General features: G+C 44.1%; 38 protein-coding genes, 2 long non-coding RNA genes and 1 pseudogene across 59 annotated transcripts; 23 read left to right on the top strand and 18 right to left on the bottom strand.

Annotated features, from left to right (window-relative positions):
* On the top strand, positions 186-1,762 carry LOC8083803 (GATA transcription factor 15). The gene is made up of 2 exons (XM_002441527.2): positions 186-854; positions 1,220-1,762. Exons 1-2 carry the CDS (start codon positions 303-305, stop codon positions 1,556-1,558), a joined length of 891 nt encoding a protein of 296 aa, XP_002441572.1. The 5' UTR covers positions 186-302; the 3' UTR covers positions 1,559-1,762.
* Positions 7,590-12,301, top strand: LOC8064720 (polygalacturonase At1g48100). Its single transcript, XM_002441526.2, has 7 exons — positions 7,590-8,759; positions 9,902-10,033; positions 10,432-10,608; positions 10,691-10,732; positions 10,806-11,013; positions 11,299-11,489; positions 11,580-12,301. Exons 1-7 carry the CDS (start codon positions 8,292-8,294, stop codon positions 11,973-11,975), a joined length of 1,614 nt encoding a protein of 537 aa, XP_002441571.1. The 5' UTR covers positions 7,590-8,291; the 3' UTR covers positions 11,976-12,301.
* Positions 8,669-10,933, bottom strand: LOC110430042. Its single transcript, XR_002447236.1, has 3 exons — positions 10,796-10,933; positions 10,673-10,727; positions 8,669-8,802 (listed from the first exon to the last, which is right to left on the bottom strand). It is a non-coding gene; the product is annotated as an uncharacterized LOC110430042 (long non-coding RNA).
* LOC8083802 (cinnamoyl-CoA reductase-like SNL6) lies at positions 15,209-22,097 on the bottom strand. Its single transcript, XM_002440261.2, has 5 exons — positions 21,606-22,097; positions 19,009-19,184; positions 16,260-16,460; positions 15,947-16,100; positions 15,209-15,835 (listed from the first exon to the last, which is right to left on the bottom strand). Exons 1-5 carry the CDS (start codon positions 21,859-21,861, stop codon positions 15,519-15,521), a joined length of 1,104 nt encoding a protein of 367 aa, XP_002440306.1. The 5' UTR covers positions 21,862-22,097; the 3' UTR covers positions 15,209-15,518.
* On the top strand, positions 34,198-35,332 carry LOC8064719. The gene has a single exon (XM_002441525.2). It carries the CDS (start codon positions 34,306-34,308, stop codon positions 35,227-35,229), a length of 924 nt encoding a protein of 307 aa, XP_002441570.1. The 5' UTR covers positions 34,198-34,305; the 3' UTR covers positions 35,230-35,332.
* LOC8064718 (peroxisomal membrane protein PEX14) lies at positions 40,968-44,193 on the bottom strand. Of its 2 annotated transcripts, none has more exons than XM_021446779.1 (9): positions 44,027-44,193; positions 43,247-43,482; positions 43,094-43,139; positions 42,841-42,872; positions 42,711-42,747; positions 42,444-42,511; positions 41,759-41,803; positions 41,596-41,664; positions 40,968-41,413 (listed from the first exon to the last, which is right to left on the bottom strand). In XM_021446779.1, exons 1-9 carry the CDS (start codon positions 44,088-44,090, stop codon positions 41,192-41,194), a joined length of 819 nt encoding a protein of 272 aa, XP_021302454.1. In that variant the 5' UTR covers positions 44,091-44,193; the 3' UTR covers positions 40,968-41,191. The 2 variants fall into 2 exon arrangements, with proteins under 2 accessions (XP_021302454.1, XP_002440305.1); XM_002440260.2 differs by having other exon boundaries at positions 42,711-42,750; positions 44,027-44,192.
* LOC8083801 (putative F-box protein At1g67390) lies at positions 46,478-48,669 on the bottom strand. The gene has a single exon (XM_002440259.2). The coding sequence runs from the start codon at positions 48,448-48,450 to the stop codon at positions 46,894-46,896; it is 1,557 nt and encodes a 518-aa protein (XP_002440304.1). The 5' UTR covers positions 48,451-48,669; the 3' UTR covers positions 46,478-46,893.
* Positions 48,751-54,711, top strand: LOC8083800. Its single transcript, XM_002441524.2, has 14 exons — positions 48,751-48,986; positions 49,472-49,616; positions 50,186-50,256; positions 50,339-50,392; positions 50,493-50,576; positions 50,749-50,834; positions 51,081-51,161; positions 51,650-51,780; positions 52,348-52,389; positions 52,834-52,910; positions 52,985-53,078; positions 53,428-53,509; positions 53,987-54,059; positions 54,168-54,711. The coding sequence occupies exons 1-14, from the start codon at positions 48,889-48,891 to the stop codon at positions 54,334-54,336; spliced, it is 1,287 nt and encodes a 428-aa protein (XP_002441569.1). The 5' UTR covers positions 48,751-48,888; the 3' UTR covers positions 54,337-54,711.
* LOC8083799 (serine/threonine-protein kinase STY8) lies at positions 58,102-61,965 on the top strand. Its single transcript, XM_002441523.2, has 6 exons — positions 58,102-58,741; positions 59,897-60,018; positions 60,665-60,861; positions 60,967-61,141; positions 61,333-61,467; positions 61,565-61,965. Exons 1-6 carry the CDS (start codon positions 58,441-58,443, stop codon positions 61,772-61,774), a joined length of 1,140 nt encoding a protein of 379 aa, XP_002441568.1. The 5' UTR covers positions 58,102-58,440; the 3' UTR covers positions 61,775-61,965.
* Positions 63,263-64,187, top strand: LOC8083798 (probable calcium-binding protein CML14). Its single transcript, XM_002441522.2, has one exon. It carries the CDS (start codon positions 63,430-63,432, stop codon positions 63,988-63,990), a length of 561 nt encoding a protein of 186 aa, XP_002441567.1. The 5' UTR covers positions 63,263-63,429; the 3' UTR covers positions 63,991-64,187.
* LOC8083797 (probable isoprenylcysteine alpha-carbonyl methylesterase ICME) lies at positions 64,831-69,409 on the top strand. Its single transcript, XM_021447097.1, has 12 exons — positions 64,831-65,386; positions 65,820-65,896; positions 66,107-66,176; positions 66,255-66,335; positions 66,424-66,498; positions 66,648-66,749; positions 66,876-67,013; positions 67,368-67,433; positions 67,524-67,664; positions 68,088-68,178; positions 68,727-68,892; positions 69,039-69,409. The coding sequence occupies exons 1-11, from the start codon at positions 64,872-64,874 to the stop codon at positions 68,886-68,888; spliced, it is 1,518 nt and encodes a 505-aa protein (XP_021302772.1). The 5' UTR covers positions 64,831-64,871; the 3' UTR covers positions 68,889-68,892; positions 69,039-69,409.
* On the top strand, positions 74,183-75,761 carry LOC8083796 (protein MIZU-KUSSEI 1). Its single transcript, XM_002441520.2, has one exon. It carries the CDS (start codon positions 74,464-74,466, stop codon positions 75,430-75,432), a length of 969 nt encoding a protein of 322 aa, XP_002441565.1. The 5' UTR covers positions 74,183-74,463; the 3' UTR covers positions 75,433-75,761.
* LOC8083795 (40S ribosomal protein S12) lies at positions 78,519-80,481 on the top strand. Its single transcript, XM_002441519.2, has 5 exons — positions 78,519-78,640; positions 78,736-78,781; positions 79,435-79,726; positions 80,036-80,101; positions 80,195-80,481. Exons 2-5 carry the CDS (start codon positions 78,777-78,779, stop codon positions 80,252-80,254), a joined length of 423 nt encoding a protein of 140 aa, XP_002441564.1. The 5' UTR covers positions 78,519-78,640; positions 78,736-78,776; the 3' UTR covers positions 80,255-80,481.
* Positions 82,253-84,823, top strand: LOC8064717 (60S acidic ribosomal protein P2A). Its single transcript, XM_002441518.2, has 5 exons — positions 82,253-82,354; positions 82,449-82,494; positions 83,757-83,845; positions 84,135-84,358; positions 84,578-84,823. Exons 3-5 carry the CDS (start codon positions 83,758-83,760, stop codon positions 84,602-84,604), a joined length of 339 nt encoding a protein of 112 aa, XP_002441563.1. The 5' UTR covers positions 82,253-82,354; positions 82,449-82,494; position 83,757; the 3' UTR covers positions 84,605-84,823.
* LOC8083794 (mitogen-activated protein kinase 17) lies at positions 100,796-106,193 on the bottom strand. The gene is made up of 11 exons (XM_002440257.2): positions 105,664-106,193; positions 104,417-104,816; positions 104,194-104,321; positions 104,047-104,106; positions 103,351-103,500; positions 102,801-102,956; positions 102,495-102,632; positions 102,333-102,412; positions 102,103-102,204; positions 101,413-101,575; positions 100,796-101,260 (listed from the first exon to the last, which is right to left on the bottom strand). The coding sequence occupies exons 1-11, from the start codon at positions 105,988-105,990 to the stop codon at positions 101,186-101,188; spliced, it is 1,779 nt and encodes a 592-aa protein (XP_002440302.1). The 5' UTR covers positions 105,991-106,193; the 3' UTR covers positions 100,796-101,185.
* LOC110430317 lies at positions 108,201-119,231 on the bottom strand. 12 transcript variants are annotated; one of them, XR_002447679.1, is made up of 5 exons: positions 118,512-119,231; positions 115,677-118,413; positions 114,831-114,951; positions 108,667-109,083; positions 108,201-108,543 (listed from the first exon to the last, which is right to left on the bottom strand). It is a non-coding gene; the product is annotated as an uncharacterized LOC110430317 (long non-coding RNA). The 12 variants fall into 12 exon arrangements; XR_002447677.1 differs by having other exon boundaries at positions 114,831-115,867; positions 116,362-118,413; XR_002447670.1 differs by having other exon boundaries at positions 114,831-116,457; positions 117,004-118,413.
* Positions 108,827-113,589, top strand: LOC8083793 (protein CHUP1, chloroplastic). 2 transcript variants are annotated; one of them, XM_002441517.2, is made up of 10 exons: positions 108,874-109,014; positions 109,094-109,143; positions 109,238-109,441; positions 109,535-110,353; positions 110,703-111,974; positions 112,118-112,249; positions 112,358-112,539; positions 112,686-112,797; positions 112,940-113,083; positions 113,177-113,582. In XM_002441517.2, exons 1-10 carry the CDS (start codon positions 108,927-108,929, stop codon positions 113,273-113,275), a joined length of 3,102 nt encoding a protein of 1,033 aa, XP_002441562.2. In that variant the 5' UTR covers positions 108,874-108,926; the 3' UTR covers positions 113,276-113,582. The 2 variants fall into 2 exon arrangements, with proteins under 2 accessions (XP_021303517.1, XP_002441562.2); XM_021447842.1 differs by having other exon boundaries at positions 108,827-109,014; positions 109,238-110,353; positions 113,177-113,589.
* Positions 119,689-120,642, top strand: LOC8083792 (oleosin 1). Its single transcript, XM_002441516.2, has one exon. It carries the CDS (start codon positions 119,956-119,958, stop codon positions 120,457-120,459), a length of 504 nt encoding a protein of 167 aa, XP_002441561.1. The 5' UTR covers positions 119,689-119,955; the 3' UTR covers positions 120,460-120,642.
* Positions 125,435-126,355, top strand: LOC8083791. The gene has a single exon (XM_002441515.2). The coding sequence runs from the start codon at positions 125,546-125,548 to the stop codon at positions 126,050-126,052; it is 507 nt and encodes a 168-aa protein (XP_002441560.2). The 5' UTR covers positions 125,435-125,545; the 3' UTR covers positions 126,053-126,355.
* On the top strand, positions 131,269-133,306 carry LOC8064715 (probable 2-oxoglutarate-dependent dioxygenase AOP1). Its single transcript, XM_002441514.2, has 3 exons — positions 131,269-131,776; positions 131,874-132,195; positions 132,844-133,306. Exons 1-3 carry the CDS (start codon positions 131,385-131,387, stop codon positions 133,084-133,086), a joined length of 957 nt encoding a protein of 318 aa, XP_002441559.1. The 5' UTR covers positions 131,269-131,384; the 3' UTR covers positions 133,087-133,306.
* On the bottom strand, positions 135,612-137,793 carry LOC8064714 (zinc finger CCCH domain-containing protein 39). 2 transcript variants are annotated; one of them, XM_002440256.2, is made up of 3 exons: positions 137,658-137,793; positions 136,597-137,260; positions 135,612-136,479 (listed from the first exon to the last, which is right to left on the bottom strand). In XM_002440256.2, the coding sequence occupies exons 2-3, from the start codon at positions 137,248-137,250 to the stop codon at positions 136,138-136,140; spliced, it is 996 nt and encodes a 331-aa protein (XP_002440301.1). In that variant the 5' UTR covers positions 137,251-137,260; positions 137,658-137,793; the 3' UTR covers positions 135,612-136,137. The 2 variants fall into 2 exon arrangements, with proteins under 2 accessions (XP_002440301.1, XP_021302927.1); XM_021447252.1 differs by having other exon boundaries at positions 136,603-137,260.
* Positions 142,235-143,931, bottom strand: LOC8064713. Its single transcript, XM_002440255.2, has 2 exons — positions 142,881-143,931; positions 142,235-142,614 (listed from the first exon to the last, which is right to left on the bottom strand). The coding sequence occupies exon 1, from the start codon at positions 143,787-143,789 to the stop codon at positions 143,307-143,309; it is 483 nt and encodes a 160-aa protein (XP_002440300.1). The 5' UTR covers positions 143,790-143,931; the 3' UTR covers positions 142,235-142,614; positions 142,881-143,306.
* LOC8064712 lies at positions 149,492-150,432 on the bottom strand. Its single transcript, XM_002440254.2, has one exon. The coding sequence runs from the start codon at positions 150,077-150,079 to the stop codon at positions 149,582-149,584; it is 498 nt and encodes a 165-aa protein (XP_002440299.1). The 5' UTR covers positions 150,080-150,432; the 3' UTR covers positions 149,492-149,581.
* Positions 151,226-152,216, bottom strand: LOC8064711. Its single transcript, XM_002440253.2, has 2 exons — positions 151,966-152,216; positions 151,226-151,833 (listed from the first exon to the last, which is right to left on the bottom strand). The coding sequence occupies exons 1-2, from the start codon at positions 152,199-152,201 to the stop codon at positions 151,473-151,475; spliced, it is 597 nt and encodes a 198-aa protein (XP_002440298.2). The 5' UTR covers positions 152,202-152,216; the 3' UTR covers positions 151,226-151,472.
* LOC8064710 (pentatricopeptide repeat-containing protein At1g15510, chloroplastic) lies at positions 154,938-159,765 on the bottom strand. Of its 5 annotated transcripts, none has more exons than XM_021447385.1 (4): positions 156,748-159,765; positions 156,601-156,668; positions 155,386-155,606; positions 154,938-155,274 (listed from the first exon to the last, which is right to left on the bottom strand). In XM_021447385.1, the coding sequence occupies exon 1, from the start codon at positions 159,594-159,596 to the stop codon at positions 157,011-157,013; it is 2,586 nt and encodes an 861-aa protein (XP_021303060.1). In that variant the 5' UTR covers positions 159,597-159,765; the 3' UTR covers positions 154,938-155,274; positions 155,386-155,606; positions 156,601-156,668; positions 156,748-157,010. The 5 variants fall into 5 exon arrangements, with proteins under 5 accessions (XP_021303060.1, XP_021303059.1, XP_021303062.1 ...); XM_021447384.1 differs by having other exon boundaries at positions 155,386-155,493; XM_021447387.1 differs by lacking the exon at positions 155,386-155,606 and having other exon boundaries at positions 154,938-155,318.
* LOC8083790 lies at positions 160,028-165,559 on the bottom strand. Its single transcript, XM_021447388.1, has 2 exons — positions 160,987-165,559; positions 160,028-160,870 (listed from the first exon to the last, which is right to left on the bottom strand). The coding sequence occupies exon 1, from the start codon at positions 165,213-165,215 to the stop codon at positions 163,965-163,967; it is 1,251 nt and encodes a 416-aa protein (XP_021303063.1). The 5' UTR covers positions 165,216-165,559; the 3' UTR covers positions 160,028-160,870; positions 160,987-163,964.
* LOC8083789 lies at positions 165,725-168,958 on the top strand. The gene is made up of 7 exons (XM_002441513.2): positions 165,725-165,968; positions 167,685-167,727; positions 167,813-167,905; positions 168,001-168,063; positions 168,146-168,241; positions 168,347-168,424; positions 168,511-168,958. Exons 1-7 carry the CDS (start codon positions 165,790-165,792, stop codon positions 168,595-168,597), a joined length of 639 nt encoding a protein of 212 aa, XP_002441558.1. The 5' UTR covers positions 165,725-165,789; the 3' UTR covers positions 168,598-168,958.
* Positions 171,063-173,587, top strand: LOC8083788 (3-ketoacyl-CoA synthase 11). Its single transcript, XM_002441512.2, has one exon. It carries the CDS (start codon positions 171,673-171,675, stop codon positions 173,212-173,214), a length of 1,542 nt encoding a protein of 513 aa, XP_002441557.1. The 5' UTR covers positions 171,063-171,672; the 3' UTR covers positions 173,215-173,587.
* On the top strand, positions 174,965-177,408 carry LOC8083787 (GTP-binding nuclear protein Ran-2). Its single transcript, XM_002441511.2, has 8 exons — positions 174,965-175,124; positions 175,224-175,293; positions 175,999-176,055; positions 176,142-176,259; positions 176,397-176,486; positions 176,581-176,760; positions 176,852-176,929; positions 177,052-177,408. Exons 1-8 carry the CDS (start codon positions 175,122-175,124, stop codon positions 177,119-177,121), a joined length of 666 nt encoding a protein of 221 aa, XP_002441556.1. The 5' UTR covers positions 174,965-175,121; the 3' UTR covers positions 177,122-177,408.
* On the top strand, positions 179,740-184,179 carry LOC8083786 (malate dehydrogenase, mitochondrial). The gene is made up of 7 exons (XM_002441510.2): positions 179,740-180,126; positions 180,221-180,394; positions 180,905-181,073; positions 181,181-181,242; positions 181,628-181,752; positions 182,763-182,880; positions 183,754-184,179. The coding sequence occupies exons 1-7, from the start codon at positions 179,893-179,895 to the stop codon at positions 183,892-183,894; spliced, it is 1,023 nt and encodes a 340-aa protein (XP_002441555.1). The 5' UTR covers positions 179,740-179,892; the 3' UTR covers positions 183,895-184,179.
* LOC8064708 (phospholipase A1-II 7) lies at positions 186,072-190,251 on the top strand. Its single transcript, XM_021447183.1, has 2 exons — positions 186,072-186,777; positions 189,418-190,251. The coding sequence occupies exons 1-2, from the start codon at positions 186,169-186,171 to the stop codon at positions 190,018-190,020; spliced, it is 1,212 nt and encodes a 403-aa protein (XP_021302858.1). The 5' UTR covers positions 186,072-186,168; the 3' UTR covers positions 190,021-190,251.
* LOC8083785 (phospholipase A1-II 6) lies at positions 191,118-192,582 on the bottom strand. Its single transcript, XM_002440249.2, has one exon. It carries the CDS (start codon positions 192,539-192,541, stop codon positions 191,315-191,317), a length of 1,227 nt encoding a protein of 408 aa, XP_002440294.1. The 5' UTR covers positions 192,542-192,582; the 3' UTR covers positions 191,118-191,314.
* On the bottom strand, positions 194,632-195,400 carry LOC8083784 (annotated as a pseudogene).
* On the top strand, positions 200,233-204,883 carry LOC8064706 (protein CHUP1, chloroplastic). The gene is made up of 6 exons (XM_021447081.1): positions 200,233-201,871; positions 202,867-202,998; positions 203,087-203,268; positions 203,358-203,469; positions 204,320-204,454; positions 204,540-204,883. The coding sequence occupies exons 1-6, from the start codon at positions 200,537-200,539 to the stop codon at positions 204,666-204,668; spliced, it is 2,025 nt and encodes a 674-aa protein (XP_021302756.1). The 5' UTR covers positions 200,233-200,536; the 3' UTR covers positions 204,669-204,883.
* LOC110430098 lies at positions 204,958-206,563 on the bottom strand. Its single transcript, XM_021447083.1, has 3 exons — positions 206,261-206,563; positions 205,433-205,564; positions 204,958-205,291 (listed from the first exon to the last, which is right to left on the bottom strand). The coding sequence occupies exons 1-3, from the start codon at positions 206,444-206,446 to the stop codon at positions 205,199-205,201; spliced, it is 411 nt and encodes a 136-aa protein (XP_021302758.1). The 5' UTR covers positions 206,447-206,563; the 3' UTR covers positions 204,958-205,198.
* LOC8064705 (cysteine-rich receptor-like protein kinase 6) lies at positions 207,342-208,310 on the bottom strand. The gene has a single exon (XM_002440247.2). The coding sequence runs from the start codon at positions 208,278-208,280 to the stop codon at positions 207,342-207,344; it is 939 nt and encodes a 312-aa protein (XP_002440292.2). The 5' UTR covers positions 208,281-208,310.
* On the bottom strand, positions 210,614-213,604 carry LOC8083783. The gene is made up of 2 exons (XM_021447316.1): positions 213,205-213,604; positions 210,614-211,578 (listed from the first exon to the last, which is right to left on the bottom strand). Exons 1-2 carry the CDS (start codon positions 213,477-213,479, stop codon positions 210,678-210,680), a joined length of 1,176 nt encoding a protein of 391 aa, XP_021302991.1. The 5' UTR covers positions 213,480-213,604; the 3' UTR covers positions 210,614-210,677.
* LOC8083782 (ketol-acid reductoisomerase, chloroplastic) lies at positions 220,107-223,595 on the top strand. The gene is made up of 10 exons (XM_002441506.2): positions 220,107-220,516; positions 220,657-220,749; positions 220,906-220,971; positions 221,303-221,443; positions 221,682-221,909; positions 222,044-222,161; positions 222,236-222,375; positions 222,459-222,626; positions 222,733-222,888; positions 222,987-223,595. The coding sequence occupies exons 1-10, from the start codon at positions 220,229-220,231 to the stop codon at positions 223,350-223,352; spliced, it is 1,764 nt and encodes a 587-aa protein (XP_002441551.1). The 5' UTR covers positions 220,107-220,228; the 3' UTR covers positions 223,353-223,595.
* Positions 227,924-228,650, top strand: LOC8064704. The gene has a single exon (XM_002441505.2). The coding sequence runs from the start codon at positions 228,007-228,009 to the stop codon at positions 228,418-228,420; it is 414 nt and encodes a 137-aa protein (XP_002441550.1). The 5' UTR covers positions 227,924-228,006; the 3' UTR covers positions 228,421-228,650.
* LOC8064702 (nuclear transcription factor Y subunit B-4) lies at positions 233,138-236,298 on the bottom strand. 2 transcript variants are annotated; one of them, XM_021446908.1, is made up of 6 exons: positions 236,125-236,298; positions 235,806-235,999; positions 235,588-235,717; positions 234,930-234,935; positions 234,759-234,836; positions 233,138-233,677 (listed from the first exon to the last, which is right to left on the bottom strand). In XM_021446908.1, the coding sequence occupies exons 2-6, from the start codon at positions 235,988-235,990 to the stop codon at positions 233,663-233,665; spliced, it is 414 nt and encodes a 137-aa protein (XP_021302583.1). In that variant the 5' UTR covers positions 235,991-235,999; positions 236,125-236,298; the 3' UTR covers positions 233,138-233,662. The 2 variants fall into 2 exon arrangements, with proteins under 2 accessions (XP_021302583.1, XP_021302582.1); XM_021446907.1 differs by having other exon boundaries at positions 235,806-236,006; positions 236,125-236,297.
* LOC8083780 (CTP synthase) lies at positions 257,850-264,197 on the top strand. Its single transcript, XM_002441504.2, has 20 exons — positions 257,850-258,192; positions 259,469-259,548; positions 259,864-259,950; positions 260,610-260,660; positions 260,768-260,885; positions 261,021-261,077; positions 261,209-261,273; positions 261,373-261,456; positions 261,560-261,610; positions 261,708-261,770; positions 261,855-261,901; positions 261,991-262,069; positions 262,174-262,236; positions 262,323-262,412; positions 262,495-262,533; positions 262,609-262,836; positions 262,936-263,021; positions 263,145-263,274; positions 263,346-263,439; positions 263,539-264,197. Exons 1-20 carry the CDS (start codon positions 258,075-258,077, stop codon positions 263,724-263,726), a joined length of 1,818 nt encoding a protein of 605 aa, XP_002441549.1. The 5' UTR covers positions 257,850-258,074; the 3' UTR covers positions 263,727-264,197.

The raw sequence follows: 276,928 nt of genomic DNA, 5'->3' as shown, positions 1-276,928 counted from the left end.
TGCCCCAATCCCAGCTGGTACTCCCACAGCGCTCCTATCTTGCTGCATGCAATGTACAGCAACGCTTTCCCAGCAACGGCATTGGCATCAACGCGGCGAGCAGATCGACCTCTGCACAGCGAATCTGATCCTATAAATCCTAGCTAGCCCAGCCTGCTGTTGGCTCGCCTAGCTGGGCAGCCTGAGCTCCTGCACTAGCACTCTGCCGTCCACCTCCCGTCCCAGTATCCCAGTTCCGGATCTCCTCTCCTCGGCGCCGCCGCCACGCTTTAAAACCCAGCACTGTGGCCTCGCTGCGGACCATGCTTCGCCACTGCAGTAGCAGCCACCACCAGCACCGCCACCACCAGAGCACCGCGGCCACTGCCTCCAACACCATGGCGGCGGCTTCCTCCACCACCTTCTCGCTCTTCTTCCCGCTGCACACCAACAAGGCTGAGTTCGCGCCGGTGGCGATGGCGGCGGACGGCTTCGACGACGACAGCCACAGCTCCGTTACCACGTCCCCTTCGTCCCCGTCCTCCTCATCCACGGGCTCCGTCGACTGCACGCTCTCGCTCGGCACGCCGTCCTCGCGCCGCGCCGCCGAGACCACCAAGCAGCGCCCCGCGTGCCTCGCGTCTTGTGGCAGCGTGTCGTGGGACGTCGCCGCCACTATTGATCCGTCCTACTGCTGCTGCTGCTGCTGCCAGGGCGGCAGCAGGCCCGCTGCGGCGGCCGCCGCCGCCGCCATGAACAAGACCGCCGTACCGTGCGCCGGGCACGGGCAGGACCCGATGCTCGTGGACCGCCGCTGCGCCAACTGCGGCACCTCGTCCACGCCGCTGTGGAGGAACGGACCTCGCGGCCCCAAGGTTTGTCTTTTGCGTCTCCGTCGTCTCCTCAACCTCGCCATTTGAGTGTTTCGATCAAATTATGCTAAGTACGAACACTAGCAAATTTTAATCGGTGAACAAACAAGGCTTTGTGAACGTGACATGTGAAGGAATGGCATCACGACGTAACTTGTCACGTGACACACGGTCGCGCGCGACATGAGCCAGCATCGTGTCGACTGTTTTTTTTCACGTCCGCTAGCTGAAACCAGCGCGGTCTCCCATATATGCGAGCGGGACACTTTGGTCGTCCCGTCCCATACCCCTATGCAAATGCATGCATGAGCTAGCCATGCATACGAGTGCGCTGATCGATGCATATCTGCTGTCCATGATGCATGCAGTCCCTGTGCAACGCCTGCGGCATCAGGTTCAAGAAGGAGGAGCGGCGCGCGGCGGCGACGGCGACGGCGGCCATGGACCAGGGCGGGTGCGGCTACTTCGCGCAGCGGGCGCAGTACGGCGCGGCGGCGGCGGCGGCAGCCGGAAGTGCGGCGCCCGTGCCCTACGGCGGCTGCGAGGCGCCGGCGTTCCCGTGCGGCGGCGGTGGCGACGTCGTGGACGCCGAGGCCGTGCCGCCCCAGTTCCTCGCGTGGCACCTCGACGTCGTCGCGCCGGCGGCGCAGGCGGCCGCGTTCGCCGCGGTCTGGCCGGAGCGGACGACCAGGTTCCAGTACAACTAGCTAGCTAGTCCTCTGGAAATGAAGCTGACGAAGGCCTGTCTCTGTCTGTTTCGGTGGGGGTGCAAGTGTAACGTTTTTTTGGGGGGGTGCGTGTGGGAGGTTTGTTGCACGGTTTGCACGCGGCTGAATGCAACTTGGAACGTGTAGGTAGGGGTGTGGCACGGTGGCGGCACGCATGTATTTTGTCCATCGTGGAATTCAAATTCGGCCCCTCGAATTGACCATCCCGGACTCCTTTATTTTGTTCGCGAATTTGTCTTTTTACCTGCGTGTATATGCATGCTCGATTCGATGAGATTTTGACCATTGCCGTTGCCGGCACTCGTGGCTCAGGAAGTCAACACTCAGGTCAGGTAGTATAACTACTCCATGTTTCATGCCATGGCGATTGGGTTCGTCTCAGGTATATGACAGCGGAAATAACGGTGAGTTTGGGCTGGGTTCTATCTATTGTATTTTGATCGGCCCATGTACGAATCAACGACGAAAGCCCTTGTGTCGCGCTTGGAATCACGGCCTGGCCTTACTGTACCACATTGGGCTGTACTCGTTGCTCACAAAAAAAAAAAGCTTGGGCTGTACTCTAAATATGGTAATCCTGCCGAGATGAAGAAATTGACCTGTGCGTGTTCGGCGGTGGGGATGCAAGTGCAACGGGGAAAAGCCATATTTTCAAAAAATGAATTCGAGTTCATATAGCATGAACTGGAAGAATGAAGATATCCAATTATCCAATTAAGAGTAGAAGATCAAGTTTTTTCTGCTTCCACAAGCCCACACTCTGCATCAGAGTAATTATATTCTCCTTCCTGATCAAAATACTTTTCCAGGACACACTCTGCACCTGCTAATTGGTGATTTTCTTGGTAACTGAATATGCATATGTATGGCACTACTCCATGATCCATGCCATGGCGATTGGGTTTCGTTCAGGTATGTATGGCAGCAATTACTGAGAAACAAGAAGTCAGTCGTCGTTACCCTCCAGAATCCTTGATTCCTGGTGCCTCGGTAGATGACGGTGAGTTTGGGCTGGGTTACATCGTTTCGGGCTGGAATTTTTGTTGAGCCCACGTACGTATCCACGACGAAAGCCCATGTGTCGCGCTTGGAATCACGGTCTGGCCTGTACTGTACCACACTTTTGCTGTACCTCTTGAAAAAACTCGGCCGGTAATACACTGTTGCCATTTCGACAAGATAAAAGGAGTATGGAAAACAAACGGCACATCATACTAATCTACCTAATGTTAGAAGATAGCACGGAGTCAAAACATCAATGGGACGGATGGAGCAGCACGGTAGGAACACTAACGCCGTGCCCATATAACATTTGTTTTCGTTTTTTTTCTCATATTTATTATCTGAATTTTAGAATATGTCAAGTGTGCCGTATAACACTACATTCTAAAATATGTTTGATTCCGATTAGTTTGCGATAGCTGAATTTTCAAATACCTGAACTATTTGACCAAAAATTTTCGAGTTATCTGAATGCCTGCCCCTACCCTTTGGTGAGATGGGCGAACGGCATGGTGTCACTGAACATGGCCACATGGCACAGATGGACCAAATACAATTGCCAATTTAAGAGCAACATTAACATTTTGGAACACAAACTAGGACGAAGGTGAGATCCACGTTATAAAGGCAACTCCAAAAAGTTTTTAGATTTTGATACTGTAGTATTTTCGTTTTTATTTGACAAACATTGTCCAATCATAGAGTAACTAGGCTTATAAGATTTGTTTCGTGATTTACAGATAAACTGTGCAATTAGTTATTCTTTTTATTTATATTTAATGCCACGAAAAAAATTGCGGGCTATCAAAAATAGCGCTGGCTGATTCTGGCTGCTATTTTCCGCTATAGCGCCGCTATAGCTCCGCTATAGCGACCGCTATACGACGTAGCGGTCGCGCTATGGTGCCGCTATAGCTCCGCTATAGCGCCGCTATAGCCCGCTATTTAAATACAACACACACCAGATGAAAAGTTTAAAACTAAAATCTCACAAGTGACAAGTAACTCACAAGTCACAACCCATGATCTAGGCCTTGTTTAGTTCCCAAAAAATTTTGCAAAAATTTTCAGATTTCCCGTCACATCGAATCTTTAGACACATGCATAAAGTATTAAATATAGACAAAAATAAAAACTAATTGCAAGTTTGGTCGAAATTGACGAGACGAATCTTTTGAGTCTAGTTAGTCCATAATTGGATAATATTTGTCAAATACAAACGAAAGAGCTACAGTGTCGATTTTGCAAAATATTTTGGAACTAAACAAGGCCCTAATAGTCTATTTATTACAATCCAAATTCAAAAGCAAAAGGCATAAAGCCACAAGTGCCATAGTTCGATAAGCAACTAAAAGTCTGAAACATAAATGAAATGACAAGCACTAAGCACACTTCAGGCTTAGCGGAAAAATAGCGGCGCTATGCCGATATAGCGGTTTAGCGGCGATATAGCGGAAAATAGCGGAGATAGCGCTGATAGCGGGAAAATGACTGATATCATCGCGGCGTTTTAAATATCCCGCTATAGCGGCGCTATAGCGGAAAAATAGCCCGCTATTTTTTTCGGTGATTTAATGCTCCATGCATGTGCCATAAGATTCGATGTGATTGGGAATCTTGTAAAGTTTTGGGTTTTTAGATGCATATAAACAAGGCAAAAGTTTTAGTTTAGTAGTAAAACATATGCTCTAACATGACACCCTCTGCTCCCATAAAAAGTACCATTTTCTTTTTTTGAGAAATTAAATATTTTAAACTTTGACTAAACATATAAAAAATTCATATTTATGGTATATAATTAATATCATTAGATAGATCACTATATATATTTTCATAATAAATTTATTTACACATATAAATATTACTGATTTTCTTATAAACTTAGTCAAACTTTATAAAGTTTAACCAACATGAATTCTATATCCACTCTTTTTATGGGACACTAGGGGAGTAATAGGTTCCATTTGGATACCCACGGATTTTTAGAATCTAGATAAAAACAAAAATACCAGAATATCTTCCTGGCGTCATAAGATTCTTGAACACACGGGCATATCAGAGATTATTTTTTTTAATCTAGAATCCGGATTTTATAGTCTCATCCACACATGCGCATAGTTGCTAGCACCATGTATAGAACACTCGGCAATCAGTTAGTGTCGCTGGCTGACAAAAAGGATCCATAAGTGTTTTTCCTTTGTACCATATGATTTATGTGACTTGAGGTGAGGAGGTGCTTGGGTAACTTGGATTCTAGCTAAAAATTCAGCTAATACTCTACTGATTTATTACAAGAAAAAACACTATTTTTATGACTGGAAAATAGTGCTAATAAGTTTAAGCGAACAGGATGCCATTGCATCTTTTGATCCCTCTCTCTCTCTCTCTCTCTCTCTCTCTCTCTTGATAGCACCACCAAATTTGGATCTTGCCTAATCGTGCAAATGTATTTCAGGCTTTAGGTCTTGTTCATGTATTTACCTTAATCTCTCTCTCTCTCTCTCTCTCTCTCTCTCTCTATATATATATATATATATATATATATATATATATATATATATATATATAAATTCTACAATAAACCACTCTAAGTCTCTAACACATATAGGTTAAAGTAGATACATGGATATCAAACAAGCCTTTATAGCATTATGAACCACAACAATACAGTGCATTTCTCTTATCTCTCGTCACAGTCGGTTCTGGCAACAGAGTGAAGGGATCGATCGTTGGCGTTGGCAATCGTCAATCGCTTCACTGTCGGCGTCGAAAATGGCCAACAATCGATCCCTTCACTCTCAGCGTCGAAAATGGCTGGCTTTTGCTGGAGTCACGCCTCACATGGCGGCGAATGGCACGCAATGGCGACGCGCCACATGCCGGTGGCGGCGACCCGTATCCATCAGCCAGGCCAAATCACGACGCCGTATCCGTCACACCGCGACAGCAGCAGCAGTGTTCCTCTCTCCTCTCCAAGTGGCAACGCCGCGTCCGTCCATTCTCTGGCGCCTGGCGGCGGCGGCATGCTTCGCCGGTGCCCGGTGGAACTTGGCCGGAGGAAGGGGACAGGCGGCTCCGGTCAGTGGCAATGCGCAGTGCCGCAGTCCTAGTGGCCTGGGGCTGCGCTGCGCCTGTTCGTCGCGCTCGCGCTCGCGCCCCAGGTTTGCTGCGCAGATCGTGTGCGCCTGGAAAGCTGTTTTGGAGTAGCCTACGGAGCCCCGTGGCAACCATGGCGTCGCTAAGCGTCACGTGGTTGCAGTTGAAGCAGCACTTTGCTGCGTGCCTCTCTGGGTTAGTTCGTACGCTGCGTGACGTATGAAAGAAAGATGCATGTATGTTGTGGATTCTAGAACGTTCTCAAGCGAGAAGACGACGCAGCAGCAACTGGCAGAGGCAACGCAGGCGCGACAGGAAATCGGCCGGGCCGGGCCAATCGAATCGGGCAGGCGGCACCAGGGACCGGACCAGGCGTCCGTGACCGACTGACCGTGAACACGAGGGCGTCCAGGATCAGGAGGTCAGGCCCAGCGGCCAGTCATGTCTTCCGATTCGCGAAAGCCAGCCGCTGCTGTCCGTCCGTTCAGGCCGCGCGTTCGCGTTCTGGCTCCTACAACTCCGAGCTCTCGAACATGGAAAGCAAGCTCCGGAACAAGGTGGCCTTGGAACTGAAACGCGTGCCAACCCAATCAATCCACGTGCAGTACACTACACGGCCAAAGACGAAACACACGGCTAAAGATGAAGACGCACGCAAAAACTTTATCACTGTTTTTCTCCATAACAAATCAGCTTCAGCCGATTTATCAGTCGCATAAACGATCGCACCCGGGTCATCGGATCTGGATCCTTGAAAAAACCCACACCGGTCACCGGACATGTCGGAATCTTTAGAACCAGCGACCACATACAGCTAGCCCCCAGTGGCAGTCAGCTTCGCAGTGCTCACGGCATGTCCTAAAGCTAGCGAATTCATTCATTCCCATCCAAGAAATTGGAGGGGGAGACACATGCTCGCCTCCGCTATCTCCGCAGCCGACGTCGCGCGTCCGATCCGGCCGGCGGCCACGCACGCACGGCGCTTTTCCTTGCACTTGCAGCACGTACGAGACCAGCGCGGCAGCCAGACAACGATCGTCCCCTGAGTGCATGAGGCCCTGACCGACCGACCGACCGCGAGTGCAACGGAAACCAAAACGATCGGGCAGGCGGAGCAGCAGCGAGCATCGACCACCGAGTGAGTGAGTGGTGGTGCGGATCGCCGGGGTGCGCGGCGGCAACCGGGCGCGGGGCGTGTGGTGCGGTAGGTGGTTGGTGAGGCATTTTTGGCCGTTTTGTCGCGCCGGGTCCCGGTCTCAACGCTAGCTTCTCGCCGTGTCGTCCGGGCAGCGCGCGCCCGTGAGGCCGTGACCAGGATGGAGAGCCACAGCAGATGGCAGTGTGATGGGAATGTGATTGACTGTAGTATATCACCTACCACGTTTACACTTTTGGCTTGCACTCTTCGGTTTTCGTTCCAACCACACACACGCGACGGTCGTCAGACAACAAAGCCACAATGGCAGGCAGCTGAACCTTCTGCACGACGTACACTCTGCCAGCCAACAAGCCACGCCCAAGAGATGGTCCGGTCTACCGGGGAGGAAGAAACAACGGCGACGACATGCCCTCATCCACGCCGCGCGCGCGCACACATCACCAGTAAGGTATGGTGAAAACTTTCCGAATCCGACGTCCACTTGTCCCCGGCTGTCCAGAGACCTTGTCAGCGAAATCATGCCACTTCCACGCCCCTGGGACCCCGGCCCAATCACTGCAGCCTGAGCTTGGCTGCATTTGCAATCATAGAACCAGCAGCTACTCTACTCAATGCGTACACCTAATCACCTAATACAAACAACCGTGTACACGTACAGTATGCTCGTCAAATTGCCAAAAAGAAAACAAGTTCGCCATGGCCGGACGCCGGCGAACTCACAGTGTGCTCCAACAATTGCTTGTTGCACGATGCCCCTACAAGACGACCTGGACACGTGAACCAAGTTGCCAGTCAGTTTAATCACAACTGACACATCGTGTCATTCATCCATCAGAGTATATCAGATTAATACCAGCAGCAGCAGCAGGTGGCAAATGATTCGAACGGACGGTACAGCATACAGACATTATTCCATTTCCTCCCCCCGTGAACCGCCATCAGCAGTTTAGTAGTACGAGTACAGGTAAGCCGCCTTGTCTAGTTTTTTTTGTTTGGCGACAGCCAGTGCCGCCTTCAAGCCGATTCCTTCCTCCTCGTCCTCGTCCTCCTCCAACCAACCGATTCTCACGAAAAGACACACGGCGGTAAAGGAAACCGCGAGGGGGGGGATAAAACTGTGACATGTTCATGCCCTAAAGTGCCAAAAGGAAGACAAAGACCACACCTTCAATTCTCTGTGCTGCTGCTGTTACGAGCCAATGCTCCCCACACACAGATGCACGTGACTACGTGAGCCGGGACGCCTGGTCCCTCCCAAGGCCATTTCCTTCTTTCACTCACCCTTGCTGAAGCCTGAAGAAGGGAGGGACGACGAAGGCCATGAAGTGAAGCTCTCGTTATTTAAACACCCCTCTCTTTCCCTCCTCAAACACAAAACCACATACTCTGGATATCACCTTGCCTTCCTTCCACACATATACACACACATACAGACATACACTCTGAAACGCAAAGATGATGCTGAGGCTAAAAGGTCTCACCTTCCTTCTCCTCCTCGTCCTCTGCTCCAGCGTTCATCAATGCGAGGCGAGGAGCGGCAAGAATTGGAGTTGGAGGCGAAGCAGCAGCAGAGCACCGTCCACCTCCGCGTTCAGGAGAAAAGGGAAAGCAAAGAGCAGCAGCAGCGGTTCCCACAAGCAGAGCGGCAAAGGGAGTCGTCAGAGTCCATACCAGCCCAGCCCGGCCATCACACCTGCTAGCCCGAGCGGCGACCCTGTGCAGGGCAATGGAAGCCAGGCGGCTCCCGCTCCAGCAATGCCAGCACCTAACGGCGGCGGGTATGGATACCCATTGCTGACTCCGCCGCCGTTGCAGCCCTCACCATCGGCAACTTCACCACCAGCAGCGCCATCATCACAGGATACAGTCTTCAACGTGGTGGACTTTGGAGCTAAGGGTGATGGAGTTACTGATGATACTCAGGTCACCATCACTGCCTTCAAAATCCTCTGCTTCCAACTGTCACCTACATCATATATTATGAGTTAGATTATTTTTTTACCCTGGCATCCTGGTATATTTAGTTTCTTTTTTACATCTAGTCTAGTATAGTATTCTCAAATGACTATATATTCTGAGTTGGATTGTTTTTTTTCCTGGCATCATGGTATATTCAGTTCCGCTTTTGCAGTTATTATCCTCAAATGGTTCTCTTATGTTCATTAGCAGACACATTGCACCAACCAAGTACCACTGTAATATTTGATGTTCAATTTTAGAATGCCCCTAGTATTGGAATTTCAAATAAACACTAAGCTACTGACATGCGCTTGCGCTGATCACATTTCGCGCGTAAAGTTTTCTTAAATTTTTCTTTTTCTAAAGAAAAGAAAAGATGTTGTCATATATTCTCAGTAAGCACACCTCAGGACATGATCGCCGAGGTTCCTTTCTCTTTAGAAAAAATGGTCACACATTTTTTCCCCCCAGTGCATTAGCCTTTGGAAAGTGCTAGACACCATTTGGTCTTAAAGGTTAGAGTTTCACATGATAGTGCAAGTGCATATGGTGCCAGAACCTAGATTTGGTTTTTTCTGCATAGGTTGTCTTTTCTCATATATGATTGGGTGCATTTCTGGAAAGGCATACGCCTTTTGCGAATTATTCTGGACACTGCATTTTATTTGGGGTATAAAGAAATGGGAATCATGTAGATGAATAATATGGTCCACAAGAGTACAAGCCTCTGATAGTTTTACTTGCAGAACTTGTATGTTCCTGGATTCTCTGGATAAGATTTTGGCTAGCAATTATATCCTTGTGATTTCCAAAGATAGGACAATCCTCAAATTCAGTAAGGGAATTGGATATATTGATTCTCGTCAAAATTCTTTGTTTCCTTGCATTTTCAGGAGTATAAATATCTTTTATGATGAACCAAAGTAGATTCTGTGAAACTACCCTCATCTTATAACCTAAAGTAATATTTATTTCTTTGTCCATTTTGAGCAATGAGTTATGTCTCGTGCAGATGTGCTGATACATGGGTTCACCATTAATGATATGATGGCACAGAGAAGTGCCCTTTCCCAAAAGGTTAACTGAATTGTTGGCTATTTATACAGGCCTTTGAAGCAGCATGGGCAGCAGCATGCAAGGTGGAGGCATCTACAGTTCTCGTACCATCTGAACATGAGTTTGTTGTGGGCCCAATCTCATTCTCTGGGCCTTACTGTAAACCAAATATTCTATTCCAGGTAAATCTACTTCTCTAACTCTAATGCGTGTCCTTACATGACTAGAAAAATAGGCATGTTTTAGAATTACTTGCTGAACCACGCTACTTGGCCCGAACCTAGCTTAATCATTTGTTAAGTATTGCATCAGTATCAATCTGTTTTCAGTGTTCTATTAAATACCATAAGATCAACTGCAGAAAATGGATGTATATTTGTTTATCAAAACAAGCACTCTATATCTGATCAATTTCTACAAAGACGCGCAGACCTTTTGTGTGATCGAGAAAAAGAAAGTCTGATCAATTTCCTGATACTGTAATGGCCAGTCCGCAAATTATGCAACAAAGATATAATCAAACTGAAAAACAAACTAAATATGGAGTACTGATATCCAATGACATGTTTTAATGTTGCAGCTAGATGGAACTATTTTAGCTCAAACCAGTGCAAGAGTGTGGGGTTCCGGTTTGCTTCAATGGCTTGAGTTCACAAAGCTAACTGGAATAGCAATCCAAGGCAGTGGTGTCATAAATGGTAGGGGGCAACAATGGTGGACATATTCAGATCCAAATGATGATGACAACGACGACGCAGTAAGACCTGACCATCTAATTACATCCTACTTATAGACAAGTGAAAACAAATTTAATTGCTTACCTGGGTGCTTTCCAACAGTACTATGTGGAGCTCGATAAGATGCCACAGATTAAACCTACGGTAAGCAGACTATTATTGCAGCACTCTTAACATCTTTGTAATTGCATATAAAACATTGTGTACCTTGATGCAGGCACTGAGGTTTTATGGTAGTTCCAATGTCACGGTAACTGGGATAACGATTGTCAACAGCTCCCAGTGCCATCTCAAGTTCGATAGCTGTCAAGGAGTCATGGTTCACGACTTGACCATCTCTTCCCCTGAGCATAGTCCCAACACTGATGGAATACACCTGCAAAACTCCAAAGAAGTCAGCATTCACCACACTAACCTGGCTTGCGGTAATGCTAAAAAAACTCATATCCCCAACCCCAATACGACCAACCCTTTTTGAGCTCACTAAACAAGTTCACAAGAATTTGAGTGGAAAAGACACCTGATGTACTATATAGATAAAGAGATGTATTCTGCTAACCAGCCACATTAGATAACTGCAGAACTTCTGAAAAAGAGCAAGATTCAGGAGTAACAGAGCAATCTCAATAACACCAGTACGAGCCGGAGTTTAACTGGTTCAAAAAGTAAAACCTGCTATTAACACGAAATTTTGTGCATGTGCAATGCAGGTGATGACTGTGTTTCCATACAGACAGGATGCAGTGATGTAAACATACATAACGTGAACTGCGGACCAGGGCATGGAATCAGCATTGGTGGTCTAGGAAGGTACAACACAAAAGCATGTGTATCCAACATCACCGTAAGAGATGTGAAAATGTTCAGAACAATGACTGGTGTCAGAATCAAGACTTGGCAGGTAAACATAACCTGGCACCTCTGAAGCCATCCACCCAGCAAGCATTGCTGCTGCATTCATCAAGCTAAACGCGCTGACATTTTGACGCAGGGTGGTTCAGGGCTGGTCCAAGGCATAAGGTTCTCAAACATACAGGTTTCAGAAGTCCAAACACCGATAATAATAGACCAATTCTACTGCGACAAAACAACGTGCAGGAACCAGACATCAGCGGTGGCCGTTTCAGGCGTTCAGTACGAGAACATCAGGGGCACCTTCACGATCAAACCTGCCCACTTCGCGTGCAGCGACAGCTCGCCTTGTTCGGAGATCACTCTCACTGGGATACAACTCAAGCCCCTGCTAGTGCCACAGTACCACCTGTACAACCCCTTCTGCTGGCAGGCATTTGGAGAGCTCTACACCCCCACCGTGCCCCCCATATCTTGCTTGCAGATCGGCAAGCCAGCAGGGAACAGCGTGCTGTCTGACGGTGACCTTTGCTGAAACGCCAATCCAGGAATTAGTGTTACTGCTTGTGTTCATCAGTTAAGGCGGTCGTCGTGATTCTTCCGACCCCTTTGCGTGATGCTGTGTAACTGTGCATAGTGCATATATGCAGCTAGTGTCAGGAATCAGGATGTGGTTTCCATGGCACAAAACCAACTCCCCTCTCCTCTTGATAGGAAAGGTAGTGTTTGCACAGTGTCTCCATTTTCCAGTGATGCATCCTGTATGGGGATACTTCAGGGTAAGAGTGGCATAGGACGAGTCGTCTGTAAACAAATAACTACGGAGTAATAGTAAGTAGCAAAGCATGTTCGCTCTTCAGATGTACTAGCTATCGCTGGGTGACAGATCCAGCTATCCATTGTTCCGTACGGGGTCAGAGTGGCAACTCAGGAGTGAACTGAACATAAACCTAAACCCACTTTCACTTGATGCATGGGTGCAACGTTTCATGCTGAGGAATCTAGAGCAACCGCAGCGGGAGAGGAAGCTAACCGGTGGCGAAGCTGAGATCATCGGCGGTGTAGCAGAACACCGGTGGATGACCATGGGAAGAAGCCGAGGAGCGTGGAGACCGGCCCGGCGCCGGCGCCGGCGCCGCCGCGGGAGGCATTGCGCCGAGAGCCCGAGATGTTTCCTTACCACCTAGGCAACCGCCGGCCACGCGACCACGCGTCGGACGCCGACTCAAAGGTGCTCGACGAAATGCGTAGGCGCGCGGCGGAGCGGCGGAGGAATCGCGATTCGCGAAAGGGGTCTGGCCCATTAGAATCTTGCCTCTCCCCGCCCACTTGTTAAGGTCCACTGGGCCCTGTCAGAAAGAGAGCTTGGTAGAGAGTCGTTTCTTGACTTCCTCGATTTCTCACGAAATTCGATTTTTTGCATGTGTAAAGTTGGGCTTTAATCCTCCTACTGTTAAAAACGTCGATTTCTCACAAAAATCGATTTTTCGCATGTGTAAAGTTGGGCTTTAATCCTCCTACTGTTGAAACCGTTTATTTTTTAGACATGGTTGGTTGTTGCGCCAGGCTAAACACGAGTAGATTGGACTACATTGATACTTTAAATAAAAACAGACTATAAAAAATTACATGACAGGAGAAGACTTCCTTGTTGGATTTATTATGGGCTAAGGCCATTTAAATTTAATAAATCGATAAATTTTATGGTGTGTAATTATGGACAATAAGTGTTCTACCGGATTAGAATTCCAAGAGTCCTTGACTTAACTTATATGGTGACAGACATTCCACTTAAATTGAGAAATTAAGGAAAGGACAAAGGCGTGACGGGCAGGCAGCGAGCGGGCGAAACGTGGTGTGGCTGTGTTAATTTTTAGCACCCACTAAATACGGGAGTTTCAACTCCGAGTTAAACCCTTCAGATGTCCATCTCCTCAGCCACCAACTGGGAGTCCCTTCCCTCCTCTTTTCCACTCTAGCCACAAGGATAAATAGGAGACTCTGGCGCCTCCGAAGCCCTTGCCGTTCGAGACCTTGCACGGGGGATCGGCAATTAGGTTTTTGGGAAGTGTCATCGCGACTGCCCAAACCGCCGCTGCTGTTTGTGGTCGTCTTCGAGCGTCGTCACTGTCTTCCTCCCACGGACGCGGGCAGATTTCTGCTTCCCGATGGAGAGATAATCTTCATCGTCTACATCATGAAAGTTGGAGAAGGATCGAAATCCTCAAAGCGTATGAGAGGATATGATCTGTTCATTTTCCTGTTGTGTTTCGTCTCCCAGATCGTACATGTTTCAATAGTTCATCCATGTTGTTTCGTATTCTGTCCTGAGTATGTTTCATATATCCAATCATGTGGTTTCTATTTATATCATGTGTCTGTTTCTGCTATAAGATCTGTATGTTTCGTTAATTTAGTCAAGTCATTTCGTATATAGTTGCCTCTCTGCTTCAATAGTTTTGTTTTATCGTTTCACATGTTGTCCCATGTTTATCGTTGTTATGAGATATAAGTCTTGCCTTATTGTTATGTTTCATATATTATGCTCTCATGCTTTTACTAATGACATGCTTCACATGTTAATTGATCACATGTCCCATATTTCTATGAACATGTTTGATATTATAATTTTATGATTAATAATCCTTTATATGTCATCATAATGTTAATTTATGGAATTAAAATGTTTCCTCAAAAAAAATTATAGAATTAAAATGATATGAAAATTACCTATTTATCTAACACCCCTTATATCTTCAAGCTTTAAATTAAGAAGGTGCCAGGCTACGAATCCGAGTCGGAAGGCCCGAAGCTCACTGTTCTAACCAGTCACACCGGAGAAACTTGGCAAAAGAAAATCTATAAATAGTTTTTTCATAGAATATTCCAAAAATTGTGCAATTAAAAAATCCTAAAACAAACTTAATTTTAGTTTACAAAACATGAAATTGATTTAGTTTTTTTAAATCATGCTATATAGCCTGAAATTATTTGAATTTCTATGCCTCTTTTTGGTGTTTGTTTATAGCAATTTGTCTCATTATCTATTACAATTAATCCACCTTGATGACATATAGATTATACAAAAGTGCATGACTTTGCTGACAATGAAGTGTCAACCACCTCATTCTTGATCCTAATTAATTTCTCCCGACAAAATATCAACGTACTCCGATTTATCGGTCTAGTGATTGACATGGTGCCACATATGACGGCTGATGTGGCATCATATATTAGATAAAACATCATCTAAGATCACGGAGAGTAAAAAAACAAACGGTTTTGGAAGTTTATAGTAAGGACTATAAAATCTGATATACGAAAACGGAAAATCCTACGAGGTGTTCTCTTCGCTAAATGATGGCTTCCGTGTTCTGGCCCGGACCGGCATTATCTCCGTGCCCGCGTGCCCGGCCGCGCTGAGTCTGCCGCTCCAGACGGACCGGAAAATGTTCTCTCATGCGTGATGCAATTAACGTGCAACGATGATTCGTCTTATAAATTCTCTTCTTTTTTTTTTCCGATTGGGTCTCCTGAATCTTGAGGCTTATGCCTTGTTTAGTTCCCGAAGTGAAAAATTTCGTGACACTGTAGCACTTTCGTTTGTTTGTGGTAATTATTTTCCAACTATAGACTAACTAGGCTCAAAAGATTCGTCTCGTCAATTTCGACCAAAGTGTGCAATTAGTTTTTATTTTCGTTTATATTTAATACTCCATGCATGCGTCTAAAGATTCGATGTGACGGGAAATCTTGAAAAATTTTAGGTAGAAGTAAACAAGGCCTTAGCTATGCGTTGCATTTTGTGCCGTCGATCTGTTCTGTTCGGCCAAAATTTTGCTGGTCTGCCTCCAATGCTCTGACGTCCGTTGTGACGTGTCACTCGTGCTGCCACTCTGTTCTAGTGTTCTGTGCTACCGCACTCGGTTTGTCAGGCTGTACCCTGTACAACACATTCTACTAATACGTACCGAGTAGAAAAGCTTTATTGATGCAATTAACACTATGTACAAGGTCATTCACTCACACTCCAGCATCAGCAGCTCTCCTCCTCCACCATCAGACACCTCACCCGTTTTCACTCGTACAACACGGGGAAGTAGGCGTCGTAGGTGCACCTCCTCCGCGCGGACATCAGCGCCGACAGCTTCCTGTTGCAGAGCTGGAACCGCGGCGGCCGGTCGTCGTCGTCGGGCGTCGCTGGAACCCTGCCCGGGAGCCCCAGCTGCCGCTGCAGCTCCGCGAACTCCTCGCCTCGTCGGACCACGTGGTCGTAGCAGATGTACCGCCCCCCGGCCGTGCCGCTCATCTCCTCGTACACGCGGACGTGCGCCTCAGCCACTCTTTCCACGTTCGCTGTCGCCAGCAGGCCTTCGGCGAGCATGGCATGCGCTCCTGCAAACGTACAATATGCAGATGTGGTGAGCTCGAATTTTCTATGGCCGTCAAGAGATGTTATTGATCGATCTGCTGGCCAGTCAAGATAGTCGTAGAAAGGCAGGAGACCTTTGAGGTAGGCAATGGATGGAGTAGGGTTCCGCCTCCGGAATCCTGGCCCGGTTACAAGTGCAGGGCATATGGTCACTAGCTTCAGGTCTGTCCCCCGTGCTGCCCTCCATGCCGCCTTTTCCGCCATCGTCTTGCCAAGTGACAGCCATAGCTGCAAAATGTTTAGGTTCCAGCATTAAAATTTTGCTATAGTGTTGGCGTGTTCCATAAAAATGACGAGACCGATTCTTCACATTGTAGGCTGTAGCCATAAAAAAATTGGCGCTGTTTAATACATCAGTTGTGGACTTGTGGTGTTCGTATAACTCACCTTGTTGTCCCGGCAGAAGCTCTCATCGCTCCAACAGTTCTCATCAATGGTGGTTGGGAACCGGCGGTCATGAGGGTAGTTTTGCCTCCACACACATGCCAACAGTGACGACGTGAGAACGCACTTCCTCACGGACTCTGTCCTCACACATGCTTCGACCACCTGCTCTGCTGCTTTGGCTTCCAAGCGTGCCATGTGTTTCTGTCGACATTGAAATTCACAAGTAAGACACTTATTTTACATCAGAGTTAATTAGTTATGGCTTTTGAAGATAGAACAATATACAAAGTATGTGAAACCTGTATAATGTTAATCGTTAAAATATCAGATATCTGATCGCAGAATTGGGAACTGTAAATATCTACAATAAATTGTGCTACCAGGTGCAGGTATACTTGATCAGCACCATTAATAAAAAGTCCAAATGGAGCATTTTAGACACACCAAAAAGTAGCAGGCATAGCATAATAGTGATCCAAAGGTTACTTGGGGTTGTTGTAAAAAAAAGTTACTTGGGGTTACTCAAAAGTTGTCAAGTTTAGTTTAGTAGGCATTATTATATTTTTATTTTTCTGACGCCTGGAGAATTACAAAGACGGATTCTGCAATCCGTTGATATTTTTTAATACTCTACCACACACACTTTTTTGTCTCTTAATGGAATTATTTTAATACATCTTTGGGTATTTTTCTGAATATAGCACACTCCATTTGTCCCAGGAGCGGATATTATTCTTAGGTATTCTTAATGTAACATTTTCCATTACTATCTCTAGCAAATGCACTTGAATTACTAGACACAGCCTCATGCCCTCATGTCATCTACAGAAGTAATGTTTTTATTGTTCCAGTCGAAAATGATGGTGCTGGTTGGCATATTAATGTCCTATGGGTCCATGCTCACAAAAATGTGATTGTGACCGCCCAACTAGCAATCATGGCTTCAACACTTGCTCGGTGACTCTTGATCATGGGGGATAATCATTTTGTATATGCTAATGCCTATGCCTAGTGGCAAGTTCAATCAACATCAACGGACTACAGAAATGTAAATGCAAATCGGCTTGCGAGCGCTTTGGTCGCAAAATCAGAGTCCTATGTAATCGGCTTTCTTGCCAGTAGCAGTAGGTCCTTCTTGTGGGTGATAGGCTGCTCGCCTTCGCCTTACTCGTGACAGGCTTGTACCTTAAATTTCTCTTCCTCTTAATGAAATACGGGCACAACCCCCGGTCGCGAAATAAAAATGTAAATGCAAATGCATATCTTTATTTCATGATTATACAAACAATTTAAGAGGCATATTTAAAATTGCACCTACAAAAGTATAATAGATTTGGTAGGGAATGACAAAAAGGACAACAAAAGTGGATCACCTAACTATTGAGTTCAAATTGAGTCATTGTTGACTTAAAAGCTGTTCAGAGAGGGCACTGTTAACTACTACAACTGAAAAAGGGGAGGCATGCCCAGATGTTCATACTATTTGTCAACTGGGAGAACTTTCTACTGCAACCAAAAGAACAATTAGATGCCTTTCATGTTTATGTTCAAATGATAAGAAGATCACCACCTTATATATAGCCACAAGAGGTTACATATATTTAAAGGCAAAGACCATGTAACAAGATGTTATGGGACATGATTCCAACCCAGCTTTAATAAATATATAGAGATGTGTGACATGCAGAAAGAAAGAATTGAGTCCATATCTATGACGAGGCTAATAAAGTAAGGCAAGGGCGCAAGGCAATGGCAACATCAGACGTGGTCTAATGAAGTCTCCACGATACCAAACTGAGTGGATGTGTGATAGTTCCATTTTGGAACACTTGCACAAGAAACATAACAACAAACTCGCAACCATTTAATGGTTAGACTGGAACACCTATAATCAATTCATTTCCAGCATATTTGCAGTTGCCAACATTCACCTACCACCGCAGTCTTCCTTGAGCTAAACAGGACAACATGAGGCTGGTTATCAATTAGCACCTCTGAAGGTCAAATACTCCAGATACACAAAGCCTTGTACAAATCAAACTGCGGTAGTCTCAGGAAGTTTTAAATCAATGGTTGATGGTAGGATTCACCATCAGAGGGGAACACCTTGCCAACCAAAAGGTCAGTGTTCCTCTATCTAGGAAATTCGAACTCTCCTGCTCTCGAACCGAAAACAAGGAAAGCTAGCTTCTGGTAACATACTCCACAGATTACGCATGGCCTCAGTTGAGCCATTTCACAGGATCATTCTAAGGTGTGAGTGCCATCCTTAGTTTGTATTCCATACCTTAAACCTTACTGGATATAGTGAGTGGGTTATTTAAACAGATCAGAACCTATTTTTCCTGGTCCTCAAAATCTTAGCATGGTTGTTCCATCCCAATCAAAATGCAATTTACATGGTGGTCTATTCCAACTGATTTTTATTCATGATCCAACTGACATAAGCCTTTTGTCTTCCTTTTAGCAATTTAAAACTCTTAAAATTAGTGCCTAGAATTCTCTTATTAATTTTGTCTATCAAGTTGGCACCTACATATTCCATAATGTGCATCTCTACTCTTCCTCGAAAAGAATAAGACAAAGGCTTCTGCTTTACAGCACACTGAGAAGCAGGATTATATAAAAGTATATAAGACAAAACTAGATCTTGTTTCACAGACTGTGACTTTTGTGGCAGAATTTTCTGCTCAGAGAATTAGATGCTGAGTAAATATAGGATGAAACCAATACAGGTTGAGTAGCTCACCGTGTAACCGGAGATGCCCCCTGGATCCACAAGTGACGAGGTGTGAAAGACACCAACACAGCCGTCAAAAGCTTCATGCAAGCTCTCCGGGTCCATCACATTTGCGATCACAGTCCAGACCCCGTCCCTGCCATTCTCCCCAAACATCTCCATCTCCCGCAGCTTGTCAAGGTCCTCTGCGATAGCCAAAAAAACACATACACACATAAATAGCTACATTGATATGACAGAAAGTTCAGTAAGACCAATTTTGCAATAGGAATGTTTCAGTTCATGACAACATGCACTTTGAGCAATGGTAACATATCAGGTTTCACAAGAACTTACTTTCCCTAGAGAAGCCTTGGAAACCACAAATGGAAATTTCAGTTGTTAATTTCTGTTTAAGAGGCCCAATTTTGAAACTTACAATGAGTCGTCATCTGATTGAGCATTATATAGAGTGAATGAAGTTTTTTCTCATGTCACATTGTTGCTGACTAAGATTTTGGATAAGAACACATGCAGGCTATGGTTGCAACTCTCCTATTCCAAAAAGTTGAAAACTGCCTCTACACACCTCAAAGTAATGAAGTTGGAAATATTATGTGCCCATAGGGCAAACGGTTGATGATCAATTTTGTTTTTCCAAGTAGCCCCCAAACAAATATTATGAAATACCATCATCGGAAATCATACGAAACATGTGCAATTATCAACAATTTATCTCTGCCTAAGATGATGTTAGTTGGTGCAACTTTGTCTCTTTTTTAATATAGAAATTGCGCTGCTGCATATCATGTCACACTAAATGAATTCAATTTTACCAGAGAGAAAAGCCAAAAATCACCAACCCCGTAACATGAACAGCATGTCATGCAAAATCTTGTACATGTATACAACCACAACCAGAATTTTTGACTTCTCCTAGTGGGGGCTTCTCCTAGTGTTTTAACATTCAAAATTTAGTACAAATTTTCCCTACTGAATGCCTCCTAGTGAAATTCTCATGTGTTATGACTAGTGGTAGTGTTTTATTATTACTATTTAAAAACACTAGGAGAAGTCCACCATCCACCATTTTGGTAGTGAACAGAACAACATCATCTTTGGAAAAACGTTTGTTCTTCCATAAATGTTTCTGTGTCTAACATTTTCCATGGTTTTCGTCAACCATTCAACCCTAATTGGCAAGATTTCAAAAATAACAAGGTGTTAAGGAACAAGACATGATGCATCAGCTAGTATTGAATTATTAATTGCCTTAATGATCCTTTCAGTAAGTTGGTAAGATGAGGCTAACTTATCAGTGTACTATTAATGAATATCAGACATGCAACTCTCATGCTCCTCAATGGGGGTCCCAGAGAAAAAGACCCCATTTGGAATGCAGGAATTTTTTCCCCTATTTTTCTGTTTTCACTGTGAAATTACTGTGTTTCAAACAGGCCCTAAAGAAAAATGGCATGACCTTGAAAGGAGTGAACTGGTGGGAGAGAAAAATGGGACATCTCTTTTGCATGACTTTGGCTTCTTGCCGTCCAAAGAGAGTGACATGTTCAATTTGATGATAAGGGCTACGCAAATTTCCTCTAGTCCAAGAAAACTTCATTGGTGAAATATCAAGTTATCAAATAGACTAAGAGTGACGTGCCCATACAGCGTGGACCAAGCAACTAACTATGATGCAATATCCAACTACAACTGCACAATGGTAGCAAAAAACTGTACTAATACGTAGGGGTCAGCACTGGGCCACACATCACGTACTGCTGGTGACCTCATTGGGACGAAAAATTAATGACCTGGAATAACTTGTGCCAACAAAACATTGTTGCGTATCACAAAACGTGGAGCCATTAACCATCATTTGTACAAACTGTAGACATTCAACTCCATGTCAGGCAGACATCAATTGCAAATAAATCGCCAAAAGGTTTCTCAGGAATTTTCTTTCTGAACGAACAGTGGGGAATTTTCCACCAACCTACCACCAGGCAACGCACCATGCATGCACCGAAGCATACGGATATACTAGAAAACAAGAGACGAACAAAGAGACAACGCCACAACGGGTTGCCCAGCTACAAGCAATACTATTGAAATCTAGAAGAAGATTAATAACAAATCTCAGATTAGGACAGCAGAACAAGCGGGAGACCGGAAGTCAGCGGGAACGTTCTAGTGATAAATTAATGTACTATAGTAAGCTTTACTCTCGAACCTAATTTTTCTTACCGCGTTTTTGAACTCCCGACAAAACGTGCGCATTACGAAACTTAACTGGAAATTGCTCCACATCTTGTGCCCGAGAAGGCTCAACATCTCGTGCCCGAGACGGAAGTCGTGCCGTGAAATTCTGACCACTTTGAATTAAATCAAATCAAAAAGTAGAACAGCAGCATCGCAGGCAGGAACAGGAAGAAGGACAGGAGCGGTTCGCATTTCCAATCATCAGCGAAAACAACCTTCAGAATTCAGAAACAGGGTGCGGCAACCGCAACCAGACACGGAGACATCCCACCGCGAAATGAAATGCGAGGAGAGGCGCATCCGATTTGAGGCAGCCCCCAATCCGTGAAGGGGAGTAATAATAAGGTAAAGACTAACTAACTAACCTTGCGTCTCGATGGCGAGGCGGACATCGTAGCCGTGGCGGAGCAGGCAGTCGACGACGGCGAAGCCAAGGAAGGACGTGCCCCCCGTGACGCACACGGTGCGCGCCTCCGCGCCGGCGGGCTCCGCGGCGCGGGCCGCGCGCTTGGCGGCACCCCCGCCGCCGGGCCTCCACGCCCACGCGCCGTGGAGCAGCAGCGCGGCGCGCATCTCCTCCACCTCGGCCTCCAGGCTCTGCGTGCTCCGCAGCACCCCCATGTCGCCGTCCCCTCCGCGCCTCCGCCGACGCCTCGCTGGCCTTAAGCCTTATTGCCTTGGCGTCCCCGCGTCGCCGTGCCGTGGAGTGAATTCCTGGACGGATTAGTGCGTGCAGTGGTGGACTGGTGGGTTTGGGAGAAGCGTGCTCTGCTCTGCTATGGCTATGCTCTGCCCTGCTCTCTGGGGCGGCCTCGGGATTGTGCTGTGTGATCGGTGGGTGGAGGGTCGCGCGTGAGGCCTCCATAAATAGCAGTTCCCGTAAATAAAAGCCGCGCGTGCTTGGTGAGGATTGAGCCGAGCTTCGTTTCCGTTTTTTTGGCTTTTTGTTGCTGCACTCGGCTCGAGCCCGGAGCGTGGGCTGCACTCGGCTCGTGGTAATGGCTGCCTTGGAACGCAAGGAATATGGACGAGAACGAGTCTGCTGCTCGGGTCTTGGGCCTTGTTTAGTTCACCCAAAAAATAAAAATATTTTCAAGATTTTTTGTCACATCGAATCTTTCGACACATGCATGAAGCATTAAATATAGATAAAAACAAAAACTAATTACACAGTTTACCTGTAAATCGCGAGACGAATCTTTTGATCCTAGTTAGTCCATGATCGAACAATATTTGTCACAAATAAACGCAAGTGCTACAGTAGCGAAATCCAAAAACTTTTCACATCTAAACAAGGCCTTGGATTTGGATGATCACGAATCCTACCGGTGACGTTTAATACAACTCTGCTTGATTAGTGGAGCGCCTTTTTTAAAAAACTTCAGCTCGGCAAATAGCTTTATAGGTTGAGTTGGTAGGGATCTAAATTATCATAGAAACGTTTTAGATTTGAATTCTCTCATGAAACTATTTTTAGAACATAATCAGAATCACTTTGTGAAATAGTTTAGCTAGTAGTATGGATTCTGATCCATAAGAAAAGTATTTTCTTAAACATTACGTCTCAAAAAAAATCCAATTTTTTAGGTGAAGAAAAACTTAAATACCACTTATTTTAACTTGTTCCACTAAAATGGATTATAACTAAAAAATACAGGTGATAGCACATACTAGGATGAAAAAGAAATTGTGTACCCCTCGGCCGATTCAGGAGCATAGGCAAAGAACATGATTAAATGTTTCCCTCCAATAGCGTTTGATGCTATTTCTCCTTATTCTCAAGAGAATAGGAAACGTTTCATGCAACCAAACGTCTCCGAAGTTGTTTTGGTGAAACGATTTGCTAACAATAGCTTCTCATAGTAGGTAAAAATGATAACATGTCCAAGTGTCCATATTTTTTTTCCTGGAATCACGGAAGAAGCAATGTGGATCGGAACCTTCCATACCGTTTGGTAACTGAGGATGTGAAGCTGTTCCTAGAGCCTGTGCAGAAAAACTACCAAAATGGGTTTTAAAAGTAGACTAGTTTTTTTTCCAAGACACATATTCAATGTTTTTATTAGAACAATTTAGGCCCCGTTTGAATCAACTAAGGCCTTGTTTAGTTCACCCCAAAAATCAAAAAGTTTTCAAGATTCCCTGTCACATCGAATCTTTCGGCACATGCATGAAGCATTAAATATAGACAAAAATAAAAACTAATTTTACAGTTTAATTGTAAATCACGAGATGAATCTTTTGATCCTAGTTAGTCCATAATTAGACAATATTTGCCGCAAACAAACGAAAGTGCTACAATAGCGAAATCCAAAATCTTTTCACATCTAAACAAGGCCTAAACCTTTAAGTTGCAATAGTCGGATGAGCCATTTATAATAGCTTTATTATACCGTTCGTGAAAAAATAGCTTTATTATAATTGTGTTTGAATAGTACAAAGTAGCTTAGAACCTAGATGGTTTGGATCAGCCATAGCTTTTTTTAGCATTAAACGACTCATTTTAGTCCATCCAAATAGATCCTTAGGAAAATCAAAGAATAATCTGTGTCAAGTCTACTACTTGAACCTGAGAAAACATGTAGCGGTAAGAAAATCTAAAGGATTGAGCAATTGTTTACGAGAAAGCAAGTAAGTTTAAAAGTTTGGTTTAGGGATGAAAGCAACCATAGGTTAAATATGGAATTGGTTTAAAAGGTGGTGGCCGGGTCTCGGATAGCAGCTGGCATGATGGCGACAAGACAAGATGTTAATGATGCTGCAGACCAGGTGCTGCCATGTTCGCTTGAACTTATCACCGCTAGTTCTAAGCCATATAGAACATTGTTTTTTCTCTTATAACAAATCAACATCAACATCAACACTAGTCAAAAAAATTATCCAATTGGTCTGCCGGTGGTAGAAAACGCGCGACCATAAAAAGATTAATGTAGGACCAAAGGTACAAAGAGGTCAGAGGTAAGAGTTGAACGTTATGTCTCTTATTGCAGTAGCAGATCTATTAGAGTTTTTTTATGAGCCAAGACAATTTAGTGGGATATGCCGCTAAGTAGACCTAATCTCCTTTATATATGGGTTGCACATTAATTAAATTCATTGGAATCCAACTGTAATCAGCTCGGGCGAAAGCCCAGGGTTGTTGGGCCCTGGGTATGCCATTGTCTAATGGCGTGATCAAGTGGTTGTGTAGAGGAGATAAGAGGGGCTGCATTAGGAGAACACTATTATCTTAGTCGGAAGGATGTAGATGGGATATAATAATAAAAAAAAAGAAAGAAAGAAAGAAAGGAACGGACAAGCGCCAGCAAGTTATCCTAGATGAGTAGATACATATTGCTATACATTAGCGATCTTATAAGTTATCCCATTCAGTGCTATGTAGAATTTATGACGATATTGAGAAAGAAAAGGGAGAGAGGTGAGAGAAAGAAATTGCCGTTCCATGAAATTGTCTCAAAAGCTAAAATTCAAGACTATAAGGCCACTGTTGCACTATTGTACGAGTTACCGCCATCCAACTCATAACATTCCTTTTGTCCTATATATACACAGATAAGGAATGATGGCTTGAGTTACTATGAGACAGCTAAAAAGCAACCATTATACATCTTATATATTAATAAGTCATTTTAAGATTTCATGGCATTGATATGAGACAGTCTATCAGACAATATATACTCTCTCCATCCCAAATTATAAGTCAACCCAAGAATCTTAGAGGGTCAAATTATTCTAAGTTTGACCAAATTTATATGATAAAATAATAATTATTACGATACCAACTAAGTATCATTAGATTTTTCTTTAATGATATTTTTATAGTATAGTCACTTTACGTTATAAATCTTAGTATTTCTCTCTATAATTTTGGTCAAATTTAAAAATATTTTTAACTCTTAAAGATTCTTGAAATGACTTATAATTTGGAATTGAAGGAGTACAATATATCAATCTACTTGTCTTAACATTTTGTTGCATAAAACAACTGAAAAGACCAACGTGCGTTGCTCTGGCACCCACGTAATCGATGGCGCCCCCGTTCGTTCAATAAGGAAAAAAAAACAACACGTTTCACTTTCATGTAAGGGCGTCAATAAGCCAGGCCAGGGCAATATTCACCGAGCTCCACACACGTCTCGCCTCGCCAGCACCTGTGCCTCGGTCGTTGTTAATTTGTCTCTGTCCCGAATCACAGCGCTGTCCCGTGCATGCGGATGGCGTGAGCCAGAGATAAACACCAGGTATTTATCACAAGTCACAAGTGTGTGGTCTTCCAGAAGCCAGGAAGCAATGTCGTTTGAAGGAAAAAAAAAAGTAAACTAAAGCAAAGTGTCCCTTCTTTAGATAGCTATCGTCCCATCGCACACATGCATGTTTTCTACTACTCCTGCAGCTACCCTACTTTGGCCATGCATGCATGCATATTCCAGCAAGTTTTTCTTTTCCTTTTCTTTTCATATCATAAAACAAGTCGTAGTGTTTCGGTTCGAGCAAAGCTGAGAAAAATGAGAGATAGTGACAGAGGAGTCCGGGAGTTGTTACGAAACCGAACACGTCTGCACGTTTTTTTTTAATTATTATTTTGGCCAAGAGCTTCAACGCGGCGGTTGATGAGCCAGAGGCAGCAGCTATAGCGCAAATTCTAATTTGTTTAGGACCCGGAGTTTGAGCGCAACTACGCAAGGATGATCCGCGAATCGAAGCCTAGTCCAATCGCCAGCTTCGGGAGCCATTGACCTGCATCATCACCTTTTTTTTTATATATATAAATTCTTGTCTGAATTTTGTACGTGCTCTCCGCGCTTGCAGTAGACAAAAAATCTAAAAAATCACAAACTAACAAGGCCTTCCTAGCCCCCGGGCCGCTGACACGCACCTTAAGATTCCGTTACACGTCCCGTACAGTACTCATGAAAGCTCCGGTGGCTCGATCGGTTCCAGCCGCCAGCCGGCCGATCGGCGTCCGGCTCATCAACCGCCGGCCGGTCGGCTGGCTCCAGCCTCCAGCCGGTATCTGCCAGCCGCGGGTGGAAGTGGAGAAGGCGGCCCCACAGCCTCGGTATTGTGGATTATCTGTGGGAGAAGTAATGGGATCCGCGATTAGCTACTACTAGTACTAGGCTTTATGGACGGGATTAGGGAGCCTATGGATTACGATGTTTGTACTCTCAGCGGCCGGCCCAAGCAGAAGCAGCCATGGAGTAGCTAGTAGAAATGGATTTCTCTGATGACAGTGCACGGGACAAGTGGACCTGGACGGTTAACATCACCCACTCACGCCTAATAATTAGTATTATTAATAATAAAACTAAATAAATTACTCCTAGAAGCGATCTGTTTTCTTCTCTGCACTGTCCATCTTCGTCAGTGATACGGCGAGATGCTGCCAGCAACGTTCCAACCTGAATGAAAAAACATCAGACGGATCGAGACCGGCGTACTACGTTCACGCCTGCAGCTGCAGCTACGGAAATGGGCGCGATTCGACGAAGACGTTGTACTTAACGGCCAACGGCCGGCCCAAGCAGAAGCAACCGTGGGATTTAGCTAGATAGCTAGGAGAAATGGATTTCTCAACAGCTGAAACCAACATTCCCACGACTACAAGTGGCTTGTGTTTCTTCTCTGTACTGTCCATCTTCGTCGTCAGTGATACGGCGGTTTCAACCTTAAAAAGGGCGTGCATAGAGGGGAAAAAAAAACCATGCAGCATGCTCCTATAGTCCTATGTACGTCCACGCCTGCAGCTAGAGAGGCAGGGAAATGGACGCGACTTTGATGCCTGTGAATCTGTGGTAGTGTGGTGCGTGCTACTACTACTTCTATAAGATGATGACCACCACCAGCCGCCGCCGCCGGCGGCGACCGGAGATGCATGAAAGCTGAACCGAGAGCCAACGGGAAACAACGCAACCAGAGACAAGGACGCTCATCTCATCAGCGCAAAGGTAGCCGACGACCCGACCGAGGGACGACGGACCCAGTCATCCACTCGACCAGCTAGCGCCGATTGCGACGACTGCGACCGCACCTCAGCTGCTCGATCAGCGGCGCTACGCTCCGCCGCACACCGGGGTTGGTCCTCGGCACGCAAATCTGGTAAATCCGCACGCGACGCTGAATTTCTTGGCGGAGGATCGATCGGAGAAGGGCCCAGAGACGTGCGGGTTCCAGTGGGCGGGCACAGGAGCACATGTTCAAGATTTAGCACAGGTCTTTCGCGTGCTTTATGGGCGACTGGTCCACTACATACTGGTCGTGTCGTAGTTAACCGGAAGGCGTCAGTTTTGACGTGATTCTTTCTGAAACAAGTTAACACCCTGTTCGCTTAAGTCTACCAGCCATTTAGCAGTGTTTTTTTTTTCTTTCACAATAAATCAGTAAATAGTATTTTCTACCATAACTTTATCAACAATCAATACTTTCCTTCCATCAAGGCTTTTAAGCCAAACAAACAGCATGTGGGGTAAGTACGGATATGGAGGTGAACCAATATTTAGCATGGTTATTGAAAGTTTTTTACCATGTGTAGCTGTAAAGGCTTATGGTAAATATGAATATACAGGGACCCTTTTCTACTCCCTCTATTATAAATTGTAGGATTTTGCTAAATATTTTTTACTATGTATCTAGACAAGAATAATTTAGAAAAGTAATATAGAATTACTAATGTAAAATTGTCTTCTATATTTTATAGGAGTAAATTATTGAGAATTATTGAAAATAATTTTATTTATTCCTTGCAATACTTTTTGGTGAGTTGGAAAACTCTATAATTTTGGGAAGAAATTCTGAAGATGCTCTTATGTCCATTCTCGAACAACCTACACTCTTTGGCTTCAAATATTTTACTCATCCCGTCATCAAGAGTGGCACCAAAAACAGTGGCATTCTAGAAAATGATCCCTCTATTAAAGGTACGTACTTTCTATTTCCAAGCAAGCAAACTTTTGGGTATATACGATAACTAGTTGCACATGCATGTATCATTAGTCATTTAGTTGTGGAATTGGTACACCATTCTGGAAGGAAGAGTCGGTTACTCAATTTAATGTAGATAGCACACCTAGTTAGTTTAGATGGTTAAATTTTGAGCGCTAAGCGCTAGCATATCACTCATTTTGGGATGGCGTGAGTATTAGGGCCTGTAGGGGTTCTTGGACAACTTCTCAAGCTAGGTGAAATTGTTTTGTTTTACCAAAAGTTACTTTTGTAAACATCTTCAGCTTTAAAGCCCTTGAAAACCCACTCTCACATGCGGTGTAGGCTAGGTGAAGCTAAAAAAAAAGAGAACAAGATTCTAAGCCCCGACACAGCCAAGGTGGATTTGCCCATGAGACGAGCACAAGGGGGGCTCGCAACCACCTGTGAGCGTGCAGCTACCACCGTTGCTTGGCTTGCAGGGCGGAGCGTGAGCAGGTGCCGATGCTCGCCGGTGTGGGGGGAGAAAGAAGATAGGAGGAAAAGGACATGTCAAGAGAACGAGGCTTGTTACCGTTAGCATGATTGCTCTAATGGATATGTTAAATATGGACATATATATACAAGGAGTGTCATGCATTTTGAAGACTACATACGTACTCCCTTCATGCATTCTAGTCATTTTCATATAAAATAAGAAAGAGTGCAATAAATGTATCCTCACTTAACTTCCTAATCTAATCTATTGAAATCTGATTCTATTATCCATGATTAAAGGATGGACTCTCAATTTCTCATACAAAAACATAGCAAGTATTGAATCATGTGTTTCTATTTAGTAAACAAACGGAGCAAACCCTTCACCCATTGGGTACGTGGGTATGAAGACGTTATAGTAGTCCCCATATCTATTTACCCATGGGTGAAAAATACCCAGCCCAAAACTAAAGAAGCCCACCAGTCACCAGTCCACCGGCAGCCCATACACTGAAACCTTATGTAGTGCTAGCAAAGTACTACTCTCTACTACATGATTTGTATGGACAATGAACTATTATGGTGTTGTGACTAGTGGTTGTAGCAGAAATTATTATGTTGCTATTTGCTAGGTATATGGTGAGGTGGCTATGTGACGATGCTTGTGAATGGCTATGTGACGATGCTTGTGAATTGCTACTACGTGACTGGTGCTTGTGAATTGCTGATGTTTGGCGGGTATGGGTGACCCGCCGGGTCTAATTTACCCACCCGGGTATGGGTCTGGGAAAATTCCTCCACCCATCACTGTATATGGGGATACCCGTGGTGTCATATTATTGTCATGGGGATAGGTCTGGGGAGTTCATACCCGATGGGGATTTACCCATTGCCAACACTAGACCAGACCAGGGCACGTACGGCGGTGCACGCCTAACGTCCGACCAGGCACGTAACAGTGGTGTGGACGCAGTTAATTAGCGAGATGTGGAGAATGTGACAGGGGCTTGAAGCTAGCACGTACGTACTGCACCGAGCAAGCACTGTACACCACACCACAAGAAGCACAGGACTCCAGGTACAAAAGACTAGGGCCGGGGCCCGGGCGTACGCGTCGTCCCTCCGCTGCTGGCTGCGTCCGATTCCGTCCGGGCCATCAGTTGCTCCCGTGCATCTCCGCCGCCCGGTGTAAACGACGATCGAGGGAACGCGGGCACCGTCACACAGCCCGGTGCCCGCAGAGCAGGCGCTCGCTGTTGGCGTGGGAACGCATCCGCGGCGCGACGCGCGAGCGCTGGATAATGGCAAGATTCTGGGTGGGGCGTTGATGAAGGCACGGCACGACACATCAGGAGAAAGATGGCGATGGCGAGGACACGTACGTCCTTGTGAAACACAGCAGTCTGCTAGTACTACAATCCTATTCATATACGTATATGCAAAAACTTCTTTTATTTGGAGGACAAAGTCACATATATCAAAATTTCAGACTTTGTAACGTTTATTAATATACTCCTGGTAGCGTAACAAGGGCAATGCATGATAAGGTGAAGTGGAAACCAGAGCACTCATGACGCAAAAGGTAACTGAAACAAGCATGTTTGAATATCTAGCAGCACATATTGAGTGAACTTCTTAGCTCTCACTCACCATCCCATGTCGGCTCCATTCATTTGTCTTATAAATTGTATTTTTTTCTGCCATCCAACATTGTTTTTCTCTCACAATAAATTAGTGAATAGATACATAACTTTTCAGAACAGTGAACATACTCAGCAGGTTCAAAGAGCCTTGAGACTGCAACTGGCTAGATCTAACCAGGGTTACAATTCGAGTGTAAAAAAAAATTGGCACCCAGCGAGAAATACGAAATTTTGAGAATTTTAGCAATGTTGGACCAAATTCAAAATGTTTTTTTTAAATTTAACGTCATTTCATTAGAAACATTCTCCAATCCATCGTGTACCACAAATATATATAAAACCGACTAAATAACACAATATATTTGGCGAGCTGACGATGAGTGAGTTGCCAATGCTAGTGACGCTGGACGTGGGAGTGAGCAAATTGAATAAACTTAGGTCTTTAGTAAAAAAAATAGAGGAAATGGAGGATCTACTAGGATTTAGGATGAAAGATGAATTCAGCCAAAAAATTTTGACCGATACAATTTTTTTTGGACCCCCGAAGAAAAAGGCGACATTTTAGGAATTTCAACAAAATTTCACTGAAATTGTAAACCCTGGATCTAACAATGAAACTAAACAAGACATTTTCACTTTTTTAATCTCTCATCAGTCTACCAAAGGTAAGTTGACCTTTGAGAATCAACATGATGCTAAACAGGATTGATTACTTAAATCGTGTACCATGCAGCAATGAGCAGTTAGGAACAATACTACTTTCTGAAGTTAATTTAATTGCATTGACATGAAACTATCTACGAAATGAACACTTCACAGACATGTTCAGATATCACGTATGAAGTAGTCTGCAGCAGCGTAAGGATTAAACTTGCAGCCATTATACTTGCGTAAGGATTAAACTTGCAGCCATTTTACTATGTGAATACTTGATACATTAACAAACATATATATTGGTAAACCTGTACTTACTGATATATATTACACAACATTATATAATGAAGAAATAGTCATTTACACACCCTTAGCTTTTCTTGGCATCTGCAAGCTTTTCTTTGACATCTGCAAGGTTTTCATTGGCAGCTGCAAGCTTAATTAGCGACGTCTATACCTTGTCTCTTTGGGATAAATATGTTCTCTATTTCATTGAAAACATGTTAGCAAGTTTCACTTATCTAGATAACGATCAAATTATCTAGACACATAATCATACCTGAAGGGCAGATAATTTTTTGCATGGCTGTCCAACTGAATGGCAACTGTTCCAGTCACTCTTTTTTCTTTGTATGTTCCATTAACAGCCAGCAGATGATCTACTTGAGCAGATCTAGTATCTACATGTTGAAGTTTCATTCTAAGATTTTCAACTTCATTTTGCCAAGAGTACAAGGACAACACCATATAATCAAGACATCAGGATGATTCTCCATAAACAAATTGAATAAAAAAGCGTGGACAAGGAAAGGACTTACTGCCAGGAGCTACTTTGAGTGGAGCATTGTAATGGTCCTAGGAACTACTTTCAGTGGAATCATCGTCAGTACCATGGGTAGAAGCTTATCATTTTGATGTTTAAATTAAAAAATTAAACATCTTTATTTTCTTCCTACAAACTAGGTTTGTTATCCAATTAACTGATGCTCAATTATTGTTGAAAGGAAATATTGAATGGCAAGTGACTGGTCCATTTTTTTGTCTGTAGTTTAGTTTCCGTAGTCCAGAAACGCTGCTGATACGGTAACCAGTAATAACCAGTTCACAACACACATGAGGGTACGGGATAGAGGGATGGAGCCACAGACCGTGTAGTCCATCTTGTTCTTCTTCCCCTTCATCGATCTTCTCGTTGAGGACGGCGTCGTCCACCCTGATCGCGAACTCCATGGGCTCCCCCGCCGGTGGTGGCGATGCGTCCGCGAGCGGCTCCCTCCCGGTCCCGGCGGCGGCGCGCTGGAGCTTCCCGGGCTGCGCGTCCGCCGGGTTGTTGTTCTCCTTGTCGTGCAGCATCACCGGGCGCACCCCTCGCGCGGACACGGCGGCCGGTTCTAGGTTTGGGGTGCGGGGGTGCAGCGGAGCCGTGGAGGTGAGGAAGGGAGTGATCGAGACCGCGACCTTGTTTACTTCCAAAAAGTTTTACAAAATAAGAATATTAGTATTTTCATTTGTATTTAACAAATATTATTTAATTATAAACTAACTAGACTCAAAAAATTCGTCTCGTCAATTCTAACCAAACTGTGCAATTAGTTTTTATTTTCATCTATATTTAGTACTCTATGCATACGTCTAAAAATTCAATGTGACGGTGAATCTGAATAATTTTGTAAAATTTTGCAATTTTTTTGAAAACTAAAGAAGGCCCGCCACGGCTGATGTCCGCATCATATTCTGTTTTGCCACGTGCAATTTAATCCCAACTTGGTAGCCTAGCGCAGACTTGTCGAGACCCAACACTCGATCGGCCCACTGAGGCTGAACTTGTCAGCCCAGCTGCCCAGGTTACCCAAGACAGGAACTCGTACTTCCGTACTTGGGCTGAACCTGGCCCATCCGCACGGGCCACATGCCGCCGACGCGCACCGGCCCCGTCGCCCCACTGGTGACCATGGCACGTACGGCGGCGCACCGTGTAGGTGCACGCCTAACGTCCGACCAGGCACGAAACAGTGGTGTGGACGCAGTTAATGAGCCATGTGGAGAGCGTGGGAGAGAGAGAGAGAGACACACACACACAGCACTGCACACCACAACAAGCGTACAGGACCAAGCTCCGGTTGGTCACCAAGGACTGACAATAAAAGGCAGAAAGGGCCCGGCCCGGGCGTACGCGTCGTGCCGTCGTCCCTCCGCTCACGCTCCTCCGCTGCTGGCTGCGTCAGGTCCGTCCGAATCATCTGCTTCCGTGCATCTCCGCCGCCCGCCGCGGTCGGTGCCGCTCGACGTGGGAACGCGGGAGCGCGGGCACCGCCACAGCCCACAGCCCGGTGCCCGCACAGGGTAGGGGATCGCTGTTGGCGTGGGAACGCATCCGCGGCGCGGCGCGACGCGCGAGCGCGGGATGGCCATAGGCTCTGGGTGGGGTGTCAATGAAGGCGCGACACGGCACCGGGAAAAAAAGATCGACGGCGACGGCACGAGGTCCTTGTGGAACAGCAGTCTGCTACTACAATCCTATTCCTACAGGGTAGTTAGCTACGCGTGTCCCTGTCGGCCGTAGCGTACAGTGCACAGTATGCTGCTATGTAACGCACTTTATTCTGTGCATTTTCCAACAGAAAAGGGAGCTAGGGCCCGGAGACGAGGCTTGGAGTCCAAGGGAGTGATCATGCGACGCGATGAGAGTCGTTGTTCGTTAACCCGTCTAGCGCCCACGCCGGTAGTGCTGGTAGTGCTGTAGTGGACACTCACTCAATGACGCCACCGTCGACTCGCGGTCTCCGGTCACTAGCAGGGCCGGCGACGACCGACCGGAGTGCATGCAGCTTCTTTGAGTTTGTCCGCAAAGCGACCACAGTGAAAACTACTCGCACTCGGGGGGCCAGGCTAGATGACATGGCATTGGCAATACGACGTGAAATTAAACACAAATCTCAGCGACATGCACTAAATATAAACGGATAACATCCTCCATAGGGCAGCGCATCCGCTCGTTGGGTCATTCGCTCATTCCTTCGTTCCGTCTGCACGCGTCACAGCCGTCGTCGTCATTGTCAAGGACAAAACAAAGACTGCCAGAGTCTGGTACTGACCTTCTGGAACGCCTCCCTGGCTGGGCCCACCCCCTCCACCACCACCACCTTGTGGCGAGACGAGCCATGGCATCCCCGCCGTTCAAACGCCTCGGGCCCCACCCCCACCCGCGCCTCCTCCTCCGCCTTTGTATATAAACACCGGCCTCTTCTTATCCCCCGCACCGCACGTCTCCTCGGGCCTCAGCCCTCCTACCACCCTCGCCGCGGCCGCGCCACACAAAAGCGTCACGCCGTCTGTCACAAAAGCTCACGAGTTGCGTCGCGTCGCGGCCATGGAGGAGAGAATTCCCCAACGACCAAGAGAGGCACAAGCACCCACCGTCGCTCAGCCGGCGCCGACGACCGGCAAGCCCTGCGATGACGGCGATGCTCTAGCTCCCGCCATCCAGCTGCTTTCGTCGTCGTCCTCAGGCGAGGAGTCGTCCGACGACGAGGGGGAGCTCGAGTTCGAGTTCCCGTTCGTCAGCAGGGACTCCCCCGCGGGCACGGCCGCCCCGGCCGACGAGCTCTTCGCCGACGGCCGGATCAGGACTTTCTACCCGGTGTTCGGCCGCGGCGCCAGCAGCCACGGCGGCTGCACGACGCGTCCGGCTGCTCCGGCGGCTGCCCCGCCGCGGGTGAGGGGCCAGCTGGGAAAGTTGTTCCTGGAGGAAACCCGGGAGCGCAACTCCTCCACTAGCTCCACGTCGTCGTCGTCGTCGTCGTCAGGGGCCGCCACGGACGACGACGGCCTGGAAGGCGTGGCGCCGGAGAGCTACTGCGTGTGGCGTCCGGGCTCGTCCGCGTCGCCCTCCCCGCCGACGCCGCCCAGGAAGAGCGGGTCCACGGGGTCCATGGCGCGATGGCTCCGCATCAGCGACCTCGCGGTGGGCCGCAGCCACAGCGACGGCAGGGAGAAGTTCCTCTTTCTCGCCGCCGCGCCGGCGCACGACGCGCCCAGGCGGAGCAAGAAGCCTGCCCCTGTCCCTGCCCGGCCTGCAGGCGCCAGGAAGCCTGCGCCCTCCGCCGCCGTCGCCGCCGCAGACGCCGACACCGCCGCCGCCCACCGGATAGCGCACCTCGCCAGAGGCGGACTCGGCGTCCCCGTCCCACCAGGCGGCACGCCGCGGCGCACGTTCCTGCCGTACCGCGAGGAGCTCGTGGGCTTCTTCGCCAACGTGAATGGCATCAGCCGGAGCCACCACCATCCGTTCTGACGTCTTGTCACAGGCGAACAAACTATTCGATCAGTTACACACCCTGATTAATTATTCAGTTTTCAGGGCTTGGATTGGATTGCGGCAAAAAAAAAAAATCAAATTCTACTGTATGTGATTATCGCTTTTTTTACTAGTGCGTAAGTAGGCGGTTATAGCTAATGATTTCGGGTTAGAAATTGATCACGCGACTGGTGGTGGTGAGGTGAAGCATACTCCCTCCATACCAGATTTAAGTGACGTTCTGGGCACTTGTATAGATTTCGTAAAACATGACGTTGTAGCTCTGAAGAAGTCCGGAGGACTGGAATGCCCCTGCCGCTTCGTTAGTATGATTTCGGGTTAGAAATTGATCACGCGACTGGTGGTGGTGAGGTGAAGCATACTCCCTCCATACCAGATTTAAGTGACGTTCTGGGCACTTGTATAGATTTCGTAAAACATGATGTTGTAGCTCTGAAGAAGTCCGGAGGACTGGAATGCCCCTGCCGCTTCGTTAGTCGCAGAGCAAAAAAGACGCAGGACGTGGGATTCAAACCACCACCCTCACGCACGCACACCTCGAAACCACTCCAGTAACCAGTAGAGATGAGAGTCTTTCATGTCTAGGAATACCTTCGGCTCCATTTAATAGGGGCTAAACCGGAAGATTAGCTCGTGGCCTTTTTCTCGACCAAGTGTGAACGCCTACGTCTGGCGTGCGAAGCACAAAATTTCCATTGGCATTATTGTCATTAATCTTCGATCGAGAACCACGTTTAAATCCGCCTTTTGGATTTGAAGTTTCCGTCCAGCAGTTGTTCCCGTGCACGCATCATCAGCCTCGTGAACTGCTGCTCTTTTTTTGTTCGTGTTCACGCACCAGCCAGCGACAAATTGGCTAGGAATTCAGCTGCGGAGGATCGATCGAGAACCACGTTTAAATCCGCCTTTTTCGATTCGAAGTTTTCGTCCACCAGTTGTACGTTCTCGTGCACGCATCAGTCTTTGTGAAGTGTGAACTGCTATGCTCGTGTTCACGCACCTGCCAACGACAAATTCACCAGGAATTCAGCTGCGGAGGATCGGTGCCCGCATCAGCGATCAGCCCGGGCGGACGCGGCAGACACGAGTGGTACTCGGTGACCAACCGCCCTCCTGCTTTAATTACGGAAAGGAAAGAACCCGTGCCGCTTTGCGACCACGACCACGGGCACGGGAGCGGGAGCGCGGGCCGCGCGACGTGGGCGACGGAACGCGCGACGGCGGCGGCCGGGGCGGTCACCAGGTGCCGTGCGTGCGCCGCCACGCCGGCCGGGGGGCTGGGAGACGGCGACGTCGTACACCAGGTGATGATGTGGTCTGATGGGATCCGTCCGTCTCGCTCGGCCTCTCGAGCGCGCGCGCGCCGCCCTCTCGTGGACGGCGCGGTGCATGCACGCACGCGGCACGCAAAGCATCGGAGGATCGGAGGCATGCAGGCATCTTCGTTTCAAATGCTTTGCTGCCGCCGGATGGCACGATGCGATGGAATTAATGGAACCGACCGTCTTTTGTTAGCAGCTGCGATAAAAACATCGCCGTTGGGAATGACAATAAATCTTCCTTTTGGTATCGCCTGGAGCCAATAATGACAATTGACAAGAAATCTCTCTAATTCCATATATGTTTTTTAGTAAAACTCTAACTCAGCTTGTTCGCTTGTCTGAAAATTATAACTGTTTGCTGATTTATTATAAAAGAAAAACCTTGTTGCCTGACAAGAGAATGAACAGGTAAGCACCGTACGTGGTTTCACTACACAACATTTTATGCAGTGCAAGGCATAAGTTTGCGCCCAAAGGTTCCTAATGAGATCTCTTGGTATGGTAGACCGAAGCGGCGCCGTCAGATCAACATAGCATCTAGGCCGCTTTTCGACTCTCTGATGTTGTTGGTGCCGTGGTTGTTTTGGAAGCAACGGAACGCGAGGGTCTTCAGAGAAGCGTCAAGAACGGCACCAGAGGTGGTAGCGGACATCATCGAGTAAGGGAGCAGTGGGCCATAGCGGGTTACACCCCGGCCGCTTGCTGCCTTAAGCTTGCTTTGGTCATAAGACGTGTGTTTGCTCAGTTCCAGTAGTCGCTAAGAGAAAATTGTAAATATAGGTAGGACACCAAATAACTTGCTTCGTAATTATAGACTCCAAACATCATCTTTGTTAAAATGAATATTGAAACATTGACTTCTGTTTTTCCATGACATTTGGTGTTTTCTATCAATTTATTAATTTAAATACATGTATTTTGTTCCTAAGAGGACTGTTTTACCCTTGTGCTATTTTCACGTATGAGATCGACGTTTCCTCTTCTGTCCGACTCTTCCTCTACCGTCGCTTGCCTCCTCGACCTCCCGACGTCGCAGCGATGGATTCCCAGGCTGCGCCAGCCGGCCAACCCCCGACGGTGGCCCACTGCTCCTCAGCCGGCGGCCAGCCATGCCCAGGCAGCAGCAACGCAGCCAGGGGAGCGACAACCAAGCAGCCGACCAATCACAGCAACGCAGGCCAGGCGAGCAGCAAATCACCTGGCCAATCAACGTCTTTTAAGGCCACCGACCACTAAAAGGTAAAACAGCCCTTTTAGGGACAAAATACATGTATTTTGATTAATAAAGTGATTAAACACACCAACTGTAATGCAAAACAAGAAACCAATGTTTTCTATAATTGCGAAGGGCTTTGTTTGGTGTCCTGTAATTACAATTTTCTCAGTGGGGAGGGTTCTTCGTTGCGGTGTGTGAGGCCTCTCGCCTTGAAGCCGTCTTCGTACTCGGTTGTGTACTAGCCTTTGCTTCCCTCTTAATAAAAACGGGCACAGACCTGGTCGCGAAAAACGATCTCTTGGAAGCTCTCTGCCGATGGTGAATATTCTGCAAACTCAACTTAATGAGTTTGATTGTTGAGGTCAACAACAATCAACTTTGACACACTCAATTGGAAAGTTTAGGTGCACAGCCTAAAAGCAAATTTTGTGGGTGGCTCGCCATCTTATGGACGTTGGATAGACAGACTCCGTCCAGTGGAGAGGTTGGCTTAACAATGTTGTTTGCCCTCTATCGTAGAGAGCTGGAAATAGTCCTCCACCTCCTTGTTGCTCGTGACAGATACTCCATGCGTAGGAACTTGCTGCTTCGATAGCATTCAATGGCATTCTTTTGTCTTCCTGGTCTCAAGCCGACTCACTTCATGAATGGTGGACCTCCTTCTTCCCAACCATATACCTTGCAACTCTTGGAAAGGAATGCACACTCAGATGATGTCTTTGTTGCCTCCTGATGGAGGAGAGGAGAGTGGGGGCGCCGTCTACCGACGCTGCAGGTAAGGTACGGCACATGAGTGAGCTGGAGGCACAAGCGCAATTAACATCATGCTGAAGCGCGCGGCGGCATGATTCGCTCGATCTTCATTCTGAGCCAGCCAACGGCGGCCGATCGATCTGAAGCTCTCGTCCGGCGGGTGTGCTTCGTTGTGTAGCTTTCGCGTCAATCCTGTCTGCTATCATGGCGTTCGATTCGTGCACGCACGCACGCTCGCGCGCGGCCTCTAGGTGTTCTACCCATGTCGGCACCTTTTTTTTTTTGGCAGTGTCCACAAGACCAAAAACGTCGCAAACCTGACCCCGATCGCTTCGCACAGTACACGCATTCCATTGCACTGTGCACCTACCGTACGTACCCCTGACCGATCGACCGAGCTCGTGAACCCGTGCGATAATTGTTGCTTTCAGGTCGTCGTCTCCAACGCGCCGGCGCCAATGCAACACACGCCAGCTGGAAGCAAAGCTAGCTAGCTGGCCGGAACATGTCCAAGTCGACGACCGGCCGGGGACCGTACGAGACTCAGGCCTCGAGCCATTTCCGCTCAGCTTCGCATCCGCATCTCGCGTCATGTTCGCGGCGACCAGTTTGCTTATTGTCAGTGCCCGCCAGCTTGCTCATCGGTGGTTAATTTGCCTTCTCCTTGTCGTCGTCGTCGTCAGATAGCTAGCTAGCTCACACCAGCGCCGGCGATCTGCGTCAGCTACAGCAACATGTGTATGTACATGCATATATATGATGCGCGCGTGAGTTAGATATATATAATGCCGGGAAAAAGAAAGAAAAAACTGTGTATATATTCAAGGCCATCCTCTTGTTGCAACTCAATGGATGCGTTGTCACTCAGATTGTAGATCGAGATTATTATTCAATAATGGTAGCCTAACACACGCCTAACATTAGGCTACCATATTTTGTTTGACGCGCGCGCTAATGCTGTCAATCGAGCGCTGGTCCTTTCCGTATCCGTACTCCACACTCCTCTCGTTCAGTCGTTCTGGACTGGAATTTTCTTCCATGACGTTCGTTGTCACGATCGATCATCATTTGCACTTGCACCTGACCTAATTAACTACTCCCGTAACACCGAAACCTGCCGTCCATCCCACAATATTCCACTGAACGCCAATACCAAGAGCCTCATCGGATCGGCATCATTGATCATTCACCGCTGAAATAAAGAAAAAAAAATGGAACATGCATGACATGCATCTTGACGTGTCGCGTACGGATTCTAGAGAGGCTATAGAGCTACAAGTCTCTGTGTTGACGTGAGCGTGATGCGAGTCAAACGCATGCAACCCTAATACTACTACCCTGGACGGAGACGAAAGCGCTCTGGACGACGACTAGTCAAGTCAACGCCAACCGAAAAAAAAAAAGGCCGGCCCTGGCCGGCCCCAACGCAAACATGTCGTGAATCTGGCAAACAAAGCCGGGCAAGGCAAGGAAAGGAGATAATTAAGGAGAGGCCGGTCGCCGGTTAGGCTGGCTTGGCTGCTTTGGCCTTCCATTCTCTTGTGTTCTGTAAGTATGGTCAATGGTGTATGGGCAGGCCTTGTTTAGTTCCCTCTTGAAACAAAAATTTCGACACTGTAGCACTTTTGTTTGTTTGTGGTAATTATTGTCCAATTATAGACTAACTAGGTTCAAAAGTTTCGTCTCGTAAATTTCGACCAAACTGTACAATTAGTTTTTATTTTCGTTTATGTTTAATACTCCATACATACGTTTAAAGATTTGATATGACGAAGAATCTTAAAAAGTTTTTGGATTTTGGGTGGAAGTAAACAAGAGGTTTTTAGGTTGTTGGCTATGGATATTGCTCGAGGTGGTTGGCGTTGGAAACTCGAGGAAAGGTGACAGGGACCGGAGCTAGCAAGTAGCAACAGACGCTGGAATGAATTCTGATCTCACTCTCCTCCGACCTCCGGCACGCCGCCTGAATGCCATTGGCACGTACAGTACGCCCAGCTATACTACTGTGCGCTGCTAACGACGCGCACCGAGCATAGCTATCCCGTGCCATAAAAGCTTTTGCCTTTGGTGCATGCATTAGCATTACACACGTGCGGGGAGACTTCGGTTCACACTCTGCCTGCACCACCGGGTTCACACTCGAGCTAGGAGAGCTAGTTCCATTGTTCATCAGGATTCTGGCCAAGCATACGTTGCTTGTAGTTCTTCAAATAACAACAAAATAATTTTATTGTAACTATTCAAATAAAAAGAAAAGAAAAGAAAACCCTTTGCAACTCGCGGCCAATCAGGCATATGACTACATGAGACAGAATGACAGATGCAGGACTGTTGGTTCAGGTCTTTCCATGTATGACAGAATACACTTCTGTGCATTTGGACGACAGTCAGACTCATGTACGGACTGTCCGCCAGAAAGAGAGTGGGACAAGGTTTGTATGCTCTTTTGATTCCCACTTCCCAGCAGCTAAAAAGATTGTCCAGTGACGGATTCACGGATACATTTATTTATTGTAAACTCAAAAACCTCAGAGAGCATCAGAATTCAGAACAGTGTCGTGGTACTGAGCCTCTTTAGCCAGAGATATATATAGGCCGAGACGACCTTTTCTATCACGTTTGATTACATTGTCATTTGTTTTCGTGGTTACTCCGGCGAAGAAGTGGCTTCATTCGGAGTTGCAGGAGATTCAGAACCAGCAGCTACTTCTGCTTGCAGCAATGAGTCCCCGCCTTGTTGAGAGTCATCGGCCAACTCTGTGGCCTTGTTGGTGCCATCGTGCTGAACTTCTGATCTCAACACGTCGGGTTCCCTTTGTGGTGATTTCAAATCCCAGGCCGAACTTCCTTGACCTTGCTTTTCCCATGGCTGTTTCACCAGAAAACTAAATGTGAGCTCACTGCCGTTAAAAAAGTCAAACTGGTATCAAGAGATAATCTGAATCATGATAAGCATATGCTACTTCCCCAGCAATCATGATTCTTGACTTTGCAAGGAACAGATCTATGTTAAGAAATGTGTGGCTAGGCAGTCAGTTTTCGAGCACAAACCTTTGGTTTCGGTGCCATACGAGGTTCTGAGATTGGTTGATCAGGATTTGGAGGGTCATCATTAATATCCTATATCACAACAGAAATAGGGCTATAAAACAACAAAACTACAGAGTTCACATGTAGCAGCACTATAGGAAAATAGCTAGAAATCAAGACATGCCTGGATATCATCTGGTCGCTCACCCCTTTGTATCATTTCCATGATCTGCCAGGTCAAATACAGTGCCACATTCAAAAGACAATTTTTGGTTCAATATGAACTTGAAATCATATATATGCAAAAGCTTATTGTATTTGGAAGACAAAATCACATATACCAAAATTTCAGACTTTGTAATGTTTAATATACTCCTGGTAGCTTAACAAGGGGGGCAATGCATGATAAGATGAAGTGGATAGCAAAATTCTCATGATGCAACAGCTAACTGAAACAAGCATGTTTGAATATCCAACAACTAACTAGAAGAAGGAAGCAAACCCCTCATTGATGCATGTTCAAAGAGCATTGATATTGCAACTGGCTAGATCTAACAATGAAACTTCATTTTTAAATTTTAAATCTACCAGTCCATCATTAACATCTAAGTCCAGTTTCAGGTAAGTTAATCTTTGAGAACCAACATCATGCTAAACAGGACTACTAAAATTGCGTACCATGCAGCAATGGCAGTTAGGAACAATTCTACTTTCCGAAGTTAATTTAATTACATTGAGATGAAGCTCCATAAGAATGAAACACTTCACAGACATCTTCAGATATCATGTATGCAGTAATGCAGTAGCCTGCAGCAGCGTAAGGATTAAACTTGCAGCCATTTTACTCCCGTTTTAGGTAGGTAACTGACCTCCATATATGATTTTGGATGACGAGGTACCACAGGGGCCACAGGTTCAGCTTCAGGTAACAACCTCTCTGTAAAAGAAGTACTCCCTCCATTTCAAATTGTAAGTCTTTTTGGCTTTTGCAGATACAATTAGGTGCATAGCAAAAGCTATGTACCTATAGGAAAGCCAAAATGACTTACAATTTGGGATAGAGGGAGTAGGAAGATTAGAAAAAAAGGAATAGGAAAAATAGTCAAGACTTACTTAGATGGGATGCATTGGCAAACCTGAATCGTCCATACAATTTTTGTCAGCTCTACTCTCCTGCTGCAGTGAAGAAAATGGCGGTAGCTTAAAATTTGCAGCCTAAATACCAGTCATGCCTGGCCAATACTATTATTGGTAGTTTTTGCTGACCTCAGTAATCCTGCACGAATGATCAGACACCCCTGACAAAATGAAGGCAACAGATAAGGCAATGAAGTTACTAAGTTAGATTTATCATGATGAAGCCATTTAGGTCTGAATTGGGAATTTCATATGGAATCACCATCGTTTACAGAGGAAAACACACATAAATAATGAAACATCATTATATGATCCACAAACATGTAGAACTAAAATGTCATATAAAAAAGCTAACTTAGTAAATGGACTCTCTCTGCCATACCTTGAGATGTGCACATATCTGAGCTCACAGAATTCGATGATGGGCTCTTTAATCCCCACACACACAAAAAAAAAGAGTTAAAAAGGTGAAAGAAATCAGAATAACCAGGGAAGGAAATCAGACTCAAGCAGAAACTAAGAAAACAAATCTTACTTGTAAACGTCGAAACGCTTCATCTATTTCATCCATAGTGAGTCCTTTATTTTCAAGGAAAGATCGCCTCTGTCCATCCGAAGATGCTACTACTTTTGGGTGTTTCAGAAAAGTAACAGCACTCTGAACCAGATCCTCCCTCAGCAGTTCAGTGGAAACAAGAGCCGCCTTCCCCTTTCTTATTTCCTGCTCCTTTGTGTCTTGCAAACCATGACTACCTCCAGAGCTTCCTTGGCCTGTATGCAGTATAGCAAACAGTTTGACTTCCATATAAACCATAACGAAACAGGCATCACACTATATAAACAGGAACAGAGGAAATGTGCTCCATGCTTGATACTCCACTGGCGTATTCAACTATTCATAAAGGCTGCAATAATACTCCCCTCACTCCCTCCTTCCCTCCCTCCCCCGTTTTAAGCATATGGGCTCAATAAGGCTATAATTTAACGATACTACTAAAGTTGAACATAAAATTCACAAAAGGCAGATGGAGATCAACACAAAGAGTACTCACTCAACCGGACAGGTTAGCTGATCTGGAGGACTTAAGCCTCGTCGGTACATGCCTTCAAAATTGGAAGTGAATACATCTCTGGGATGTAGTGTAGTACATATCAGCAAACAGTATAAGCGCACGAGGTTGGATCAGGTGAATTTTGGACAATAGGAACCACTAACCCTTCGAGCAGGCAAGGCGATGGAACCCTAGCTATATCATCACAAGCAACTAGCATACACAAGCTGAAGAGGACAGGGGAAACCCTTGCCGAATCAAACCTGGTTCCTGCTGCCTCGCTTCTTCGGCCACCAATCCATCCGAAGACGTCGACAATTCCGCCATCACTGCCGTCTGTGGACCTCCAACAGTCCTGCTCCGGGCGGCAAGCGACGTGTGGGGATAAGACGCCGGAGGACGGCGGAAGGAGGAAGACGAAAGCGTGCTCAATTAGCGGCCAGGGCCCAGGCAAAGTCATCTAGCCAAATGGGCCACGTTGGCCTTTTTTGTAAAATAATGCAGGGCTATTTTGTACGGGCCTTCAGATTGTATGGGCTATACGATCCTACTGTTTTGGTTCAGGCCCAGTTCCGTGATTAACGTTTTTTTTCTGAGGGCCAGACCGTGATTAACTTGCACTTGCAGGTTTTGGCGTTAGCTACAGCATCTTCAGCGGTTTTGCAATTAAGGTTTGCATTTGACTAATTTGCCAAAAAATTTAAACTGAGGTATTCAATGGTTTTGCATTTGAGTTTTGTATTTTAGCAAAATCGGCAGATGAGGGAGGAAACTTGACATTTTTGCCAAACCCGGACGACTTGGCAAAGACCGATCGGTCTCTTCTCCCACGCGGTTTCCCGTCTCCCGCGCGTCTCTGACTCCTCTTCGCGACACAAATTCTCACCACGCGTCGTCGTCCGCCTCGCAAAGAAACCCCTCCACACGCACCGTCGTCCCGATCGCGACACAGCGATGCATGGCGATCAGAACAGCAACCTGGTGGCTGATTCACTCCACGGCTGACCAGCTGGTTCACGATCCCGTGGAACATCAACCTCTTCAGGCCGGCTTTCTATTAACGCTACGTGAACCACGATGCTCTGGCGGTCTGTAGTACTTCGTCTCCATTTTTTTCCTTAAAGCGAATGCACCAGCGCGAACTGAAGGAGGCGGCGGCGCAACACAACGCGCGGGAGAACACGGGAGACTTTCCGCGCGACGGAGTGGACGGCGCGAAGAGAAAAAGCGCGTGAAAAAATAACGACCGGGTCCACCGTTTTGTTTTGCCAAAACCATTGGAGACACTCAATTTTGTGACTTGGTATATTGATTTAAGACTTGACAAACTCCTTATTTTGCAAAATGAAAATTGCAAAACCGTTAGAGATGTTAAACCCTCTCCCAATAAGAAGAAGAAAATGAGAACCTCCATAAACCCTCCTAGTCTCGGAGAGAATCCTGATCAGAAATCCACGAGTTCGAACACGGAACACGGGCCCGGACGCCAAAGGGAAGAGGCCGCAGCTCCACCGTCGCGTGCGCAAGCCGAGTCCGAGATGTGGAGAGCGACTGCACCACCGCGGAAGAAGAAGAAGAAGACGTCGCCGCCGCCGCCGCTGGAGGAGGAGGTGGAGCGGATGGTGCAGGTGCTGGTGCCGCCGCTCTTCGACTATCCTCCAATCGCCGCGCGCGCAAGGTCGACCGCGCAACGCTCTTAGCTTGAACTAAACAATGTTTAGATTATACTCTGCCAGTTACTGTGCTTGATCAACATTGTTAGATTATACTCTGCTAGCTTCTGTGCTTGATCAATTCACTCGTAGATGCTGGGAAGCGGCCCGTCCGCCCGTGTTCCAGGCACATTCTGATTCAGGCAGTTATGATCATTTACCAACAGACTTGAGGCCAATTGACAGGATAATGTAACTCTAGGCTGCTTCTGGTCACGTGGGGCGTTGGGGTCTCCTTCAAACCGCAAGATAATATTTAGTAGTAGTCCTAAGTAATGTTGAAGATTGCTGTGAAATGGAGCACAACTGGGCTCCATTAGAAAGTCTATACACAGATCAAATCAATGAACTTGGTTGATTTGTCGTCTGATTTCCTCTTGTTGCCTCAGCTGATGATTAATGCAACATGCAGCTAATATTGTGAACTTGTGACGATGTATGAATGCATCCATATCATCGATTGCCTACTGATAGTGACTAACAATTACTGCATTCAAGATCTTTGTTGTCCATGTCTGTGTGCATCGTTAGTTGATGCAGGGGCTGAAAAATAGTTGTGAATGACTAGAGTGGGCGCTCTGCTAGAAATGTTAGTGTCAAACCACATTCCATGTAATGGCAGTAGCCAAACTTTTCTAATCACAGAACGTGTGTTCAATTGATTCACGGCCTCCCGGTGAAATAGTGCTAGATGCCCACAATCCAATCTGGTTTGCATTGCGCTGATTGAGCAGAATGCCCACGGTTAGAAACTGCTTGGCATTCAACTACTTCTAGCTCTAGTGCTTGTTCCTTGGTTGTAACTGTGTTTTAGAGTAAGCCTCATTCTGATGATCATGTAAGTGTGCACTTCACAACCCACGACTGACAGCTGAGAACTTAACAGATTGATGATCAAATGTAGAAGTTTCACACATTGGGAGGGCAAGTACTTAAAAGACAAGAATGGGCCACAACATGCAGACAAATAGACAGCCAACTTAACAAACCCATGACACATTGCAGACAAATAGACGGCCAACTTAATTAACAGACCCATGACAGGTATTAGTTCCAGATATTATAGACCCATAACAACTTAACAGACCCATGATAGGTATTAGTTCCAGATATTACAGACACATAAGCCATAACAGACAAATGACGGCCAACTTAACATGCAGGGGAAAAAAATACATCCATAACCCACAATCTATCCCTCTCCAAGCAACCAAATCAGACACTTAAACTAGTTTCCAGACCTTCATGTGCAAGTTCCTTACCATGCTTTTATCACCACATAATCCAAAAGGCATTCATAAGCAAGTTTCTTCGCATGCTTTTATCACTACGAAACATAATTCCTGATCAAGACCTAGTACAACACAGCAAACCGCACCTCCAAAACGCGTGACAATGATATACTAGTACCAGCATCCTCATGCCTGAGGCCTCACCGAACCAAAGGGATCGTCCAGTGACAAATCAATGGCAGCTTGGAAACACCAGCGTGGGGTGGCAATACAAAGAGTAATTTCACCGCTTCGGCCAACAGCTGACTCTCTACAGCCGCTCGCCTCCTCATCACTGCAAACAATGGCGATAGTCTTGAGTGTCTTGCCCTCCCTCATGACATACCTGACAAAACCAGCCCCATGACCTTCCACCAAGGACCCATGGAGCATAACAGTCTTCAGGTGCGACTCAAGGCATTCACAAGGACCCAAGTGCTCCCAGAACCTCAAGTCATGTTCATGTATGCTGTCTGGTGTCTCAGATGGAGTGGGCATTATGTGAAGCGTCTCCAAGCAAGGAAAGCATTTCAGCAAAGTAGACAACATCTTGGCCTCCCTGTTGCATTCAAACTGAACCTTCACGGCTAGTATCTTTAAGCTTGGTACCATGTTGCTAGCACTCACTTTCAACCCAGCCTTGATGACAGTGCCACCGATCTCAAGCTTGTGGAGGTCGAGGTCGAGGACCCCAAGCACCTCCAGCCTCGGCGCACGAAAAATCTTGACGGGCTTCCTCCCCAAGATGCTCTGGAAGAGCAGCCGCTCGAGGCTTGGGGCGTCTTCAACAACGACCTCGTCGAAGGACGACATCCATTCCACCGCGATCTTGAGGCTGTTGGAGGTTAGGTGGAGACGCAACGGCTCGTGGTACGACATGACGAGAGAGAGGACCTCCAGCTTGGGGCAGTGCGCGAGCAGGGAGTCGAGTTCTTCGTTGCGGACGAGGCTGTGGAAGAGTCCGAGCTCACGGAGGTCGGGGAACACAGGCGGGTGCGCGGCTGTCGTCTTGGGGAATTTCCATACGCCGAGGTAGAGGCGTTCGAGGGAGGCGCAGCGGAGGATGTCGTCGGGGAGCGGCATGTCGAGCGGCCACGGGCGGTTGACGAGGATGAGGTCCCGGACGTCCTTGTCGGCGAGGTCCGCGACCAAGCGCCGGAGCGCGTACTCGTGAGCGTGGAAGGAGACGCGGGTGACGCGCGCGCCGCGGACGGGGCCCGGGTGCGCGGCCACGCAGCGCGCGAGCGCGCGCACGACGGGGACGTCGTTGGTCCCTCCGGCGCCGAGGAGGTGCGCGTCGTCGACAAGGAGCGGGGTCCCGGCCCACATGCGGCGCCAGTGCGTGGAGAGCGTGGCGGTGCGCCCGGCGTCCTTGGTGGGGAGGCGGTGGATGATGTCGGCCAGGAGCGTGTCCGGGAGGCGGCTGATGCGGTCCTCGCCATCGCCCGGCACGGCCGCGAACGCGAGCGCGTCGTGGTCGTCGGACGCCCCGGACTCGGAGTCGGAGGAGGTGAGCGAGAAGCGGTCATCGTCGGAGTCGGGCTCGACCTCGAGGGCCGGGACGTAGGGCGCGGGCAGGAGGGACACGAGGAAGGGGACGATGCAGTCGATGCGCTCCTGCGCGGACGGGCCCTCCATGGAGTTGAAGGCCCGTTCCACTTGCGCGTACGTGGAGAAGTCGCCTTCTTCGCTGTCGCTGTCCATGGCTGCGGGCGGCGGCCGGCGAGGGTTAGGGTTTTGCTTTTCGAGAGACGGGAGCAGCGGAGAGCTCCCACTCGCGCGTGTGTGTGTCTGACTGGGGGATTAGGACGAGCGCTCACATGTAGGAAACCTGATCAGCGACCCGTTCGAGACCAATCGCTATCCCAAATCCCCTTGCTTAGTCGGCCGTACGATCGGGATTTAGCGGTTGGGATCTGCACAATAGCGGCAGTTTACAACACATTTGCAGCCGAGCCCCTTGAACTAGCCTGTATTACCCATTGCGCAATCTTTTAAGCCCCCGCCGCGGCGCCGCCTGACCTGGACCCGGAACAATTGCATTGGTGTTTCGCCGCCGCCGCAAAAAGAGGCGGGCGCTGTGGAGTTCAAGGGAGGAGGAGGCGCCGGAGAACTGCTGTAGATCGGTGAGCCGAGGGCGAGATGGGGATATTCTTCAGCAAGGAGGAGCCGCCGCCGCCGCCGCCGATGGTGCTTGTGCCGCCGCTCTTCGATTACCCTCCCATCGCCGCCCGCACCAGGTTCGCCGCTTCCCCTCTCCCCTCCGTTCCGAACCCTCTCCTTTGTGTTAAGGCAGGGAAGCCAATTGGTTGGTAGCCTCACTCTGCACAAATCTCGGCTGGTGATTCAGCCGTAGACCTACGCTCTGCATAACTGCTACACTTAAACGGCTGAACTCGTGATTAATCATGCTTGTCAAGCAATCGCGCTTGATTGCTCGCATAGTGTGAAATAGAACTGTGGATTGGTGAAATGCATCAGATCGTTAACATCAGTTAGCTGCAAGGTTGTGTACTTGTGCGTCTCAATTTTGGTTGCTTGCTTTTAACCTTGGAGCACGCACATCTCTAGCAGATGCATTTTCCTGCGTACCTTTATGGTTAAGGTTAGTTTTAGTCTTCCTGGAAGGATGAGACATTGCCACATTGCACTTGGGGTTGCACTTATGTCAGCCTTGGCCCTTCATTGTGCTTTACTTAAAGCAGTGCTAGTCTTGAACATGCAGGATGGCGGTGCCAGCATATGAGCTAATGTTTGGGAAGCTCTCGCTGCACAACCTGTTTGAGGACTACTTCGATCATGCTGGGAATATGACCTCAAGGATCATGTTAAAGCCGCTGGAAGATCCTCACGTTGATTTGATTGCTACTGTATCCTGTCAAACATTACCTGTCTATTCTGCCACTGTCTTCTGTGTCTTTACCCTTTCAATATCGTGGTACCTGTCTATTCAGGACATAATTGGTGTTAAGTGGATCACCGACTGAGCACTATTATCAGTTTTTATTTGTTCATGCTGCTATCATTTTCTTTCCTTTTCATTTATCTTTCTTTCAAAGAACTATCATTTCATATCTCTAGTTTTCATTAGCATGGCATCATTATTAGAACATCTAGTGTCCTATTGGCATCTGTTCTGGAAAGGACACTCTGTTGATGTTCCCTGTGCTTGTGTTTCAATTATGATAGCATAGTCTTGCCTGGATGTTGCATAGTGACACAAAGGCACAAACTGAGGTCTTCACATATATTTGTTGGTATTACAGACAATCTTGTGCCAGATTTTGAAATGGTGCCTTTAGTGGAATCGCATGTCCATAAAGCCACTGATTTGCTAGCAGTTTTGTAGAATGGATATAGCTGCTGCTGCATGTCCAATTCATCCATTTAAATATTTTATTACTTCACGAAAAGCTTTTGCCTACCTTAATGTCACTAGGTGTCTGCTGCTGCTGCTGATAAAAATAGTGGAACAGAAGTAAAAGGGGATGCTCTATTTCGCTGGCAGAGGTGGATATTCATAGCTTCTAAACTCTTCATATTAGTCCAACCACCTTTGTTATACTAACAAAGACACTTCACTTTTTTTTAGAGAACTGTATGACCCCCATACCTTTGTGGACCTTCTTGTGTCAACTTCAAATCCGTAAGCACTTTCAGGCTCGATGGACTATAATAATGTTTGTCAGCATTTTTATGTATGAAAAACACGTGAATAACAATTTGCCAATCTCCTTTTTTTGCAGCTTGTTGCAGCTGAGGTCATGTGCGTATGATCCTAAGTATCGTATTGGTGCCTTTGGAACACTACCTTTGCTAATGGGGAACAGGTAGGCCATATATCTTGTTTCTGTTTCCAAATAATACAAAGTGCTGTTAGATAGCTTTCCAGAAGCTTTAATGTTGGTTGTTGAAGATTTTTTTTTCCTGGTCCAGTGTTAATTATATTTTATTTAATTAGAAATGATCACAATGAGGGAGCTATGTTTGTCTTTTTTGCAGGGTGCGTTCAGAAGATTATGGGGTCGTGGGTGTAAGATATGGTTCAGAGAATTTATCTGTTGGGGCATCCTTTATGCCAGTTCCTTGTATGCATCTATCTACTGCTAAAACACCTCTTTTCTTTTCTATCATTTTGTTGGTGGCTTGCTACTCCAACTTGCTCAGGATTAAGGCCTTTGTTGTTGTTTATTGAATTTTGATTAAGGATGATATAACAAGTAGATGCACCTCCATAGTTTTGAATCTATTTAATGCATTGGATTGTTCCTTAATAATATTCTTATGTGGTTATGTTCAGGTCTAACATGTCATGCTCATTCTTTTCTTTGCAGTATCCGGTGATGTACCCTTTGGTGCATGGTTGGTTGGGAGAAAAGGGAGCTTAACTGCAGGAGTACAATACAAGCCACTTAGTGAGTGTTACCAGGCTAAATGGTCCGCAGTTCTATTCTTTAGATTGGATATATGACTCTTAAAACATCAATTGATTGTTTTGCATTTCTGTCTTATTCACCACTGAAGGTACTATACTTGCATGTTGTGGGTGTACTGTTGTTTGTAAGCTGTAGCTGTCTTTTGGCAATGAACTGCAATAACCAAAATAACAAAGCCTTTTAGTCCCAAGAAAGTTGTCACTACAGCAAAGATGTATCAGGCTCTGAAATTCTCTGCAATTACTATTTCTATTAGATATTCCAATATTTACGAAGGTTACCCTAACATGCTTGGGATTAAAAGGCTTTGTTGTCATCGTTGTTGCTAAGTTCCTTTATTTTGTTGAATGTTTTCTGCCTTTCCTGCTAGCAGATAATACATGTGGATGTTTATTATTTTTATATGTTTTGAGTCTTTTGTTTTTTGCTGCTAACCCTTATTCTCTATCCTGTCTATTCTACAATAGGTGGCAGCAAGCATCCTATGCCATTTACAGAACTGGAGAACTGGAATTGTGCAATCAGTTATGGTGTTGGCTCAACTAGCCCACTCAGCCCTTCATTCATTTTCTCCCTGGAACTTGCCAGAAGTACACAGGTTTGCTATTATAATTGTACATATTTGTCAATAAGAAAGCTGCAAACTGCTATGATCTTTTAACAAGACTATAAACTATTTGCTGCCTCTGGTTGAGTGATGATTTTTTTTGTGCATGGATTAAGATATGTAATTTGCAAAGTAGCTATATACTCATGTTTGTGATTTATCTAAGAACATTATCTATGCATAAGAAAATGTAATGTTTCACTTTTTATTGGCATATATTGTTTACACTCAATAATGTATCATGTATGAGCTTTAAAGGTTGCTGCTTGATCTCATTAGTAAAATTTTGTAAATTCATAGGTGTCAAAGAACTCAATTATAATCACATTGAAACATGCAATGAACAATGAGTTGGATGGATATGCTTTCTTTTATTCTTTTGTATGGGGTTCAAATGGTCAACTGTTCTTTTTAGAAACTATTAGTTACTTATGGGCTAAACATCAGAAATTACAACACTGACATAAGTCGAGCAGTTGCCAATGATGCTAGCTAAAGAATTTCTCTTTCTAAATAATGCTGGCTACCTCGAATTGAATCTTTTTCCTTAACATGCAGCTAACCACATCATTCTATCAGCACCTGGTTGTTCAAAGAAGGGTAAGGGCATTCTTTCATTTTATATTTGCGAAGAGTCCTTGTCCTTTCTTATTACACTGTAACTACAGTTGAGATTCAGGTTACATATATCTGCTGGACTGCTGCTGTGTCATTAATTGAGGTCATGGACACCACTAGTAAACTGAAGCTGAACATGTCATTTGGGTTGTTGTTCCATGCCATTGGTTAATTGTATTTAAACCAATACATGTCATCAAAATAGTCTTTTACGGCCCATCATATATATTTTTTATTAGAGGGGACTATAGATTGACTTCCACTATTTTCCTTATTGTGCTCGTAGGAGGATTTTTTCCCCCTAATAAGGACTCATCTGTTTTACCCTTTTTTTCCTGGTTTACCTACATTTCAGTAGTAGAGTTCTGTCATATAAGTTTCTGAATTGAAATTTGTGTGAGAGTTTGCATGGCTTGTGTTTACCAGGTAAAAAATCCTTTTGAGGATGATCAGGTTGTTGGCATTACAAACTACATCGACTTTGGACTTGAGTTGGCTGCCAGGTAAGCCTTTAGTGAAGGAATATACTTTGTTCAAAATCAACCCAACTGGCTAACAACATTTTCAAACTGTGCAGGGTTGATAAAGATAAAGATAAAGTGAGTGGGGATGGCAACTCCTTGTTTCAGTTGGCTGCAAGTTGGCAAGCTAACAAAAACTTTCTAGTGAAGGTTAAATATATTTATTCATCTGTTAGGCCTTTATTTTAGAAAGGATGTGCGTTGCATTTCCACCTTGCACTGCACCATGTGCATATCTCACCTTAATAACAATTTAAGAAAGTTTGTTTCGTCCAAAAATGAAACCCAGCATATAGACCAGTAATGTTTTCTAAATCTTCATATATGTAATCTATCATTCTACAAATTATGGTACTCCTTCACCCTTTTCTGGAATTTTGGAAGCCATTTTGGTGAAATAAATGTGTGATGCTTTAAAAGGTGGAATGGATTGGCACGCCCTCACCTCTAGACTGTCTCAGCACTTCTTCAATTGATTACATTGCTCTTTGCTTATCAGGGAAAGCTTGGTCCTTCCAAGTCTTCTGTAGCTCTGGCATTCAAATCATGGTGGAGACCATCCTTTACATTTAGTGTAACAGGTATTCGATCAATCGAGCTTTTGTATTCTTTTATCTTTTTCTTAAAAGCAAGATCCAATACATCTAGATTCATGAATACTGCTTAAATAGAAGTGTTATTTTCAGTTTCTTTGATGTATTTTTCTGTATAAATTGGTAATTGCTGACCAAGTGATATCTTTCTAGTATGTAATATTTCTTACTCTGCATTTAAAATTTGAAGTTTCTTCCATAACTTCCCCAGCTGTAAAATAATTTTAATGTAAGCATGATGAGCTGCACAAACTTCATGGCTATATGTAGTCTGGAAATGTTACTTTACTCAGTTATTATTATTGTGGCATTTGGTTATGGTTTACTCCAATATTAAATTTGTATGCTTGAGTACTCCCGAACAGGACACGACATAAGTATAATTTGGGAGAGCTGCAAAATATGACTTGTCTCTCTACTTTTGGTGTTTTACTGGCTGCATTGACTCCCTGTTTCTGTTTACAGCTGTGAATGATCATGCAAAGGGCACAACATCATATGGATTTGGCCTTCGTGTTGAGGATCTTAGACAAGCCAGGTTCTGTCATTTATGCCCTGTGACTGAAACTTCTCTTTCAGTCTAATACTATATTTAAAAAAATGTTGTTCTGAGTGCATTTTGCTCATGAACATTAACGAAATGCAGTTACCAACGAGCTGATCCAAACTATGTCATGCTGACACCAAGCAAGGAGCACTTGGCACCAGGTGTTTTGCGCGAGTACGGGAAGCGGCCCATGTTCCAGACACAGATTGATTCGGGCAACTACGATCATTTGCCAACAGAGTTGAAGCCCCTTGGCAGGATATTCTAACCGTAGGCTGACACGCTGCGGCGAGTCGTAGGAGCCTTTCCGGCAGAGCCTTGTAAATCGTAGCCATCTTAGTCCTTATAGACATGCTGCTGTAACCAAATGGGATTCCACACAACGAAAGGCTATCAACTCCAGAGTCTTGACCATGACAGAGCGCGTTGCATCGACTTGTGAGCTGAATTCGTCATGATAGCTGCGTGACTTCTGAAAGTCAGAAGAATCCAACGCTTCTTGCATTTTGTACTTGGGTGGATAATGATATGATGCAGTACACAGCAGGTCTTAGAATCCTTATCCATATGTTATCATCGAGTCGCGGTCCAGTGGATGATGGATTGCAATCACCTATTCACCTGGATAATACTTGTTCAACGTGTCGAAGTTGAAACTCAGAATATCACCTGGATAATATTTCTCATGGACTACATCTAATCTAAAGTAAACCCCATCTACTCGTGGTTCAAAGTTGTGTCTCTTCGAGGCCAGGGACCATTGACGACCACAGCAGATATGCATCAGTGTCAATAAAATTCTAAAATATGGTGAGCAAAAGTTGGTTGGAGACGTAGCAGAAAAAAAAGGGCTGAAGACTTATCCCAAGAAGACACCTTCAGGATCTACTGTAGATTCATGATACGTGTCTGCCTATGCACAGACATTAGTACTAGACGAGCTATTAAACTCCTCTTAGGCTCTATTTAGTTTTCATTTAAAAACTTTTCACCCTATCACATCGAAAGTTTGACACATATATGAAGTATTAAATATAAATTAAAAAATAATTAATTATACTATTTATATGTATTTTACAAGACAAATCTTTTAAATCTAATTGATCTATAATTAAATAATAATTACTATAATTATAAATATGTTATGGTATTTAAAAACTTTTCTTTTCACAAACCATGCAATATTCACACTTCCAGTAGAAGTCAAAGGAGCAGAACAAAAGGCGCAGCGTCGCATATGCTGACTAGTTTAGCATCCACATCCACGGCCACGCCTCGTGGCAATCCATCCTAAACGTGTTTGGTGTTTGGTTTGGTTAAAGATGTTAAAGTTTAAACAGATACTATAATATTTTTATTTTATTTGATAATTATTGTCTAATTATAAACTAATTAGATTTAAAAAATTTATCTTACAAATTATCTCTAACTATATTTTAAATTTTATAAATAGTTTATATTTAATATTTCATATATAAGTCTAGGATATGAGTTAAGGTATTGTTTAGTTCACTCTGAAAACCAAAAACTCTTTAAGATTTCCCGTCACATCAAATTTTAGAGCACATGCATGAAGCATTAGATATAGACGAAAATAAAAACTAATTGTACAGTTTGTCTGTAAATCACGAGATGAATCTTTTAAGCCTAGTTAGTCTATAATTAAATAATATTTATCAAATGAAAACAAAAATACTACGATGCCGAAATTCGATTTTTTTTTTCGAACTAAACAAGACCTAAATTTTAATGGAAGTGGGCGCCTACGCACAGTCCACTGCACGTCGCGATCACGAGCACGCAGCCTCTAAGCGCCGCAGTTTCTGTATAGCGACAACCACGTGGCCACCGGCCACCACCGGGGTCCGGGGGTTTGAGTTTGACTCACAGTCACAGGACAGGAGCTGACTGCGCCGGCCACGTACGTACTCCGTAGGCAAGAAAACCATGCCGGCTCTAGTGTGACGACGACGACGACGACGTGGATGTGAAGTGAAGCGAGAAGGCGACTAGGCGAGGCAGGACCGCAGGAGGGGCCAGGCCTCACAAGTCACAAGAAAACATTGTTATCCACAACAGCTTGCGGCCAGACGCCACTCGCCAACCCGTGGGCGGCGACACAGCCAGCGCCCAGCGGAAACTGTTAATACCGTTCACTTGTCTAAAATGTTATAGCTAAAAGTGCTATTTGCTAATTTGTTAGGAGCAAAAAATACTATTAAATAATTAACAGATTCAACGCATAAATTTAAATAAACAGGACTCTTAGCTCACCTAATTAACCATCCGGGGGCAAAAAAAAAGTGTGAAGGGGTGGAGACAAAAACACTGTACGTCTTGTGAATTGTGATTCAGCAGTTGAGCAACGGATGGCTGGTAATTTGGCTCTTAGCTTGATTTTTCAACGTAGATAGCGGGCCTAGCGCTTGGATTTTGACTCTGGTGTGCGTGTGGCTGGTCACTGGTGGTTTCAGTTTAACCGCGCACCGCTTCGTTGATGGAATGATGGTGAATGCCGAATAATGGAGAATCTGGTTGAAAAGACACGCCGAGCCAACCGTTTTATAAGTCATAGTGCGTGATTGGTTACACGAATTTAGCTTTGCCCTGTCGTTTTGATGTAGTTCACGGATGATTGTCTGGTTGGTGTAAAATGGCCAGCGTAGTCTGGCTGTTGGAAAAGATTTCATTTCTGGTGCATGCAAAGAAAACATCTTCCCCATGTGTCCTAGCTACATGTGAACGGGAACTAAACGAACTATGTTGTAGCTAAAAAGGCCTGGCTAGTGAGAACACATGCATCACTAGTGCAAGTCAGGTCATGGTGAGAAGAAACCAGTTACGTCTATTTTTTAACCTGTCCTAGGTTTAACTCCTCTAACATAGGTTTATAGAGAAAAATACACATCAGCATCTATATATGAATTGGCTCATTACATTCTAAAAAAAATGAAAAATGTTTTGGTTGTGCATCTTTAAGACATGAGGTTGGAGAAATTGACCTAGCCTCTGTTCGGTAGATCTCTAACTCTAGAAGATCTGTTGATTATCTAGAGTTGGAGCCACACGTAATAGATGACTCACTTCGTTTATAGTTTATATTAAATATAAATATTGAATTATTTTAACTTTTTTTATATAAATTGTAGTTATAATATACTACTCCCTTTATCCATAAAAAAAATCGGCTTTTGAGAAGCCAATCAATTTAAAAGTTTAACCAAAGTTTTATAAAATTATATTGAAATTTACAATATAAAGTTAGTATCATTAAATTGATTATCAAAAATATTTCTATAGTAAACCTAGCATGAGTACAAATACTAATATTATTTATTATAAATTTAGTCAAAATTAAACTAATTTGACTTACATATAACCTATAGTTTGTATTTTTTTTAACAGAGGTGGTAAATCTTAGAACCGAAACTCTACCAAGAAACATATTTGTCTATTCACAAAAGAATTTTAAAGTTTGACCAAAGTTTTATAAAAATATATTAAAATTTATAATATAAAGTTAGTACCATTAAATTGATTATAAAAAATATTTTTATAGTAAACCTAGCTTGAGATATAAATATTAATATTATTTATTATAAATTCAGTCAAATTAAACTAATTTGACTTACATGTAACCTATAGTTGTAATTTTTTTTGGACAGAGCTGAAACTCTACCAAGCGGGTTAAAACTAAGTGGGCTGTATATTTTTAAAAGGAGAGAGTAACTCTAAGTCATTTGTTTTTTAAAAAATAATGAAATGTAATTTATTCATATTTGTCTATTCGTGCACATAGAAACATATTTTTTTTTATACGTGTACATGTCGAAGGATCACAAGTTCCGTCAATTAATATAGAAATCTTCTGTACTTGAATTTGAATAAAATGAGAGATTTTACTGAACATTTTTCTACAAGACCACTTGGTAGCACGGTACTATCTATAGCGCATTACGCAGCTCCGGCCGTCCCGTCCCGCGACCTGCGCCGCGTACAAATACGGCGCGCGCCCCACCCACCCGCCGCCGATCCAGCCGCTCCGGCGAGCGCAGCGCAGCCCACGGCATTCGCCAACGAGAGCTTGAAAAGCCCTTCCCACGCTGGGCCCCGCGACGCGAGCCCACACGTCCGCTTCCGCTGCCTCAGCCACTCGGCAGCCCATGTGCTGAGCTCACATGCCTGCCGTTCCCACGCCTCGCCACCCTCCTCCCCCTTCCGCCTCCGCTGCTCCGCCTCCACCTCCTCGCTAGCCTAACCGCAGGGCAGCCACCGCAGACCACACCGCCACTGCACCAATCATCACGCACCGGAGCGCACGCGGGTGGGGAGTCCCGAGGCGATCAGGCGAAGCGGCGCGCCAACTGACGCCATGAAGGAGGGCGGTGGCGGCGGCGGGGACGGGGGGTTCGTGCGGGCGGACCAGATCGACCTCAAGAGCCTGGACGAGCAGCTGGAGCGCCACCTCAGCCGCGCCTGGACCATGGAGAAGCGCAAGGAGGAGGCCTCCGGGGGCGCCGACCAGCGCGGCGCTGGCGCCAGGCCGCACTCCCGGCGCCCGCGGAGGGAGGACTGGGAGATCGACCCGGCCAAGCTCGTCGTCAAGGGCGTCATCGCCCGCGGCACCTTCGGCACCGTCCACCGCGGCATCTACGACGCCCACGACGTTGCAGGTAGCCTACTCCGCCGCCGCCACTCCGTCCTCTGCACGCCACACGCACCCCGACACGGCCCGCGCTCGTCTCGTGGCGCCTGAATCGCCGCGCCGGACTGCCAATGCGGCGCCGGTTGGGACCAGCGGCGGCTCGCGTGCGTGCGTGACTGCGTGCCCGACGCGCTCCCCTCCTTTCTGTTGCCTCTTTTGGCAAATTGCGGGAGTTGACGCGCTGCTTTTTTGGGGGCTTCCCGTGCTGCGAGTGCGACCCCGTGACATCAGTTGGATGGATAGGGCGGCTTTTGGTCACTCATGTGAATCGGGACCATCGCCTAGTCGTGATTCTTGTGATCACTTGGAGCCGAAATGCGGCAATTGCTGGATGCAAAGTTGCTTTGGGGATTCCACAAAGGCAGAGAGCTAGAGATGACGACCTTTCAGTACGGCCGGATGCAATCTAGATTTTCTCACCAGATTTAGACTATCATTTTCTCACCAGATTTAGACTGTCTAGCATGGTAGCAGTATAGAAGAACTAAATATGCTGATCCATCCTACAGTACTTGCATAAGTATATTCCAGCACATGTTGAGAGATTCAAGCAGGTGCTCTGCTTGTATAGATTGCATGCCCTGTTACAGAATGACCATATGCACTCGCTCATCTTGGCATGGCTTCCATAATTTGGCAACCAGTTGTTTGGCTACAATTGAATACCAAAAGAATATGCTGGATGATGTTATCCTGTTATCCTTGATAGGGGGCTCGCTCATTTCTCCTATCCTGGCATGGCTTCCATAATTTGGCAACCACTTGTTTGGCTACAATTGAATACCAAAAGAATATGCTGGATGATGTTATCCTGTTATCCCTGATAGGGGGATAGTAGTAGTTATGGTCAAATTCCAAAACAAAACATCTAAATTTGAGTATGTATAGTCAACTGTGTCATGGATAGCAGAGCACATAGAATTCTATATTTTATTCATAATTTCATATACTTACTGCCTGTAATTCTCAAACCCAACTCCTGCTCCCAGACCATGGTACCTTGATTGCCTGATCGATTCAAGTCTGTGTTCTTGTTATAGGCTGCCAATTTGTTAAAAAAAATGAGAACTTATTGTTACAAATGTTACTTTTTATGTGATATTTTGACTTTGATGCTTTCTAGTGAAACTACTTGATTGGGGAGAGGATGGGCATAGGTCAGAACAAGACATTCAAGCACTAAGAGCAGCTTTTTCACAAGAGGTTTCTGTTTGGCATAAGCTTGACCATCCAAATGTAACTAAGGTACTGCTTGGCTAAAGAAGACAGTTTGTTTATTCATTTTTTTGACTTTATATTTCTGCTGTATTTGAAGAAATGTGATAAATTGGGATCGGCGTGTGATATCTTGCATTACTAGTCATACTTGTTTCTCTAGATTGCATACGAAGGGCATTGCATTGATAGATTCAGTGTATTGTCCCAGTGTTGTAGCATACTTAACTAGAGATCTCGTTTCCTTCTTCCAATGTATCTATGTCAAAGGTGAACAATGTGATGATTCTCATTGTAGGGGCAGAACATTCTGCCGTGTTTTTATGTCTAAGTAATTGCTGTGCACAAAATCAGATACCTGATCCAAATTGAATGCTTGAACCGTAGTTTAAGTCAATGTAGCAGCTTCCGACATGTTATGCTATTATACATCCATGATTACTATTTCTCTAGTCACGATAAAGATGAAGAAAATCTCAATTTTTACATGTTCAAATTGACTTATCAATATTCAATTTTTTTCAGTAATCTCCTGACACGTCTCTTCATTTTCGAAAAGCTGGGTGATATTACTAGCATTAGAGAAAATGGGGTAGAATCAACATATCAAGATCCATGTTTCTTTAGTAGTCTGTTTGTCAGCTATGTAACAACAGCTTTGATTTTTTCCTTGCAGTTTATAGGAGCTATAATGGGTGCAAGGGATCTGAATATTCAAACAGAAAATGGTCACATTGGCATGCCAACTAATATCTGCTGTGTTGTTGTGGAGTACCTTCCTGGTGGTGCACTAAAATCATTTCTGATAAAGAACAGGAGAAGGAAGTTAGCTTTTAAGGTCGTTGTCCAAATTGCTCTTGACCTTGCCAGGGGGTTAGTATTTTACTGGGTCATCCCCAGTCTCTCTGCATCATTGTCTTACTGTTTCTTACTTATTTCGTAAGTATTTGCCTGTATTGACTTTTAAACCTTCACTAGATTAAGTTATCTTCATTCCAAGAAGATTGTGCACCGTGATGTGAAGACTGAAAATATGCTTCTTGACAAAACGAGAACTGTGAAAATTGCTGATTTTGGTGTTGCTCGACTCGAAGCTTCTAATCCCAGTGATATGACCGGTGAAACTGGAACACTTGGTTACATGGCACCTGAGGTACCTTTTCCTGGGCAATCACACTCATCCGCCCCAACCCACCCACCCCCACCCCAGTTGCTCTTTTGTTTTGTGATGTCATGATTTTTAGTTCTAGCATAATATAATATAATGAAAAAAAATGACATTGTTGCATCAAGCATTTGTATTTGTCTATGTTATGCGCCTTATTTTTGGCATTTCATGTGCAGGTTCTCAATGGAAATCCATACAACAGGAAATGTGATGTTTATAGCTTCGGGATCTGTTTGTGGGAGATATACTGCTGTGATATGCCGTATCCTGATTTGAGCTTCTCAGAGGTCACATCTGCTGTTGTTCGTCAGGTAAAGATCTGTGATGTGCCTTTCATGTTTCCTGCTTAGCACTCTTTAGCTGCTGAATTCCGAGCAAGTAGGTGATACAATACTACCTGGTTTACAGAACTTGAGGCCAGAGATACCACGTTGCTGTCCAAGCTCTTTAGCAAACGTGATGAAGCGTTGCTGGGACGCGAACCCTGACAAGCGACCTGAGATGGCTGAGGTGGTGTCCATGTTGGAGGCAATCGACACATCAAAGGGTGGAGGCATGATCCCTGTAGATCAGCGGCCCGGATGCCTTGCATGCTTCCGGCAGTACAGAGGTCCATGATAGATGGAACCCTGCTGGAGCTGCGGTCTGAAGAATGGCCTCTAGATCTTGTGGATGTCTATTGCATTTGTTATCTGGGGAAGCAAACTGGTTATGGAGCTAGTGTGCTTATCGGCTTATGTAAATTCTGTCCCATCCATTCTGTAACTCTGTTTTTATCAATCAATGAAAGAACCGGGCTTGCTCGTCTATGTTTCCTGGGTGATGGAAATTCTTTTTCCAGGATATGACAGAAAATAGCAGCTAGGCAGAAACCCTCAACTGAGGATTGTTGACCGGGAATGTGAATCCATATTATGTGGGATCTTTTGCTGCCTATGGAAAACAGTAAGGCCTTGTTTGGATGTAGTCAGATTCACATCAATCCACATGTATTGAAGTGGATTGGAGTAAAATTTAAACTAAATTCCACCCCAATCCACACCAACACACATGGATTGAAGTAAATCCGACAACATCCAAACAAAGCCTAATGTTGTCGGATTCACCTCAATCCACATGTGTTGGAGTGGATTGGGGTAGAATTTAGTTCAAGTTCCACTCCAATCCACCCCAACACATGTGGATTGATGCGAATCCGATTACATCCAAACAAGGCCTAAAAGGATTATTCTCCCAGCTGTTTTCATAACCAGGGAAAAGTAAGGCTGTGTGAACGTGACATGGAAATCTGGTGTGGTCAGAGTTGCTGTAGAAAGAGTTCTCGCAGAATACATGTAATTCTGAGTGTAGAGAAACGGTGGACACAATAAAAGGTTTCTGCCTCTGAGCCGCTAATCAGCTGACTTAAATAGAATATGCAGAAACTTGAAGCCATGAACAGATAGCTCTGAAATATTCAGGTACGAACAGGCCCAATTATTGAGTAGAAGAAAACGATACTACATGCATGACCAATCGATCACGCCCTAATGAGTGACGAACCACTCCTATCTATGTTAGTTTTTGTTGATGGGAGAGCACCAACGCAGGGGGCGAAGGCGCGAAGCTGTCAGATTCTCTCTTTGCTAAACCTAAGCCGCTGATGTCCACCGTCAACAACCGCACTCCTTTGGCCCTTTCTGTTTCAGGCAGGCATGGGCTGATGCCCTGATGAATTTGTTCCTTGCATCTCCCTGGTCAAGCTAGCTGGTGCACTGCCAGAGACTGTAACAAACTGATCAGGGCACCAGCATTCCTTAATAAGTTTGTTGGACTACAAAAAGTTTTTATACCCAATAAAATTCCTGCATTTTAAATGAGCCCTAAATATTTAGGTATAGATATCTGTACCGTGCTTAGCAAAACTGGAGGTCAAAAGGCGGTTAAAAATCGCAGCTAATTTGACCCCTCGGTCAGTTGCAATTGCAAGTTTGCAACCGAAAAAACTAGAGCCCCGCCGGAGGCCCAAGCCGTTTTGACGCGCAGCCACCGAGGACTTTCCCTGCATCCACCCACCCATGCACGCACTGAACCGGTCAGTCGCGTCGCGGCGCAGGTCTCCACTGTCTCCAGCCAAACCAACCAAAACCCCTCGCGTCTCGCGACGCGTCTTCCCGGTAGATCCACCTCCACCCCTCCATAAATAACCCCGGTCACCGTCTCCTCGCCCCTCATCTCCATCCCTGCACCCCGCAGTCGAGTTCGTCCTCCGTCTCCACAAGTTGAGTTCGTCCATGGCAAGGTCAGCACCGGCGGCGGCAGCAGCGGCCTCTTCTCCGGCGCCGAAGCCACAGCCACAGCCACAGCCGCATCCACATCCGCAGCTGCGGGGCAGCCAGCTGAAGCAGCTGCGGGAGATCTTCCAGCGGTTCGACATGGACGGCGACGGCAGCCTGACGCAGCTAGAGCTAGCGGCGCTGCTGCGGTCGCTGGGCCTGCGCCCGACGGGGGAGGAGGCGCGGGCGCTGCTGGCCGCCATGGACTCGGACGGCAACGGCTTGGTGGAGTTCGGCGAGCTGGCGGCCGCCATCGCGCCGCTGCTCACCACGCAGACGCACCTCGTCGACCAGGCCCAGCTCCTGGAGGTGTTCCGCGCCTTCGACCGCGACGGCAACGGATTCATCTCCGCCGCCGAGCTGGCGCGCTCCATGGCCCGACTTGGCCAGCCGCTCACCTTCGAGGAGCTCACGCGCATGATGCGCGACGCTGACGCCGATGGCGATGGCGTCATCAGCTTCCAGGAGTTCGCCGCCGTCATGGCCAAGTCCGCCCTCGACTTCCTCGGCGTCGCATGACGCCCCATGCCCCTGATGATGGATTGATCTCGCTCACCGGCTGCAGCAATGATTACTTGTTCTCTCTCTTTTTTGTTAGGAAGATGCTCATCAGGTCAGTCAGTGTAGGATAACTGACACAGATAATGTAACTCAAAAACTCATTGATGGAAAATGTGTACATATTTTCGTTGAATTTGCTCAACCTTGCTGCTCAATCTCTCTCGTTTCTAATATGCTAACGCGGTTCTTTTTGTTGCGGATTAGGGCCATTTGGCAGCGCGCGCACTACGAAATGCCAAAAATTCACACAAATTCTAATGGATCAAACAAAGAAAACTTAACTATTTTGGAGATAAACAATCCTCACTGCTCTCGGCTCTACTCTTCCATCGAAATCACTTGTGTTTTGTGGTGGCGTGGCGCGGTAGCACCGAGAAGCGTGACCGCGATCCGCTTTTCACGCTGAGCTGATGCAGAGCAGCCCATCCGTGCATGTGCCGTGCACCGACCGACCTGTGCAACGCCCGACGCGCATCGTAACAGCCTGAGAGACCGTGAACCGGGGCCGGGCTGTCGTCCCCGCTCAAAACCGTGGTCCGTTTCCAGACGCCGCATGCAGACGCGCCGGCGCCGCACGCGGTTTCCATTTCCACCGTCGCGCCGTGACCGTTCGCCGTGCTCGCCCATGCACAGGCCACAGCAGCGCCGGCCGCCGGCGCACGCGCAAAGCCAGCTTGGCGCCGCGTGTCGTCGAGGACTCGCGGTCGGCCAACGGCAACCCAGTCACCAGTCAGAGAGGCCCAACCAAAATGAGTCCCAGCCCACCAGCAGCTGTTGTAGAGACAGACTAGTGGGCTCCAACGGGTAGGGTGCTCGTCAGTCTGTTCTCGTCCGGACCAATGGCTCGCTCCGCACCCCCGCCGCGCCCCGGCGTCCTCCGTTCCGTTGCGCACAGCCACACGCGGGCTGCGGCGAGCACTCTCGCCGTCGCGATCGCGACTAGCGCGCTCATCCGCCTCCTAATTTTGGCCTCCCCAACCTCCCCCTCTCACCCCTCCCTCCCTCCCTCCCTCCCTCTCCATGACTGCACCTCCAGGCCACCCCGAGCCCGCTCCCCTCACCCTACACTGCCGCCGGGACCCTCGCACCCGTCGATCGCCGTGGCAATGCAGCACGCCAGCGACCACCCCGCCGGCGGGGGCGGGAGCGCCGAGGGGGAGGCCTTCGTCCCGCGCGGCGGGCCCCAGCAGGGCCTGCGCCGCCGCACCGGCCCCGTCCCGCTCGACTACTCAAGCCCCCGCAGCGGCCGCGCGGGCGACGGGAGGCGCTCCACCTTCCGGGAGGACGTCGGGCACGCCGCCGCCGAGACGTACCTCGTCACGGGACTCGCATTCACCCTGCTCGGATACCTCGGGTGATCTACGTTTACCAATTACTCGCGATAGGCTTCCATGTTTCGCTTCAGTTCGTTGATCGGTGGTGGTTGCCGTTTCTCTGACACCTCTCCGGTAGATTATTGTGTAGTATTACAGTTGTTGTGTCCTATATGGAGAGTAGTGGTTAAGGGTAATGGTAATTTATCAGAACCTGCAACCCTATTTCTTATGGTGCTAAGAACCAGTAATATTGGTAGCAAGCTACGAAAACTTTGTCCCCCCTTTCCAAATAGTTCTAAGGGATGTCGTGGACTATATATGTTGCTTGCATAGAGCTAAATGTTAATTTGCATTTCTAGCTCAAAATTCATATCACACAATATACAATTTGTTGTCCATCCATAGCATGCATTGCACAGATACATCAGAGCATCATGATTGATTTGCTGACATGCTTTTGTGATTTTTCAGGGTTGGTTATCGGTGGATATCGCAGCTTATTGCACTCCTTGTGTATGCAGTTTTACTCATGCCTGGTTTCATAAAAGGTGTGCGATAAGGGATTTAACTTTTGGTTATCTGAAAATATTAATTATGTTTACATATTATTTGCCTCTTTGTTGGGTATGTTTTTCCCCAACCTTTTCTTGATAAACAATTTGCTTCCTTATATGCTGTTGATAAATGGTGCCGAAATATGGTTGGTATAACATGTTCTAACAACTAATATGTATACCCCGTTTTTTGTTTGTTTCCAGTTGGGTACTACTATTTCTTTTCAAGTCAGGTTATTAGAAGTGTAGTCTATGGAGAACAACCAAGAAATAGGTAAGGTATAGATTAAAAGTCACGTGCTATATAGTGTCCTCGAGGATTTGTAACAGTAGATCCAGAGATATTATGCAGGTTGGATTTGTACATGCCCAGAGATAACAGCAAATCCAGTCCAGTTGTGGCATTTGTAACTGGTGGAGCTTGGATCATTGGGTAAGTGACAGTTTCCTCACGAATGACAATACATTACAGGGTTCATTCATGGTGACTTTCCTTTGTTACTAATGTGGTTTATATTTAGTTACAAGGCGTGGGGTGCTCTCCTTGGAAGGCGGTTAGCAGAGAGAGGAATTATAGTAGCTTGTATTGATTACAGGTGCTGATGCCTTAAAGAATTTTGTGATGTATACACCACATACATGTAATTCACCATTATGTCTTTGGCCTGTATTTTTTAATTAATTTTGAGTATTGACTGGTTGATTTCTCTTTGCCTGATTGGCAAAATTTAAATATGACTGGCAGAAATTTCCCTCAAGGAACAATAAGCGACATGGTCACTGATGCTTCTGAGGCAATATCATTCATCTGTAAAAATGTTGTTAGCTTTGGAGGGGATCCTGATAAGTAAGTGATACTTTGCCATTTGTTTGCAAGTAGTTACAGTTGTTCTTTGAGCTCTGTATCCTCTCTGCTTTAGATCTTGTATTTTAATTGTTACCTTTTAATAAATCAATTTATGACAATCTGCAGAATTTACTTGATGGGTCAATCAGCAGGAGCACATATTGCGGCCTGTGCTCTCTTAGAGCAAGCAGTTAAAGAATCCAAGGGAGAGAGTACCTATTGGAATCTGGCTCAAATAAAAGCGTATTTTGGTTTATCTGGAGGGTGAGAGCTTTAAAGCCTCGGCATCTGTTTTATTGTGTCTGTAAATTTATATTCTTAATCATGTATCGTATTATTAAACATTTCTCAACATTACTAGCACATAAAAAATTATCTGATAAAGCAATAAAAATGCTTGCACCAAGCTTGAAGAATGAAATCTGATTTGTGAAACTGGGGTAGCCCTTCAATTCTAGAAAAGGCCAGACTTCTTGGATAAAAATATAAAATGATCTGTCATACAAAACATACTACCACGGTACCACCACATCACTCTGTTTCTGCTGGTCCCAAACTGAGATACGAAGGTAGTGTTGCTGATCCTACATGACATATGTACTTATTTGCAATTTGCAGATACAACATCCAGAATTTGGTTGATCACTTTCATGAACGTGGTCTTTATCGTTCAATATTTCTCAGGTAAATAATGTGGATTTTTTTTTTTTGGTGGAGGTGTTTCTTTTTTTGCAATTGAATAAGTGCTGACTAAATTACAAACCACGATTTCAGCATAATGGAGGGAGAGGAATCACTGCCACGTTTCTCACCTGAAATTGTCGCCAAAAAATTAAGTGCAGAAACCATATCTCTGCTACCTCAGATTGTACTACTGCATGGAACAGCAGATTACTCCATACCATCATCTGCGAGGTTGAATACTTTTGTTCTGGACTAGCTTACTCTAACCGTCGTATTGATACCTCAAGTGATTATATATTTCCACTGCTTTATTTGAGTTTTTTTTTTTGCTTCTTTTTGTCAAGATGCTAACACCAATTTTAAATTGAATATACAAACAAAGTTCTAGTCATATTTTAGCAATTTATTTTGGTTTGGAATCCTACTTGTAGATAGGAACCATTGCTCCAATTTTGACTCTTGACTTTTAATAACATTTTACAAGTAATTGTGCCCCTAAAAAAATAGTTTCGTGCCATTATTAGTTTTCATTTCTGAATACAAGCTCATATAACCATTGTATCATTATTTGGGAACATTGGTTTGCCTTTCTGTTCAAGATAATCCTTTCTTGCTCCATCTTCTGGCTCTGAATAGCTCTGTATTTTAACACAGTGCAACTTTTGCGGATGTTCTTAAACAAGCTGGTGGAAAAGTAGAGTTACAATTGTATGAAGGGAAAACACATACTGATGTATTTTTACAGGTAGGTTATTGAATACCAGAATATGAAGCCATATCACTTCTGTTCTTGTGCTTTTTAGTTTTTAAAGCTTTTATCATTAGTTGATCAACTAACACGCTGCTATGTGAATGGCTCTTGAGAACTTTCATCTATTGGTTTTATAACTCCAATGACAAGGATCGCAGGACAATGCTCATTTTACATACATTACTGCATCCACTTCAGCAGGCTTTATTCCAAAGGAATGAAAAAACAATGAACTTCAGCATGAACCTAACTTCCTATGCTCGTGAGATTTATAGTTTATAGGATGTCGTGGATTAGGCCCCCTCAGTTCACTTTACTGAAACCTTAAGCGAAAAATTATTGACTGAAAAATATCTACTTTCTTTTAGAGCTGTGTTTGAAGTAGTCAAGAAAACACTGCGAAATAGTAAATAGAGCTATTTGAAATGCTGCCATCTTATAGGAGTTCTGCAGATAATTCACTGAAAACATTCTGTCATCCAAAACTTCACATATTATCCTTTTCTACTTGTTTGTAGCCTTGACCTGATGCTCCATTGTAGGATCCACTAAGGGGTGGCAGGGACAAAATGCTTGAAGATGTTTTATCTGTCATTCATGTTGATGATGCAAGTGCGCGTGAGAAGGCCGCTTCAGCACCTACCCCGGAGCGCCTGGTTTATGAGTGGCAAATTAAATTGGCCCGCCAAATTAGTCCCTTCTAAACAGGTTTTGCTTCTTTCTATCTCAATATTGTACGGTCAATATGATCTTTCAGTTTGGCTTTGGTCTTTCTGTTCCTCAATCAGTTTTTGAAGTGCTCGAATGAATCGATTTTTCATGCTATATTGAGAATTTTACTTGCTTTGTGATAGGCCTGTACAGAGAAAGGGTTTCCTCCGCATGCATGCACAAGAAAGCTATGCATCTGCGCATTGTGCCAACATGGGGAACTACATAGGGTCCAGGAATTTTCAGAGTTTTCACTGGGTCAAGGAAATGCAGCTTGTACGCAGTGCTCGGGGGCGCCAGTTGCCACTGATGGAAGATCTGAGGGGCCTCTTGGCTGTAGCCTGTAGGCAGTGCTCTACTACTTCCTTATACTCTACGCCTAGATGTGTTTACCTTCCTTGTTTTCTTTGGACAAAATGTATAAAATCCTAATACAATTCTGTAAATAGAATAGGAGGTTGTTTGATCATAAGAATATATCGCCAATTCATGTGAGAAATGTTAGTAGGACCTATTTACTGGACCATAGAAATGTTAGTACGTGGCTAGATGGTCTGGCAATTTCCGCTGTTTGGTCGAGCGCAGCGCGTGTCGGCTACCGCCGTGCTCGCGTGCCGGGAGGTAGGCGCCGACTGCCGGCCGCCTCCATGCCATGTCGCGTGGGTGTCGCCGGGCAGCCGGGTGAGGCTCTTCTGTCGCACCCTCGTCGCGACCATGAGTTCTGTCTGTCACCGTCCTTCCAGAATTCCAACCGTACGTGTAACGTGCTGCATGTTAGGTGACCAGCATTGGATGCGGCGGCCGTGCTGTGCCGGCAGCCGTATCGGCATGCGAGGAAATGGTCCGGCCCAAAGGATTCTGATCGCCGTATGGGTGGCTGCCTGGCTGCATCACGTCACGTCTGCACTCCGCACGTCTACCTAAGTATTGTTTAGTTCCAATTTTTTAAAATGTACACAGTAGTATTTTTGTTTATATTTGACAAATATTGTCCAATCGTAAACTAACTAAACTTATAAAATTTGTCTCGCAATTTACATGTAAATTGTACAATTAGTTATTTTTTATCTATATTTGATGCTTTATGCATTTGCCACAATATTTAATATGACCACTGAAAAAATTTGCAAAGTTTTTAGGAACTAAACAAGGCCCTAATAGTAAAAACCTCTACGTGTCAGAGAGTCAAAATAGTTGTTGATGACACTTGACACATGTAGTCCTCATCAGTCACCCAGATAACAGTCCATCACAGTTTAGATGTTGGTACACAGTTGTATTTGCAGCCATTTTGGTGTTGACTATTGACTGACAGAGATGGTTTAGCTCCACGCCTAGAGTCTCGGTGGCCATCCGGACTGGTTTTCTTCGAAGGCATGGAACAAAGGAATTAGAACATTTATTTTAAAAAATAAATTATTTTCTTATCATAGTACTCAATCCATCCCAAATTGTAAGTCGTTTGACTTTTTTAATATCAAGTTTGACCACTCGTCTTATTCAAAGTTTTGTACAAAATATCACTTTTTTTTGTTGTGTATTGGTTTATTAATAAAAGTTTTTTAATAATAACTTAAAATTTGACTATATTTGCATAAATTTTTTGAATAAGACGAGTGGTCAAACTTGGGGTAAAAAAAGTCAAACGACTTACAATTTGGGATGGAGGTAGTAAAAATGTAGGAAAACATAAAAAAAAATCGAGGGATGCTTGGTTGCAATTTTCTAGCCATACTTCTTATGGCTTCCACGCTTTTATATTGTACTACTTTCACAAATCTGGGCCACCTTTTATATTGTACTACTCTCTCTATCTTGAAATATGGGAGATGTAGTTTTTTCATAAGGTAAATTATACTAATCTTAATTAATAAATTTATAAAAAAGAGAAATTTGCTTAGGACTTTAAATTAGATATTTTATAAATTATGTTAAATATTAATGCTCTTCTCTATTAATTTTGTAACTTAAGAGAAATCTAAACTCTTTATGTTTCAGGACAAAGTGAGTAGAACATAGCACGTGTATGGCGTGAAACCACAATACGGTCACAAGACAAACAATCACCCCCACTAACTACGGTCACAAGACAAACGATCGCCACCACTTAGTATCGTCATCATGGAAGCATGCGTTGTTTGAGGTCCTGTTTAGTGCGAAATTTTTTTATAAAATGGCTACCGTAGCAATTTCGTTTGTCTCTGACAATTATTGTCCAATCATAGACTAACTAGGCTTAAAAGATTTGTCTCACAAATTACAGACAAACTGTACAATTAATTTTTTATCTATATTTAATGTTTCATGCATATACCGTAAGATTCAGTTTGACGAATTTTTTTTAAAAAAATAGAACTAAACAATCCCTCAATACCGCACGGCATTTTAACCCGCCATTCTTCTTTGCTCGGTGAGTTGGTGTTCTTATCCCTGCCCCTGAGTGGCTGAGCCATCGATCGTCATTCATGAGTGGAAGGACAAGGACTGTTGCCCTGTTGACATGATACACAACAGTACGAAACCCTGGAGCAGACGCGAAATTGTGAAGAAGGCGCGGCGGACATCAGCATAGCAGCAGGCCAGCTGCAATCAGATCAGCGGCAGGGACGACCGCGATAGATCTAAGCATAGCATAAACACATGTATAACCTTACACAGGGACGACAGTATTAAATCTAAACATAACATAAAACATGTACAATCTTACATGAGATTTTAGTTTTAAACTATTATATGACCACTAATTAACTAATGCATAAGGATTAGTGCTAGATCAGCGTTGGCAGTCGCTATTGGAGCCTCCGGTGGTGATGCAGTAGATGGTGGTGTTGTAGATGGACGTGATTCATCAGTTAATGGTTCGAGAACCCTCTACATATGAAGATCACCTTTTTCCTGATAACAGCGGCCTTGTGGACGCCGCCGGCACTGGTCTGGATAGGATTGAGACCTTTTTGAACCCTCCAGCGGTTGATCGGTTTGGTAGAAATAAATAAGATGGAGAGGCGCCGCCAATCGTGGCGGATCTTACCACATTGGATATACATTACATGTATCACAATCATGTGGTTAATTAATCACGTGGTTAATTAATCTCGTCATTATTACGGCATTCGTCGAGATCACAATGCAATAGACAGCACTGTACACTACTATCACTAACAGGGCGACGATGGACGGACACCGACGGAGCTAGCCGTGGTCTGTCCCTCCCTGCCGAACGCCGATCGCGTCGGCGTTGCAGGCTCGCAGCGTAGCACGGCACGGACACGGCGTCGTGGTCTGGACTCTGGTCTGGTCTCGTCTGGTCTCGTGGAGGGAGGGGCGGAGGCCGGCAGCCGTAGTGCCAGTCATAGCTACTGCTACGAGGACGAGGGGCCGGCGGCTCGTACGGCGTGTCACGTCCTCACCTGGACCCGACCTGCGCCGGCGCCCGGCGCTTCCGATCCGGTCCGCCACGCACCGTCGCCGTCGCGGCGTCGGTCCCCTGCCTGGCAGTGGCAGTGGCAGTGGGTGGCCTGCCACCTGTGGGCTGTGGCGGTGTGTGTGGCGCTACAGGCCCTGGTCAAAGCAAGGCCGGCAGCACGCAGCAGCTTTCGCTTTGTGGCCATAGCCGCACCTTTGGGACCGGCCTCGCGTCGCGTGGCGCCGATCCCCAAGCAGCTTTGGCAGAGGAAAAAAACAGCAACGCCCTCCTCCTCTCTGCTTTCCCTCTGCCGCCGCCGCTGCTCTCCCCTCTCCCCTCGTCGTCTTTCTCTTCTGCTCCTGCAATCTGCCGCCGCAGCCGCAGTCAGCTCTTCACAGCTGCTGGGACTTTGGATCTCACGTTCTCACTCATCACGGTCACTTCACTATACTTCCCGTTCAAAAGAAAGGTGCACACTCCACACCGTACACGATTGAAAGTAAAAGGACTCGGAATTGGCGAATTGCATGTTACAGTAGCGTGTCCAGCTCGTAGTCCATCTTTGAGAAAGATTCCGTTAAAGAAACGCTCTGACAGGAGCCACAAAGATGAAACAATCTGAAATGAAATGACCAAAACTCTAAAATTGAGCGACACGAAATGCTCCTTTTATTTCCTTTTCTTTCATGGAGAAATGTACCGCACAGCTTCGCTGTTGTTTTTTTATAATGGAGAAACACTTGGACTGTGTATTCCTATACGTGTTGTTTTCAGTTTTATTGTGCTCAACTGCTGGTCCTCGCACGGCCGCACTGGGACTATGAGCTTCAGTTCGGTACAGTTAGGTAAAGCGACACTGCATCTGCATGCCCATCTGTTCCCGTATTTAAAGGAAGATGCTTCATTAGTTGCGTTGGTTTCGCTTGTGTTTCTGACAAAGACGCTTCGATTCTTAGCGTAGTTTTCAGCATGTCAATGCACAGCAGTGGTTACGTGCTTATAGGTATAATACTCCAACAGTAAGCTTGAAGACGCTATTCAGAGAATGAATTTGCTTATCCTGACAAATGAAGGCACTAAGCTTATATCACTGTATATACTTTTACTATGCTCCATCAGAAAATTCAGCAAGACAACCATAGTACCAATCAGGCGATCAAGTCTTCGTTTGTTCGGAACCTAAACAAGATGGCAGCTGTTTTCTAATCTGCTGCCCATAAAAACCGCTGAGAACCTGGAGACAGAAACCTCTGAGAACAAGCCAATGAACACTTCACTCAAGCCTCATCAGTACATCATCAGCACTCACTAACATAATCACATTCAGGTGCTCACGAATTAACAATCCCCCACCAGCATCAAATTCAAAGCAGGCACGGCCCCCTCCTCTCTCTCTTGTCACTCTCTGTCTGTCACACATACACACGCAATCTCAGGGGCCCCAATTATCTAATCAAACCATAAATTCCTCAATCCTGCCCCTGCTGCCACAATCTCAGTTCCTGTCTACCATTTCCTCACAAGAAAGAAACAATGGCCAGACCTGCAGGACCCACCGGCCCAGGGCCTTCAGCCACAGCCCACACAGCACAAAGGCCTTTTTTAGGTCCAAAATATTTTGCAAAATGCGAATAGTACCAATTTCGTTTGTATTTGACAAATATTGGCCAATCATAAACTAACTAGGCTCAAAAGATTCGTCTCGTCAATTCCGACAAAACTATATAATTAGTTTTTATTTTCGTCTATATTTAATACTTCATGCATACGTCTAAAGATTCGATGTGACGGAGAATCTGAAAAATTTTATAAAATTTTTGGGAACTAAACAAGGCCAAAGGCCAAGCAAGAAAAAAAAAGAAACAACACTCCTCTCTCTCTCTCACACACACATCTTCCTCCTCTGCCCTGTTTGGTGGGTTCAGCTCACCAGCCTCCTCCCAGTACAAAAGCCCTAGCGCTGTGGACTGTGGTGGTGGTGGTGGCTAGAGGAACGAGTGGGAGTACTCCTACAGTTCAGCTCAGCTTTGAATATAACCTCGCGCACACAGCCCAACACAAGCGCGTAGCTCTCCAGTCCATTGCATTCCTCTGCTTTCACCAAGAAAGCTTGAGCTAGCTCAGGATAGGACAAGGCGAAGACAGCAAGGCACCGCACCACCATGAGAACCATCACGGCGAGGAACCCGCATGACTCGCTCTCCTTCTCCAGGCGGCACTTCAAGTGGCCGGTTCTCGGCAAGAGCAAGAGCCACGGCGCCGCGACGTTCGGGGACGACGAGTACATGAAGAGCTCGGAGGCGGAGGACGATGACGAGGCGACCATGGCCTTCTCCTCCGCCTGCCCGTCCTTCCACTCCGAGGGCTTCGTCGTGTCCCCTCCGCTGAAGGCGGCGCGCGCGGCGCCGGCGCTGCACCAGCCGCAGCAGCCTCCACCGCCGCCGGCGCCGGCGTCGGTGGCGGGGCAGAGGAGGAGGAAGGTCCGAACGGCCGTGTCGCGCCTGCGGTCCGCGCTGGCCAACGCCGTGGCCGGGCGGCACAGGCAGGTAGGCCTGGGCGCGCGTCTCACCGGCACGCTCTACGGCCACCGGCGCGGCCACGTGCACCTGGCGTTCCAGGTGGACCCGCGCGCGTGCCCGGCGCTGCTGCTGGAGCTGGCGGCGCCCACGGCTGCGCTGGTGAGGGAGATGGCCTCGGGCCTGGTGCGCATCGCGCTGGAGTGCGAGCGCGCCAAGGGCTCGTCCGCCGCCGCGGCTTCGCTGCCGTCCCCGGGCGCCGCCGGCCGCGGCCCCGGTGGAGGAGGCAAGAAGCTGGTGGAGGAGACGGTGTGGCGCGCCTACTGCAACGGCAAGAGCTGCGGGTACGCGGTGCGGCGCGAGTGCGGCGCGGCGGACTGGCGCGTGCTCCGCGCGCTGGAGCCCGTGTCCATGGGCGCCGGTGTCATCCCCGCCGCCAGCTGCGGCGGCGGCGAGGGCGACGTCATGTACATGCGCGCCCGGTTCGAGCGCGTCGTGGGATCCCGCGACTCGGAGGCATTCTACATGATGAACCCGGACAACAGCAGCGGCGCTGGTCATGGCGGCGGTGGGCATGGCGGGCCCGAGCTCAGCGTCTACCTCCTCAGAGTCTGATCGGCCGCGCATGGCGCTGGCACACCTGTTGTGTGGATCACGCCGCCTCCCTGTTCCTTCCTTTTTGTGCATGCCAAGTTGTGAAAATGGATTAGGCACCTAGGTTGGTGGTAGCTTCAAGCGTAGTAGCTGATGGATATGGGGATGGACATGAAAATGTTTTTGTGGTTTCTTGTGGCGATCAAATGGTGATGGATGGTAGAAGCTGCAGTTTCTAGTTTGTAATGGCTCTGAACTCTGAAGCTGAATAGTTGTAGTAGTAGCTCCTTGTTCTGCATATGGTGTGTAATGCTCAATAAAATAGCCCGTATTCATCGTATTTACTTTTACTAGCTCTCAATCTTCGCATCTGAGACGACTGAATTTTTCTTCTTTTTCTTATTATTCGTGTATTGTGAAATTCATGAAGAAAGGGCGCAAAAGTTCTCGATTTTGAAGCCCTAGTATATTATGAGGGCAACGGAGAAAGACTGTTGCTTCTTTCTGTACGTGTATTATCCGCTACGACTAGTAATCTGTACGTTGTATTCGGCGGTCGGATTTTGGCACGAAAACATGTCACGTTGCGCAGGCAGGACAGTTCGCCATTGTTGGTCTCAAAAGACTCGAATTCTGCCTGCTTTTTATGGTGGGCCTGTACCATTTCTTTTGTTACGTTTTGCTGCAATTTCCATATCTGATTTTCCTTCTTTAAACCAAGTTCTTATCTGTCAAATGATATAATGAATCTCTGGAGTTTAGGTGCCAATTGCACCAAGAATCACAACAGAAACCTGGCTCTGCAGGCTCGCAGTTTCCTTCAAACTGTATACTACTAGTCCTTGCTGTATTGCTGTGCTTCTCCACACACTCGTGTAGTACAGCGGGATGAAACGCCTGAGCAATTAACGAGCAGTGGGTGCTCCTCGCCCGGGCGACACTCTCGTGGTCGCGGTAAGGCGGAAGCAGCACGATCCGTGTCTTATGTCTGCAGCATGCTGCAGAGCAGAACCAAGACGCCGACCAGAAGCATCAGTAGTTCAGGAACCTGTCCTTGAGATTATGATTATCCATGGGATTGGGATCGATGTGATGTGGAATCCGGGGCGGATCGATACATTGCTTCAGCTAGAGGAGAGCGATGATCCATGCAGTTGGAACTTGGAAGTGGAAGACATGAGGCGTGGTGCATGGTAGCGCGGGGAAGGGCGGGCGAGAGCGAGGAGCGGGGAGCGAGAGGACTCACTCGGAAGCACCGGACACCGGAGAGAAGAGAAGGTAGGCACAGGCTGATAGGCATGCATCATGCATGCCTAGTCGCAGTCGCATCCCCGTTTGCCATCCCGAGGCAACGTAGTACACAGCATGGCGCGGACTGCAGCGGCATGCCTACTAGTACCTGTCTATACCACCAATGGAGTACAGTACACTAGAGACAGCATCGCTAGCCACTACCCAGTACTACTGTAGCGGCACCTCAGCACGGCATCGCAGCACCCCGATCATCAATGCAGATGAAGAGAGATCACAGGCGACGGTACTACTACTACTACAAGAGCAGCTTTGCTTACGCCGCTGATGACCATTTCTCCCGTCATCATCATCTTTGGCTTCAGGCCATTGCATTCTCCCCTGTCCCTCTGTGATGGCCACACCACACAGGCATCTGCCGGTGATTATTTAGCGCACCGTTGCCATTTGTTTGGGGTCTTTGGAGAGGAATGCAATGCAATGGATGGGCAGGTCCGCAGGTGGCCCAAAACAGGCCAATGGCCCTCCATCATTCTCGCATCATTACCGCTAGATGCTGCGAGATGATGACGATGATTACAGTACCACCCATGGTGGGGGGGTTGCGGCGCGTCTGCTTTTGCAGGACCCTTGTCTGTCTGGGTAACGCAGCGCGGCACTCGATAAAGAGGAGCGGGGAGGAGACTGCTGTGTCTGTCTGTCTGTCTGTCTGTCTGTCTCTGACGGGGACGAGAAGGAAGCCGCGGCATGTCATGTCATCCCTCGACGACGGCTCGACTCTCGCTTGGCACCGGAGCCGGAGCCTCGCCGCGTCGATCCGAGGAGCATGGCATGGCATGGAGCCTCGCCGAACGCACACCACAGTTGTGGCGCTGTCCGCAAAGATCGATGTGGGAGAGTACTAAGCGGCTTTACTTTTTGGTATTATAGTATCTTTATATTTGGTAATTATTTTCTAAATATAGAGTAATTAAAATCAAAAGTTAGTTACTTTTTTATCTATATTCAGTCCTCCATGTATGTGCCGTAAGATTTAATTTGATGGAGACTTTTGAAAAGTTTTTGAATTCTAGGGTGGACTAAACAAGACATTAGCTCTAAAAGTTTTCAAGATTTATCATTATATCGAATCTTTTGACGTATGCATAGAGAATTAAATATAGATAAAAAATAATCAATTGCACAGTTTGACTGTAATTTATGAAACGAATCTTTTAAGACTAATTGGTTCATAGTTAGACAATAATTATCAAATACAAACGAAAGTGCTACAGTAGCTAACCCTAAATTTTTCTTTGAAGCCTACTCCCTCCGTCCCAAAAAGAGTGTCGTTTTAGGTTTTTTTGGCACAAGTTTAACTCGATTTGTAGAAAATATATACAATATTTATATCTCTAAATAAATTTGTTAAAAAAACTAGCCTTAAATATCTTTCCAATGATACTAATAATGTACTATAAATACTAATAATTTTTACTATATATTTAGTTAAAGTTATTTCTCGGGAAGCGAAAACGACACTTATTTCGGGACGAAAGAAGTAAGTCTGAAAACCATGTAAACCCCGAAACCGGCCCTAACCTGACTCTAACACCGTTGAGCATTGGTGGAGCTTAGTGAGGGCCATATTTGGCCATGGACCCTCTAACTTCATGTCAATGAGATGAGATGACATAGTTTTTTTTTTTTTAAAAAAACTGAGATGAGATGACATTGTTCGAACTTCAAGAACCGAGCGGACGGCCGTTTACGTTTAGGAGGGTGTTGGACTGTCATGATGGCCCTCGAGTCTGTGACCGTGCGGCCCACACAGCTCAAAGTGCTGCTGCTGCTGCTGATTTGGATATGCGATGGCCGGCTCGGCCCAGGAAAATATTCTGCCCATTGAAGCCCAGAAGGCCCGGCTGCAATATAAGCCACTCCCAGCCGTCTCCTCCCCACGCGAAAACCCTAGCAGCTCGGCACTCCTCCAACCCAGGTGGCGGCGCGTTCCTTCCCCCTCCCCTCCTTGCTACTACTAGTCTCCCTCGCAAATCGCCACTGATGATCATTCCGCTTGCTTGATTGTTGCAGGTGTTACATACGCTGTCGGCCGGGTCCTCGGAGCGCGGGAGATGGCGTAAGTTCTCCCACCGAAATCTTAGTTTCTTGTGCTAGTGTTTTAGTCATGTTTACCTTGAGGCTTGAGCCGTTTGCCGTGTCGCCTTGCGTGGCCGTCGTTACCCGCCTGATTCTTCGTAGAGCAGAGTAGGCAGAGGGGAACGGTGGCCAAAGGCGGGAGAGGAGGTATCGCTGGTTGCTGTGTGGAGCCGTTAGTTTCGGATGCTAGCGCATGGGTATTTAGCGGACTGTTTGGGGTTGAGGTGGATGGTCGGCTGACAGAGTTGCAAGGGTTGGCTGATCTAAAGAGTTGCAATGGCCCAGCCATCTTGTCATCTTTAGCATTTTTGTGGTTTATTATAGAAAATATTTATTCATATAGATGGGCATTGCTGTACAACACTGGAAGGCGATCCAACAGGATTTACCCCGGTTTTGATCTGGGGGTTGCTGCTAAAACACAGGAAGGCAACCCGGATGAGTCTTTATTATTATTTTATAAATCATGACCATGGTAGATTTTGTTGAGGTCTTAAGTTTGCTGAGTTTGTTCAGTACTGTATTACTGATTTGCTATGGGTATTTTGTATTGCGAATTCAATTGTTTGGTGATTGCTGCATGCCTACAACACAGGAAGCTCATCAGTTCACGATGATTTTGTGCTTTGGCAGGGATCAGGAGACCCCAGCTGTGGTTGAGGCACCTACCCCGGTTCTTGGGGAGCCGATGGACCTGATGACTGCCCTGCAGCTCGTCATGAAGAAGTCAGGTGCTCATGATGGCCTTGTGAAGGGTCTTCGTGAGGCTGCCAAAGCCATCGAGAAGCATGCTGCTCAGCTTTGCGTGCTTGCTGAGGACTGTGATCAGCCTGATTATGTCAAGCTGGTGAAGGCTCTCTGTGCTGAGCACAATGTCCACCTGGTTACGGTGCCTAGCGCTAAAACTCTTGGCGAGTGGGCTGGGGTGAGTTAAAGAGTGCTTCCTTAGAAATATGTACCTTGTTTTACTTTTGTATATCAATCTCTTAGATGGTCCAAGCAAATGATTTGGCTTACAGTGTTCTGCCTAATGTTGAGAGAGAGGAGAATATAATATGGTTTTGGTATGTTAATATACATGTACATTCTGTTTTTGTTGTGCTGTGACTTACATACAAATTTGCTCAGCATGGCAATCTCCATTTTGCTTTGTACTTCCTCAGTATTAATTGCATTTCATTGTTGTGTAAAGTGAGTTTTAATCTTAACAACCTTCATCTATGGTCCTCTGTAGCTTTGCAAAATTGACTCCGAGGGCAAGGCAAGGAAGGTTGTAGGCTGCTCCTGTGTTGTGGTCAAGGTGACTATCGATTTCCTACTCTACCACTACAAGCAACTACTTCCAATTATATTTGCATCAACTGATTTTTGGCTGCCTGATTTGGATCATCAGGACTATGGCGAAGAATCTGAAGGCCTTAACATAGTGCAGGAGTACGTCAAATCGCACTAGATACACACTATATAGTGTGCCAGTATCTGGAACTTGTGTTCTACTACATTTTGCACCTGAGTTTAAATTTGTGCTTGGTTCTTGGGCTTTGCTAGGAGATTAGAACAATTTTCAAGTGAGCCAAGGATTCATGTGAACGATTTGGACATCTCAACTCTTGTTTGAAGTGCTCTCATCTACTGTTAATACAAATCAGCAAGAGCCAGTATTCTGCTTGTTTGTTGTTCCTTGTCCTTGTCATGCCATGTGGATTCGTGCTGCTGCCCGTTCTTTTGTTGGTGGTTTATGCAGGGGTTGTTGGGGTCGCAATATAGCCCCTCCGTTTGAGAACTAGGCGGATTTTCTTATTTCGATAGAAGTGAGTTGTGACACCGGCAATATTTTATCAATTCATGATTTTCTAAATTTAGAATCTGATGTCATTATATTTGCATTGAAAATTTTACTATGTTTTTGTATATAATAATGACATATTGATAAAGTATTGTCTTCCAAAGTCTTCCAATGAGTCTACTAATTTTAAGAGTTGGTTTTACTTGGTTTTGTTTTGGTGTCTCTGCAACGGTAAATCTATTGTTATATTGGTTAAGTTTTGTTTTGCATTTTAGTGTGGGTGTATCTGCAACGTCACATTTATTATTGCTATCGGTTAAGCAGCCAGAACGATTCGTTTGATTGAAATCGATATAAGTGACGTTTATCTTTGATTGATGCCCCTACGTATAAGTTATGAGAAATACGAGAACAGATACATCACTGGCTGGACGTAAACCTTTTAAATTGTCCCGTTATATCAAAACTTTTACGATCGTAATACTAGTTTTGAAAAAGTTAACAATGTTATGCTGTATTTATATATGTACAATAAAAGGCCAAATGGCAATGTGCACGAATACGAGTAGAGATGAGTCTATTTAGACCACTAATGTTTGGGATAGAAACTTGTTAGAATCAGGCATGGTGAAACCAAAAATAACATTTTAGGTCAATACCTGATATTTTGTACTAGTATCGGTTTGGTTTGGATGTTAACATTTAACAGGTACCGTAGCAGTTTCGTCTTATTTAAAACACTGCTCAGAAAAATACAGTTTATAAGACAAGTGAATAAACTCTAAGTTAGTGTTTGATGTATGATGAAAAAAAATGCCGGACGGTAATGGCACCTCATAAACAAAAGAGGAGAGAAAAAAAAATCAGCTTTTCCGTTACCACGATCCAACCAAGAAAAAAAAAATCAATTATTCAATTCTCGTTAGCTTTGCGTTAACGTTGCCGGTGGTGGAACCAAGTGACAAACCAAGAAAGCATATCTGTACACTGTTGCTTACATATAAAACGGGATTCGGAAGAGTTTTATTTGCAGTTCAGTTAACATGTTTTCATCCAAAAGAGGCGCCGAGCTGGCAGGGAACTACCAATCAATCCTACTGCCTAGTCCAAACATCCAAGAAAATTTCACCAGTATGCATTAAGCTGAATGCACGTAGAGCAGGAAACACGAAGTTTGGTGTCAAAATTTTAAGATTTTCCGTCACATAGAATCTTCCGGTACATACATGGAGCATTAAATATAGACGAAAACAAAAACTAATTACACATTTTGCCTGCAATTTGCGAGATGAATCTTTTAAACTTAGTTAGTTCATAATTGGTCAATATTTATCAAATACAAACGAAAGTGTTACAGTATCCGAAACCAAAAAATTTTGCCAACTGAACAAGGCCTGATACACCATACAAATAAATAGAAATGCACTTGGAATAGAGATGAATATGGCTTAATGAGATAACATGGACATTAGTTCAATATAATTTACGCTTTTCCAAATCAGAAATTAGTTTAAAATTAATTCACATGGAAAATGGAAAAAAGTATAGTATGTCTTCTTATGAACAAAGGGTGGATCTAGGGCCCGGGATAAGGGCGCTGCAGCCCGGGTCTAGCCCAAAGAACATGCAATGTCTGGTTCGGCCCAGTAAAATATTATGCCCACTCAGGCCCAGAAGGCCCGTGATCTGCAATATAAGGCTACCAAAACTCCCAGCCGTCTCCTCCCCACGCGAAAACCCTAGCAGCTCGGCAGTCCCCCGCTCGAGGTGGCGGCGCGCTCCCCCCCTCTTCTTCCTACTATAACATAGTCCCCCTTGCAAATCGCCACTGACGTTCATCCCGCTTGCTTGATTGTTCCAGGTATTCCATTCGCAGTCGACCGGGTCCTCGGAGCGCCGGAGATCACGTAAGTTGGGAATCTTTGCTTCTGCTTCTAGTTGCCTCCTCATGTTTACCTTGAGTCGTTTGCCGGGTCGCCACATGGTCAACGTGCATCGGCTTGCGTGGCTGTCGATGCCCGATTCTACTTTCTCGCGTTTGGATTTTTCTGTCGCCGGCCGGGCTCGATTATACCGGCGACGTAGCGTGGCTAGGAGGATCTGAGTAGCGCCGGCTGCTGTGAGGAACGGAAGGTGTGTGATGCTAGGACATGAGTATTTTTAGCGGTGCTGTATGTGGGTTTAAGTCTGCAAATGTGCTGACTGCTATGGGCTTACTGTGTTCCAAGGGTTTTCTGATGGCATCTTGTCATCCTTCGCATAGAAAACTGGATCTGCCAAACTGTGGTGGCTGTGGGGATGAGATGGTATTTGTCTGCCCTAGGTTCTGATATTGTGATTTGAATGAATCCTCGAACCATTTATAACATGCATTGAACGTTTGTTGATTTAGATCTCTAGTTGATGGTCTTGTTAGAGCAAGTATTATAGTGTGCTGTAAGCTGGCTAAATGCTGAGGTGGAGGTGAGAAGTGAGGAGAGAGAGGAGAAGCAGGCTTTAAGCTTACAGCCAGCTTAGGCACAGGAACTAAGAAACTTTGTGAGAGAGATAAGTGAGCCATGTATTAATAGTGAATAGCTAACTATTGTATGGGTGTGCTGGGAGAAGGCTGCAAGAAACCTTACAGCCAACAAGTAGGCTGTATTACTAAACTTGCTCTTAAGGGCACTCACAATGCAAGACTCACAGAGCTAAATAACTTTAGACTCTATGATAGAGTCTGCATTGTGAGTGCCCTAAGATTTGCTCTGGTCCTTAAGCGTGTATGTTGACTTGTAGTGGTCTGTACACCAAGTATATTGTAGTGATTTCAGTTTTCACTGTAGCTGTTAGTTATTGGTCTCCATGCGCTTCTGTTTGGTTTTCTGTTAAGTTTGTTGGCATTTTTCTGGTGCTCCACTGTCATGCAGTTTGACGCCCTCAACTGTCATGCATTTTTCTGGTGTTCCACTGTCATGCAGTTTGGTACTCTCATAATTTGATTTTAGGTTGATTTGCTTTAGGTTCTTGAGTCTGTTGCTTTACCATTTTACCTCACCTTGTGTGGTCATGTAGCTAAAAATTGGGAACTAACAGATTTTTGATAAAAAACTTGGGAACTAATTGATATGGGTCATGTAGCTCAAAATTGGCAAATGACTGATATGATGATTTCTGATGGTTTGTGCAGGATGAAGTTCATTGCTGCCTACCTGCTTGCTGTTCTTGCTGGTAACTCCAGCCCCTCAGCTGAGGACTTGACAGCCATTCTGGAGTCAGGTAATTTCAGTTTACTGCCATTTCAATGAGTGCAACACATCCAACGGATAACTCTTGTTACTTTTGACTCTGTCAGTAGCATTACATGCTCTTGAGTTTTGGGATTCTTGGGTTTTTTTTGTTTAACTATAAGTTAATAATTATGTAGCACAGTTGGTTTGATTTGTGTTGGTAGTGTATTCATTACAATAGTGATCCTATATTCACTGATTTATTTGTTCTGTACTTGACACATGACTCATGTAGCAGAAGCATCTAATCCGATCATTTCCACTTGTACTTGTTGCAGTTGGCTGTGAAGTTGACAATGAAAGGATGGAACTCCTGCTGTCCCAACTGAGCGGTAAGGACATTACCGAGCTCATTGCTGCGGGCAGGGAGAAGTTTGCTTCAGTCCCATGTGGCGGTGGCGGTGTAGCTGTTGCGGCAGCTGCCCCTGCTGCTGGTGGAGCTGCTCCTGCAGCTGAGGCGAAGAAAGAAGAGAAGGTGGAAGAGAAGGAAGAAAGTGATGATGTAAGATCATTGTTCTTCCATTCTGGCTGCGCATTTTGTTTTCCTTCCCTATCAGAGCAGCAGCTACTCTGTTCTGATTTTATCTTCATGAGCACAATATCACTATCAATGCTCAAATGCCCTCACGCTTGAATCCCATCTTGATATCATGGCCACCAGTTACTTTATACTACTACAATCCAGAGACTTGACTTTGTTGATTATTTTTTTTTTCTGCAGGACATGGGCTTCAGCCTCTTCGACTAAGCTGCGCAGTCATAGAGTATTATTTTGGGCAGTGGTACCAGACGAAAACCAGAGTCATGTTTAGATTTTAACCTTGTTTTGTGTGGAAATTACTGGAAAGACAGCTACTGTCTTCATATTTTGTATTCAGCCGTAGATTGCTATGCTGGTTGGGGTTTACTGGTGAACCAAAGTTTCTCTATCTTATGAATTGGTTACCTCAGTTTCCTGGCTGTTTAACTGTTTTGTTGTTACATGTCGATATTGCCTCGTTCATCGTTATCCACCTAGTTTATAGGTATTTGCAACCATGGAAGCATTTGATAGCAGTCAGCCAATTTCATCGAATCTGGAATTGTTGATATCAATGCTTGGATTGGAGTTTTTCCATAATTTCTAAGGAATGAGACTCCTTTGTTTTGATTACGGCACCCTATGTTTGGAAAGGAGGAAACAGGCGTCCCTCTCTGGAAAGGCATCATTTCCTATGCAAAATAGAGGAATTACAACATTCACCTCAATCCCTTGGAAATTTTTCTGCGCGTGAAGGATGGACTGACGACTTGCTAATAGCAACCATGGAGTTTCATTAGCATTACCTTTTCTTGCATCTCATCCCCAATGCATCTGGAGCCAGCGGCAGACCAATGCGCGCAAGCAGCTCTTTTCACGCGCTAGGATGGATGCCTGGCCACACTGTCTCGCAGCACTCATAGGCGTGAGTCTGTTCACTGGTTTTATTATGAGAGAAAAACACTGCTGAACATGCCACGGCCTCGGCTTTGCTGACACTAGCCATCACTCACGCCTATGAGTACCTAAGAGAGATGAAAGGAGCAGCAATTATCGAGAAACAATAAGGATTTGCCGTTGGCTTGCTACCGTCTCATTCTCGAGCTTGTGCGCCTAGCTCCTGCTGATCGGAGGAGAGGTAGATCTGAATCTCCGATGTGCCGATATGTTAGGTCCTAGTTTCTCTAGGTTTGGTGTCTAAGGCAGCGGCATTTTGTCCTAGTTTCTCTAGGTTTGGTGTCTAAGGCAGCGGCATCAAGTGATGGCGATACAGCTTCGGAATAAGACCCTCAAGCATTGTCTCTATCTTGTCATCATGTTCTTCAAGGCCGGCGAGATGTCCGAGGGTAGTGTTCGCTAGATGGAGTCTATACCAGCAAGGTTCTCTTCCGGATCTAGGTGGTTTCGTTTAGGTGGTTTGTGTATGGCAATTCAATTAGGAATTCCATGTTCTGGGAAGGGGATGGGAAGTCCCCTTTCAATCTATGACACAACACGGTTCTTCTCCTGTGTTTTCCTTCGGTGGCAGCGATAGATTAGCATCAAGCTTCTTGTGGAGCATTGCTCCGGCCTAGGGTCTTTCATCTTTGTTTTTGCTTTGTCTCTTGGTATGGGCTCCTTTTGCGGCTTATGTAGCCCTTTTGTGGCGTTTCCTGCTAATGCATCTTCAAGGATGGCTGTCCCTTTCTCTTTGAAGTTGCTTGCGAGAATACGATAGAGAATTCTGTGTCGAGGCATTGCCGGTTATGAAGACGTCACTATAGTTTGTGCTTGTTTTTTTTCCTTTTACGCTAAGGATGTTGTGGTAATGAGTACCGTACTCCTTTGTATTGTCATTTTCCTTATATTGACGAAAATATCAACTTATAGTGAATTGGATTAGAGCCGATAATTTTATTGACGAAAATAACGAGTATGCTTGGATGGTGAATTAATATCAACTTATATTCATTTTCCTTATATTGATGAAAATATCAACTTATATGCTTAAGGAAAAGATACACTATCAGAAAAATTGTTCGGATCTCATAATGCATATTCATAAGAAAAGTTGACCTGTAAATATACCCAAAACACCTCTTGTAATTAAAGACTTTTGAGTAGAAGTGGGTATATAATTCAAAATTCAATTATACTCCTTATTATTTTGGTATGTTTATTTCCGTCAGACGCTAAATAGAATTATCAAAAAATCATACGCGACTAATCTTCTTCTTAGGCTAGGGGCATGTGAAGATTCTTCTCGTTGTGGCATATTTGCTAGTAAAAGATCTAAAAAGAACAAATTGAAGAAATGGTTCATCAGTTTACAATCCAATCAAGTAGCATCATGGCTGATCGATTTACATCTCAATGGTGCTGTGATATGGTATTAGAACAACATCTAGAACCTGCTTTCTTTAAGTGCATCACCTCAATCAGATGCATAAAGTGCCATTTTTTAGCATTAAAATAAAGTCAATTAAAAATGCAATATCGTTGGCGTTGGTCTTCAACTCACGTGAGACTAATAAGGTTTTGTCCTATAATTCAAGTGCCTAACCATATTTGTAACTGCTTAATTTGGTTGAACCTACAAGACATAATGAAGAGGTATTAGATGACCATAACCATCTAGATCTAACTTAATGAATGGTCCAATCAATTAGGAGTACCCCAACAAACCCTTTATGTTCATATTTATATTTTAATGGAAGGGGATGGAGAGGTGAAGTAGATGTTTTTTCTTCTGAAATTTCTTGGAAGAAAAACATGAATATCATAATTTAATGTAGTTAGAAGAAAGAACACATGTAGAATTAAAATCTGAACCAGATATGTTGCTAGGTTAAAAAAAAACAAATGTCATGCAAAGTAGTAAAATCTCTAATAATAAAAAGGATAAGTCCTCTTGCGCGGAGGGAAGCTAATCAATATATTTGTAATTGGTTAAAGTCAAGAGTTCAAGACTATGCATAATGTGGCGAGATGCTGAATAATATCCGCTATAATGACATGCAAGATATACTATATAGAAAGGGTTTTGTTCACACAATAGTGTGTTGTTACCCTACCATCTGTTTTCCAGAATTTAACCAGCAAAACCATCTTAAACTATGAAGGATCCAAGTGGAAGTAAAATGTCGCTTTACCTTCATAATTAAGATTAGCCCTAGAGTTGTGATGGTCTTGTTAGGGATCAGATTCCAAGATTTACTCTATATATTTTCTCCAATCTTGACACAATATGCTGTAAACAATATCTTCTATAGCCACCATCCAAATCGATACATAACAGCGGAAATTAATAGAGTATGTAAAACCAGCAATCCGAATCCAAGCTGTGTTCTAGAAGGCAAAGGAGTGAGACATATCACATTATTATACACGTTAGCTTAATTTTATTGTAGCTTTAGTTTTTCCGCTCTCACCATGATGTGCGATGCAAATAGTGAGGGTATGAGAACTCTTCTTCGCCACTACATATCTACGTGGCATTCAATATTAAGATACAAATTAAAATAGAGAAGCTCTATAATTCATTTGAATTTAGTAACTAGAGTTAAAGAAGGAAGACCACATATAAATAATGTTACAATAGGAATGTTGTATGTGCTCTCATTGAATAAATATTATTGCAGATCATTTAAAGTAAATAGTATTGGGTATGGGATAGTGCATGTAATCAACAGACCGCTTTCGAGAATTTATGTTTCCTTACAATGTATATAAAATCATTAATTGTTCATAGACATATTATCATACTTTACTAATCAAAACATTAGTTGATTTGTCATTTACGGTGAAATATTCTTAAAAAGAGAGGTTAATGACTCCTATTCAAAAGAGTTGCTAACCATAAGTTAAAATTGTGATGATATTTTTGAACCTTTGCTTTCCATCAGTTGCCCTTTCTCTGTAAACCTCAGATTATGCTATGTGGGGTGATTAATGACAAGTTTAATGTTGAAGCCTTTAATTTGACACAGGAGGAGTTTTCTATGATTACCAATGTGTTCAATAAAAAGCTAAGGAAGTACGGAGAGTAGTCATTGTGTATTGTCCAATACTGATTTGTCTCAAGTTTATGCTAGCAAAAGTACTCCAATGCTTATTGGATGAGACTTTAACATATATATTAAGATTCAGTTCAGAAAAAAAATAAAAGTTCCCTGAAAATTCTCTAATTGTAATGAAATTATAAATTCTTTTGAACTAAGATATCTATCTAGAGGCTAATTGGAGCAATAATCCCTTGGATCCAACTTTGGAAAAGCTTGACTCCTCATGAGTGAGGAATGGGAAAAGAAATTCTCCTTTGATCTTTAAATAAAATTCCTAGATACATAGTGAACCATGAGCCCTTTATTTGCTGTTATGTACTAGTAGTGACTTGATAATCCACCAAAACCAAAATCCTTCCGCTTTGAAGCACCTAGTTTGTTAAAAATATTACAAAAGTGTGGGCTGTAAAAAATAAGAGTTAAGAATTACGTAAAGGGTAGGGTATTAGTTTGAAGTGGGGTAAGTGCCGCTTCTTCATGTGGCTGGTTAAAGTGATAAAGTGATAAATGCAGAATTGGATCCAAGGCAAGTGCCGCTTCTTCATGTGGCTGGTTGCTCACATGAAGAAGTGTGCGGTTGCTCACACTTGCTTCTTCATGTGATAAAGTGATAATGTCCTCTATCTTTTTCGGGATTAAAGTGATAAATGCAGAATTTAACATCCAAAGGTTTCTAAAAGGCAAGTGTCGCTTTTTCATGTGGCTAGTTGCTCACAATCGCTGTTGGACAACAGACAGGTTAGCTCGGCGAGGCCTTCCTCACCCTGACCGGTGCCTATTATGTGATCAAGAGAAAGAGAACGTCCAGCACCTACTCATTGGATATGTGTTTGCAAGACAATTCTGGCATGACATCCTACATAGATTCAGTCTTGCAGCATTTGCTCCGCAGCCAGTCGATTCCTCCTTTGATGCCTGGGTGGGATAAGGTGGTCTTGACAGTAAGTGAAGATGCGTGAAAAGGATTGAATTCTCTCATCATCCTAGGTGCTTGGACCATCTGGAAGCATCAAAATGATGACTGCGTCTTCAATGGCGTTACCCCTAGATTATCTACGGCTTTGAATCTGGCTCGGAAGGAGGCTATTTTATGGTCTTTAGCTGGTGCTAAGGGGCTGTCCCTGCACACAGCTTGGGATGGTGGTTAGAAGGTCTTTGGTCAGGTCGTCCTTCTCAATCATAGGCAATTAGTTCCAGTCAGTTTGTTTGTGAATGTGGATGTGTGTTTGGGTCTCTGTGTGACTCCTTTTCTCTTCTATCAATACAATGATACACAGTTTTCCTATGTATTCGAGAAAAAAAAAGAAGTGGGGTACTAAAAGATATAGGAGCTGCTCGGCTGTGATCGACACCACATATATAGTGTACCATAAAAACTTAAAATATTGTAGCAAAGGTTTGCAGCTAAAGCTGTAGTAATGGTTACCGGTCAGACTCATAAAGAGAACTTTGCAAGAAGAATATAATGTGTCCAAAATTAAAGAATTTGGAATTGGATGAGAGCCTTCCTGCAAGCTTATTTGATATGGAGCTATATCCGCAAATGTTCAAACATTTCGTGGCTTTAAAACGAGGTGGCAATAATATTGATTATTCCCATAGATGGGTTAATGGTAACAAAAGGAAAACACTAACTTATTATTCAAAAATGATAATGAAGTTCTTGTTCAAAAATGATAATTAATGTGATTGTGGACCCAGCAGTTCACATTCGTGCAAGTACAGTGAATCAAAATTTGAATTTGTTTAATTTGAGGGAAGTGGAAGCTTGTCCATCTGAAAGTCTTTTGTCAATAATTATCGATGTATACCTGAAAGTCTTTTGCCCATCTGTATTATTCCCAAATTCACATAAGATTAAACAGTAATGTCACTGACATTACGTGATTGTAATATGGTACTGTGCATTTCTATAACATAGTCAAACACATAATTTTCTGTTTTGAGATTTCAGAGAGAAAGAGATGGGTTCAAATTATTTTTATTTAGAAGATGGCTTGATGAAAACCTACAAAATAAGGTTATATGGTGGTGATCTTGTTTCTTCTGTTGCGCTGACAAATGAGAATGGTAAACCAATGTGGAAGAAATTTGGTGTTTCCTCACTAAAGTTCATGTGCGCTCATTTATATAGACATAAGTTTGGTGTATCTCATAAAATGATTTGGAAGGCAAGAAAACTTCTTAAAATCAAGAATTTCATGTAGCTAATATCGCAAAATGACATTCTTGGTGAGAGGGAAACTGCAAGGGGATGAAAAATATGCTTCTTCCCAGACAAAGAAATAATAAATCACTAGAGAATACCCTGCGTGTTGCTTACATGTGAATTAGATAAACTGTTTACCGATCTCAATGAAGGGAACAAAATTGGACATTGTTTTTTTTTTTCAGCACCTTGCTTCATCGAGGTGTGCGGCTCTGTGTTTGTTTTGGAAATGAAGTCATGCATTGGTCGGTGGGTCTGCTACTTCTTGATGTCTTTTTTTTCGCAACCGAGGCATGTTTTTCATTAAGCAAAAAAGAGTTTTATTACAACAAATTAGCAGCTCCGGTAGCCCTAAGCTTCTTGATTTCTTATTTAATTGAGCGAATGGTTGGATCAGGTGTGTTGTTGAATCATGCTTGCTTGTGGTATAGAAGCACTCACCTTCCAGTACCTGAAAAGATAGATTGTAACTAAGATAATTTTTTGGGAGAAAACCCTGTTTTTATAAAGCCACAAAGAGTTCTAACAAAGATACTACTATTCAATTCTCTCCCAATTCATCCTGGCTAATCAATTCAACAGAACAATGATACATAATTTGCGAGTGGCCTGAAGATCCATGAGTATGAGAGATTTTCTAAGGTAGTTTAGGGGAACTTTTGTTTTAATCTTGTTGACATGTATGAGGCTGGAACTGGCACGTGCGTTTGCAGTTTTCCACCGGTCCATGGAACTAGAAGGAAGCATCATGGGCAACCACGAAGTCTCGTTGCCTTCTCATGAATGGATCGATCAACTGTACTGAATCTCATAGACGTATACTTCCTATAATATACTTTGATGGATTTGACGCCCTCGCCATCGACGACGACCTGCTGGTGGTCCTTGCCATCGCCGGTGATGACCCAGGAGTCGACCATCGCCCACGGCTGGCAGCCTGCCACCAGCGCCATGGCCTTGAACCGGCGTGTCTCGGCATTGCCATGGAAGCAAGCATCGCCGGCTCTGGGTTGGATTAACCCAGCAACAAAGAGCAGCAAGCTAGGAAGTGTAGCCTGCCGATGGATCTTGTCAAGCTAATAGACGGAGTACTGTTTGAGGCGTTGATTTTGGTATGCACTGTAGGCAAAGTGATCTGATCGGATCAGGCGGCGGCGATTAAATAAAAAAATCTCTTTGAGTCTCTTGTGAGATTCAGTACAGTTGAAACAACTGAAAAATTGATGAAGGGAAGGAGGAGAACCGGAGACAACTATGATGGACAGAAGCTACCTGTGACTTCACAATTTTTTTTTTTGAAAATCAGCTAGTGGGACCTCCTACAGAAGAGAGAAGATAGAAGATTTGTTGTTTTAGTGTGGTTTAGAAAAATAGGCAGACCCAGCATCGCGAGGAAGACATACAATTGACGAAAGCGTTTTTTTTTTCGCTTAAGGGCATATGCCCTTACTTTCTTATCCATTGGATTCGCTTTGAGAAGCGTGCAAACACACATCTCAAAGCAGTTTTGCATTGAGATGTGTCATCTTAAAGCAGTTTTGCATTGAGATGTGTGTTTGCACACTTCTCAAAGCGAATCCAATGGGTGGGAGAGTGAGGGCACATGCCCTCAAGGGCAAAAAAAACTTTACCTACACAATTGAATAAAAAGTTAGAATTTGTTTAATTTGAGGGAAGTGGAAGCTTGTTTACACAACCCCCTCTGAATTATCGCTAGGAGAAAACCCCTTTTTTTTCCAATAATCATTCTATGCATACTAGAAGGTCTTTTGTACATCTGTATTATTCCCAATTCCACATTAGATTCAACAGTATTGTCATTACATGATTGTTATGGTACTGTGCATTTTTATAACATAATCAAAGACACAATTTTTCAATTTTGAGATTTCAGAGAGAAATAGACGGGTTCAATGGTTTCTCATAAACTGGTAATCATGTGCCTTAATTCAGAATAACATGATTGACTAAGACGAAGCCGAAGAAAATATTAAATTGACCCTCATGCATGACCGATGATACATGAATCTAATAAACTAAATTAAGATGGACTCAGACATCAATTCAAACAGAAAGAAAAATAACCAAAAGCTAATCCTTGAAAGCCCCATCAGATCACAAGTTCACAGCTAACCCCAAGGGTGAATAATCTTTGCATTGTGCCCTCCATCCTTGTGGGAGAGCATGCTTGCATTGCATATGCCTGGCAACACATGCATCAGGCGGAGCCGCGTCCAGAAGCACCACCCTGCTGCCGCTGGGCAAAGGAAGCTACCATGGCTTCCATTTTTTCCAAGGTCTTCAGGCAATCAGGGCACAGTTTGGCTTTGGCTGTACTGGTGGAAGCGCTGCTGCTAGCACTAGCACTCCCCTTCTGCGAGCCTGGAAGCGCACCTGCTGCTGCAGCTGCCGTGTCTTTGAAAATGGGCGAACAGACAAGGCACAACGCAACAAATACTTGAGGCAGACCATGAATAGGTAGCATCACTGGCGGCATAGGAGCCGCTTTGATCTCTGCAAGCTCGCTCTCAAGCCGATGCTTCTCCTTTGTCAGTGAACTGTTTTGCTCGAACAGAGAGATGACCTTCTCTGCCAGTGAGCTAACTCTCTCGGTCAGCTTGACAATCTTTTCGGTCAACGAGGTATTTTGCGCAGTCAACGAGGTATTTTGCTCGGCCAGTAACTTGATTTCGTCTATCAATGTGTTGACCTGTTGCTTCTGGTTTTCATCGCGTTTTATCTGGTTGAACCTACACATACATGCACACCACAAAGACATATGATGAAGTTATTCATTTTCGAGGAAACAATTAACAAAAAATTATGGTTAAGTATATCTACTAGTACTCTATCACTCAGTTGAGCTTTGTTTTCTCGTGCTGCTAGTGTTTTGGGGCGTATTAGCACCATCTGCAAATATGTGAACAGTCAATCATATTTCATGCTTGAAAACTGATTGCACATATATACCGAAGCCAGAGGATAATGAGTATCTCTATAGGGGTACGTACCAACAACGACGATGGCAGTCTCCAATCCTGATGAGGACTTGTCAGTGGAGTCCATGGATGATGGATCCAACAAAAAAAATAAAAACACCTCAGGTGCTAATAGGAACGAACACACCTAAGGCTCTAATATAGCAACACCTCATAGGCTGAGAGTTGAGATGATTGAAGAGAATATGGCCCTGGTGGGTGGGTTTTATAGAAGGTTGAAGGACCATAAGTAGTAGTTATTAAATGAATTAGCTGGAGATAATTAATCAGTAGCCAGCATATCTGTATATGATCTGGTAGTGGTAATTCATATATACCAACAACCATAAATACATAATAATAGAATAATGTTTTTTACTAAACTGTTTACTAATGGAAATTTGAATTACAAATATATTTTTTATAAAAGGTAGTTACAATAAAGAGATCCATATGTGTTGCAGAGGAGAAGAACATTGTTGTGCTTGTTCAAATAAAACACATTGATTGAGTCTAAGTTTATGTATATATAACATGATTTATTCAAGTGCATATAATATATTCTTTCCCTTGGCTTATGGTGCTTATCTTTAGTGTCAATATTAATTCAACTTGATGTCGTTTGAAATTTGGTTCGTAATTATTTGTACAAGTTACATTATTAATTAATGATTAACATAAAAAAAGTCACACACAAATATGTTTTAGTAGCAATGAATATGTATCTGTATGGATGAGTTGAAGCACCAAAGCTGAGTTCAAGTAAATAATTGTGATCATTGGATTAGTGCACATGACTAACAAATGAAGCAAATAAAATCACACACAAATGTGTTTAGTAGGAAGGTTGTTACTCTCATTGAATAAAAGTCACAATTAATCAAAAGTAAATAATAATGACTATTGCATTAGTGAATAGCGAAGCAAAGCAAGACCACACGCGTATAGTTTTCAATAGGAATGTTTTTGTGCTTCAGTTAAATAAAAGCTAGTTAAAGTTGCAACTGAGTTGAAACTAGATAATCACGGTTACTATTGTATTCTTGAATGAAATTTGCAACAAAATGGCTACTTCTTATTTTCTTTAAGGTGCACGTAAAAGCATTTCTCATAGTGCAACATCGTTAAATAGCCAAAACATTACTTCAAATTTTCCATGTCATATAGTAATGTCTTTAACAAAAAATATATTTAGTGATGATCTTGCCGTGTCGACTATCGAGTGTACCACATTTATGTGAAATATTTATAGCACGCTTCTATCAAATATTTGGTCAAATGTAAAGCCATCAACCACCATGCACTTGGATATAAAACCATAAAAATCAGTATGCAAAATATCCAGGTTGTTTTTGAACTCCACCGATGTTTTTAGATGATTGGTCTAGCAAATGTTTTATTTTCCTTTTTTTTCTTCTCTTGTCTTTTCTTTTTGCATTTTCACTGCAATATGTGACACAAACCATACACATGAGGGCCTGAAGATTCATATGTCTCGTACCCTTATGGGTGAAAACATGACCATGGAACTATAGGAATAATGATCTGTCAAAAGATTTATTGATCTTTTTTCATCGTTGTGAAAAGCATAATAATATTTTTCAAAGATTTCTTGATATTATCTTATTATTGTGAAAAAGCATAATATTTATAAAATAAGAAACATTTTATTCAAAATAAATATATATTTGTTTGAAATAGAAACTGCAATAGTTATCTTGTTGGGGTTAAGGTGTACTGCATTTATATGTGAAATCTACAAATATATTATTCCAACAATAGTTGCTCATATATACAGCCACCATATTTCAGCTGGATACAAAACTATAGAAATTAGCTAACAGTTGACTGCTAAACATTAGCTGGAAATCCGTTTGGATCCTTAGTTACTAAGAGCATCTCCAAGAGTCTTTCTAAATCTCATTCTCTAAATCATCATTTGGAGAGTCATTTACATCAAAATCGTTTTTTATATTTTTTCACTCTCCAACAGTTTTGCTAAATCTCATGTGCACTCTAGAGAGTCATTCTCGTCTTCTATATTTGGCTAGCGAAAAATCAAAAAAAGACAATGGCTATATTTAGATGACCATTTAGAGAAGCTGTTGGAGGGTAGTTTTTCATCAAAATTTCTATTCCTAACATTTAGAAAGAATATAGAGAGTCTCTTGGAGATGCTCTAAACTAGCTAATGTCCTATCTACTACCAACTAACAATTAGCTATTAGTTGATTTCTTCCAACTAATATGATTAATCTACTACTAGCTAACAATTAGCTATGCTAATTTCTTCCAACTAATATAATTAATATAGTTAGCTGGATAGACATGGCCAAAATATGCAAAGTCATGCATCAATCTTTATCTGGGTTATTTAGTTCACCAATTTTCTAGAGTTAGGTGATGTTTAAAGTAGCAAACATTTTTTGAATAAATAATATTTTTTCTAATAAAAAACTATTGTAATAATTATCTTTCTAAGGTTGAGATGTACTATGTTTATGTGAAATCTTGGCAAGCGATATATAATTAATAGTAGCTCATATATACAACCATCACCCAGTAATATTAATTATATATTCCAGTTGGATATACAAAACCAAAGAAATCATTAGCAGGCGCCTGTGTCCATGCATGCCGTTTAATTAAATTCTTCTTGGTAAAACCTTTTTTTTTCACCGTGAAATGGGGTGCGATGCATCATGGCTGTGTACCTCTGCGTATGAACATGTAGCCTATATGCAGTGGCGGAGGGAAGGAGGGGCTGAGGGGGGCCTGGCACCCCCCAACCTTCTCATAACTTCCTTAATACACCTCATAGATTAGATGTTTAATTATCTAATTAGCTAGTTAATGATATTATCTGTACTAAGATTTTTATTCTTATTTCATATTAATCTCTAATAGTTTCTTATAAAAATAGAATCTAGATCTTTCTAATATTTTCTTCATATCTTTATTTTTATTATTGCCTATCAAACATCAGTTTGTCCTCTACCACACACTCTAATTAGCTAGTTAATTGAAAATCAGCGTTTTTCTTGTTTAATCCTTCTGAATTGATCTCCAACAATGGGATCTATATTATTTAGCATTAGTCTTCCTATTATCTTTCTTATCTCTATGCTTCTATCATTATTCATCTAAACTCTAAACGGTCATTTAGCCCGTTGTACTCAACTTTTAAACACTAACAGCGGTATGGTGTTTCTGTTTAACCTTCTATTTAAATGACCATTTTACTTGTTTAAGTGATCGTTTTGTCTAAGACTAAATGATATGTAATTGATTGTTTGTCATTTGATGTTAAGATCTAGTACTAATTAATTTTGCCCCCGTTTAACTACTTGTTTTTATTGTGATTCTTTTCCTAGGCAAAGAAATAGAATGATCAGGTGAAGGTTAGAGGCCTGAGACTAGTTAAATTTCTCTTTTATTTTTTTTAGTTTTTCTGCTTTTTTTGTATTGCAATGCAAACGTTTATTTTAGTGCTATGTACAACTTTATCATGTAATATTCTTGGTTTGCAGGCCCCCCCTATGTTCAAATCCTGGCTCCGCTCCTGCCTATATGGAACTACTGGGCCAGGGTTTATGTACAGATTACAAAGTGTGAGATGGTCGTTAACAGATCGCTTGATTATATATATTTTTTATTAGTGTGAAAAGCATATGTTTAAATTATAATAATAAATAAATGATTTTCAAAAATATTTTTTTTAAAACAAAAGCATATATTAATTATCTTCCTGGGTTTAAGATCACTACAAGAAATTTGGCTTTACGTGACGTTTTGCTTTAGTCATAGACAAGCAAAAATACGTCACGGGTAACTATTGATGACGGTCTAGTAAAACGTCACCTATCTCTCGTCATACATTTTTCAGACCGACATAGAATGTCACATGTTGGTCTTTTTTATTGTCATGGATAAACTGGAGGGCAACTATAGGAGGAGGCTATGGTGACGAATTGAGCCGTTATGGTTTTGTTGCCACATCAGCTATTGTCATGTCATTTGATGATGCTGGATCTGACATGGCCGCCACCTTGCCACATCATCAACATGCTTTCTATGGCCCATTTTTCTCCAAATAGGCCCATGTTTTGTGTATTTTTTTAAAAAATTAGTTAGGCCCATATTTTAGTACACTTTTTGGCTAGCCCAATTGCAACGTAGAATTGGCCCATTATGGCCCATAACATATCAGCAAATGTTCAAATACAAATTGCACTAAATCCAAATTTAAATATGACACCAGTTTTATATTTATATTGACAACACATTCAAATTTAAATTCATATACTTCGTATCGTCACAAATGACCACATATTACATAGATACACACAAATGTGCAAGATCCATCATCACACATATATCTAAATATAGTTACATATAAAGTTTGGCATGACAAAGCATGCATCACATCACAGAACACTCCACTTGCAGTTCACATATACATCTAAATATAGTTCACAGAACATGCATCCATCACCAAAAGCCGTGCATGCATAGGTCAAAGACCATGCTGTAGTTCACATGTTCAACCAAAAGACACAGCCACCTCTTCACATCGCAGCATCCATCACCAAAATAAGCAACCAACAATAAAGTGCACGAGCCGATTAGCCAAGACAACCTTACTGTGTTGCTTGGCATCCTGGAACCATGGACATCAAAGTCTTGATCAGTGCATCAATGTCAGCTTGCCTTTTCTTCGACTCCTCTTCTTGCTTAGCCCTCTCCTCTTCTTGCTTAGCCCTAGCTGCTTCTGCCTCTTGGAATTTCTTCATCATTTCTTCCATTTGCTGTTGTTGAGCCTTGACAACCTCCCTAAGATCACTTGATGTTTGTTTCTCCACCACCAGTTCCTCTTCTAGGTCACGGTCAACACTAACACGTGTGGCATTGCTTTGGAGCCCCACATTTACAAGAAACTTGTTCTTCTTAGTTTTCTGAATAAGAGTTTGAGAGACCACATCAGTCACATCCTTTGGTTGAAGACCATCATCTACGGGTTCATTCAGCTTCTCCTCTATTTCAGCCTCGCAGAAAAAGAGACATAGATAGGTCATTGATCATGACATATGAAATCACTAGATTGTGAACTAAGTACAAATTTACTTACAACAAGAGATTGAACTGTAGGAGTAAATCTTTTCTTTTTGCTATAGTGCATCTCTTTAAATAGTTCCAGTGCATTTGGGGGTTCATTTTTGTACTTGTCTGCCTGAAAAAATAGAAAAGGACACTCTAAAAAATGTTGCTGTTTCGATGTACTAGTAGCCTAGTACTACTATACGTTTATATATGTGAAACCTTGAGAGATATGCTTACAGCTATGGTTCCTCGTATATACAGCTATCATCCAATATTTGTTGGATACAAAACCACACAAATTTATATATATTCAAAACCAGCAAGCCTTTGTCCAGGCTATTTACCTACACAGTTTTTTTTTTGTTTTCTATTGTTGGCGGAATGAACGGCAAGAAAAAAAAGTACATATTAGAGCAACTCCAAGAGAAGAGCTATCTATATTATGTATTCTATATTTAGCTATTTTGGGAGAGAAAAGAGAGTCCAACATCTATTGTATTTGGTTTGCCAAAATAGCAAGTCATCTATCCCGGAGTTCTCGCATGGTAAATATAGCTTGCATGTCCCGCTAGCCATATGATTTGCCGTATTAGAAAGACTGTTGGAGATTTTTGTTTTTTTGCATGATTTTTTATTTTAGATGTTGGCTAAATCTTGAATTTAGCTATCCATTTTTATCAACTCTCTTAGAGTTGCTCTTACCTTCCCGAACTTTTACAAAAGTTTTCCTCCCTAAACTCCAAAAACAAACAAAGCATCTCTCTCAATTTTTAAAACCATTCATCTTACCCCTGGCCCTGTTATAAGTATAAGGCGGTTTTGTTTTTTTATTTATTTCGGCTAAATATTTGAAAAATTATAATAAATTAAATTATAGAAAAAATCATAAAACAAAAAAAATAATTTTGTTGGACTCTACATGAGTAAATATACATGTGAACATATAATATAGTATGTTTTAGTATAAAGTTTTTGCGGTGACTTTAGATCTATATTTTTTATAATTAATTAGAACAATTCATAGTGGCAGTTTCTATGGTCCAATTGTAATAAAATTTTTATGGTGGGCTAATTATTATATGATCAATCATGTATAGCTTAGTTATAGATTTATTTATATTTAACAAACATAAACCAAAACAAAATCTATAACTAAGTTACACATGATCCAATGAGTATGAAATTTTCACTATAGTTTAATCATACAATAATTAATCCATCATAAAAATTTCAGCACAACTGAATTATAGAAACTATAGCTATAATTATTTCATTTAATTACAGAAAAGCATAGACCTAAAACTACAACAATTAGCAATAGCTTCAAAGTTATATTGTAATTGGGTCGATGAACCCCCTAGTTTTATTCTAGAAGCCTTGGTGAATGATGTAACTCTATTTGAAGATTAATAAAGTGCGCGAAATGACTTCCCTAAAAAAAAATTCCCAACAAACTCAATCAACAAAATTCACTAGCAGCTAATTACATGAAAACAACTCGGGACTGGACAAAATTTGAGCAATAAAGAAGAAACGAAAAAACTAGCTCGTAGCGGTGGGAAACATTTGTGAACGAACTAAATTAACTGAAAATGTTGGTTAACTAAACCTTTTATGATCTACACGATAAAAACTTTGGGCATGTTGGGAACAGCCGGCTGTGGCGGTGGTTTAGCATTATCCAATGATCAGCGATTTATTCAGTTTTTAGGTGGCATTAATCGAAATAGCCAATTTTAGTTGTGACTTTTAAATAGCGAGCTAAGGCCTAGCGTTTTATAAACCGTAATTAGCGTACTTTAGCGGCAAAATTGTACATGAATACAAATAGCGGCACAATTTTTTTCAAGCTATTTCAGGCTATAGCGGCAAAAATAGCGGGCTATTTTTTTTCCATGGTTGTGACTATTATATCAAACACTAAAGGTTGAATAGCATTCTTTATTGCTTTTAAAATTGATTTTGGTCTCTTTTAAACTACTCGCTCTATTCTAAATTATAAAACATCTTTTCTAGATATTAGACATAATATATCTAAGTGCAAAAGAAAAAAGCTACATATCTAAAAGAAACTAAAAACATCTTATAATTTAGAATGAACCAGTTAATGTTTCATCAAAACTGAAATTTTCCATAACCAATTTCACAAAATTAACTGAATACCTAGGACTACTTGCTGGGGGAAAATCAAATATGCATCAGCTGCAGCTGAAGATCCACTTCCAACTGAAAATTTACAGGATATGGTTATGGTTATGGCTCCACAGAGGAAAACACGAGAAGCCATTCAGTCAGACATAGGTTGTATGCAGTCACGAAGTACAAAAAAACGGGAGAAAATTTACATCACAACAGATTTACTGGCATAAGAACTTGTGGTCTCATTGGCTATAGACCCTTGCCGTAGGCCCATCCTCAACTTGAGAACCTAACGTGCCATACTACGAGCTATTCATTGCTCCAGTGAACTTGAGAAAAATCAGGTTTTCAGTTGAGGGATTTTCTTCGTCACATCATCGACCGTTTCATCCACGCTCTCCAAAACAGATTCCTCCTGGAAAAGTACAGATTAAATTAAAATATCAGCTCATTACATCAAAGAAGGAAGCAAGTATACTGCCAATCTTAGTCTTAGCCCAAAAGAAAATATGGATAAGCATGTATTCTAATGAAGAAATTATGAACTGATGTGGTTGGTGTACTCACATGCTTTGGTTTTTCACCTATACACTTGGAAGCACTGATGCTTTCACTCTTCAGCAAACTCCTCGCACTCAAGACCGGTTGGCTGATGCCATCCGTCACTGAGGCATGGGCTAGCTTATCACCTGCATTGCCATCTCCATGTTTATTGCCGATTACTCTTTCCCTGAGACAAGATACAAAGATTTATTAGTTCAAGTACTTACTCCAGTTTAGGTTTCTCCTAAGTCAAATCTTTTAGCTTTGACCATCAATATTTCAAATTTAATATAGACTAACAATATAAGTTTTAATTATTTTATGAAAAAATCATAATGCAAGTAGATTTTTTTTTGAAAGTAATAATGCAAGTAGATTTTAACAACTATGATAACAGGGACCTTAATGGAATTGTGCTTAAGGTCTCTATGCAAGCTGTATCTATGTTAAAACTACTATATCTATGCAAGCTCTACATGAATAACCTACTTTATCTATGTATATTCACTGTATCTATGTTAAAACTACTGTATCTATGCAAGCTCTACATGAATAACCAATTGAACCTCCCTCTGACTGCGTAAAAATTCTCACAAAAGAAGATAAAGAACAACTAAGGAGGCCCAAAAGATGATAGAAAAATAAGATCCACATGCTATAGACACAAAAATATTGCATGGTTAAGGAAAAGAAAGTGTCAGTTTTGATGAGAACCTTGGCAAAGAAACATTCTGTCGCAGCTGTGGACTGGGTTTTTCACCTTTGGCGGTACCTTCTTCCAAATGAGCAAATTGGCGCCTAAAGCGATCCACCCCACTGTCATGCACAGACATCAGAGTTATACTCCCAATAAATCCTGAACCAATCATATATAACTAGGCAACTACTATACTCAGCGAAGAGTTTAGCGCATGTGTGTTTGTTAAACAAAAAGTGGACCCCACCTTGGATACATGAAGGTCATCTGGTTGTTGTCTCCTCCACGTAGGTATTCTTCTAGCATTTGAGGATGGTACTCCAAAATCTAAAGAGAGGTAACAAGAGTTAGGAAAGTAATAAAAGAAGCAGCTCTACAATGATGTCAAGAATATATTGAGCAATAGTACCTCTCGGTAAATTAATTCTCGGACATCATCTTTGGCCAGTTTCCGCTTCTCAAACTCAAATTCAAGTTTTGAGATAGGTTGTGCTATGGGTTCACGTTCATTATTTGCTAATCCATTAAAGTATGGATCTGTCAGGGCCTGAAATAAAATTTACATGAATTAGTATTTGGAGGAACAACTTATCCAGCATTTCGAAGGTGAAGTATAGATAAAGGGGGTAATCTCTGCCTTCTGCACCAACCAGGGATGTATAAAAGATGAAATTTATCTTTATGGTGAACAAAAATTGGACTCAACTAGACATACCTCAGCTGCACTTGGCCGTTCCTTAGGATCAAAAGCAAGAAGACGTTCAAGCAAATGGAGAGCCATAGGATCTATCCCTGGAAACTTTTTAGTAAAGGGAACCCGGGGCTTTTTCCTCATATTGCTCATGTATCGTCGAGCTTTCTCATTCCTTATCTGCAATGGTTCAATAGTTTAGTGTAGACCACATGATTTTGTGTCATCCATCAGTTGGCATTTTGTTTACAACATAATCTAGAGGAATAACAAAAGATTGTTGCTATTGAATATTGATGTCAATTGGTACATAACTTTGTACTTTCTGGTAACTAAACATTGAAGCACTTGTTTAAAGAGGCATAGTGAAACAGTCCTCAAAAGAAAGGACAATCAATATAAATGAACAATTGCTATGTTAGTAACCATGCACTACCAACGAAAAATTGAGGATTTTATACAAGTTGTACCTAAAAATCTGAAACAGAGTAATGCCTGGAATACAGAAAATTAAGCTCAATAAAACTATGGAAGAAATCAGATGCAAGGTCTCACTAGTAACGAGTGAACATACCTTGGAGATAGACTCTGCTGAAGGTGTACCAAGTAGATCAGTCATAAGATCCAACTGATGCACAACATTCTTCCCTGGAAAGAGTGGCTTCCCTGTGAGCAATTCAGCAAATATACACCCTACGCTCCAAATATCAATGGCAGGAGTGTACTGCAAAAGTCAATGCCAGATTCAGAACCTTGCGATTCTATAAAATTTGTAAAACAAGCAGAGACATCAATTCCACACCATGTACACATTGTTCAAGTAACACGCAGCCAATTCTGCAGCATTAAATATGCATGTAAAACGCGCCTGTTCAATATTACATTTTAATGAAAGGGGCATTTAGAACCCGTGGAGGTTTTTTTTTTCCTTGGAATTGTTGGGAAGAAAAACATGAATATTATAATTAAAAATGCTGCCAAAAGAAAGGACACCACAATAATATTGAATAAAATATATGAACCAGATGTCTTGCAAAAGTAGTAGAAACTCTAAAAGTAAAAGGATAAATGCTGTTGCACACAGGGAAGTTAGCCGATATAAATACAGTTAGTTAAAGTCAGGAACTCAAAATTACGCTTAAGCGTAATCTCAACAACAGACGATAATCTGGAACCAGTATCGCTATATTGGATCAAACTAATGTAACAATTTCAGAGGAAAAATACATTGATATGTTGATCGCAAAATGAAGCTAAGGTGAAACACCACCTTTGAAAAAAAGGAGCCACATAATTCCGGAGCTCGATACCATCTAGTGGCCACGTAATCCTACAGCAAAAGATGCTACATCATAAGAAAATCAAGTTTTAGCTGTTCAACAAATAAAATTTTGCTCAACAATATCAAAATGGCTACCGTCCAGAATATGGCTGATGGGGTGTCATTGAATGAAACACGGGCAAGGCCAAAATCACAAATCTTCAGCTTGCAGTCAGCATTGGCTAGAATGTTCTTGGGCTTAAGATCCCGATGGAAGACACTTGCTGCAAAACCAAGACTTATAGAACAAGCATAGAAATCAAAGCTCACAAGAACTAACAAACTATTAACAAGTCCCTTCAATGTGGAGTCTAACAACCTGCATGAATGTACTTCATCCCACGGAGCAGCTGGTACAAGAAGAACTGGTGATGCTCTGCTGTGAGATCATCGTTTGCTTTTATTACTTGATGGAGATCCGACTCCATCAACTCAAAGATCACGTAGATATCCCTAAATTCCCTCCTCGAAGGAGGAAGCATAATGTGCTTGATCTCAACTAAGTCTGGGTGACGTAGCAACCGGAGCAACTTGATCTCCCTAAGGATGCGAGTTGCATCGGAGACATGATCAAAGACATCAACGATCTTCTTGATAGCCACACGCTCACCAGTCTGGGTGTCGACAGCAGCAGCCACAACACCGTAGCTCCCTTTGCCAATGACTTCACTGACCTGATACCGACTTGCCTCACCATACTCGGTGAAGAATTCAGATTCCTGAAAAGGAGCAAGAGAGTTCAACTAAGTATGCATACACACCACAACATGTGCAGATCAAGTGTACTTATTAGAGAGTAACAGCAACTTGGTTTATTCTAATCTAAAGCCTAAACACTGAAGGTGATTGTTCCCAAATCAACAATATAAGCTGGAAAACAACAATACCTCATCAAAAGAACAAGAAACACTGAAAAAACAAAAACCGAGACCCTTCCACTGCAATTTCTCAAACTGATGTTCAAGTTAATTCGGTTTTAAATGACAGGTACAAGAAAAAGGCAATGCAGCAGCAATTTGTCAGACTACTGTTCTAAAAGTTAATTCGGTTTTAAATGACAGGGACAAGAAAAAGGCCACGGAGCAGTGGAAGCGCAGGGCCCCATGAATCTTCCAAAGGCAGTACTGCGGGTTGTACGATTCTTTCCATAAAGCGCAAACCGTTTCCTTAAACTGCCACGCGTTTTGGATTCAAGGACTCGAACGGAGACAGCTGCGTTGATGTAGTACTACGACGATTGAACGCACCATCTTTGTAAGCCGTTTCCAGTTATCGAAGCATCATTCGGATGCCCCATTGAACGCACCATCTCTGAACCCAACTATGCGGATCCAAAAGAACTGGCAAGAACAAGATCATTCGATGAAATCTCCCTGCCCAGCACCACTCCAAGAAAAGGTAACCGCCACCATTAGGAATCTCGCGACGCACCACGAGGGTACAGTGAGCAGGCGCCGTCAGCGCGCGGACGGATCCAAACACTACTACGTCAGAAGCAGAGATGGGAACAGGGAAGTCGAAAGGATCCAAGAGCGCGATCACGGGGACGCTGTTGAGTTGACCCACCTTTTTGCTCGGATCCATGAGTGGCGGCACCGGTGCGCGCGGTCCAGCACCCGGCTCCGGATCCCCCAAGACAATGCACCCCTCGGACTCAGACGCGGGCTCGGCGGCGATCTCTTCTCCGACCTCTCGCTCCTCCTCCTCCTCCTCGGCGTGGAACTGGTGCGGGAGCGAGCGAGCGCGGAGGTCTCCGCTGGTGGCGGTGCTGTCGTTGTTGTTAGTGGTGGTGGAGGTCAGGTGGAAGGAGGAGGAGGAGGAAGAGGATGAGACGCGGCGGGAGCGGGAGCGGTGACGGAGCCAGCGGAGGAGGGACCGGGCGCGGCCGCCCATAAACCGCGCGCCCTGGGCATTGGGCGCGCGCCGCGGAAGGGCGGGCGTGCGTGCTCCTGGGGACCTGGGGACGCCCGGTTGCCGCGGGGAGCGCGTCGCGGTGGGGAGGGCGGGGAGAGCGTGAGGAGGCGGAGCAGGGCAGGGCAGCGAGGCCGAGGCCGAGGCCGTGGCGCGCGGGGTGGTGTCGAGACGAGGGCGGGCGAGGAGGGGGCGTGTGGGGAAGTGGCGGTTCGGTTTGTGCTCGTGCTCGTGCCGGTTGGGGTGGGGATGGGCGTGGGGCCCGGCGCTGCCAACCAACTGCCCATGTCCGGTCCTAGTGGGACGGGGGTGGGGAGCACGAGCACGAGCGTAGGAGTACATAAACGTCGGCGCAGCGAACGGTTTTCTTTTTCTTTTCCGCTTCGGTTTCTCATGAAATTTCGTAAAAATACTCGGTTGAGCTTGTTCAGCGTGAGACTAGTCCACACTCTCTATCTATCAAGCCCCACAAAGGCTCCAATAGATCAAGGGTAGGGGATTTTATGGGGTTAAGATTTTTTTTTTTAATTAGCAATTTGGAGCTTTAGGAGGAAGGCTAAAGGTAAGTGCAGGGGTAGAGGCGATGGTGTAGGATCACAGTCATCGGAACGTGGATTAGTTTCATTTCCACAGTGAAAAATCATTTCTCAAGGAGCGTACCACGTTTCATATTATCGTGTTTCTCGTACCTATGTACCGGAAACTTTTTATGACTGTGTGTAAGATCACCATAGGCATAGGCAAAGGGAATGGTTGGGGGCGGGGCTAGGGTTGCGAAACTTGCTCGGATGGGTTAGGACTTGTTTGAGTCTCATTCGCATAATGAGATTCTAAATTTTAGATAGTGAATGTTGTGTGTAGAATATTTGATTCTGGATTTTTTTAAAAAAAAAATGATGAGTGTTTGAATCTCATTCTCATTTTTCTTTGGAGATCTAAAAAGGGCCTAGAATAGCATTTAGTGATGGTTGGGGCACCATGAGAAAGAAAATGGTAGCTAGAGAAGAAAGATGAGGGGTACAATAGTATAGCATTTAGTGATGATTCATTTGAAGTGTCGTTTTGTGTATTATGTCCATTTAGTGATGATTCATTTAGAGAAGAAAAACTACTTCAAACTGTGATCCAATTTTGGTGAAAAAAATAGTGCATTATGTGTCGTTTTCTACTGGCTATTGCTCATCAATGATTAGTAAATTATGATGGTTTCACTTTTGTTGCATCGGTACAAAGATAATTTACTGATTTACATGTATATAATATGATGCATGTTCATATGGATAGGTCATCAGAGCCGGCCGTCTTTGGTGCAGTTGCTCTACGTTGGGCTATTTGGTTGAGTAGAAACCATGTGGTTTTCAATAGAAATACAACTAATTCTTTTATGTAGGTTATTTTCAAGGGTTGGATAAAAAGATGGTTGCTGCTTTTTAAAGAAGAGGAGAGATGTTTCGTAGTTGGGATGTAGAAAGTTGGAAGTCACTGTTATGGAGATTTTTTGTATTTTTCTATTTTGGTTGGAGATTTAGCAACAGGACTGGAGTTTAACTAGCTTTAGCTTTCTTTCCTATATAACTCTTATGGATATTTGTTCTTTGTGGCCTCGGTACTATTTGGTTGTATCTTGGGCTATATACATTCATGCGTGAACGTAGAGGCTGACTATTTTCCTTTATTAAAAAAAATCCGAGCCCGTCTTTACATAGGACCAATTGTATGTTGCGGTGTATATTTAGAGTTTACTTCAAAGCAAGGTCTCAAAATTCTCATGATGATTGACAGATTGAGAACAAGTCCACGAAACAAGAATGTTGTCCGTGAAGTTCTGAAATATGTGTGGTTGATGTCTCAAAACGGCAAGCCTGTTGGAATACTCGTTAGCAGATGATCTATCCAATTTCACTGTTTTACCTACTTGATTTCCTGCAATGTTTACAACATGTCTTTATTTGGACACAGCAATACAATTTCTATAATTGCATAGTCTTTTTTTTTGTATGCTTACTATGTCTTCGAGGTTGGGACCATGGATTGGTACAGTAAAGACCAATGATCAAATGATTCATGATTAGCTACTCTGCCCAGAATGCAATTTGCAACTGGCAAAAGCGGACTAAGCGCGCCTACGCTCTTATCAGTTAGCAGCTCAGTTTATCCATCAAAATAATCTTCCAGTACAGTAAAACAGTATCTGAATGTAGAAGCAGTTGTTGCAATTACGTCCAGTCAAAAGCCAGTCCAATTTTCCAGAGTATACAGTAGAAGAAGCAACGGCGCCTCTGCAAATAGTAAAAAAGTCCACTATTGCTTTAGATAAAATAAATCTAGACTAGCATCCAAAATAGGGTAGTGACATGCTCCATCCTGTGAGCCTGATAACTCTCCCCTCCTCATTTTTCCTGTGGTATCCAAGCACACCAGCCACCACCCATTCCCGTGCTTAGCAAATGGGCCTACTAGCTTCCAAGCCACAAATCTTTCGCTGTGCATCACGGCCGGGCCAAATCAGCAGCCACGAAGAGGCTCGCTTTCGTCCTGGTAGCATCAGGATATGGAAATTTTGTCAGCTACCAGATAGTACCACAGTACTGGACACAGAGGCGTGAAAGTGACTTTTGTGATACATGAGTTCGTTTTTGCAAGCGGATAAACACATACAGGCAATTGCAGCGCCAAAATGGGACGAATAAAACCAGCCACATGTTTTGGTGGTGTATGTTCATCAGCTCTCGCAGGCAAGCAGCTCCTGCAATCCATCTCGGAGCTAAATCCTAAAAGATATGAAGAGAGTTTAGCCTGCTAGGGCGTCCATACCTGCTCTAACTCCACTTCACCTTTTCTTGTTCTTGATGAGTAGAGGCTCCCCGTCTCGGCCGTCCTGCCGGTTGAGGCCGGCAGAGTGATGAGTGAACGGAGTCATGCTTGTGAGATTAGGCTTTGTCGTTGTAGCCTCTGTCGCAGCTTTAACTCTTCAGAGAGCTAACAATGGGGGCAGGCACAACAAGGGTACCAATCTTGCTCTGCACTCTCTTCTATATGTTTCTTCCATTCATTTGAGTCTTCATTCAAGCATCCCTGCTTTCAGACAATGACCAAGCAAGGAAAAGGGAGGATAAGGCTCGCAATTCTGAACATGTACGTACATCTTATATCAGTTAAAGTTTGCTCAAAGAAAATTGTGCTGTATTAGTGGCCTATGTCATACTGACCTCTCCAACTGCTGTTACAGGGGGAGAGAGAAGAAGAGGATGGGGAGAAAGAAGAGGAGGAAGAGGTCAAAACAATCAGTGGCATAATTAACTCAGCCCGTTCACTAGACGATGACGATGATGATATGCTTTCCGAGATCGAGAGCCTCCTGTCAGGAGACATTGACATCCCTATACCACGTGATCGGTTTGATGTCAATGGACGGCCACGGTACAATGCTTACATGGCTAACGAGGCCTCTGAGATAGAGAGACTGCGCAGCCTGGTGAGAGAGATGGAAGAAAGGGAGGCAAAGCTTGAGGGCGAGCTTGCTTACATGGCTAACGAGGCCTCTGAGATAGAGAGACTGCGCAGCCTGGTGAGAGAGATGGAAGAGAGGGAGGCAAAGCTTGAGGGCGAGCTTGCTTACATGGCTAACAAGGCCTCTGAGATAGAGAGACTGCGCAGCCTGGTGAGGGAGATGGAAGAGAGGGAGGCAAAGCTTGAGGGCCAGCTTGCTTACATGGCTAATGAGGCCTCTGAGATAGAGAGGCTGCGCAGCCTGGTGATGGAGATGGAAGAGAGGGAGGCAAAGCTTGAGGGCGAGCTTTCTTACATGGCTAACGTGGCCTCTGAGATAGAGAGACTGCGCAGCCTGGTGAGGGAGATGGAAGAGAGGGAGGCGAAGCTTGAGGGCGAGCTGCTGGAGTACTATGGAATGAAGGAAATGGAGACTGATGTCACTGAGCTGCAAAAGCAGCTCAAGATCAAGGCAGTGGAGATCAACATGCTCAACGACACCATAAACTCACTGCAGGAGGAGCGGAAGAAACTGCAAGATGACGTTGCACGTGGAGAAGTTGCCAAGAAAGAGCTCGAAGTGGCTAGGAGCAAGATAAAGGAGCTGCAGCGGCAGATACAGCTGGAAGCAGGCCAGACAAAAGGTCAGCTGATGCTGCTGAAACAGCAGGTCATCGGATTGAAGGCCAAGGAGGAAGAGGCGGCAAAAAAGGAAGTCGAGGTTGAGCGGAAGCTGAAGAAGCTCAAGGAGTTCGAAGTGGAGGTACTTGAGCTAAGAAGGAAGAACAAGGAGTTGTTGTACGAGAAGAGAGATCTCATTGTGAAGTTGGATGCAGCTGAAGGGAAAATAACTGAGGTATCTTAGTACTATTAGTCTTTATAAGTTGCCAGTCTCATAGACATAAGACAAATCTCATGAAGATGACAGAAAATTTGTAACTTCCTCTTATACATGGTTATCATTATGCAGGATATTACACAGTCTAGTATTAACATATTTTCAGACCAGTACAACGAAATGCAGTTACCTAAAACTAAAGCATGATTTAAGAGGTAGCATTACATTTAACAACTACATCAGAATTTAAGGTTCTCTAAGAGGCAAGAATGCACCTAGTGATTTCTGCAAAGTATTCATATAGTTTTGATATAGTTTGGGAAGCAGGAACATGTGCTAATTGCATACCCTACCATTTATCATGTAGAGTGATGTAGTTGCCAATGCAAGGGAAGAGATAAACAAGCTGAGGCATACAAATGAGGACCTCACAAAGCAAGTGGAAGGCCTACAGATGAACAGGTTCAGTGAAGTAGAGGAGTTGGTATACCTGCGCTGGGTCAATGCCTGTCTGAGATTCGAACTCCGCAACTATCAGACTCCATCAGGGAAGGTGTCTGCACGTGATCTTAACAGGACACTGAGCCCCAAATCACAGGAGAGGGCTAAACAACTGATGTTGGAGTATGCAGGATCTGAACGGGGTCACGGTGACACAGACCTTGAGAGTGTTTCTTCAATGCCTTCTTCACCTGGAAGCGAAGACTTTGACAACATTTCAATTGACAGTTCTTCCAGCAGATACAGTTTCCTAAGCAAAAGGTCCAATCTGATGCAAAAAATCAAAAAGTGGGGAAGGAGCAAGGATGACAGCAGTGGTTTAGCCTCCCCAATCAGTGGTTCTCCACTGAGGAAACCAAAGGGCCCCCTCGAAGCTCTCATGCTAAAAAATGCTGGAGATGGTACAGCCATAACAACATATGGAAAGAGGGATCCCAATGATGTCTTGGACGATGAAAATGTTGCGTCCTCATTCCAACTGATGTCCAAGACAGTCGAAGGTTTTGCTGATGAGAAGTATCCCGCTTACAAAGATAGGCACAAACTTGCAACTGAACGGGAGAAGGTGATAAAAGAGAAGGCTGGGCAAGCAAGAGCACAAAGGTTTGGTGGTGGACACAGTTCAGCTCTTATTTCCTCTCCTAAAGGTGCACTCCCTCCGAAACTTGCTCAAATTAAGGAGAGATCCCCTGCAGCTAATGCTGAATCCAGTGAGCAATCCAGTGACAACCAAAACAACACCCTGGTGGTGAGCCAGATGAAGCTTGCCAACATTGAGAAGAGAGCAACAAGAGTTCCCAGACCACCTCCCCCTCGATCAACCACTGCTTCAGGGGCTACTAATACTGCAAGTGGAGCACAAACGCCACGTGCACCAGGTGCACCTCCTCCTCCTCCTCCACCTCCAGGGAAAGCTGGTGGCCCACCACCACCGCCGCCACCTCCAGGTGCTCTACCAAGGAACCTTGGTGGGGGTGACAAGGTACACCGTGCACCGGAGATTGTGGAGTTCTATCAAAGTCTCATGAAGCGTGAAGCAAAAAGAGAGACATCTTTAGGATCAATGTCATCCAATGTTTCTGATGCCAGGAGTAACATGATTGGAGAGATTGAGAACAGATCAACCTTTCTCTTAGCTGTAAGTATTTTCTGCTGGCACCACCTTGCACAAGAATCTTGCCAAATCTATGAGTTCCACTATTAATGCATGACTATAACTAGTAATCAAATTTTATAATAATGAAAAGAGACAAATGTTTATAAAAACATGGAATGCTTCAGGTAAAAGCTGATGTGGAGACACAAGGAGAATTTGTTGAGTCTCTAGCAAATGAGGTCCGAGCAGCAAGCTTTGTAAATATTGATGATGTTGTTGCATTTGTAAATTGGTTGGATGAGGAGTTATCTTTCTTGGTAAGCAGCCTGAACATGACCTTCATACAACACCTTTGTTACAAAGTACCAGTTATTATTGTACTTATACACATGTTCTAATGCTAAAGAGGATCAACAACATTTTAGGTTGATGAGCGAGCAGTGCTAAAGCATTTTGATTGGCCAGAGAGCAAAACAGATGCAATAAGAGAAGCAGCTTTTGAGTACCACGATCTGATGAAGTTACAGAGCAAGGTTTCATCCTTTACCGATGATCCACAACTTGCATGTGAAGAAGCTCTCAAGAAGATGTATTCTTTGCTTGAAAAGTAAGTGCCTCATCAGACCTAGTATTCTCTCTAACATAGTCTTTCAGAGTGAAACAGCAACATTTTTGCCTGGTTTAAGATATGTATGTGATCAACATAATTTTACCCAAAGTGATGGTACTAACTAGTGTCAATACTTATGCCAGAGTGGAGCAGAGTGTCTATGCACTACTCCGTACAAGAGACATGACCGTCTCACGCTACAAGGAGTATGGGATCCCATTTGACTGGCTGTCTGATTCTGGAGTAGTTGGCAAGGTGTGCATCTCTAGCATACACTCCAATTTTGCCAACCTTGTTAAAGAAAACATGCATTTTTAATTCCTTACAGAGTTGAGTATGCTTTTACTCAAAGTATGCACCTACATGAACTCAATTTTTTATTTGCATGTTGGAATAGATCAAATTGGCATCTGTTCAGCTTGCAAACAAGTATATGAAGAGGGTTGCCTCAGAACTTGACGCATTGGAAGGCACTGAGAAAGAGCCCAATAGAGAGTTTTTGCTTCTCCAGGGTGTGAGGTTTGCTTTCCGGGTTCATCAGGTAAAATCCTCACATCTATATATACAAAACCTAGGTACTTCAAAGGTGAATTAAAGGCTTCAAATCAGTAACTTATTCTTCTACCTTCTGCAGTTTGCTGGGGGCTTTGATGCAGAAAGCATGAAAGCTTTTGAAGAGCTAAGAAGCAAAATGACCACACAGTCATCTGCTCCACAGATATCTGAAGGCTGAAGCATAAGTTGAACACAGGATTCAGCATACATCTGCTCTTACTTGCTGGAGACTGATTTTTGGTTGTGTAGCTAAAGTGTACAAAAGAGAAGTTTAAATTCCGGTGTTGTGTCAAGCAAGTTGTATATGCTAAGAGAATGTACAAGTTATCAGGTTCTGTGCATACATATAACAGTTTTGCATAGTTATGTAGCTTAAGTTATCAGCAAGTTGTATATGTTATACCTATACCTTTTCTTTTTTAAAGGCTGTAACTGTAAACAGGCAGTTCCAGAAAATGAAGCACATTAGATGCATAGTTTTGCAACTGCTTCTTTCAGCTGGGCATGCTTTTGCTAATACATACTACTCCTTCTGTTCCAAATCATAAGTCGCTTTGACTTTTTCGGTACATCCATCTAAACAGCGGAAATTCTGACAGCATAAATTTCTGTAGTAATGAACGAAGTACAATTTTTTTATTGCTACAAAAATTCTAGGAACATAACCTATGGTGGAAACATAGATCAGAAAGACAAAACCTGAGTGAAGATGTAGGCAAGGGCAGAGCAACATTTTTTTTCAAAAAACTTGGCACTTTCATATATCTTAGGCAACTAGGTAAATGCCCATGCGTTGCAACGGGAACACATAATACCAACATAACATATTTACCTAAAATAGATACTACAATCATGTGTTTGAAATATCAATATTACATAAGTCTTCAAGAAAGATAGATAGTTAACATGTGACTCCAATTTTTAATACGAAACTGAAACATCAACTTCATATTGCACAGGCACCAAGCTACAGCTGATCACTAATCAAAGATGATCCAGAAATGAATTGTCTGACTTCTTACAACTGAAGTTGTAGTTGGAAGTATCCTGCGTATAAGTTGTTTCTTAATTCTTAAAGAAAGTACTATTTACTATCTTGAAAAAATCTGTATCGACAAGTGAGACATTACCTCTTTGTAGCTTTTTAGTTTTGGGATGGAACTTTCTTACTGAAAGATGATTATTTTATTCAGCTTTACACTATCAATAGAATAGATATTTTATAGTTCTTTTTTATGATGCAAGCCATTTTGTCATAGTCTAAAACTATGAAACATACTATCTACAGCTAGATCAAACAGATGATTATTGTGTTCTTCATCTAAATGATTTGGTTAAGTTTTTAGATCAGCACATAAATGTCAGTTGATTATCGAACTCAATCTCATAGATATTAAATAAATTTATAGAACGTACACAAGGTCAGTTAGATTCAGTAGCAACAGAACTACAAAAGCCAGGGCAAGTCCTTTCCTTGATCATTTCATTCTTGCATCTATTAGTTGAGATGGTAAAAGCATGTTCACGAAACAACCAAGCACGCATGGTCTGGTCAACCAATTTCTTTGAAGCTGACATAATCTGAACCATGTTTATTTCTTTCAAGCTGACATAATCTGAACCATGTCTGATTGGCCAATTAAAATTTATTGTAACAATGTTTTCTGATTGTTGCCACAATTCAAATACTATTTTATATGCAGGCATAGGGAAGAGGAAGAGAATACCTGTACCTGAGGGAGGAGTAATTCTGGGAGGGGCTGAAGAGAACGCAACAGTGCGCGCCGTCGTGGCAGCCCTCTTCGCCAATCCCCAGCAACACGCGCACCGTCGAGATGAGGGTGAGTGCGAGGCCTATAGTGAAGTTACCTTTCAAAGCCTAGACCACTAAAGTACAGGGATCCCAAACACTAAGGTATCCTCATTAGTCATTACTGGCAGATCAGCTTATTTCAAATATCCTTATGCTAAAAATTCAATTAAAATACTATGCCAACCAAATAGTGTGCAGATTAACTAAGCAATTCTACAGGTGAACTCCAATTTGTCAATAAAATTCAATGCTATAGCTATTTATTCTCTTTTGTGTTGTTTTGTTGTTTTGCAGGTTGCAACAAGTGCAAAATCTATTTTCAGTTTTGCTTGAGAATAAGTAGCATCCGCTTTCAGTTTTTTCTATTGTCAGATTGCTACAGTTTATACTATTTCTATAGTTTTAATAGTTTTGCTATTCAGCAAGTGCAGGTTTTAGAGTTTCCAAACTATATTTTTACAGATTAGTAGTAGGTTCTGTACTTGTGCTAGCATTTGTTTTCAAAAATTTGTGATAACTGTCATTTGGAAATTATAGAATGCCTCTAAACAGATTTTCACTAAATTATGATGTTAGTTTTCATGACAAGAAGATGAAAGACCAATGAACAACCGACTCATAAAGTCTTGCATGATCAAATTATTTTGCATCACATAATGCAAAAGTTAACAATAATTATCACAGCTCCATCAAACTGAAACAAAGAAACTTCGAGCGTAAAACCAAATTGAGCATGAGACTATGAAATAATGGTTGGCGAAATTACCTGATCACCAGAATCGAACTGACTGCTTGGAACTAATGCCAGATGCTGTATAGGATGGCACCACGATCGATCTGTTGCAGGTTCCATGGACTGTAGGTGGCGAGATCGGCAATATGTTGCAACGGACGTCGGAGCAGCATCTTGATTCCACGTGCCTAGTGTGTGGCAGCGGCGGCGCAAGACCTGAGTGCCTGGTGTGTGCCAACACAAATGAATTCAGAGCTGATCAACTGAAGCAGAGAAACCCTGAAAGGCTAAAACAGACATGTCAAACAACTTCAGGTCAGATGGAGGTATTGCACTTAGCTGGCAATTAAATAAATCCTCCATTTTACTATGAAAAATTACAATAATGTAGGACAACAGGACTCAAAGGCTTATAATAACAAATTGAAATAATTCAGGGCCTAAGGTGGACATTAAACTGCAATGGTAAACTGATTTTGAGACCATTAGAATATCAAGTCACCTGTGTAATTCCACCAGCCTGCACATGTATTCTTTTTAGAAATGAATTTTTGATATGCTACTTAATCTCCATCAAAATCTCATTATCTAATATAGCCAAGAAGCATGAAAGGCTCCCCACAACAATGCAACACGCCCATCACTTCATGTTGCGTGCTCTCATAGTCCAAATAAGCAGCAACACAAATTAAGTAATCTAATTTGGGGATCAGATTACCAGCACTTCCTAATTTCTGAACAGTGAACAAAAAGTATGTCTTCCATTTTGGAGCAAGTTAGGCATGCCATGCTGTGATCTCAGTTCTCCACACACCTATAAACTCATTCAGAATGTTCAGTTCATCAGAATGAATTCTTATATAACTAAACATTTCTGTTAAAACTGCAGGTGAATTGTTCCTTATCCAAATATTCATGCAGACAAGAAGATGCTCTCTAGTTACATGCATATTTAAAAATTCCATCATGCTACTTGAGGAACATTCGAAGCTGTTTCAAGCCATAAATCAGTGAGCTATTTCAAGCCTGACGAATAGATATGTTTTAAAGCCATAAGTGTACATTCAGTTAGCATGATTCTGAAAACAATGTTTACTATGGTTCAGTTATCTGAAAAGAAAAATCCTTACAGAGGAGCATCTAGCTGATTGCAGGTAATAATACCATACTTCCATCTATCTTACAGGAAAAAAGAAATTATCTGCAGCTAGATCTAACTGAAACGCAAATTGAAAATATCACGTGAATCAATATGCTAATATTCAAGATCAAACAAAGATCCAGACCAGCATCCCCTAGTACTTATGTGCTGATATTCAAAATCATACAAAGAACTGGATCTGTATCCGCCATTGCTCACCGTGTACACAGCAGATGCAGGACTGAGAGGGACGCTCGGGCTAGAGGCTGGCGTGGCCCGTAGCCAGGCGGGCGACATGGTAGCGCCGGAGACTTGGCCAGATGATCGGCTGGACCTGGGCATCCATCGTTCGGCCTATCCTTAGGCGTCAGGGATGCTGCGAGGCGGGCCGCGGACACGCGGTGACAACAAGCGTCGGGAAACGGCGATTCGGCACTTCGGCAGGCAGTGCGTGCCGCCATGACACCACGTTTCGTCGCGGTGTGATCAGCGAGCGGCGGGCCTCCGTGTTAGAAACATGTTTGTGGCGAGGTGCGAAACAGGATGTGGCCGCGATGTTCCTCTGCTCGACGCTGCACCACGTACCTGGCTGCGGCACACTCCACCGCTGCCGTTGAGGGAGTTGAAGGGCTGGGTCGAGATGCAGATGCAGAGCGCGAGGGGAGTGCGGCGTCGAAGGGGATTGCAGCGCCTAGGGGAGTGCGGGAGCGAGGGAAAACCGAGCGAGGGGAGTGCGGCGTCACTGAGGAGTGCGGGAGCGAGGGGAATCTGAGCGAGGGGAGTGCTGCGCCGATAGGAGTGCGGGAGCGAGGGGAATCCGAGTGGACGATTGCTTTTAGTGTGTTTTAGTTGTAGAGATAGAGATTGGTCTGAGTTAAAATCAATATGCCACTTCAGGACTGTGTAAAATATACCTTGCATCAATTCAGATTCAGTACTATAGTTAACCTGAATGTCTTGGAAATAAGAGCTAAGAATAGAAGACTTACCTGCTCAAAAGGTGCTATATATATAACTAATTAAGCAAAACATAGATTATAACTCTTGTCGGCCTCAAATCAGCTTCTTGTTCACAGCATTTATGTAGTATCTCTGGAGCAATATAATAAAGGCTTCCAATGAATTAAAACTTGACCTGCAATTTCGAGTATAGACAAAACAAGGATTTAATTCATAAAATATAATAAGTTACACATAGCTAACACGTAGACTCTGATGAACAAGGGCATAACAAGATGCAATGTATTTACTCTAGCCTATTTCCTTACAATAAGCAGAAACATTAAAGGTATGTATTTTAGACACCGATGCCACTAAATAAAACTCTAAAAAACAATTGTGTTATTCAAGTTTATAACATCCTTAATTAAAAATACAAATATGAGGCTGATAACTTATCATCATCATGTATTATATGAACACGGCTATGTAACTCATTGTGTTAGGTTATGGTCTTATGGACATTTTGCCGAATACGTTGCAGGCATAAAAAAAAGTCCTTCGAGTTGACCATCCTGTGGCGTTTCTTCCCAATGCGATGCTCCCTAATGTTCCGGTCTCCTGCAATTCGTGCAGGTCTTCTTTGAGAGCACCCTCTATTGAAGCTGGCCCTCCGATGTTGTATTTTGCCTACCAGAGAAGAGAGAGCCATGTGGGCATACAGGCTACCAATCAAGACATTTGGTGGCAAAAATTGGCCGAATTTGAGTTGGAGGGAGAGAGGCTACCTGGGATGGAGAGCAACCATATGCACGACGTGACGAAATAGAGTAGAAGTGAGTGACGACAGACGAAAGGTAGCATAGCTTTCAGCAGTTGGGCTGACGGCGCGCGGCGCAAAGCAACTGACCATGCTCCGAAGTCGTGGCTGCACCCGCATCAGCTTTCTGTCGTGCGGCCGTCGGCGGCGACGTGGGGAGTCTGGAGAGCCAGGCAGCCCCACGGCGCTGGTGAAGCTGAGCGGGTGGAGTTTCTCCGATGTCTCCACAGGCGCCACCGATGTATGGGGAGGGAACGAGCATGGGGAAAAGGAATGGGGAGGCGGCGGGACACAGGGGCCGCCGGAGTGGTGACCGGTGAGAGCACTGCGCTTGGGGCTGGGAGGACGAATAAGGTCCAGTAGCAACCATCACCTCAGCCCCTCCCTCCTACAGCCCACAAGCAACAATTGATGATGCCAAATCAGGAATTGGCCAACCTTATCCGTCTGCTCCGCTCAGTGGCACCGGCGCCGTCGTCCATCGAGACCCACCGCGCACCGCGCACAGGCGCGCACGGCGGTCGGCGACAGAGGGTGGGGGTACTGCTTATCAGTCAGCATGAATTATGATGGAGTGTTTGATCAGGGCGTATGTTAGTGCCTAAAAAACAGGCAGTGGTACTAATTTATTGTGTCTTTTGTATAGGTTGCTCCTCATTACGAATAATGGGCACCATCGCCACCCATTGTCTATTGCCTAATGCCTATTGATATGTTGCATCATTTTTTTATGAAATGTTTGAATGTCGTTGTTTCAGTATAAAACTAAACTACTGTAAACTACAGTGTATTTATATTTATCTGCGAACGGGCTTTCTTTATTGAGCCCTCCTCAAATTTTTTCTGTATCCGCCACTGTGCCGGAGTGCCACGCCGGCGCCATTCCTGCGGCCACCACCTGTCGCCGCACGCTCCAGCTCACCATTGATGCGTCTCTCAAAACCAGCTAGAGCTCTCCGTGCGCAGCAGCGCTCACGACAAACAAAACCTGCCCCGCCCACATGGCGACCGTGACGCGTGCCGGCCACCTGCGCCGTCGCGACGTCGTGACTCGACGCCCTTGCACACGTGCCAGTGAGCGTAGATACTACTAGTAGATGGCTCGAAGGCCCAGACGGCCAGACAAAGCAGTGCGTGATCCGAAGAGCACGGTGAGAAGAAATGCACGGCCGCCAGCAGCTGCAGCGCGAGCGAGCAAGGCAGTACGTCCGTTGGTCGGCTCGCCCGCCACACCCGTCGCGCATGCACGCGCGGCGCCCGGCCACGTGCCGCCGCGGGCACGTCCCTCTCCGCGCCTTTAACTCCTCCCCGCCATCTCCCCACTGCCAACCAGACAGACACCCGATCGACACCGCCGACCGGACTCCCTCAAAGCCGGCTACCGGGGCGCGAGCGACAGCGAGCGGGAGAGCATGGGAGATCGGCAGCAGCAGCACGCGCACGGGCACGGCGGCGGAGAGCACCCGGCGGCAGCGGACCCGCCGTCGTCGGCGACGCTGCTGCGGCGGGTGCAGACCCACGCGCCCAACTCGACGCAGGTGGTGGGCTTCCTGACGCTGCTCGTCTCCGGCGCCGTGCTGCTGCTCCTCACGGGGCTCACGCTGACGGGCGCCGTCGTGGCGCTCGTCTTCCTGGGCCCCATCGCGCTGCTCACCAGCCCCATCTGGGTGCCCATCGCCGTCGCGCTCTTCGTCCTCACCGCCGCCGCGCTCTCCGCCTGCGGCTTCGTCGTCGCCGCGCTCGCCGTGGGCACCTGGATGTACCGCTACTTCACGGGCCGACACCCCGTCGGCGCCGACCGGGTGGACTACGCGCGCAGCCGGATCGCCGACACGGCCAGCCACGTCAAGGACTACGCGCGCGAGTACGGCGGCTACCTGCACAACCGCTCCAAGGACGCCGCGCCCGGCGCCTAGGCGCGCCGGCCCGCCGGCCGGCATGCACCGCCGCCCGTGTCGTTGCCGTTGCCGCTAGCTAGGTCGCTCTCTTCTTCTTGGTAGTTCCTCTTGCGTGTGTATTGTGCGATCGATCCCTCTCGTTGTTAAAGCAATTTCCTCTTCTTTTTCTCTACTAGAACACGTACGTACGGTGTTAATTTCGATCTCGTGGCGCCATTTGATGTTTCTCTTCGTGTAATTAGGTAAGTAATTAGCTAGTTGAATCATAAGAGGGCTCGTGGTCCTGGCATCCTGCTTGACTCCCCCTCCTATTGATCCTTATTGTTTTTTCTCAGTTCTCACAACCTTTTAATATATAAAGTAGTAAATAAAACAACAAATTAAATGAACCGCTCTGTGTTCGAATTTCTCCCCTCAATGCAAAACAATACAAATCAGAAAATGGCGAAGCGTGCGATGCAGAATTGCAGATCACTTCTCTGTTACATTGGCAATAAGAAACACAAATGAATACACCAGAGAGAGGAGTAAAAGTGCACTAACATGGTGACATCGTGTGCCATATAATCCTCTGACAAAGTTCGCCCGGATCTTCTCCAGGAAACACACAGCAAATTCTGAAAAAAAAAAATAGGCCAATTAATGACAACACAATGCAGGATCAACGGAGCAAGCAAGTACGAGATTAGCAGAACGAAGTAAGAATTGATAATTAAGCAGGTAACTCTAGGATTTTGGTACGAACAGTTCGACGACGTACCTGAAATGAAAACTGCAAAGCCGGAGGTTGAGGTCCCAAACAGCACTGAGATTAGAGCAGAGTGCCCCAACTCGTCAACTGCGACCTGCGAACACACAAGTCAAGCAAATAAAGCTTTAGGCGATCAACAGGGGTACCGACTACAGAGGAAAAAGCAACGTACTTGTTTAGTTCACCTCAAAAACCAAACCTCAAAAACCAAAAACTTTTCAAAATTTCCAGTCACATCGAATCTTGGCACATGTATGAAGTATTAAATATGGTCAAAAATAAAAACTAATTACACAGTTTACCTATAAATCGCAATATGAATCTTTTAAACCTAGTTAGTTTATAATTAGATAATATTTGTCATAAACAAACAAAAGTGCTACAATAGTCGAAATTTTTTCATTCCGACAACTAAACAAGGCCGTAGAACAGCCCATTCAGATATTGAGCGTGAAGTCAGTCGTGGATCAGAGCCTCAGAGGCCCCGTCCAGGCTCCAGCTGAGTACAGGCCCACATCCCTCCTGCCTTTTCGCACCATCGAGGATTCAGGCGGAGCCGTGTGCTTCTCGTAGATTAAGGGTCAGTCGGCCCAGAAGGACCAGACGAGACCCACGTACCGACGTACGGCCCATTATAAGTATTTTATAGAGTTAGATCGTCTTGATTACCATGGACCAAAGAACATAGCGAAAATATCACATTACATGGTGAAGAATATAGAGGTTTACAAGCAAATCACTAAAAAATAATAAATCATGCTTGCATGATGAAGAATGGCTAGTTTCCGATCAAACTAACAAAGGAATCATCAAAACTCTTGCCCCATAAGGACTGCACGGACGTCTCCAGATTGCTCTAAACCCTAAACCCTAATAGGGTTCAAAGAGGACATAAATAAGTTGTAGACATAAAAAGATAATTGGATTGTTAGATGTATCTTAATTGGTCGTGATCTTCTTGTTTGCATGGAAGGGTGGTCTTACCCAAGTAGATAACAAGTTCAGATCGTAATCTTCAAGTTTCCCACACCAAAAGTAGACCCCAAAACTGACTTGTTAAACTGGCTTGGTTGGTTTCCATGGGGGCTAGGCAGCCACATAGCTAGCAAAATCAGTTTGATCATGCCCAGCGCGAAAAATCTTCTAAAATTCATGATTAATTAATTCATTCGGACTTGCCAAAATTGGCTTGGTCGGTTTCAGCTAGGTCAGCCTCTTGAAACATTGTTTTCTTCATCGAGGCTCCAAATGAGATATTCTAAATATGCATTTTGACTGTCTCGACGATGGAAACATAATGGCGGAGTCCATTATACACGTAAAGTTTTTTGAGATAGATAATGCATTTAGAAAAAAAGAAAGCAAAACTCTGCTAGTTATTCTTTATTTTCAACAATGTTAAATGATTGAACCAACATTCTGAATATATTATTATACACTTTATTACATAAGTTGTTTAATAACATATTTATATTAAATATGTCCCTAGACTAAGTAACAAGTTCGACTTATGAGCAACTCGTTCTCTAAACTTTGAGAACATAGGCAGAAAATGCACCTTCAATAGGCTCATTCTTATGGAGCACCTCACCAAGAACGTCGTCACGAAGTCCCTTTCATGCCTTGACCATTTTTTGTTGTCAACAACCACCCTAGAGCCCCTTCTTCCATGGGTGAGCAGCTGACCCCCCAACTTAGGTCCATTTGGATCCTCAAAGGATCTTTGATAATCTGGATTGTAGATAGGGAATTCTGAAAATCAGGATTCTGAATACTAATAGGTAAACGCAAGTTCATACAGTTAGGTAGTCCCCATCAGAATCATTTAACATAAAAGCATCGGTTAGTTGATCGTGAAACACATTCATGTCTTGATCTTCCTCACCAAAGTGATTACTAGAACCACTACGATTTCACGAAGCCACAGGGATCGACATGTAATTTTCATCATGGTCGCACTGCATCTTCCACTACACTGCCCCATGTATGCAGGTATTATTTTGGATTGTGTTGGCATTGGGTAAGCTGGTACGTCCAATAAAATTCTCCACTTCATCTTCAGAACACCAAAGGAATACTCATTAACATTTCGAAGAGATGAGTGTACAAAATTTTAATTTTATAATTTGATGAACGGTACGTGGGCTCTCATAGACACTTCGAGGAATTATCGACACTGAGTATCAAGTGCATGGCTGTAAGTTTTGGCACTCCGTCAAGAGTGACGAATACTCCATCAAGAGTAACGGACACACTGTCCTTTGTTAAGAGAACCTATATTGTTAACTTTTCATATTGCCTTTACCCGGGACAATTGTTTGGGCTTCGGCGTAAGCGGAACTTAACGGTTAACACAGAAGACAGTTAATTTATACTAGTTCGGACCCTCAAAATCGAACTCGAGTATCAGGCTTTACTCCAGTCGGCGTTAGCCTTTGCGTCGGATTAATCATATTGAGTGTTACGTTATGATCTCCGCCGATCTAGGGAGCCTTGCCCTTCTTTACATAGTCCAGGAGGCAAGAATCCTAGTCGGTTTATAATGTAAAGTCCTGGTATGACTATAGAATATCACTACTACTAGAATTAGACAAAAAAATTATAGTCAAACTAGATTTCCCCCCTTTCTTGCGAGGTAACCGAGGTACTATGTACCGACAAAAACCCATCTTTAAACCTTGAGCTCGGCATTGTGGCCTATGGCACTAAGGTAACATGTTTCCACACCATAGACCATGGCGCCAATGTTGGAGGTTAGGGTTGGCGTGACTAGCGATGTGGTGCTGACATGGCTAGAGCTTGGAACGATGTTCAGGGAGCCTCGACGCCATGAATCGTGGCGCCAAGAGCTCTAAATCCTAAGTAGTCTATCTCATAGAAAATATCCAGACAATCCATCTCATGGTATATATATATATATATATATATATATATATATATATATATATATATATATATATATATATATATATATATATATGTTTATCTCAGACATCCAAACCAAAGTCACAGTAAAAAATTTAGGATCCAAAAACATTAACCTTGGCCTTCAACCAGGCGCCACGGCCTATAACGTTGAGACGTGTTACCTCTGCGTCGTAGGCCACAGCTCTTAGCTCAGGGTCGAAAGTTGAATTTTTAATATCCAGGAGTATAAATGTGAAAGTTTAATGACAAATGCTAAATTGAAGAAGAAAAAGTCGGACCACCGTATACATGTACTCGCGTATTTAACAGCCATGCCAGTACATCACACGTTTTTTATTGTAAATATATGCATCAGATCATGTTTATTCATTTCAAACACGTGAACGCGCACGCAAAAGCATACACTCGTGAGCCAACAAGTCATTGACCATCGTGACCGGACAGACGCGATCCTCAACCGACGACCGTTCGTCGCTCACTTCAAATAATACACGTTCCTCGACCTTTGTTTTCTCCTCTCAAATTTCAATCAACAACCACATGGTGTATTTGGCAAAGACATTTTAATTTGACCATCCATCCAACCAACCACTTGATGCTGCTGCTGCTCCTCCTCCTCCTCCTCCTCCTCCTCCTCCGAGTCCAAGACTTGGCACGACGACGACGCTGTCTCCATTCCTCCCACGTACCAACCAACCCCTGAAGACGAAGCCTCTCTTTCTGACTTCGGTTTAGCTTCGCAGCAACAGGAAACCAAGCGTGCGTGTTTCAAGTAAAACCGGCAGTTTTTTTTTTCCAAAAAGTGAAGCAACGGAATTTTTCAGCTCAAACCTGCAGAAATTTCAGTAGGCATGTACATTTCCCGTCCAAAGTCAACCCAGCTGCAAGGAGCACGTAGCAGTAAGTAAGCCCAAAATCCTACTAATAAATAACTACTTGTATGTACATAGCAGAATGCAGTAGAATTCGCTTCTAGACGTTCAACGCGAATCCAAAACTCTTTCACACCAATCTCACGAGACGACGGAGCACAAAACCTTGTGACTCTCCCATGCACGTCGCGTCGCATCACATCACAGGAGAGCCGGAAAACGACCTGCCGTTCCTAAACGAGCCACCAGTCCACCACCGTGCCCCCCAATGAAAAGAAACCAGCCGCCACGCCACCAACCGGCGCGCACTTGCCGGGAACGGGAAGCACACACACCTGACCCTCGTCATCAGCCCCCCGTGCATGCGCGCCACCCGGAATCTCCTCTCCCCGTCCCCCTCCACCCACCAGCCACCGAGTCACCAACCCATGCCTGCATAAATGAAGGGTCCGCGCCACCCTGCTCTGTCCATCCACCAAACACGAACAGGCCTGCCCCCCCTCCCCCTCGCACACGTCGTACCACCACCACCATCAGCAGCAGCCAGCAGGCCATGGAGGCGGAGGCGTTCCCGATACGGTTCACGCAGGGCGTGCGAGCCTACTGGCGTCGCCGCAAGTACCACCGCCTGGCGGAGGGCGCCGACGGCACCAAGCCCCGGTCGCGGTCGCGGCAGCTGGGCTCGGCCTCCGGCGTCGGCGGGGCGCGGCTGCGGCGCCGGGTGCGCGTGCTGCTGGCGGGCCCGCGGCGCGCGCTGGCGCGGGCGCGGGACGCGTACGTGGGCGGCATGCTGTCGCTGGCCAAGCGCGCGTCGGCGCTCGCGCTGCCCGGCGCCGTCGAGGCGCTCTGGACCAAGCGCGTGCCGCGCCGGAAGCAGGGACAGCTCCCGGCGGCGCCGGCCGGCAGCGGCAAGCCCACCGAGTTCGAGCAGCGGCTCATCTTCGAGATCTACAAGTCCATCGTCGCGTCCAAGGAGCTCTCCACCATGCTCCACGCTTCCGCACCGCAGCCCGCCACGCTCGCCGCGGGGATCCCGTCCACGCATCTGCTCGACATGTGAGCGATCCGTGCACTGTCCGCCGCTGGAGAAGGAGAACGCGAGGCCGATGGAGCCGATCGACGACCCGGCCGGAGCGAGCTCGTTAGCTTAATTGTAAGAGAGATTTAGAGAATCCCAAGCTGTTAAATAGTACTAGCCTCGTTTTATTTCTCGTAATCATGCATGCACCCCAGTACTAGTACGTACTGTGCATGCAAGCAAGCCACCCCTGCTGCAAAAGAGGCAGCTTGTTGCAGTATGTTGTATGTAAATGTAAATTTGTAAGAAAATTTGACGACCAAAAATTCGTGGTTCCCTCCCATACATAGTCCCATGCAAGGAATAGTATTCAGCCAGCGACAAGACAGTCTCGTACATTCATTCACAAGAACCGTTGCGTTGTTCTCGAATTCTTTCCAATATGTCCTCCAACGACGACAGAGATCGAAAGGGACATGCAAGACCAGAATTTTACAAGCCGCCGCATGGCACCGGCCCGTCGCTGTCCGCGGTAAAATTTTAGGCGACTTTTCTTGTTCGCGTCGCATCCCGTTAATCCGCTGGCCGCGGCGGCGTGCTAGTCCAACTCCGGAGCCATGTGTGTTGACGAAGGGCGAGGACGGACGTGTACCTCTCTAGAAATTCTGCGACAAAGAGAGACCAAAATGGTACTCCCTCCATCCCAAATCCCAAATTGTAAGTCATTCCAAAAATCTTAGAGAGTCAAACTTTTTTAAGTTTAACTAAATTTATATTATAAAATAATTATTATTATGGTACTAACTAATATCATTAGATTCTTTCTTAATTATATTTTTATAGTATACTCACTTTACGTTACAAATTTTAGTATTTTTCTCTATAATTTTGATCAAACATGAAAATGCTTTGACTATTTAAGATTATTGGAATGTCTTACAATTTGCAATGGAGGGAGTATATAGCAGCTGCGCGAGCTTAGCGCCTTCACCCGTTGGTTTTTTTTTTTTTCTGGGAACGGTCTCGGGTCGCCGATAAGATAAGAGTCCCGTTCCCGTCCAAACTGTCCCCTCCGATCCCCGTCAACGCACTGACTCACGTGGTGATCTATCGTTGCGTGCAATCGCACAACATCATGGGTCACTTGCCATTGCCTATCCTTCATCTAGAACTGGAAGATCGATCTGGCGAAGACTGGGTTGTTGAAAAGATTGTGAGGCATGACTAGTGCATGGGGGAATTTATTCTTTAAAGTCGCCCTGGCATGCATGGCCCGTCGTCTGAATTTTAAATGGGTTCAGGCGTGATCCAGACCAGACCGGTGTGGCGTCCGGCCGGCACCGGCAGGTTAAACAACTGCCGAGAGGCGACGCCAGGTCTGATCGTGTCCGGCTGTTCGTGAGAGTGTAGGCATATCATATGCATCCGTGTGGGACTGTGGGGAGTGGGGATTTTGGCGGCAGCGGCACGGATAGCTGCAGAACGAGAAGTTTATTGCAGGCCAGGTCGCCAGGATTGATGGCGCTGGTCAATGCCAATCCGTGCAAGAAAAAGTCTAGGCTGCATTTGCGCCGGCGACAGGACAACGATTGACGACCAGGGTACAGTTCCGGCATGTTCTTTATGGGAGGAAATATATGCATTTCCGTTATCTTGCTAGCGTTCGAATTGGCTGTTATTTTAGTACTACTGGTACTCAAGAGATTTTCTATGCAGAATGCAGTACCAGACGAGGAGCAAAATTATCCGAGCAAAATCCATCGCCGGTCCTTGAACTTGGCTGGCGGTGTCATCTAGGACCCTAGACTTCTAAAGTGATATCTATGAATCTATAAACTTGACAGACGGTGTCATCTAGATCCCTGAACTTTCAAGGTAATCACCACATGTCCCTAAACTTGGCCGGTGGTGTCAATCCAGTCCCTGAACTTTCAAGGTGATGACTGCAGGTCCCTAAACTTGGCAAGCAGTATCATCCTTGTCCAAATATGATCTAACCTACTCTATAAGTTGTTATGTGTACATTAATCAAGCATTGTTTATCTAATATTTATCATGAAAATATAAATTATATAAAATAATTTATATCAACAAAAATTAAATTAAAGTGTTAAAATAATTTACACCAACAAATATATTAGGTTTAAATTGAAGCATAAAAATAGTAAAATTAATTAAATATTTATATATCATTGATAGTATTACAAAACAATATTAAAATTCCTATATATAGTATTAAAAGTTTTCTCTATTAAAAGTTACTTCTAATTTTAGTATTATTTTTAAAATTTTAATAGTGTTATTATAAAAGTAACTTTTCTCTGTTATTAATATTATCACATTATTATTAAATATTTTAATACCATAATACTACTATTAAAAGTTTTAATACTATAATACTACTATTAAAGGTTAACTTTTCTCTGTTATTAATACTATCACAATATTATTAAATATTTTAATACCATAATACTACTATTAAAGTTTTAATACTATAATACTACTATTAAATGTTACTTCTATAATAACATTATTAAAAGTTTTAAAATAATACTAATATTAGAAGTAACTTTTAATAGAGAAAACTTTTAATACTATAGGAATTTTAATATTATTTTGTAATACTATCAATGATACACAAATATTTAATTAATTTTACTATTTTTATACTTTAGTTTAAAGCTAATATATTTGTTATTGTAAATTAGTTTAATACTTTAATTTGTTTTTATTGATGTAAATTATTTTATATAATTTATATTTTTCTGATAAATATGAGATAAATAATGATTGATTAATTGACACATGTTTGATTCACGTTAGCTTATATAGAGTAAGTTAGACTATGTTTGGATAGGATGATACCGCTTGCTAAGTTTAGAGACCTGTGGTGATCACTTTGAAAGTTCAAGGACTAGAATGACATCACCGACCAAGTTTAGGAACATGTGGTGATTACCTTGAAAGTTCAGGGATCTAAATGACACAGTCTGCCAAGTTTACAGACTCACAAATATCACTTTAGAAGTTTAGGGACCTAGATGACACCGCCAGCCAAGTTCAAAGACCGGCGGTGGATTTTGCTCAAATTATCCGGAATATGCAGCCATCCAGTCATCCAGACAATTGTCATCCTGCAAGGAAACCAGCTAAGCCTTGTACTGTACATCACTATGAGACAAAATATCACGCCTGCATGCACCACGTACTCCTCTCCACTAACTAATGCTAGTATGGTGCTTATCATATGATTAACACCATCCATTTGACCATTTCTGCACTGGACCATGCATAATCGTGAGCTCGTGTCTTCAGGCTTTCCAGCTGATAACCCCACCGGGAGCATCACAGAATATTCACAATAATCACTATGACCATTTTCCATTCGTTCTCTCTCAGCGTTGTTGTCCTTGCAGGTGGAAAACTAACCCCAATATAGACTTGTTTGGATGTGTATGTGTTCATCTGAATTTACATATGAGTTGGAGTAAAACTTAAACTAATTTTCACTGCAATCCACTCTAACTCATATAGATTAAAGTGAACACATGCACATCCAAACAAGTGTTTGGCCTACGCTGGAATTACGGACCATATCAGACAAAAGACACTACTATCCGGATTTCTTATGGCTTGAATCATGAAAAGTTGTTAGTATGATCAACATTCATTGATCGTTTTCGCCGGATATGCATGTTGGATGCTTGGATGGTAATAAACTAATAATTATGTTGTGTCATCTACGACCAGTTCTACAAATGCCTCATCTTCTTTTAAAATGCTTGGCATGCCATGATTCCGCCAAAACACTTGGCAAAAAGGTTGAATCAGTCAGAAGCGTTCGTAGGTGCAAGCATCAGTGGACGTCGTTTTTTTTTAAATGATGCAGCTAACGTTAGTGACAATCTTTTTTTTTTTTGAGAATGACCGAGGATTTTGCATTGGCTGCACCTGCCAGGCAGGCCACGTAGCCAGGCTTTGGCTCTAGTAGTCTAGTTCTAGTCAATCCATTCGTGGACTGATGTACTCAGCCGGTCTACGTGCCCATTATGTTTTTATTTTTATTTTTATTTTTTTCACCAAATTACATTTTTTTAAAGAAATTACATTTTTATTTTGAGAAGACGGGCTCGTTACATTTTTTTGTGGCAAACGTGGCCATTAGATAGATTGACAGTTTGGGTCGTTACATTTTTTTTTTATTTGTGGCAAACGTGGCCATTAGATAGATTGACAGTTTGTTCAGTTCCTATTTGGGCCAACGTTTCGGCCTGTGACGGGCTCTGAAACATAGAGTCTACTTTAGCTCCCTCAACTTTCGCGAAAGTTTAATTTTCATCCCTAAACTCTAAAACCGGACAAAATACATCCCTCAACTTTTAAAACCGTGCACATTACATCCTTTACCTGGTTTTGAAAGCGGTTTACCTTTTTCTTTTTATTTATTTTGGCTGAATTTTTTGAAAAATCACAGTAAATCACATAAAAATCATAAAATAGAAAACTCAATTTTGTTGGACTTCAGATCAGTAGATCTACACATTGAATATATAATATAGTATGTTCTAGTATAATTTTTTGATGCATCTTTAGATCTATGTTTTTTTGTAATTAATTAGACTAATAATAGCTATATTTTTCTATGGTCCAATTGTGATGAAATTTTTATGGTGAGCTAATTATTCTATATTTGAGTTATACTAAAAATTTTATACTCATTGAATCACGTATTACTTAGTTATAGATTTATTTAGGTTTATGCTTGTTAAATTATAATAAATCTATAACTAAGTTATACATACATGATCTAATGAGTATGAAACTTTTACCATAGTTTAAACATATAATAATTAGTTTAACATAAAAAATTCACCACAATTGGACCATACAAACTGTAGCTATGAATTATTCTAATTAATTATGGAAAAACACAAATCTAAAGCTACAATAAAAATTTTGTACTAAAGTATACTATATTATATGTTCACTATGTAGATCTACTTATCCGGAGTCCAACAAAATCAGATTTACTATTTTATAAATTTTATGTGTTTTACTATAATTTTACAAATATTCAGCCAAAATAAATAAAAATGAAAAAGACAAAACTGCCTTTAAAACGGACATAATATGTATGGTTTCAATAATTAAGGGATGTATTTTACCCGGTTTTGAAGTTCAGACTTTTTCAAACAGAGAACCCCGTCGAGACCGGAGAATTTGGGCCTGTAATATAAAGCCCACTTTGTCTTCCTCTCGATTCAAAGTCAACGGCGTCGGTCGCTGACCAACCACCGCACCGCGGGAACGGGAAGCAAAGCAAAGCAGAGCACGGAGCTCTGCTCGTCCTCGCCGAGATCCCGTGACGGCAAGGATGGGCGGCAAGGCGAAGCGGCTCCCCCAAATCGACTTCTCCCGCGTTGTCCCGTCCGCGCCGGGCGGCAAGGCCTGGTCGGATGTGCGCGGCGAGGTGATGAAGGCGCTGTCCACTTTCGGCTGCTTCGAAGCGCAGTACCCGGCTCTGACCCCTCAGCTCCGCGCCGAGCTCTTCGACGGCGCCGTGAGGCCGCTCTTCGCGCTGCCCGCCGACGCCAAGCGCCGCAACTACTACGGCGCCGACAGGCCGTTCCACGGCTACCTCGGTGACATCCCGGGGTTCCCTGGCTACGAGAGCCTCGCCATCGTGGACGCCACCAAGGACGACTCCGTCCGTGACTTCGCCGGCCTCATGTGGCCTGACGCCGGCGACAACAACGACGGCTTCTGGTAATAAGCATAAGACCTCGTCGGGTCCTTCTCGCAGATCTTACTCTATAGGCTTGGTCTGACCCTGACCCTGTTCTCTACGGCGGCGGCGGCGCAGCGGCACTGTCGGTGAGGCGGCGCGGCGGATCTTTGAGGTGGAGGAGGCCGTGCGGCGGATGGTGATGGAAGGGCTCGGGATGGCCAAGCACCACGACGCGCTGAGCGCGTCCATGTGGCACCTGTTCCGGATGGCGGAGTACAAGGCGCCCAACGCCGCGGAGAAGGTGGTCAGGTACGGGGCGCACCAGGACACCAACTGGCTCAGCGTCGTCTGCCAGCACGAGGTGGCCGGGCTGGAGATGCAGAGCAGGGACGGCGACTGGATCGTCGTCGAGCCGTCGCCCACGTCGCTGGTTTTCATGGTCGGCAACGCCCTCCGGGTACGTTTGCTTGTCTTCGAAGAATAAATTAGCAAAACTTTTTGGACAAACGAACAGACTCCTAATCTTGTGGTTACATTGCTAGCACTCCTAATCTTGTGGTCAAGCAAGAATCGATGGTACCAAGTACCATTAACTGGTTATGCAAATTGAATGGTCGGTAATACAAATTGAATGTTTGAGCAAATACAATACCTAGCCGAACATTCAGTTTGAGGAGCCATTCAGAAAAGATTTTCAGTGCAATAGCATGCAGATGTCAACAGTGATAAGATGAAGGACTAATCCTGACAGATAACAGAATAAGCTTCTTTTTTTCCCGAAGTGAAAAATTTCGCGACACTGTAGCACTTTCGTTTGTTTGTGGTAATTATTGTCCAACAACAATGGACTAACTAGGCTCAAAAGATTCGTCTCGTACATTTCGACCAAACTGTGCAATTAGTTTTTATTTTTATCTATATTTAATACTCCATGTATCTGTCTAAAGATTCGATGTGATGGAGAATCTTGAAAAATTTTGGGTTTTTGGGTGGAAGTAAACAAGGCCTTAACTTCTCGATACTAAGATTAAAGCCATCCATTTGTGCACTGATCCTGTCTTCTGAGTTCTGACCTTTCTGTGCTGTGCTTTTCATCTTACTCCAGGCATGGACAAACGACCGTCTATACGCTCCATTCCACCGGATTACTGTCGCCGGTGATGTCGCCAGATACTCAGCGATGCTGTTCTCGGTCCCCAGCTACAAGGTTCAGGTGGCAGATGAGCTTGTGGACGACGAACACCCTCCCCGTTTCAAGCCCCATGACAACAACGACTTCGTCTGCTTCTGTGTTTCCGAAGAAGGCGCTCGCCACCAAGACAAACTCAAGGCCTTCTGTGGAGTGTAACAAGCAGCAGAACACATCGCCGTCCCCTGTCCGTCCGGCATCTGTTTTACCTCACTCAGCAGGGTTGCATGCAGTAGAGACCATCCCTGTAGACTAGAAATTTTAGAACACACAATAAAAGATACCTCTGCTGCATTTCTTGTAGTCTGGACATGAACAAGAATAACATAGCATTCTGGTATCCATGAAAGAAATGAATAAAGTTTTTTTTCTCGCTATAGATGAGACTAGTGGAATGTTTACCTGTTACGAAAACATCAAGCAAAGTGGTGAATTTATTCTGGAAGCTAAGGATTATGGGTCAAACTTGTTTTTTAAATAAAATAAAACAATTCATTATCAGTTTGTCAGTTTAAAATAAACTAATTCATTATCAATTTATCAGAAAGCTATCAAATATTATTAAGAAACAAGTACTCTCTCTATACCTGTAAAGAAAGTCGTTTAGGATAACGACATAGTCTCCAAAGCCTAACTTTAACTCCTTATTTTTATAAAATATTTATCATAAAGTGGTATATTATGAAAGTATTTTTCAAGACAAAACCATTCATATGATTTTCACATTTTCAAACTCAACAACCTAAAAGTTATTCATGATTACCAAACTTTGTCCAAAACGATTTTCTTTATGGGTATGGAGGGAGTAAACGAGAATATTACATATCTATTTATTTTCTTCCCTTTCAATAAAATTAGAAGGTTATGTTTTATTTCATAAATGACCATGGCGTTTACAATATAACTTAGGGTTGACAACAGTATGACAATGTCCTATTAAATCTATATCGAATTGAAACACATCACCTTTGGCATATATCACATCGTCCTACCTTTAGTTGGCATGCCTTTTTATAAGGGTTTACATGCATATTTCATAGCTTGTTTTAAAACAATTGGCTTCTGGGACAGTGGCACCGTGACTAAGGTGACAGATTATGTTGGGAGCTGGTATTTACATTCTTGTCTGACTTTTGTTTTGGGTTGAAACGATTGATGACACAACTTTGGATTCTTGTTTTTTAGTACTTTCTTTAGAAAAAGGAATTTAACTGTATCGACTACTTATATCAGACATGTCAATTTTGCTAAACGTGTAAGCTAATACTCTTATACTCATGCAGGTTCTCATGACGAAGTACAAGAAGACTGACTGAGGAGCAGAACAGTTAATTTAGCAGCACTTACGTGTCTAACTACCTGCACCACATTTAATCTGTCAGAATTACCTGTAGTATCGTTCTTCTTGGTGCGTACTGTTCCATGAAATTAAATTAAGTAAAATGCTGTTCCTAGTGCTAAGTGTAAATTGACCAAATGATTGGAACTGTTTTTCATTGATCAATTGGATGTATACATAACCCCAGCCAACTGTGCATTCGTAGTTCATCGTTTCGCTTCAGTTTTTTGTTTGGTTTATCTTTCTCTTTAGTTTTTTGTTGGGTTCGTGAAATGGAGTAGAATGGATTGATCTATCATATCATTCCTCACAAGCAAAAAAGTACTAGTAAAAGGAATGAGGTTGTTTCACTAAATTTGAAACTTGAGGAGAAGGCGCTGGCCACGAATATAAACTCAGGGCCTTCTTTATAGGCAACAAAACACACCTGGAGTAAAGCTCTGTGGGAATCCACTGTCCATCTGGTGTCCTCTTCTGAATCAGCCAATCTGGAACATCTCCTGTGCACCGGAACGATCAGAACAGACCAGACACCTGCTGCACTTCCTGTAGTCTGAAACATGAGCATAATCTGATAGGCATGAAAGCAATGAATAAATTGATGCAGTCTCATGCTCCATTTCTGTAGTATATACCACCTTGATCAGGGGCTCATTGATTCAGTGCATATAAAGCGTTGCAGAACTTAGGACGCAGGATGCAAAAGAATGGTGTAGTCGCTACTTAGAGGTTTTTGGCGTAAAAGATCTCCAGAAAACTTAGAACAATAGAAGCCATATGCATATATGTGTTTCACATGTCTCGTGTTCGACAAAAATATACGTAAAATTCATTGCTTCAACTGTCCATAAACAGTTAATACAACAGAAGATACTTGCACTTGCCAAATGCACAAATGTTCAACACATCATTAGAAATATATTCAGATAACAGTAGAGCATGACTGACGCCGTCAGTAACATGGATCCAAAATCTGCAATACAGCCCAAACTTGTTTGCACAGCAAAAGAAACTACAGAGACAGCAAAGGCAGATCTTAGGGTGCAGATGCAATGAATAAACAGTAACCCCACTTGTCCAATCCTCAGTGTCATCTGCTTAAAAGTTGCAGTCAAAAGTCACAGAAGTTTACTAATCTAGGGGGGACGAGCAGCCCCCCACCTGTTACATTCACCACGGATGCCAGCAAGCCTGAAATGGTAGGTTGGCGCGGGCATGAAAGTACAAAGGGCCTTGACAGCAGAAGTTCCATCCCAAAGAAATTTGCACAGCAATGCAAGGTCATCTGCAGAAAAGAATGAGCACCAGAAACTAGAGGCAGAATGCCATCTGTGGAAGCTTTACATGTACCGCGAAAAATAGAATTCATTTGCTTCAATTGTTCAGAAACAATACAACTGAAGGCACTTGCACTTGCCAAGTGTTCAACACAACAGAGAGAGATTCAGATAACAGCCTTTACTTAGTTTACTTACAGGAGTTCACCAATTTATCATTTAATTTGCCCATAACAAAATGCAACTAGGCAGAACATCATAACCTATACCGCGTATAATAAACCATACGGCAAATACAATAATCCCAACATAACTCACATATTTGAGTTTGATTGCCCAATCAACCCCATATGAACACCTCGGTGTCTAGAACTCTATATTCACATCTTGCCTGTGTGCTAATTATGCAGACCAATTTGGTTTTCTATCTCGTGTATCTATCTATACCTTATTTACGGCTCTCCTTTTGTGCCTCACATCTAATCAGACATTGGTGTTCTGAAGACTGTGACAATGGCATTACCGCATACTGAAGTAGAGTTGGAGAGGGTGGAAGCGGGCGATAGAGCGGCAGTGGGTGATGGACTGACATAATCAGGGGCGCGGGAGGAAGAGATCGGCAGGGGTGACTGAGTGGCGGAAGTGGCAGCGGTGGCCGTAGGGGCAGACGACGCCAGCGAGCACCATGCGGCAGACCTGGGTCTTGTAGCGCGGATGGCGAATCACGGGGCGGAGCTCGCCGATGCCGTGCGCGAACTGGCACTGGTCACCGTAGGGGCACGCGCCGGTCTCCTCCCACTTGTTGCACAGCTCCGTCTTCAGCATGCCCTGGTTGTACACCTCGAACTCCAGCCCGCCGTTGAGCTTCTTCTCCTCCACACCCTTGCGCTCCTCCTCCCCCTTCACGCCGCCGTCCATGCCCACGAACACGCGCTGCTGCTCGCATTGCCGCATTGAGAACAACACACGAACAGGTAAGAGTCATGGACTGAAACGATCGAAAACTGGACTCGATCACAACAGCGGAGGAAATGGATTGGGCGTTGATCTCACCGAGACCTTCGTTGGCTTGGACGCCCGATGCTTGCCGTTCTGGTTCATCTTGAGGTAGCCGGGCGAGCGGATGGAGATGCTCTTCGGCATCACCGGAGCGACGGGCAGCGGTGACGGAGGAGGAGGTGGTGGTGGTGGTGGCGTGGCGTGCTCCTCGGCGAGGCGGAGACTGCTGAACTCGTCGACGAGCTTGCAGCCGACCACTTCGATGCGGCGGGCGAGGTCCTCGTTGGCGACGCGGAGCTCATCGTTCTCCCGGCGGAGCGCGGCCGCCTCGTTGCTGGCGTCGGCGAGGTACGAGAGACAGAGCTCGAAGCGGTTGACCACCTCCTGGTACTGGAGCGCGAGGCGCGCGAGGCGGAGGCGGCGCTCCGCGACGGTGGCGGCGTCCGCCGCGTCGTCCCCGTCGTCGACGACGGAGCCGGATTCGGAGGAGCCGCGGGACAGCGAGGCGGCGCGCGGCGACGGCGAGGAGAGCCCGGGGCTGTTGCCGAAGCAGGAGGAAGCGGTGGTGGTGGAGTAGCCGAAGAAGCGATCGCCGCCGAGCGAGGAGAGGCTGGAGGAGAACCGCCCGTCTCCGCCGATGCCGCCAAAGGGCTTGGGGCCAAACGCCGCGTGCAGGGCGTCGTGCTGGGCCGGAGCGACAACTTCCATGGCACCCCCCCTGCAACCAAATCGAATCAAACGTCACTGAAAAATCGAAGGAGAAGCAGAAATCTCTGGAGTGAATGGGACTGCGCACTGCACTACTGCAATAAAATCATCCACGAAGCATGATACTCGTAGCCGAACACGAACTGAACTCTTACAGAGAAAAACTGGGCAGCAACAAGGTAGCGATCAATCAGACAATCACAATCTGAGAGTAGCCAACAATGACTCGGATCTGCAATTGTTCAGTTCAGTTCATGTAGAACTGAAACTGACATTAATCGAACAACACGAAACCGCACCCCAATTGATCGCGAGTCGATCAAACAACACGGCCGAATCGATCGAACGGGCATTCCAGAATGAGGGAGGGAGGGAGGGAGGAAGCTTAGATCGAACAGCTCACGCACCTCTTAGACTAGCTTCCCGTACTTGAGCGCCCACTGGATTCCTGGATTCGAGACTCCGATTGGAGGTGGTGCTCCGGGGAGTTTGCGCGGTAGGCAATGCGGCGTTGCGCGGCATGCCGGGGCGGCCGTGGCGCGCATATACATAGGCCGCAGGCTGCAGGCAGGCAGCACAGGCACATGTGCATGCGCTTGCTGCGCCGAGCGATCGAGTGTCCGATTCAGTGGGGCCCGCGCTTCTGCGCGGTGGCAGGCTGTTACGAGGAACAGCATACTCGGGCGCCGCACCGTGCCCTCGTGTCTTGCGGCGCACGGCGCAGTGCATCGTTTCGCATGATTGAACGTGGCAACCAAGGCCGTGGAGCCAGAAATTTAGAGTTTTGGACTTTCTCCGTAACAATTTCACTATAGGGTCTATTTGGATCAGCCTAACTAGTTAGTTGAAGCTACATATTAGTTCAAATTAGTTGTAGTTGGCTAAATCAACTAGTTAGAGACTTAGGGGGTGTTTAGTTCCCTTTCTATTTCATTTGGATTTTGGTTCATCATTTTGCATACTAAAACTAAGCATCATACAATTTTTTTAGCAAAAAAGTGGTTATTCTTCAATTTTTTTGATTTTGACCTCGATATAGGCCAAAAAAAAGACCAAAAAAGCCTTAATAAGTCCTCACGAAGACAATAAATTCTTTATTTTACGGCCTTGTTTAGTTCCTGAAAAATTTTGCAAAATTTTTCAGATTCCCCGTCACATCGAATCTTTAGACGTATGTATGGAGTATTAAATATAGATGAAAATTAAAACAAATTGTATAGTTTGGTCGGAATTGACGAGACGAATATTTTGAGTCTAGTTAGTTCATAATTTAATAATATTTGTCAAATACAAACGAAAGTGCTACTATTCCTATTTTGCAAAAAATTTTGGAAGTAAACAAGGCCTATATGAAACTAAACATAACCCTAAAATTTTTCGCATTTTGCATTCCATCATTCTAAAGTAGTTGGCATTTTGTATTCACCATTTTATGGGAAACTTTCCCCTTTCATCCCAAAAAAAGTTCTGAGTTTTAGGGCATGTTTAGTTCCCCATGGATGCAAAATGTCAATTACTTTAGAATGATGAAATACAAAATACCAAAATTTTCAGGGTTATGTTTAGTTTCATCCAAAATGCAGAATTTATTGCCCTCATTATGGTCTCTTGAGGCACTTTTGGGCCTTTTTGATCTCTTGAGGCTAAAACTCAAAATGAAAAATAGACACCTTTTTGCTAAAAAATTTGTATGGTATATAGTTCCATTATTCAAGATAATGAACCAAAACCTAAATTTTTTTTTGGGATGAAAGACAAACTAAACACCCCCTTAGTCCATTAATGGAACGAAACACCATGCAATTTTTTTAGCAAAATGGTTCTCATTCTTCTTTTTGGATTTTGACCTCAAGATGCCAAAAAAAAGCCCAAAAGAGTCTCAAGAGGTCATAATGAGGCAATAAATTCTGTATTTTAGATGAAACTAAACATAACTCTAAAAAATTTGGTAATTTGCATTTCATTATTCAAAAGTAGTTGGTATTTTGCATTCCGTGGGGAACTAAACATGCCAATTAGCTCCTCTGTTTAGATGTACTATGGCAAACTTCAACTGATTTTTAGCTTAATTAACCTTTGGTATCCAAACTGGTCTAGCGTAGAAGATGACAATGATCAAGAGCCTTCAAACTTGAGAGTATGTGTATATATCAGTGGCATAGCGAGCACAAAATAGTTAGGGCATGCATATTCAAGAATAAAAAACAATAACTACCTTTGTGCAGTCTGCTAATAGTTTGATCTATTAGTACTAATTAATAGCTAACCTAGGGAGTCTGCTAGCTTGCAGAGTGTAGATTGTTAAAAGCTAGGAGTGGATCATAAGTTGGACTTTGATAGAAACTAGCGTGAGCCAAACTAAATGTGGGTATATATTTGAATTACAATCTGGACAATAAAAGCTGGCTTTTGAACAAATTATATATAGGAGGATCCAAACAACACGACCGACGCAACCTTCTATACACGTGTATGCAGTGTATGTGTTGCAAGGCAAGAGTTGCTTAGTTTTTAATCACTGGCTTAATAACGAGTCCTAACAAATCAAGCGGGGTCCAATTGCTACGTAGTCGTAGTACTTCGTAGGAGTCCTAACAAATCAAGCGGTACTGCGGGTAGTACTTTAGGAGTCGATCGAGCGTGGTCACGGTGCGTTTTCAGATGGGAACCACTCTAGTTTGCTTTGCTTTTACGGGTCTATCTCTCTCTCGGAGCGCGCTAACTAACTAACCCCGCGTCGTCTCCAGCAAGAAAGGAACACAACACACCCATGCAAAAAGGCCATAAAATAAAATTGAAGCCGTCACGCTCTGCTTGTAGGCCGTAGCGTTGCTTCCTCGGCACAGCTTTAACTAACCTGGCCCATGTTGTCAAAAAAAAAAAAAAACTAACTTGGCCCACAGCGCGCGCGACCATGCACGCGCGCACGTCGTCGTCCGGGCACTGCGCATCGCCCGCGGCCGCGCGGCTGCCGCCGGGGACGGGGCCGGGAAGAACGAGAAGTAGAACAGGAGCACAGACGCCGACGGCCAAACGAATCCGCGAGACTTTTAGGTGCGGTGCGGTGCGGTGCGGGGGGCTTTCCGTTTAGCGGTGGCAATCTCGGTTCGTTCGTTCGTTCCCGAGCCAGTCAGCAGCCAGACACGCGGATCGGATCAGAAGAATCTGTGGTCGGCCGTCGCGGTCCGATTAGTTATGCGTGCTTGTGTGGTTGGTTTGGTACGTGCAGGTGAAGGCATGCATGCGCGGCGACGCTGGACGTACGTGCTGATGTGCAGGTCGGACCTCAAATTAACGGACGGGGTGTCGGGCGGGGTGATGTGCCCGGCTCGGACTGCCGATCGATCGATGTCCGGTACGACGATCCGATCCCGTGCGTACGCGCATCGCAACCCGTTCGATTCCGGGGCACGTCCATTGAGCCGTGCACCTGAAGACGAGGGCGTACAGGCTACTAGCCTTGGTGTACCGTGTACGTGTGCCTATATACTGTGAGTGCCTAGTAACCAAATTGTGGCCCCCTGTAGAAAAGTCAACCTGGGTTAGGATGAACAGACAAATGTGCCTATATACTGTGAGTGCCTAGAAAAGTCAACCTGTACCTATATACTGTTTGTGAGACGGTGGAAAAGATCGAGTAGTACTAGTAGTCAAGGTTTATTTTGGCTCAACTTGCACGACTGTCTAACTATGAACTTTTAAGTACGAAACCATATAAGATTGGTTTAAATATGGTATAGTATACTTTATTAGTATCTAAAAAAATCATACCTAATTTATTTCAAATCAAATACGAAATAAGAAAAATATACAAATAATCTCAATCTTTTTGTGACGCATGCATGAACGTATGGATCATATTTCATCTGAGTCAATTCTCATAGTGTAGTTATATACAATACTCACCTATTTAAGCTGAGTCAATTCTACTTAACTTCTCATATGTGATTAATCTTTTATCGCACCTATAATATTTATTATGAGACTTAAAATTTATATGATTCAGCCAAAATAAGATTGGTACAAGCCTAACTAAATCCATCAAGGATAGTTAGGTCATTATATTAGCACGGGCTAGTCCAAAGTGATCAGCAATAAACTATAGGCACCTTTGCGTATGTTTGGTAGTAGCTACTAATTAGATCAAATCTCTGGTCCCAGTAGCAAAGTCAAGTTGGATTGTAATAAGTGAGATAACGCTCGTGGTAGAGAGTACTTCTATGGGCAAGGTTTATTTTTGTCTTGGGTAGAGTCCATTGTATTACAAAACTAGATATTGTAGGCCCTCCGATTGTCAAAACCAAACAAAATTTGACCCTCTTGCTGTTGTTTTCGTCTTTGGGTAAAGTCTGTTTTTGAACTTTCAACTTGCACGACAATCCAATTTTCAACCTTAAACAGATAAACTACGGTATCAGATGCCCTCCAATCCTCAAAATTGGACATATATATTTGCTCATCTTGTTGGATTCAAAGGTGTTTTTTTTGTCTATAAAAAAAATGAAAATCAGGTTTGATCTTTAATCCATAACTATTATTTTAAAGAATACAAAATAAGTACTAATATCGTCTAAAAAGTCATGGCTAAAAGTATTGTTCGCTGATTTTTTGTGAGAGAAAAACACTGTCGACTCACATAAAAGTACGGCTTATAAGACAAGCGAACGGAATCTAACTTTTTTCTAGAAACAAGTTATCTATCTTTTGTTATTTAATACTTATTTATTTTGTATTGCTTATAGTCGTTCTTATCATTTATTTTAAATAAAATAAGATATAAATAACTTCAAATAGAGCACCGACAAATATTTATGTTCTTAGAAGAAAATTGATTCTAATTTCATGTTTTTTCTAATTGAAAAAAGTAAATTATACTGGCAGTCCTAAACTATTACACGATTCTCATCCAGGTCCCCAAACGATGAACATGCATATCTTGATCTCTAAACTATTTAAGTATACCATTCTGGTTCGAAAATAGCCATGTCACAAATCCATTATATTAGCCTACATGCATGGCCCCTCCAGTGTGGAACCGACATGTGGGTTTGTAGCTCGTAATTACAAGGATGGTCCCTAAACTATCATGTAACTAATACCTAAGTCTCAAACTGTAAAATTACTCTGTCATGAGTACATAATTTATCGCAGTACTATAATCCCAGTCCAAAGCACAATGCCGGGATAGAAAGCTGATACTTGACACGGTCCAGTTGAAATCAGACATGGGCTTGTTTGTTTTCTCAAGGTGAAGCTAAAGAAGGCCCAACTAACGTAGGTCTTCGTCGACCGCTTCTGTTTTTCGTCTTTCTTACTCCGACTTGAAGAGCTTGAACATCTTTGATAGAGCGTCACATATGGATCCTATACACTCACACATCATGAGTACTCCCTCCATCTCAAATTGTAAATCATTCCAAGAATTTTGGAGAGTCAAAGCATTTTCACGTTTGACCAAAATTATAGAGAAAAATACTAAGATTTATAACATAAAGTGAGTATACTATGAAAATATAATTAAAAAAGAATCTAATGATACTTAATTAGTACAATAATTATTATTATTTTATAATATAAATTTGGTCAAACTTAGAAAAATTTGACTCTCAAAGATTCTTGAAATGACTTACAATTTGAGATGGTGGGAGTAATAGTCTTCGAAGTATGTTCGCGTGCAAGAGCCAGAACTCAGGGCTGCCAGCATCCAACGTTTCAGTGCTTTCTTCAGTAATTTCATACGGATGATTGTGTCTTCAAATCCATATCTTCAGACGCACCAGCTACCATTAACCGTATCACTCTTATTCATACGTGATTGTAATATACATCAGGCACTTGAACCCTTAATTAGCACCTCCAGTTATAAGATGAAAAAAAAAGGAAAACAACGAAGTCAAGACCTCAAGAGACACAAACACAACATGATCGACGAGCGCAGGACCTGGCCTTCACGTATGTATTATATACGTGACGTGAGATGCGATTCACTTGCTCACAATTTCACACACTGAAGACTGGCGCGATTCGGCTCGGTGCGTCGTCCATGCATGTCATCATCAGGCCCTGGCGGCGCACGGGAGCTCCGGCGTGACAACCATGCTGTATATGTGCGCCATCATCCGGCGCTCGAAGTCGCCGCCGCCGCCGCGCTTGCTCGCGCTCCCGCTACCGCTCCCTCGGCGCGCCCGCGGCACCCGCTTGTCCCAGAGCGCGGCCTCGGCGCCGCTGCGCGACCTGGCCAGCCGCCCGGCGACTCCGGACCCGCCCAGCGCCACCATCGCGTCGACGTAGGCGTCCCGGAGCCTCGCGAGCAGGAGCGCCGGCGCCGCCAGCAACGCCGCGGCGCGGCGCGCCAACCGGATGCCCTTCCACGTCGTCGACGACGACGACGCGGCGGAGGAGGAGCCCGCCGACCTGGCGCCGGCGCCCAGGCGGGCCACCTTGAGGCGCCGCGACGGCGAGCGGCCCAGGCGCTGGTAGTTCCTCCGCGCCCAGTACGTCTTGATGCTGTAGCGCGGCTGCGACACGAGGCTGGCCATGTCCCTCGCTGGTGTCGATCCGACGGACACGATGGGATGTGGTGCCGCGGCGAGAGGCGTGTGGGTGTGAAGCACGCTGCTGGCGCTTGGCGGGTGGCTGGTTTATATAGATAGATGGTACCACCGTAGGGCAGCTTGGTATGGACCGAGAGCGCTAAAGCAGCTTAAAGTAGTACTGTTTACTAATTATTATGGAAAAAAGCACTGCTGGTCAGGAGAAAAAATACGGGCTTATGAAACAAGCGAAGCCTCAGCTGATCAGTGGCTTCAAATGGAGGTGCCAAGTCAATAAGTGTTCACGTGGTGTGAGTGTGATCTCTAGGGTGTAGCTACGTGACCGTGAGGCTTGAATTCTTTCTTGCCGGCGCATCGATGACTACGAGCGGCGGGCGCTGCGCTAGATGGACGTTGACCGTTGGAGTCGCGAGCATTGAAATGGTCCTGCTCGGCGGGTAGAGGTCCGGTCCTTGTCGAGGCATTGAAATAATCTGCAGCCGCCAAAACGGCACCCCTCCGTGTCGGCGGCGAACAAACTGACGTCCGGATGACCGCATAGCGTAGATACCGTTGCTTTGTCCACGTGGCAGCAGATTGACACATGTATGCACCGATCCTGGATGCATACGGTATGCATATTTCTTTTTCCGGCAAAGTGCAGCGCCCGTGGGGTCTTTCCGTCAGTTACTCCGTTTGGATTCCGAATGAGAGGACCGTGCCGAACCGGATTTGACTGGGCCGACGGCAGATTTTGGCGGCAGTTGGGCTGGTGGAAGATGAGGGATCCCGCGCCATCAATCCAGGCAGTCTTGTTCGTGAGTCATGAGACCGAGCTTCTTGTCAAAGGCCTACTTTGCGTTGTTCTCCCAATCATACGACCGAGGATGACAACGTGATTTGCAAATAGCAAGGTGCCAAGATGGAACATAAAATTTGAGATTCTACCAAAACAATAAAAATCATAAATCTGCTAAATCCGGAGTTCAAAATTGTTCCCTTTGAATTTCGGAGGATTCAATCAAAGGGGCTGTACGTTTACTTTGTTGGTACATAAAGTTTAAAACATATAGTGAAAATTTAAATATAATCACTTGTTTTTTTTTTTTGCCGTGAGTGTGGCGGCACCCATAGCAGCATCAATAACTCCACACCTGAACGTGGTTCTGGCACGATGGTTTTGATTTCACGTAAGCTTGGTACCACCATCGCACGCCTCGCCTTGCCACGTCGAGCAAATCAAGACAAGTTTCTCTTTCTGTTTGGTTTTCTTTCCTCCCATTTCCTCTCTTCTCCATTTAATGGACAAGATTGCCATGGAGGTTGGAGGAGTTCCAGAGAGGATGACTCATGCTATGAAAAATTCGACTAGAAGTCAACAAACGTAGTTTGGGTAGGGAAAAGTTTGATTCGGCTTATCAGAAGCTTGATTTGGATGTCACAACCTCGATTTGGGTATAGAATAGTTTGGAGACACCAATTTGGTGGAGGAGAAGCACCATTTGACAGGGATGAGCTTCAATTAAGTGTGGAAGAGTACAATTAAGTGGTAAATGTCAATGATATCAATTTAAGAAGTCACGACTAACAATCAGAGTAACGAAGGTTAGGACTCAGTAGTGAGGTGTGAGCAACGAATCTTGCTGGTTGCTCTCCATAGGTAAGAAAAAACTTGCTCATGTGGATTGAGTTTACCTGGCAAAGGTAGCTTGTTGGATGCTACAAAATGCCTGTCCTTGCCAAGCAAGGTGAGACGAGCGGCGTGCGGCCTGCCCAGGATCCAACATGCCCTGACTTTTCTAGGTGTGGCCTCCTCTTTTGGATGTTGCACTACGAGACTTGCACAAAGCACGCGGGAAAAAAGGTCACTTTCGTACTACTACCGAAGACGTGGCAGGCTATTCCAGCCCTGTACTTCACTCGAAGGTCGAAGCTGTACTACCACTGAGAGTTCAGTCCAGGCAACGGCACGGCAGCTCGTACGTCCAACCCGAGCGAGCGCGGTCGTACGTCCGGCCCCACGCCCTCTCGCGCTCGCGCCACGTGAAAACGAAACGATTATTTTTAAGAAAATTCCGAGCAAAATTTTGTTCTCTGAAACTGGCTCGACCAATTCTCCATTTCGTTTTCGTGCACTCACTGTGCTTGTTGCCACGCTTTTCTGCTTTTCCATGAAAGCAACGGGTCCACTAGATCATCACAAGCTTTCAGATTCCCCTTGTTCATCGGCGTCGATCGATTATTGCAAGGTTTGCTCATTTGCAAGCAAACAAATAAAGTAGTGCATGGGCAAATCACTTCCATTCATACATGCCCCAAATTTCCATCTATTGAAGCAAAGTTGATTTCTGCTATGACCTATAGTAGTACAAAATACAAGTCTTTATATCTCCTACAACTAAAAAGAACAAAAGAAAGACATTTTTTTGGTGCGACATTTGTTTGGTGTAACCTTGGCGTCCTCTCCCCTTGTGATCCCGTGGCGTGGCTCCACTCAAAAGGAAACGTAAATCATCAAAAGAAACATAAGCACAAAATTGAAGGAAACAGAAAAGGAAATATACGGACGAAATTGAAGGAAACTCAGAAGGAAACGTGCGCCTGTCTCCTTCATCGTGATCAGCGCGTCTCCTCCGTGCGACCACCGACCCTCCTCCATGCGACCCCGCTCCACATCCGAGCACCTATGTTTGAGCTCCATCATCAAGGCGACGACTCGGTGCAACCCCCACTCAACACTCGACGTTGCAACGGACCATTGCACCGTCGCCAAGTCGCCGCTTCACCAGACCGCTGAACCACCGTGTCCGGGCCAAGTCGAGGAGGCCAGCCGCGGACTCCAGCAGGTGCTGCAGCAATGGACAACACTGCGTCGAGGCCGACTTGCCGAGTAGAGGCACTGGCAAAGCAGGCGACGGCAGCAACGTCGTGACTTGCTACAAGCCGACAACAACCATATATCTTGCAGGCGGCGGCGGCCGGTAGCGGCAGGCAGTCCAGTGGGTAGCGACGCCAGGCGCCTCCAATTCCTCTGTCCTCTATAATCGCATTTCAAGAACTAATTCTTGAATCAGATCTACAGACAGCCGCCGGCCTGCACTTTCTAGCAAGAGTCTCCGATGATTTATTCATCGACAAAATATCTTGAAATTTGCAATATTATTTATCATTCTTGTAGGATTAAACTTTCTTAAAGTTTCTACAGAGATTTCATATCTTTCATATGTTCTGAACAAGAATAAATATATAATTGTAAATATCAACCTATTATTCCATTTGATCTAAAGGTTATGCATTGATACATGGAGCACTTCAGCAACCAAGTAAAAGGTATGTGTCATATACATAATCTTTGTTTTTTTCATTTTTTTTTGTAAATTATTCTTAGAACAACAAGCATGTGATCCTAAAAATATTATTTACACAATTAATTTTTTGTATACCTTTCTATTTATTGTTTTCATTTGCTTAATATCTTGTCATAGTGTTCGTTTAGATATATAGTGATGGTGTATAGAAAAAGAAAGCATGTTACTATAGTGGATGACAATATCCAAGCAGACTGCAAAAAAAGAAGAATTAAATAAATGCAGAAAAAATTAGAGACCAAAAATAAGAAAATTATGAGTCAAAATGCCTGCATTTTAAACATTGATATTGCTCATGCTTATTTATCATTAAATGAAGGAATGATTTCATTTCCAACAGATTATATCCAGCATCTAAAGGAAACTTATCACTGAAATGCCCTGGTAATATATATTACAAGTTTTGATTTATCGTGTATTTTTTTGGGTGAATTTTATGTGGATTTCACTGTTTCATTCCACTTGGGTCTGAGTTAGAGTGACAGCTTTGAGCTCTCAAAGTTTTCTTAATGAGTAACCAATCTTATACTAATGTCATTTAATTGAAAATGTGCTGTTCTCTTGTAGACCAACTTTGTTCTACTGTCCATGTTTGCAGTGCACTTGCAGTTGTACCTCAAATACCACTAATGCCTCAATCTGGGATCCTGCACCTTGATTTTGCTATAGCAGATGAGTCACCATAAAAATGTACTATTGCAGTCCCTGCTCATTTGGAAGAGGTCATCAGAGATAGATAGCTTGTGGTCAGCCATGGACATAGACCATGGAAGAAGATCATTGTCATTGACTCATTGCTGAGAGTGTCTAGCATGGAAGGGGAGCAATGTAAACTCTCTGAGATTATAGCTGTTTGCAAAAAAAAGATACAATGTTTGGAGATTCTTCTTGTAATTTTCTTTCAAAATTCAGCAAAGATAAGCACTCAAGTATGCAAAGTACACTTAAACAAAGTGATGGCTACAGAAGTTCACATACCACAGGCATTTGCACCTTGGTTTACTGGTCAGGTGAATAGCCACATCGTACGACAAAAACATCATGTCATCGGTTTGCCGACCCCTGTGGTCCTGCCCTGGCACCCTACCCATTTCATCTAAATGACACTCTGTGTGGACCAACACGAATGGTTCTTTATAAAAATGCCACCTTACAAAATGAACAACGTCATCGTTGCGTCATGTGTCATCATAGTAGAAAACAACGGCCCATGCTAATCGTCACTCGCCTTCCACATCTATCATCTCCACTGCCTTCATCATGTTTGTGATCTTGCGACGTCACGTTCTGAAATTCTTTTTAGATTGAATGCCACTTTAGGGTTTTGCTATAGTACTCTCAAGTAACTGTGGACCGTCGATTTGGCTGGCTACAATCACATATTACCTCTTAAGAGGTAATAGAATAAATGTATTTTATTATTTTGAAAAACAGAAAAGTAAGCAAAAATTTAGGTAAAATATCTATCAATTGGATCTAACATGCATGCAACCAAGGGCCTGCGTTTGTATGGTCGGTTTCTTCATCTTAGTATGTATGGTTGATTCCTAACGTGACTTGTGATCTTTTTTAATTAATTGATTTATTTGCATACGTAATTTATGTCAAGGTTAGTTGTATCTAAACATGAGCTGTATTTTTTGTACAAATGTGACAAAACAAAAGTAAGGTGCATTTTAGTTATTTATTTAAATTAGAACATGAAAGTGTTGGTAAGGACAACATAAATCTTGAACGTATTGGTAATTGATTTGAATGATTTATTTATTTTCATAATCCCAACTTAGTATTTTTATTATGACTTAGTATTTTGCAAATGTATGTTGGTAATGGAAAATTCTACTATCAATTATTAGCTTTTGACATTAATTTATTTGATTTATACGAGGTGTGTTCACTACATAACATGTTCACTTATATGTGGCACGGACACACAAGGCCGGTACACCTGTACAGATTATGCCGCATTTGCATGAAACCCGTATATACGTTTTGTTGCATGTTGTACATGGGCACCCGTTTATGGCAAGAAACAAGCTGTTCTTGATTAGCAAATATCTTGTATATATTTGTTGGTTTGTTGCCTTTTCTATTTTCTGTTTTCTAGCCATTTTAATTAATTAATAATTACTTAATTATTGGATGTACTTTAAAAATCAAGGGCTAAGATTTGTTTGAGATCTTACCTCCTATGAGGTAATGGGTGTACCTTAGCAAGGCCCGCCACTTTAACGTCAGTATTTAATTTTACAATATTGTTATCTTTATCGTGCGATCCATGTGTTTTTTACAAAAGTTTAGTTGTTCCGTAGCAACGCACGGGCATGATACCTAGTCTAATAAAAAAATAAAAACACAAGTGTATTTTTTCCAATTTCCACATTATTTTTTTTTACAACTTCGAATTTAATTACACTGTTGCCGACTGCGTCAGAGTGAGAAGCAGCCCGTGCCGGGTCGCAGCGCCAGGAAAGAAGGCGGCGCCGACAAGTCCGGCGCGGCCGCCGAGGCCGAGACGCTGTCGAACCTCCTGGGCGCGGACGGGCGGGGCAGGTTCTCCGGCACGATGTTCTCCAGCGAGTTGGCGCGCCACGGCGGGCACTGCCTGCGGTCGCTCCACCGCGGCGGCGCCTTGGCGCGCGCGGCGCCCACGGACACGGCGACGACGTCGGTCCTGGAGGCGAACGCGCCGCCGCCACGCGCCAGCGCAAGGGCCATGTCGGCGCCGCCGCCGCCGCCCGAAATCCCCACCATCGCGCACGCCGCGGCAGCCACGCACGCCCGGCGCAGCGCGTGCGACGACACTGACACGCCTGCCGGCGCCTGCGGCCTGCGAGCGCCTGCAGAGGATTCTTTGGGCGGAGCGGGAGGCCCGAGGCAGCAGCAGCAGCAGCTGATTATGGTGGTGGCGGTGGAGGAAGCCGCCATTGTTGATCCTCTCGAGCAGTGATGCCTGCCGGCGGTGTCTCGCACGTCGCACCTCGCAGAACGAACGGTGAAGGTTCGATGGTACCTGGTGCACTGCTGGCTGGTCTGGGCACGGAAGTTATTTATACGCCATGGCTGAGAGCTGCTTTGGTGGTCAGATCCGACTTGGACGATGGATTATAGCGGCGATAATTCTGTTCGCTTCCTGTGGTTGCGTGTGTGTGTTTCATGGTGCAGTAGTGCACCGGGCAGGAAGGCGGGAACGTCGGGAGCGCGGGGCCCGCTTGCTTAGATATTTGTGCATGGTAGTAGCGTGCGCACTTCTGCTAATGCCATGGGCTTCTTTGACAGCAGCTAGTTGGTTGGTTCACGTCGTCACACTCGCTTCGAAAGCATCCAAGATTCGGTTTCAACTTTAAAAGGTATACCATGACGAGGGATCCATGTGGCTGGCCTAGTGATTGTGAGTTTGGAGTAAACATATGAATTTGCCAACCAGCTTGGACGGCAAATCCGAATTTGGATCACAAGATCATCACCGTTCGCGGCAGAGTACAATTCCGTCAGTGTTCGCCTGTGCTCACTGTCACTGAATTCAACTGTGAGTACAATTCCGTCAGAGTACCATCTCGCGACAGAGTACAATTCCGTAGTGTTCACTGAATTCCTGGACTGGCGCAGACGCCCAGTCATCTCATTTAGGACTAAACCTCATCGCAGTAAGATCGCTTAGGCCCAGGATGCGGTACCGAGATCCGAGATGGTACTGCGGTGGCAAACTTTGCCGGCGACACTCGGCAGTCGGCACGCCGCGTTGTTGCCAGGTACAGCGAGGCGGCAAATGGCGTGTCAGATGGTCGGCCTTCCACGTAGTACGTGCTACTAGTGGTAAACACATGGAAGTTTGGCCTTGCGTTGCTGTCGGACCTGTACCGCTGTAGTACGTGACAGTGACAACATGCGGGGAATGAAAACCGAAGGAAATACTATTAGGACTTGTTTACTTCAATAAATTTTGCAAAATTTTTCTGATTCCTCATTACATCAAATCTTTAGACCCATGCATGAAGTATTAAATATAGATGAAAATAAAAATTAATTGCACAGTTTGGTCGGAATTGACGAGACGAATCTTTTGAGTCTATTTAGTACATGATTGGATAATATTTGTCAAATACAAACGAAAGTGATACTATTTATATTTTGCAAAATTTTTTGGAACTAAACAATAACACAAACAAATCATCTCCTGTAAAATCCGGAATACAAAAAAAAAATATCCTACTGTTTCCGTTCACTTCGAACTTCTTGGGTACAATATTCCAAAACAAATAAGTACAACAAATTCAGCTGGAGAATGGTCAGCTAGTACTACCTGCCTAACTTGCCTTGCCTAGAGGGTGAAGCAGTCGTCCACGCCGGAGCGCAGCGCCAGGAACGGCGGCGCCACCGCTTGACGCCCGAGCGCGGGGGCCTTCCGCGGCGCTCGCTTGACTGTGTTGAACCTCCGGCGCGCCGACGGGCGGGGCAGGTTCTCCGGCACGATGTTCTCCAGCGAGTTAGCGCGCCACGGCGGGCACTCCCTGCGGTCGCTCCACCGCGGCGCCGCCGCCGCCGGCCGCGCGTCCACAGCCAGAACGGGGGTGTCGCGTGGCATCGACGCCGCCACCACGTCGCCACCTCCCGCCGTCCCGATCACGACGCACGCCGCGGTTGCCGCCGCCGCCACGCATGCCCGCCGCAGCCCGTCCGCCCTGCAGAGAACGATCACGGGGGCGATGAATCTTGAGCGACGTCTGTCTGGCCATTGCTGCCCCGGGCTAGCAGGCTAGCTGGACTGGACATGACGCAACCGATCTTGAGCGAGACAGCCGGTAGCGACTTACCACGGCGTGGCCGTCGTCTTTGGTGGCGACGGCTGCGGCGGCGTCAGACGAGCGGAAGCTTCTCTGACGGGAGCTGGAGGCCGAAGGGAGCAGCTGATGGAGGAGACCGCCATGCTCGTTCGAGTCCCAAGAGCTTCTGGATTCGTGCTCGGCAGGCGGCGGGCGGCGGGCGAGACAGATGGCTCGTGATCGACGGTGGGCTGGTTCGTGCTCGCGGGAGCCACGTAAATAGGCATGCGTTTGCGTTTGGTGAACAGAGCAGAGCAGAGCGGAAACAGAGGTGGCTGGTCAGATCTCGGCGGTTGATTCGGACTTGGACGCTGGATTTTAGCGCCCGGGAGCGTGTAATTGTGCCCGGTTTACTCTGACTTGGCGTGTGGAACCAACCACCGGTGGGCGGTGGCGTGTGCCATGGTCCGGCAGGCACGTCGGGAGCGCGGGCCCCACCCAACTGCTTGGATATTTGTGCGCCTATGTCGTGTCAGTGTGACGTGCCGCAGTTCAGGCAGCCGACGGAGGCGTATCCTGGCGAGGGCCTAGGCCCAGGCCTCTACTCGGCCCGCACCAACAAAAGGTACTACTGCATTTCCCTATGGTTTGGGCCAAATCAGTTTAAGGCTTGTCCATTTATAGGAAGGGATAGTGATGTACGCATATTATTATTGGAACGTATCTCGTGAAAATCTCAAATCTTCATGAAAATCTGTGCAAATTATGGCAAAAAAGTTATCTAAATTTACTAAAAAATCATACATGTAGATGATATGATGATACATAATCTTATAAAATATTTTATCCAAACTCGAATTCGTTTGTGAAATATAAAAGTAACAAAATTTCAAGCTAGAAAATTGTTCACAGAATTTGTTAGAAATTTATTATTTTTATATCTCACAAACGAATTCGAGTTTGGACAAGATATTTTACAAGATTGTGTATCATCATATCATCTACATGCGTTATTTTTTAGTGAATTTAGACAACTTTTTTGCGGTGGTTTGCACGGGTTTCTATATAAAGTTGTGGTACCATTATAGGTGGGACTAGTGATGAGTGATGTCATTGGTTGCAAATAATGGAAGAATCAGTACATATATGAATTTAGCCGTTACTCAAGTATGACAATATATAAAGAGGTAGTCATATTAGGAAGCCGTTTTTTCCGTGGTCACATGGTACTTGGAGCTAGGACCAACCATAAGAGATTAACGAGACTTATTTCTGTTTTTAAGTTTGTAGGTACTTCGGTCACATATGATTTTTGATCTTTTCTCGGTACCGATGAAAAATGGATCCTTTCTTATAGGCTCTGCTTAAAATAATTCTTTAAGTCCCTGTGAAGATTGATAAGTCATTAGATGTGCATCAGTTCATATTAGCTTACCCATTGCATTGGTGCCTCTCCCATGTTCCTAAGCATCAGTGGAAGAGCGTGATGCAAAGTCAAGGGAGGGCCAAATCTCAATTGCTCGAGCTCATGACGCTAACTTGTGAGGACATGTCGGGCGAGGTCCCATAATGCCTCACTGTTGTGCTGCAACGCATAAACTAACCAGACGTATCCTGTGACAAATATCCGTGTAATCTTTTCAATGATTAGATGCGATAATTTTTTTTTTCTGTTTTATCTTGGAACACGCGCGGTTAGGCGACCATGACAAGTGCGTTGTTGTTCGTGATGCGATCAAGGCAGTTGGTCCCTCGGTGGCTTGCCTTCACAAAACCATACTGCATGAAATTACCAGGCTAAAACCTTCCTCCCCTACAACATGTCTAACAACTTTGGAGTTCGTCCGTCTGATGGTGCTAGAGGTAGCATCTTAACTGCTCGGGACCAAAACCTTTGGAGCTCGACCAACTCCATTTCCTCGTGCTTCTCTCTCACCGCCTCCTTTGCCTCCAATATTTCCAGCTGTGATTTCGCTATCAGAAATGTATATGCTCCGTTAGACCACCACCTCTCCCCAACTTTCCTGGAGGAACAGTCTTCGGACCTTGGGTCATAATCAGAAGAATAGGGGGAGGATCGCGCGAAGGGAGAATGATGGTTTGACGGGTGATTACGGTAGGGGTGAAACGATTAGTACTACAATGACCTCCGAGTCTTTTATTAAGTTGTAGTAAAGATAGAGAAGAGATAGAAATTAGTATCTTAATTAGTACAAAGGCAAGAATCATCAAGATTTTAGGAAAAATAAAGAAAGAGAAGAAAAAAAAGAAAAACGGTAAAGAAAATAAGTACTCCCGTAATTGTTTGGATTGTTATTTTTACAAAAATAATGTTTTGGATGCTAGTTTTACAAAGCGTATTGTTTGGACTGCTAAAAATGTAATTTTCTCGGCGGGGTCAGGAGTCGGGCGGAAACCGGATTGAGTGACTTAGCTTCTATTTTCACCAAACTTTCCATCCATCTCCCACGTCCATTCAAGATCCCACGCCTCTAAAGCAATTAGGGCTGTGCATCTCTTTTCACCAAACTTCGAATATTTTTAAACAAACGCTCAGTTCCTATAATGGCAGCTGTGCTGAAACTGAACTCTAGAAAAGGAACAGGCAGCTTTACCTGATGCAGCCCAGCAGCAGCTACCTGCAGCTGCAAAATCAGAGCAAAATACTCCAGAAATGGGGAAAATAACTGATGGAAACAGCCAGCTGCAGCTGCAACGCTGCACATAAGTAAAGCCTGAATCCATCTCAAGCCTGGTGTTACTGCCGCTGAACAGAAGCTGCTACTAATTCTGCTGTAGACCTCAAGTTGCTGTTGCGCTCTGAATAATCAAACCCTCAAGTCCATCTGCATCTGCACTACTGTTGTCGACCTGCTCTGAACCGAAATACATACCACGACACTTTCGTGAATAAAAAAGACCTACACTGGTATGAACAACAGAGCAGCAACAAAGCAGAAACAGCAGTGTGCTCCACTAAGCTTTACCAAAAATCAACCAAATCAAGTCCTATTGGTCTGGGATTTTAACCACAAGACATACAGTTTCATTCAGTTTCACTCAGATAAAGTATTATGGGTGTCTCCAAATACAGATAAAGTGCACATAGCAGGCAAAGTGCACGTTTAGGTATCTCCAAATACATATAAAGTGCAAATAGCAGGTAAAGTGCAGGTTCAGATCACAGATATCACAGATAAAATACAGATAGAAAAGCTCATGTGCCTCTATCATGGCCAGAAACAAGATCATGCCCAGAAATCTGCACACAGGCAACAATAGCACAATCAAACAGTTTGACATCCTGCGGAAATCATGTCCTGGTGAAGACTCCAGTGTCCAAGAATTATGTCCAGGTGCCTGCAACAAACCAATTACAAATCCTGGTGAATTCTCATTTCCATCTGCTGGTCCAAAAAAAATTTTAGGGTTACAGAATGAAAAACAAATGTCATGGAAACAGTAACATACAGGCACACAGTGGAAGAGATGGCACTCCCAAAGATGTGAATCACAAGGATGCGGCATTGAGAACGGTGAGAAGGCAGTGAACTTGTTTGTTCTCCAAGTTGACCCATCCTACACAAGGATGCGGCGCAAGTGATGAAGTTGGAGGCGGTGCTGGGGATGAAAGCAATGCGTAGTGACGAGAGGGAGACTCAAGCACGCATTTTCCTTAGTACTATCCCTCGCTTTCATAGGTAAATTTAGACATCAGCTTAAATAGGTAAATTCAGACAACTGATATGAATTTTGCCAAACTTCAAGGACTGGGTTAGCTCAACAGGGAGCCAATTGTCTTTCCTCATTTGATAAAATGGTAGTTACTGACTTATTGTCAGACAGCTACAAATCTTGAGACGGTGACAGGAAGTCCTGTGTGCTAAGGTAAGCACTTGCACAAAATAAGACAGATGAAATTATATGGACATCTATGTTTTGTGGCATGGAAATGCTGCCTTTAATAAATTTGTCAGCTGAGCAAGTGCTCTCAAAGTCTCAATAAATATTTCATGAAATGAGTTAGCAAGATTGGTTTAGATTGAACAAGATACTGTTTTAGAACAAGGCAACAAGCACACGATATATCCCTAATATTGAAACCCCCGAAACTAAAGCAAGGCCACTATTGTTCCATTCATATATGGCACTCATACATGAAAAGCCACTAGATTACATGATTAAACATTACATTTAAGACAGGCGTGGCTGAGTAGATAGAGTCAGATCACACTGGTAGGGACATTTAAGATAAAAATAAAGTTGTGCTGAATATTTTCAGCTCCGTCACCAAACTGGTAGCACAGCATATATCAGTTGCCCCAAGTGATTGGAAACTTGCTGATAACCCCCAAATGAGCTGGCGAGAAGGGGCCATTTCCCAAGTTTTATATATATCACTCGGATTCTTGATCTTGAATTACTTTACAGCATGGTCTAAATTTCCTTTTAGTTCTACCTGCTGTCAGCATTGCGTTTTCCAAATTACACCAAGGGACACAATGCAATTCCAAAGTATATACTTTGAAGATTCATGTATTTAATGAGTAAATGACTTGCAGAATTGCGGCTCTATGTTCTGCAGACTATAGTTGATGGGCACTACAGATAGCATTACAACTAAATAAAGCCTATTCAACACAACATTATACACCAACTAGACTGTCCTCTATAGCTCAAGCTTACTTGATTATTTCTTCTTTGGCAAGTTGTTGGAAGCAACGATCAGCTCCAAGAATCAATTCTTAAGGAGACTGCAAGGAAGAAAAATAAGTATTAGAAAACAACATGATTTTTATCAACTAATCAGGGAAAGACGAAGCAAGAAATTACCTTCCATGATATGTGTGAGAGTCTTAAGTCCCATTACTTGAGTATAATTTTCGCTATTGCCATGTAATGTAACAGGTCGAGTATCTGCACAAAACTGCTATACAGAACTCAAAATATGAGTTCTGCTGATCCAAGCACTGTTGCTGATGCTCATGTAGCTATATGTAGGCTGCCCTGCTACTTGCTAGCGATGAACGTGTACAAGATGAATAATAGCGCAAGGGTATATGCAACATAACTAAGCTTGCCTCTCTGCAAGAACTTCACCCCAAACCTTCATCTCCACACGAGCAACTTCCATCCTTAAAATGGTGGACTTGCTTACTGTCCCTAACAATTATATCTCTTCGTACTATGTAAGAAATCATCTTCAATATCCTGTGACAACTCTGACATGTGTACTGGTTTTTGGTGACAGAAATTGAGGTGCCAGGTGTGGTATTGATCAAACCAAAAGCAACAGCAAGTCTTTCGCTGTGACCACAAAAGATGTCATCCTTCAATACTTTATCTTCTGGAGAATGAGATTCGACAGGAGCACATCCAGATGCTTTCATCCGCTCATATATTCCTTCTAGAACAGTATTTATTTCTCTGATCTGTGGATGCGATTCATCATCCGTAAGAAATGCATGGACTACTCCTTTAACCTCAACCCAGCTACATCCAGAATCATGATCCAATCCTTTCTCCCGCATGGTTTTCCTCACCCTAGCCAATTTATCCCATATACCAGCATCAGCATACAGATCACACAAAAGAACATGATATCCAGCATCATTAGGCTCCAATTCAAGAACATATTTTGCAGCAAGCTCCCCAAGTTCGACATGCCGGTGTATCCGGCATCCATTTAGCAAGGCTCCCCAAACAGCAGCATCTGGTGTGATAGGCATTTCATTTATGAAGTTGTAAGCTTCTGTCAGTTGCCCAACACGACTTAGAAGATCCACCATGCATGCATAGTGCTTGAGATTTGGAACAATAGAGTATTTATCAGTCATGCTGTGAAAAAGCTCCCAACCTTCGCTGACCATTCCACCCCTACTACACGCACATAGCAGAGCAACAAACGTAACTTCGTCTGGGCATTCTCCTATTTTCACCATTTGATTGAAGAACGATAAAGCTGTTTCCCCATTACCATGAGCAACAAAACCTGCAATCATGATATTCCACGACACAACATCCTTTGCACCGTGTGCACAGAACTGTGCCCAAGCATAGCCCGTCTGGCCACATTTGACATACAAGTCGATAAGGGCATTGGGCAAATAACCTTCATATGCAATACCACACCTTAAAACATGTGCATGGACCTCCTTACCACTCCTCAAAGCCCCAGTAGCAGCACAAGCAGCAAGAGCAGCAATAAAAGTGACAGAATTAGGCTTTACATCTGCCAGCATATGCCTGAAATAGTAAAGAGCCTCAAAGTTCCTATGGTTGAAGCAAAATCCTGCGATCATTGAACTCCACGATACTACGTCCTTCTCAGGCATGCACTTAAAAACTTCAATAGCCTTATCAATACGCTTGGACTTCGCATACATTTCAAGGAGTGCGTTTGTAACTACGACGTAGCTCATGAATCCCTTGCTCTCAGCAAGCTCATGCAACTTGACGCCAACATCTAAACTCCCCAAGCAAGCACAAGCAGCAAGGGCACTTGCAATAGTAATATCATCAGGACTTACATTGTTCACTTCCATAAGTGCATACACTTCAAGAGCTTTATCTGGGAAGCCGTTTTTCTCATACCCAGATATCATAGCTGTCCATGACATGGCATCTCTAGTATCCATTCTTGAGAACACTGTTCTTGCTTGCCCCATCATACCAAGACTTGCATACATCTGAATCAAAGAGTTACAGAATGCAACATCAGTGGCAAAACCCCTCTTCACTGCAAGCCCATGCATTTCCTTTGCAAAAGTTATGTCAGATAACAAGCCTGATGCAACAGTCACACTGGTTATTGTCATGAGGTTAGGCTGAACCTCATCCTGCAGCATGGTAAGAAACAACTCCAACCCCGCATTGCACTCACCATTCTCAAAATGACCAGCAATCATGGCGTTCCATGAGATACAGTCCATCACGGCCATACTGTCAAACACCTTGCGAGCAGCCACAACGTCCCCACACTTGGCGTACATGGTCATGAGTGCATTCAGGACATCGACCTCCTCCGCAAACCCAAACCGAAGAACATGTGCATGCACCTCCCTCCCCATCCTCCAGTCTGGGACGCCCCCACAGCTCCGCAGCACGCAGGGGAACGTGTACACGTCCGGCCTCACACCTGCCCACATCATCCTGTGGTACAGGTCCAGCGCCTCTTCCAGCAACCCGGCCTTCCCGTACCCGCCCACCATGACGTTCCAGGAGAAGACGTCCCGCTCGGGCATCTTGGCGAACACCCTCCACGCGTGCCACGTCTCCCCGAACCTGACGAGCATGCTGAGCATGGCGTTCCCGAGGCGGAGCCCGAACCACGCGTGCCGGTCGTCCGCGTGCGCACACGCGCGCAGCCCCGGTTCCACCGCGCGGCGCCACTCGCAGAGGCGGAACAGCGCGACGTAGGCGTCCTCGTCGGGCGGCTCCGCCGAGGACTCGAGGAGCCAGAGCGCCTGCGCGAGCTGGCCATGGGAGCAGAGCGCTCGCAGCTCCGCGCTCGGGTCCGCGGAGGAGGACGTGGACGCCGCCGCCGAGACCGCGGCCGAGCTGAGACGGCGTAGGCGCTTCTCCGCGTGGAGGCCGATCGGCGGGAGGGCACGCGGCAAGCCAAGGGAGGCGAGTGGGAGGAGGACTGGATTGAGTGCGGGCTTAGTGGTCAGCGGCGGCATCTCTGGAAGCGGAGGAGGAGGAGGCGCGCATGGCGCTGGGAGCCGCGGCCGCGGGGTTTTGGAGAGGTTTGGCGGACGGCGAGCGGAGGAGCGCGTGGCCAAGCTGGTGGCCGCTTGCTCCGCGGGGGCGAGTGGATAAAGCAGCGCGGGTGGGAAGCGAGAGCCGAGAGGGTCATTAACGACTTCCTCCGTGTTCACAAGTTAACATTTTTTTTTTTGAGAGGAAGGTAGACTTTTATTAATTCATAATGTTTTGAGGTACATGCAAAATTTCTGGACGCCCAAGGAGCCATAAATATCTCCCTGGTGCCAATTTACAAACACCTTTAGCAAGAGCATGGGCCTCACAATTTGATTCTCTACCTTCATGCTTAAAAACTACTTCCTGAAACAAAGTGCTTCTAGCTTTAATTTCCTTCAACACTGAGGAATAAGCACACAAACTTTGCTTCTGAAGATTCAAAATCACTTCCAAGCAATCTGAAGCTATTACACACTTACGCACCCCAATGTCCATGGCCAAAGAAATTGCTTCATTACAAGCCAAAGCTTCCAAAGATGACGGATCAGTTAAACCATCAATGACCATAGCACTTGCAGCCACATAATTCCCTACATTATCTCGACACACCACACTAACAGTCCCCTTATCTTCAGCTCGTGCCACCGCAGCATCAACATTGAACTTCACGAAAGCTTCAGGTGGAGGTATCCATTTGGGAGCTGATTTCTTGTTTCTTGTTGACTTGGTCATATCAATGTCCTCAATCAAACCAGCCAGTTTGAGATCATCAAGATATTTTGTAATAAAGCTGAATATTGATAATGGGCTTTGAAATATACCCTCATGTAATGCCATTCTTCGTGCCCTCCAGATTGCCCAACATATGATTAGAAGTTTCTGAAATTCTTTTGCCGATAAAGTTTCCTGCATAAAAAACAGCCACATCTTTGGATTATTAATCTCAGTTGCAGCAATATGGTCAATGAGATCCTCATCTACTAGAGTCCAAACACATCTTGACATTGTACAATAGAAAAGAGCATGGCGCCACGAGTCAATAATAGCACCACATAACTTGCATCCACTATGTTCACTCATTGACCTTTCTTTAAGAACTTCACCGGTACTTAAAGAATTATGGGCCAATCTCCAAGCAAAGATATGAATTTTTGATGGTACCTTGACCTTCCAGAATAATTTCCATCTTTTTTTAGCTCCTTCAGTGTCCGAGCTCTCTACTTTGCCATCAAGCCAATCTTGTATTTGATTCCTACGGTGGACAAGCATTCTGTAAGCAGATTTAACTGAGAATATACCACATCTTTCGTAGTGCCATGCCCAAAAATCATCTTGCCAACAAGAACTCAAAGGAATATTTTTTATTACCTGAGCATCCATATCATAAAAGTACTTTTGAATCACATCTTGCCTCCATTGCATAGTTATTCCATCTATTAATTCACTAACACATCTGGGTGGGTTTGATAGCTTTGATGCAATTGGCCGCAACCCACCATCTCTTGGGAGCCAATTATGTTTCCAAATATCTATACTTTTACCATTTCCAATTCTTTTGATCAATCCTTGCTCAAGAACGTCCCGTCCATCAAGTATAGCTCTCCAAATTTGTGACGGTCTACTTCCCAAGACTGCTTCAAGAAAATGTTTATCAGGAAAATATAATGCTTTCAATAGCCTAGCACTCAAGGATTTTGAATTTTGCATAATCCTCCAAGCCTGCCGAGCAAGAAGAGCCAAGTTAAAGAGCTCTATATCCCTGAATCCCAGCCCACCAAGGTATTTAGGCTGAGTCATTTCTTCCCATGATACCCAGCAATTTTTCCTTTTCCCTTCCTTGCTACCCCACCAAAATTTTCGAATAATTGCATTAATAGCTTGACATAGTCCCCTTGGTAGTCTGAAACAACTCATGGAATAAGTAGGTACTGCTTGGACTACAGCTTTAATCAACACTTCTTTGCCGCCGGCTGAGAGGCATTGTTCCATCCATCCCTGCACCTTATTCCATATCTGGTCTTTTAAATATTTAAAAGCACCATTTTTTGACCTACCCACATCAGTTGGCAATCCTAAATAGCGTTCAGTCAGTGCCTCATTATTCACACATATCTTCTTTTTTATCTCCTCCTTTAATGTATTGCTGCATTTTTTGCTAAAATAAATTGATGACTTGTCGTAGTTGATTCGTTGTCCAGATGCATCACTATAAGCAGCAAGAAGTGAATCAATTATTTCTGCCGCTCTTACACTCGCTTTGAAGAATAAAATGCTATCATCTGCAAAAAGTAAATGGCTGATTCTTGGAGCATTCTTAGCTAATGTAATTCCCCTCTCCTGATTGCTATTGTTATTTAGAATACATGATAAGCCTTCAGCACAAATAAGAAACAAGTATGGAGAAATTGGATCACCTTGTCTAATTCCTCTGGATGGTTTGAACTGTTCTAATATTTCTCCATTGAAAAGAACTGAGAAAGATACTGAGGTTACACATTTCATGATTACATCAATCCATTTCTTACTGAATCCCAACCTCTCCATGATGGCAAATAAATATGGCCACTCCACTCGATCATAAGCCTTAGACATATCAAGTTTGAGAGCACAATAGCCATTCCTCTTTGTGCCATTTGTTCGCATAAAATGTAGGCATTCATATGCAGCAATTATATTATCAGAAATTATCCTACCAGGGACAAATGCAGACTGCTCTTCGGAAATGATTTTAGGGAGGACTAACTTTAGCCGATTAGCCAATGCCTTAGAAATGATTTTATAAACCACATTACAAAGACTGATCGGTCTAAATTGCCCCATCGAGATTGGATTTGCCATCTTCGGGATTAGAACAATGAATGTACTGTTAATTTCTTCTGGTAATTCATCCCCGTTGAGCACCTGAAGCACTGTCCTTGTAATATCTTGCCCACATATATCCCAATTCCTCTGAAAAAAATAGGCTGGGTATCCATCTGGTCCTGGAGCCTTTAAAGGGGACATTTGAAATAAAGCTTCTTTAACCTCTTTCTCTGTAAATGGTCTGCATAAAAATGTATTCATCTCATCAGTTACCTTTCTTGGCACATGACATAGAACTTGCTCCATATTTGAGGTACCCTCAGAAGAGTACAAATTTCTATAAAAATCTCTTGTCATATGTTGCATTTCATCTATCACCTCTGTGATTGTACCATCAGCACGGGTTAATCTTGTAATTCTATTTTTATTATGTCTGCGAGTAGCTTTTTGGTGAAAGAACTTTGTATTGTTATCCCCTTCTGTGAGCCACTGGATACGTGAGCGCTGTTTCCACATTATCTCCTCCTGCAGACTTAGCATTATAATTTTTTCTTCTACTTCCTTCTCTTCATTTGAAGGCCCTGTTCTTTGTGGATTGGTCCGAATAATTTCTATTTTCTTCCTCAAAGTCCTTAGTTCCTTTCTTACTGCACAAAAAGAAGTAGCACTCCATTGTTGAATGGCACTCGTTAGCCGATTTAATTTCTGGTTCAACTCTTTAATGCTGCTGCAATGTAGATCATCTTTCCACACACAAGAAATCAGTGGCATCAAACTTTTATTTGATTCCCACATGACCTCATACCTGAACAGCCTTCCTTTAGTAGCATTTTTTGTGTTTTGAATTTCTCGCTCTGTAGATAAAAGTAACGGAGAGTGATCTGATTTAACAGCAATTAAATGTTTCAGTGAAGCCATTGGAAACATACTACACCATTCAGCTGTAGCTATTGCACGATCCAACCTTGCCCGGACATACTCATTATTAGTCACTTTTTTCTCCCAAGTCCAGTCCAAACCAGTATACCCAATATCACAAAAACCACATACATCCATTGTGTCACGAAAGCCCTCCATTAAATAACCTTCTCTAGGATTTGGCCCAATTTGTTCCTCCGGTCGCAGAATTTCATTAAAATCTCCTATACATATCCATGGCAGAGCACACTGGCTCTTAATAAATTTTAGTAAATCCCATGTCTTCTGTCTTTGAGCACGATTTGCTTCACCATAAACAAAAGTAACCCTCCATGGATCCCTATCTGTTTCACATATCTCTGTATCAATATGATATTGAGAGAACTTTGTGACTTTTAATGGAAACTCATTATTCCAAAAAATTCCCAAACCACCACTTCTTCCATTGCTACTAACAGCGAAGCTGTTATCGTAACCCAAAATATACCTTAAATTTTCTACTCGGTTCTTAGCAATTTGTGTTTCAAGAATACATAGTACCGAGGGGGCATACTCCTTCGCGAGACCGCGAAGTTCTCTTACTGTCGCGGAGTTGCCAATTCCGCGACAGTTCCAGCATAGGGCTCTCATTTCTCTCGGCGGTACTCCTCGAGGGAGCCCGCCGATCTCATATCAATGTCATCTGAGAACTCTTTCTCATCCTCTATTCTTAGTCGCTTTTGGCTTCGCTCTTTCAAAGTTCCATCTCTCACAACAACACTTTGGTCCACATCTTCTAAAAGCAAATGGGTATCTTCTTGTAGATTCACCTTCAAATCAGAGGTAGGAACAAGAGCCATGGCCGAATTGTCATCTTCCTGTATCTCTTCATAATGTAGAGTAAGAGATTTCTTAGCCTCTCCATCATTGGATTTCAGGTGTCGACCACTATCCCTCTTCAAGGGACTTCTTGTGCCATCATCAACCAAGTCATTTAAGTCTCTTTGGCTGCTATTTCCACTTTTAGGTTCCAAGAATCTCCTTTCAAAATAAGGCTTGATAGAATCTCTGGAGTCTAACCCCTTCGTATCTTCTAAACCAGAGAATCTGCTACTTTTAACTTTTGCTTTCCTCTCTGGACTTGCAATCAACCAGTCTCCATACTGGAGTTCCTTTTTTTCATGCACTCCATCACCACATTCAGATTCAACATGTCCCAAAAAACCACAGACAGCACAAAATCTGGGGAGCTTCTCATACTTCACACGAAAGGCCTCTCGTTTTCCACCTCCTAACGAAATATAGACAATCCTAGTAAGAGGTTTCTCCACATCTAGCTTAACTCTGATACGTAAGAAATCTCTCCACCCACTAGTGATATCATCCAGATCCACCTTCAAGAAGTCACCAATTTTATTTCCTAATTGGCGCCCTATATTCTTCGTTCTAAAACCTGTTGGTAAATCATAGATTCTTACCCAAGTTGCTAGATATTTGAATCTCACTTTGGAGGGCTTTGTAATCCCATCGTATTCTTCCAAAAGAACAGCATGCCCCCTAAAAATCCAAGGACCCTCGTCCATTACCTTGCGCCAATCTCCCAGGCAAGAAAATTTAAGCACAAATAAGTTTTCCTCTATGGCCTTGAAACTGACATCTTTTGCTAGGCTCCATGCATACTTCATATTTGCAATGAAAGCAGCATGACTGAAAGTTTTTGAGGAACAAACCTTTGCCAAAGCTGTCCAACGTGCCTCTGCTTTTAACTCCTCCAGATCTTCTTCTAAAACAATATCTTGTTCTTCATCCTCTCTTATCTCCAACTGCTGGAGCAAAACATCAAGGTCACTATCCCTTTCCCTTACAGGGTGTTGCAGCCCTGAGTTAGACTCAGCCATCCCCAAACTGAATAGCTTACCAAAGGTGCTACCGCTTCTAATTCCCGAAAATGCAACCAAGGCCGAGAAGCAAACCCAATGTTTGCCCTTTAACCAGCCCGAATTACATTGAGAATTAAAGCAGCAAGGAACTGGTTAGCTTAGCTTGGGGAGAGATTGAGGAGATCTCACACTGAAGATTCAGTAGAGCACAGGAATCCCAGGCACGCCAGGGAAAGACTTGAAAGCACGACCGCTCAATCCCAGACGCAGCAGTACTCACAGGTGGCTGCTACGATCAGCGAAGGCAGCGACGGCGACGGCAAACGACGGCGACGACGACGGCGACGTGCAATCGCTCACCCTCGAACCTTCCAGACTCGTCTTATTCACAAGTTAACATGGGCTTCCATCAATCTTACTGGGCCTCCATCTTACTGAGGCCCTTATCCAGCCCGATTCAGCGGAAGCGTGGAGCCCGGCTCAGCCCAAGCCCAAAGACGTTAGGGAAAATTAACTGGCCTGAATTAATCTGGAGGCGGAAACGAAAACGAAGCATCTCACTCTCAGGTAGTCAAGGGTGCGAGTTGCGACAATGGCGTCGTCCGCTGCTGCTACCGCGAAGCCGATCGCGCTCCCGCCGGCGCCAACCCGAGGAGGCGGCTGCTGCTGGAGGGCATGCCCCAGGACCACGGTCCCCGCCGCGGCGGCGCGCCTCAGGGTCTCCGCCTCCGCCGCCTCGTCGGACGTGCCGGACTTCCTCTCGTCCAATTGGTCAGTACCCGCCGTTTCGACTTCCCTTTCCCCTTGCTGCATCTTGCTCTGCGCGTGTGAGAAGTCTCAGCTTGGTTGAGTACACGTTACGGGATCTAGTTAGATTAGGTTGCGTAATCAGGGCAGACACGGATAGCTGTGATGGGGCTTCTGGTTTTGGTTTCTAGTGTGTTCTCAAACACATTTTGGTGACTACTACACTACTTATTTTCAGTTATAAAGTAAATATATTTGTAAGAATTGAACAAAATGCCATGGAAGTATCACTTGGATGGATTACCGTGATCCGGACAGTCCAGGATAGGAACAAAACTCGAGAGGAAAAAAACGTTTTCAGGCAAAAACAATGTTTTCTGGTATATACATCAACTGAAATTTGTGTGCCTGACTGAGCACTGTATTGACAGGATGTTATCATTGGCAATGAAAGTATGTACTTGAAACTAGTTTCTCTGGACTTGACTAAGTCTATTAGGCGGTAAATTGGTTCAATAAATCAAACAGACAAGTGTTTCCCTTTCAGTTTAGACATCCAGCAGTAGTGTATGAACTAAACTGACATCAGAGCCTCAATTTGGCTTTCTGTGGAACAAAACCATACCATTCATTCTCCAACCCACCTTTTGTCTACCAAAACAGTCACATGGTTACAGCTACCTGGATGCTGCATATTACAAAACATTGTGGTAGACTGGTAGTAATTCATTCACTTCAGGGCTTCTGTATTTGTTGGAATTGGTTATATTTGCTAAGCATCAGTGTCAAAGCTGTTAGGACTGGATAAATACTGGATCAAGAGTGCCTGTTTCCTCGGCAATTTCCAACAAGCTCAGTTTTTTTGGATTTGTGTGCGAGACTGCAAGCGTCCCAATTCCCAAGTGAGGGAAGCCTGTTTTTGGAAGACTTGACTCTTCTGAAGATTAGGTTACCAGCACAGCACATATAGGGAAACTGTAACCAGAGGCAGACTGGCTGGATCGATTTTATTACTTGCATATACATCCATCAAAATATTATAAAATATAATTGCAGGGATTGGGCAGCCAACTGTCATAGTATATAATTGTTCTACCTAACTTTTCTCTCCAGTGTAGGGCAAAAGGGCCATGGAAAGGACTGCTGTCTTTTCACTTTTCATTTGTGACTGCTTTGTTTGATCATGTCATTTTGCTTCCTGTTCTGCCTAAGAACTGCACAAATAACTAAGAAACTGATGGCATATTATAACTTCTCCACAAATTTACAGTGAGTTGTGAGATCGTTTCCATTACCTATCAGGCTATCAGGTATTCCTTTAGGCAAAAAAGCTTAAGGACATCCTGAAATATCCTCTCCCTGTAACAACCGTTCTGGCAAAGTGGCATGTCCTCTCCTATGATTTTATTTTTACGTTGTATTGTAAATCCTGTCTTCCTGCCCCCAAGATCATGACTTACTTTATAAAATGGTTGAATTTGAGGACTTTCAGGCCTCTACTTAGATTATTTTTTGTGAGCTTGGCAGTGGGAAATCCCACCTGAACAATTCATACTGTTAAGGAGTAGCCTCTACTAGGCAATAAGAAACTTGTGAAATTTTGTCGACCATGATATGGCATGTGTTTATCGCATAACATCCCAGATGTAATAATTAGTATGACATAGTACATGAACATGAGTTAATCCTGGAGTTGATGCGCTTGCAATACTGACTGGAACTTGCTGTTGTTTGCCTCAGGCTTGAAACTCGCAAGAGAAAGCCCTTCGGTCCCAGGTTGAATGTAATGCCCTGTCTGAAAATAATTGCAAAAGAGCATAAATATTTAAATCTCAACATTGGGCATTTAAAACGGTTCTATCTTTCAGTTTAGTGCAGAAGAAGCAGTCGAATACCAGCTTGAGTCCTTAAAATACAATGATCAGCCCCGCCAAGATTATGGGATAGAGGTCATGTACCGGGTAACTACACAAGCATGAAAATTCTTCATTTCATCGGTCATGGTGTTAATGAAACTCAACTTTGATCAGGCTGACAAGTTGTGTGGTCTTATTAGTTTGCAGGCTTTGACCCGTTTGAAAGGTCGACTTACTTTGGACGACAGTTTGATCTAGGACAGGTAGTCTGAAACCTATTCCTTCTGGATTATACTGGCAGTCATAGTGTGTTAGTACTTACTAACTGCCACCAATACATTCCAGTTTGAACGCTTCCGGCGTTTGTTTCACCATTCAGCTTACAGAGTGCTGCTGGGCCACAAAGAAAGAAATATATTAAGCAGTTTATGGGTTGAAGAGGTATTACAATGCAAAGCAGAGGAAAGTTAGCATGATTCATACTTAATGATCCCCATTCTTTGATTAATAAATTTATGTTATTATGCATCACATCATGTTGAACAGAACCGGTTTAAACAAAGAGTCTGGGTACAAGGAGCCCGTCCAGAGGAAGAAGAAATATTTCAATTCACAATGGTCCAGGTACCTGTCACTCTGTCAACTTGTTTTTCACTTGATGTCATTTCAGCCATCCGGTGGTTTTAATTGACTGTTGTTACTTGTTGTAGAGAGTTGGAGGCTCATGGGATGGTTACTGGCTGACAGAGAGCTTAATAAATGATGGAGACGCATTCTCAGGTGGTATCGCTTACTGATGTAGTGAATTGGTGTAAATCAGATGCGTTCATGTGAATATTGGTCCAATATAAACTTATAGCAATGTAGTAATTGTAAAAACGGTTGGCTCAGGAATAGGTTTTATCTCCGTCCTTGAAGATGTCATACACTCATACTAGCAGTGGCACACTAGCAAGTGGCGTGAATGAAAAGTTGACACATATGTTGGTGTGTGAAATTTGGCCGCCTTTGTGCAGAAATTTGGCGGTGCCGGACACGCTAGTATATTGTACAGAAAGAGCCCTTTCATAGTGCCCACAAATGGTCAAACATGCATGTCTGTGAAGTACCTTTGTGTTGTGTGCTTGCTGCTTACAGTAAACCCCCAGATTTTACTCATACGACGCTATCATTCTTGATTTCCTGTTGTCCAATCATAACGAAGTCATCTTGCCCGTCCGCGGAAGAAACTGACTTGCGGAAGAAACTGGCTTGCGAGTTCATTTTCGATGCTGCCTGCCTGCGGATGACAGGTCAATGACGTGATCAAGCAGGTGAACACGTCCTATTTGCAGCAAGTTACGGCGCGGTTCTTTCTTAGGCCCTGTTTGGTTCCACCAACTAGCTAAAATTTAGCTACTTTTGGGTGACTAATGGAACTAAACTATTTTAGTTCCTTTTAGTCAATGTGTTTGGAACTTTAGCTACTAAAGTGACTAAAATTTAGCTAGCTAAAATTTAGTTGGTGGAACCAAACAGGGCCTTACTATCCTTTCTGAGTTTTGACTATTGCCTCTTTTTTCACTTTATATTTAACTTGTTCGATCGAGTCTGTGGCGTCGCTTTTGGTCAGGAACTCAACATGTGTTCTCGCGACCTACGACGACTTAAAAAGCATTATTTTTACAAGTACAAAATAGAGACCGCTGGGCTGCAACGAATATATGTAATGGGTTTCACACTCACCGGAAAGGTTAGGAGGAAACTTGCAATGCCGGTTTGTAGGCGAGAAGGGTGATGATTGGGCAGGTCAGTAACGTGCCTGCGAGACGAAAGGAACATGAGATCGACTGCATATATCTATCCTCTGATCTGACTGACCTCTGTGATCTATGCAGTGTGACCACTGACCAGGTGTGATTCGGTGAAGAAAGCAGCATCTCTTTGAGACTTTGACCCTGCCTTTTTTTCGTACTACTTGTTACTTGCACTAATCATCCACTATAGTAAGTCCAAAACTTCACTTGGAGAAAAGAATCCTTCCACGAAGGACTTTCATGTGGTACACACGATTTACATGAAAGCGAGCAACGAAATGGCCCCGAAATAGCCTTTCATTTACGTACCCCTTCTCCAATAATTTAATTTTAAAATTGCCAAAATAATATTTTAAAGCTTTTACTATTATAGGAAAGAGAATGAAGATTTATAACACTAAATTAGTATTAATTAGATATACTATAAAATATATTTTTATACTATGTTCATTGATGTCATAAATATTTATAATTTTTTTGTAATTTTAGTCTAACACAAAAAAGAAGAATTCATTTATTTAGAGACGAAGGAAGTATATATATTATAGATGTGTGTACTACATGTATTCCATAGAAAATAACTTTAGGTCTGATAAAAGTCAAATCAAACTTTTTTAAAAAATCTGAATGATTTTACAAAAAAATATAATGCAAATATATGGCTTGAAATAAGTACACTAAGAAGTATGTTTCATTGCCAAGATAATAACATATTAAACTTAAATCGCTTGGGCATGTTTGGATCTTGTTCTCATAAATAAGATTTTGGAATGTACTACCTCCATTCCAAAATATAAATTGTTTTGGCTTTTCAAGATTCATAGTTGTTACTTTATATAGGCACAGTGTATATCGAGATGCATCGCAAAAATTATGTACTTAGAAAAACCAAAACAACTTACAATTTGATATGAATGGAGTAGATATTGAATGTGGAATTTAGATTCTGTTTTTTTAAAAGAGAGAGAGGTGTTTAGATCTTATTCTTATATAGCGATTACTGTCTTTGCACAGTGAATATCTTCAAATAGTAGGGGTAGGATTCTACAATCTCACTCTAAAATTCGAGTGTTTGGATCCAGTTCTCTCTCATCTCATTAGCATTTTCTAGGAGATCTAGAACCGTATCTTTTCTATGATGGAGGAAGTATAATCTACGTACGTCCTCGCACAGTCGTACACGTCTGTGTTACGCTCGGACAAGGCGTAGTCCACCACCACACGCCGCGCAGGCGCGCACCGCACATTCACGTACCATCCGTCCCCCCGAGCTCCGCGCCCGGCCGGCCGGCCGCGTGTATGGCTGGACCGGTGCCCGCGCAGCCGCGCACGGCTCTCCCGGGGCTAACCGCCTCGCTCGGCCACGGCCCCGTCCGCGCGCTCTCCCCCTCTAGCGCGCAAACGCGCCGCGACTACAAGATGCCGGCCCGCCACGTCGCGCTCACCGGGGGCCCTCCCTTCCTCCCTCCTCCTCCTCCTCCTCCCAGGCGCCCGCCCGCCCCGGTCCCGTAACCGTCGCCGTTGAGCCCCCATCCACGTTGCGTTTTTCGGGCGCGTCAGGCGGAACGCATGAAGCGCCGCTAGCGTGTCCAGGCCTTCAAACGCAGCACAACCCCGGCCGGCCGCCGGTTGCTTGCCCGGCCTACCGCTTGGCGCGCGGATTCTCTCCTGCTCATCCTGCCTGCCTCCCGCGCGGCTCCGGTCCGCCGGCCCGACGACGACGCTGTGCGTGGCGTGGCGTGGCGTGGCGTATCTTTCGGTTTGGATCTCCGAGACCGATCAGGGAGTAGGTGGGAGCCGGCCTCGTCACGGTTAGCTTCCCGTGACATATGCACTGTCCTCTTTTCCGACCGTTGAACGCACACCTGATCGAGTTGGTGTCTGGTGGTCTCGGAGTTGTTTACCGGGTCGGAACTCGATCAGATCGGTGCCTGCGTGCGTGGCCTCTATATAAACCCACGGCCGCGCGGCCTGACGCTCCATCGCCTACACGTCGAAACAAGTCGAGAGAGATAGACATCTTGTCACGCTGGTGATCGGCGATCGTCGTCCGTCCTCGCTCCGTCGCTAGCTGACATGGCCGACGAGCCAAGAACGACGGCGGCGGCGACGCCGAGCAGCAGGATGCCGGACTTCAAGCAGTCGGTGAAGCTCAAGTACGTGAAGCTTGGGTACCACCACCTGATCAGCCACGGCGCGTACCTGCTGCTGGCGCCGCTGCCGGGGCTGGTGGCGGCGCACCTGTCCACCTTCACGCTGCGTGACCTGGCGGACCTGTGGCAGAGCCTGCAGTACAACCTGGTGTCCGTGCTCGTCTGCACCACGGTGCTGGTGGTGGTGGCCACGGCCTACGCGCTGACGCGGCCGCGGCCCGTGTACCTGGTGGACTTCGCGTGCTACAAGCCCGACGACGAGCGCAAGTGCAGCCGCGCGCGGTTCATGAACTGCACCGAGTCGCTGGGCACCTTCACGCCGGAGAACATCGAGTTCCAGCGCCGGATCATCGAGCGGTCGGGGCTCGGCGAGGACACGTACCTCCCGGAGGCGGTGCTCAACATCCCGCCCAACCCGTCCATGGCCAACGCGCGGAAGGAGGCCGAGATGGTCATGTTCGGCGCGCTGGACGAGCTGTTCGCCAAGACGGGCGTGCGGCCCAAGGACGTGGGCGTGCTGGTGGTGAACTGCAGCCTCTTCAACCCGACGCCGTCGCTGTCCGCCATGGTCGTCAACCACTACAAGCTCCGGGGCAACATCGCGAGCTACAACCTCGGCGGGATGGGCTGCAGCGCGGGGCTCATCGCCGTCGACCTCGCCAGGGACCTGCTGCAGTGCCACCGGGACACGTACGCCGTGGTGATCAGCATGGAGAACATCACCCTCAACTGGTACTTCGGCAACGACCGCTCCATGCTGGTGTCCAACTGCCTGTTCCGCATGGGCGGCGCCGCGCTCCTGCTGTCGAACCGCGGCTCGGCGCGGCGACGGTCCAAGTACCAGCTGGTGCACACGGTGCGCACGCACAGGGCCGCCGACGACCGCTGCTTCGGCTGCGTGTGGCAGCGGGAGGACGGGGAGGGGAAAGTGGGCGTGTCGCTGTCCAAGGAGCTCATGGCCGTGGCCGGGGACGCGCTCAAGACCAACATCACGACGCTCGGCCCGCTCGTGCTGCCCATGTCGGAGCAGCTGCTCTTCTTCGCCACGCTCGTCGCGCGCAAGGTGCTGAAGCGCAAGGTGAAGCCCTACATCCCGGACTTCAAGCTGGCGTTCGAGCACTTCTGCATCCACGCGGGCGGGCGGGCGGTGCTGGACGAGCTGGAGAAGAACCTCAAGCTCACGGACTGGCACATGGAGCCGTCCAGGATGACGCTGCACCGGTTCGGCAACACCTCCAGCAGCTCGCTCTGGTACGAGCTCGCCTACGCCGAGGCCAAGGGACGGATCAAGAAGGGCGACCGCACCTGGCAGATCGCCTTCGGCTCCGGGTTCAAGTGCAACAGCGCCGTGTGGAAGGCGCTCCGGTCGGTGAACCCAGCCAAGGAGAAAGGCATGAGGAACAACCCCTGGAGGGACGACATCGACAGGTACCCCGTCGCCGTCCCCAAGGTGTCAGCTATCTGATGACTGATTTGCAGCCCGCAGGCATCGCCAATTCGCCATTGCCATGCCTGTGTCTGTCTTTTGATCCAATCCATCGGATTATTGTAGCAAAAGCCGTAGTAGAATCAATGTACACTAGGAGTGGAGTCGATCGTTTTGTGTTACATACGTACAATTGTGAATCGGCCGCCGGTCTGCTAGCTGTTACATATACATGATGTGTATATAAAAGTATAGACGTAAAGTGCGTGCATGCTTGCTTGCTTGATAGGGGAATATACTGTAATACGAGAGCTGCAAGCCTGTGCGGCCTCACTGCAGAACAGCCACGTGCTTGAGATTTCTGTGACTGTGCATTCAAGACAAGAACAAGGAATATCGTTTCAGCAACCAACACCTGTTGTCAGATCATTTTCTGCTTGTCCTGATCCTCTGATATCAACACTCTTTCGTAGCACTGAATCTGAATGGATATACTCTGAACGTAATACTGTCCTTTAATCACAGCTGGTTTCATCCAGTTCTCGAAGTCTTCTGGTCATTAGGTTGGTCATGGAATGTATTTTCGTGTATCATAAACCTATCCAAAGACATAAACTTGAGAAATGTACACTTAGTTCAAATCTAAAATTGTACTGTTAGTATAAGTGGTCAGTGATGTTCCCCACTCATCGTCTCCCATTGACCATACATGCAGCTGTTCTTGTGTCATAAAAAGGCGAAAATTCACCAACGTGTCCGATTGATGGCCCTTTCCTCCCTTACGAAATCCAAACTTCCTGGAGACTCCACACATGGACATCGACATGTTTCAGTCAAAAATAGTTGAGCGTTAATTACCTACAAACTATACGTGCAATTAGCTCGACTATTTAGTTCAACCACTTTGTAAATTTTGACGATCATTTCCTCAGATTGTGGTCACTATGTATCTAGACAATAATATGTGTCCAGGTGCATAGGAAAAAAAAACTATACAAACTAAAACGATTACACGCTTCTCTGTATGTCCAGGATACAGTAAAACTGTCGCTGTCCAAGATTTTAAATTTTAAAAAAATGAATCCAGTTTCCAATAAGTTCATTTCCCTTGGATCCTACTCGTTTCTTGTGATTGTGATGGTTAGCACATTGGCTGTACATGCAGCTATGCCGCGGTAGAAACGATTGAACTCAATTCAGCCACAAGTGTTCATGTCTGAGCAACCAGATGCCTTTTCCTCGCTTACGAAATCCAATTTCCTGGAGACTCCAGGGCATCGACACATGTTCTTGCAAATAATTGAGCGTTAATAGATAGATTAGATTAGATGAACCACTTTTTATTTTCTGTTACCAAATCCCTAGCCCAGTTTAAAGAAGTTGTAGTACGAGTCTATTGCCTCAGATTGCGATCACATCATGTCATTTTGTCTTGAAACACATCATTTCTGTCCTTTTGTTTTCTGAAACACATATTTGTCCTCTTTTTTTCAGAGGAATTTGTCCTCTTTTAGGAGCAACTATAAACCTATTAGGCCGTAAGCAAACACCATATGAAAAGAAGAGTTGGGCCATCACCTCGTGGTGTTGATCACTACTCACGAACACAACATAAAGCCCACGGCCCACGCGGCCCACCCCTCCACGGCACCCTTCGGATCCGACGGCCAGAAATCTCGCGTGGGACGAAAGCTAGCCGGATGCGATCCCCACCCGCCGCCCAAGATCCGGCGGCCACAATTCCTGCGTCCATCCAAAGCTACCAAAACCCCGCAGTCCCGAGAAAAAAAAAACAACACGCCACCACAGCTATAAAACCCTCCGCCTCCACCGGCGGCTTCGCCCAATTCCATTTCGAATTCTAGGGTTTTGCTGCTCCCCGACCCCGTGCTCCGAAGCCCGCCGCATCGCCGCACCAGGCGCGGCCCTCCTTTCGTGCGACCGAGATGGTGAGTTCCCCGCACGGATCCGATTTCCGCCGTGTTTGATCCCCGGATCTGCGGCTGCGTGTGTCTGATCCGCAATGTTTTGTGTTTTTTTTTTCTCAGGCGCTCCCGAATCAGGGGACCGTCGATTACCCCAGCTTCAAGCTCGTCATCGTCGGCGATGGCGGAACGGGTGAGTTTCCGAGTCGCTCCGTGTTTCGATTGGTTGTTAGGAACGGTAGAAGCTGCCAACGTTTTCACGAGATCTGACGGATTGGACTTGGGCGTTGTTTGCAATCTGTTGATATTACGTCTGCTAGGATCGTAGGGGCTGACATCCCTACTTTCCTCACGAGCTCTGTGACTGGAATATTTGAGACACTTCCGCTATTACTGATTTTAATGTCTGTATTGTCGTTGTTTCCCCTGATTTAGATTCCCTTCCACATATAAACTTCACTAATATATTATACCATAGGAATTTAGGATCATAAGGGCTGCCTCCCCCCCCTCCCCTCTTACCTAATATCGTATTAATTAATACCTTGATAAATTGTAAGCACGAGTCTTTGATAATCCAGTGTTGCATTGTAACAAATCATTAAGTTAGGTTACATGTGATGCAACTAAACATGAGGTGGTTCATTTCTTGTTTCTAATATTTTTGAATCCTAATATTATAGGGTAGAAATTTAGTTGATGCACAGTCTAATTAGGTCTTGTTAAGAAATGGCATGATTGTTTGTATGAAAATACATATGTGGGTGCCATTTATGTTGTTTGTTTGCAACCTTCATAAGCTAGGTGATTCAAATTTCAGTTACTAAGGCAAATGTTGTTGTCCTTATAGGTTTTTGATGCACGAGTATTTATCGCTGATATTTTCTGGTTGTTGCAGGTAAAACTACGTTCGTGAAGAGGCATCTCACTGGAGAATTTGAGAAGAAATATGAACGTGAGTATCATGTTGATTGGGGTTTACCTTCACTTCCTTACCATCAATAATACTTACAGCTTCTCTAATACATTTTGTTGTTTCAGCAACAATTGGTGTCGAAGTCCACCCATTGGATTTCACCACGAACTGTGGTAAGATCAGGTTCTACTGCTGGGACACTGCTGGGCAAGAGAAGTTCGGTGGCCTTAGGGATGGATACTAGTAAGTCTTATTTGTGATATATCTTCAGTAACATCTGAATTAACAAGTGTACATGCACTGTAAAGTCAATGTATACTTCCAGTGCTGAACTATTTTTGATTACATTTTCTGACACACTGATTTCTATTCCCATGCAGTATCCATGGCCAATGTGCTATCATCATGTTTGATGTAACCTCAAGGCTGACTTACAAGAATGTTCCTACATGGCATAGGGACCTGTGCAGGTTTGTTGCAGTCTTTCTTTGTCATAGGCTTGTATTGATTTAAAGTTTTGTTGAGAAATTCTGATGTTCAAATATGAATTATGAATTCATGTAGGGTGTGTGAAAACATCCCCATTGTCCTCTGCGGTAACAAGGTTGATGTCAAGAACAGGCAGGTGAAAGCCAAGCAGGTCACCTTCCACAGGAAGAAGAATCTGCAGTACTATGAAATTTCTGCCAAGAGCAATTACAATTTTGAGAAACCTTTCCTTTACCTTGCGAGGAAGTTGGCAGGGTAATTGTTTTTACTACTCTTGTCAATTGCATCTTGTGGTCAACCAATTATCACCATATGTTTATTCTTGACAATGTTTTTGGTCTTACAGTGATCCGAACCTTCACTTTGTTGAAGCTGTTGCTCTGAAGCCCCCGGAAGTTACCATCGACATGGCTATGCAGCAGCAGTGAGTGTTGCCTTTTGTTTTTTTGTCCACTTTATTATAATCATTTTATGTTCATACAATCCTTTAATCTGTCCCCTCAATTCGAAGTGTTGCAAGAACTGATTCACCTTTTATTTACTCAGGCATGAAGCTGAGCTTGCTGCAGCGGCTGCACAACCTCTTCCCGATGACGATGATGATCTGATCGAGTAGAGAGGATCATGAGTCTCTGCCTTGAGCAGGAGTTGTGCCTTGCGTTTTAAGTTGTTCTAGGGTGAACTCTCTCTTGAGTTAGCATTGTCTGGAGCATCTTTCTCTCCTTGGACGTGTTGCAACTTTTGAGTGTGGAAATTGATGGACTCGTCGGCATGAATTTGCTGGCTACTTTATACATTGCTTTGTAACTCTGTTTGATGTTAAACGTTCTTGTGGCAACGCTCGTTGTGCTGCCATTTTGTTATCTATTTGTCTGATGTACCATATAAAATGCTTTTGGTGTATTTTTCGCACTTTCCAGGTATTTAGGTTTACTGTATGTCTGGTGTCAGGTTATGGTTCTCACAGCGGTACGGGTTATTTGGTATAACTGTGTGCTAGTTGGGGGCTGTTTAGTTCTTAAAAATTTTGGAAACTATTTTAAGATTTCTTTTAGCATTGAATCTTGGGGTGATAATTCTTTTAAGTCAAAGCTTGTTTGGTATAGTTTATAACAACTTCATAAGTTGTGAGCTGTTTGTTTTGTTAAATATTTATTTTAAAATAGTTTTATGGGTGAAATTATTTTTCTTCTCTTAAAAAAAGTGTTAGGAGAAGCTGAAAAGAGGTTATTGCAGTTCTCTTTTATTTCTCTGAACTATGCATGAAAATTTATGTATGAAGTAGTTAGTGAAGGTTATCAAACATTTTTATCAAAATGGCTTGGCTTTATCTTAATATATTTTTTTAAAAAAATAGCTTTACTAGTGAAATTATACCAAATAAGTTTTTAATATATGATTAGATAATAATTATTAAATACAAACGGAAGTGTTAAGCTATTTTTTAATTTTTTTACTATTAAACAGGGCCTTGGTATCTGTGTGCTAGATGTAGCGTAGTACCCTGCCATTTTGATGCCATGGTAGAAAATACTGGTTGCACTATTGAAGTCTAATAGATTTGGCTGGTAAGTTTAAATGAACATACTATTTGCCTATCCGGAATGTTGTTCAGTTGAGATGAACTCGAGAGAAAACTTTACATTGGTAGTAGCTCTCATTGAGAGAATAAACAATACGTTTTGCCTGCAAAATTTATCGTGTGAAGAAGACAAGCCCACAAAATTTAACATGGGAATGCAGAAGACGTGGTCAAATGTTTTTCTCCAGAAAACAGAACTCTATAGACACCCACCCAAATTTAAAATGAGAAGGCTGAAGACAGCAGGGCATGTCATTTTATCTCTATACATCCAACTCACTGACATGTGCTTCTCTTCTCGTGTTGTGATGGAGTTTTCGACATCAAAGGAGTCCACGAAATAGTATACTCTCAAGTCTCAAGCCAGTCTTGTTTTTGAAAGACGTATAAATGGCTAGAGCAAGTGACCAACTTGTACTCTAATTTACAACAAAATTGCTCAGGCGTATACTCTCTAGCGAGGCAACAGTTTTTGAATGACATAAATGGCTAGAGTGAGCAACATCATTGTACTATGTACTCTAATCTCTCTGTACAATAAAATTGCTGAGGTACCAAAGTTTGAACTCTGGATTCGAATGCCTCCACGACGCAGAAACCATTGTGTTTGTAGCCGCCGCCTCATGTTCTTGTTAGCTCAGCTGTGAGTTTGGCGCCGCCAGAAGTGGAGCACAAAAACAAGGTCCGAAGTCATCTTGACCGCTGAACCGCCGTGGGGCGAGTCGTCATGCGCCGCGCCGTCGTGCTCGCACAGTCGTTGTGCACTCTTTGAGTGCGCGCGCTAGTGATCCTTCCACAGTTCCGCCTCGGCCAGCGCCAGCGAGTGAGCCAGATAACCCTAAGGCCTTGTTTAATTTCAAAAAAAAGCTTTAGCTACCATAATATTTTTATTTGGATTTAATAATCACTATTTAATCATGAATTAATTAGCCTTAAAGATTCATTTCATAAATTATAAATAAATTATGTAATTAGTTATTTTGTTTTCGTCTATATTTAATATTCTATGTATGCGTTCAAAGACTCGATGTGACGAGAAATCTTAATTTTTTTTGGGAACCGGACTTGTTTAGATCTAAATGTTTTTTTGGATTTTGATACTGTAGCATTTTTGTTTTTATTTGACAAACATTATTCAATCATAGAGTAACTAGAGTTAAAAGATTCATTTCGCGATTTACAGACAAATTGTGTAACTAGTTTTTATTTTTATCTATATTTAATGCTTCATACATGCCGCAAGATCCGAGGTGACGGGAAAAATCTTAAAAGTTATTGGTTTTTAGGTGAACTAAACAAGGCCTAAACCAGGCTTTAGTTGTAAAAAAATTTGCAAAATAGACACTATAGCACTTCCGTTTGTATATGATCTAATCATGGACTAATTAGGCTCAAAAGATTTATCTTGTAAATTATAAATAAACTATACAGTTAGTTATTATTTATTTATATTTAATATTTTATGTATGTGACATAAGATTTAATATTATGATGAATCTTAAAAAAATTTCAAAAATTTTAGGAAGTAAATAAGGCCAAGTGGACAAGAAGAACAGGGGCACAGAACGGAAAAAATATCACCTCGGGCGAACGGGCGGAGACGTCGAGACGAGATCACGAGACGGAAAAAAAAAACCTTTTCTCTTTCTCCCACTGCCACCAACAACTTTCCTTCAGATCCCCATCCCCTCCCCTCTATTAAAGCGCCCGCCGCCCGCCGCCAGCCGCCGCTCCGTTCTCCTCCCCCACCAATCCGCAGCGAGACGCGCCCGAGCGAGCGAGCGAGCCCCGACCCCGCCGACACGATGAGGCCGTCGCTGCTAAAGTCCTCGGCCGAGCTGCTCCGCCGCAGCCGCGGCTACGCGTCCGCGGCCAACCCGGAGCGGAAGGTGGCCATCCTGGGCGCGGCGGGAGGCATCGGGCAGCCGCTCTCGCTCCTCATGAAGCTCAACCCGCTTGTCTCCTCCCTCTCCCTCTACGATATCGCCGGGACCCCCGGCGTCGCCGCCGACGTCTCCCACATCAACTCCCCCGCCCTGGTACGCCTACGCCTACGCGCGCTCCTCTTGCTTGGCTCGGACGGATGGGACTGGACTGGATCCGAGCTCACTGGTTTCCACTCGATTCCTGCAGGTGAAGGGGTTCATGGGGGACGACCAGCTTGGGGAGGCGCTGGAGGGATCCGACGTCGTCATCATCCCCGCCGGGGTACCCAGGAAGCCCGGCATGACCAGGGACGACCTCTTCAACATCAACGCCGGCATCGTTAAGGGGCTCTGCACTGCCATCGCCAAGCACTGCCCCAACGTAAGCGTCTCGCGCCCTTGCCACTGTAGATCTGCAGCTTAGGGGGAAGTTTCAGGATTGGTTGCTAGATTTCGTACTCTACTTTTGGCAATTGGAATGGCCGGTGATTGGATTTGGTGCAGATCTAGCGTTTAGTGCTGATGCTGATCTGACGATGTAAAGTGGCACACGTACCCGACAGGAAATGGAGTGGATTGCCCAAAACAAACAGAAATACCACGTGCTATTTGCCAGCCTCGGTGCTTTTTTTTTTGACAACCAGCCTCGGTGCTTTGAAATTGCCACCTGAAGTAAAGGGGGCTCTCAGTTGCTCTAGAGCTCACTTCACATGCACTGGGTTATACAGTAGTCATATAGACCTGTGAACATTCCCATGCTTGCATATGAGATGTTAGATGATATTGAGTGACATATGCATTCTTCTTCCTTGTATATGTCCAGTAAACGTTTTCATCTTGGTTTGTGTACTTTATTCTATCACACTGACCATGTTGATTATATGTCTCTTAGGCTCTTGTTAACATGATCAGCAACCCTGTCAACTCCACTGTCCCGATTGCGGCGGAGGTTTTCAAGAAGGCTGGTACTTATGATAAGAAGAAGCTGTTTGGTGTGACTACTCTTGATGTTGTTCGTGCTAAAACTTTTTATGCTGGAAAGGCGGGCGTGCCCGTTACTGGTAATAATATGATGTTTTAGTTGGCAGTTGTTGTAGACATTGAGATTATGGGTCAGAATTACCTTTTCATCTTTCGTAACATGAGTTATTACTGTGGCCTTTTTCAGAGGTGAATGTTCCTGTTGTGGGGGGCCATGCGGGTATTACTATTCTGCCACTCTTCTCACAGGTATTGTATTCATGGACCATGTCTGAGGTTCCTGCTAGAGTGTACATGATCCCTCCAAAATGTTCCAAGTTAGAATATAAATAGTTAATGACAAAATAACCTTTTAGCATAAACTTGGCTTGTGATGATCAAGTTGTGTATGAATATTGTTGGCAAAACATGCAAGTTGATTAGCGAAGAGAATGTTTGCCTAGACTAGTGCAATGATTTTCATTTGTCAATTGTATAAGGACTCTAAAGCTATCTTTGGTTAGTGTTTTTTTATTGCATACCCTTTGTTTTCTATGCAAGTGATAGACATTTCCATTGTCATGCTAGGTGTATCCTATGATGTGCCTCATATCTCTGAAACTAGCAACTCAATCAAAATTTCTGTTTTATACAGGCCACTCCTGCAAGCAATTCATTGTCCCAAGAAGACATTGAGGCCCTCACCAAGAGGACACAAGATGGTGGGACGGAGGTTGTTGAAGCAAAGGCTGGAAAGGGCTCTGCAACACTGTCCATGGCGTAAGTCTATAAAACTTATGGACTGTTGTCAGCATGTCTATTGGTTGCACTATAGCATATCCTGTCTGCTTATGATCCTTTTGGAATTTTATACGAGTATTTTCTTCTGTGCTCTGCAACCAGTCAATCAGTAGATGCTTCTTGCCTTCATTGGTTTTCTACGGAGGACTTCCTCTGGCATAAATTAGCTGCTGTTGCAGTGGATGATTCTTGCCTTCATTGATAAATTAGCTGCTCATGATCGTCCATTACATGCTTGTGCACAGATAGTCTGGTAATGTTAAGCTTATAGCTTCCAATCTAGTTAAATGCACGAGACCAAATTTTACTAAATTTACAACTACTGTTTCATGGTTGTTCCTGTATTCATTGGAGTGTATGTCTGTTGCATCAGTTTCCTGTCAGAATTGTGTATGACAGCTATGTAACTGTAATGAACATCATTAGCAGTTTATGGTATTCTTTTTACAAGTATAAATGAATTCAACGTGCGAATGTAAGAGACCTTCACTGTTTTTGTAGACATTGTTCGTATAGGAAAACTTTGTTCATTCTACTTTTTTAGCTTTCTGTTATTGCATTCATGTCAAATACCACTCAGGACATTGCTATTATTTGGAATGAAGCTTCTTGCCAAGTGAAGGGCTTGTCCATGAGCATCTGTATGAGATCATGTACCTTATTTTTCCAACTAATTTAATGCAATATGAGCGAGGCCCTGTCTGGGGGTGGGATTGGATCCATATTCTTTAACTATACAGAGCAATCACCCTCATCCTAAACACCCCCTTGTCTGGAATTTCTCTGTAACTTCACCTTAGCTTCCATAAGTGCTCTGCTTGTATGTACTCTCCTGTTTTGCAAAATCATCTTATCATAGTGTCTTTGTAGACAAACTCTGATACTTCAACCTTTTTTTTACATAACCACATTAGATTTATGCTGATTTTAGGTCAAACCCTGCAATTTGTTTGTTTATAGTGTTACTCATTTTCTCTTTTTTTTCGCAGATATGCTGGTGCTGTTTTTGCAGATGCATGCTTGAAGGGTCTGAATGGAGTTCCGGACGTTGTAGAGTGCTCTTTTGTGCAATCAACTGTGACAGAGTTGCCGTTCTTTGCCTCCAAGGTACTTAATGCATAACTGTCTACCTAAATTTTAGTTATGTATTTATCGTATGGGCAAAGTAAATACATGTGGTTCTTGTTACCTGCTTTTATTTTTCTGTTGAAAGCTTGTAATCTTTTACAGTTTACTGACATTTAAATTACGATAGTATAATTTGTACTGCAGTTATTTCTGACTCCATTCCAAATTGTAAGTCAGTCTGTACATAGCTTTTGCTACGCATCTAGATATATATTATGTCTAGATACATATAAGAGTTATGTGTATCTAGAAAAATCAGAACAACTTACAATTTGGAAAGGAATGAGTATATAAGTGAAACTCTTAGTTCTGTGTCCTGAATTATTTGTGGTTGGAGGCATTAAAAGAACTTTCTCATTGTTCAGTTTTACATTTATAATACTATTTATCTCGATGGGTCTGGTGTGTCTTATGGATTAATGGGACTGTAGTACTGAACCTGCGAACCAATTACCTTTTTGGTGTATTTAGCATCCATGTTGCATGTTAGCCATCGGGTTCCATATTAGCAAAGTTTGAGTTACCAGGAATCTCTGAAAAGTAGCATCTCACATGCTTTTACATGTCATGGTTTGTCAGTTGGAACTTCAGTTGTCTGACACTACCTCTGGTCAACATTACTTACAGGACAAATGAATTAGCTTTAGATAATTTATCTTGATCTAAACCTCAAGTGATCTTGACTGGAGGGTGTAAAAACAATGTGTTCTCCAATAACTTGCTATTGCCACTGTCTTTACCTATGCTAGTTGGACAGGTTCTGGTGCAGCATTGCTCTTGATTTTGTTAGTTTTTTTTCTTTCACTATGAGATGGTCTTGGAGTTCAAACATTACTCCCTTTCATGTTACAGGTACGGCTTGGCAAGAATGGAGTGGAGGAAGTGCTTGGTCTTGGTGAGCTCAACGACTTCGAGAAGAAGGGGCTTGAAAACCTCAAGGGCGAGCTCATGTCTTCCATTGAGAAGGGTGTCAAGTTCGCCCACAGCAACTAGGCAACTTGCTCGGCTTCTAACAATTGATATCCCTTGCATTTTTTGTTTGACTGCCTATTTTTCCTGCCCCCTTATGGTTGGCGCAACGAGGCTTTGTGGTCCAAAATAAAACTCAGCGGAACGAAGAAAACATGTACCAGAAACAGTTTACAAACACCGGTGTTTTTTGTGCTGAACTCCCAGTAGTTGAGCCGTGAGGGAATCGAGAACAAACTTTCCACTTTCTCATTTCCGAGCGCCTTGTCTTTGATTGTATTGTATGCATGTTTTGGACCCGTGCCTCGACGTCTTGGTAGTTGGCTTGGCAGTTGGCACACAGGAATCTAATCACTGGAGCTGGTAGATACTGGTATGAAAGAAAATCCAAAACTGCTGTTGTTTAGATTTTGCAGCTATTGGCGTCTGATCAGAACTGTTGAGCCGGACACCTCTGAGGTCCCGCACTGGATCGGTTGTCTGGAACGTTATATGTTGATGATTGTGAACGGAATACATTCAGGGCATAGGTGTGGGTTTCTGGTTGGAGGGTTTGGAACGAGCGATTGGTTGGTGCATCGATATAGCGAGGCATGAACCGGCAGGGATGGAGGCTGAGAGAGTGCCGGATGCTCAAGCGGCTCTCCCAACGCGCTCCCAAAAAATTAGAGAAAATATCTGTTCTTTTTTTTTTAAAAAAAAGAAGAAGATAATGTTGCATCCAACGTGAAAAACGAATACGAATGTTTCCCGTTTTTATTGGTTTCCTGCAAACCATCGATGTCTCCAGCACAACACCTATACGGGCATCCAAACCCATAATAATACAAAACCTAAAATCAGACTCCAACTGATCAACATCTATAGGTAATAGAATATCAGAATATCTCTGTTGCACGTACACTTCTTTTGCATACACTCGTGTTACACGCTCCAGCCTGGCGTCAAGTTATTTTGTTATTCATACTAGCTATTAGCCTATGAACAATAATGCTCTAAAAAACAGCATACAATATTACCGCCTAATTAGTTGAAAAACTGTCATCAGAAGTGCTACGGTTGGATGGATAAACGACCAAACATTTTCTACAACATGAGCAAATAGAGCGACCCAGCATATATATATCTGCCATCACTGTCTCTGTTAGTGCTACTCTCGACTAAGTAAACCAGGAAGCAGATTTAGCATGCAAATCTCGGGCAGCTGGATCCTTCCATACTTATATGTTTATTCAGACTCATGTTACACGCTTGAAAGCTATATCATTTTGGTGTGCCAATCAACGTCGGCGTCGTCAACTCGTCATAGATAAACTTCACCAAAAACAAAAAAAAATAGGGCAAATGTCACTAAAAAAACTGAGCGAAGCTGGATGATGGTCAGTCTTGGACGGGACAAGCAACTAAGGTTTGCACGCAACTAAGAGATACATGCACTTGTACCTCCATTCTTGTAGCCTTGCAGGGAGGTCCCGTTTCCCTACCGAATACCGATCACACTGGGCTACTCCAGTTTTCTGATGTACTGACAGGAAACGTTTTCACCGCTTTGTATACATGTATAGCAGAATTTTTCGCGACTGTTAACACACACCTGACCTAATTAACCTGACATACGTAAGAACGCCATGCATCAACACAAGCAGGCTAAACTGCTAAAGTGCATGACCGGCATGTTCCTGTTTGGAGCGTACCTGTAGATGTTGGCTACAAGACATGATCATTTTGTCGGAGACGCAAGGTCGTCTCACTACCAACATTTCTTTGGCGATGGCGCATATGCTTTCCCGTCTCCCCGGTCATTTTCCAGCTGCACGATATAATACACTTCTTTTTGGCACACTGAGATAGACGCACTTCAAAAAACGAACATAAGCCTTGTTTAGATCCAAAAAGTTGTTGGATTTTGACACCGTAACACTTTTGTTTTTATTTGACAAATATTGTTCAATCGTGGAGTAACTATGCTTAAAAAATTCGTCTCACGATTTACAGGTAAACTGTGCAATTAGTTTTTGTTTTTATCTATATTTAATGCTTTATGCATGTACTGCAAGATTTAATGTGATAAGAAATCTTGAAAATTTTTTGGTTTTTGGGAACTAACACAATAGCAAAGCCGTTGTCATCGATCTCATCGACGCCACCTGCATCTGTCTAGTCTATCTAGTCATATACTTCTATAAATACACCCCAAGCAATGCAAAGCCGAACGAAGCTACACAGGCCTACAGCCAGCAAGCAGCCTGAAACCAAACTCTAGCTAGCAGCTAGCTAGTAGGCAAACCAAGCCAGTCGATGACGACGCCCGGAAGCATTGCCAGCCGGTGGCGCGAGCTCCAGGGCGCGGACTCATGGTCCGGGCTGCTGGACCCGCTGGACCTCGACCTGCGCACGAACATCATCACCTACGGCGAGCTGACGCAGGCCACCTACGACGGGTTCAACCAGGAGCAGCGGTCGCCGCACGCGGGCGCGTGCGTGTTCGGCTACTCCAACCTGCTGACGAGCTCGGGCGCCGCGGCGGCCGGGAACTACACCGTCACCAAGTTCATCTACGCGACGTCGGCGCTCCCCGGCGTGCCCGAGGCGTTCCTGCTGCTGCCGCTGCCGGACCTGCTGCCGGAGTCGTGGAGCAGGGAGTCCAACTGGATGGGGTACGTCGCCGTCGCCACCGACGACGGCGTCGCCGCGCTGGGCCGCCGCGACATCCTCGTCGCGTGGCGCGGCACCATGCGCAGCCTCGAGTGGGTCAACGACTTCGACTTCACGCCCGTGTCCGCCGCGCCCGTGCTGGGTTCCGCCGCCGCCGCCAACCCAGCCGCCTTGGTGCACCGCGGGTTCCTCTCCGTGTACACGTCCAGCAACCCGGACTCCAAGTACAACCAAACCAGCGCCAGAGACCAGGTAAGTGTTAGCTCTGCTTGCTACTGCTACTCTATATATGTGTACTGATCGATGACTACTTCAATTGTTGTCGAAAAACTAAGCTTCAGCTTTCTGTAAACACTTCAAACATTGGTGAAATTTGTTCACCAAGAAGATTTCTGGCTAGCTAGCTGTACGTAGAGTCTAGGCACATCGCACATGCACATTGCATGAATGTTTTGATAGGTCCTACTTGTTAGGCACTGTGATGATTGGCTTAAAACTTGCATCCAATTAAGCAACGAGTTGGCTCATGCGAAAAGGAATGCATTGATGGAGGTCAGCTATACGGGCACGTTCATTTATTATCTCTTCCGAAAAGAAAAAAAATGAGAAAAATGCCCGGCCTATATTTCACAATTTCTGAAAGAGGCAGAGAGCTGACATAGTGGCTACTCCCTTCATCGCAAAAGGGTTACAATTCTCGTTTTTAAGAGTAAAATAACTTTAAATTTAATTAAATCTATATAAAAATAGTAACATTTATGATACCAAATAAGTATCACTAAATTAACCATGAAATATATTTTCATAGTAAATTTGTTTGGAGGCATAAAAGTTGATACTTTTTTTCTACAAACTTAGTCATCCTTTTGAAAAAAAATGTGACCTGGTTTACTGGAATTATATATTTTTTGGGACTGATTAAATAGTGAATTAATAAGAGCAAGTTAGCTTAATTATTTTACTCTATCTAATTGCAAACTAATTATAGTCGTACTAATCCGTGATGGTAGTAGCTAGGCTAGTTTTAGGTTTGACATGAATATATTAAAAATCATCTACAATATTCACCAAACATTATATGATTTGAGTACAAACTACTACGACTAAACTAACAATAAAAATAAGTTATCCAAATGCCACTCTTGATGGACACAACTCAACGATATCTCTGCTCGAATAAAGATATCTGTTGTTGTTCAAGTACTTTGGCCTCAGTGCAGGTTGACCAAAGTTGCAACTAATTTTGTTAATCGTTATAGGTTACTACTAGAAAGGGCGGCCGGCATATGATATGAAATATGAGTATATGACCGGCATCACTTTGACCTGTTCGCTTCTAAATTTTTTGGGCTATGTAGCAACACAAGTGCACAACTGAATACCATGCTGTTGCTATTGCTGTGTAGCAGCAGCCAGCTCATCCGAACAAATTAAACCCTTTAGATCTTGTTTAGATGTCAAATTTTTTTAGATTTTTACTACTGTAGCAATTTCGTTTTATTTGATAATCAGTGTCCAATCATAGACGAACTAGGCTAGATTCGTCTCACGATCTGTGTAACTAGTTATTTTTTTGGCACAATAGTCATTTTGGTCCTTCAACTATTACTCGAGGCTTAGTTTCATCCTTAAATTTTTAAAACGGCCATTTTGGTCCTTGAACTTTAGTTTTAGGCTCAATTTCATCCTATAACTATAAAGATGATCGTTTTAGTCTTTAAATTTTGTATTTTGGGCTCAATTTCATCCATAAACTATCAAAGTGCATTTAACTTTTTATTTTCAACTCAATTTTGTTTATTCAAAAAGAAAACATTATATTTTAGACATAATTTCATCCATAAATTATCAAAATTATAGATATGCTATTATTTCAATATATCCATGTATTCTTGAAGAACAAATAGTATTCGATGTAACTATAATTGCTCCCACAAATATCAATTTAGTTAGATATATAAAAATAGTACAATTATAAGGGTAACACTAAAAATAACAGCTTGGAATTATCAATGGCCATAAAAGAGTTTTTGGATAAATATTATTTTTCTATCTTCAATTGCTGGTGGTGTTGGAGCTAATCATGTGTAATAGTGCAGCGTTCCACGTACAACATAGACAAAGTTGAGTTAAAAAATAAAAGCTTAAAGAACAAAATACATTTTAATAATTTTAAAATGAAATTGTGCTCAGAATGCAAAATTTGAGGATTAAAATGACCATCTTTATAATTCTAGGATGAAACTGAACCTAAGAGTAGAGTTTGAGGGCTAAAACAATCATTTTGAAAGTTCAAGGATGAAATTGAGCCTGGAGTAATAGTTGAGGGATCAAAATGACTATTCTGCCTTATTTTTTTATCTATATTTAATGCTTCGTGCACGTGCCATAAGATTCGATGTGACGGAAAATCTTGAAAAGTTTTTGAATTTTAGGGTGAACCAAACAAGACCTTAATAGTATTTTTTCTTATAATAACAGTACGCCAAGCTAGCTACTCTCTCGGTTAAAAAAAACCTTATTTGTGGGTTCGCGAGCAATCCTCTATCCTTACTCTCTGTCATAAAAAAGAATGTAATTCTAAGTTTCAAGACAAGTCAATTTCTAAGTTTTACTAAGTTTGTAAGAAAAGTATCTATATTTATATCTCCAATTAGGTCTACTATAAAAATATATTTTATAATTAATATAATGATACTTATTCGTATCATATAAATATTAGTAATATTTTAATATTAGATTTATTTAAATTTAAAATTGTCTGACTCTTTGGCAAGTGCGAGCATTCTTTTTGGGAGGAAATGGAATATTACCAAATCAGATGCTTATCACGTACTGTAGTGCGCAGTGCTTAGTGAAGAACCACATAATGAATAGATACGATCGATGCAGGTCCTGGCGGAGGTGAGCAGGCTGATGGCACTGTACAAGGACGAGGTGACGAGCATCACGGTGACCGGGCACAGCCTGGGCGCGTCGCTGGCGACGCTCAACGCCGTGGACCTCGCGGCCAACGGCGTGAACGCGCCGCCGGCGGGCTCCGCGCAGCCGGCGTGCCCCGTGACGGCGTTCGTGTTCGCGAGCCCGCGCGTCGGGGACGGCAACTTCAAGCGGGCGTTCGCGTCGTTCCCGGACCTGCGGGCGCTCCACGTGAAGAACGCCGGCGACGTCGTGCCGACGTACCCGCCGCTCGGGTACGTGGACGTGGCCGTGCAGCTGCCCATCGCGACGGGGCGGTCGCCGTACCTGAAGCAGCCCGGGACGATCTTGACGCTGCACAACCTCGAGTGCTACCTCCACGGCGTCGCCGGCGAGCAGGGCAGCGCCGGAGGGTTCAAGCTGGAGGTGGACCGCGACGTCGCGCTGGCCAACAAGGGGGAGGACGCGCTAAAAAACCAGTACCCGGTGCCCGTCTCCTGGTGGGTCGCCAAGAACAACTTCATGGTCAAGGGCACCGACGGCCACTGGGCGCTCCAGGACTTCGAGCAGATCTGATCATCAGAGCAGAGCTAGCTCGCGCGGCCATGCACGATGTTTCCAGTATGTCTGAATAATGAGTGCCAATAGGCAATACGGCATGCATGTATTATCATTCAGGTTTTCTCTGTGTGTGTGTGATGCTTGTCAGTTGTCACCTCTTCCTATCCTATGAACCGGAAATTGCGATGAGGAGTCAAATATTATTTATAAATAAATAAACCATCTTCTGATTGTGATTGTGTCTCATGCATGGCGTCATAATTCTTGGCTAATTCTTCCTACTGTGTCTCATGCATAGCTCTCTGAGGTGCATGATGATTTCTGAACCGGAGAACGCGGACGCGTCCTCGTAAACAGGCCGATTTTCCTTTAGTAACGGATTTGTTCCGGCTTCACCGCTTCAAACATCTTCAAATAGTAAGTATGAGACTAGAGACCATCTCCTGGTGGGCTGTGTGGTTTGGACCAAAGTCCTCAGTGCAGGAAAAGCTAGACTGAAGATGCAGCCTCCGCTGTCACTGTCAGATTATCAGCCTGATTTTAATTAGGAAAGGTTTTGACTCGCTGGTACTGCTCATCTCATGGTCTGTCTGAAATGAGCGCAACCGTCGCCGTATTAAGGAACAAATCAATGCAGCCACACCGCCTGCTGTTACTAATTCTGGAAGAGGCCGATGCGTGTGGTTTCAGGCCGGCTACAGGTCGCTAGTGCCTCTGCTGGTGAGGGCGGTGACTTAGGATAGGAGCCTGTGCTCTCTATGCCGGCTCCTCTAGAGAAACGTTTGACAGGGCTCAGAGCTGAAGCCGGATAAGAGCCCTGCCAAACAGGTTATATGACTCAAAATCGAAACACAAAATGTGTTCGACATAAGTGCAAATATAAGCAATCATAAAGATCATGCAAAGCCTCTATGGGACTGTCAGCAGGCACCTAAGCGACTCTCAATTTTTTTTTCTCTTCATGGAACATATTTTGCTAGAACATATAGCCGTTCCAGTTCACAAAAAAAAGTTCAACTGCAAAGGAGACATAAGTGAAAAATGTTCAATACTTTGAAAGGAAAAAACGGTTCATCAAGTAAGTAGAAAACATATATATATATAATTCACGACTTAAATCATTTCTTTAGTTGCTTTAGGTGACATAGATATAGGGAACATCCCCATGCATAACCAAATGACTACTTGTCTGTCAATCAACAGTATGGGTTTTGTCCTTTCGACATCTAATAGTAACAATAATCATGCACAAACACACAAATTAAAGCTGCCTGCATGGCAAGTGTTCCTTCCGGCTTCCCTTCGCCGTCTACTCATCTTCCTCGTCCTCCTCGCAGTCCATCAAGCTCCAGCGCCCGTCGGCGCCCTCCACCATGCCCTTGTTCAGCGGCACCCACCACCCAGGCGGCACCCCGTAGTCGTCCCACAGCACGTCGTATAGCTTGTTCACCAGCGCCACGTCCCGCGCCACGGCGAGCTCGAACCCTCCGCGCGCGCCCCGCGTGCCCGCCACGCCGTGCAGGTACACCTCGAGGTTGTGCCAGGTATGCTCGCGCCCGGGGCTCCTCAGGTACGGCGACTCCCCCGTGTCGATCGCGAGCTCCGCGCCGACGTCGTGGTAGAACACGATCGGGTACTTGGGCACGACGTCGCGGGCGTTCCGGACGCGCAGGAGACGCAGCCCCGGCACGGCGTCGAACCGCTTCTTGAAGCCGCCGCCGCCGACGCGCGGGCTGGCGAACGCGAACGCGGTCACCGGGCAGGCCGCCGCGCCCGTCGCCACGTTGTAGCCGTTGGCGGCGATGTCGAACGCGTTGAGCGTGGCGAGCGCCGCGCCGAGGCTGTGTCCCACGACGGTGATGCTGCGCTCCTCGTCGCTGTACGCGTCCACCAGCCTCCGCACCTCGCTCAGCGCCTGGTGCCGCGCGCTGTCCTGGTTGTGGCTGGACGCCGGGTCGATGGAGGTGTACATGGACAGCCAGCCACGGTGCACCATGGCATCGCAGGCGGCCTGGCCATCGCCGAGGAGGCCTTTGGTCGACACCATGGGGAACTCGAGGTCGTCGGCCCACTCCAGCTTCTGCATGGTGCCGCGCCACACGACGACGACGTCGCGGCGGCCCAGCGCGGCCTTCCCTTCGTCGGTGGCCACCGCGACGTAGCCGATCCAGTTGGACTCCCTGCACCGGCGCGACCTGGACACGGACCTCAGCATGAAGGCGTCCGGCAAAGCCACCGACGACGTGGCGTACAGGAACCTGGTGACCCGGTACGCGGCGGCGTGCGCCGGCAGCCGCACCCGGTCGAAGAAGCGCGCCCTGGCGAAGCGGGACAGACCCGCGTGCGGCGACGAACGCTCGCGGTTGAAGGCGTCGTAGGTCGCCTGCGCCATCTCGCCGTAGCGGAGCACGGTGCGGCGCAGGTCGAGGTCCAGCGGGTCCAGCAGCCCCGCCCAGCCGCTGTTGTCGCCGCCGACGCCGTGGAGCTCGCGCCACCGCCGGGCCGTGTCGCCGAGGCCGCCGTGGTTGGACATCATGTTGCTGGTGGTGCTCGTAGTCGCCTTGCTGGTGCTGCTTCTGATGATGATGATGATCCAGCTTGCTCTATGTATATATATGGAGGACACGGTGATGGTATCTTGCTTGGGTTTGCTTCTGATGACGAGGGGATTGCAAACGGCAAAGGCGTGACATGCACTGCATGATGGAACGTACATGCTTCGGGGGCTGGTGCTTGCCCAAACTGGGCAAGGTGAACAGTGTATTGGAGCAAGGTGAAGTGGGACACGCTTCGTGTCCCGGTCGTCACGCCACACACACACACAGCACAAAGCGCGGAAGGGCCATGGCTATGCAACGCAAACTGCATGCACCCACATCTGACGCAGGAACATGCGCAGCGGTAACTTGCGGTGCGCCCTGGCTCCGTTGATGGGCCACAGTCGAGCCCATGTTGGAATGGTTGGGCAGAAGCCGCAGAGGTCCTCTCCGACCTCCATTTTATTCGCGGTTGAGGAAGTTTATTATTTATTATATTTAATTTAATTTATAATCCAGGTGCGGCACATGACAGTGGGCTTTCCTCTGTTGCCCATTACCAAAGTGTTGATGAAGAAGGAAAAATTCAGTTGGAACAGTGGTTTCAGTAAAGAGGTTTTGCTGCAAGGAACTAGCCACCCGTAGAAGGTGATCTAATTTTATTAACTGTCCTGATGTGCATTTGGAGCATTAGGAACACTGCATAGGTTTCATCTTCCGGATTTCTATTTTCATTTCAGGAAAAGAGTAGGCAAGGAGATAAATTGTTTTTTCCATCATGAAGCCAATGTTGAGAATTGGTCGAACAAATATTTCAATTTTTTCCAATGATATATAGATACATCGCCTAGTACATGAGGACAACCAATAGCTTTATAGCCGTGTATTTTCTTCAGTTTTCACACTTTTGTTTTTTCGCTCTTTTCTCCATCATGTAAATATTCAGACTTTGCTTCCCACTAAATGAAAAGGCAGCGCACCTGCCAGTTCTGTTCAAAAAAACATTTCAAATTTTCAGTGTGAGTTTTTCTGCAATGATGTTCCCTACAGGCAGATGACAAACTATCTTGCGAATCTAGCTCACCATGATATTCAGCGGACAAAAGTCTATATTCTTGCTGAATATTCTGTCCTTTGCCCAATTTAAATCTTACGTTGATATGTGTAGGTTTACTCGGGCAATTTTTGTCATGGTGTGCTTGTGCAACCCGCAACATTACATGACTGTGATGAAAGAGAGATGTCCTACATTTTTCTTGTACTTGCAACATTATCTTGATTGATATCCCTGCACCTGGAATGTTATCTATTTCAAGGTCAGGGATGCCAGGCTGATACAGGTTCTTTTAAGCTGCATGGAATTTTACCGTTTTTTTGAACGCAATAAAATAAGATTTGAACGCAAATGGAATTTTACCATGAGATTCTTCTAAATTGTCATTCACCTTTATTATTCTTTTAGTACCTGCATTTTGGTTCATCGGCTCAGAAGAAGTCCATCATCATAATGTACTATTTCAAGAAATATACCTTCATGGTCCTAACCTCATCCGACCTATTTGAATAGTTTCAGAAAAGCAGTTGTGTTTATTGTTGACACAAGTGGAAGCATGCAAGGAAAGCCTCTTGAGAATGTCAAGCATGCAGTTTCTACTGCTCTTTCAGAGTTTGTGCAAGGGGATATTGCTTCAACATTATAACATTTAAGGATGAGCTTCACTCATTCTCTTCTTGTTTAGAGCAAGTAAATGACAAAGCAATAGCAAGTGTAACTGATTGGATGAATGCAAACTTTGTTGCTGAGGATGTCACAGATATTATTAGCAAGTGCAAACTTTGTAGTCATATAATTGTATATTATGTTGAGTCCACAACAGCAACACATATGAGAGCTTTATTATATCAGTTTTTTTGCGACTTGAGTGTAGTATATACCGGTTAATATGGACGTGGGAACAAAAAAACAGAATTTAATACCAACTGTAATTCCTTCTTTATGAATGAGTTTTCTATTGATATTACGTGCATGTCCACTAGTAAGAGTCCATCCATTTCCACACGCAAAAGTTTCAAATGTCCAAGGAGAGAGATGATGCAGACAATTTTAACTCAAGAGAGGTCACACAACTTAAAACTCAAGCAGAAGTCCTGCTCAAGTCCAAGCCTCATGATCCTCTCTACTCAATCAGATAATCATCGTCATCAGGAAGAGGTTGTGCAGCAGCTGCAGCAAGCTCACCTTCATGCCTGAGTAAATAAAAAGCGAATCAGTTCTTGCAACACTTTGAATTGAGGCGACAGATTATATAAAGGATAGCAGGAACTAAAATGATTATAAAGTGAACAAAAACAAAAGGCGACACTCACTGCTGCTGCGTAGCCATGTCGATGGTAACTTCCGGAGGCTTAAGAGCAACAGCTTCAACAAAGTGAAGGTTCGGATCACTGTTAAGACCAAAGACACTGACAAGAATAAACATATATAGTGGTAATTGGTAGTGAGCACAAGATGCGATGGACAAAAGTAGTCAATTCAATTACCCAGCCACCTTCCTTGCAAGGTAAAGGAAAGGTTTCTCAAAATTGTGATTGCTCTTGGTAGAAATTTCATAGTACTGTTGATTCTTCTTCCTGTGAAAGGTGACCTGTTTGGCTTTGACCTGCCTGTTCTTGACATCAACCTACCGCAGAGGACAATGGGGATGTTTTCACACACCCTGCATGAATTCATAATTGAACATTAGAAATTTCCCAAAGACCGCGACGAACCTACACAGGTCCCTGTGCCGTGTAGGAACATTCTTATTATTATTAGAATGATAAAAAAAATTATTACGCTCAAGCAATCCTCCACTCATACTGTTAGACTATTAAGCGGGGACCCACCAACCATATAGGGTTGAACGCCCTCAATAAGAACGCGGATCAAAAACCCAACAGGCCGTTGTGTCTGTTGGTGTAAAGATCAATCCAATGCATGCCATTTTCTTTGTACTAAATTGCTTCTTAGATTTTTATAATAACTATTTTCTTGTTTAAACATTGCCAATTTTTGCTTCCTAACCACAGATTATGTTGTCTGTACGGGCTACATATTTCTTTTTATAATCAGAGTTTATTCAGTATTATAAAGCGCGCTGCTTCTGTTTACAACAGCTTGCGTTATATGAACTCCATATTCACCAACTACTATTAACGTTTTTTATAACATATAATTACACGAAACATTTAGGCTTGGTTTAGATATAAAAAGATTTTGGATTTTGACACTTTAGCATTTTCGTTTGTATTTGACAATTATTGTTCAACCATAAACTAACTAGGCTCAAAAGATTCATCTCGCAAGTTACAGACAAACTGTGCAATTAGTTATTTTTTATCTATATTTAGTGCTCCATGCATATGTCGTATGATTCGATATAATGAAGAATCTAGAAAAGTTTTTAAATTTTGAGGGAAACTAAACAAGGCCCAACTAATTCCACGAGTGCGAGGGTGTGAGCTTCCTTGCATGTCTTCATCTGTTGGGCAAATCTGGTTAAGGGCATTCACAATGTAGACTCTATCATAGAGTCTAAGACAATTAATTACATATTATTTATGGTATTTTGCTGATATGTCAACATATTTATTGAAAAAAGAGATAGAAAAAAATAAGACTCTAAGTTTTATTTAGACTCTAAGTCTATATTATTTGAGGTAATAAATAACTTTAGATTTTATAATAGAGTCTTGTATTGTGAAATGACCTTAGAGACAGAGTGGCCAACACGCCAAAGGATGCATGATCCACTTTCACCAACCGGCGTCTCCATGGAACGAATCTGCCAATTGCCCATTTCAGCATGAAGACAAAGGCTAGATAGTGCTCTCGATTTCATGAGATCCTTTGCGTCCATGCTACTCCGTTTACCCGTAACGTTCGGCCTAAGCGTCACTAGCTGATCGCTCCCTTCCCTGCCTGCCAAAAACATTCTTGGTGATGTACTAATCCGGCTGATAATTAATTGCTCAACCGGCGACCAGAATTAGCACACCGCGGCAGCTTCGGCATCCGGTCTCGTGATGATGGCGTGTCAGTTGACGCAGCATGGGTGTGTTTGTTATCTTGATTTTTTGTCGTCCTATCTAAAGCCTTGTTTAGTGGCACTCAGAATCCAAAATTTTCCTATCGTATCAAATCTTACGGCACATAGAGCACTAAATATAGATAAAAATAACTAATTATACAATTTATATGTAATTTACGAGACAAATTTTGTGAACCTACTTAGTTCATAGTTGGATAATAATTATAATAATTAAAAATATTAGTCAAAGATTTTTAAAATTTAAACCTTGATATGTGTGTATGCATTACAAAAGAGAATAGAGGTAGGATCAACTAAAATTAAGGCCTTGTTTAGTTTGCAAAATTTTTACTTTTTGCTACTGTAGCACTTTCGTTTTTATTTGACAAACATTGTCCAATCACGGAGTAAGTAGACTTAAAAGATTCATCACACAAATTACAGGTAAACTGTGCAATTAGTTTTTATTTTCGTCTATATTTAATGTTCCACGCATGCGACTAAAGATTTGATGTGACGGAGAATTTTGAAAATTTTTGCGAACTAAACAAGGCCTAATACCACTAGTGGATCCGAACAGATCTAGTAATAAATTAAACCTGTTAATTATTAGAAGGGCTACTATCTATTAGTTGCATTAGAAGATTTAGAGTTGCTAATGCTAATAGTTCATACACATATTTAACTATCTGTCCAACCACGTACACCTATTAGTAGGAGGATGCAAACAACCTCTTACTAAAATTTAGCTAGCCAATTAATAATTAACAGTTGCTAGCTAACTTATATTGCTAACGAATCCAAACAGACCCTAAGTGCTTAGCCTCGACGATGGATTTGGTCAAAATAAATTTCACTGGTCATTGTGGGTAAAGGATGTAATACATCTCAATTCTCATGTCAATCCACATGTCGCCCTCAGAGCATCTCCAGCAGACTACATAAATAGACTATCTATCTCCAATCTGAGTAGTGGAGGGCTAAAAATCCACTCTAGTAGACTACCTATTCCACCCAACAAATTTGTTGGATACCCAAATCCTCCCTCTCCACTATCCATTTCTGTTGGGTCAAGGACACTACCTGAATCTTCTCTCTCACCCATGCGCCTCTCTCTCTCCCATTTATGCTCTGATTGTGGGACCTAGAAGTCATTCTCTGCTAAGACAAAAATGGGTAGCTAATTTTTGGTAGTACTGCTGAAGTTGAGAGCAAAATCTAAATAGTAGGCTACCCAAATAAACATTACTGCTGCCGATGCTCTCAGCCGAAGAGTTTCTGTATCCGCTAAACATCTTCGTAGAGTCATTGCATACAAGATATAATGCTGCTGTATCTGTCTCAACAACCAATCGACATAATAAAAACTTTTTTTTCCATGCTACTGTATCCACCTAAGCGTACATTCCCTCATCCAAAATATAATGCGGCCACGTGACAGTAAAAATCAGCAATCAAGTGAGGTCTTGTTTAGTTCCTAAAATTTTTTGGATTGAGGTAATGTAGTAATTTCGTTTTTATTTGACAAATATTATTCAATTATAGAGTGCATCTTGCAATTTATAGATAAACTGTGTAACTAGTTTTTATTTTTATTTAATCTTAAAAAGTTTTTATTTTTTTAGGTGAAGTAAACAAGGCCCGAGTTGACACCGGCTGACCCGGCCGCTCGTCGCGTGGCGGGAGTGGGACGCCATCATTCTCGTCTGCCCGAAACCACTGGGTTTACCAGCGAAGCATCGATGGCCTCTGTGGGGTTTGCCGCCGGGAACCGGCCGGCCAGAGTACGTCTCGGGGCAGTGAGTCAGCAGAGCACTACCACTAGAGACTGAAAGCACATACTACGGTCGTGTGTGCCGCCGCGCGTGGGTGGCGGGACCTGACAACCGACGACGTGGCGCCATGCATGCCGCGCGCCATCTACATGCATGGCTTGCTTGCTAATCATGCCCTTAACCACCGTTGATAATGATGGATCATCTTGTCTGCACAGCATGCAAAGATCTACTACCTCTCATCACGTGAGATCTGCGCGAGAGCGTGTGCGTGCGTGCGTGCGTTGGCCGCTCCGCCGGCCGGCCGGCCGGAACCACCGCAGAGCAAGAGCAACGGTGTGCCGGCAAGGCGGCAACGGTAACGGTTGCTCCTGGTACCAGCTCGTAGTCGTAGCATGCAGCTCCCATGCATTTATATTCTCGGCGCGGCGTTCTCGCGCTGCCCTGGCCATTACTCCAACCCTGCGCTTGGAGTCGTACAAAAATTTGAAACCAGGCGTGCCGGCCAGTAGTAGCAGTAGGAGCGCTGTACCTGTCACCAGCGCATGGCATGCATGGCGCGGCGTACGCACGCACCTGGTGCACAGAGGCAGCTCTCGGTGCGCGTTGCATGCCTGCATCTGCATCTGCCACGTCTGGCTAGCTCTACATAGCTACAGTGACGCGCCACCGGTCACCGAGAGCACACGACGACGGCGACGGCGACGCTCCTCCGTGGTCCAGCACCGTGTGCCTAGGTACGGACAAGCAAAGGATGCCATGCCACTCGATCTCACGCACGGACACACACACCCACGAACGCTTTCCATCGCTTTTGGCTGCCTCCAAGCGCTGGAAGCGAGGAGAAAATCTCTGAACGACCGTCACTCTCGCTGGGATTCCGTCGGATACGTACTAACAGTCTATCAGTCTCCATTATATTAAAGTGCCATGCTTATGAGTTATGTCTATGCTTATGCTTATGCTTATGCACGGTGTCAGTTATTAACAAGATAGTCCCTCCATTCACAAAAGAATATAATTATGGCATCTATACCAGTCAATTGAGCTAAAGTTTGACCAAGTTCACAATATCATTAGCATTTATATCTTTAAATAAATCTATTATAAAAATATATTCTATAGCTAATTTAATGGTACTTATTTTTTATAAAAAAATGTTTAGTATTTTTTTATATAAATTTAGTCACAGTTTATACAGTTTGACTCTTTACAGATTGAGAATTATATATATTTTTTATAGACAAAGATAGTACTACTAGTGTGTGTAACACGTTACAGCTAGTGCGCGAATGCCATGTGTGTTTATTTATTTAGTTAAAAAGTTATGACTGAAAATATTATTTATTTATTTATTATGACCGGCAGACAGTGTATTGTAGCATGGCCGTATGGTTTTACAGTGGCTGTGGTTATGGCCCCTAAAACGAACAGAACGCAATTGCACACAAGCCGTGCAGCCCAACCGAACAATTTTCAAATCTCGTGTGTAGGATTGGGAGCATTCGGATTTCATCTGAATCAACAGCAAGAATGCCAGAAAAGGGCATCATCGGGTTAAAGGGCATCTCACTGATCTGATAAATAAACAGATAAAGGAACTGATGACAGCAAAAGCAGTGGGTCAAAAAAGGAGGTGGTTTCCAGATTCAGAACATGCAAAGCAGATGCAGTTGTGGCTTGTCTGGGTCGGGTCGGGTCGGGTGCTGTGCTCATCTCGTGCTACCCACCCGTGGCCGTGGCGACGTGGCGTGCCAACGCCTTTGCCCCCCAAGGCCCCAACGTTCATATTCCACCCCCCCAACGTCCAAGGTCCAACGAGCTGAAGCTGATGAGTATTTTACCACACTCCACTCCACTCCACGGCTCCACTATCAGCAGCATTCATCACTCGTCTCCAGCTACAACCCAAAGACCGTTCCTCGAACGCCGTGCCCCACTACAACCCTTCTCTCTTTTAAAAACCACAGACGCCCAGACAACCCAACCGCACGCCAAAAAGCCTAGCCTACAACACCGACTCCGACGACCACCACACCACGACGAGCGCAAAGCAAGCAGGGCACGGCACGGCCATGCCCGTGGCGCAATCCTAGGCGTCCATTTCGTATTCCACGGCCCGCGAAGCAGCAGCCAGCAGCCAGCAGCTATGGTGGCCGGCCGCGTCAAGGCGGCCATGGGCTTCCAGCGGAGCCCGGCCACGCCCAAGCCCGGGGCCGCCGCCTCCTCCACCTCCACTTCCTCCGCGCGCAAGGCGCCAGCGCCGGCGCCGCTGCAGCTGCCCTCGGCGGGGCAGCCGGAGACCCCACGCCGGCGGTCCTCCGGCTCGCCAGCGCCGCCGCCCGGGTCGGGGTCCAAGGGCGGCGGCGGCGGGCCATTCTCGCGCTACTTCCCGCGCTCGTCCGCGCAGGTGCAGCCGGCGCGCGCGGCGCCGGGGCCGCCCGAGCCGCCGCCGGGCCCCGCCGCCGTCGCCGACCTCGCCCGCCTCGTCGAGGAGCTCCGGGAGCGGGAGTCCCGCCTCCGCACCGAGCTGCTGGAGCACAAGATCCTCAAGGAGACCGTCGCCATCGTGCCGTTCCTCGAGACCGAGCTCGCCGCCAAGAGCAGCGACCTCGGCCGATGCCGCGACGCGCTGGCGCGGCTCCAGGCCGAGAACGCGCGCCTCCGCGCTGAGCTCGACGTCGCTGTCGACGCCGCCAGGAGCAGCCAGCAGCGGGTGGTTGAGTTGGAGAAGGAGGTGGCGGAGGTCAAGAGGCGCCGTGGCCCGGTCCCCGACCGCGAGCCCGACCATGATGATGACTGCTCGTCGTCGGTGTCGTCGGACAACTCCGACCGCTCTAATGCGGCGACCAACGCGATCGTAGCTGGGCTGTCGATTGTCCCTCCTCCTGCGCCTCCTCCTCCTCCGCCGCCGCCGCCGCCAATGCCGGCGCCTCACAAGTCCAGGTCGTCCTACTTCTCCGGCTCGTCGCGCGCCTCGCCGGCGAACTCCTCGTCCAGCTCCTCCTCGTCCGCGCCATCGACGCCGACCTACTCTTCCGACACCGCGGTGTCAAGAAGCCGCGTGCCGGAGCTCTCCAAGCTCCCGCCGATACCGGCCCCACCCCCGCCTCCACCTCCTCCACCACCGCCGACAATGCCGGCGCGCGGACGCCGCAGCGCGAGCTCGTCACCGTCGACCTCGAGCAGCAGCAGCGGCGGCGGAAGCGGAGGGGCGGGGCCTCCTGCACCGCCGCCGCCACCTCCACCGGCGGCGAAAAGGAGCTCCAAAGCGTCGTCCCCTGCGACTTCGGCGACGGCCCCGGCGCCCGCCCCGTGCGTCAGGCGAGTCCCCGAGGTGGTGGAGTTCTACCACTCGCTGATGCGGAGGGACTCCAGGTCTAGGGACGGCTCCGGTGCAGGCGAAGCTGGCTCCGGTGGGGGTGCCGCCGCCGCGAGGGACATGATCGGCGAGATCGAGAACCGCTCTTCTCATCTTCTCGCGGTAAGTGTTCGTCTGTTCGATCGATTTACTCCATCTTGGTAATGGAAAAGGAAAAGAAAGAGTGTTCGATCGATAAAATTCGTTCATACCTTATCTTTATTACTCTACTGACAAAGTAAAATTCCCTTGTCTTGCCATTTTAGACCCATTCCCCACTCATGTTGTATTCTTGTTTAGCAACGTCGTCATCTCCTTGACCAGCCATTTTTGGGGGAAAAAACCTCAAAAGTGAAAGTTTTTTAACAAATTGCCTTGAGTGGTTCTGAAGTAGCTGTTGCACTTGCTGATAAGAGTTGTTGTGGAGAGATGAACAAAAGAAATGGGTGAGCACCAGAAAGTGATCGTCTTTTCAAGCTTGTGAGCTCGCACACGGCCGTTTAGCACCAAATACAGTTGAAACAGACAAGCGCCTTTTCCCTGTTCATCGCCCCGTGCTCACCAACCTTGCATGAATTCGTGCAAGAAATCCATGGATTCCTGTCTGCGTTTGTCTTGGAATTTTACGGTCCATGACGAGCAGAGAAGACGAAGATGAACAGATAGGAGAAGTAGCCGAATAGGACAATCTCTAGTTGGGAACAAAAAAGAAAGCTGCAACCTCTTCCGGCTGGTCCTGGGAATCAATCGAAACAGGCTCAGTGTTGTCAGACTGACTCGTGGGGCCCAGTCACTGTCACCACTAGCACAAGTGCTGATGCTGCCACTGATAGAGTAAAGGGGAGTGTAATAATAAATGACCTGAGACAGGGAATGCCGCTTTTTTTTCGAATATAAAAGCTGCAGCATTTCCCCACCTGGAGGCCCAGCTAGCCGTTGGAGTCTAGCTAACTCGACCGTTGCTTCGCGCCATGTGGTGTTGGATTAATGAAACTTTTCAAATCAAATGAGTTTGCTTCTGTTGCTGAGCTGCTAGTATCTGAAGTTGCTTTGATAGTTTGGTTTGTGATGGTAAACACAAAAGATTCTGAACTGATTAGTTTGATTGGTGGTTGCAGATCAAATCGGACGTGGAGAGGCAGGGCGACTTCATCCGGTTCCTGATCAAGGAGGTGCAGAGCGCCGCGTTCGTCGACATTGAGGACGTGGTCACCTTCGTCAAGTGGCTCGACGTCGAGCTCTCACGTCTGGTGAGCTATCGATTTGGTGTCCCCGTCACGAATTCCGTGTAACAGCGACCAGCTAACTTTGTTTTCACTGGATGCTGCGAGCTTGCAGGTGGACGAGAGGGCGGTGCTGAAGCACTTCGACTGGCCGGAGGGGAAGGCAGATGCGCTGCGTGAGGCCGCGTTCGGCTACCGTGACTTGAAGAAGATTGAGTCGGAGGCGTCATCGTTCTGTGATGACCCCCGGCAGCCCTGCTCTTCTGCTCTCAAGAAGATGCAGGCCCTCTTCGAGAAGTAAGTCACACTTTGTAGCTTATGGTTTTTGGGGATACATATTCAATTGTTGTTGCTTGTTCTTGTGCTCATCGATGTTTTGTTAGCAGGTTGGAGCATGGAGTGTACAGCCTTGTCCGTGTGCGAGATGGCGCGATGAGCCGATACCGTGGGTATCAGATCCCATGGGAGTGGATGCAGGATACCGGAATTGTTAGTCAGGTACTGCAAGTTAGTTCATTTTCACTGGGAAAAAACATGTTGATTGAGTTAATTAACATCATTGGGTTTAGCCATTCTTCCTTTTCCCCCAAAACATTCTGGTTATATGAGCATGTACATTGCTGCTGTGTTTCATGCATAGACGAATAGGGCAGGAACAAAATCCATAGTTTACAATGAGACACACTCATGGTGCCAACAGGAAGAATTTTGGGCAATTTGTGTTTTGGGACCAATAGTAGCTTTCGTTTCTTGTTGGGATATGCTAAGAAATGCACGTATGAGCCAGGGGTTCCCGTGAATCTATTTTGTTTCTGTATGATGATGTCTTCTGAATATCGGGGTCAAATTAGTACTGTGCTGTGCTGTTCTTTCGTCAGGCAAATGTTTTCTGTCGTTTACAACTTGTGGTACCAACCAAAAATAAATGTACGCAAACCTGGTGTTTTCGGGACCAAAAAAGACCATATCAACTGTGGTGGCCATGTTCTGTGAAATGCTGTGTTAGCCAGGGATTCTCGTGAATCAGTTTTGTTTCTGCATGGCCCCCTCTGATTTTTTGGTCCAGAAGCATGGTCCATGAATTTTGAGCTGAACAAAAAACAAAAAAGTAGCAACACACTGTTAGTCTATTCTGGCTCATGTTAGACATTTTAATTTAGTAAAAAAAGGTGATTGGAGACAAATTAGTAGTTCCCTTGTCGTTTGTTTTCCATTCAATTACTGGGATAAACTTAAGCCCTTAAATCTAACAGCAAAAATACACTTGACCAGCCTATTTTTGTCGATACAGTTATATCGTTATAGAACTGACTTCCTCAAACATAACAAGCTGAGTCTTAACATGCAGATCAAATTACAATCAGTGAAGCTGGCAATGAAGTATCTGAGAAGGGTTTCCTCAGAGCTTGAGGCCATACAAGTTGGCCCTGACGAAGAGGAGCTGGTGCTTCAAGGAGTTCGATTTGCCTTCAGAGTGCACCAGGTAACCACTCCCACTTACTCATGTACGTCGATATGCTCAACTCTTCAAACTTGTATGTTGTGCTCAGCCCTACCATTCGTTGCAGTTTGCAGGCGGTTTCGATGGTGATACAATGCGCGCCTTTCAGGAGTTGAAGGAGAAGGCGTCAACGTTCCAGCAACGGGGAAGCCAAAATCAACATCTGCAACAGCCAAGGCTCGCTGGCAGAAGTTGAAACACATGTATTTATAGCAGTCCATTACTATAGGTTAGTGGAAGCGTCTATTTACTTGGCCAAATGCTCCACTATATTTTTTTTCCCTGTCAAGAAGCTATATCTCACATCCTCAGTCAACTTGTTGAGTGCCATGAATGTTGTTCCTGTGTAGTGGCTTACAGCCGAATTCTTTATTTTTATTTTTAATATATAAGAGCATGTAGGAGGTCTCAGCATGTATTTTTTATTTTAGAGATACATGCACTGTTGATCTTGATAAGTTTAGTAATCTGACATATTATCAATACACAATCAGAACTAACTTCTGATATGATTTTGTATCACCAAACAAATACAAATGTATAGTGGACCAAATTAGGTAGAGTTTTGCAGCTGATATGAACAAAGCTAGAATAGATGCTAAGAGTCCAACAGAAACCAGTGCACCATAATAATAATTAAGTTGGACATAAATCATTACAGGCTAAGAGGATTATTTATTTCTCGAGCCTCAGGCTTCTTCTCCATGTCCATGGCACTCAACGCATTCAGCCAATCTTTGGCTTCTTGCATTCTCTTTCACATTCACTATAGACCTGATGTTCTTCAGCACCAAGAGGTTTCTTTTCATCATCCATCAACTGAAAAACATTAACGTCATACAAATTAGCCTAAGATGATACTAAAACTGCTGAACAACCCGAATGCAATCTACAGATTCTACCAAGCAAAGAAATCTTGTCTGTTCATATCAAGTGAAATTTATAGAACAGAATACAAACCTTCAGTCTTCCTCCCTCCCTGTCCTCCTCGCCTTTGTCCTCCTTATCACCTTCGTCCTCATCGTCTTCGTCCTCCTCATCGTCGCTGGAGTGTACCAAAGGCACTTTGGACAGCGAGTGTTCTTTCAATTTCTGCAAGGCATTATGATGCTTGATGTTAATATATTTTGATCGTCGATGCAGAATGGGGAGTACCAGGGATTACAAAAAGGGACAACAATAGGGTTGGTGGGAAAGTTCAAGTGACTGGAATCGCCTTTGCCCCCAATCGCTGGCCTTCTGCCCAGCAACAAACCACAGGCGCGTTAAAATCGCAATTCCATCCAGCCGCCAATAGTTTTCCGACGGCTAACCTCATCTGGTTCAACTGCTAGTTCCCAGATCTACAACATAGTTCTAATCCTTCCTCACCCCTAGCAAAGGAAAAAGAAAAGAACCGGGATCTCAGCCTCACCTTTTCAGATTTTATCTTATTGTACTCCCCTCGTTCTTGTAATCGAGTAGCTGATATGCTAGCAAAGCAGGTCTCAGATAGCAATAGGTTTGTCGAGTGGCAATTGGCTGCAACCTGTGTAGCTAACCTGTTGGTCGATGACTGTAATCCTACTATTCCTTGCTGAATGAATTGACAGCGTCGCAAAAAAGAAAAAAAAAAGGAACGCCTACTCTTTCTTCCAACTCGAGATATTACCTCAGGATTTCGTGAACCCGAACCCTAACCTTAACCGAAGCTCGCGGAATGAAGGGTTTCTTCTTCTCAGTCGATTGGAAACAAGAGAATCTGTAAAACCGAAGCATGGCAACAGGAAAAACAACTGAACGACGCACCTCTCCAAGGGCGTCCATCATTTCGTGTGTCGGAAGATGACTTAAGCCAGACAAGATCTCCCCGAGGATGTCCTTGTGCTCATGGTAAAACCTGACAACATGAGCAGGGTAAGGCGGAAACCGTTCCCAAATCGTGCTGCGATTCCGCGCATCGCCGCTGCCTTCACCCGATGGGATGCCTGCCATGCTTGCCCCAAACGTCGAAGGCGAAGAAGGCAGCGGCGGGGGTGGAGGAATGCGGAGATGTTCCTAGGGTTTCAATATAAATGTGTTGCGAGTTTGAGGAGCCGAACACCAGGCCGACGGAAGGACCCCGTACGGCTCATAGGATGTTCAAGTACTAATAAAAGAATAAATTACAGAATCCGTCATTAATTCGCGAGAGAAATGTATTAAACATAATTAATTTGTTATTAGCATGTTTTTACTGTAGCAATCATAGATTAATATATAATTAATTATGAACTAATTAGATTTAAAAATTTTATCTTATAAATTAGTCTTAATCTGTATTTTTAGTTTCGTAAATAATTTATATTTAATACTTTATGCATGACTAAGAGTCCAACAGAAACCAACGCACCATAATAATAATTAAGTTGAACATAAATCATTACATGCTAAGAGGATTATTTATTTCTCGAGCCTCAGGCTTCTTCTCCATGTCCATGGCACTCAACCACATTCACTATAGACCTGATATCCTTCAGCACAAAGAGGTTTTTTTCCATCATCTAACAACTTAAAAACATTAACGTTATACAAAATTAGCCTGAGAAGTTAATAAAAAGTGCTGAGCAAACCGAACGCAATCTACAGATTATGCCAGCATATAAACTGGTATGTTTGCATATCAACTGAAATTTATAGCACACAATACAGACTTTTAGTGTTTCTCCCTCCATGTCCTTCTCGTCTTCGCCCTCCTCGTCATCACTAGTGTGTACCGAAGGCGCTTTAGACCCCGAGTATTCTTCCAATTTCTGAGAAGGCATTAGGATGCCTGATCGTATACTTTGATCGCCGATGCAGATTGGGGAATAGTAGAAGATATGAGCGCATGCAAACCGATCGAGCTGGCTTATCCAACAGGTGGCGCCGGCCGGCGCGGCGGCAGGGTGATGTCGAAGGCGCCGACACTGTACCTGACGTAGCAGCTGTACCCCTTGATCGCGCCGCCGGTGCTGTTCGGGAACCTCCCCGGCAGCAGACCGACATACGTGGTGAGACACCAGCTGCATTCGCTGGCCGTCAGGTCCCGCGTGCACTGCGCGAGCCCGTACACCGAGTCCGACGAGCCGGCGAGCGGCGCGCTCTCGTTCGCCACGAACAGCGGCGGCGAGCCGGCGGCCGTCCTGGCGAGCCGGTTCATCAGGCTGGAGCGCGCGACCTCGAGCCTCGCCTGGTCGACGGTGCTGGGCCAGGTGACGTAGAACGCCTCGTCGCGGCCGGCCACAGAGAAGAAGTCGGTGTCGGAGTAGCGGAGCACGCACGCGTCGTACGCCGCGCTCACGTTCCGGCTGCCCGGGCATAGCGCGGTGATCCCGGCGGGCGCGCCGGCGAGGCACTCGAGGCACTGCGTCTCGTTGCGGTCGGCGTAGCACATGATGAGGCCGAACACCTTGTCGGCCCCCGTCCCGACGGTGCCGTTGTAGAACCACCCGTTGTCGCCGGCCGCCGTGGGGAGACTGGCCAGGAGCTGGTCCAGGTTCTTCTTGTATTTGCTGCCGTCGGTGTAGTTGCCACTTGTCGAGCAGGAAGGCGCAAACGGCAGCACGGTCTTGGCGCCCTGCCCAGATGCCATGACGAAGAGTAAGGCCAAGGCGGCGAGGAGAAGAAGGGAAGCCATAGCCGGCCGGCAACTCTCAGCCGCCCTGCGATGCCCTTGTTTGCTGGGCTTGGCGACCCTGTGTCCTCCTCTGCGTTGCGTTACTCTTTCTGAAACCTTCAGCCGCGGCTGATATACATTTGTAGTGGATCTGGTAGGTTTCGACCTATTCAATTCTTGGTTCTTGCACATGTAGGATCAGGAGACCCGGCTTCATGTGTTTTGGTGTGCAGATGCAGAAACCAAATGAGGACCCTTTCACAGCAGCCACTAGTCAGCGTTCTGTAACAAATGACATGCCAATCTCTTGCTGATTTCAGGAGTGTTTTTTATTGAGTTTTTTTTTCTTCTGAGTGAGGAAGCTGAAGAGGATTCTTTTGAAAGTTTCACAAGGGTGGTCACAAGTTTCGTAGGTTAGGAGTACTGATTTTCTGCTTTGAATGGATACCTCTTAGCTCCCCCCCCCCCCCCCCCCCCCCAAAATAAAAAAAAAAACCCTAGCTCTGAAGTAGCTGATATAAGATGTTGCTTTGGACCATGTCAATCTTAATTTCGATCTTTCGCAGTTGCGGACCTGCTCTTGGCTTGGATCAAGTCTATTATTATCAAGCCTCCTCCCGTCATTGTCGCTTTAATTTAATCCAATTCTCACACGGGAAAACCCAATCAGAATTACAAATGGTGACAGTGTTGGTTCCTGTCAAAGTTCTGGCAGATGAGATATAGATCTGTGCAAGTCAAAACCAACGGAACAGCTCGTAATTCAGGTAAGGAGAGAAGAACATTCAAGGACAGATGTCATACTATAGACGATATGCATAATGAAGGAAAGGTTCCTAGTCGTGGTTGTTACGAAAGGTAGCTGTTGGGACACTGTGATGTCGTCGGTTTTGGTTTCTGAAGAATGGATACTCTGATTTGGTCGACATCAGCACACAGCAGAGTTAACCTGAAACCTGAAGCTTTCAACATTTATCACCGCTGAATGACAAAATTTGTATATGTGTTATTGCTGATTGAACAGAGCTCCTGCTCATAGTAGTAGTTCATAGCTACTACTATATTCAGTTTCATTTTTCCATTTGTTTTATGGTGCGAAAGCGATACACATTTGAGAAAAAATAAGTGTGTTGCAGATTTTACAATGGCAATATGAAAAAATATGAATGTGCTGCACATCTGAAATGATACATATAAGAGAAAAGATGAGTGTGCTGCACATCTGAGAAAATATGAATGTGCCACTAGCTGATGCTTTACTACCTGAATGTGCCATTAGTTGATGCTTTACTACCTGATGCTGCATCTCACATCTTTGATGGGTTCCGATCTGCATAATCCAGCACCTAGACGTATATATAGTGCTACTTTCACAAACAAATTTCAAACTGGGATGCTGATTGCTGGGCTAATCTGTGGTACAGATTTGCTGTGATCTTTTGGTTCATTGTAGTAGGCTAGTAGCTCAAGGAAGGCAACCATGGATGAAGTGCCGAAGTGCTCAGTCGATGTAAGTTTGTTTCTTAAAATAAAAATCATTAAATCCATTGGAGTAGTTCCCTACAAAACACACTGATTATCCATGTTGCTTCCTTGCCATTGTACATAACACAATGATGCGCTTGATTTCTGTTAACACAGGTATGTTGTATCTGTGTCATGCATTACCTGAAGCGTTTCAGTTTGATTTGGGGCAGCTTGCTTTTCGTTCAAAATGGCAAATCCAGCCATTCTTTAGAAACACATCTATTTAAGAATATTCATATTTCTCTGAAGGAATTTGTAGTGAATAATCCATGAAGGATTGGTGCCTATAATCCTTCAGAATGGAGAACATGGGTTATGGAATTGTGAGGGAAATTCAGGTGACAGGAGGAAATAGGCAAGGGCTGGTTAGCAGATCAGTCCAACCACTGAAATACCGATTTCAGTATATAGCAGAAGCTGGCTAGGAGGAACAAGGACCTGGCTAGATGAAACAAGCTGTAATTTTAATTAATTGTCTGGAGACAAGTTGAATGAAACATGAAACAATGATCAAACTCAACGAAAAAAAGTACGGTTAATCGCATGAATGCTGGAACAACGGACTATACCAACCTGACTATGATTGTAGCCAAATTAACTGGAGTTCTTCAGCTGACACGAACAAGAGCATTACATAAAAATAATGCATTAGAATAGATGACAAGGGTGCAATAGAAACCAGTGCGCCATAATAACTAAGTGGGAACATAAACTATTGCCCGGTAAAACGATTATTCCGATTATTTGTTTCTCCAGCCTCAGGCTTCCCAACGCAATTCAGGTAACTTTGGCTTCTTGCATTCTCTTTCACATTCACTAGAGACCTGATGATGTTCTTCAGCACGAAGACCTGGCCGACGGAAGGACCCTGTACGGCCCACGACTGTTTTCAAGATGGTTAGATGCTAATGGGCCGCATTATCGGTGGCAACTAGCAACAAGAGGATTAGGATGAAGTGGTTACACGAGAAAAGCCTTTAGCAGATCGACACGAGCACTAAGAAGTAAGAACATTGATCATCATCAAAATAGAAGGGAAAACTGAACACTTAATAATCGAGTTCAGCAAGGCAAGCTCTTGGAGCTAGAGCTCGTAACGAGCAGCATAACATTGGTCAGGTCCACGGACGCCGTGGCCCTCCTTAGTATACACTTCATGTTCCTATCCAGGCTCTGCCTCACAATCTTGCCCACGGCGGTATCCCGGCGCCAATCGCCGCCGTCCTCGCCGGCGACGTCGTCTTCGTCGTCGGGGCACGACGTGCCGCCGCCGTCTCCCTCCATGCGAGGCCCCGAGTGCGCCCTGATCCTGCTCTGCTGCGGCCCTTCCTCCTTGAACCACTGCAGGATCTTGGCCGCTCTCCTCTGCGCGAGCGGGCTGCCGAGCAGCGAGACCTCCAGGAGAGCCTGCACGACACCGAGCTGGCGCATCCTGCGCCGCAGCGCGCGGCTGCCGTGCGCGAGCACCATGGCCAGGTATGTCGCGTGCTCCTGGCACCGCGCGCTCTCGTGCCGCGTCATGGCCTCCAGGACCGCCCGGGGCGCCGCCTCGCCCTCGCCCTCCTCCTCCATCGCCTTCCTCGCCGCCGCGCTCGCCGCCGCCAGCTCCCCGAGGATGCACAGCGCCGCCTCGGACGTCTTCCGGTCCAGGGAGAGGGACAGGGACAGGAGCGCGCGCACGGCGCCGCTGGACACCACGTCGCGCGCGTGCTCGAGCTTCGTCGACAGGTTGCGGAGGGCCGCCAGGCACGGCAGCTTCGTGTCGGACGGGACGTCGGCGGCGGTGAGGGTGGCCACGAGGAACGGGAGGAGCTCGGTGGTGGAGAGAGGGAAGTCGGTGTTGGCCAGTGACGAGATGGAAAGGACCAGCAGCGCCAGCTCCTGGCTTCTCGACAGGTCCTTGTCGTCCGTGAGCTGTGGCAGCTTCATGAGCAGACCGGCCTTCACGATGTGCACCTTATTTCTGAAAACCAAGAGCATCAGCACTTAAGCAGATACCCAAAATGACAACAGAATATTACAGATGGGCAGAAAACATGCTGCAATGGATTTCAAAGAACAATTTTGCCCTTTTTCAATCACCTAAAATTGCAGTCACTACTCTCTTTTTTTTCAGTCAATCACCTAATATAAAAACTAAAATTGCAGAGCAGAATGACAACAGATGCACCAAAAACATACTGTAAATTCAGAGAAAGGCCTTGCCAGTTTTCCACCAACTACTCAAATTGCAGTACTAATATATAATATGCAATTCAGGAGAAACAATACAGTAGTATATGGATCTATATCTATTCATTCTGAACTCATGAATTGTTGGATTCTAATCCAGTCAATTAGACACTTCTTGGAGCATGCAGAAGGGATGGCTTCATGCATCACGATCTATTGGATCACGTCTGTTCTATCATTCTATCGTCTGCGTGCTTCACGGGGTGCCATTGTGGTTTTCAGTTTCATTCCACTGTCACCATTGGCAGTCGATGCAATGCAACACCGCGCCGTGCAGGCAAATTGGCAACGAGTGCAAGTCCACATCAAGCCTAGTGAAAACTGAGTACGTACGTCCAAGTAACGACCGTCACACAATGGTGTCTATCTTTTCCTGAGTCCTGACGCAACATGTACTATGTGCTTGTCACTATCTGGGGCCCATGGCCATATCCACATGTGACATGACATACCAAATATGCATTATGCTAAGGGGGAAAAATAAAGCACAAATGTCTCTCTAAGAGCTACCTGGTTTCGTCCAAGTGATGGAACCAACGAAAAGAAACAAATGGTTAGGACTTGGGTCCATTTTGTTTGCCAAACTTTGTCAGCAGAAAACAAGGGAGGCTGAAACCTGAAAGAGCTGAGTCTGTGAGTGTGAGTATAGTACGTTTGAGATGCCTAATACCAACCAACAAAGCTGAAACTTGAGCCGGATAAAGTGCTGACATTATGTGTTTGTGGTCAATGATTCTGGCAGATCAAATAACAATGGCGTGAGGGGACTCTGGCAGTGGCAGACGCAAAGGTTGGCCCGTGCTCGCCTAATGGTTTGTGGAAAGCAGCGACCGGCAAGAATTGATGGGCGTGCATATTGTTTAACAAGGACTTTGACAAATGCTGCTCAAAAGGTCAGAGCAGTTTGAGAGGATTTGGCATGGCAGAGACAACCGGCCAAGGGGGCGACACCTTTGTCAAGGCTAATCAGTTCTGATTTTCAATCCTTTGTTATGGTTTTGCGAAAATTGTGAAGTGACTATAGTGCAGTTCATGTATATATGTGTGCAAGTGCAGCAACCCAGAGTTTTTGAATTAAAGCGAAATATATAAGCAGCGTGATCTTCGAAAAGAAATTACTCAAAAACGTGGCCTTTTTGTCGCCTGAATATTTGAACAAGATCATTTCTCCCCAATTCAAATCTCATGCAGCAGCAGAGGCATACTACGCTACCCACTTTAGTTCTAGTTCCAGTAATAACATGGCACGTTGATCAGAGAAGTTGCACGCGAGAAGAATCTCGAGGAAAGAACACCAAGGCACGCAGGCAAGTACAGTAAGCACGGAGAAGTAGAAGTCACTGACCGATCGACCAACCTGTGCGTCCCTCTGGCGAGCTCGAGCAGCGCCCCGGCCGCGGCCACGCGCGCCCCGGCGGCGCCCCGCGCGTCGGCGTCGGCCAGCATGTCCAGGAGCGGCGGCACGACGCCGAGCTCGGGCAGGAGGCGCTTCGTCCGCTCGTCGGCCCGCGCCAGCCTCGCGACCTCCCCCGCGGCGTCCCGCCTCTCCTCCGCCGCCGCGCCGAAGCTGAGCCGACTCACCGCGGCCCTCATCGACGCCGACGCGGCGCCGTCGACAGCCGCTGCCCCCATCCCCACCAGCAGCAGCAGCAGCAGTGAGGCCGGCTCGGTGGCGCCGGTGCATGCGCACGCACGTAGCTGCCGAGGTGGCCGGTGGTGGTGGTGGTGGTGGTGTACGTTTTTTTTTTTTCGCGCGGGCAACGTAGCGCCGAGGCGGGCGGGCGGGGCACGGGCACGGGCGTTTTCAAGTGCCCCGGCGGCTGACGTGTGGAGCACTTGTCTTATGGTGGGGTTGGGGTTCTCGGTTCGTCGGTTCGGGCCTTGACGTGGTGGTACCGGTACCGCAACGTGACACCACCACCGGGACCGGCCTGGAAAGCTGGAAAAGTGGCGACGGCCGGCCGGCTTTGTGTTGTGTACGTTGGGGTTGGGGGTGAGCCGCGCTTCCACCGCCTCGTGTGCTCGTGCCCTTTTCTTGTGATGACTTGTGAGAATTGGCCGGCGGGCAGCGTTATCACGTACACGTACGTACCCAGGGCACATGCATTTGTCCCGCTGGGTACGTTGGGGAATTATGGCGAGCGGTGCTTTGGACGAAAAAGGATGTGAATTAGGATGCTCGTGCTTTTTTCCTCGCCTGAAATTATACCTATCTCGATCTTCTAATTAAGGAAGAATTTTATCGTCATTGCGATGACTGAACTGTGACATGTGACAAAAACATGTCTGGCTGCGTGCCCATATTTCTTTATGGTCAGCTTAGGTAAGAAACTACGTACGTACGGGTCTTGTGAGTTCAGCCCCTTCTGCACTGCGTATACATGATGCTGATGTTACTTGCAGTGGCGGACCCAGAAATTGAAACTAAGGTAGTTTTAAAAAAAAATTTCATGCACAACACGACAAAATTCAAAGAAAAAAATCGGTAAAATGACTATAAAATAAGAAAAATTCAAAAAAAAAAATCGGTAAAATTTTTTTTAGTGCCAACAAGCTTGTTAGAGAGCTCACCGAGGGTGGTCGGTCCTTGAAATCTGTTATCCATCTTCACATAACTGGAATTGGGGGAGCAATCTGAGTTGCAATTCTTTTCTCCTCATGTTTCTTGAAAAGAACTGCTATATTTGATTTCTTCATGCCTCAACTTCCTAAAAACATATCAACAAATTCATTCAATTCTTGGCTCACAATCTCACAGAGTCACACCCACACAGTAGATCTGGGAGAAAAGCAAATCCCTAAACCAATAAACCTGGAAGCCATAGTTACTGTGCATAAATAAAATCAACTCACCACAGGAACAGAAGAGTTGGCCTAGGCGCTTGGCCGGCGGCCGGCGCCGGTGCGGACTGCCCACTGGGGGCGTCGGGCGTCCAGTCCAGGCACTGGGCGTTGGGCGAAGGGCGAAGCCGCGAAGGCACCAGGAGTCCAGGCCGACGGCAGGGCAGTACTGCGGCAGGGCGAGGCCGTGAGGGAGGCGGGAGCGGGAGGCCGGAATCCCGCCGGGGCGCCGGAGCGTGGAAGCGTCAGGCCGTCGCGGCGGCTCCTCCTCGGCCCTCGCGAGCCGCGACCTCGCCACTTCGTCGTTCGCTGGTTCACCAGGCCCTAACTCGCGAGTCGCACAAAATGTCAGGTCGGGATGAACGGAGGAAAAGGGAAGGGAGAAAGATGAGTACTGGGCCAAGTTTCTATAAGTTGAAAGGAGTACTAAAAAATTTTTGGACCAAAATCCAAGGTAGTCCTGGGCCTACCTAGACTACCTATTGGGCCCGCCACTGGTTACTCGTTAGGGCACCAGCAATGCAAGCCACTATGAGCATTAGCTTTAGGCTTTGTTTAGTTCCGAAAAGTAAAAAGTTTTCGGTACTGTAGCACTTTCGTTTGTTTGTGACAAATATTATCCAATCATGGACTAACTAGGATCAAAAGATTCGTCTCATGATTTACAGCTAAACTGTGTAATTAGTTTTTATTTTCGTCTATATTTAATGTTTAATGCATGTGTCACAAGATTCGATGTGACGGGAAATTTTTAAAACTTTTTGGTTTTCAGGGTAAACTAAACAAGGCCTTAGAAAAAAGTAATAGGCCACCTACTCGTAGATAGAGCGACGTCTATCTATCAATTATCCCAACCCAAATGATTCAACCCAAATGATTGCTCTCCTCTGACACACTGCTAGCCTACGGCTGCAAGGGTTCTATCTTTCATAGGCCTTGTTTAGTTTCCTAAAAATTTTGCAAAATTTTTCAGATTCCCCGTCACATCGAATCTTTAGACGTATGCATGGAGTATTAAATATAGATAAAAATAAAAACTAATTGCACAGTTTAGTCGAAATTGACGAGATGAATCTTTTGAGCCTAGTTAGTTCATGATTGAACAATATTTGTCAAATACAAACGAAATTGCTACAGTGGTCATTTTGCCAAAAATTTTGGAACTAAACAAGGCCATACTGTGGTCTTTTGAAAAAGAGTGGTGAGGGTGCTGCTCTAGGGCCTTTAGTTCCGAAAATTTTTGGGAAATGGACACGGTAGCATTTTCGTTTGTATTTGACAAATATTGTCCAATCATGGACTAACTAGGGTCAAAAGATTCGTCTCGTCAATTTCGACCAAACTATGCAATTAGTTTTTATTTTTGTCTATATTTAATACTCCATGCATGCGTCTAAAGATTCGATGTGACGAGGAATGTGAAAAATTTTGCAAAATTTTCTGAGAAGTAAACAAGGCCTAGGTTCTCCAATGCACGCGAGGACTACTTCTAGTTTTTGTCAGACGGAGCACTCAGTGCTTCTGCAGGCTGTTCTGACACTGTAAGGCAACTGATGGATGTGAGATGGACACCAATTGCATACATGGAGGTTGAGGCCTTGTTTACTTCCAAATTTTTTTGCAAAATAGGAATAGTAGCACTTTCGTTTGTATTTGACAAATATTATCCAATTATGTATTAACTAGGCTCAAAAGATTCGTCTCGTCAATTTCGACCAAACTGTGCAATTAGTTTTTATTTTTATCTATATTTAATACTCTATGCATACGTCTAAAGATTCGATGTGACGAGAAATCTGAAAAATTTTGCAAAATTTTTAAGTAAGCCACCGTGTAGCTCGTTGGGGAAGCCGGAAGCCCTTAGGTTTCGACTAGGTAAATGCCCGTGCGTTGCAACGGAACACAAAATATCACGATAACATATGTATGAGGGTGTTTAAATTTGTGAGATGAATCTTTTGAGCCTAGCCAGTTAATGATTAGATAATAATTACCAAATACAAACGAAAGTACTATAGTATCCAAAATCCAAAAAAATTGCCAACTGAACAAGGCCCTGTTGGCCTTGTTTAATTCACCTAAAAACAAAAACTTTTTAAGATTTCTCGTCACATTGAATTTTGCGGCACATGCATGAAGCATTAAATATAGTCAAAAACAAAAACTAATTACACAGTTTGCCTATAAAACATGAGACGAATCTTTTGAGCCTAGTTAGTCTAATTACACAAACAAACGAAAGTGCTACAGTGATCCGAACCAAAAAATTTTGGAAACTAAAAAAGGCCTAGTTACCAAAAATTTGTACAAAAGAAATGAATAAAATATTAAATATAGATAAAATAAATAACTAATTATACAACTTATCTGTAATTTACAAGATGAATCTTTTGTGCCTAATTAGTCTATAATTATATAATATTTATCAAACATAAATAAAAGTGTTACAAAATTTATTTAAAAAAATCGAACTAACAGAGCCTAGGTAGCTTGCTGCGCGCTGCTTTGTATGCTGGCCCGCAACACGTTGCTGCGTTGCCATGTTGCTAGCCTATGCAGCAGGCCTAAGCACCACAGTGAGCCAGGTGTTAGGCAGCTGCAGCAGACCTCAGTCCCGGCGAGCGAGCGATGGATGTGAACGATTTACTTTGACGCTTTTTAGTAGTAGGATATGTACGAGTTCAGTTTTGAGCAGCACACTGCATCAGAAATGAACGCAGTTTTTTGGTGCATACATGTTCAACATCTGCTATTCTTACCGTTCAACATTGCATTGAGATGTGTGCAATCCAAATCAGTAATGTGAAGCAGCAGTGAAGAAGTGTAAAGTAGCAGTGGGAGAGTACAAATGCACGAATCTCAAAGCACTTTTGGATGGTGTAGATAGTACATGTTGAGCATGTACATGCTATATCACAATATTGATCAGAAATTTATCGCTGCTGGATCAGCAAATTCAGTTCGAATGCAACCGTTCGATCAGGGCGTTTACGATGGCGCCATGGTTGCCATATCAAACCAAGGACGATGGTGATAAAAAAAACTAAGAAAAACTCTGGTGTCAATGGCATGCTACAAGCACTAACATAATTACTCTACATTTACATATTTGACTCGTTTGATTTTCCAAGGGACCCACATCATCGTCTGGATCTGATAAATATTTGGCTGAGCTTTGGCCGGCTAGCTGATACTCACATGCTCATTTGATTAAAAAGAAAAAAGGAGTAATAAGTGCTGGTGGCCTGCATGGTGGGTCGGCTGGCTCGGACAGAAATGCTGGAGCATTATAAGAAAAGCGTTAGAGATCCATTAGTGTAGTTGTGTGCTTGACAATGACTAAGCCCATTATCCCCTTGTTAGATTAGATAACGGGCGAGGTCGAAAATAAATTATATATAGTTTAATAATAACTAGAAAGTTGGTTTGCTCAAATAGTACAGTAGCTAGTCTTTTACTATAATAATGTACATCTGAATTTTTTTAGTTAAAATTACTTTAAAATAGTTCTTTATTTGGTTGTTGTAAATGTCTTTTTCTCTATGTGCTTGCTCTCCATCATCGACACAAAAAATCAAAAGCTACTATCAACCAATCCATTAGCCCTCCTCTTGTGATTAAGAAATTGAGCTCCACAAGAGTACTATTTTGTGACCAGGCATTATGCATTTGGTGCCATGAACAAATCAGGCCATCCTTCAGTTCCTCTTGCGGAGCTCAATTTCTTAATAAAATCATTGTCCAAATCTCTCACCTATTGTACAGTTTTATCCCTCGTGTAAATACCTGCTGTAAAATTAAACTTGAGATAATCCCATACCTTTTCTTATGAACCCGTCATGGAGATCCATTAGTGGTGTGCTTGGGGAGGTGTCGTCCTGCTCACGAGTCATGGAGATGCCGGTGGTGGACTGGTGGTGGAGAAGGGAGGCACCATGCGTGTGGTAGTTCGAGGAGTAGACATTGTCGGAAAAAATTAGGAATTTAGGATCAAATAGGGGCCAACAAAATTAGGAATAGCCTATTGTAATGATTTTTTTCTCCACTCTCAGCTGAGATAATAGTAGGGCTGGCCACATGTAGGGAGAGGTGAAGAAGGAGGTCAGAGTCTGGTGCGACCTTGCGAGGCCGCGAGGGTGGTGGCGTGGCGGTGTGCTGGTGTTGGGCCGCACGTGGTCACCGCAGAATGGATACGGCAGTGGGCTAGGCCGATGGATAGGTAATTGGGCCGTAGTTATGCGGACAGCGAACCTTCGTCGTTTTCGCATCGGGTGATCGGGTGTCGTTCTCGGCGGTGATTCAGCTGCCCCACGGACAAATCCCGTGATGCCGCACGAGATCGCGACTAGTGAAGTGAAATCAATCCACAGTATCCGTTGTTGCGGCTCACCAATCAACCCATCAAGCTGCTGCTAGCCCACTAGTGCATCCATCCAACGCTGACACCACCACCAATTGTCCAGTTGTTAACCGCACCGTACGTACGTGACGTGACACGCGCAGAAAACCCACACTGCTGCTTGCGTGGAGTAATTAGTTCGTGAAAAAAAAGTTTTCGAGTATTATAACAATAATTAGTGTCTAATTATAGACTAATTAGATTTAAAGATCCGTCACACAAAATACATACAAATTATATAATTAGTTATTTTTTAAATCTATATGTAATGTTTAATACACATATATAAATATTTGATGTGATGTGATGAAAAAGTTTTTGGTTAAGGCCTTGTTTAGTTTTATTTATTTTTTTATAAAATCGGCATTATAACACTTTCGTTTGTATTTGACAAATATTGTCCAATAATAAACTAACTAGACTCAAAAGATTCGTCTCACAAATTACAGGTGAACTGTGTAATTAGTTTTTCGTCTATATTTAATGCTCCATACATACGTATAAAGATTCGGTGTGATGAAGAATATGAAAATTTTTGTAAAATATTATGATAACTAAACAAAGCCTAAGAACTCTCACCCTAGCGAACAATGGTAGCTTATCACAGCCAGGACCAGGAGCCAGAAGCGCTTGCCACCACCGTACCCCGGGGGACCTTGCAAAATTCACGCGGAAAAGCAGCGGACGGCATGGGTATCGGCATTCGGCAACGCCGCGACGGCACGGCAGCTCAAGAGCTCTTCGCAGTTTCCTCGCTGCCGCGCACCGTGCACGGCGCCCGCGGTCTCGAGATCCACACGACCAGCGCGCGGGGGGAGACGCTAAAAAATGACGCCGCCCGCGTGCGGCGTGCTGCCTGCGCCGCGCCGCGCATCTCCAGGCGAGGGCGTGCAACCCGCCAAAACCACGTAGGCTCGCCGCGCACGTGAACGGCCAACGGCCCCTAGCCCCGGCGTCGTCGCATCGCGGCCGACGACGGCGCATCACACGGCGGGCTTAGCCGTATAAATCCACAGGGATTAGCCCTGACACGTCCGCCCTCATCAGTCACACACGGACAGTTCCCACCCCCACCACACCAACCGCTCGCCACCCGCCTCGCCGTCCTCGTTCGCAGCTGTCCTGCACTGCAATCGGCTACATGGCGGCCTCCACCCTCGCGTTCGGCCACCCCAAAACCCTAGGCGCCGCCGCCGCATCCGCCGGTGCGAAGGCCCTCCCGACCTCCTCGTCCGTCTCCTTCCCGGCCACCCAGCAGCCCGCGTGCCACCTCTCCTCGTCCGCGTCCGCGTCCGCGCACGGGGCCCGCCGCCGGGACGTCGCCGCCATGGTCTACGCGCCGCCGGCCGTCGGCACCGCCATGCCGTCGCTCGACTTCGACACCTCCGTCTTCAACAAGGAGAAGGTCTCCCTCGCCGGCCACGAGGAGGTGCGCCCCAATCACCCGTTGCCGTCCCCCCTTTCGCTACTCCGTGGTGGATGGGGATGGATGGCTGATGAATCTCTCCGTCGTTTCGGTACGATTTGATTTGTTTTGTTTTGGTTCGTGACCGGTTTTTCGTGGCGCAGTACATCGTGCGCGGCGGGAGGAACCTGTTCCCGCTGCTCCCGGAGGCGTTCAAGGGGGTCAAGCAGATCGGAGTCATTGGATGGGGCTCGCAGGTTCGACACACATGCCCACACACTTCCTCTTCCGCACTCACATATAGGCGAATCGGTGTTGTCATATCTAGTAGTAGTAGATGACATCGGTTTCGCTTGGATTTCTACTGCTGTTTGGGTTCAGGGCTCATAAACATGGCGCTGTTCCTTTTGCAGGGACCTGCCCAAGCTCAGAACCTGAGAGATTCACTGGCTGAAGCAAAGTCAGACATTGTTGTGAAGGTTAGTTCTTCTCTTGTCAGACTAATATATCTTATCCCTGATACTTAGCACTATCTATCTATTCATACGAAAACCACGTTGACTTAAAGATCTATACTCTTTATTTACAGAAAAATGGTATATACTTTGCTTTTATTGAAAATAAATAAATAAATCAGATTTTACTTTCCTCTGGACTATTTTCTTTCAATTGTTAATTCAACTGGGGACAGTTTATCATTCTTTATTCTGTGCAACTTGGACATGGCAATTATGAATCATATATTCTGCCTCCTGTATATACTTTGGCTCTGTCCTGTCACTGCAACATACTGCTGCCTTTTGCTTTCAGATTGGTCTACGGAAAGGATCCAAATCTTTTGAGGAAGCACGTGCTGCTGGATTCACCGAAGAGAGTGGAACCTTGGGCGATATTTGGGAAACTGTCTCCGACAGCGATCTTGTGTTGCTGCTGATTTCTGATGCTGCACAGGTTTGCTTCATGCTCATTAGCTGCATGGTTTCATGTGCATTCTTTTGTATATGTATACTTGTGCCTGATGCTTGACTTGTGCCAAGTCGTCTACAAGAGGTTGTTTTGTTTCCTGTCAGTTAGTTCAACCTATAAACCGTTCTGTAGCACACCCATTCATCATTTCATTATGCTGATATGGTACTTATTTGTTGCATCTTCGGTATTCATCCTGAAAGTTGCATTTCACTTTCTGCAGGCTGACAACTATGAGAAGATCTTCTCTCACATGAAACCAAACAGTATCCTTGGTTTATCTCATGGATTTCTTCTGGGACATTTGCAATCACTTGGACTTGATTTCCCAAAGAACATCAGTGTGATTGCTGTATGCCCCAAGGGAATGGGTCCATCTGTCCGCAGGCTTTATGTTCAGGGCAAGGAAGTCAATGGTGCTGGCATCAACTCTAGCTTTGCTGTGCACCAGGTATGCTTGAAGCTCTGCTGCGCTTATCAATGTTTCAGTTTATTTCTCTTTATTTGATTTCATTGAAAACATATTTTAGAAGCATTTGGTGACAGATGTGCTTTATGCTTTTACTAATGTTGTTTCATTGTTAGGATGTTGATGGAAGGGCAACTGATGTTGCTCTAGCATGGTCAGTTGCACTTGGCTCCCCCTTTACATTTGCTACTACTTTAGAACAGGAGTACAAGAGTGATATCTTTGGAGAGCGAGGTGAGCATACTGATCTGTTCATGTTGCCACTAATAATTGTACCGCGAGTATGTAACTAACCATTTAACGTACAGGCATTTTGCTGGGTGCGGTCCATGGTATCGTGGAGGCTCTGTTTAGGAGATACACAGAGCAAGGAATGGATGAAGAGTCAGCCTACAAAAACACTGTTGAGGGCATAACTGGGATCATCTCGAAAACCATCTCAAAGAAGGTATGTGACTATTCATCCTTACACCAACCATTGTCGGTCTTTGTTTACTAGATTGTGATCTTAATTTCCTGGTTGGACCACAGGGGATGCTTGAAGTGTACAACTCATTGAGTGAGGAAGGCAAAAAGGAGTTCAACAAGGCTTACAGTGCATCGTTTTACCCGTGCATGGATATACTCTACGAATGCTATGAAGATGTGGCCTCTGGAAGTGAAATCCGGAGTGTGGTGTTGGCTGGGCGGAGGTTTTACGTGAGTTCTGTTACATTAAACCATTATCTCTGATGTTGGTCGTGCTCATGGTTAACTTTACATTTTTGACACAATTTAAAATAAAATATTTGTTATGTTTTCATAGGAAAAAGAGGGCCTCCCAGCTTTTCCAATGGGCAACATTGACCAAACTCGCATGTGGAAGGTTGGTGAAAAGGTGCGCGCAACCCGTCCAGAAGGTGATCTTGGCCCGCTCCATGCCTTCACTGCTGGAGTGTACATTGCCTTGATGATGGCGCAGGTAAGATTCTTCTGCCTCTTATCACTGGACAACTGATTGTAACCTCATGCTGTCAATGAAGCTCAGCTTATCCGTTTGTTGGTGTCCAATGGCTTTAGATTGAGATCTTGAGGAAGAAGGGGCACTCCTACTCTGAGATCATCAACGAGAGCGTGATCGAGTCAGTGGACTCGCTGAACCCGTTCATGCACGCCCGTGGGGTCGCCTTCATGGTGGACAACTGCTCCACGACGGCTCGCCTGGGATCCAGGAAGTGGGCACCACGCTTCGACTACATCCTGACGCAGCAGGCCTTCGTGACGGTGGACAAGGACGCCCCCATCAACCAGGACCTCATCAGCAACTTCTTGTCAGACCCTGTCCATGGCGCCATCGAGGTCTGCGCGGAGCTGAGGCCCACCGTCGACATCTCCGTGACTGCCAACGCCGACTTTGTGCGCCCAGAGCTCCGACAATCTTCCTAGATTGAGGCAGTGAGCAGAGAGAGTGAGAGGGAGGGAGAGGAAGAGAGGATTTCGTGTCCAGAGTTAGAACAGAGTTGTATGTTGTGCGACTGCTTTGTAAGTCTGAACTGAACCTATGTGAGCTTCTATCAGAGGACCTGAGAAAGCTTGGGCATCTGTTTTTGGAATAAAATGGGCCCTTATATGGAATAGCTTGGGAGGGTATGTGCATGTGCGAAAGTATGATAAACAGGTGGTCTCTCTTCCCATTGGTTTGCTCTTTGCTCGTCATGCCCGTGCCTTTTTTTTTTTTTGTGGTATATAAGGCCCGGCCCGGCCACCTTGAATCACTCGAAATGTTGTCTACGAATGGACTAAGAGAGTATTATAGTATGGAAAAAGTCTACTTTAGGTCCCTCAACTTTCACGAAAGTCTAATTTTCATCCCTAAACTCTAAAACCGGACAAAATACATCCCTCAACTTTTAAAACCATGCACATGACATCCTTGACCTGCTTTTGAAAGCGGTTTTACCTTTTTCTTTTTATTTATTTTGGCTGATTTTTTTGAAAAATCACAGTAAATCACATAAAAATCATAAAATAGAAAACTCAATTTTGTTGGACTTAAGATCAGTAGATCTACACATTGAATATATAATATAGTATATTCTAGTACAAATTTTTTTGATGTATCTTTAGATCTATGATTTTCTCTAATTAATTAGATTAATTATAGCTACATTTTCTATGGTCTAATCGTGATGAATATATGGTGAGCTAATTATTCTATGTTTGAGTTATAGTAAAAATTGTATACTCATTGAATCATGTATTACTTAGTTATAGATTTATTTAGGTTTATGCTTGTTAAATTATAATAAATCTATAACTAAGTTATACATGATCTAATGAGTATGAAATTTTTACCATAGTTTAAATATATAATAATTAGTCTAACATAAAAAATTCACCACAATTGCACCATACAAACTATAGCTATGAATTATTCTAATTAATTATAGAAAAACACAGATCTAAAGCTACAATAAAAAATTTGTACTAAAGCATACTATATTATATGTTCACTATGTAGATCTACTTATCTGAAGTTCAACAAAGTTAGAATTACTATTTTATGAATTTTATGTGATTTACTATAATTTTACAAATATTTAGCCAGAATAAATAAAAATGAAAAAGACAAAACTGCCTTCAAAACCGCTCATAACCATGTCAGGGACATAATATGCATGGTTTCAAAAATTGAGGGATGTATTTTATCCGGTTTTGAAGTTCAGGGATGAAAAACAGACTTTTTGTAAAAGTTGAGGGACCTAAAGTGGACTTCTTCCTTATAGTATTGAGGTGCCCAAAATGGCCCACTTGTCACTGCGAACATAGGGCCATCTCTGTAAGCATTTGCCAACGGGCTCTCCATCATCCAAACTGCGAGGTGCGGCCCAACACCTCGTAGCGGGTGGGGGTTCCAACACCACGCACGCTCGCCCAGCAGCCAGCGTAACGCGACCGGGTCAGACGGGCGCGCCGAGCGCCCGAGCCACTGAATTGGATCGATATATTCTATTGTTACACTGAGGCTGGAGACCTGGAGTTGGACTGATCCAATGTGCAAGTCTTTGCCCGAAATTTATAGGGATTTGTGCAAAATTCGGAGACCACGTGGTTTTCACAACAAACCGCGGCAACTGTCTACGTTCAAAAAAGTAAATACAATGATAGACCTGGTCAAAGTTTAACTATTTGAATTTAGCTAATTTATAGAAAAATAACATCAGCATTTGTGACTCTAAATATATGTATCATAAAAAAAAACTGTGCAAACTCTAATCTGGACCGCACGATGTTGATCTAAGGGGGCACATGAGAGAGGTAGAAAGAGGGATTTGTAAAAGTGTGATTAAGAGCGGACGGTTAAGTGCAAAATTACTCAATTTCTCCGCGCCTCTTGGATCAACATCATGTGGTCCGGACAAGAGTTTGTACAGTTTGCACGGGAGATGAGTTTGTACTAGATCTGTTACCTAAAAAAATAGTATAATAAATACTATGCTCTGTATACAAATTTTGTTTAGATAGTTTTTTAGTATTATTTTATATTATTCTACAAATTGTAGAACCAAAAGATAATAGTAGCTCCTTGTGCGCATGAGGCACTAGAAGTTGTGTGCCCGGGGGTATTGGACCTTTTAGGGCAGGTCCAACACTGAGGAACAGCTCGTACTGCTCCAGTAAAAATCAGCAGGACACACACGCAAAGATAACATGAAGCAGTACATCTCCCAATGCGAGCTGCTCGGACCATGCTTTTTGTCAAAAGCACTTGCCAGTGCATGTAGCAGGCTTTTTCTCTCCCATCGTTGCTATTTGTCATACGAAGCAGCCGTTCTTCTCCCACAGCAGATCTTGGTTGCCTCTTATCTGACGAGACTGCTGCCGAACCACCATCTCTCGTGATATAGCAAACCGATGCCTATGTGGACTTGGGGCAGCACGCCATGCTGGAGCGTTGAAGAAGCCCTTAGACTGGAGTAGAAAAGCTGTTGCAAGCTTTTGCCTAATCAACAGCAGCTGCGCTCAACTAAAGTCTCAAGACGTAGGCGCATCCTACTAGTGCGTTTGCAAGGCTTCGGTGGTTACGCAGTTTGTTGGAGTCAGTTGGGAAGTAGGCAAGTAGCGTTCGGTGGCCTCTAGTTTGGCGGAAACGTCCTTTACATTTTGGTTCCTATATATATAAACCATGGCCCAACATTTTCTAAATAAAAACAAATTTTGCTTATTCACATGTAATCCTTTCTCTCTCTCTACTTTTTCGACAAGGAATGCTGAACTGCAATCTGGAAGGCAACTATGGTCCTATACATTTAAATAATTGAGAAGGTATGTATATACATATTTGTTTCTAAATGATCTACCACCATCAATATTAGAAACCTAACTTAGATCCTATACATTTAAATAATTGAGAAGGTATGTATATACATATTTGTTTCTAAATGATCTACCACCATCAATATTAGAAACCTAACTTAGATATATAATTGTCGGTAACTGGATTTGTGATCCAGACACTAATGAGTGATACGAGTCTACGTACCTCGGAACTTAGACGATGATGCAAGAAGAACACAAAAGATTATACTGGTCCGAAAACTGTGAAAGGTAGCTAATAAGTTTCTACAAATTCAGTATTTTAAACACATAAGGCTTCCTTTTGCAATGCAAGATTTTAGAAAAGGAAGAATATATAAAAAAATGTAGGAACAGAATGCCCTAACGCCTTAACTCCTATGGATTGAGAAAATACGTGAAATTTGACGACGGAGAGGGTAAAGAGACATAAATGAAACTTCCCACTTGGTAAAATCCCTCCAAAATTCATAGGAAACAAGACATTCCATAGGATTTGTAGCAACCCAGTCTCATTTGTTCTAAAAGGATTCATAGGAAACTCCTCTACGTTTCTCCAGAGGGAGCCTAATAAAGGCGCAATGCAAAGGGAAAACTATCAATATGGATGGAATGATGTATAGAGTTTTTTCAGAAAGGACGGGCCGCTTTTATTAGACGATGTATGATATATAGAGTAATAAGTTTATTACAATCAAATAGAGATTAGAGAATACCTATATGTGTATCACGTAGAAAATCAAAAGAGAGAAGATGACCGACTTTGGTTAGTTGTGAGCAATGCATTCATCAACAAACTTGTATACTTACATCTCCTTGGAGTCTAAATCCTAGCCTGTGTAAAAGAGCGATTAGTCAAACAAAATTCAAATTCAAGCACCAACAAAAAGTTCTTTGTTGTTCCAAACAAAACAAAAGAGAATGAAGAATCACTACCAAAATGGTGAAGTTCTCCTAGTGTTTTTAGTTAGTAATAAAACACTACCACTAGTCAAGACACTAGGGAATCTTCACTAGAAGACATTTACTAGAGAAAGTTCATTCTAAATTTTGAATGCTAATTAAAACACTAGGAGAACCCCACATCACTAGGAGAAATTATAAAATCTGGTTGTGAATCACTAGAGCATTAAATAGCATTCAAACTGTATCACGTTTTCTCGCGCTAATGTAATGGTTCGATTATACATTGCACGTTTTTAAAAATTTATATGTAACCATATGGAGCCAGAGCTGCATTGAGCTTTACTCTAGAAGTACCATTTTAAAATTAATCTAAACATGGAGCCACTGCCGGAGCAACATATGCTTCAAAAACCATGCAAATGGCATGGTAATTGTCTACTACTCCTATATCTATAGTACGTTCACGTCGGCCCCTCGGAGTTGACGAACTCACGGCAAATTCAAAAATCTGCGACGCCGAAAATAATCGATCGACACGCAGGTCCGAGTCCGAGGGCCGAGGGCGTGTCCCAATTAATGCAACACCCCGCGCTCGATTCCGAAACCAACGGCGAGTCCAACCCAAACATGCTCCACGCTCTTGCGACCTGCCCACCCGTCTCCCCCCATATATATATGCGTGCCCAGCCACCCCCCAATGCAAGCACAACCAACTACCAAACGAAGTCGATCGATCTCAGCTAGTAGCTGCTTATTAGCTTAGCTAGTAAATAACACACACACGCACACACACACACCCACACCCAAGCAAGCAGAAGCAGCTAGCTAGGTAGCAGCCATGGCGGCGGAGAAGGAGGGCGCGGTGGTGACCAAGGGGCACGACGAGGGGACGAAGGCGGCGGCGGCGCTGCTGGAGGAGTTCGGCCTCCCGCTGGGCCTGCTGCCGCTGGAGGACGTGACGGAGGTGGGGTTCGTGCGGGACACGGGCTACTTCTGGCTGGCGCAGCGCAAGAAGGTGGAGCACCGGTTCCACAAGATCGGCAAGCAGGTGAGCTACGACGTCGAGATCGCCGGCTACGTCCAGCCCAGGGGCATCAAGAAGCTCAAGGGGGTCAAGGCCAAGGAGCTCATGCTCTGGCCGCCCATCAACGAGATGGCCGTCGACGACCCGCCCACAGGCAACATCCACTTCAAGAGCCTCGCCGGCGTCACCAAGACCTTCCCCGTTGACGCCTTCGCCGCCGGCCAGTAGCCATGCATGCGCATGCATCTCTCCCGATTGATCTTATATATACTACAATATATCAACACACCATTACTATAGTGCGCGCATATTATATTAGTCTTGTTTGTGTTACCTATATATGTTACGATGAGCTGCTTATGTATACCTACCTGCTGGCTAGCTATCTCTTGAGATCTTGATATGATGGATAAACTCTAGTTTTTCCTACAAATATGGTGAAATAAAGCTAAATAAAAGTAAATCTTATGTTTTTTTGATACACTACTTGTGCCGTGTTGATCCAATTAATCATAGATCCTCTGTTCCTAAATAAAATATTTTCTAGAATTAATTCAAGTTGTTTTTATGTTAGGCCGGATTTATAGAAAAGGGCATAAATGGTTGACATCATATGACCGTATTATGAATCGCAAGAAAGTATATATGATCGTATTATAAAAATATTTTATGATGTATTTAATAAGATTATTTCGCATTGCTTTCATAAATCGTGACAGACTTTTCTATGAATTTAGTAAAACTTTTAAAAAATGACTTATGAAAACTTTTTTTTAAAAAAAAATCGGATGGAGGGAGTACACATGTGAACAAGACCTGAATGCATTTACCGTTCAGGTTCTGATAGCCCAAATTCGATGATCCAGACATCCAGTACCATGTTGACCTAGTCATACTTCATCCATATGAACAAATCACTTTCTAGAATTATCTTTAGTTATTTTTTAAGTTAGACCAAATTTATAGAAAAAGGGCATAAATGCATATGGCACTAGATGATCACATTATAAAAAAATATTTTATGGTGTATTTGATGACACTAATTTGCATTGGTTTCATACATCATGAAATTATTTTCTAAAATAAAAATTTGGTAAACTTAATAAAATATTAACTTAAGACAACTCTAATAAGAATTGAATTTTTCGTGGACCTAGGGAGGGAAGTATGAACACGAACGACAACCTTGAATGCATTTAGTTCATGTTAAAATTAGTTAGCCGATGAAACAGTGTAGCAAATCGCAGAGGATTAAAGAAGAGGCGAAGAGCCGAAAGCAATACGGCAAAAAAAAAAAAACGAAGGAAAGGCACGCGTCAGCCCTTTCACTTCTTCAACGCTGGTAACAGGGATACCGTCGCTGTGTGAGGCTGTGAGATGAGGTAGTACTCTACGTAGTGAATTAGACTTGTGGGCAACTAATGCAAGGATAACATAGCTAGTCTCCCTGGTTTACTGGACAAAACAAATGCAATAATGCGTTGAGTTTCATCACGCAACAATGAACGACAAGATCATGTGTCTGACCATTTCCGATTCGATTTGATGCAGTTTTGTGCTCATCAGGCGTTTTTCTGTACTCTGCTTGCTACTGCTAGTAGCCAGAGCCTTTGATGTGATTCTACAGCCTATGTTGAGGGCCGGTGAAGGTGAACAACGGGAGCCGTTCTCGTTAAGGTTAGCATATACTAATACTCCATGTTGAATAAATGCCACAGATAGCTAGCTGACAGAGCGACAGATGACCTAAACGTGAAGGAACTTCTACTAGATCATATTCATAGTTTCTTCATACATACACACCATCAGCAACACTGTAAAAGGCCGTTGTTCATCATAATAGTATAAGTAGTTTCAGACGAAATAACACTGATCGTTAGCTATTTCATCACAAATCAAATGAATAAAGGAAAGAAAGAACAAGAGGGAGACGAAATCAAAAGAGGAAGACCTTGCATGAATGATGATAAAATTAAATTACACTGATCGTTAGCTATTTCATCGTAATATGCATGCAGGGTAGAGTAATTACGCACATCTATCTCTCACCCGTTCTCCTTTTGCTGGAGGCGCCAGCAGAAGTCTTGCGATCACCAAGAGAACCTTGTTGAGCGGCTTGTGGTGGTGCAGCAGGCCTGTTGCTCTCCTCCAGCTCGGCGGCGACGGCGGCGTCCTTGCCGGTGAGCCTCTGGACGACGGACTTGAAGTCGTCGGCGGTGTCGGCCTCCACGTACACCGTCTCGATGATCTTCACGGTCACCGGCTTGGGGTTCCCATCCTCCCTCGTCGACATTGCTAGCTGCAGATGCGTATCTGCAGCCTGCAGGTACGCTCGTTTTGTTCAAGAGAAGAGGGAGAGAGAAAGCAGCTAGGTGACGGGACGTCACTGGCAGGAATTTGACTGCGTTGCGTGTGTGGAGAAGAACTCGATCGATCGGGAGCCGTGCCATATACTTCGCCTTCGTGCGTCGATAAGCCGGCCTGGACGACCAAGGTAGCACGTACCTTGAACTGTTCCTTGCTGGGTTCTCAAAAGCTACTGACTAATGTAGAATAAGTATACTGGCACTGACCTATGGCACTGGAAAACACACAGTAATGGGTTTTGAGCTAGTCATATATACTCGTACAACCTACCTTGGATTATATTCGGAGCAACATGAATGAAATGGCGAAAAGGAGATGAAAATTACAGCTCTGAGCTATATATTTCTGGTCTAGGAAAAATTCTAGCAGTAAATAATTCCCTGTCTGAGACGAAACATACAAGACGGACGCATGCACGTGTTTGTCCTTGGAGCAGATGAAGAGGCAGGCAAGTCGGCCCCAAGTCGAAGCGGCAGTTGCAGTGGCGTTTGACCTTGGGCCGGCCCTGTAGTTTGACAAGTAACCACGGTCAGAGCCGGCCGTACCTAAGACGTGAAGAAGCTGCAGCTATTCTGTTGATCAGTCAATATCGTACCCGAGTTAAACACAGTACATGACCGTGGTTTTGGACCTGTTCAAGTTCAGCCATTGTTTGCTGAATGCTGCTGCATCCCTCGGAAAATTTTGCGAAACCTTTGACCAAGCTATTAATTAACCACATGCTGCTGAACCAAACACCAATACATTCCATTTGGCAGAGTCCTCGCATGCAGGTATTCCTACTCTAGATACCTGTTAACATGATCCCCAAGCATATGTTGCTATCCACCGTCGTCATATCATTTCCCGAACACATGCATTCCACAAAGGACCCCACAGATGAACTATCACACCATCCTCCATCCTGAGTCAGCTCCAATCCAAATAAGCCCAAACTGCAATAGCCCGATAGGCGATAGTTGTCCCCTTTAGATGAGCCCATCGACAGGTCACCATCATCGTCATTTGCATCGGACGACGACAGTCCACACTCCCTCTCTTGCGTTGCGACTAATCGCTAGTACTCTCTCCGTCCACGAAAGAATCAATTTCTGTAATCAAAATTTTTTAAGTTTGACTAATTTTATAAAAAAAAAGAATAACAACATCTATGACATAAAATGCACATTATATAAAAATATATTCTATGATGAATCTAATGATATTAATTTGATATCATAAATCTTAGCATTTTTTTCTAGAAATTTAGTCAAAGTTTAAAAAGTTTTAACTTAGGACAACTCTAGAAATTGACTCTTTCGTAAACGGAGGGAGTAGTATAATTGCATAACTGCAGACCCAGCTATAAAGACAAAGAACATTTTCTTATTCTAAAGTACATCACGTCCAGCAAAGAACAGATTAAAGGCCTACACTAATAATGGCACATGAAACCTCACAAATTTCATGAAAAAGCAATAATGTTACAATTACAAAATTTATGATGAAAAATGTTAGATTCGTCACCATATTAACTGAGGCGGCCCTTATAAGTGGTCTACCTCAAAAAATGGGGAGGCCGGACACTTAAAAGGCCCGTCTCGGTTAACAAGTTTTAGGCCGCCTCTGTAAATTGATTTTTTGAGACAATTGCATGTAACCATCTCGGTTAATAAAAAGTGTCTGCCTCAGTTAATCCGAAGCATTGACTGAGGCGGATAAAATTACTGCCCACCACCGAGCGGATTTTGAAAAGATCGCGGTTAAGTTTTTTTATAGTGCTAGACATCCTTAATAAAAAGGAAAGATAGGGAACAAACCGATATTTACCATCCAAGTGTCATAAATTCTAGATTTTTATATAATATTCAATGGCCATAGTGATGCGAGGGAGTTGGGTGCGAGTAATTTAGCGTTTTTTTTAACATCTAGCAGCAATTTGGAAGTGGGACTCCTGAAAAATAGGAACACATGTCAAACAGGGAAATCGATACAGTAGTTAGTTGTAATAACTCATAAACCCTTCTGGGTCACACTAAGCAAAAGATTACATTAACTTGAAGCCTGAGAAAGCTATTAGGTGGTGCACGCTTAGATTTGGCTCAACTAAATCTTAAGATGGTTCATCGGATGGTAGCGTCAAGACACCACTGATTTGCTCTATTGTTGAACTGGACAGAATTGGTGGAGACGTTGTTGTAAATAGTCAACTATAGCACCTTTATAACTCCGCTATAGCTTGGTTTATAACTACTGTAACTATAGCTTTTTTTTGTTGTAGCTAAATGTGGTAGGCCGCTATTTAAATAGGTTTGGAGAAACACAAGTCAAAAAACACAACCCCAGGTGTTTATTGCACAACTAGACTCTGGGTCTTCATTTTGGTTTTGTGGATGTTTTTTTTTATTTTGATGGTGTTTTTATTTGTACTGATCTCTTACATGATAGGACCCCCAACACACCAAATATACGCTCGACGTACCCCCTCACTATTTCTCGAAGCTTCAGAAATTGTGAAGTGTACTCTTGTTACCTTGAGGATTTATTATTATCTTGACAAATAATCAAATATGGACCATGAGACATATATGCCAAGGCATTACACAAGAATGCATGACTATGGGGTTGCAGTCATGGAAGTCTCTATTACCTTCTCTCTTTTTTTCTTTGTGGATCTATTGCATGGCAGGATTTTGGGTTGCACGACTCTCAACTAATACTTGCACCTTCTCAGAGTCGACAACAGACTTCAACTGCGTACAGTCCTTCACTGTAGAAACAGGATATCTGTAAAGTACCGCCGATTTGGCGATTTCATTCATGCAACATAGCGCCAACTGCCATGGTTGGACAGATTCTTACAGCACTCTACAATCGAACTATAAGTCTATGACCTAAGAAGGGAAGTTTGTATGCCCCAATAATAGAAGATAATAACTTCATGAGAGCTAACATCCATAAGTAACATGTTTTTAGAAGCGCTCGTTGCAGAGGGGCACTGATGGTGAGTCCCATTAACCATAACATTTCTCTCAATCCTAGGTGCCATGAAGCAATTATGGCATACGCTCTGCTTGACAAAATGAAGTTTCAGGGCCAATCATTTCCACCACCACCGTCCATCCTACATGCCATCAAACTGTCATCATCAAAAGATAGAATTGTTAGGTTGCACCATTTTCAGTTACGCCCCACAAAAGCATAATAAAGACCTAAGCTATCATCCAAAGGATATGAATATTACTACCTCCGATCAAAAATACTTAAATGCATTATACTTTGCATGTCCTCGATACATGTCTTCAAATGTTAATATCTTCAAGATTGTGCTCTTAAAATCCTCCGAACTTACGAGATTTATGTTTTCTAATACAAATCTACACATATAGCTTAGTGTTTTCAAAAAAAAGTTCTTGATGTCTGTAGTTTTTAAGGTTTGATCTCCTAAACAAAAGTAAATGGACAAAAAAACCCTAATCTACCAACTGATATATGGAGTACCTCTAAAGATGATAAAATGTGCTACGAAGTAACCAAGCTTTCATAAAATTGTAATGAAAAAGCAACCGATATTCGGTTCATCAGCATTTTAATTAGTCACAAATTAGTCTATCTACAGATTTCAAATTATCCTTTTTTGAATGTAACGGCAGAAGCTCTGCATTTCAATCCAGACCTACAAATATGGGAGACCTCAAGAATCAGTTGGAAAACTCAAAATCATATTGAACTGTCATGCTAAGCAAAATAGCAAATATTGGTCATCGTACAGAAGTCCTAACTAGAGGTATCGTTTTAAGTTCCTTTTTGTAAGTACAGTTTGCTAGTGATCGGATATCAGAACTACACTTAGGTTTCTAAAGACTAATCCTCTTCAGCACGGTGTACCGTGTACCAGATGCCATACAACATTAAGGGAAGAACGATCAAATAGAATGTGCTGATTAGGTAATACACAATGAATCCTATTGTGAGTCAAGAAAGCTTCTTCATGCAACTTGTATCTATGCCTCGTGACAAGTTCTGAAACAGTGTGGGTGAGCTCTGACACACGAGGCATGTAGAGAACCCTGTTAAGCTATGAGGACAAGAAGCAGTGTCCTAATTGAAATAGAAGTTTACATCAAGAAAATGTAGGTAGTAGAAACAAAAGATGCGAAGTAACAGTTTTGGACAAGGGCTATTTGATGGCAGTATTGCAAGCCGAAATTAAATATTACCGATGATGCAGGTTCACCATTGAGTAAAATCTGTTTCTTTCCATTCTGATCAGAAGATTTCGAACCTTTTGTATCACCCTACAAGATGTTGGAAAAAGTACATAATTCAGTCAATCATCATCGAAAAAGGAAATGAATTACCTACACTCACAAAGATATGCAAAAGATTACCTCTATCTTCAATGCCATCAAGAATAATAAACATTCAATGTTCGTTGTCCATGGTGAAAATAGAAAACAACCCATCAGCATAGGAGAAATGATTCTGTACGGAATAAGTCTGGAGCACAATGCAAGACTATAGGCAAACAAAATGATCACACAAGTACAGGTGACATTGACAGTAAGAAGAGTTATTTAGCTTAGCCCTGGCAAAGTTGAGAATTCATTTATCCAACAATCTAATTGCTAACCCCACAACTTCTCAACCAACACGCATCCAGATGCTTTGTGTTGGAAAACAGGCACACTTGTAGTTGAGTGTGCTCACATTTTTCACCACAAAGTTAATACAGGGTGTAGACTATTGGATTATAAAAAGAACATGCTCTAGACCACATCAGTATCAGTAATTTCCAAGAGGCCTCAATTTCCAACCTACATCAGTATAGTCACTCGATCCTTGCTCGCCTATCAGAGGCTCAAGGAACTACAATTAGATATGCACAATGCTCCGATGACTCCAAAATCCAAATGAACATATAGAGCCTCTAGTTCAATGTCAGGCATCCTAAACACCACATATAGTGCCTTCGCGTTTGAACACAATAATGATGAATACCCAGTAACAGGAGCTGGAGGAAAGGGGGAGGTTTGAATTGAATGATACCTCCCGGTAATTCTTGAGGTAGATCTTGAGGGGCTCAACGTATTCCTCGAAGCCGAGCGTGCCCAAGGACCATATGATGTCGTCGCCGTTGATGGTCTTTCGCCTCTCCTTCATGCACTTGTCACTCGCTCTGCAGAGATGAAAATCACGGACGAGTCCATCAGAGGAACAATTCGGAGCCAGATCAGATCACGGGCGAGGGAAGGGGAGGGGCTCACTCGCTAGTGATGAAGCTGATGAACTCGGAGACGCACTCCTGGATGGACTCCTTGGAGTCCTTGGCGATCTTGCCGTTCTCCGGCACCGCCCGGCGCATGATGCGCCCGATGTTGGCGATCGGCAGGAAGCGGTCCTGCTCCTTCCCCCCGCCGCCGCCGCCGCAGGCGGCCTCCGCTTCCGACATGCCGAGAACCTGGCCGCTGCCACATGGTGGCGCCCATGAGACGAGATCTGAACCCAGACGACGACACGAGAGCGAGCGAGCGAGCGAGAGGGGCTCGGTGTCTGGGAAGTGCGGCAGTCCCCGCAGTGGTTTACCTCTTGGTGGTGGTGATCGATGGTGATGGGAGATGCCGAGATGGACGGAGATGGCGGAGGAGGGGATCAGCGCCGTTGGTTGCGAGGAGGTCGCCTCCGGCCGCCGGATCTGGAGCCGTGTTTCAGGGGGTTTGCCGTTGGTGCTGTGGCGTGGCGATCGAGGATGGTACTGCGCGTGCTTTTGTTTACTTTTTTTTTTCCCTTCTCTTCCGTCCCTTTCCTTCTGGGCTTCCACGAAAACTTTGCTCGGTAAGGCCCATTCGTTCCCGATTGTGTACGTGGACTCAGGCCCACTGACTGATTTCTTTATGGGCCCTACGGAATGGACGACGGGCCGGGCCAGAAAGGGGAATGCAAATGAGCCCATTTTTTGATACTCTAAGAGCAACTCCAGCCCAGCATGCAAATTGGGCCCCCTATTTTATTTCATTTGCATGCTGGGCTGCATACAATAGGGGCCCAAAAATCACTCAACTCCAGCCCAACTACCTATCCAGCATCCCACCCGCGCGCCCCCGTCATCGTCGCGCCCCCGTCACCGCCGCGCTCGCTCAACTCCAGCCCAACGACGCCTCGCTCGCGCGCCGCCGTCACCGCCGCGCCGCGCCGCGCTCACGCACACGCAACCTGCGCACGCGCCCGATGCCGGGGCGTCGGGTCGCGGTGATGCCGGGGCGTCGTGGTGCGGTGGAGCCAGGGCGTCGGGGCACGGTGGAGCCGGCGCGTCGGGGCGCGGTGGAGCCGGGCGTCGGGGCGCGGTGGAGCCGGGCCGTCGGGGGAGAGGGTGGCCGCGGCCGGCGGTGGCGTCGAGGCGTCGGGGGAGAGGGAGGCCGCGTCGGGGCGTGGTGGCCGCGGCCGGCGTCGGAGGAGAGGGAGGCCGCGCGGTGAACGCGGCCGCGTCGGGTCCTATTCTTAGGGGCCTCCGACTACAATCTGAGAGCTCTCCTAAAATGAGGGCCCAAGTAGGAGGCCCACTGGAGTTCTCAAACTCTTAAAATTTGAGATAGGGGCCTGTTTAGGAGGCCCATTGGAGTTGCTCTAACAGAGGGCACGCCTTGATCGCCTTCGGTGTGAACTGTAAAAGTGTGAAGGAAGGAAAAGAAAGGGAAATACCAAGTCCATGGCAGCGAAGGCGGCCGGCGCCGCCAACGCTGTCACCGGACGGCGATGTCGAGACTCGAGAGGGTGCAGGCGCGGGACCAACTAGCTCCTTCATGTTTCCTAGTTTCGCGACAGAGCTCGCTGTCGTACGTCCTCAAGGGTACCGGCACGGTTGGAGAAGACGACGACTTTGCTGTAGCTTTATTTCGAAGGCACAAGGACGCGCGTGAGCAGAGCAAAGTTGGTGGTGGTTGAAAAACGAGAACAACGAGCTACCGCGCTGCAGGTAGCCACGCGTACTACTACCGCTGCAGACTGAAGGAGTGATGATAGTGAGGTGGAGTTCATGGTTGTTGCAGTAGAAAATACAAACTTTTTTGTTCAGGGCTTCAGGCAGGCAGGCAGGCCCAGAATCATGCATACAGGCGAGTGAAGCGACGTCGACGACCAAAGACGACAGCGACCCAATTGAAGTCGATCGGCAAGTCGCGTCGAGGCTCATGCATTCTGTTACCTATCGAGTCACTAGCTAATTCGGCCTAATGAACATGCGTATGCGTATGCGTAGCGTGCATGCAGCCGGTACTACGTACGACAGGTGCCGAGGATTTCATTTCGTCCACCGAACGACGAACCGTGTGCATGCATGCATTTGTGCCATTTGCGTGACGTCGGGTGAGACTGCAGGGCGCCGGCCCGCCATTTATATACACAGATACTACAGTAGCACGCCGTGATAAGAGGCAGACAAATTCTGCATCCATGCATGTTCTGCATGGGGGGCCATGCAAAGCCATCGTGGCATGCAGCTATCCAAATTCCAACCCCGGCCCGGCCGCATCTCCAATCCATCGCCATCGTCATTCGATCCAGTACTAGTGTAGAGTAGACGACCGTCCGCAGCGCGCAGCAGGCTGGTTGCTAGCATAGCAATATAGCATCAACACACGCTCACGCCATGCATGCATGATCGAACTGTATTCATGCCTCTGCCTGGCTGCAGCTGCAGTGCAAGGATCGCATTCACCCCTCACATCAACCACGCCGACGCCGACGCCGACGAGGCAGCAGCCAAAGCAGTAGCGCGTCCAGGGGTGGGGGTGGGGGACAGGAGCACGCACAGTGCGCGCTCACGGGGGGGACCAATGTGGAGCGCGCGTGAGGCGGATCATCCATGTGGCAGGATAAGGGCACCGCAACAACGGCGCGGCGTCACCGGCCGGGGCCAGGAACGGCATCGTCGTAACCGCCGCACCAACGGCTGTAGCTGCCGGCTACTACTCGCGCGCTGTTGTGGTTGCGTCGGGGCGGCGCGGCCAGGGCCCCTGCCACATTATCCGTGTGCTGCTGGGCGCGGAGCGAGGTCGCCATCGATCTGGATCGAGTACTCGATAAACCGGCCGGGCGGGGACGGAATAGTGCGTGATCTGGTCGAAGCAGGCATGCAGTTGGCAGCCAAACCCGCCGCAAGCGGCAGAGGCATGCATGCACGCACTCGATCGGCCCTCGTTCGTCGTCTCTCTGTCTCTGACCGATCGATCACGGACTGCAGTCTGCAGGCACCCAAGAAACTCTCGTGCGGATTGAATCGACAGACTGCATGCAGAACCGTCCGGAAGGTTCTGCACCGTACCTGACTCACCCTTGCCGTGTCTACGACTACCACGACTGGTGGTACGGAACGGGCCGGCGGTGCATGCCGCCGAGTGTCTGGCAGGTATAGAGTACTACGTACCGGTCGTCGTCTCGTCGGAGCAGGGCGCTTCGTTCTGGCATGGATCATCTCAGGCGTCTGAATGTCTGCTGGTGATACTGTTGAGAGATCGACAGAGGGAACTCGGCGCATTTGCATCTCCAGCTCGAGTTCGCCTCACATCGCCGGGCAAGTAACTGAAACGTACACGTGCTTAATTTCGTCTTTGCTCACCTGTCTTGTTTCCCGTGCAGGAAATAAAGGTTTTCGCTTGCTAGCTTGGAAGAGGTAATTTGGCTTTACCGGCCCGTGCGCCGTTAAGACCAATTTGGAAGAGCCAATTTGGCTTTATGTACATTGTAGTGGGTTTCAACTAAAATTCTTCTAACCTCTTAGGGCGCTGCTAAGACGTTATTTGTATTAATTTTTTTTCTCTACCTTAATATAAAGACGTGCAAATCTTTTGCCTTAGCGAGAGAGAAAAAATACCAATTTGCAGCTCTAGTTCTAGCTATTTTTGTACCGCGTGCAGCTCATTTGGTGAAGTAGTTTTCTTCGGTTCTAAACATCTCTTGTACAAAAAAGTGTTTGGTAAAACAACTTGTCATTTATACATAAAAAGGCGTAATATCTATTATGCCCTTATCACCTTTTGTTTTATTTCTTTGTTTTTTCTTTTATTCTTTTTTTCTTAATTATCAATTCATTCTTCCCCGTTTCCGCTTCCAAATGGCCTTGTTTACTTTTCCAAATATTTTGCAAAATGTTTTAGATCCTCCGTCACATCAAATCTTGCGGTACATGCATGAAGCATTAAATATAGGCAATAAAGAAAACTAATTACACAGTTTGCATGTAAATTGAGAGATGAATCTTTTGAGCCTAGTTAAGTTATAATTGGACAATATTTGTCAAATACAAACGAAAAGGCTATTGTTCATATTTTTGCAAAAAAAATTTTGCCAGTAAACAAGGCCATAGGGCATGCCCATGTGTCTCTGCTTGGCCTCGTTCATGTAGTCACCCTCGCGTGCCCCGCTCTAATTAATCGCCATCCGCATCTTGCCCTAGGTTTCACCTGCGGGAGGAGGAGCATTTTGCGAGGGCCCGCGTTCACGAACAGATAAGTAGGGCGAAGCCACTTTTTTGGCACTTGCAGTGGATTCCAGCTCGAATGGAGTGGAGCAGACAACCCCATTTAGGGGGTGTTTGGAACTGCTCCACAAACTCTGCTCCACAAACTCCACTGTGGAGCAGCTCCACAAAAAATTAGAGTTTGTGGAGTACCTCTTTAGGTGCTCTCATAACTCCACCCTTTTTCATCGAACTAAGTGCGTGAAGCTGAAACCGTTTGGCTAAAAAACATGAAGCAGAGCAGTCCCGTTTGTGGAGAGCTGCTTCCGTTTTTGGAGCTGCTCTAGGAGCGCTAGCAAACATGCATGGCTTAATAACCTTTGGTGGATGAGACAAGACAAGGAAACCCAGTAGGCCAACGGCCAAACATCTTCAGAGAGGGTGCATATGCAATGCAAGTCCCAGATCACAAGTAAACATCGCCGGAAGCATCATCAAGCCCAATCCTAAATCTTGAGTGCGTACGAAATAACGAAACGCCAGCAGATCACGGAAAATCAGCGAGTTAACGCCGCCTAATCATATCGTATCGTACTAGCTAGGCGTATACATGCATATAGTTAGCACGTTTCTTTCAAAGGGAAAATAATACATGCATGCATTGGCATATATATATATCAGCATATATATTATGCAGATACGCCGCACCACCGTCCACCGCCAGTGTAGTGATGGACTTGAGTATACACCGATCCCTGGACCTGTACCAGCATGGACCCATGGAATTGAAGTTGACATAAACATGTGTGACGACGACGCAGCGACGGGCCTGGGATTAGGGTGACATGACAATGACATATTATCCTCAAATAAAATGAACTCACCTACACATGCAACCTTTTTTTTGTTAAATCACCAAAAGGATGAGCACCTCACCTGAATATTTTTCATAGATTTCGGCAAACTAGGCACTTAGAGCATTTTCAAGGGTCTTTTAAAAATATACTTTCTAAATCATCATTTCATTTAAAGAATCGTTTGAGTAAAAATCATTTTCCAATACATCTCCAATACTCTTCAACAACTTTATATATCTTGTACAGACTCTGAAGAGCCATCCTTGATATTTATCTTTGAATAGAGAATATTCATACATTTGGAGATCCAATTAAACAGGTTGTTTGAGAAGCTATTTTTTTTCATTAAAATCACTATTTCTATAAATAGAAATGATACAGAGAGTCTACTAGAGTCGTCTTATAACGTTTTTCTGTAGACATGTCTTAACAGGGACAGTACTCCCTACGTTTTACTTACATGTTGTATTAGCTTTGTTCTAAGTTAAAAATATATATTTTGTTATAAGAATTATTAAAAATTGATGATCAAAGATAATAATATTTTACTTAGAGGATAAAACTAATGTGGCAGAGGGAGTATCAAGGAATGGTTCTAGAGCCGGCCGGTACCATTTTCTTTTGAAGAGCTATACCAAATCCTAGTGGCAGATCAAGTAGAGATAGTCGAAGATAACATTAACAAGGTTTCTTTTTGAAGAAAATGTGCACACACACGAAGCTCATATATCTCTAGTTTAATTGGACAGGGATAACATAACATATCGTCGTACGGTACCATTTTCTTATCCACCGCTCGCTCGCTCGCGTGAGCATGCGCAAATAAAAAGATACATACATCTATATATACACTAACGGTGGCATAGTTTATCAATTCTTTTCGTCACTTTTCTCTATCTATCTATACACCGTTACTTGAGGACACACTACTAAACACCAGTGAGTAGTTTGTGACGCATATTGCCACCCACACACACACACACACAGCATGACTGACACTGTTGTACCGACCACGCTCACTTTGACACGGACGTTGGTCTCCCAGTGCCGGGGTTAGCTAGGCTGGCCGGCCGGACTCCCAGCATCCTCGTGTCACATCGTGCGTCAGTGATGAGGTAGTTCTTTCTTCGATCCAAAACGTACGTGTGCAACGGCCACTGGAAGTGAATCTCCTAAAAGGCTTGCTCGTCGGAATGAATGAATATACTACTAGTGTAGTACTATAATCCATCCAACCAACCATGAAAGACGACGATATACACCAAACGAGACGTACGTACGACGCCTCAGAAAATTCAGAAAGCGATGGAGCAAACGCGCGCCGGCCGGTCGGTCGTCGACAGATCGCCACGTAGGGAATGGTTCTAACAATATGAGCCTAACGGGCAAACGGCCGGATGGACGACGTTGACAGATAGACCAAGCACGAGCGCCCACGCGTGCACCGCACGTACGTACGCGGAAACCACACGCGTGTTAGCGTGGCATGGGTGCGCCGGCCGGCCGTGCTGTGTGTGTGATTGGTAGCTAACCGAGCCACACATGCATGCCCACGTCGATCTCAGCCGAGATCCATCGGATAATGCACGTACGAATTAACGGGGTCTGGTCATACAAATGTCTAAAATAATTCTTTAAAAAAAAAATGAACACCTAACGTACTACGTAATAATAAATTAAGACAAGGAAAGTAATTAAATCTGGAATGACCAAAACCAGATTCCACCAACCTAATAAGCAGCTTGTCGCGAAATCACGAATAATGGTCCGTTGCCGGACCTTGGAATAATTTTGGAACCAGAAGAGAATAAATGCATGGTCCCTGCTGCATGCATGCCTTTGTCCCGGTTCGCCCGGCCGGTCGCTCGACAAACGCATCCGGCTGAAAAGGGTGTCCGATCCGTGCGCGCCGACCGACCTCCCTGCCGGCCGGATTACGTGACGGCGACGATCGACGCGACCACCGTCGTCGCGGAAACATCGACAGTACACAGGCGGACCGGAGTCTCGTAACGACGTCGTGGCCACCTGGCCGAAAAATCGTGACATGGCCGGTAGTTTAACTCGATCGCTTCCGGACGGTCGTCGACGCGTGGCGCACGGCAAGAGTGAGACGTACGACGGGCGGTCACCAACTCGATCTCCATCCGTGCGTGTCGGTCGTCGACGCCGGGCCGCTGTGCACCATGCATGCATGCGTGCGTGGTAGCTAGACGGACGATCTGGCATTGCCGCGCCTTGCGGCGACGCCCGACAGGCGATGGGCTCGATTATACGTATATCCCACGCGGATATTTCACCAACGAGACGACGAACGGCAGGTTAGACTTCTGATGGCGAGCCGGCCGGTCGGCTGGCCGACGCGAGGTGGGCCGGGGTGTGGGGACGTCCGATCGACCGGGAGCCGGACGACGACGACGACGACGACGTATAGTACTACGGTAGGCGGTAGGCCGTAGCCATAGGGTGAGGGATGGGCGATACATCCTGGTCACGTATGTCCAGATCACATCGGGTGTTTTTTCGAAGATTCGACACGACTTTATTGGTAAGAAGGAGAACTAGTGTCCATTTTGCTGTGCGTGTGCTTCCGCTGACGAGCTAGAGACACCGTTTTTCGTCAAATGATGTGGTGTCGTCGTCGTCGTAGAACGCTGCTCCTGATAAAAACTTAAACCCATCACGTCGTGGTGTGGTGTGGTGTGATGTGGATATGCCATCGACTGCGCGGCATGGTTGGTTGGTTCACCTCTAATCTAATCCATATAGTACGTGCCGACGCACGTAATATAACAAAATGTCATCTGTCATAGATAAGTGAATTAGGGGAGTCCATCAATATACAGAGGGCTTGTTTGGTGGAGATCTCCCCCCTCCCACACGTTCTTCATGTATGGAAGCTGAATCTTTATTAAGGGAAATGATTTTTTTTAACTGAAAATATTTCTCCATTATGTTCTAAAACAAATTCTGTGTATATAGTAACTCTATGCATTAAGTGAATCAAAAGAAACTATTTTTTTCATTAGTGATGGAGTTCGCATCAAAATGTAGGTGGGGGAGTGGGGAGATCTTTGACTAATCTTAATCAACATGCACGAAAGCTTGGAGCTTCGAGTTGAACAGAAGGGCCAATGGGTGATTGTGGTCATGTGTGTGTGCACCGCTGTAATTTGCTCTGTCCAGATTGGAAGTGAGCAACACGCCAACAACTAGGTCAAAGCACTGTCATGGGAGGACTCACGGCGGGATGGCTCTTATGTTACTGGAGTTCAAGCTTCTCCACCAATTGTTCCATGATGGATCTTTGTTCGAGATGACGAAGAAAAATGAGGGAGGGAAATGTTGTTAGGTGGCGGTGGAAGGATCTTGAGGGATGACATATGAATAGAGAAAGTGGAAGAGGGGCAACACCAAGGGCACACCATAACATATAGGAGGTGATGGAGGGAAGGACATGAGTTCTGCATTGTCGGTGGGGCGGGGGGGACCGGTTGAAACTATGTAAGTATGGAACTATAGCCTTGCTTAGATGCACACAAAAATTCAAAAGTTTACAAGATTTCTCATTAAATTGAATATTTGGATGCATGCATGGAACATTAAATATAGATAAAAAATAACTAATTACACAGTTTGTTTGTGATTTATGAGACGAATCTTTTGAGCCTAATTAGTTTATGGTTAGACAATAAAGATATAAATAAAAGTGCTACAATGTCAACAACTTCAAAATTTTTTGGCATTTAAACAAAGCCTATATGAGTGGTGATCTAAGATCTTTCTCAATTTAAATGTTTGAACTTAAACAGAACATCCAGTGAAGTAATATCGGCCCTTGATAAATAAAATATAGTATAGCCTATTTAGTTGCCTTAGAGCAATTATTATGACCGACTGCAACAGGCTGAATCCTAGCTGGCAGAGAGATTAAAGGAGAGAGAATGCAGAGCGGACGTCTGGTGAAACGCCGGCTTGAAGTGAGCGGCATGTACAGGCATGTGTTCCAATTTGCTATTCTCCTGCTCCACTTATTCTCCATTGGCTGCATGTGCCTCTGTATGTCGATGCCGCATTAAATGAAATGCCACAATAGAGTTTATTTCGCCCGCAGCGAGCTGTATCATTGCCCTTACTCTTAGCCTTTAGATGCTCTTCAGATACCTACAGTAGCTAGCTAGTCATTAGTAATAATTATTATGTGCAACAGGGTCACATGTGGAGATACTGGTGGTGTTGTTGGTGACGGTGAGAAGCGCGCTCGTGAAGGAACAGTACGACACGTCTGAACCAACGGGCGCAAACGACCAAAGCATTAGATTCGATCGTCCGTCCATACTGTACGCGACAGACACCATTGGATTTGAAACCAACATGCATGCATGGTCCTACGTATACCGGAAAAAACTAGAACGCACGAGATCACAACAAACGGGAAACGGACAGCCTCACCTAATTAGCCCCTGTGACCATGGCAGGTTTGCCTGCAGATTGATTGGCTCATGGACTAGTAGGGCACGGACAAAAAATGAAAAAATAAATAAATAAAAAGATACACACAGGAGAGCCGAGAGCTCAGTGATGGGGGAACAGGGAAGTCCCGGCTAGCTGCTACAGCTACAGTGCCTTCTCCTAGGGCTTGTTTAGTTGGTAAAAATTTTCAAGATTTTCCGTCACATCGAATCTTCGATCACATACATGAAGCATTAAATATAGTTGGTTAAGGGAAAAATTTCGCGACATTATAGTAATTTCATTTGTTTGTGATAATTATTGTCCAACCATGGACTAACTAGGATTAAAAGATTTGTCTCCTCAATTTCGACCAAATTGTGTAATTAGTTTTTATTTTCGTCTACATTTAATACTACATGCATGTATCTAAAGATTCGATGTAACGGAAAATCTTGAAAAATTTTTGGATTTTTAGGTGGAAGTAAACGAGGCCCTGCCCTGATTGTGGAGGTTGGGAGTTGGGATTGGGATTGGGACTGGGACAGAGAGGGCGGGCCACCGGGACGGCTACACGAGGCCACTACGGGCACACGGGAAGGGACCACGGCCCTGTAACTACCAACGGTCGTGGTAGGGCCCTGCGGAGCCAGGATCGGGCCACGTGGGGAGCGGGCCTACGGGGTCCTGTCGGGCTCGGGCGGTATCGGCAACGTGGTGGGGCCGGCGCACACCCACCTGCTGCTGTACGTGGCACCAGGCGACGGTGGCGTGGACCCACGGCTGGCTCCGAGGATCCGCGCCGGGGCCCCGCGCGCGCCTCCCCGGAAACTGCCAGATTTGGCGCCGTTTCGCTCCCTTTCCTCCCGTGCATCATCAGGCCCTGTGCCTTGTGGTGGAGTGGAGCGATTTGAAAATTGATTTTTTTTTCAAGTTAAACTCAGGACATGGCATTGTTACGTACTGCTGCCACGACGCGGCACATGCATGCTGGAGCATAATCTGTCCGTACTCTTTTTCTAGAAAAAATATTTTCTTCACCAGGGTCCAGGGGCATGCATGTGATCTGATACTAATCACATGCGCCACGATGTAATGGCAGCACTGATTACGCCATGAACGTTGGTTATAAATAGTAGTATATACTGGATCTAGCTACATTTCTTTTGATATCCAGGTTCTGTATACGTACGTTGGCATGTGCTTTCTTATTTATGCAAATGACGAGGACGAACGGTCTCCACGACTCCACCTGTTTTCAAAAAATTTTGCAAAATTTTTCACATTCCCCGTCACATCAAATCTTTAGACGTATGCATTAAGTATTAAATATAAACGAAAATAAAAACTAATTACACAGTTTGGTCGGAATTGACGAGACGAATCTTTTGAGCCTAGTTAGTCTATGATTGGACAATATTTGTCAAATACAAACGAAATTGGTACTATTCACATTTTGCAAAATATTTTGGAACTAAACAAGGCCTAGATTACAACAGAATCAGGTGGGTAGATAATCTAATGTTTTTTCCTTGAAACAAAGGGTAAAGTTTTTATTCTTTTGTACCGACGTGATTAACAAGTTTACTCCGGATGGACAATTGGGATGCGAATAAGTTCATGCGGCTATAGAAGGTGCTACATAATTTATGCTATTTTGGACGAGATGATACATACTGAAGAGAAGTCAGCTACAGAGTGCAGATCATATAGCTGGACGCAGTGCCCGGCTTGAAGAACTTAGGGCATGTTCGATTGCCTAGGAACGGTCACCTGAATCGGTTCTTGGCTGGAATGATTGTCTAAGGTCTTGTTCGGTTATATTAGAATGAATCTCAACCGCATAATTCTTATGTAAATTTATACTAGTCCGAACAGTTATGTACGAGGAATGGTCTGTTCCGATGTATGTATCTGAATGGGGCCTAACATGTATAACCTTGATCAGCGGGAATAATTCCTAGGCTCATTTCGCTCTAACCGAACAAGGTCATAGTGAGTTATTAAAAAAATGAAGGTGAACTATCAATGGTTTATTAGACTGATACAAGATAATATAGCAACCATGGTTGATAAAATTTGGATGTGGACAAGAGCAACTATTTATCGGGTCTGCTGACCTTGACAAAAATTTTAAATATATGTAATATATATTATACTATGACCTAAGAAAATCCTGTTAGGCCAGCTGTTATACAACAAAAAATTGACCCTCATCAGAATAGTCCCACCGGTTAGATTTTTCTCTGAACAAGGACATCATCTCCGTACTTTTAAAGCTAGATATATATATATACTACGGTACCAGTACGTACGGTGCCTCTTCGCTCGATCTAAGAGCCGGAATTCCCATCAGAGCGAAAGAACCTTAATATTGAGGGGCCTTGTTTAGTTCCAAAAAATTTTGCAAAATTTTTCAGATTCTCCATCACATCGAATCTTTAGACGCATGCATGAAGTATTAAATATAGATGAAAATAAAAATTAATTGCACAGTTTGATCGGAATTGACGAGACGAGTCTTTTGAGCCTAGTTATTCCATGATTGGATAATATTTGTCAAATACAAACGAAAGTGCTACAGTGTCGATTTTGCAAAAAATTTTGGAACTAAACAAGGCCCTTGTTTACTTCCCCAAAATTTTGTAAAATTTTTCAGATTCTCCGTCACATCGAATCTTTAGACGTATGCATGAAGTATTAAATATAGATAAAAAATAAAAACTAATTGCACAGTTTGGTCGGAATTGACGAGACGAATCTTTTAAGCCTAGTTAGTCCATGATTGGACAAAATTTGTCAAATACAAACGAAATTGCTACAGTGCTCATTTTGCCAAAAAAATTGGAACTAAACAAGACCTGAGCGCGATTTGGATGAAAAAAGAAACCCAACTTGCATGTTTTTCTGTAGTCAAAGATATGAATAGATTGTCAGCATGGAGTGGTTCTGATTGTAGTAGCGTGGAATGCTAGAGAATTGCTACGACAAACGGGTTGGTGGAGAAATGTTTTAATTTTCTTGAGATTGAGAATCACCAGAATTGCCTCTACTTTTTTTTCCCGCATAGCAACAAGAAAAATAATGGGCACAATACTTTTGCACAATTCCGTTTATTCCCCTCCTCTCTGTATTTGCAACGGATCGGAACAAAGTTAAAATGGCTTGTGTTATAATTGTTCTCCGCTGATCAAAATTTATATTTCTTTGAGAATATTTTCACTTAATGGTTTTTATGATACTTTTTAATCAGAATCTAGTCAGTCAAACGATCTCACAAAATAACTCTGATTGTTGATCACTTGAAATGTTTTCTTAGAAATTTTGAACCAGAATTATTTATGTGTGAGAACCTGGATCCTTACGAAACACACACTAATTGCTTGTTACCTTATTTCTTTGGGTCATCTCGTCTATATATTCCTCTGAATGTAAACATTTTTTGCTATGCATGAAATGCTCTGCGCAGTAGTGTCAAACCTACTTTTGCCGTTATTCGTGTGTGCGTGAGAAATGAGCACTGTACATAGCACATTCGATCGGCCCATACAGTATACCACCTACTCCTACCACGTACGGTACGTTTGGTCATGCATGGCAACTAATTAAGCATATATAAAAGCGCACCTATCGGATAACAGGATAAGCTGATGCATGCATCACACGCCTTTTTGACACACTAGCTAGTTGCATTATTGGCTGCTTCCATGCATGACCGATGATAAAAGAGCACAAGCAAGGTCCGCGTGAGTGTACGTACTTGAGGAGTGAGCACCACACGATGATCCACAAGTGGGAACGCGTGGAGGAGTCAACGATGCAAAGCTAACTCGGGGAAAACCGGAAAACTCAATCGGCTGCAGAGACCCTCGGACGGTCGGACCTCGCTCGCTTTCTCTGATTCTTTGCTCGCCACTATACACTACTGACCGGAGCACCGGCCGTGTGTACTTCCGTGTGCCCTGCTAATAGCAAAGAACCCGTTCCTTTAGTTAATAAGTCATGACAAAAAATATTTTTAATAATTTATCTTTAAGAAAAAATATTGCTAGTTAGTAGATTTGGCTAATAAACTTAAACTAAATAAAAACTAAAAGAAAGCAGCACACAGCGAAACAAAGGCCAGCAGTCCAGCACCGCGAAAAGCTCGAATAATAATCCCTTTGGCCGGAGACCAGAAGAAAGAATCGTCGTCTGATCCTGTCGGCACGGCAGCACCCGTACACGTCAAGTGGAGCTGGGACCGGCCGGGAGGACGCAGGGGCAGGGCCGTCCGGGGGCGGGGCCGCGTGCCGCAACAGCGACGCGCGCTCTTGGGCGGCGCGCGCGCCGTGGAATAAACCGGAACCGGCCGCGCGCGAGAGCTCGTTCCTCCAACCATACAAAACCAGGCAAATTCTCCGTGGTCTGGTCTGGTCGCCCATGCCATGCATGCAAAAGCGCAAAAGGGGCTGGTAGCTTTGGCATGGCAGACGTCCGGTCCATATTCTTACGTGTCTGTTGAGACCGCTAGCGCTAGCTAGCTAGGAGTAGCTTCGAACGCGTACTGGCCGTCGTATCGTATGTACGGACAAGAATAGTTTTGCTGATGCTTCCCTCCACCTTCCAAGAAATCGACATATTGGTTTAGAAAAAAGAAAAAAAGAATAGCGGATTGCTATATTTGATCCGAGCATTTTTTTTTTCTATTGTTGCTTTTTGAGGTTTTGGCTAGACCACTACTTGCCCCTTAAAGTCAAGATCAAGCATCCATCTGACAATCTTCTTCAACTCTAGCATGGTTAGATTTTCAATTGAGCTATTGAACGGCTGAAAAGTCGATTGGAAATACATTTATATTGACTAGCTACAAATATACCCATCGATGGCTTATACAGTTTCTTAAGAGTAACTCAAGCAACAACCCCCTTAAATAGGCTGGGCAAAGACTTCTACGACATATTTCATGGCTCAGTTTCTATCCTCTTTGTACTTCTCAAGGCTACTAAGGGGCATTCTTCCTATGGCTTGCCACATATAATTCCGACTTTATCGTGCTCATGGTCGACCGTGCAGTACTATTAGGTCACACTTAGCCCCAGTGCTTAGACTAATTCGATCACTTGTGACCGAGCCATCACCACGTCGCATGCACCATCCCCTCTAATTTTGTCGAGCTAGCAAGCATGATGACAAGCGATTAAGGAGGTCAAGTTGGTGTTCTTGGGGACAATAAGAGGCCAGGGCGCTGAGATCGAGCCGTGGGGTTATATGGTCAGCCAAGGTGCATGAGCTCCAATTGTTAGAGGACGAAAAGAGGTTAGACGAGTTAGGGAAAGATGGATTTGGCGCCCGCAAGTCTCCAACTCGCCATATGAGCTAGCGATAACACTCCGTTTGACGGAAGGGGTGGGGTCGAGGAGGACCGCCAAAGAAGGGGGGAACGGTTGTCATTAAAAAACTTAGAAGAAACCTAATAGAAAAAAAAATACTTTCTCTACTCTAAATTAGAAGACATATCAGGTTAAAGGAATTTCCATATATATAGCTTTTCTTAGGCACTTATTAGATATACATTGTGTCCATATATGTCGTAAAGATAATATATCTAAAGACTAGAGAAGTCAAAACATCTTAGTAGAATTTAGAACATCTCAAGCTTGGTTGGATTGAACGACCGAGCATGGGTTGTTGCCGTGTGTGAGTGTTTTTTTTCTCCTACTCTAGCTAGTGCGTGGAAAATAGGGTAGGATCATGGTAGAGTTGCTCTAATGAAGCTATTATTTTTTTTAATTGATTAAACCTTATTTTCTTTTGAGTTGATCGGTCGACAGAAACTTAAGACAATAATTATAATCTGGACCAAGACCTACCCATATCATACGATCGATATCGAGGGAAATAAAGAGGCAAAAAAAAAAATGCACTGCAGATCGCAGGGCCAGGGGCGCTAGCTAAGGATTTGCATGGTTGATGCGTAGCAGACAGTGTTGCGCAGACTGCAGGGACGCTCATCAGTGGTACTAAAACGTGCCTTGTCTGGCACTGCCATGGAGAAATGAATACCGTTTTGGTCCAGATTCCAGAGAGTGCGTACGTACGCCCACAGCCAGACCCGGCATGTGCTGTGTTTCATGCAGTGCCCTATAGTCCCAAAATTATTGCCTATTGGGCCGGCACAGCATTTATATATATAGCGCGTCAAAAAATAGTTTCTTCCGGCCGCTTCCGCTCTCAGTGAGCGGTGCATGCATGCAGAAGCAGGAGAAATGGCATGGAGAGATGCATGGGAGAACATGCAGCCCCTGCGACGTGGACCTCTCTGTCTGGGCAAATGCAGCAGCAGCAGCTCGATCCGCAGCGTAGGCCACCTCGACGACGACGAGACGAGAGAGTAACCGCCCAACCGAAGGCCGGCCATCAACTGCCATGAACACAAGAGGTGGGCAAACGTAGCTATGGCCGGTAGCCGATTGCCCGATTAGGTGGCCAATGCAATGTAAGGATCGGTCGATCGGATAACGTGAGTATGGTCGATCTCGATGCGTGAAAGGGGGATAGCGATGTTTTACTAACAACAATATCGCTCTATCCATCGGCGGTGCGTAATAAGATGGATTAGCTAGCTAGGGCTCGATTAGGATAATCATGACCTAAGCGTCACTAGTTTATTGGAAAGTGTGGTGGTGATATAACACGTTGTTTTGAATGATGAGTGGATATATATATATGATACATGGACCCCTGAGGCGCTGACTATACATACTCCTGGCAGAAGATGTTTGGGTATCCTAGCGCTGGTTCCGTGAATTCTGGCCTTAGAATATGAATATGACCTCGTTGAGAGGTGATATGTCTCTCTGTTTTAAATTATAAGTCACATTTGATTTTATCCTAAAGAAAAGTTTCTCTAGTTTTGATTAAGTTTATAGAAATATATATCAACATCTACGATGCTAAACAAGTGCACTAATAATTTGTTTTTATAAACTTCAACAATATTTTTCTACAGACTTGGTCAAAATTAGATAAGTCTAGTTTAGAATAAAATTAAAATAATTTATAATTTGAAACAGAGAAAGTATGTATGTAGGCTACTAGATAGAGAAAGCGGGAGAGTGATGAGGCGAAGGTTTCAACGCTAGCCACATGAGACGGTGCCATAGTTATTGGGACCGAATAGATATAGTTGGCCATGCAGCCCGTGGCCTGTTGGCCCGGCCCGCGGCCTGGCATTTTGGCCCGGCCGAGGCACGGCACGGCCCGAGGCACCAGGCGTGCCTGGGCCGCCACCGTGGCCCGTAGCACGGCTCAGGCACGGCCCGACGGCCCAGTAAAAAATATAGCTTTTTAATTCTAAAATAGAAAATGTAGGTCTGTTGGCTCATCCATCCATCTTGAGTGGCCTGTTAAGAAATGTAGTATGCTAAATCTAAACAAAAAAAGAAAAATAAAGGCCTGCTACTAGCCTGGCACGACCTTGGCCCGGTGGCCCGCTGTGCCTTCGGGCCGGCCCGACGGCTCACGGGCCGTGCCTTGGGCCATACCCCCGGCACGAGGCACGACGATGACACGGCCCGGCTGGCACGACGGCACGGCGCGACCCAGGACAGGCACGGCCCGATGGCCATCTATAGAAACAGACAATAATCCATTTGAAATAACTTGAAACCAGTGCTTCGGTTGGTCAGTCGAGCAAGAAAATCGAGCACTCCATAAGGGCTCGTTCGTTTTAGCCGAATCCAGGCTAGAAATAATTCCTGTTCACTGAAGCGTATTCAAATTGTATAACCAATCCTGCTGGAATATTTCCAGAGAGCACATTCCCCTTCAACCGAACGTAGCCTAAATCGGAACGGTAAAAAAACAATGGAACCATCGGTTTTGGAAGAAATCGGTATAAAAACATACTCATGGAACCACTTTAAGGCATGCATGTTTAGATCCCCTCCTCTAAAGTTTTAGAGAAGGAAATCTAAACGGACCCTAATATAAAGGCTTGGCTAATAGCTAAGCAGCGGCCCTAGTGGGAACGATGGAAACCCTTTAATCTGGCGCCAAGTTTCAAATTTCAAATGATGCTCACCTTTTGCCTGTCGATCATCAACAGAGCCATATAAGTATGACCAAATATCCCGATCTATCTACTAACACCTACTCCGCTGTCAGCCCCACATACCAGCATCTCTCACACAGCAGGCAAAAAGAGCCTCATTTTATTTGCGTGTTGTGCTAATTAACTTCGCCTGAGGCGATCATGGCTGAGATGACTGGGAAATTATATTAATGATCTGACCACATATGTTTAGCGTAAAGAGCTCGCACTTACTGAAAAAGATGTGAGAACCTGCAGATGACTGGGTCGCAGCTCATCGATCGCATATGGCAGTGTCAGGTCGAAGAGTAGCATCAAAGCAAATCCGAGCGAGCTGTGAAATGTCTGGCAGATTTGATCAGAGCGAGCCGGCCGGATGGATCTCGATCACGAACTCCTGCTGCACAGATTTGATCAGAGAGAGAATTCAACGAAAGAGATGGCCCTGCCCGAATCGATCGAACCCCCACCAGATCACGACGTCCTTCTCCGGATCGACAGCGCAGCCGATCGAAATAGCGGCAGCACTGTTTTAGTCGGCAATAATCCATACGAATGAAACGGTTGTTCTGGCCGGCCGGGAAGGAAACGCGACAGCTCAACGTCTGAACGCCACACGTTCGTCGTCCGGCGATCACAAAAAGAGAGAACTGTCGTCTGTGTCAAGCACACACGTACGGTCGTCATTCTTGGCCTCTCGGGGAGTTACGGGTTAGCAACGAGAAGATCGACCGGGAGCTAACAACTCGTCGTCTGAAATGTATGTTAACAATGGCTAATGTTTCTTTGTTATTAACTAATAAGTAGAATCTGATTCTCGATGGAGAAGGCCTCGTTGGGAGCAAGCTCTAGAGCCTGCTAGGCTAGCTAAAAAGTGCACACTGCTATGCTAGCTAGCTGATTATTCGAAGACGATTTTGTCAATCGTCGCCAACTTTTGCTCTTGTTAATTAGTTGTTGTTAACGTTTGATGGATCAATAATGCCGCATCATATGGCGTGTGAGTTGTGACACACAGCAGACATGCACTAGGTATAGGAATATATATGGCCATTTTCTTGTTAATGCCCCGACAACCAGAATGGGGACTCACTCCTCGATCGACCTTGACGTTGGACTTCCAGCAGGTCACCGAGGGAACATATTCTGTGCATACTACTCTGGTCTCCCAAAGTCAGACGGACGCTCAGTGGTTTCCATCATGCATCCCGCTACTCCTCCTCCTGCCTGCCTGCGTGTATCTGAACGTATGGTTGCCAAGTGATGATATATGCACGGTCAGTCCAACAGTTAAATATACGAGAAGTCGAGAATATATACCTTGCCTTTCGTGTCCAACCCAAGTTCAGGTTTCACCATCACCACAATTTTTTATGCATTATAATAAATGATTTTTTCTGTAAATTTTTCCAGCATCCCCTTCCTAGCTCCATTTCAAAGTTCAAAACATGCATGGAGCATTATGTTAGAGTTGGACCTGTACCTGAATTATTTAATTAATAACTGAGGAGTGAGGAGGAAGACTTCACATACAACACCAACCCACCACACCATTGATACGGTACGGTTATTAATATTGACCGGTCACCGGGATACGTCGAAGATGGAAATCCTCTGAATGCATGGTAAGTAAAAAAAAATTAAGAAAAAAAAGGCAATGTAACCTTTAGAGTATGCGGAAGCATCCAGGCTGCTACGGTAGAACAATGGAATATAATCTCACGTCGAAGAGATTATATAATCAATCAATCCTACCACCAGATCAGATGGTTCCACTTTTTAAGGGCGGTGAGAAATGTCAAATGTTCACGAAAATGTAGAAAGAGTACGACACGTCATCAAATTTCACATTACTCGTTTCATCCGGTCGCATTCCACCGGTTCGACCAGGAAGTCAAACACTCTTGGCACCCCCAATAAAATATCTCCTTATTATGCTAATAATTCAAACATTTTGATGAATTTGGGCTCTTTCAAGTGTTAATTCGAGGTTGACAGAGAATTTACTCCCTTTACCCCATGAAAAAGAATTTGATCTTTTAGTTTTTCGTAAGTCAAACTATCTTAAGTTTAGCTAAATTTATATAAAAATATTAATACTTATGACACCAACAAGTTATACTTACAAAAAAAATTTGTGTGATAGATCTATTCATAATTAGTAATATAACTTGATTAGACTTTAGGTAATTTGACTTATTATATAAAAAACTAAACTAAAACATCAAATTTTAGATTATAACCAACTATATCAATATTGGCATGAAAAAGCCTTTTTATTCCATTTTTCCTTGGTAAAAGTAGTAGTTTTTTTATTCCACTCCCAAAGTCTTGATTTTACACTGCACACTTTAGGATGCATTTGGAACCATTGAACATTTTGGTTTCTCAGCATAATCACCATCTAGATTCACTGCCAAATAGCATTAAAGTCCACAAAGAGATGCAATTCTAGCATAGTAGTAAGTTATAAAGTATCTTAAATTTGACTAACTATAAATAAAAATATATAAATATAAATAATATCGAATAAGTATGATTACTTTGTTATGAGATTACTTTCATATTAGGGCTTTGCTATGGTACACGCACCCAAATAACTGTGAGCCCTTCATTTAATTAGATCGAATGGTTAGAATCATCTATTACTTTCCAGGAGGTAATATGTGAAATTATATTTATTTAATTTTTAATTTTGGAAAAATACAATAAATGAGGAAAGTTTAGATATAAATATCTTTTTAAGATCTAGTACATGCATATGAGATCCGCAAAATATTTTTATTTTTGCAACTTTAGATATGACATAATTTAATTAGCATACACTATATAATAGTTTTGTACAAGTAACACAATGTTGTACGTAGGTTCTAAATATACTGGAAACACATATGTGTCCAAACATATACAAAATTCTATATTCGTACAAAAAATTTTATGTAGCAACTTTACATGCTCAATTATATACGTGATAACTTTTTATTACAAAGGCCTCTAAATTATGTAACACAATTTTAATCAAGTTAGCATAATATACCCTAGATTATGTAGCGTGTGTAGTGTGCAACGTATTTTAACATGATGATTTAGAATCATAAAAAAATTAGTCATCTTTAAGGTAAAAATATCAAAACTTAAAATATATAAAAATAACCTCATTCAAATATGGATACATAAAAATATTTATTCACGTTAAGCCCAAAAGGAAGAGGCCATGCGCAAGGAAAGAAAAGGCCATGCTCTAGATTCTCTCCCTGATTTGAGGATTTGACAACATATCTTCTTTCTTTTTTAGATTGATTAATTCATTAACTAACTAAAAAAGAAATCAATGAATCAATGACTCAGATTTATTTGGGATATTACCTCCTAAGAAGTAAAGGGTATACCGTAGCATTGCCCTTCGTATTATTATTTAATATGGTGTCATAAACATTAATATCTTTTCCTTGTATACTTTGATCAAACTTAAGACACGCTAACCAAGGATGCATCTAGAATTGTCTTCTTTTTGTGGATAGAGGCAGTACTAGCCAAGAGAAATAGCCTAAACCACCTCTGATTTCACGAGTTTCTAGTTATATAGTTTCAAATAATCTAGCCAGCTAACAAATGACCCCACAAAGTAATTCTGAATCACTAGAGAAATATTTCCAGAGAATCCAGAATCTAGACCCTGCCAAACACGACCTTAAAAGTAGTAGACCATGGAGTAGCAAGTATGCAAACCTAACTCAACCTCCACTCATGGTCTCAATTGCAGCCTAATGCTGCTGTTTGAACAGTACTGCGCGAGGAAGAGTTCAAGCGAACACTTGTGGCCTGAGGGCGTACTACGTAGTACTACGTGCTAAGCTAGTGACACTGCGACTAAAATACCTGCACAAACAATGAAGTGTCGTGTGGTCCAATGCCTTGGATTTGTCTGAATAAACTACTACTACTACACACACCACTATACGCTTACAAGATCTCGGCCCTGTTTAGTTCACCCTGGAAACCAAAAAGTTTTCAAGATTCCCCGTCACATCGAATCTTTCGACACATGCATGAAACATTAAATATAGACGAAAATAAAAAATAATTGCACAGTTTACCTATAAATCACGAGACAGATCTTTTGATCTAGTTAGTCCATAATTGGACAATATTTACCACAAACAAACGAAAATGCTACAGTATCGAAATCCGAAAACTTTTCGGAACTAAACAAGGCCCTCGTTGCAAATTGTAGTCTAGCGACTAGCGGCGCAGGAGGGGAGAGAAGAGAACCCGGCCGCGCTACCGGTAGTGAGGGGTAGGGTTTTTTTTTACAGGTTCTCGGCGGTGTCAGTTACGCGTGTGTGTGAGCGCGCTACGGAGCACGGTAGTGGGCCCCACTAGTGGCCTTTGTGGCCTTGGCCTCTCTCCTCTCTCCGATCCGAGGGCCAACGCCTATTTAACGCCCTCCCCCTCCGCCCTCCCAAACCCCAACCTCTCTTGCCTTGGCTTGGCTGGCCCCCAACCCAACAAAAAAAAAAAAACCCCTCTCTCTCCCATTCCCATCTCGCCTCCCACCTCCTCCGCCTCGCCGCGGCAGGCACCGCCGCCAGTCACCTCCGCCTCCCCCCTCCCTTCCTCGACTCGATCGCGTGCGTCGCACGAGGTGACCTCGCTCACTCGTCAGGAGATCGACCCCAACCGACTCGAGCGCGACGCCATGAAGTACGTGCTGGTGACCGGCGGAGTGGTGAGCGGGCTCGGGAAGGGCGTGACGGCCAGCAGCATCGGCGTCCTTCTCAAGTCCTGCGGCTTCCGCGTCACCTCCATCAAGATCGGTAAGCCCGCCGCCGCCGCCGCAGCCCGCGCGCGCGGTGCGTCCGTTTCTGATTTCTCCCCTCTCGGCCCGACCCTCTCCGGTCAAACAGAAAAAGGAGGAGAGTAATGGCGGCCACGTGATCGCACAGGCCACGAACGCCCGGCCTCCCCGTACAAAACAAAAGCCGCTCCAGCCTTTTTTTCTGCCCTCCCCCCACTCTCCCCTAGTCCTAGTCCCTCCCATGCGTACGTGTGCCCGTTTCCGTTTGGTGGTTCGGGCATAAACAACTCGTCGTCTCTCTCGAGATCGTCACAAATTGGGTGGGGGTTCACACTTCAGTAGGGTACCCACGTTGCTAGCTACTGCTAGAAGGACTGGCTCCATTTCCATCGTAATGGGGGGCCTGATTCAGATTTGGGCTCTTGACGGCGGTCGCCTTCGATCGGCTGCTCTTGGATGTGTGGATAAGGCTTAATCTCATGTGGCATCGTTTTAGTAGCTATAGTAGGCACTTGTAGCTTTCCTTGGTTTATTACAGCCAATTTCTTTTTTCTGCTACTACATACTGCTACTACTAATGCCTTGGCCGCTTGTTCCTCTGTTGGTACGTGCCACAACCACAAAGCAATTCTACCTTTTCTTCCTCTGATGGCCAGCCGGCCAGCAGCGATTAGCTTAGCTAGCTTAGTCGCCGGCCATTTAATTAATCTAGCTTTCTGTTAAAATAATCTCCTGTGTCCCATGTTTGTATTTTTTTTTGTTTGAACCGCGATCACGTACTCGTCGCTATTTTGCTGAAGTGGGCATCTGATCCTGTGTCAGTGTCACTGTCTGGGTTCCTTGGAGCACATGAACTTCTCAGGCATATAGTGGTTTTTTTCTAATATTATTTTGGGGGCAGTAATACAGGTCAAATTTGCCATCCCGTGCTCTGGAATTTTGTCCTCACTGGGCGTGTGTTTGTCTCTTCATGCGGGCCAAGTGCTGTGCACCTTTCATTTCTCGCGTCTGTCTCTCTCAAAAACGTTTTCTACCCTGTCTCGTCACGTCCCGGCAAGACTTGCTCCGTACTTGATTTTACTGCAGGTTTCTCCGCTATACTTACGTGTCTTATGGCGGTCACTGAAGTCCTCATGCTACTTATGATCTTCTTTGACGCTCGTTTTTGCTATACGCATGTGGAGTAGGTTGATCGAGCTAGTGCCGTAGAGACTTCTGACTCTTGAGTTTTATCTGTTGGGTGCTCTGGGAGATGATGCCGTTTCTGAACTGCTTTCGCTGTCGCTGGTGTGCAGATCCATACCTCAACACCGATGCCGGAACCATGTCTCCCTTCGAGCACGGCGAGGTGTTTGTTTTGGACGACGGTGGTGAGGTACGATTCACACTGCATATAGTATACCTGTACGTACTTTATGGTTCACTGTACACCGATCACCACATTGCACTACTGGAGATTTGAGCCACCAATTGTTTAGACCAGTACCAAGTGGTACACGTCAGCAGCTCACATATCGTCCTTGTTTTACACTTCAACCGTCACTGACTAGTCGTCAGTACCAGCGCTTCATACACCTGTCCTGCTGTCCATTCTCCTCTTCTCCAACGTGTTAGAACTGTGCTATATTTCTCCAAGACTTCTTTCATGGGCTAACAAGACTTCATTTTGTTCCAACCCTTCTTTTCAAAGGTGGACTTGGACCTTGGAAACTACGAACGATTTCTGGACATCAAGTTGACTCGTGACAACAACATAACCACGGGGAAGATCTATCAGGTGACGGGAATAAACAGCCTCTCTCAAAAGTCCACACAAGGCTTTGAGCTAATTTGCCAGTATATTATCTGTTAAAGTTGTGGCTTACGCTTCACCTTGACATTTATGGACTAGGAATATTCGGTGTTTTTTTCCTTTTGCACCAAGGTTAGGTGCTTATTTACCTGAATTTTTAATGGAACCCACAAATCTTTTGTGACGTTGCTTTTTTTCATTCTAAGATCTGATACAGTTCAATAATGCATGTGGGAAATCATCTGGTCCTTAGCCACTGCTGTGATGCTGTCACAAGCAATTGGTTGGTAGAAAGCATATCATCAGGTTGATAGTGCACCAATCATAGGCTAGGACCCATTGTAGAACTGGATGCTTCCTTTACTGCATCTGCAAATTCGTCTGGAGGTCTATTAGTGGTTGAAATTAAATATGTGCATTCAGTATTTATCATAAAGTATAGTAACACATAATATGAATTAGATAGATAATGAAATCCTGATACTAAGAAATATGGTTTAATGAAAATGGGTAGCTGTCGTCTATCACTTTGTAGTCGACAGAGTTTGGGACCACCGGAGCATATGTTTCTGTATACCTTATGAGATATCTTGGATTTCATAGTATAACTGTTAATAACTTTTCTATTAATGTTCAAACTGCAGTCTGTCATTGACAAGGAACGTAGAGGAGATTACCTAGGAAAAACTGTTCAGGTGAGGAATGGTTACGAGAACAGAGATTTCCATGCTTTTCTGTAGCCATAGAAAAGGTGCTAATTGTTACAGTGAGTTTAAGAATTAGAGTTAATTCTCTTTATCAGGTTGTGCCGCACATCACAGATGAAATACAAGAGTGGATTGAACGTGTGGCAATGAATCCAGTTGATGGCACAGAAGAGGCAGCTGATGTTTGTGTCATAGAACTTGGTGGCACTATAGGTAAAAGAACATTCTGTATCATTGCAGGAAGTTGCAAAATAGCATAAGTTTGGTCAATTGTTCCCATACCTGTAAGTTCTGGTGCAGAAGACAAATTTTTTTTGCCACATAACGACAGTGACATTCTTGATGCAGGGGACATTGAATCAATGCCTTTCATTGAAGCATTAGGTCAATTTTCATACCGTGTAGGTAAGGAAACTCTGTAACTGTGCGTAATCTTTTTCCTTGTTTTACTTATGTTTTTACTCAAGGATGTTGATCGATGTCTATTTGCTATTAGCGTAAATTGTTTTTTGATGCAATCTTGTGAAACTTGTCAGGGCCTGGAAACTTCTGCTTGGTGCATGTCAGTCTTGTACCAGTTCTTAATGTAGTTGGTGAGCAGGTAAGCTTCTCTTGATTTGGGGGTACAGTGTTACTTTTTATATTCCAAAGATATTATTACTGTTCAGAAACTAATGCTGTTGTTTCCTCAATTATATAGAAAACAAAGCCCACCCAACATAGTGTTCGCGGACTTAGAGGACTTGGACTCATGCCTGATATTTTGGCATGTCGTAGTACACATGTATACCACATAACTTCTATCTGTATTTCCATTCCGTGCCTCCTCTGAACCTTTCAATGCTGATGGTGGTTGTATAAATTGTTTGCTCTGTGCTTTTTGGCAGCCACTTGAAGAACATGTGAAAGTGAAGCTCGCGCAATTTTGTCATGTTCCGGTAAAAATGTTGCCTGCTCAAGAGTTTTTCTTTTTTAAAAAAATAAGTCAAGTCCGCATCATGCAACAGCAATGCTGACTTTGATTTTATTTGGCAGATACCAAATATCATTAATCTCCATGATGTCACAAACATTTGGCACATCCCTTTGTTGCTCAGAGTATGTCATATGAAATTATTTGTATGCATGATTGCCAAATTCTCATTTGACATGGTTAACCTGAGATCTTTTCTCTCTTTATAGGATCAGAAGGCCCATGAAGCTATTTTGAAAGTGTTAGACCTTCAGTGGTATGCCATTGGACCAAAGTATTATAAGCTCTTCCAGTTGGCTTCATTTCTATGAATACTTACATGTATTTATTTCTTCATGCGTGCAGTGTGGGTAAAGTTGCTCGAGAACCCCAATTGTCTGAATGGACTGAAAGAGCCAGCAGATGTGACAGATTGAAAACTCCGGTTGGTTTGTTGATCATTTTAACTGCTGTTTCCAATACCAAATTCACTCTTAGCTTATATATAATAATCAGTGCTTGATATTATGGTATGAAAATCCTTTTCAGGTTAGGATTGCTATGGTTGGAAAGTATACTGGCTTATCAGATTCCTACCTATCTGTTATCAAGGTGCCATTACTGTTTTATATATCTTATAACACATACAGTTTTGAACCAAACTGGTGTGCCTTATCTTTTTCTTCCTCTTCTGTCAGGCTCTTTTGCATGCGTCAGTTGCTTTGGACAGGAAACTTGTGGTGGACTGGGTTCCTTCCTGTGATCTTGAAGATTCTACAGCAGAAGAGGTCAGTTTTATTTATGCCTTATCATATCTTCTTTTCTATATCTTAGAGAATTAACTGAATTGGGATACCATCGCATTTGCAGACTCCTGATGCCTATGAAAAAGCATGGGAGTCGCTAAAGGTAAACAGAGAATGCCTTCTTGTGCCATGCCACTAGCCCACTATATAGAAATCTGAATGAATTTTCGCACCTCAGGGTGCAGATGGTGTGTTGGTGCCAGGAGGTTTTGGAGACAGAGGAGTCCAAGGGAAAATTCTTGCTGCAAAATACGCGCGAGAAAACAACATTCCATATCTTGGCATTTGCTTGGGCATGCAAATTGCAGTGATTGAGTTTGCACGTTCTATCATGAAGTTGCATGGTGCTAACAGCACAGAGTTTGATCCAACCACAAAAACACCATGTGTTATTTTCATGCCAGAGGTAATTATTTTACTACAGTTGCTAGTGTAGTTACCTATTTCCTTTGTGTTGAAAATTAGCATGAGTTTTAGTGCCAACCACGCTTCTCCTGTTCTGCAGGGATCCAAAACCCATATGGGGGCAACAATGCGCCTTGGATCAAGGAGGACCTTTTTCCAGGTCACTAACTGCAAATCTGCTAAACTGTAAGAAGCACCTCCCACATCTTTCACTATTGTTTCTGCAGGAGTTTGACATCTGGTCCCTCTTTGGCCACTTGATTATCTATGGAGTACTCGGGTAATCGTTTGAATTCTGAACTGCCTTAGGTATGGCAATGTTAGCTACATTGATGAAAGGCACCGCCACAGATACGAGGTGAATCCTGATATGGTCCCAGAATTTGAGAAGGCAGGGCTTTCTTTCGTTGGCAGGGATGAAAGCGGTAAACGCATGGAGGTATGATTGCCAACATTTTTCATAAAGATTGACAATGTCCTGGTCTCATGTATTTGATTTGTCACATGCAGATTATCGAACTACCAACTCATAGGTTTTTCGTTGGTGTACAATTTCACCCTGAATTCAAGTCAAGGCCTGGCAACCCATCTCCGCTTTTCTTAGGTAAGACATCTTCAAACCTCTACTTATTTTGCCTGCTGAAGTGTTCTTTGCTTTTGAAAGAAATTTAAATGCCTGAGCACTTAACGAAAATCTTGGCAGGATTGGTAGCAGCATCATCAGGTCAGCTTGATCAACGTGGCGTTATCAGTAAGACAAGCAGATGCATCAGCAATACCGGAGGAGCATCAAAGCTAAAAGCTTGCCAGAATGGGCACCTCATGAAGCCACTGAAGGGCCTGGTGAACGGGCACTATTCAACAACCAGCAATGGCGCCATTCCCATCTAGCAGCACAGAGCTGCGAGGCACTGCATGCTTGTTTGAGATTTCTCTTCTACCGTTTTCGCTTGTTCTTTTCCTTTACTTGGAGCGTGTTCTTCCATTCTACCAAGCAAACTAAGAAGAAGAGAAGGGCCGTTTGCTCTAGCGACACAGCAGCCGTTTCCGATGTTTTAACGTGGAAGCATTTGGCATGCAAGCTGTCGCATGCATTAAGAGGCAAATTTAGCAGGTTAGCTAGAGTTTGATTAGTAGTAGTAATCCGATATGCTGGTTTATTTGTTCGTTTGTTTGCTAAGATTACAAAGGCTGGTGATGTGCAGCTAGCTGTAGTGTAGCCTGCCGTCTCGCCTCATTTGTACATTGTAAAATAACTGCTACTCTCCATTGACTGACTGAATGGATGAGTATAAACGTATCGGACCAACATGCTCAGCGTGGGTTTAGTTTATCACCGGTAAAGACTACTATAAATCCGAATGTCAGTTTTATCGTTGAGGCCAATACATAAGGGTTTATGAGCCAAGAATGTAGTGAATTTGAAACGCAAAAGTTTCTTGAATTTAGCCCGATAGCATTTCATCCCACGAGTTTGTGCGAGTTCAAATTGAGCGGGTAAATTGCCTCGGCTACCCTAAACTGGTTGCGGGGACTCCTGCCTGCGAACGCCATGAAAATGTTATATCATCTTATTTCTATACTATTTTTTTTTCGAAAACACTAGAGTTGCACATTCTCCCCTAAACCATCCGGCGGCTTCTAGGAGAAGCAGGGAGCACATCACACATTCTCTCATGATCATACATGTCTTATGCCTGCTTGTATTGCTGCACGTCCACGGCGCTCACCACAGTCTAGAGCTGCAGGTCTGTAGTCTGCAAAGTTAGACATTGACTTACAGTGAATATAATCATTGTTTTAAATTCAGGTTTATGCAGATCCATAATTTCATTGCGTCCTCTGGTTGCATCAGAAGGATCTGGTTCAATGATGGTGCTCTCCCTATAATGATTTCCCATGAAAGAGTACTCCCTGCCTTTTCAAACCTTGCCATTGTACATGTATTGAGGTAAATTGGGAATTATTGTAGCAGCCTCATACAATCTTGTAGCATGTTTGAGTAGCAGATTAGAGGTGCACTGTGTGGTACTCTGTAGAGATGGGTGAATGGTTAGATAAGTAAATCTTTTGAACTTGTACATCGTGTAGCATGTTTGAGTAGCAGTTTTAGTTTTTTTAACTTGTACAAATAAAGGCAAATCTTTTCAAGTTTGCACTGTGAATCTGTGATAAATAGGTACAACCTGATGCACTCTGCTAATAGATGTAACTAATTGAAGAATTGTACCGATATATATAATGTAGAATTGTACCTATTGCATTAGACCTGACTAACTGAAGAATTGTACTGCTATATATAATGTACATATCCAAAGGAAGAGTATTGCTTATGTTTTCCAAACCTGACTAACTAAGGAACTTACTCTTCTCGGCATAAAGTTTTATCTGTCAACAATTTAGAACACCCGTTTTCAGTTAATTTTTTCATGGCTTCATTAGTCTTTTAGCTAACAAGAGTACCAAAGCTATCTTTCTGTTTTATTTTTTTCGGTCTCAAACGAACCTATCTAATTCTGCAGCAGACCTTTAGAATTTGGTTTCAAGCAGACTAAAAACTAAAGAGAGTACCAAAGCTATCTTTTATTGTTCATTTTTTATCAAACAGAGTAAATATGAGCATTTTCTGCTTGTCAACAGTGGGCAAGAGGCGCACATGCTTGCGTGCAGCACTGAGTAGTACTAATTTTTCACATATCCCTAATGACACCACTCTTATACAGTTTGGTTCAAACGCACCTATTTCATAGATGGACAATTACTGTAGATAGTCAATTCTTGTTATCTCAGAGACCAAACAATGTTTGTAGGAAACACAGTACCACGACCTATTTCATAGATGTTCGTCGAGTCTTGGCATGCAGCAATCATCGAAAGCAGAAACTCGGTCATGTGGCCAAGTAGACAGGTATATGAAAGCACGGTCAGCATTACAATTTTGTCACTGCTAATTTAGGACGATAATAGGAATAAACAATGAGGAACAATTTACAGTTAAATTACTGAACAAACTACACCTGCCCATTTTGTGGGGGTAGTCTTATTTTGTTTGTAGAACATGTTTTCCTTCCTCTCTTTTTTTGGGAGGGGCAGCAGGTTTGATGATGGAGATGCTATGCTGACTCTCTCTATCTCTCTCTGAAACTCCAGAGTTTGCCAGAAAATGGGTTCCATTCTATAAGAAGTACAATATAAAACCTAGGCCCCCAAAGTGGTACTTCAATCAGAAAATTGACTACATGAAAAACAAAGTTCAAGCTTCATTTGTTATAGAACACAGGGCCATCAAGGTTTATTGGTTTATATATAAGCTTGTAGATTTTGTCAGTTCCTACTATACAGCAATCCTTTCCTAGATCCCAGACATGATGTAGGCTCAAACACTTATATACGCACAACTATGCTGACATCTTAAGATTATGAGACAGAAAAGTCGTATTGAGGTTGAGGGGTGCATCGGCTGCACTTAGGCCTTGTTTAGTTCCCAAAATTTTTCAAGATTCTCCGTCACATCGAATCTTGCGGCACATGCATGAAGTATTAAATATAGACGAAAACAAAAACTAATTACGCAATTTAGCTGTAAATCGCGAGACGAATCTTTTGATCCTAGTTAGTCTATGATTGGATAAAATTTGCCACAAACAAACGAAAGTGCTACAGTAGCGAAATCCAAAATTTTTCCCAAACTAAACAAGGCCTTAGTTTAATATGACTTGAGAGAGGATTTCCAGATAAAAGAAGCGTTATAACTAGATGACAACACATTTAATGATGATAAGTCGAATGTTATTCATTAGTTTGACTGATTATATAATACATGAAACAGGGGAGCTGCCCACATAGTCATTACTCATATTCAAGATTCTTCCTTGGGTGCTGCTCGTCTTGACATGACTCATGCTTGGGCCCCAACTGCCGGTGGAATCGTCCAAACTGAAGACAAAAAATAGTATTGTACCATATTATCAAAAAAAAACATTCTTCATTTCTTACTTAATATTTCTTAACAAATGCATAATAGGTCTAAAATCTTGTGTACTTACTTCCACATTTGCTTCCAGCTGCAACCGGATTTCCACATTTGCGTGCAACTTGAACTAGTTTAACCACACTTAATACCAATAGCTGCTCTTTAGCGGTAATTTTACGACAAATGCAAGCCATATTAGATGCTCGTACTTTTTCACAACATTTGGCGGTTGGTTCAACAAAATTTCCAACAATGTTGATGGATTTCTTGCATCTGCTCTTAACTGCTTCTTTATCCTCGTAACAATCCTCCTCACCACAAGCTTGATGTGTCACAAGCATGCTAAAAACTAAGGAAAAAGCCATGAGTCGAAGGATTACTTTTGTATACATCATGACCACGTTAATGTTTCTTGGTGTGGAATACTTCCTCTCTGTTAGCCTACAACGCAGTACACAGTTCTATTTATAGCATATATGAGGAGCGAGTCTCATGAGAAATTAATGTCAAGGAATCCTCATACTGATAGTAGCGCTTAGAAAGTCATGGTCATAAAGGACTTAAATGCTAGGAAATCTTTGAACAAACCAACATTAGTATCTTCATATGTGAGTGTTGAAATAAAGATTATTGTTAAGAATCCTTTGCAATGATAATAGTAGACAACACGGATATGGTATTTTTAATACTTTGGCAGCTTTTGATGCAACAAGCCATATCCAACATGGAAAGTCTAGACAACGCGGATATGATTCATTTATTTTTAGAGTGAATCCCATCGAGCCCCAACAGAACTTGTCATTGAATTTGAGTGACCCCCTCAAACTTCAATACAAGACAACATACACAACTTAACTTTTAAAACCATATAAAATACCTCATCTGGTCATTTCAACGTGATTTATTTGGTGGTTTTGCTGATAAGGTAATAGTGACCGCTTGTCATTTGTAGATTCTTTAATATGTTCATCTAAGCTGCAAGCCATGTGCATTGCTACAGGCATGCGCAAAAAGTATGTATATACTAGCAAATATGTCGTGCATTTCATCAGAAAAAATTATCAAATGTTTAACATGTTCGCTTTATTTGTAATTTGATTACTTAAGCCATCGAATAATTTAGGTCATTGTTGACGGTAGATAACTCCTAGTTTTAACCGTCAACTAAACATGAAAATGGACCTGTATGCAAACACTTAGTAGACATAGGGTTATCACTAACAGAATTCCACGAGTTTTGGTAAATGTCTGTTTCTGGAGGGTGTCACCTGAAAACAACCAAAGATGGTCCACATGTCAGTTTTACATAGAGATAAAGGGTGAACATATACTTTTCTGTAATCTAGAAGGTTCGAGGAGGCTCTAGACCAAATGGGAAGCGAATCGGGCTTGGGAGCCGGGCGGCCGCCCATAGGGCAGGGGCACTCGCCCGACCACCTCGACCAATCACGAGCAACCTCGCGGATCCTGCCGCCACCGCCTTTGAGGAGTAATCATGGCCATCTATCAAGGTCGGTTTGATCCAAGGGCTATGGTGCTTCCTAGAGGGCTATAAATACAAGCCTAACCCCCCTATGGAGAGAACCATCATTATGAGTTGTAGAGGCGTCTCTCGAATGGATGATCTTTCTTCTCTAGAGAATTAGGAATAGACATTCCAATATAGGGGTGCAAATGAGTGATGATTAGATGCACCTCTAAACCTCTTTAGTTTAAATATTTATACTACTTCTCTAAAAAAAATTAAGAAATAGTACAAATATTTGAACTAAAGAGGTTTGAAGGTGCACCTAAAGGTTGGAAGTCTTCAAACAAATGGAGGAGGCAGGTGCAATGGGGGGCAGCAAGCTGGCAAAACTACCCTTAGCTTTGGCTATAGGCAATGTTGGATGACCTGGATGCTGGTGCGGTAAGTGAGTTAAGCGAGCTAGACATTAAAACATTGTGAACATCAGTTTGAAGTATTGTGTTTTTAGATAACAATATAATACACGTTCATATTTATATTATTACGATATTATTTTTTTGCGTTGCAACACGTGGACATTTACGTATTTACATATATATTTGAATGTACAGATATAAAAGTAAATAGAGAAGATAAATATATTAAAGCATAAGACTTACAAAGATAAGATACAAAGATACATTTGACCTTTGAAGACATCTCCAGAACCGAGCGTAGTTCGACTCTCACTAACTCTCAACTAGATCTGTTGTGCTATATTGGAGAGTTTAGTACTAATTCTCCTAATGTTGGGAGGGGTTATCTTTTCATGGGACACCTCTTCAATAATTGATCCCCTGATATATAAATTAGGGTTTCTGAGATACACTGCCTCATGAGGTATAAGGCTGCTTATATTGGTCGATGAGGTGAACGTGAGCCCTCGGATCAAACTAACTTGAAGGATGGTGTATAATTATTTATTTATTTTTATCTATATTTAATACTTTATACATACATACGTTCGGAAACTTCATGGCCCTATTGGATTGGATGAAAAATTGCTTTTCATCTAAGTAGAAGGATCCCGTATTTTTTTACTAGGAATTACGCTTCCTCAAAAAGTTTTTCTTTGGGGAAACAAAAATAAAAAGAGAATGGAAGAATTCTTCTTATTCCATAAGAAAATAAAGGAACCCTAGAATTCTATTTGCATAAGGTACATTGTGTTATACAATCTAAATATAAAAGGGGTATGGAGCAATTAATTACTTTGAAAACGTGAAATAGCTGATGAGAGAAATTGTTGTTGAGAAGTAGGAAAGTGGAATGAAATCCTGTCTTGGTCAAATATTTTATATCTCTTCTTATCCAAATAGAAGGAAAAAGAGACAATTTGAGCTGAACGGAAAATCCATACCTCTCTTATCCATTCAGAGCATATTGATCGATTTATAAGAATCGAATGTTTTGTTTTTAAAAGTTTTGGAATTCAGGAAGAAACCCTCGGCCCGGCAGCGGAGAGAAGCCCGCATTGATCTCGGCGGCCAAGGCGCCGTACGCGCAAGCCCGCTGCTACTTGGTTATTATTGGCGACAATGGCTCAGGGCACCGTCGCATGCGCTGGATTTTGGACATATTTAGATCTAAAAAGTTTTTATATTTTGATACTATAATAATTTCATTTATATTTAATAATAATTATTTAACTATAAACTAATTAGATTTAAAAGATTAATATCTCAAATTATAAATAAAGTATATAATTAATTATTATTATTATTATTTTATAATGTATACCTATGTTTTAAGATTTAATGTGATAAAAAATATTTAAACGTGCTCTTGCGATGCTGGATAAGCCTCGGCGGTGTCGCGTGGAGGAAGGATCTAGACCTTGTTTACTTCTAAAATTTTTTGTAAAATAGAAATAGTATCAATTTCGTTTGTATTTGACAAATATTATCTAATTATGGACTAACTAGGCTTAAAAGATTCGTCTCGTCAATTCCGACCAAACTATGCAATTAGTTTTTAATTTTATCTAAATTTAATACTTTATACATACGTCTAAAGATTTAATGTGACGAAAAATCTAACAAATTTTGTAAAACTTTTTACGCTACGTTCCCAGTCCCAGCTCTCGTGGCCCGGTCAGAGGAGGCGGCGGACGCCATGCGGCGCCGAAGAGCATATGCCTTCTTTGGATGCGAAAATATTTTGGATGTTGCTACTGTATTACTTTCGTTTGTTTGTGATAAATATTATCTAATCATAAACTAACTAGGATTAAAAGATTTGTCTCATAATTTACAGACAAACTGTGTAATTATTTTTTATTTTTATCTATATTTAATGCTTCATGCATGTGTCGTAAGATTCGATTTGACAGGAAATATTGAAAACTTTTTGGTTTTCAGGTGAACTAAACAAGGCCCTAGACGTCGGCTCGTCGCAGTAGGGTCTTGTTTAGTTCGCACCAAAATCCAAAAAGTTTTTAAGATTCCCTAGCATATCGAATTTTACGGCACATGCATGAAACATTAAATATAGACGAAAACAAAAACTAATTACACAGTTTGCCTATAAATCACGAGACGAATCTTTTAACCTTAGTTAGTCTATAATTAGACAATATTTATTACAAACAAACGAAAGTACTACAATAGCAAAATCTAAAATTTTTTCACATCTAGACAAGCCAGGAAATAGGATTATCGTAGCGGGTGCCTGTGCGTACAGTATGGATGGAAAAGACTCATTGAGGTCTTGTTTAAATGCGAAAAGATTTTGGATTTCGCTATTGTAATACTTTTGTTTATTTGTGGTAAATATTATCTAATTATAGACTAACTAGGATCAAAAGATTCGTCTCGCGATTTACAGTTAAACTGTATAATTAGTTTTTATTTTCGTCTATATTTAATGCTTTATGCATATGCCGAAAGATTCGATGTGACAAACAATCTTGAAAACTTTTTTGTTTTGGGTGAACTAAACAAGGCCTGATTCTCGCGCTTTCTCCTTTGGGGGTGCACCTGACATGGTTCACAGCACTGCACATTTAGGCTTTGTTTAGTTCACCCTGAAAACCAAAAAGTTTTTAAGATTTCCCGTCATATCGAATCTTGTGACACATGCATAAAACATTAAATATAGACAAAAACAAAAACTAATTACACAGTTTAGCTGTAGATTATGAGACGAATTTTTTGATCCTAGTAAGTCCATGATTGGATAATATTTATCACAAACAAATGAAAGTGCTACATTACCGAAAACTTTTCACTTTTCGAAACTAAACAAGGTCTTACAGAGCTACGATAGTAGTACTACCTGTTTATCATACAATTATTTAGGCCGTGTTTAGTTTCTCAACGAAAAACTTTCGAGACACTATAGCACTTTCGTTTATTTGTGGTAATTATTGTCCAACCATGACCTAACTAGACTTAAAAGATTCGTCTCATAAATTTTAATAAAAATGTGCAATTAGTTTTTATTTTTGTCTGCATTTAATACTCCATGAATGCGTCTAAAGATTCGATGTGACAGAAAATCTTAAAAAATTTTGAGTTTTTGGGTGGAAGTAGCAGGACGCCGTTGAAGCGAATCAACAGAACATAGTAATTCCTCTGTCCTCGAAGCTTCAATTCTTATAACTAGGTGAATTTCTCGCGTGTTGCTGCTGAATTTTCTTAAATATATATATATATATATATATATATATATATATATATATATATATATATATATATATATATATATATATATATATATATATATATATATATATATATATAGCATTACTATATGATTTTAGTATTATATATATATATATATTTGACTTGCATATTATTTTATTATATTAGATCTATAAACAATCGCTAAGCTAATAGAAGAAAAACAATAAAATATTTGATTATATTATAGAGATATAGGTGATCAAACAAATAACATATATAGATGACTTATATGTTGATAGATTAAATATTTAAAGTATTTCACATGATATAGATGGTATAGATATTTTTTGTAATTAATATGGTATGATATAGACTGAAGTGGAGAATGATGTGGACACCTTACATGAAGAGATAGAACATTTAGTGGGGAATGATGTGAACACCTTGCATGAAAGAGAGAATTCATCTAGTGGGGTTTAGCTTTATAAAAGTATATGATCCGTGCTAGTCATTTTAAGTTTGACTAATTTTATATGAATATCTATGACATAAAATGAGTATCTTATGAAAAAATATCCTATCATAAATCTAATTGTACTAATTCAGTACTATAAATCTAAGTATTTTTTAAAAAAAACCAATTAAAGTTTAAAAAATTGACTTAAGATAACTCTAGAAATTAAAGCTTTCAGAGACACAGAGAGTACCTTTGTATCCTACCCTTCATGTCTGGCACCTACCCCAAGACGTTGGTTAATGATGCATTATTAGCTTAGGCCTTGTCTAGTTCTAAAAAACTTTCAAGATTTTCCGTCACATTGAATCTTACGGTACATGTATGGAACATTAAATATAAATAAAAAAACTAATTGTATAGTTTATTTGTAATTTGTGAAACGAATTATTTGAACCTAGTTAGTCCATCAATAATTGTTAAATACAAACGAAAGTGCTACAGTAACCAAAACTAATAATTTTCGTAAACTAAACAAGGCTTTAGTGAAACCCAAAACACTTAGGGCATCCTCAGTGGTGGGCAAATAGCTAGTCCAGGAGAAATTTTATTGATTATGAGGACATTTACAAATAGCTAGCTAGATGAGGTATAGAAATAATAAAATAAGTAATACTTTCATTGACTATCAAGGAGAGAGATCAAATAGCTAGCGACTCTAGGCAGCTAGCGATTTTCAAATAGTTAATCTAGCATGATCTCTTAGAAATACCTCTTTTACAAACTGTTCGCTGGTCTGAAAAGCCATTGCTGAAAGTTCTATTCGATGATTTATTACAAGCTTGTTTACTATAGTGTTTTTTTCTTATTTATATGTCTTATTTAGTTAGGTATTTTAAAATTATTATTAATAACCAATAAAGCTTTCCTACTTAATAATATTTTTCTTTTATAAAAAATCTGAATAATATTTTCTATTATAACTTATCAAACAAATGAACTTAACTGCTTCATCGCAGACCGTAAGTACATCCAACGTCTGCACGGATGCATCCTTGGGCCTTGTTTAGATGTGAAAATATTTTGGATTTTGTTATTGTAATATTTTTGTTTGTTTGTGGCAAATATTATCCAATAATAAACTAACTAAGATCAAAAGATTTGTCTCATGATTTATAGTCAAACTGTATAAATAATTTTTATTTTTGTCTATATTTAATGCTTCATGCATGTGCCGTAAGATTCGATGTAACGAGAAATCTTGAAAATTTTTTAGTTTTCAGGGTGAACTAAACAAGGCCCAACGCCCAGCGCCCAGTGCTTAGTAGGTCTGAAATGAACTTAAGTACTTAACTGCTGCATCGCAGACCGCAAGTACATCCAATGTCTACGAATGCGTCCAACACCCAGCGCCTAGTGCGTGCGTCTGAAATGAACTTAGGCCTTGTTTGGATGTAGTTGAATTCGCATCAATCCATATGTATTGGGGTGGATTGGAGTGGATCTTGAACTAAATTCCACCCTAATCCACTCCAACACATGTAGATTGAGATGAATCTAACAACATCCGAACAAGACCTTAACTGTTGCATCGCAGCCCGCAAGTACATTCAACGCCCAGCGCCCAGTGCATGGGTCTGGGAGCCAAGTGCCGTCGAAGCACTAACCAATGCCACTACGCCTAGCATGTCTAAAGGATTGCGGCATTTTTAATATAAAAATTATTATAGTTTTTATAGATATTAATTATACTACTACTTAAATATTTTGCTAATATGACAAGATAGTTATTGAAGAGAGAGAGCAAAAATCATAAATGTGATTAGATAAAAAATACTCCCCTCATATCCATAAAACAGGTCGTTTTAGAAAAATCATGAATAACTTTTAAATTGTTGAGTTTGAAAATATAAAAACCATATGAATAGATTTGTCTTGAAAAATACTTTTATAAAATATACCTATACCACTTTTTGATAAATACTTTTATAAAAGCATGAAGTTAAAATTAGACTTTGGAGACCATGTTATTGTCTAAAGCGACTTATTTTATGGATATGAAGAAAGTATTATGTAGAAACTATCAATTAGGATCATAGTTTCTATATGTAGTATCTATAAAAATTAATAGGTATAGAAACTATATATAGTTTTTAGCATTAGGTCTGCCCTTAGATCAGTCTCAATGGAGGGTTTCATGTCCTAATTTCTAACACATTCTATTTTAGAAATAGTGGAGAAGAGTTTCATATTTAATACCTATCATATCAAACTCCGACAAAATTTCGTTGGGATATTTGGCTGGGGGTGTTAATGTTTAACATGTACTGTAGTTGTTTCGTCTTATTTAACAATTAGACTTAAAAGATTCGTCTCTCAAATTACTCTCCAGTTATGTTTTTAGTTTTATAAATAATCTATATTTTGTACTTTATACATATGTCCAAATATTTGATGTGACGGGGCAAACCAAACGAGCCCTTAGCGAATCCCAAAGAACTTAGTGAGTCCCAAAGAAAACTTAAGTGCTGTATGTTTACCGATGGTGACGGACAGGGAATGCATCCAACGTCCACCAACGGTGCCCCATCCACATACAACGTCCAGAGCTGCGTGCGCAGATACACCCAGCTCCCATGGGGTGGGTGCGCAGCTAACTCCAGTCTCTCGCCAATATTTCCGTATGAGATATATGTGATGTTTTATATGTATTTTATAATGTTTATGTAGTTTATATGTAATATTATATAATGTATTTTAGGATGTTCGGGTAGTATAAATAAGATGTTCTGTAAACATAGTATCTACTGATATACTTTATAGTATTTTTTAGTTATTTAAATAGTAATATGTTTTCTTTTAAATTTTTTTCTTTATTTCTTAATGTTGTCTTTGTTGTTTTACTTTAGTTATGTAGTTTTTTATTTTTATATAACTTTTTAAAAAAATTACGTTCCATGAGATATATGCATGTGATATTTTATATATAATATATTTTTTGATGTTCATATAGTATAAATAGGATACTTCAGGATTACTATGTTTTAGTACTCGTATAGTCATATAGTACTCGCACCGTCCTATATTTGAGGTTTATTCAAGTAGTATCTGTATGATGTAGTCTTTTATTTTATTCTATTATATGTTGTTTTTCTATTTTTTTATTTGTTGTCTTCCTTGTGTTTTGTTCAACCTTTATGTTTTTGTTTTATTTTTAATTTTATATTCCAAGATGTCTCATAGTATATTTTAGTCATTATTTTATTACTTCTTTGGACTCAAGTGGTCAAATACGTTTTAATAATATATAAATATATTTTCACAACTACTATAAACGAGCTATGTTGTTTAGCGTGGTGGGAAAGACCTTTATTATATGCCAAAGGTCTTGTGTTTAACCACTGTCCTACCCCTTTCAAGGAAACCCGTTCTAGAGTAGGAGTATGTAATAATTTTGCTCATACTTTATTTATTTCTTCTTATATTTGTTAATTTCTCTTTTCTATGCATCTACCGCGTGATTTTATGGGTGGAACGTGGAAACGGCGGGGCGCTGCATCTAAAGATGCAAATGGGGCGGCAATGGTCAGCCCACATCATGTCCGCTACAGCCGCAACATTTATTTGAGCTGCTGTGGCAGCCTGCACCACGCCGCCAGCATTTGGTGGGTTGGAGCGGCAGCCCACAAATAATATCACGCTCATGTACTAGCAGACATGACAACCGAAAGCAAGTTCACTCACTTTGTACCAAAACTTACACAAATTTATTCTCTATCTCACCTGCTTCAAAAAAATCTAAAAAAGTCTGAAAATAAACTTAACATATCAAGGACATCTGTAATAATACATATGTGTTTATTTATTACAATAATAAATTATATTAGCAAAGTCCATTTGTTGTGCGTTTTCACTTCCATTTTCACATCTTTGCCTTCTTGGGAGTAGTCACGGCCTCACGGGCATCGCTGATTTAAAATACAGTAAGTTAGAAAACCTAGCTATATGGGAAAATATGGAACAAACCAAACTAAGCATGAATGAATAAAAAAAGAGCTCCAAGTCTAACTGATGCTAGTAGCCTAGATAAGAACAAAATAAAAACGAATCCAACTGCAGTCAGCAGCTGGCACGCTCATACTCCAGAGTACAAATCCATCTACCTCCAAATCCAATATCACGATCCCATAGCAGCTGGCACGGAATCTAACTGCAGTCAGCAACTACAGTTAAAGCCTGCATCGGACGAAACCGGCAAAGCACGAGCTGGTGAGGTGGCCCATACAGACTGGAGCCGAGAAAACGCAAGCACGAGCGCGTGGAGTGGAGTGGGCCAGATGGCCGCTGGACCATGCGGAGGAAACGCGAGCACGAGCGCCCAGAGTGGGCCGTCTGGCCCATGCTGACGGGAGCGGAGAGCGGGACAGGAACAGGAACAGGACTGGGTCTGCGAGGCGTACGCTGCCGACCAGGTCGGCGTCCCCGAATCTCTGTGCGCACGGTTAAACAAAAGCGCCTCAATTACACGCCATA

Source organism: Sorghum bicolor, chromosome 9 (assembly GCF_000003195.3).
Source record: "Sorghum bicolor cultivar BTx623 chromosome 9, Sorghum_bicolor_NCBIv3, whole genome shotgun sequence".
Lineage (NCBI taxonomy): Eukaryota > Viridiplantae > Streptophyta > Magnoliopsida > Poales > Poaceae > Sorghum > Sorghum bicolor.
This window is presented reverse-complemented; position numbering and strand designations above follow the sequence as displayed.

What these genes read in the sequence shown, in the direction of transcription:
- LOC8083800 (XM_002441524.2), top strand. Translation starts at nt 48,889, where the DNA reads ATGGGGATATTCTTCAGCAAGGAGGAGCCGCCGCCGCCGCCGCCGATG. An exon ending in ACGTTGATTTGATTGCTACT is followed by an intron (nt 49,617 to 50,185) that starts GTATCCTGTCAA and finishes TAATGTCACTAG; the next exon opens with GTGTCTGCTGCTGCTGCTGA. An exon ending in CTTGTGTCAACTTCAAATCC is followed by an intron (nt 50,393 to 50,492) that starts GTAAGCACTTTC and finishes CTTTTTTTGCAG; the next exon opens with CTTGTTGCAGCTGAGGTCAT.
- LOC8083796 (XM_002441520.2), top strand. Translation starts at nt 74,464, where the DNA reads ATGAGAACCATCACGGCGAGGAACCCGCATGACTCGCTCTCCTTCTCC.
- LOC8064704 (XM_002441505.2), top strand. Translation starts at nt 228,007, where the DNA reads ATGGCGGCGGAGAAGGAGGGCGCGGTGGTGACCAAGGGGCACGACGAG.
- LOC8083785 (XM_002440249.2), bottom strand. Translation starts at nt 192,541, where the DNA reads ATGATGTCCAACCACGGCGGCCTCGGCGACACGGCCCGGCGGTGGCGC.
- LOC8064719 (XM_002441525.2), top strand. Translation starts at nt 34,306, where the DNA reads ATGGAGGAGAGAATTCCCCAACGACCAAGAGAGGCACAAGCACCCACC.
- LOC8083795 (XM_002441519.2), top strand. An exon ending in CTCTTGGCGAGTGGGCTGGG is followed by an intron (nt 79,727 to 80,035) that starts GTGAGTTAAAGA and finishes GGTCCTCTGTAG; the next exon opens with CTTTGCAAAATTGACTCCGA. An exon ending in GCTCCTGTGTTGTGGTCAAG is followed by an intron (nt 80,102 to 80,194) that starts GTGACTATCGAT and finishes TTGGATCATCAG; the next exon opens with GACTATGGCGAAGAATCTGA.
- LOC8083798 (XM_002441522.2), top strand. Translation starts at nt 63,430, where the DNA reads ATGGCAAGGTCAGCACCGGCGGCGGCAGCAGCGGCCTCTTCTCCGGCG.
- LOC8064711 (XM_002440253.2), bottom strand. Translation starts at nt 152,201, where the DNA reads ATGCCTATTTACGTGGCTCCCGCGAGCACGAACCAGCCCACCGTCGAT. An exon ending in AAGACGACGGCCACGCCGTG is followed by an intron (nt 151,834 to 151,965) that starts GTAAGTCGCTAC and finishes CGTTCTCTGCAG; the next exon opens with GGCGGACGGGCTGCGGCGGG.
- LOC8083788 (XM_002441512.2), top strand. Translation starts at nt 171,673, where the DNA reads ATGGCCGACGAGCCAAGAACGACGGCGGCGGCGACGCCGAGCAGCAGG.
- LOC8083780 (XM_002441504.2), top strand. Translation starts at nt 258,075, where the DNA reads ATGAAGTACGTGCTGGTGACCGGCGGAGTGGTGAGCGGGCTCGGGAAG. An exon ending in TTAATGTAGTTGGTGAGCAG is followed by an intron (nt 261,274 to 261,372) that starts GTAAGCTTCTCT and finishes TCAATTATATAG; the next exon opens with AAAACAAAGCCCACCCAACA. An exon ending in CCCATCTCCGCTTTTCTTAG is followed by an intron (nt 263,440 to 263,538) that starts GTAAGACATCTT and finishes AAATCTTGGCAG; the next exon opens with GATTGGTAGCAGCATCATCA.
- LOC8083789 (XM_002441513.2), top strand. Translation starts at nt 165,790, where the DNA reads ATGGCGTCGTCCGCTGCTGCTACCGCGAAGCCGATCGCGCTCCCGCCG. An exon ending in CCTTCGGTCCCAGGTTGAAT is followed by an intron (nt 167,728 to 167,812) that starts GTAATGCCCTGT and finishes TCTATCTTTCAG; the next exon opens with TTTAGTGCAGAAGAAGCAGT. An exon ending in GCAGTTTATGGGTTGAAGAG is followed by an intron (nt 168,242 to 168,346) that starts GTATTACAATGC and finishes CATGTTGAACAG; the next exon opens with AACCGGTTTAAACAAAGAGT.
- LOC8083802 (XM_002440261.2), bottom strand. Translation starts at nt 21,861, where the DNA reads ATGGGGGTGCTGCGGAGCACGCAGAGCCTGGAGGCCGAGGTGGAGGAG. An exon ending in GGGGCATCTCCGGTTACACG is followed by an intron (nt 16,461 to 19,008) that starts GTGAGCTACTCA and finishes CAATGTCGACAG; the next exon opens with AAACACATGGCACGCTTGGA. An exon ending in ATCCATTGCCTACCTCAAAG is followed by an intron (nt 15,836 to 15,946) that starts GTCTCCTGCCTT and finishes GTACGTTTGCAG; the next exon opens with GAGCGCATGCCATGCTCGCC.
- LOC8064705 (XM_002440247.2), bottom strand. Translation starts at nt 208,280, where the DNA reads ATGTGCAAGAACCAAGAATTGAATAGGTCGAAACCTACCAGATCCACT.
- LOC8064713 (XM_002440255.2), bottom strand. Translation starts at nt 143,789, where the DNA reads ATGGCCAGCCTCGTGTCGCAGCCGCGCTACAGCATCAAGACGTACTGG.
- LOC8064708 (XM_021447183.1), top strand. Translation starts at nt 186,169, where the DNA reads ATGACGACGCCCGGAAGCATTGCCAGCCGGTGGCGCGAGCTCCAGGGC. An exon ending in AAACCAGCGCCAGAGACCAG is followed by an intron (nt 186,778 to 189,417) that starts GTAAGTGTTAGC and finishes CGATCGATGCAG; the next exon opens with GTCCTGGCGGAGGTGAGCAG.
- LOC8064712 (XM_002440254.2), bottom strand. Translation starts at nt 150,079, where the DNA reads ATGGCGGCTTCCTCCACCGCCACCACCATAATCAGCTGCTGCTGCTGC.
- LOC8083786 (XM_002441510.2), top strand. Translation starts at nt 179,893, where the DNA reads ATGAGGCCGTCGCTGCTAAAGTCCTCGGCCGAGCTGCTCCGCCGCAGC. An exon ending in ACATCAACTCCCCCGCCCTG is followed by an intron (nt 180,127 to 180,220) that starts GTACGCCTACGC and finishes CGATTCCTGCAG; the next exon opens with GTGAAGGGGTTCATGGGGGA. An exon ending in TTCTGCCACTCTTCTCACAG is followed by an intron (nt 181,243 to 181,627) that starts GTATTGTATTCA and finishes TGTTTTATACAG; the next exon opens with GCCACTCCTGCAAGCAATTC.
- LOC8083787 (XM_002441511.2), top strand. An exon ending in TGGCATAGGGACCTGTGCAG is followed by an intron (nt 176,487 to 176,580) that starts GTTTGTTGCAGT and finishes GAATTCATGTAG; the next exon opens with GGTGTGTGAAAACATCCCCA. An exon ending in CTTGCGAGGAAGTTGGCAGG is followed by an intron (nt 176,761 to 176,851) that starts GTAATTGTTTTT and finishes TTGGTCTTACAG; the next exon opens with TGATCCGAACCTTCACTTTG.
- LOC8064715 (XM_002441514.2), top strand. Translation starts at nt 131,385, where the DNA reads ATGGGCGGCAAGGCGAAGCGGCTCCCCCAAATCGACTTCTCCCGCGTT. An exon ending in GACAACAACGACGGCTTCTG is followed by an intron (nt 131,777 to 131,873) that starts GTAATAAGCATA and finishes GCGGCGGCGCAG; the next exon opens with CGGCACTGTCGGTGAGGCGG. An exon ending in TGGTCGGCAACGCCCTCCGG is followed by an intron (nt 132,196 to 132,843) that starts GTACGTTTGCTT and finishes ATCTTACTCCAG; the next exon opens with GCATGGACAAACGACCGTCT.
- LOC8083803 (XM_002441527.2), top strand. Translation starts at nt 303, where the DNA reads ATGCTTCGCCACTGCAGTAGCAGCCACCACCAGCACCGCCACCACCAG. An exon ending in ACGGACCTCGCGGCCCCAAG is followed by an intron (nt 855 to 1,219) that starts GTTTGTCTTTTG and finishes TGATGCATGCAG; the next exon opens with TCCCTGTGCAACGCCTGCGG.
- LOC8064718 (XM_002440260.2), bottom strand. Translation starts at nt 44,090, where the DNA reads ATGGCGGAATTGTCGACGTCTTCGGATGGATTGGTGGCCGAAGAAGCG. An exon ending in AGCGAGGCAGCAGGAACCAG is followed by an intron (nt 43,483 to 44,026) that starts GTTTGATTCGGC and finishes TACTGCATACAG; the next exon opens with GCCAAGGAAGCTCTGGAGGT. An exon ending in ATCCAAAATCATATATGGAG is followed by an intron (nt 41,804 to 42,443) that starts GTCAGTTACCTA and finishes TTGACCTGGCAG; the next exon opens with ATCATGGAAATGATACAAAG.
- LOC8083797 (XM_021447097.1), top strand. Translation starts at nt 64,872, where the DNA reads ATGGCTCGCTCCGCACCCCCGCCGCGCCCCGGCGTCCTCCGTTCCGTT. An exon ending in TTTGGAGGGGATCCTGATAA is followed by an intron (nt 66,750 to 66,875) that starts GTAAGTGATACT and finishes GACAATCTGCAG; the next exon opens with AATTTACTTGATGGGTCAAT. An exon ending in TATTTTGGTTTATCTGGAGG is followed by an intron (nt 67,014 to 67,367) that starts GTGAGAGCTTTA and finishes TGCAATTTGCAG; the next exon opens with ATACAACATCCAGAATTTGG.
- LOC8083782 (XM_002441506.2), top strand. Translation starts at nt 220,229, where the DNA reads ATGGCGGCCTCCACCCTCGCGTTCGGCCACCCCAAAACCCTAGGCGCC. An exon ending in TGATATCTTTGGAGAGCGAG is followed by an intron (nt 222,162 to 222,235) that starts GTGAGCATACTG and finishes TTTAACGTACAG; the next exon opens with GCATTTTGCTGGGTGCGGTC. An exon ending in CGAAAACCATCTCAAAGAAG is followed by an intron (nt 222,376 to 222,458) that starts GTATGTGACTAT and finishes GTTGGACCACAG; the next exon opens with GGGATGCTTGAAGTGTACAA.
- LOC8064717 (XM_002441518.2), top strand. Translation starts at nt 83,758, where the DNA reads ATGAAGTTCATTGCTGCCTACCTGCTTGCTGTTCTTGCTGGTAACTCC. An exon ending in GACAGCCATTCTGGAGTCAG is followed by an intron (nt 83,846 to 84,134) that starts GTAATTTCAGTT and finishes TACTTGTTGCAG; the next exon opens with TTGGCTGTGAAGTTGACAAT. An exon ending in AGAAGGAAGAAAGTGATGAT is followed by an intron (nt 84,359 to 84,577) that starts GTAAGATCATTG and finishes TTTTTTCTGCAG; the next exon opens with GACATGGGCTTCAGCCTCTT.
- LOC8083794 (XM_002440257.2), bottom strand. Translation starts at nt 105,990, where the DNA reads ATGGGCGGCCGCGCCCGGTCCCTCCTCCGCTGGCTCCGTCACCGCTCC. An exon ending in TCATGGATCCGAGCAAAAAG is followed by an intron (nt 104,817 to 105,663) that starts GTGGGTCAACTC and finishes GCTCCTTTTCAG; the next exon opens with GAATCTGAATTCTTCACCGA. An exon ending in GTGGCTCCTTTTTTTCAAAG is followed by an intron (nt 103,501 to 104,046) that starts GTGGTGTTTCAC and finishes TGACTTTTGCAG; the next exon opens with TACACTCCTGCCATTGATAT.
- LOC8083792 (XM_002441516.2), top strand. Translation starts at nt 119,956, where the DNA reads ATGGGAGATCGGCAGCAGCAGCACGCGCACGGGCACGGCGGCGGAGAG.
- LOC8064710 (XM_021447385.1), bottom strand. Translation starts at nt 159,596, where the DNA reads ATGCCGCCGCTGACCACTAAGCCCGCACTCAATCCAGTCCTCCTCCCA.
- LOC8083783 (XM_021447316.1), bottom strand. Translation starts at nt 213,479, where the DNA reads ATGGGGGCAGCGGCTGTCGACGGCGCCGCGTCGGCGTCGATGAGGGCC. An exon ending in CTCGCCAGAGGGACGCACAG is followed by an intron (nt 211,579 to 213,204) that starts GTTGGTCGATCG and finishes CTTGGTTTTCAG; the next exon opens with AAATAAGGTGCACATCGTGA.
- LOC110430098 (XM_021447083.1), bottom strand. Translation starts at nt 206,446, where the DNA reads ATGGCAGGCATCCCATCGGGTGAAGGCAGCGGCGATGCGCGGAATCGC. An exon ending in TGATGGACGCCCTTGGAGAG is followed by an intron (nt 205,565 to 206,260) that starts GTGCGTCGTTCA and finishes AATGCCTTGCAG; the next exon opens with AAATTGAAAGAACACTCGCT. An exon ending in GGGAGGGAGGAAGACTGAAG is followed by an intron (nt 205,292 to 205,432) that starts GTTTGTATTCTG and finishes AATGTTTTTCAG; the next exon opens with TTGATGGATGATGAAAAGAA.
- LOC8083791 (XM_002441515.2), top strand. Translation starts at nt 125,546, where the DNA reads ATGGAGGCGGAGGCGTTCCCGATACGGTTCACGCAGGGCGTGCGAGCC.
- LOC8064714 (XM_002440256.2), bottom strand. Translation starts at nt 137,250, where the DNA reads ATGGAAGTTGTCGCTCCGGCCCAGCACGACGCCCTGCACGCGGCGTTT. An exon ending in CCAAGCCAACGAAGGTCTCG is followed by an intron (nt 136,480 to 136,596) that starts GTGAGATCAACG and finishes CAATGCGAGCAG; the next exon opens with CAGCGCGTGTTCGTGGGCAT.
- LOC8064706 (XM_021447081.1), top strand. Translation starts at nt 200,537, where the DNA reads ATGGTGGCCGGCCGCGTCAAGGCGGCCATGGGCTTCCAGCGGAGCCCG. An exon ending in GCTCTTCTCATCTTCTCGCG is followed by an intron (nt 201,872 to 202,866) that starts GTAAGTGTTCGT and finishes TGGTGGTTGCAG; the next exon opens with ATCAAATCGGACGTGGAGAG. An exon ending in TTGCCTTCAGAGTGCACCAG is followed by an intron (nt 204,455 to 204,539) that starts GTAACCACTCCC and finishes CATTCGTTGCAG; the next exon opens with TTTGCAGGCGGTTTCGATGG.
- LOC8064720 (XM_002441526.2), top strand. Translation starts at nt 8,292, where the DNA reads ATGATGCTGAGGCTAAAAGGTCTCACCTTCCTTCTCCTCCTCGTCCTC. An exon ending in TGCCACAGATTAAACCTACG is followed by an intron (nt 10,733 to 10,805) that starts GTAAGCAGACTA and finishes ACCTTGATGCAG; the next exon opens with GCACTGAGGTTTTATGGTAG. An exon ending in TCAGAATCAAGACTTGGCAG is followed by an intron (nt 11,490 to 11,579) that starts GTAAACATAACC and finishes ATTTTGACGCAG; the next exon opens with GGTGGTTCAGGGCTGGTCCA.
- LOC8083801 (XM_002440259.2), bottom strand. Translation starts at nt 48,450, where the DNA reads ATGGACAGCGACAGCGAAGAAGGCGACTTCTCCACGTACGCGCAAGTG.
- LOC8083793 (XM_021447842.1), top strand. Translation starts at nt 108,927, where the DNA reads ATGCTTGTGAGATTAGGCTTTGTCGTTGTAGCCTCTGTCGCAGCTTTA. An exon ending in ATGTATTCTTTGCTTGAAAA is followed by an intron (nt 112,540 to 112,685) that starts GTAAGTGCCTCA and finishes TACTTATGCCAG; the next exon opens with AGTGGAGCAGAGTGTCTATG. An exon ending in ATTCTGGAGTAGTTGGCAAG is followed by an intron (nt 112,798 to 112,939) that starts GTGTGCATCTCT and finishes ATGTTGGAATAG; the next exon opens with ATCAAATTGGCATCTGTTCA.
- LOC8064702 (XM_021446908.1), bottom strand. Translation starts at nt 235,990, where the DNA reads ATGTCGGAAGCGGAGGCCGCCTGCGGCGGCGGCGGCGGGGGGAAGGAG. An exon ending in ATCAGCTTCATCACTAGCGA is followed by an intron (nt 235,718 to 235,805) that starts GTGAGCCCCTCC and finishes TCATCTCTGCAG; the next exon opens with AGCGAGTGACAAGTGCATGA.
- LOC8083799 (XM_002441523.2), top strand. Translation starts at nt 58,441, where the DNA reads ATGAAGGAGGGCGGTGGCGGCGGCGGGGACGGGGGGTTCGTGCGGGCG. An exon ending in GCTCTTGACCTTGCCAGGGG is followed by an intron (nt 60,862 to 60,966) that starts GTTAGTATTTTA and finishes AACCTTCACTAG; the next exon opens with ATTAAGTTATCTTCATTCCA. An exon ending in CATCTGCTGTTGTTCGTCAG is followed by an intron (nt 61,468 to 61,564) that starts GTAAAGATCTGT and finishes CCTGGTTTACAG; the next exon opens with AACTTGAGGCCAGAGATACC.
- LOC8083790 (XM_021447388.1), bottom strand. Translation starts at nt 165,215, where the DNA reads ATGGCTGAGTCTAACTCAGGGCTGCAACACCCTGTAAGGGAAAGGGAT.